The 254,195-nt window shown below is 37.5% G+C and overlaps 2 protein-coding genes and 3 pseudogenes across 8 annotated transcripts; 2 read left to right on the plus strand and 3 right to left on the minus strand.

Moving 5' to 3' along the window:
- Window positions 1-6,394: 6,394 nt before the first annotated feature.
- Window positions 6,395-238,508, minus strand: ZDHHC15 (zinc finger DHHC-type palmitoyltransferase 15). 7 transcript variants are annotated; one of them, XM_037821523.1, is made up of 12 exons: window positions 238,366-238,501; window positions 201,993-202,019; window positions 150,216-150,310; window positions 108,994-109,114; window positions 106,990-107,059; window positions 105,485-105,517; window positions 104,619-104,739; window positions 100,262-100,394; window positions 97,608-97,734; window positions 95,945-96,048; window positions 83,960-84,038; window positions 6,395-6,676 (listed from the first exon to the last, which is right to left on the minus strand). In XM_037821523.1, exons 1-11 carry the CDS (start codon window positions 238,499-238,501, stop codon window positions 83,992-83,994), a joined length of 1,014 nt encoding a protein of 337 aa, XP_037677451.1. In that variant the 3' UTR covers window positions 6,395-6,676; window positions 83,960-83,991. The 7 variants fall into 7 exon arrangements, with proteins under 7 accessions (XP_037677451.1, XP_037677453.1, XP_037677447.1 ...); XM_037821520.1 differs by lacking the exon at window positions 6,395-6,676 and adding an exon at window positions 31,423-31,530; XM_037821522.1 differs by lacking the exon at window positions 6,395-6,676 and adding an exon at window positions 32,140-32,167.
- On the plus strand, window positions 56,162-57,979 carry LOC119522843 (annotated as a pseudogene).
- Window positions 144,460-146,270, minus strand: LOC119523235 (annotated as a pseudogene).
- On the minus strand, window positions 199,325-201,007 carry LOC119522845 (annotated as a pseudogene).
- LOC119522846 (ras-related protein Rab-18-like) lies at window positions 205,547-206,108 on the plus strand. Its single transcript, XM_037821526.1, has 2 exons — window positions 205,547-205,945; window positions 206,001-206,108. Exons 1-2 carry the CDS (start codon window positions 205,556-205,558, stop codon window positions 206,106-206,108), a joined length of 498 nt encoding a protein of 165 aa, XP_037677454.1. The 5' UTR covers window positions 205,547-205,555.
- Window positions 238,509-254,195: the final 15,687 nt, after the last annotated feature.

The raw sequence follows: 254,195 nt of genomic DNA on the forward strand, positions 1-254,195 counted from the left end.
TCCTCTTAGGGAAGGTAGACCCCCTAGGGAGAAGTCATTAGCATTTGAATGGTTTCTTTCTGCCTGTCCTTTCTCCACCCTTGTCTGTGTCAGAGCGCTGGGAACTGAAAATGGCTGAGGCTTTCTCCACTGAGCTGAAACAGGGATAGAAAGCCCCCTTCAGGGCCAGTCCACAGCCACCCTCTGACTCCCCAAGTTCAGTCATCACCCAAAGCCTCTGTCTGCTTGTTGGGGATTCATAGTTTGTATTGAGCAGTCCATGTTTGTTAATTAAAGCCCCAGTTGGAGCTCAGCTGAGCTGTATTCACTTACTCAGAGAGATCTGCTCTCTAGCACCATGAGGCTTTGCAGCTTGGGCCTTGGGGGGAGGGGACTTCTGGCTTGGATCCACAGTTTTTCTTACAGATTTTATGCTGCAATCTCAGGCATTCCTCCCAGATCAGGTTGGTGTATGATGAGTGGATGGTCACATTTGTCCCCCCACAGTTATTCCAGATTATTTCCTAGTTGTTCCTGGTTGTTTATTAGTTGTTCCAGGAGGACTAACTAGCTTCCACTACTCTCTATGCCACCATCTTGTATGCTCCCAAACAACATTGTTTTTAATGACATGAACTTCAAAGCAGTATAAACTCTCAATTCCTTATTGAAGAAAGAAACTATAATGCCATAAAATGACACTCAAATCAGAATGAACCTGGAGGGCTATAGAATTCTGGGCCTCATCCTCAGAGTTTCTAATTCAATAGTTCTGGGATAAGGCTTGAGGATTTGCATTTGTAACAAGTTCCCTGGTGATGCTATGTTGCTTGTCTGGGGACCACTCTTTGATTTCAGATATTTTTTCTTTTCTAAAATAAGCATTTTGTGATATAAATTTCCCTATAAACACTGATGTATCTGTGTACCACAGATTTTTATATGTTGTATTTCATTTCATTTGCATCAAAATACTCATTTTCTTTTTGATTTCTTCTTTGACCCAGGTTTATTTAGAAATATGTTAAGTCTCAAATGTTTATAGGATATTCCAAATTTATTTGTTATTGATTTCTAATTTAATTCCATTATGGAATATACTTTATATGATTTGAATCCCTTTAAATTCATTGAGACTTGTTTTGTGGCCCAGAATATGGTCTCTTTGGTAAATCTTCTGTGTGCTCTTGGAAAGTTTGTATCTAATTGTTGGGTGGAGTGTTCTATAAATGTCAGTAGGTCAAGTTGGTCCTAGTGTTTTTCAAGACTCCTATTTCATTATTGACTTTCTGTCTACTTGGTCTATCAATTATTAGAAGTGTTGAAATCTCCAACTAAAATTATGGAGTCGTCTGTTTCTCCTTTAAGTACTATCAGATTTTTAAATTTTTAATTCAATTTTATTGAGATACATTCACATACCATACAGTCATCCAAAGTGTACAATCAGATGTTCACAATACCATTATATAGTTGTGCATTCATCAGCACAATTAAGTTTTGTACTTTTCCATTGCCATAAAAAAAGAATCAGAATAAAAATTAAAGTAAAAAAGAAGATCCAAAACATCCCATCCCCCCATCCCTCTCTATTATTCATTTACTTCTGGTCCCCATTTGTCTACTCATCTATCCATACACTGGATAAAGGGAGTAAGAGCCACAAGGTTTTCACAATCTCACCCTCACACAATGTAATCTGTATAGTTATTAAATCATCTCCAAGAATCAAGGCTACTGGGTTACAGTTTGTTTCAGGTATTTCCTTCTAGCTATTCCAATACACTGAAAACTAAAAAGGGATATCTATATAATGCACAAGAATAACCTCCAGAATGACCTCTCAACTCCATTTGAAATCTCTCAGCCACTAAAACTTTGTTTCATTTCTCTTCCCCCTTTTGGTCAAGAAGGAATTCTTAATCCCATGATGCTGGGTCCAGGTTCATCCCCAGGAGTCATGTCCCATGTTGCCAGGGAGATTTACAGCCCAGGGAGTCATGTCCCACATAGGGGGGAGGGCAGTGAGTTTACCTGCAGAGTTGGTTTGGAGAGAGTGAGGCTACATCTGAGCAACAAAAGAGCTTCTCTGGGGGTGACTCTTAGTCACAGTTGTAAGTAGGCTGGGCCTCTCCTTTGTGGTAACAAGCTTCATAAGGGCAAGCCCCAAGATCGAGGGCTCTGCCTTCTAAATTGGTAGTTCCCAATGCTTGTGAGAATCTCGGTAATTCCCCAGGTGGGGAAGTTTAATATTTCCACATTTTACCCCAGTCCCTCAAGGGGGCTTTGTAAATACATTTTTATTCTCTGCCCAAATTACTCTGGGATATATTGGGGCATCACACTAACCTGTACAAGCCAACCAGATCGCACTCCTTATTCAAAGTTCCATGTAATTATGGTGTTTGAATAAACTGGCCAAGTTCAATTATATAGTGTGCTACAGGTATAGAGGTTTTGAACCAAATAAACATCTCTTCTTTGGTCTCACACAGAAGTTGAAGATTTAAAATACCATTCCTGGTATAATCATATAGGTATGCATTAACCACCACAATCTGTATGAGGACATTTCCATTTCTTATGCAAAGAAAGAGGAAGAAGAGAAAAAAGAAAAAAATTATGACTAAAAAAAATGAAATAAAAATAAAAATAAAATACAATAAAAGTTCAAACAACAACAGCGACCCTGAGAGTCCCATACCTCTCCCTTATTGATATATTGCCTTGTTACACTTAATGGAAGCATATTACAATGTTATTACAATATTACTGTTAACTATAGGCTCTGGTTTGCAGTGACTGTATTTTTTCCCCAATACCATCCCATTTTCAACACCTTGCAAAGGTGACATTCAATTTTTCTCCCTCAAGTAAAGACATTCTTATATTTGTACATTTAATCACAATCATTGACCACTCTAGGTTTCACTAAGTTATACCATTCCTGTCTTTATCTTCTATCTTTCCTTTTGGTGTCTTAGCTACCCTAGCCTTCCTTTTTCAGCCATACTCACAGTCTTCTTTGTTCAGTGTACTTACAATATTGTGCTATCCATTTCTGGATCTATACAATCAGTCCTCTTGAACATTCTACACTCCTTCAGCATCAAATGCCTGAGCTCTACCCTCTTTCTCCTGATAACTTCATCTCTACACTCTTCTCCAAACCTCTCTCTCCTGTCTTTTCCTATCTGTAGCACTCCCTTTAGAATTTCTTCTAGTGGATGTCTCCTGTACACGAACTCTCTGAGTGTCTGTTTAAATGTTTTCAACTCTCCCTCATTTTTTTTTATTGCAGATTGTTATTTTTTATTAAGATTTATTCACATACCATACAATCATCCAAAGAATATAATCAATTGATCACATTACCATCATATAATTGTCCATTCATCACCCCAATCTATATTTTTTAACATTTTCCTTGTACCAGAAAAAGTGAAAGAATAAAAATTTAAGAGTAAAAACAGAACACCCAAATTGTCTCTCCTGCCCTATTTTTCCTTTAGTTTTTTTTGCCTCTGTTTTTCTACTCATCCATCCATACACTGGATAAAGAGGAGTGTGATCCACATGGCTTTCACAATCACATTGTCACCCCTTGTAAGCTCCATTGTTATACAATCATCTTCAAGATTCAGAGCTACTGGGTTGTAGTTCGATAATTTCAGGTATTTACTAATAGCTATTCCAATTCAGTAAAACCTAAAAAGAGTTATCTATATTGTGTGTAAGAATGCCCAAAAGAGGGACCTCTTGGCTCCTTTTGGAATCTCTCAGCCACTGAAACTATTTCATTTCACATCCCCCTTTTGGTCAAGAAGATGTTCTTCATCCCATGATGCCAGGTCCAGATTCATCCCTGGGAGTTGTATTCTGCATTGCCAGGGAGTCATATTCTGCATTGCCAGGGTGTCAGATCCCATGTAGTGGGGAGGGCAGTGATTTCACCCATCAAGTTGGCTTAGCTAGAGAGAGAGGGCCACATCTGAGCAACAAAGAGGGATTCAGGGGGAGACTCAGGCACAATTATAAGCAGGCCTAGCCTCTCCTTTGCAGTATCAGGCTTCCTAAGGGAAAGTCCTGTGATAGAGGTTTCATCTCCCTCATTTCTGAAGGACTGTTTGGCCAAATATAGAATTCTTGTTTGGCATTTTTTTTTTCGGTATCTTAAATATATCATACCACTGCCTTCTTGCCTGCATGGTTTCTACTGAGAAATCCGTACATAGTCTTCTTGAGCATCCCTTTTATGTGATGGATCACTTTTCTCTTGCTGCTTTCAGAATTCTCTCTTAGTCTTTTACTTTGGACAATCTGTTCAGTAAATGTCTTGGATAGGTGTATTCAGATCTATTCTGTTTGGGATACACTGCCCTTCTTGAATCTATATTTGTTTCATAAGAGTTGCAAAATTTTCCTCTATTCTCTCTGCCCCTATAACATGTATATTCATGCACTTTATGTTGTCATTCCATTCCCTGAGACCCTGTTCTTATTTTGCATTCTTTTCCCTATCTTTTCTTTTGTGTGTATGATTTCAGATGTCCTGTCTTCTGGTGCACTGATCCTTTCTTCTGTCTCTTCAAATCTGCTGTTGTAAGTCTCCATTATGTTTTTCATCTCTTCTGTTATGCCTTTCATTCCCATAAGTTCTGCCATTTGTTCTTTCAAGCTTACGAATTCTTCTTTATGGTCACCCAGTGTCTCCTTTATATCCTTCATCTCTTTTGCCACATTTTCCTTCAGCTCATTGGTTTGATGTAGAAGATTTTTTTGAACATATTTAGTTGTTTCAACTCCTGTATCTCAGTTAAAGTATTAGTTTGTTCCTTTGGCTTGTCCATATCCTCATGCTTCATAGTATGACTCATTTTTTGCTATCTAGTCATCTGATCTTCTTGATTAATTTATTCCAGAGCTAGTTTTTACTTTTTTACCTAGGGTCTTCTTGCTGGTTGACTTTGTTCTGTATCTGTTTTTGTCATTCAGTTCAACTTATTCTAGGCATCTAGCATAGCTTCTGTTTATTTGATCAGAATTTTTTTAGCTCTTGTTTATCTGGTTCTTGCCCTGCCTCTATGTAAGCTTTTTATGAGGGTGTCTCCCCAGATAGGAGCAACCCCAATCAGTTTTTCCCAGTCAAGACAGGCCCAGGTCTTGGGAGAAGGGTATAAGCCAAAACAAGTTTCCAGTTCTTCACAGCAATCTCAGCTGTTACACCCATTCCAGACTGGTGTAAGATGTGTGTCCAGTCAAAGAAGTCCTCCAAACAGTTATTTAAGACAGTTCTTGGGTATTTACCAGCTGCCCTAGAAGAGTAACTAAATTCCACACCTCACCACTCCACCATCTTTTCCTGCTCCTAGGTAATTGAATCTTACTAGCAATGCCAGTGTTACATCATATCCCACTATGGTCATAGTATAGTTCAATTATATTACACAGCCAATCAGTAAGAATTAAAGAAGTATTTATTATAACTTCTTGACAGAATTGTCCCTTGCCTATATGCCAGATGTTAGTTGGACAGATGTCAGTATTGGCCAGTATTCAGTTATTTCTAGGTTCCAATTCAGTTGGGAACAAAGCCAGTTAATCTTGTCTCAGGTCACATGATTGTACTGAGCCTGTTTCCATTGTGTTTTGTCATGTAGAGGGACCTATCTCCCTCTTATGGGGAATTCAAGAATGATTTCTATTTCTGCTAACTGCACTACAGGATATGTCTTATTTTTATCCAGTGTTGAGGTGATGGTAGGAATTGATGTAAATTTAAATTGCCCCAGAAAATTTTCATAAGTTTGAGGACCATAAGATTTCTAGATATGTACCATAGGATGAAGGGTCATGGCTCCATTGGTATTTTGGAAACCACCTATTTAAAATATCCAAGAAACCTTGTTAGGTCAGAGTAGAAGACCTTTCCCAGTGCTAAGTTCTAGAATTGTCCAATATTATTCATTATGTCTGCATGACCCATTTCACTAAAGCTTTATCATATTTCCAGGCTGACTCCCATATTTTTCTTCCACCTGGAAGAGTATTCCTTCTAAGTGGTCTGTTATAGATAATACATTTTTTCTTCTGCATGTCTTTCAGTAAAAGTGAATTCAGTTTGTCCTGTGATGCTTCAAGTTTCACCTATCTCTCCTAAAACTCTATCACATGGGCCAATGTTGCTTTGTCTACCAGGCATTTTGTTTCCTTTGTGTACTAATGACCTGAGTGCAATTAAGGTGTATGTTTTGTACTGAAAGATATTAGATCCCCTATTTTAAGGCTAGATGGGTAGTAGTGACAACTAGATATAATTTATTCCAAGTATGCCATAAAGGCCTCCTCTAGCCTTCCTTGTTTCAAGGTAGGGTCCTATCCCATGGGAATTTGGGTCCAAAATGTGATGCCTATTGCTTTAATTCCCATCAGAAACACATCTTTTCTATTTTTTAAATCGCATTCCACCCACAGAAACAAGTGCAATAAGTATACATTGCACACTATGGCACTACAGACATGCACTGCTATATTATGTCCATAATAACCAGGAAACTTTGTAAGCATTTGGTCATCAAAGTTTATAGTTTACATGGTGGTCAGTCTTCCAGCAGTTGAGCACTGCAGTCTGATGGTCCATCAGGGAATAATTCCTGGAAGTTCCTTCACAAATGATATCCTTTATAGTCAATATAACCTGAAAAATACGAATCAAAAGATACTACCACATTACTAGAGTTTCATTCAGTCATCAACAATTTGTCCTGTTCATCATCATACTGCATGACCAGAATGTCTCTCAGCATGATGCAACTCAGGTTTGCAGGCTTCCATTTTTCCATCAAGTTCCGAAAGTGGGACTGGTTTTGGCAAATATATGGCTTCATCTTGTGAGGCATGTGGAATAATTGTGCTAAGAGACATATTATCCTCTTAAATATGAATCTAACAAGTGCTTCCCCTTCAGTTCATTCCTATTGGTATAGAGTAGGGTTACACAGATACAGAAATAGTGGGCTATATCAGCCACTAGGCAATACAGCTGCAGTCAGTTGCAATTTTCCAAGATTAAGTGAAGGTAAATCCATCCCAACAGGACCTTAGAAATTCTGGCATAAATGTTTAAAGGTATAATTGGTCTCTTGTTTATGAATCATCCCTACTTCTAGCAGGCACAGTTGTAACCCTGGTCATGAAACCACTGCATCAGGTAGGAAAAAAGAGGTGATGTGGGGAACAATTATATAGTTGTACCAGTTCCTCTTCATCCCCACTTCCTCAGATCCCCCACAGAAGTGGAAGAATTTATCTGGTGGGGATGCTCCTTTGATCACACTCATATTGAATGTAAGCATGTGCTCATAAAGGAACATAAGAGAGCCCTTCATGCTTTTATCTCTCCCCCATTTTTATTGATATATAATTCACATAGCATGAAATAGTTCTTTTAAAGTGTTTTCAGTATATTGATAAGGTTGTGCAACTATCACCACTATCTAATGTCACAAGTTCGCCTCTTTACACCTTAAGCTAGTGATCACCTTTAGAAAAGGTCTAAACCTTATATGTTCACAATTCAGTAATCTTGGGCTTCAAGCAACCTCCCACTTAAATAAGAGTATTGGGTGGACAGTAATTCTAAAGTAAAGAGCACTTAATACAAGAATTTAAATTACACACACACACACACACACACACACACACACACACACACACACTAAAGGAGAACTTAAAGTAAAAGGAACAGGTTTCCAAAGTAAATGTAAATTAATACATTACCAAGCCTGGGAACTCTACTCTCTCCAGTTGCAGCTGAATATGAAAGAGAGTTCCTGTACACTCTTAGGGTATTTATATTGTAAAAGATAAAGGTTGCATCTCCAATCAAATGAAATTTTCTGGCACTGGCATTGGAAGTTCTTATCTAAAACTTCAATCTTAATCATATGAGTCACACTTCTTTTTTTGTGTGTTTAGCAAGCAATAAAGTCTTAGTTCAACCTTAATCCAAAGAGCAATTGTCCTGTGGTTTGTACTAGAATTTAAGTGAATTAAGATAAGAGACATATGTATTTCTGGATTAATTACTAGTCTTAAATAAAAGCATTACACCATTTTAGCAAGCATGTAATTGGTTAAGAATGTATTCATAATCTTGTAACTATGATTCATATCATAAAGAGCAGGATGATCTTTCATTGTGTATGGTTGACAACATTGGGGAGGTTCTTCTTAATACTTTTACAGTTTCCCAGCTTTCTCAGGCTCTAAATCATTACTTCTTTTCTCCCTTTCTTTGCCTCCCTCATAGTTATAATTGGGACAGTCTCTGATATAGAATTTGTGGGGTATGAGTCATTTATTCCAATTATTATAGTGAGGCCTAACCATTTCTCATTTTTAGGGAATATTACTTTGGTATTCTTAGGTAATTGTTCGGATAAATATGCCTCAATAGCAGAGGGTATGACCAGTTCTTAACTATCAGAATTGACAACATCTGGTGGTATATGAGGACAACAAGGTTCCTCAGTTTCCTGATGCTTACTGAGTGGGGAAGAATCAGCATTTTCATTCTCAGATTCCTTGCTGGAGGTACTTTCCTGTAACACTAATACCAGAACATTTTCTTCAACCCAAAAAGAAACTCCATACCCATTAATAGTCACTTCCCCTTCAGCGTCCCCCAGTCCCTGGCAGCCACTAATTACTTGCTGTTTCTATGGGATTTGCCTATTCTGGATATTTCATATAAATGGAATAATACAATATGTGGCCTTTTGTGTCTGACTTCTTTCAATTAGCATATCATTTTCAAAGTTAATTTCATAGCATGTATCAGTGCTTCATTCCTTTTTATGGCTGAAAAGTATTCCATAATATGGATATATCACAATTTATCAATTAATGGACATTTGGGTTGTTTCACTTTGGGCCATTATGAAACAATACTGCTGTGAACATTTGTGTACAAGTTTATGTGCAGACATATGCCTTCAATTCTTTTGGGTATATACCTAAGTATGGAATTGCTGGGTCATTTGGTGCTGCCAGAATGTTTTCCAAAGCGGCTGTACCATTTTACATTTTCACCAGCAATGTATGAGAGTTCCAATTTCTCCACATCCTCACCAACACTGCCATTTTGATTATAGTGATTCTAGTGGGTGTGAAGTGGTATCTCATACCACTAATAACTAATGATGTGCACATATTTTCATGCCTTTATTGGCAAACTTTCTATCATTAAAAAAAAAGGTTATTCATATACCACACAATCCATCCAAAGTGTACAATCAGTGGTTCTTGGTATAATCACAGAGTTGTGCATTCATCACCACAATCAATTTGGGAACAATTTCATTGTTCCAAAAAGAAAAATCCCATACCCCTTATAACCCTTTATTATTGACACTTAGTATTGGTATGGTACCTTTGTTACAATTGATGAAAGAAAATTACAATATTACTGTTAACTATATACATAGTTTGCATTAGTTGTATTTTGTCCATATACCACCCTATTATTAACACCTTGTAGTAGTGATGTACATGTGTTCTAGTTCATGGATGACCATTCTTATATTTGTACTATTAACCACAGTCATCATCCACAACAGGAACCTATGTATAACTATGTTATACAGTCCCATGTTTTATCCTCTAGCTTTCCTTCTAGTAACACACCCAACCCTAAATTTCCCTTTTCAACCACAATCACACCCTTAATTTAGCACTATAAATTATACTCACATTAATGTGCTACCATCACCACTATCCATTTCCAAACGTTCATAATCAACTTTATTAAAAATTCTGCACAAATTGAGTGGCAGCTCCCCATTCTCTACCCTCATTCTATCTCCTGGTAATCTATACTCTAGATTTTAACTCCATGAGTTGGCTCATTATAATTATTTCAAATTAGTGAGACCATACAATTTGTCCTTTTTTTGTCTGGCTTATTTCACTCAATGTTATGTCTTCAAGGTTCATCCATGTTATAGCATGTGTCAGAATGTTCCTTTTTACAGCTGAATAATATTTCATCATATGTATATAGTACATTTTGTTTATCCATTCTTTGGTTGATGGACACTTGAGTTGTTTCCATCTTTTGGCAATTGTGAATAATGCTGCTACAAACATGGTGTGCAAATGTCTCTTTGTGTTCCTGCTTTCAGTTCTTCTGAGTGTATACCTAGTAGTGGGATTGCTGGATCATATGGCAATTCTATACTTAGCTTCCTGAGGATCTGCCAAACTGTGTTCCACAGTGGCTGCGCCATTCTACATTCCCACCAGCAGTGAATAAGTGTTCCTATTTCTCCACATCCTTTCCAACATTCATAGTTTTCTGTTTTTATAATAGTGAGCATTCTAGTAGGTGTGAAATGATATCTCTTTGTGGTTTTGATTTGTATTTCCCTAATAGCTAGTGACATTGAGCATCTTTTCATGTGCTCTTTAGAGTCTATCATTTTTTGAGAAGTGTATACTCCAATCCTTAGCTCATTTTAATGTTTGGTTATTTATCTTTTTATTGTTGACTTAAGAGCCCTTTATATACTAAAATACTAGTCCCTTATCAGATATATGATTTATAAATATTTTTTCTCATTCTCTTGGTTGTCTTTTCACTTTTTTGATGGTGCCCTTTGAACCATAAAAATGTTTAATATTGATGATGACTAATTTATCTATTTTTTCTTTTATTGTTTGTGCTTTTGGTGTGTGCTCTGGTTTCCTAAAGCTGCCATTATATAAAATACCAGAAATGGATTGGCTTTTATAAAAGTGATTTATTAGGTTCCAAATTTATAGTTCTTAGGCCATAAAAGTGTCCAAACTAAGGTATCAACAAGAGGATACCTTCACTGAAGAGAAGCCAATGGTGTCTGGTCCCCTCTGTCAGCTGGGAAGGCATGTGGCTGGCATCTGCTGGTCCTTTGCTCTGTGTTCTGATTTCAAAATGGCTTTCTCCAAAATGTCTCTGGGCTTCTATCTCTCTTAGCTTTTCTCTCTCAGCCTCTGTGCATCCTTGCTTGTTCTCCCAGGCCATTTTTCTCTAAGCATCTGGGGGTCGTCTCTTAAGCTTCCCTGGGGCAAACTCTGACCTTCATCTCTTAGCTTAGCATCTTCAAACATCCTTCAGTCTGCCTTCCCCAGCATCTCCAAGCATCTGGGTCTGTGCTGGCTCAGCTTCCCCTGGGGGCAAACTCTGGATTATGTATCTTAACTTCTCTCCAAAATGTCTCTCTCAGCTTCTCTGAGCTCCTTCTTTCTATGAGCTCTTAAAGGACTCCAGTGATCTAATTAAAACCCACCTTGAATGGATGGGTTCACATCTGCAAGGAAATAATTTAATCAAAAGTTCTCACCCACAGTTGGGTGGGTCACATCTCCATGGAAACTTTCAATCTAAAGGTACCACCCCACAAGATTGGATTAAAAGATCATGGTTCTTCTGGGGTCCATAACAGCTTCAAACTGGCATAATGTCATATCTGAGAATCCATTGCCAAATCTGAAGTCATGAAGATCTACCCCCATATTGTCTTCTAACAGTATTATAGTCTTTTTGAGTTATATTTTGTATGGTCTAAAGAAGGAGTTCAATTACATTCTTTTACATGTGTTTATCCAGTTTTCTAACACCATCCATTGAAAAGCCCATTCTTTCCACAATGAATTATGTTGGCATCTTTGTCAAGAATCAATTGACTATAAATATAAGGGTTTGTTTCTGGATTCTCAATTCTATTCCATTGATCTATGTCTCTCCTTTTGCCAATATCACACTGTCTTGATTATTGTAACTTTGTAGTTACAGACTTTCTACTTTTGTTAAATTTATTCCTAAGCATTTTATTGATGCTGTGATAAATGGGTAAATGGAATTGTTTTATTTATTTAATTTTTGGATTGTTCATTGCTAGTGTATAGGATTACAGTCAATTTTTTAAAATATTGATTTAGTACCCTGTAACCTTACTGGACCCATTTATTATTTCTATTAGGTTTTGGTTGTTCTTTTGGATTTTCTGTATAAAAGTCATATCATCTTCAAATAGAGATAGTTTTATTTCTTCCTTGACAATCTGAATGGTTTCATTTCATTTCCTTGACCAATTGCCCTGGCTAGAACCTGTGGTACAGTGTTGAATTCAAGTGGTGAGAGCACACATATCCTGGCCTTTTCCCTGACCTTAGGGGAAAAACTTTCACTATTTTATCTTTAAGTGTGATGTTAGGTTTGTGGGTTTTTAGCAAATACTTTTTATCAGGTTGAGCAAATTTCCTTTAATTTCTAGTTTGTTGAGTGTTTCTATCATGAAAAGGTGTTGAATTTTCTGCATCTATTGAAATGATCATGTGATTTTTGTTCCTTATTTTGTCAATTTGGTGCATTACATTAATTAATTTTCAAATGGTAAAGCAACCTTGCATTTGTGCAAAAAATATCACTTGGTCATTTTGTGAAATTTTTTTATGTTGCTGTATTCAGTTTGCTAACATTTTGTTGAGGACTTTTGAATCTATATTCATAAGAAATATTGCTCTGTTGCTTTCTTTTCTTTGATGTCTTTTTCTTTTTCTGGTATCAGGTTAAGGCTAGCCTCATAGAATGAGTTTGGAAGTTTTCCATCTACTTCTGTTTTTGGGGGAGAGTATTTGAAGAGTTGGTGTTAATTGTTATTTAAATGTTTGGCAGAATTCACCAGTGAAGCCAACTTAGCCTGGACTTTTCTTTGTGGAAAGTTTAAAAATTATTAATTCAATCTCTTTACTTGTTGTAAGTCTATTCAGATTTTCTATTTCTTTTTGAGTCCATTTTGGTAGTGTGTCTTTCTAGGAATTTATTCATTTTCATTATCTAATTTGTTGGCATCCAGTTGTTCATTGTATTTCCTTTTAATCCTTTTTTTGTTTCTGTAAGGCTGGTAGTGATTTTTCTTCTTTCATCACTGGTTTTATTAATTGAGACTTCTCTTTTTTATTCTTGCTGTCTATCTAAAGGTTTGTCAATCTGCTAATTGTTTCAAAGAATCACCTTTTGGTTTTGCTGATTTTCCCTTTTGATTTTCGATTCTCTATTTCATTTATTTCAACTCTAATTTTTATTGTTTTCTTCTTTCTGCTTGATTTTGGCTTCATTTGCTTTCCTTTTGTAGTTTCTCAAGGTGTAACTTTATGTATTTGAGTTCTTTATTCCATTTTAATATGTGTTTACAGCTATAAATATCCCTTTAAGCTTTGCTTTAGCTACATTCCCTAAATTGTGACATATTGCATCACCATTTTTATCCATCTGAAAGTATTTTTTAAATTCCCTTGTGATTTATTCTTTACCCATTTGTTATTTAGGAGTGTGTTCTTTGGTTTCCACATATTTGTGAATTTCTCAAATTACTTTTTGTTGTTGATTTTTAATTTCATTCTGTTTGGTCAGAAAACCTCCTCTGTATGATTTCATTCCTTTTAAATTTTTCAAAGTTTGCTTTTTGGCCTAGAATATGGCCTATCCTGGAGAATGTGCCATGTGCACTTGGGAAGAATGTATATTCTTTTGGGTGGAGTGCTGTATAGATGTATATTAGGTTTAGTTTATAGTGTTATTCAAATCTTCTGCCTAGTTATTCTATACATTATTCAAAGTTAGATATTGAAATCTTCAACTGTTTTTGTTGAATTGTCTTTTTCTCCCTTCAATTCTGTCAATTTTTGCTTCATGTATTTTAGGACTCTGATATCAGGTATGTAAGTTTAATTATAATTTTTTCTGATGTATTGACCTTTAATCATTATGAAATATCCCTCTTTATCTCTGATAAACATTTTTGTTTTAAAGTCTAAAAGTCTACTTTGTCTAATATTAGTATAGCTACTCCTGCTTTCTTATGATTGGTGTTTGCATATCTTTTTCCATCCTTTTACTTTCAATCTATTTGTATCTTTGAATCTGAAGTGTGTATCCTGTAGATACTATAGTTGGAACTTGTTATTTTATCCAATCTGACAATATCTGCCTTTTGATTAGTTTATTTAATCCATTCACATTTGTTGATATAATTGGATTTTCAGATGCCATTTTACTTTTTGTTTTCTTTATGTCTCATATCATTTCTCTTCCTGTTTCCTCCTCTTATTTTGCATTTAGTGAATATTTTCTAATGTAGCATTCTAATTTCTTTATTGATTTTTTTCACTAAAATTTTTGGAATTATTTCCTTAGTGGTCATGCTAGGGTTTACCATACACATCTTAACTTATTGGAGTCAGCTTCAGTTTTACACTAAACTTAATCCCAGTGACATATGGAAGTATTACTCCTATGTAGCTCTATTCCCTCTTCCCTCTCTTTGTGCTATTATTGTTGTGCATATTATATCTAAAACTGTTATAATCCCAATACATTGTTATAATTGTTACTTTATATAATTTTTATGTCTTTTAAAGAAGCTGAGAGAAGAAAGGAGAGCAAATATATATTCATAGAGTTTTCTAAATTAACCTTCTTATTTACCACTTCTGGTGTCTCCATTGTTTCCTGTTGATACAAGCTACTATTTGGCATCATTTCCTTGCTCTGGTATGGCTTTCCTCCTACCCATTTTCTTTGTACCATTATTGTCAAATATATAACAGTCTTCTATATTTTAGGCTCCAAAATACAATTAAATACAATAGTTTTATATAGTTGCTTTTAAATAAGCTTGGAGATGAAAGAAAAGAAATATTCAATGATGCAGTCTGTTATAATTACATAATTACCTTTACTAGTGTTCTTTGTTTTTATGTATGTATGTGTGTGTGTGTGTGTGTAATTCAAATTACTGTTAACTGTCCCTTGTTTTCAGACCAGAGAAATTCCCTTTAGTATTTCTTGTAAGATGCACTGCTAGCAACATATTCTCTCACCTTTTGTTTGTCTAGGAATATATTTCTCTTTCATTTTTGAAAGCTAGTTTTACTGGATTTAAGATCCTGGTTGATAGACATTTTTCTTTCAGCCCTTTGAATATGTCAACTTACTGCCTTCTGGCCTCCATTGTTTCTGTTGAGAAATCAGATGTTAATCTTATTGGGATTCCCTTGTACATGTCAAATCATTTGTCTCTTGCTGCTTTCAAGATTTTCTTCTTGTCTTTGTCTTTCAACATTTTTACTTTGATGTATCTGCATGTGGACCTCTTCACTATTATCCTACTTGGAATTTGTTGAACTCTTGGATGAGTAGATTAATATTTTTCATTAAATTTTGGAAGCTTTCAACCACTATTTCTTTGAATATTTTTTCTTCCCCTTTCCCTCTTCTCTCCTGGTATTTCCATTTTGCCAATATTGTTGCACTTAATGTTGTTCCACATTTCTTTGATGCTATATTCATTTCTTTTCATTCTTTTTTCTCTCTTTTCTTCAGATTGCAAAATCTCCATCATCTGTTTTCAAGTTTGCCAATTCTTTCTTCTGCCAGCTCATATCTACTGTTGCGTGTCTCTAGTGAATTTTTCATTTCAATTATTGTACTTTTCACCTCTATATTTTTTTTTGTTTGTTTTAAAAATAATTTATATGTCTTTTTTGATATTTTCTATTTAATGAAACATTGTCATAATACCTTCCTTTATTTCTTGAATAAAGATTTCCTTTAGTTCTTTGAACATATTTGTAATGGCAGATTTGAAGTCTTTGCTAAATCAGACATCTGCCTCCTCTCAAAGATAGTTTCTGTTGCATGCTTTTATCTTGTGTATGGGTCATACTTTCCTGATTCTTTGCATGTTTTATAATGTTTGGTCAAAAACTCAACATTTCAGATTGTAGATTATAGGTACTCTGGACACTGATTCCCCCTGATTTTGTATCCTGTTATTGTTTACTTGCTTGCCTTTTAATTTAGAGACTTGGCTGGAATATTTTAGTGAAGTCTATATTCCCTGCAAGGTGAAACTTCTGATGTCACTCTTTAGAAGATGCATCCTTGGTCACTCACAGTCGCCATGGGATGACAGTGGCTTTAGCAGAGTCTCTTTGACTGTATCTTTCCCTGATATTTTATTAAGCTTTCTGCCTCTGTTAGTATCATACCCAGCTATTAGTCTCCACTAATTGCTGGCTGATTGCTCTATTTTTTTTGACAGTGGCCAGAATCATATATCACTCCACAGTCTGATCCAATTAAATTCAGGCATTTTTCAGCAGTTGTCTTTGAGGCCAGTACTTGAGGAGGGCTCTTCTTAGCTGTCTCTCCTGATTCTCTCTGGTAAACTTCTTGCTGGTCTATGGTTTTGTTTGTTGGTCTAATGCTTGCAATTGCTTGCCATTAAAATCTCCATTGTGTTTGAGATTACCATTAGGCTTAAATTTCCCCACCATGTGTTCCAACTAAATTCAGTTCCCTTAGGGAGCACTCTGGAGCTCTCTGTTCTTTGGCCTGTCTCTCCCCCTAGGCAAAACTTCTGTTCCATTGTTCCAGAGCTATTGTAGGCAAATATGTCCCCCTGCTTTATAACACCCCTGCTTTAGGAGCATGGCACTAGGTGGGGACAGTAGCCCCTAGTCTTCTTGGTTTGTCTGTTCTGGTATGAAACCTCTGCCAAATGAGCAAGCTTTGCTGAGGTCAGTCAGGGCCCCAGTATCCTCAGCCCACCTTGCTTGGCTTAGAACTTCTGTCCTAATAGTGGGGGCTTGTTGAACAAAGAGAGCTCAAAACTTCTTAGCTATTCTTGCCTGTTATAGAACTTTTTCCACCACACAGATGCTGGGGGCAATGAGAAATGCTGGTGGCCTGCATTCCAGTGGAGATTCTATAACCTCCACTGGGAACCTGGGGCAGGGGTGAGAGGGAAACCTGTGCTCTTGGCTGAACCTACTTGAGGTAGAGGTACTATCACCCAGAGCTTATGCAGGTAGGAGGGAGTAGGTTGTGTCACAAATGCCAAAGACTGTCACTGTTCTTAGTTAAATATAGTAAGTTTTCTTGAGACATTGCTTCTTTATTTGCTGTTTGCCTTCAGGACAATTTCAGGACAATTTCCAGATACTTTAAATCATAGTTTTAAAAATAATTTTCACCAGTTATGGTTCTTTTGCTGATGATAGTAGCTGCAGAGCTCCTCATATCCCCATTTTGGAAGACATCTCCTTTGGCTGTTATTTCAAATTTTTTTCTCATGGCTCCTCCTAAGAACTCAAATTACATTTCTGTTAATCAGCTTGATGTTGTCACACAGCTCACTGATTTTTCTTTCTATTTTATTATTTTCTATTTCTAATTTTTGACAGTTCCTGTTGCTATGCTGTCAAGCTCACCAATCTTTTCTCTGCAGTGTCTAATATGCTGTTAATCCCATCCAACATATTTTTCATCTGTGTCTTAATTCTAGAAGTTCAATATTTATATCTTCCATGTTTCTCCATAACACACTTAGGCTTTCTTCTACCTTTTTGAACATTTGGAATATAGTTATAATAACTGTTATAATATTCTTTTCTACATGTTCTATCATCTGTCATTTCTGGATCTTTTATTGATTGATTTCTCTTTTTAATGGCTGTATTTTACTGTTCCTTTGAATTTCTGGTAATTTTTTTTCACTGGATGCCAGATATTGTGAATTTTACCTTGTTGGATGCTAGGTATTTGTGTATTACCATTAATATTCTTGAGCATTGTTCTGGGATTCAGTGAAGTTACTTGTGAACAGTTTGATCCTTATAAGTCTTGTTCTTAAGCTTTGTTGGAGGGTTCAGAGAAGCCTTTAGTCTAGGGGTAATCTTCCTCATTATTGACATAAAACTCTTATGAGTTCTCTACCCAGTGTTCCATGAATTATGAGGTTTTTCCACTCTGGCTTGTGGCAAAATGAACTGTTCCTGGCCCTGTGTAAGATCCAGAGATTGTTTCCCAAGGTCCTTTTTTTAACATCATGATACCATTTATACAGTGTTAACATTATGCAAATAATGATCTACATTGTTTATGGATACATTAAATGTAATTAAATTAATTATAAACTAAAAATAATAAATGACCCATGAGTCCAGTGTAGCCCAGGAACTGCAGTTTATGAGTTTCTGGAAGGCAAAATCCACTTCTACCACCTAGCACAGAGCCTGGCACATAAACGATGAGGAAAACAGCACTCCCATTTTACAGATGGAATAATTGAGACAAGGAAGCAGGACATAATTTTCCCAGGTTCCCCAAGTACTTACTGGTATTGGGGGCAAGGTTGGATGACTGTGAGCAGGTGCTGCAGTGCCCCATCCCTAGGCAATGTTCAAGGGCTTCCCCTAGAAACACACCTTCCTTGCAGGATTTATGTAGACATTGACAGAATGTGGCATTCCAAAGCAGCACCTGTCCAATATCTGAAAGGAAGTGAATAGCCATAGAAACTCTCCCTGGACCCACTCATTTCAGTAGGGTGCTGCCTCTATGGTGTCTCCCCAGAGTCTCTCCCAGTCCAGCCTGGCTGGCTCTCCTTTCTCTCACCAGCCCTTCCTTTCTCACTTACACAATCTAGTCTCTTTCCCGGACTCTCTGACTTTCCCAATATAGACTCCTTTTGACTAGACTCCTTTTTTTTTTTTTTTTAAATTCAGTTTTATTGAAATATATTCACAAACCATACAGTCATCCATGGTATACAATCAACTGTTCACAGTATGATCATATAGTTATGTGTTCATCACCACAATCTATTTCTGAACATTTTCCTTACATCAGAAAGAATCAGAATAAGAATAAAAAATAAAAGTGAAAAGAGAATACCCAAACCATCCCCCCATCCCACCCTATTTGTCATTTAGTTTTTACTCCCATTTTTCTACTGATTTTTTTTCAATTTTTTAACTTTGTTTATCAAAAAATTAAAAACAAACAGGCAAACAACAACCAATAAAACCCCACAACATTTCAAACAAAGCAATGGATTAAGGAAAACAAATAACCTAAAATAACTACTTTGCTTCCAATATGTTCCTACCATACCCCAAGAAAATTAATAAACCATGTCCAAACAGAGGAGTAAGAAAAACAAATAATCTAAAATAACTACATTGCTTCCAAAATGTTCCTACCATACCCCAAGAAAATTAACAACCCCTAAGAAAACAAAGGAATAAGAGAAAAAAAAAAACCTAAAATAACTCTATTGCTTCCAACATGATCTTACTATATCCAAGAAAGTTTACAAACCATAATCATTCCTGAGCATTCCCATAACATTGAGATTACCCTCCATAGTTTATCTGTTCTTATTAGATTATCATTCCCCCTCCACTAATTGGTATCTCTAGGTCCCCTACATTCTACAGTATAAAACATTGTACATTTTTCACAGAATTCACATTAGTGGTAACATACAGTATCTCTCTTTTTGTGCCTGGCTTATTTTGCTCAGCATTATGTCTTTTTTTTTTTTTTTTTTTTTTAATCTTCATTTTATTGAGATATATTCATATACCACGCAGGACTAGACTCCTTTTGACTGACTCCTCCCCTATTACCCATCCAGGCCTGTTGAGGCCTGGGAATGAAGCAGGCTAAGAAGGAATTCTTCTGAGCCATGAGGGATGGGGAAGAGGCTGTTTCCCAGCTCCTTTTGGTTAGTTCTTTAGAGACTCCACTTGGAGAACCACCGCAATATAGTATTAATGCATACACAATTAATGGAGCAATTAAAACTTTAAGCATGCAACTTCCAAGATCCAATAAGTGATAGGGAATTTGAGAGTAAAAAGGAGCATAGTGCTTATAATAGAAAATTCTCTTAAAAATCCATTTCTGACATTTAAAAAACAATTTATGACATTCCAGAAGATGGCAGTTAGCAGAGACAAGGCAAAAAAACATCTCCATGAAAAATACTAGATAAAAGACAGAAAGGGACCCAGAACACCAGTTCCAGTCATGCACCAGCAGGACAAAGTCTGCTAAATCTACAGGCACCGTGTACTTGGTGAAACCAGGAGTCTGCATTCTGAAATGAGTGAATGAGCCTGTTGGATAACCAGCAGCCACACTGTGGTCTGGGGAAAAAGGGGGTTGGCGTTTGGAGTTGGACTAGTTTTAAAAACCCAAAAGTGGCTATGGATACAGCATCAAGAACCACACAGTGGAGCGTGATGGGAACTGCATCACCACAACCTGTGGGCATGCCTCAATATCTGGTGTGGACAATAGGCTTTCACACACCTGCTGCTAATTGTCTCAGACCTAGGAAGGCAGAGGTTAGCAAAAAGGGGAAAATAGCCATGTACCATACAGCCATCTTCCTGGTGGGATGGGAATGCTCCTGCCCAGTGATGGGGCTGCAGCCTGAGCTGCACCAACCAGCATGATGGGAAGTGTTTCCAGCAACATATGCACATGCCACAATATCTGGTGTGGATGATAGACTTTTGTGCACCTGCAGCTAAATATCCCAGAGCTAGGAAGGCAGAGGTGTGCAAAAAGGGGAAATTAACATGCCCCATACAGCCATCCTTTCAGAAGGCTAGGAATGCCCCTACACGGCCCTGGGACCCAGAACTTCCCTTGGGGGATGGCACTCACTTGTGATGTAGCACAGTCTTCCCTCAGCAAAGGCCCTGGGAGGGCACGGCTTAGAAGAGGGACCCACTCAGAAGCTCCAGGGACCATGCACCAATACCAAGGACTTGTGGGTCAGCAGCAGAGACAAACTGTGGCAAGACTGAACCAAAGGTTTACACTATTGCAACAGCTTTAAATCTCCAAGAACACCTGGGAGGTTTGATTATTAAAGCTGCCCTCCCTCCCTAATCACTCAGACACATGCCCCACATTCAGGGAGGGCAGGACCAACTACACATGCAAACTTGGTGCACCAATTGGACCCCCACAAGAATCAGACCCCCACTCACCACAAAGACAAAGTTGGGGAGAACTGGCTTGAGGGGAATAGGTGGCTCGTGGACACTATGTGCTGGCTAGTTACACCACCAAGCTGTAAAACTGAAAAATTAGAGATAAGTGTTTGAATAAGTCTACATATCCTAAAAGAACCCTATCAAGTTAAGCAAATGCCAAGAGGCCAAAAACCACAGAAAATTTTAAAGCATATGAAGAAACCAGATGATATGGATAAGACAAACCCAAATCCCCAAATCAAAAGATCAGAGGAGACACAGTACTTGGAGCAATTAATTAAAGAACTAAAAACAAACATGCAAGGTACAGCCAAAAGAAAGCAGGAGTAGCAATATTAATATCAGATAAAATAGATGTTAAATGCAAGGATGTTATGAGGGACAAAGAAGGCCACTACATAGTAATAAAAGGGGCAATTCAACAAGAAGAAATAACAATCATAAATGTTTATGCACCCAATCAAGGTACCACAAAATACATGAAACAAACACTGGCAAAACTAAAGGAAGCAATTGATGTTTCCACAATAATTGTGGGAGACTTCAACACATCACTCTCTCCTATAGATAGATCAACCAGACAGAAGACCAATAAGGAAATTGAAGACATAAAAAATCTGATAAATGAATTGGATTTAACAGACATATATAGAACATTACATCCCAAATCACCAGAATACACATTTTTCTCTAGTGGCAACAGAATATTCTCCAGAATGGATCATATGCTGGGACATAAAACAAGCCTCAATAAATTAAAAAAAAATTGAAATTATTCAAAGCACATTCTCTGACCACAATGGAATACAATTAGAAGTCAATAACCATTAGAGACAGAAAATTCACAAAGACTTGGAGGTTAAACAACACACTCCTAAACAATCAGTGCGTTAAAGAAGAAATAGCAAGAGAAATTGCTAAATATATAGAGATGAATGAAAATGAGAACACATATCAAAACCTATGGAATCCAGCAAAAGCAGTACTGAGGGGGAAATTTATAGCACTAAATGCATACATCAAAAAGGAAGAAAGAGCTAAAATCAAAGAACTAATGAAGCAACTGAAGAAGCTAGAAAATGAACAGTAAACTAAATCTAAACCAAGTAGAAGAAAAGAAGAAACAAGGATTAAAGCAGAAATAAATGACATAGAGAACAAAAAGCAATAGAGAGAATAAATAACATCAAGAGTTGGTTCTTTGAGAATATCAACAAGATTGACAAACCCCTAGCTAGACTGACAAAATCAAAAAGAGAGAAGACCCATATAAACAAAATAATGAATGAGAAAGGTGACATTACTGTGTATCCCAAAGAAATTTAAAAAATTATGAGGATACTATGAATAATTGTATGCCAACAAACTGGATAATGTAGAGGAAATGGACAATTTTCTGGAAACATATGAACAACCTAGACTGACCAGAGAAGAAATAGAAGACCTCAACCAACCAATCACAACCAAAGAGATCCAATCAGTCATCAAAAAGCTTCCCACAAATAAATGTCCAGGGCCAGATGGCTTCACAGGGGAATTCTACCAAACTTTCCAAAAAGAACTGACACCAATCTTACTTAAACTCTTTCAAAACATTGAAGAAAATGGAACACTACCTAACACATTTTATGAAGCTAACATCACTCTAATACCAAAACCAGGCAAAGATGCTACAAGAAAGGAAAACCACAGGCCAATCTCCCTAATGAATATAGATGCAAAAATTCTCAACAAAATACTTGCAAATCGAATCCAAAGACACATTAAAAAAATCATACACCATGACCAAGTGGGGTTCATTCCAGGCATGCAAGGATGGTTCAACATAAGAAAATCAATCAATATATTCTAACACATTAACAAATCAAAAGAGAAAAATGAAATGATCATCTCAATAGGTGCTGAAAAAGCATTCGACAAAATTCAAGAACCTTCTCGATAAAAACAAAAGGTAGAAATTGAAGGAAACTTCCTCAATATGATAAAGAGCATATATGAAAAACCTACAGCCAGCATAGTACTTGATGGCTAGAGACTGAAAGCCTTCCCTCTAAGATCAGGAATAAGACAAGCATGCCCACTGTCACCACTGTTATTCAACATTCTGCTAGAAGTGGTAGCCAGGGCAATCTGGCAAGACAAATAAAAAGCATCCAAATTGGAAAGGAAGAAGTAAAACTGTCATTGTTTGCAGATGATGTGATCTTATATCTGGAAAACCCTGAGAAATCGATGTTACAGCTACTAGAGCTAATTAAAAAATTTAGCAAAATAGCGGGATACAAGGTTAATGCACATAAGTCAGTAATGTTTCTATATGCTAGAAATGAACAAACTGAAGAGACACTCAAGAAAAAGATAACATTTTCAATAGCAACTAAAAAAATCAAGTACCTAGGAATAAACTTAACCAAAGATGTAAAAGACCTATACAAAGAAAACTACATAACTCTACTAAAAGAAATAGAAGGGGACCTTAAAAGATGGAAAAATATTCCATGTTCATGGATAGGAAGACTAAATGTCATTAAGATGTCAATTCTACCCAAACTCATCTACAGATTCAATGCAATCCCAATCAAAATTCCAACAACCTACTTTGCAGACTTGGAAAAGCTAGTTATCAAATTTATTTGGAAAGGGAAGATGCCTCAAATTGCTAAAGACACTCTAAAAAAGAAAAACGAAGTGGGAGGATTTACACTCCCTGACTTTGAAGCTTATTATAAAGCCACAGTTGCCAAAACAGCATGGTACTGGCACAAAGATAGAGATACTGATCAATGGAATCAAATTGAGAACTCGGAGACAGACCCCAGATCTATAGTCGACTGATCTTTGATAAGCCCCCCAAAGTCACTAAACTGGATCATATTGGTCTTTTAAACAAATGGGGCTGGGAGAGTTGGATACCCACGTCCAAAAGAATGAAAGAGGACCCCTACCTCACACCCTACACAAAAACTTAACTCAAAATGGACCAAAGATCTCAATATAAAAGAAAGTACCATAAAACTCCTAGAAGATAATGTAGGGAAACATCTTCAAGACTTGTATTAGGTGGCCACTTCCTAGACTTTACACCCAAAGCACAAGCAACAAAAGAAAAAATAGATAAATGGGAACTCCTCAAAATCAAAGTCTTCTGTACCTGAAAGGAATTTGTTGAAAAGGTGAAGAGGCAGCCAACTCAATGGGAAAAATTTTTTGGAAACCATGTATCTGACAAAAGACTGATATCTTGCATATATAAAGAAATCCTACAAGTCAATGACAATAGTACAGACAGCCCAATTATAAAATGAGCAAAAGACATGAAAAGGCAGTTCTCTGAAGAGGAAATACAAATGGCCAAAAAACACATGAAATAGTGTTCTACTTCACTAGCTAATAGAGAGATGCAAATTAAGACCACAACGTGATACCATCTCACACCAATTAGAATGGCTGCCATTAAATAAACAGGAAACTACAAATGCTGGAGAGGATGTGGAGAAATTGGAACTCTTATTTATTGTTACTGGGACTGTATAATGGTTCAGCCACTCTGGAAGACAGTCTGGCAAAGTTCCTTAGAAAAGTAGATATAGTTACCCTTCGATCCAGCAATTGCACTTCTTGGTGTATACCCAGATGATCTGAAAGCAGTGACACGGACACATATCTGCATGCCAATGTTCATAGCAGCATTATTCACAATTCCCAAGAGATGGAAACAACCCAAATGTCCTTCAACAGATGAGTGGATAAATAAAATGTGGTATATACACATGATGGAATACTATGTGGCAGTAAGAAGAAATGATGTCATGAAACATGACAACATGGATGAACCTGGAAGACATAATGCTGAGCAAAATAAGCTAGGCAAAAAAGAGAAATATTGTATCCTACCACTAATGTGAACATTTAAAAACGTAAAATAAATGGTTTGTAATGTAGAATGTAGGGGACCTAGCAATAGAGAGCACTTAGTGAAGGGGGAATGATATCCTAATAAGAACAGATAAGTTATCGTGGGTAAATTTAACGTTCTGGGAATGCCTAAGAATGACTATGGTTTGTTAATCCTGGTGAGTATGTTAATAGCAACTGCACAGAAATGTTGCTATCTTAGGTTATCTGTCTTTCTTATTCCTTTGCTGGGTTATAGTCTGTATGTTTTCTTGGGGTAGAATAGGAACATGTTGGAAGTAAAGTAGTTATTTTAGGTTAAAAAAAAAGGAAGAACAGCCTTTTGAATGCAAAGTTTCTTTCTGATGACTAGCTAAACTGAAGTTGTCCAAATCTTTCAGGTGAATAAAAAGTAGAAAACTTCCTAAATCCAGACAAATGATAGTATTTAAAAAAATATGTTTATAAATAGGTACTCCAGGTGGTTGTTAGAAAATCAGATAATCAGTAGGTGAAATGCAAATATGAAGATGTCTCTGGATCACTCAGCTAATAGGTTAGACATAGAAGAAGAAAATTAATTTTACCCTCAACAAAACTGCAATTTTATAGATTAAAATATGTGAGTAGAAAATAGGCTTCAAAGATTAGGGGAAATGACAATCAAGTGGAAAAGGGGTTATCTTATCCATCTTGGCTTATTGTCCCCATTATTCCTCCTTTTTCACATGTCACAGGACCCTCAGTCTTTCACTACCCTGTAGCACTGCCACCCACATACTCTATGTGATTCAGAGGCAAATTATTTGAATTTGTATTTAATCCTTCTGAACCACATTATTAAGTGCTTTCTAATTGTCCTGGGTAATTTATATATGCTATGACAGTGGACTGGTAAGTATAACTTAAGGACCATTTTTGACTAATTGGTACCCTACATTCTTTAACATTCCAATAGCAAAATTTTTGCTTTGCCTATACAGTGAATTGTTTCACTTTCATTTAAATTCTTATTTGAGAGTTTACTGACATTGTCAGGATCTGGGTCTGAAACTGCTAATTTGAATTGATTTGAGTCCTTCAGTTAAGGTTTATGAGGAAAATTTGTTTCTAAACCTTAAAGATATTCAAATAAATTTTGCTTAAAATGTGCTTAAAAGTTTGCTTAAAATGTGCTTTTTTCTATCATAAATTTTCCACCCCTCTAAAGTTGGAAGTCTAAACATTGAAACATGATGCTATTATGTGAGAATGAATATTTTAATATTCAAAAAGAAACTGACTACTTTTTCAATGACACTGCATATAGTGGGAAAATTAGATTTGAATAATTTTTGTTGTTTATAACATGAATAAAATGAATGTGAATGTATTTATACACTCATAAAACATTATACATATATCTTCATTTATTTCCATAACGATTAATTAAAGTTTCCTTTTAAACATGTATGCCTTAAATTTCCTAGGTTACTACCACTCAAGTAAGATTCTTGTATAAGGGTCTCCTTTTTTATGCCTTTAAAAAATATAGAAAAAATCAGTTATCCTTTGTTACTAGTATTTTTTGAATTTTTTACATTGTGTTTGTTATATAAAATAAACCTGTTTGTAGCTGATGCATTGGAATAAATGAAATATAATTTTTAGCATAGAAGCTTGAGGTCTTTTACCTAGGGCAAAGTAAGTGCTTTCTTATAAGGTTAACTGGAATAAAAGACTTCTTTCTGGTTGTGTTAAGCCTGACCTCTCTGGATTGGGCCAGTCCTAAGTGATTCAAGCTCCCCATTACTATTTGGTCAAAATAGTAATCAATGACTGTTCCAAACTTCGGCTTTCAAAGCTTTGCATTTTAAATGACTTCTACCTTTTTGGTAGGCTAATTGGGGACTTTTCTCCTTTCTGTCTGAAAAGGACTTTCTGTGCAAATGGTATGTCTGTAGAGGATCAGATGATTGTTTGGGGCTTATTTAATGAGGGTCTCCTCAAATATTTCTCCAGGGGAATATATAATTTAGGAGCAAGTAACCACTGTGTTCTTTTCTCAGGACCATTGTATTCTTTTTTAGGTGATATGCATTTGGAGAAATACAAATGTAGTCTTCAGTGTAAGATAAAGCAAACCAAAGTTCACATCACCCTTAGGCACATAAGATAAGTTCTTACTTTTTCTTATCACAGTGGCAGAGGGAAAGGCAAAAGATGAGTGAGGCTGAGCAGAGACTGAGAATGATTAAGTGCCATTAAACTCATCAGCTTTCTATCTAAAAGCCATTGCTGCTAATTTCCCAACTCGTGTCCATGTAGGAACATATGAGGGAAAACACTGAACACACAGGAAGAGCCATGGGGGGTGAGGGGTGGGCAGTGTTAAGAAGAGATATTACAGAGGATTCTGCAAACCACACATACCAACCAACCTGGGAGTAAATAAAGTCTGCTATACCCCATTGAACGAAATGTATTGAAACTTCCATCAAAGCAGTCTGAAGTTTTAAGCTTTGCCAACATTGTTTTAACAAAACCCTAATATATAAAAGAAACCACACTTTCATAAGCATATACTTTTATAAATGACATAGAAAGATAAAGCTGGCCAGCATTTGTCAGTATTTCTGCAGCAAGACACATGGTTTTAAGAACACTATATACAATCACTTTTGATCAGATTATTGGGAAAAAAAGAATTTGTAGCAAATTGGCAACTTGAGCTTAACTGCTGAGGTCCCCAGTACCTTTCTTTTTTTGACTTTCCAATGCATTTAATATATTACCAAGACCCAGCCCAACTTTTCTGCTATATTCCTCTGCTCATGTAGCTAGCAGGGTGAAAGCAGTTATTCCTGGAATGCATCTAATCTCATCACTTTTTTCACATTAACTCCATTCCCTAAGAATCTATTTCCTGATATATTGCATTCATTGTTGGTTTTAACTCATTGTGCAGATGGCCAGGTACCTAGACTGAAGTTATGCACTCAGACTGCTCCAAAGAACACATTTAATAGTTTTGAGTGCTGTGCAGGACACAGCCCTAGCCCTTTCGGGGAAGTAAACAGTCATGGGTTGCATGTTATTAGAAGTTATATTACATAACATCCACATGCAAAAGGCTACAATTTAATATGGTGCATTGCAGTCATGGTTTAAAGAAATGCAGATGTACCATACTTCATAAATCATTTCCTACTTATTGGATGAAGGTCATGAAGTTCCTAAGTAAATGGGACTTGTGGAAGTATCTAACAATCTTGTTAGATGCCCTTTGGTAGAGGCACAGTACATGTCTTTTGCACCAACTGGGTAAATTAGCCACTGTGGGAACAGAGGTTCTAGAATATATTAATGGAATGTTCTTCACCAGCAGTGACCATTGGATTTTTTTCTAAAAGGAAAGGCAATGAATGATTCTTTTGAAGTATTTGCTTCTGGTGACCAGTCAGCCTCCTTTGGGGGCAGTGTGTATGTGTGCATGCATGCATGTGTGTCTGTATATATGTGCAATGAGAGGTGAAAGGGATGGGCTTTGCATGAATTACTTTCCTGTGAGTTTGGGCCTTGTTAAATTTCAGGTACATGATACAATAATAATGTATACTCAATTTTCTTAAAACATACCTGCTAGGATTGTGCTTAAATTTCCATTATCCTCGATATCTATACTTGGTGCATTTCAGCATAAAATGGGAAAGCACATTCTTTTCACTGGCAAGGACAGCCCTGAGATCAGGCTCTATGGGCACCACAGTAGATAATGGCACTGGCTGATGACACATAGTGTGAAATATCCATGCCACACAGGACCAGTGATGGGAAGAGGTACAGGTTAATTTTTATCACATAGAAAATGAGAGTTGTATAAATTGCATACTTTCAGAATTTGGACAAAGTGGGACTCTTGGAATGTCAACCTATCCTAATGGCTCTCAAAATTCTAAGCTGCCCCATGGTAATTCCAGTATGGGAAGCCAAGTTACTCTAACAGTGCACTGGACACAGTAACTGTGAACTCTACACAAGATAGTTATGTGCCTTTCAAGGGCATTTTGTTTCTTTCACCCTTGATTTTTCCAATTGCACCCTGGGGCAAATAATTTTATCCTGTCTTTCTTTCTAAGGACACTGTTGACTGAATAGAAAAAATATTATTAATAAAGTACTCTAAACTCTGCAAGAACAAATCTGTCATGATAGCATGGAAGAAAGAATAGAGATCATGGTTTGCTTAGAAATACTGTGATGGTTATACTTCTCATTCAAGTCCTGCAATTAAAGACATATAAGAGCACTGGGGAGTTACATAGCACCTTTCATTTGTAGGATCCTAACAATGAGTATCTTCCTTTTGCAAATGGGGAAGATGAGTACCAAAGATTGGGGAATGAGATCCCACAGAGGTTACTGGCCAGGGCCCCAAACAAAGAGCAAGCAAAGGAGCCAGATCAGGGCACACTAATTATCAAATTAACCTCTTTCCTCTTTATAAATAATCAACTAGTTGGCGGGGGTGAGGTGGGGGCTGCCTATGTGCAGTAGTCAACACTCTGTTCTACTGATAGGGATATTTTCGCCAGGGTATTATCAGAGTCTATACACTAGTAGGATCAAGGTGCTAAGATAGGAATAGAAGTTTCTTTTTTCTTCAAGCCCTCAGGTGAAACCCTGATTTATTTGGTCTTTTGAAGAAAGTGTGAGTCTGTAAGGCAGTAAACAGTCAGCTCTGCATTACAGACCTCTTGAGCTTTACCCTCCCAGTGTGGAAGTTACTGGCACTGCCTTTTGTGATCTGATTTCTGTGAGTGGTGAATGCTGATACACTATGCATCAAAGAAGTTCTTGATGCCTTCCTGAATTTGAATCATTGCTCTGAAGTCCCTGGCTGTGGAGTAAGTAATGTCCCTATCTTTAGAGAAAGGTGCCTTTCTATATAAATAGAAGGCAAAGCTTGTCTGTCCATCATAAGACAGACCATGTGGATGGCCAAATAAGTTGTCAAGAAAAACCTAAACGACGATGTTTTGGAGAGAGGAAAGGAGAAAAACTTCCCATCTGAGCATATACAATTTCATCGTGAAACCCGATGTGCATAGTCTTCCCGCTGCTTCCGAGCATGAGTTTGAGAAACGGTCCCTCACCCTAACAGACTTAGTCATGTCTAATATTCTCTCAAATGAAATGTAGGCCACAATCCATTTAATTTATGCTAAAAGTCTCATCTTGGCCAAAATTACTAGAGGGTCCAAATGAACAGGTTTTCTTTGCTTTAAGTAGCTGATTGCTTGCCTTCTCAGCTCCACTGGGGTCCTGTCTAATGAATTGTTTGTGACAGGCAACTTTTTTTTAACTCAGGTGTTGGGGTGGGGTGAAGTGGTGGGGATGATTTAGTAAATCTAATCATCCATTTAAGAGCTCAATTCCTTGGTATCTGTAAGATGCCTTTAACTCCCACTGATCTGTTTAAGAGTTGGGTCTTCTATTGTCAGCAGCTGGACACTAGAGCACTGATAGAGAAATGAAAAAACATCAATACTCTTAGGTATTATTATTGTAAAGAAGCAGCATCAGCGTTCATATGCATTGATTCAGCCACTAAGACTAAAAGAAAGACTGATTATAAATAAATGGGGAAATGGATGTAAACAGTCTTAATGGCTGAGCTACCACTGAGGCTAAAAAATAGGGGGAAGGATTGGCATATTACTTAGTTTATTATTGATATATACACTAACCTTTGCTTTGAAAGCACAGATCTTTAGTGCTAGTCCTCAGGCTAATGTCAGCTGTGAAATTTTACCCTTAAGAACAGAATTGTAAATTGAACCTGAAAATCACTGATAAGCCCCTTAACAAAACCCATGATCCATAAGTTAGGCTTATAGTGTTTCTTTCATCTTAAAAGTAATTCATAAAGGCTAAAATAAAGCTAGGTAGCAGTGAAATGAATAAACATAATTGGGGAATTTGACCTCAGTCTGGCATTAAAGTCTTTAAGACACCAATGGTTATGATTGATAAAGTGGAAGTCTGATCTGATCTCATCTATTAGCTGTGGTGCTTTCAGGAACATCTGTGACAGGCAATTCCCCTGGACAGAGAGCAGGTTTTACATTGTTGCTCAATTCCCAATTTGAGGAACTCCTCACAATGTGTTGAACCTCCCTTTACAATTTTAGATACCTGATATGGGGATGGTGTTCAAAGCTCAGATAATATTCAAATTTTCTATTTAAAGAAAAAGCATGATTACAAGCTTCAGAGCTCCTTAATTTTTTTACCTTGATTTACACATCACAGCAGAATTTTGTATACATATGCTGCACATATACATGTTTATAAATGCACATGCACACAAGCAGCAAACGTAGTCTGATTTTTCTCAATACCACAAAAACCCTGTAGATAAGTTAGTAGTCTTTCCAGGGCAATAAAAGACTACAAGGAAATCTTATGAATTCCCTTTTACCTGACAAGATGAATGAAGAGTCTCTGGAAAGATATAGATGTTACATTTAGGCTTTCATGGATTGGGAATGGGAAATGAAATGAAGAAAGAAGGGAAGACTGCTTTGAATTAATTGCTACCAAACTGGTAAGTTGAGTCAGTAAATTAAATTGTAGTCTCGAAATATCTGCACAGCAAGTATCTGATGGAATGCTTTCAAATTGTGAAGATTTCAATCCACCATGGTGACTTATTTTGAAGATTGAGTGGTTCCCGACACTCAACTCTGTAAGCTTCATGGGAGGTGGTGGGTCCTGGGAATGAAAAGTTTACAGGTGAATTGAACAACTATAACTATTCATATGGTAAAATCCATTTGACAATAATATGCAGCCATTAATATTATATTTATGAAGAGTATGGCACTGTATTAAAAATGTTTAAAAAAAACAGGATATACCATTATATATGCACTGTTATAATTACTTTTAACCCAGAAATTGTATCTGGGAAACAATTCCCCACATTTCCCTGAGGAAACACACTAAAATATTGAAAGTGGTGGATTCATGGGTAATTTATTTTAATTTTCTTTACCTTCTACTTGTATTTTCTACATTTTCTTTAGTAAATATAAAATACTTTGATAATTCAAAAATATTTATTTTTAATATTAACATAGAAATAAAATGAGCTTTGAAACTGGGCAATTCTGAATTTTAGCTTTGCCACTTGTTATCTCTGTTACTTTAGACAAAAAATAATATCAATGGATCTTAGTTTTCCCATCTGTAAAACAGGCATAATAACATCTTCATAATACAATATCTGGCACATACTGGGCACTCAAGTATATGTTATTAATATAACCTTTCTGGAAAACAATTTGGCAATATACATCAAAAGTCTTTAAAAAGTTCGTACCTGTAATTTTGCTTCTGGGATTCTATCCTAAGGAAATGATTATAAATGAGGAAAAATATTTATGTTCAATGATATTATTTACAGTGTTATTCATAATTATGAAAAATTGGATAAAATATCAGTGTTCAACAGCAGAGAAATGGTTACATGAACAAAAGTATCTTGATATAATGGGAAATTATTTTTGGTATTAGTGAAAAAAGCAGAATTAAAAACTGAACAAAATAGGAGGAGCTAAGATGGCAGCATAGAGAGGAGTGGAAGACTGTTAGTCCCCCCTGGAACAATTCACAAATGACCAAAAAACTAGTAAATAACCTGGAATAACTACGGGGAGACAAACGTGACTGTCCACTCATCATCCGCCAACCTGAATTGGGAGGAATGCTCAAGATCACAGCATAAAATCTGTAAGTAAAAACTGCGGACCCACACCAAGAGCCGAGAGCCAAGAGCCCGTCCCTCACGGAAGCCTTGCAGTGCTAGAAGAGCAACACTGTCCAAATAAGCTAGTGTAACTCAGCCCAGCTTCAACGGGGTTTTTAATGTTAACTGCTCAATACAGACAGTGAATCCCCAACAAGCAGACAGAGGCTTTTGGTGACAACTGACATTGGGAGAGTCAGGGGACATATCTTTCTCAGGGCAGGGAGCCCAGAGGATCAGGTGCTATCTCTGGGTGATGGGTGAATCTGGGAGCTTTTTGTCCCTTTCTCTCTCTGTGGAGAAAGCCTCAGCCATTTTCAGCCTGCAGCACTTTGCAGTAAAGAAAGCCTCAGCCATTTTAAAATTGCAGCACTCTGACCAGCAGAGTCAGAGAAACAAAGAACTTTTTGATATGTAGATGACCTTTTTGGAGGGGGCATAGCTTCCCAAGAAGAAAGGGAGGGGCCCAGCTCTACTACCTGCCTTACTGGAATCAGACCCCAAAGCCTGGGGGAGGAGAGTCACAGGCCACACTCCTTACACCAGCCAGTGACAGGCTGACAGGTGCCCCTGCCAGGCAGAAAAGCACAGGGTGTGTCAATCCTCTAAGAAAAACCATCAGGGAAACCGGATACTGAATATTTCCTCCTTCTGTGACCTGAGCCTGTTCTTGTCTGGGAAAACCTGATTGGGGTGGCCTAGGAGGTCAGATGCCTAGACAACAGAAAACTACAACCTACATTAAGAAAAATGAAGTTATGGCCCAGTTAAAGGAACAAACGTACACTTCAACTGAGATATGGGAATTTAAACAACTAGTGCTAAATCAATTCAAAAAGTTTAGAGAAGATTTGGCAAAAGAGATAAAGGCTATAAAGAAAACATTGGGCAAACATAAGGCAGAAATCAGAAGTTCAGAAAAACAACTAGCAGAATCTATGGAAATCAAAGGCACAACACAAGAGATGAAAGACACAATGGAAACATAATAGCAGATCTCAAGAGGGAGAAGAAAACACTCAGGAACTGGAGAACAAAACACTTGAAAGCCTACACGCATTGGAGCAGATGGAGAAAAGAATGAAAAAATATGAGCAATGTCTCTGGGAACTTAAGGACAAAACAAAGTACAAGAATGGACGTATCATTGGTATCCCAAAAGAAGAAGAGAAGGGAAAAGGGGCAGAAGCACTAACAGAGGAAATAATTAATGATAATTTCCCATCTCTTATGAAAGACATAAAATTACAGATCCAAGAAGTGCAGTGTACTCCAAACGGAATAGATCTGAATAGGCGTACACCAAGACACTTAATAATCAGATTATCTAACGTCAAAGACAAAGAGAGAATCCTGAAAGCAGCAATAAAAAAGCAATCCATCACATACAAAGGAAGCTTAATAAGACTATGTGCGGATCTCTCAGCAGAAACCATGGAGGCAAGAAGGAAGTGGTGTGATATGTTTAAGATACTGAAAGAGAAGAAACTGCCAACCAAGAATCCTATATCCAGCAAAGCTGTCCTTTGAATATGAGGGAGAGCTTAAAATATTCTCTGACGAACAGACAATGAGAGAGTTTATGAACAAGATACCTGCACTACAGGAAATACCAAAGGCAGCACTACAGAGTGATAGGAGAAGACAGGAGTGCGTGGTTTGGAACACAATTTTGGGAGATGGTAGCACAGCAATGTAAGTACACTGAACAAAGATAACTATGAATACAGTTGAGAGAGGAAGATTGGGAGCATGTGAGACACCAGAAGAAAGCAGGGAAGATAAAGACTGGGACTGTGTAACTTGGTGAAATCTAGAGTGTTCAACAATTGTGATAAAATGTACAAATTGTTCTTTTATGAGGGAGAACAAGCAAATGTCAACCTTGCAAGGTGTTAAACATGGGGAGGCATTGGGGGAGGGATGCAATCAATGTAAAGTAGAGACTGTAACTAACAGAATCATTGTATTATGCTTCCTTTAATGTAACAAAGGTGATATACCAAGGTAAATGCAAATAAGAGGGGGGATAGGGGAGGGGTGTGAGACACTTGACATTGGTGGTGTTGTCTGACTCTTTGATTTAAGGTTATCTTTTCTTTTGCTGCTTCCTAGCTGTCATTTTTTTCCTCTTTTTTTTCTTTTTCTTTTGCCTCTCTACCTTCTTTTACTCTCCCTCCTGCCTTGTGGAAGAAATGTAGATGCCCTTATATAGATAGTGGTGAAGGTGGTGAACACATAAATATGTGACCATACAGAGAACCATCGATTGTTTACTTAGGATGGAATGTATGACATGTGAACAAAACCGTCTTAAAAAAAAATGGGTTGATGAAGAAACCTCGAGGGCAATATACTGAGTGAAATAAGCCAAACACATGAGGACAAATATTGTAGGGTCTCATTGATAGGAACTAATTATAATATGTAAACTCACAGACATGAAATATAAGGTACCAAGATATAGGACGAGGCTAAAGAATGGGGAGTGGTTGCTTAGTATGAGCATAATGTTCAACTAGGATGAACTTAAATGTTTGGAAATGAACAGAGGTGTCGGTAGCAAGATGTGAGAATAACTAACAGTGCTGAATGGTGCATGAATGAGGTGGAAAGGGGAAGCTCAGAGTCATATATGTCACCAGAAGGAAAGTTGGAGGTCAAAAGATGGGAATGTATAAAACTGAATCCTATGGTGGGCAATGTCCATGATTAACTGTACAAATATTAGAAAACTCTTCCATGAACCAGAACAAATGTATGACAATACAACTAGAAGTTAATAATAGAGGGGCATATAGGGAAAAAAATATACTCATTGCAAACTATATACTACAGTTAGTGGTATTTCAACATTCTTTCATAAACAGTAACAAATGTACTATACCAATACTATGAATCAACAATTGAGGGGGGTTGGTTAGGGATATGGGAGGGTTCAAGTTTCCTTTTCTTTTTTTTTTTTTCTTTTTTCATCTTTCACTTTATTTCTTGTCTGGAGTAATGAAAAGTTTCTAAAAATTGAACAAAAATTAAGTGTGGTGATGGATGCACAGCTGTATGAGGGTACCAGGGGCAACTGGTTGTACACTTTGAATCTTTGGATAATTGTATGGTATGTGAACAATTTCAATAAAAATTAAAAAAAACTGAACAAAATAATGTTAAAAATATCCTTAGAAAATTACTGGATCGGATACAACAAAAGGTTAACAACAGTTTACTTTAGGTGGTGGAATTATGGTGATTTTAATTTTCTTCATAGTTTTCTTTTTTCTTTTAGATGTTTTATATATGTGTGTGTGTGTGTGTGTGTGTGTGTGTGTGTGTGTGTATTTTATTGAGATTGTTCACATACCATATGACTATCCAAAGATCCAAAGTGTACAATCAATTGCCCATGGTACCATCATACAGCTGTGCATCCATCAACACAATTAATTTTTTTTTTCAATTTTTAGAACATTTTCATTACTCCAGAAAAGAAATAAAGACTAAAAAAGGAAACACAGATCCTCCCATATGCCTAACCATGCCCCCTCCATTATTGATCCATAGTTTTGGTTTAGTACATTTGTTACTGTTGATGAAAGAATGTTAAAATACTACTAGCTGTAGTATATAGTGTGCAATAGGTATATATTTTTTCCCTATATGCCTCTCTGTTATTAACTTCTAGTTATAGTGTCATACATTTGTTCTAGTTCATGAGAGAGATTTCTTAATATTTGTATAGTTAATCACAGACATTGTCCACCACAAGATTCACTGTTTTACACATTCCCATCTTTTAACCTCCAACTTTCCTTCTGGTGACATGCCTGACTCTGAGCTTACCCTTTCCACCACCTTCACACACCTTTCAGCACTTAGTTATTCTCACAACATGCTACCATCACCCCTGTCCATTTCCAAACATTTAAGTTCACCCTATTTGAACATTCTGCTCGTAATAAGCAACCACTCCCCATTCTTCAGCCTTATTCTATATCCTGGTAACTTATATTTCATGTCTATGTGTTTACATATTATAATTAGTTAATATAAGTGAGACTCTGCAATATTTGCCTTTATGTGTCTGTCTTATTTCACTCAATATAGTGTCCTCAAGGTTTCTTCATCAACCCATTTCTTTTAAGATGGTTTTGTTCACACACCATACATTCTGTCCTAAGTAAACAATCATTGGTTCCCTGTACAGTGATGTATTTATGTATTCAGCACCATTGCCACTATCTATATAAGGACATCTCCATTTCTTCCACAAAGACAGAGGAAGAGTCAAAGAAGGCAGAGAGGCAAAAGAAAAAGAAAAGGGAAAGGGAGAGAGAAAACAAACAAAACAACCCCCAAAACATTATAGCTAAAAAGTGACAAAAGGAAAGATAGCATTAAACTAAAGTAGAATAAAGAGTCAGAAAACATCACCAATGCCAGGAGTCCCATACCCTTCCCCTATTCCCCACCCTCCCATAAGCATTTAGCTTTGGTATATTGCCTTCGTTATATTAAAGGAAGCATAATACAATGTTTCTGTTAGTTATAGTCTCTAGTTTGCATTGATTATATTTCCCCCCCAATCCCACCCTATTTTTAACACCTTGCAATGTTGACATTCATTTATTCTGCCTCATGTAAAAACATATTTGTACCTTTTATTACAATTGTTGAGAACCCTAGGTTTCCCTGAGTTATAGAGTCCCAGTCTTTATCTTTCATGTTTCGTTCTGGTGTCTGACATGGTCCTAACATTCCTCTTTCAACCATGCTCAATCAACTTTGTTCAATGTACTTACATTGCTGTGCTATCTCCCAAAACTGTTTTACAAACCTCTCACTCTTGTTTTTTCCTTTCCATCTGAAGCACTTCCTTTAGTGTTTCCTGTAGAACAGGTATCTTGTTCACAAACTCTGTCATTGTGTTTGTCAGAGAATATTTTAAGCTCTCCTTCATTTTTGAAGGATAGTTTTGCCAGATATAGGATTCTTGGTTGGTAGTTTTTCTCTCTCAGTATCTTAAATATATCACCCCACTTCCTTCTTGCCTCTATGGTTTCTATTGAGAAATCCGCACGTAGTCTTATCAACCTTCCTTTGTATGTGATGGATCATTTTTCTCTTGCTGCTTTCAGGATTCTCTCTTTATCTTTGACATTTGATAACCTGATTATTAAGTGTCTTGGCATAGGTCTATTCAGATCTATTCTGTTTGGGGTGTGCTGCACTTCTTGGATCATAATTTTAAGTCTTTCATAAGAGATGGGAAATTTTCATTGGTTATTTCCTCTATTATTGCTTCTGCCCCTTTTCCCTTCTCTTCTCCTTCTGGGACACCAATGACATGTACATTCTTGCTTTTTGTTTTGTCCTTAAGTTCCTGGAGACACTGCTTATATTTTTCCATTCTTTTTCCTATGTGTTCTTTTGTGTGTAGGCTTTCTGGTGCCTTGTTCCCCAGTTCCTGAGTGTTTTCTTCTGCCTCTTGAGATCTGCTGTTTTATGTTTCCATTGTGTCTTTCATCTCTTGTGTTGTGCCTTTCATTTCCATAGATTCTGCCAGTTGGTTTCTCAAACTTTCAATTTCTACCTTATGTACACCCAGTGTTTTCATTATATGGTTCAGCTCTTTCATCATATCATCCCTAAACTTTTTCAATTGACTTATTAGTTGTTTCAATTCCTGTATCTCAGTTGAAATGTAAGTTTGTTCCTTTGACTGGGCCATGACTTCATTTTTCTTAGTGTAGGTTGTAGTTTTCTGTTATCTAGGCATGGTTTCCTTGGTTATCCCAATCAGGTTTTCCCAGACCATAATGGGCTCAGGTCCCAGAAGGAAGAAATATTCAGTATCCAGTTTCCCTGAGGGTGTGTCTTAGAAAATTGGTACATCCTGTGATGCCTCAGGTCACTGTGCTTTTCTGCCCAGCAGGTGGTGCCTGTCAGCCTGTAATTCCAGACTGGTGTAAGGAGGTGTGGCCCGTGGCTGTTTTCCCCCAGGCTCTGGGGTCTGATTCTGAAATGAAGACAGGTAGTAGAGCTGGGCCCCACCTCTTTCCTCTTAGAGAAGATAGACCCTGTAGGGAGAGGTCATTAGCATTTGAATGGTCTCTCTCTGCCTGTGCTATCTCCACCCTTGCCTGGGTCAGAGCACTGGGAACTGAAAATGGCTGAGGCTTTCTCCACTGAGCTGAAACAGGGACAGAAAGTCCCCTTCAGGCCTAGTCCATGGCAACCCTCTGGCTCTCCAAGGTCAGTCATCACCCAAAGCCTCTGTCTGCTTGTTGGGGAGTTATAGCTCATAGTGAGCAGTTCACACTCGCTGACTAAAACCCCAGTTGGAGCTCTGCTGAGCTATATTCACTTGCTGGGAGAGAGCTTCTCTCTAGCACCATGAGGCTTTCCAGCTCGGGGTGTGGGAGTAGGGGTCTCCCGGCTTGGATCTGCAGTTTTTACTTACAGATTTTATGCTGTGATCTTGGGCATTCCTCCCAATTCAAGTTGGTGTATGATGAATGGATGGTCACATTTGTTCCCCCACAATTATTCCTGATTATTTACTAGTTGTTCCTGGTTTTGTATTAGTTGTTCCAGGGGGACTAACTAGCTTTCACTCCTCTCTGTACCACCACCTTAGACCCTCTCTATAGTTTTCTGTTTTAATTGAATACGTTTTAATATACTTTAAAATTTTTTTTCTATTTTTATTAGAAAAATTGTGGCTTTACAGAACAATCACGCACAAAATACAGGATTCTTATTACCACTCTATTATTAACACCTTGCATTGGTGTGTTACATATATTAAAATTAATGAAAGCTCATTTTTATAACTGTACTATTAACTATATTCCGTGGTTGAACTTAGGGTACACTGTGTGTGAAGTTTCATGGACTTTTAAAAAAATATTTTAGTCTAGTACCATATATACCATGTATCCAAGCTAAAATTTTCCCCTTTTAACCACATTCAAATATGTAATTCAGTGTTGCTAATTATGTTCACAATGTGCTACCATTACAGGCATCCAAATAGAAAGTCTATACATTTAAAGCCTTAACCCCCTATTCCTGACCCCTATCCCACCCCCCCCCCCAGTAACCTATATTCTAGATTCTAAATCTATGAGTTTGGTTATTCTAATTATTTCATATGAGTGAAATTATACAATATTTGTCTTTTTTGTATCTGGCTTATTTCATGCAACATGATGTCCTCAAGGTTCATCCATGTTGTTGCATGCATCAGAACTTCAATCTTTTTGCAGCTTAATAATATTACATCATATGTATATACCACATCGGTTGATGGACACTTGGGTTGCCTTCATCTTTTGGCAATTGTGAATAACACTGCTCCAAAGGTTGGTGTGTAAATATCTGTTCAAGGCCCTACATTAAATTCTTCTGTGTATATTCCTAGCAGCGGGATTGCTGGGTCATATGGTAATTTTATATTTACATTCTGAGGAATTGCCAAACTGTCTTCCATAATAGCTGCACCATTTTACATTGCCACCAGCAATGAATGAGTGTTATTTCTATATATCCTCTCCAACACTAGTAATTTTCTGTTTTTTTTTAATAGTAGCCATGCTAGTGGGTATGAAATCATATCTCATTGTGGTTTTGATTTGCATTTACCTGATAGATAGTGATGTTGAGCATCTTTTCATGTGTTTGTTAGACATTTGTATATCTTTTTGGAGAAATGTCTAGTCAAGTCTTCTGACCATTTTTAATTGGGTTGTTTGACTTTTTATTGAGTTATGGGATTTCTTTATATATTCTGCATGTTAAACCCTTATCAGATATGTGGTTTCCAAATATTTTCTCCTATTGAGTAGGCTGTGTGTTCACTTTTGTGACAAAGTTCTTTAATGCCCAAAAGTTTTTAATAATGAGGAGATCCCATTTATCCATTTTTTCTTTCATTGCTTGTGCTTTGGGTGTAAAGTATAAGAAACCATTGCCTAAGCCAATATCCTGGAGATGCTTCCCTACATTTTCTTCTTGGAGTTTTATAGTCCCGGCTCTTATATTTAGGTCTTTGATCCATTTGAGATTATTTTTATATGGTGTGAGATCAGGGTCCTCTTTCATTTTTTGCATATGGATTTCCAGCTCTCCCAGCACCATTTGTTAAAGAGACTATTCTTTTCCAATTGAGTGGACTTGGCAGCCTTGTCAAAAATCAATAGGGGTGTAAGGTGTGGGATTTAGTTTGTCCCCTAGGGCAGCTAGTAAATAGCCAGGAACTGTGTGAAAGAACTGTTTGGGGGACTTCCATGAGTAGATGCCCATTGTACACCAGCTTGGAACCAGTGGAAGGGCTGAGATCACAGGACAGAACTGTAAGTAAATTCTTCCTCCCTGTGGAGGCTGGTGCCCTCCCCCACTGGCACAGGAGGCTGACTCAGAGTCTTTCTCCAGTGGGAAACAGAAGCCCCCTATACTAGGAGCAAGGGAAAGAGAGCTCAATCAAGCAACAGTTGCTGATTCGATTAACAAATTTGGACTGCTGAATACCAGCTTCAAGCACAGATGAATCTACAACACAAACAAGAAAATAACCTTGAGATCTTTATCAGCCCCATCCCCAAGAGGGAGGAGGCAGGGCTGACAAAAATAAACAAAAACAAAACAAAGGTTTCTGGAGTTGGCTGAGCTCAGAATGCTTGTAAAGGGATGTGCCCCAAGCAAAGGGGCACATAGAGTCAGGTACCAACTCTGGCTCTTCATTGGTGTACACAGGGGGCTGGGGACTGGCTCTGAGAAGGACTTTTCTTTTTATCCATTTAAAAAAGTAGCAGACATTCTCAGTTTTCAGGCCTGCCCCAGGCAAGGATGGAATTAAGGAATTACTGGGAGACAAAGTAATAAGATGGTGGAGATAGTTCCCTAAATGGCATAACTTCTTTAAGAAAAGGAGGGAGCAGGGTCCAGCACAACTGATGGCTTTCATTCAGAGAATTCAGAACCTAGGGCCTGGGATATCAGTAGCAAGTTCAAACAAAATAAAGCAGAGCCCAGCCTGCCTCAAATACAGTCCTGGCAGGGAGGAAAGGGGAGCTTCTTGAGAGACCTGTACTATTTTCAGCCTGCAGGAATCAGGGAGTTGAAGAGTGGCTCCTCCCCTTGCCCTACCCCCCCAAAGACACATAGGCAAGGCCAACAAAAGCTGAGATGGTTATTTAGAGAATTAAGACCCCAGGAGTTGGAAAACAGAAACAGTTTAAGTCTACCTTCAGCCTCAGCCTCTGCCTCAATCACATCCCTGGCAGAGACAGGGGTCTTGGAGAACTAAAGACACAGTAATACTTTACACCTGTGGGGAGCAGAGGGTTGACAAGTGCTATTTGCTGGACAGGACAGGAAAAGCACTGAATTAAGAGGCTTCACAGAAAGACCCTTGCTGGGTCTCATTGCCATGGAAACTTGATACTGATTGCAACTCCGTTGTGAATCCTGAGTCTCTTGTCTGGGAAAATCTGACTGAGGTTGGTCCTATATGGGGAGAGCCTCCACCCAGAACCAGACCTCTAGGTAAAAGTTACTAGAAGTAATGAAAGTAGTGTTAAAAATATAGAGAGGCAAAAAATAAAATAAAATAAAATAAAATAAAACAAAAAGTGACTCAGCATTCCCTGAGGAGGAGGAGGGATGAGATAGCTTTTTCTAGGGAGAGAAACAACTGCAAACCCACAAAAAGTGCAATTTCAAAAAATGTTGATATACACAGGGAAAAAATCAGAAAAATAAGAACTGAAAAATTCTGATCAGTTAAATAGAGGCTATGCTAAACATCTAGAATAAGTTGAACTGAATATCAGGCAACAGAGAACAAAGTCAATGAACAAGAAAACCATAGGCAAAAAACAGAAAATGACCTCCAAAATAAACTCATCAAAAAAAATCAGATGCCTAGACACCAGAAAAAATCGTGAGTCATACTAGGAAACACGAAGATATGACCCAGTCAAGGGAATAAACTAACACTTCAATTGATATACAGAGGCTGATACAACTAATTAAATATGTTAAATCTTCTAAATCAATTCAACAAGTTGAAGTAAAATGTGGCAAGGAGGTGAAGGATATAAAGAAGACACTGGCCGAACATAAAGAAGAACTCAAAGGCAGACTCCAGCCACATGCCTTCTCAGCTGACTGAGGTGTTTCAGACACCATCGACCATTCTTCTGTGAAGGTATCCTCTTGATGATGCCTTAATTTGGACATTTTCATGGCCTTCAGACTAAATTTGTAACCTAATAAACCCCCTTTATAAAAGCCAATCCATTTCTGATATTTTGCATAGTGGCAGTCCTAGCAAACTGGAACATATGGTTATAATCACAATTTGTCCACTCACCTGTTGATGAGCATTGAGGTTATTCATAATTTTAGGCTCTTAGAAATAAAGCTATCAACAACAACAAATCAATAGGCCATAGATATGAGAGTCAATATCTTAACTCTCAATTCAATTTCATCGATTGGTATATTTATCCTTGTGCCACTACCAGGCAGTTTTGACCACTAAAGCTTTGTAATATACTTTAAAGTCAGGAAGTGTGAGTCCTCCAACTTCATTCTTCTTTTTCAAGATGTTTTTGGCTATTCGTGGCCCCTTATCCTTCCAAATGAATTTGATAATTGGCTTTTCCATTTCTCCAAAGTAGGCTGTTGGAATTTTGATTAGGATTGTGTTAAATCTGTAAAACATTTTGTGTAGAATTGACATCTTAATGATATTTAGTCTTCCAATCCATGAACACAGAATGTCCTTCCATTCATTAGGTCTTCTTTGATTTCTTTTAGCAATGTTTGATAGTTTTCTGTATACAAGTCCTTTATATCCTTGGTTAAATTTATTCCTAGATATTTCTTTTAGTTGTTATTGTAATTGGAATTTTTTTCTTGATTCCCTCTTCAGACTGCTCATTACTAGTGTATAGGAACACTACTGAATTTTGTGTGTTTATCTTGGACCCCACCCCCCCACTGCTGAATTCATTCATTAGCTCTAGCAGCTTTGTTGTAGATTTTTCAGGACTTTCTAAATACAGGATCACGTCATCTGCAAATAGTGAAAGTTTTATTTCTTCCTTTCCAATTTGGATGCCTTTTATTTCTTTTCCTTGCCTAACTGCTCTGGCTAGAACTTTCAGTACAATGTAGAATAACAGTGGTGATAGTGGGCATCCCTGTCTTGTTCCAGATCTTAGTGGGAAAGCTTTCATTCTTTAATCATTGAGTATGATGTTAGCTGTGGGTTTTTCCTATATGACAGTTATAATGTTGAGGAAGTTCTATTTTAGTCATCATGTTCCAAGTATTTTTGTCAAGAAGGGGTGTTGGATTTTGTCAAATGCCTTTTCTGTGTCAATGGAGATGATCATGTGGGTTTTTTCCTTCATTATGTTAATGTGGTGTATAACATTAATTGATTTTCTTATGTTGAATCACTCTTGCATACCTGGAATAAATCCACTGGATCAGAATGTATAATTCTTTTGATGTACTATTGGAGTTGGTTTGCAAGTATTTTGTTGATGATTTTTGCATCTATATTCATAGGAGAAATTGGTCTGTAAGTTTCTTTTCTTGTAGTATCTTTATGTGTCTTTGGCACCAGGGTGATGTTGGGCTCAGAATGAGTTAGGTAGTGTTTCATCTGTTCAGTTTTTTGGAAGAGTTTGATCAGGATTGGTATTAATTCTTCTTGAAATTAAGAGACGTTTTTGATGACTAATTCAATCTCTTTTTTTGTAATTGTTCTGTTGAGGTCTTCTATTTCTTCTAGAGTTATTGTAGGTTGTGTGTTTCTAGGAATTTGTCCATTTCATCCAGGTTGTGTATAACCTACTAATTTGAAAAGATACCAATGTAGCTTCAATTGTATACATGTTCGCTCCTCCCATATACCTCTGTTTCCCCTCTTTATGTTGTTTTTATCCCACTTTTCCCCTTTATATTTTGTACATCCATTATCATGAAATATACCTTTTTCTTGTTCAATTGTATCCTGATTCTTAGAGGAATTAAAGAAAATAGTTGTATTTTGAGAATAAGTTACTATTGGGATTTGCATTTAGCCTTTTACATACCCTTACTGATGATCTTCATTTCTTTGCAGTACTCCAAGCCACTCTCTCCTGTCTTTTCCTTTCAACCTGCAGAACTCCGTTTAGTGAATTTTGTATGGCAGGTCTTTTGTTGATGAACTCTCAGTTTCTGTTTATCTGTGAATATTTTAAACTTGCCCTCGTTTTCTAAGGACAGTTTTACCAGACAAATAGTTTTTGGTTGGCAATTTTTCTCTTTCAGCACCTTAAATATATCATACCACTTCTTCCTTAACTTCATGGTTTCTGATGAGAAATCAGCACTTAGTCTTATTGAGGATTCCCAGTATGTGACAAATCAATTTTCTCTTGCTGCTTCCAGAATTCTCTCTTTATCTTTGGCATCTGACATTCTGATTAGTATGTGTCTTGGAGTGAGTTTATTAGGATTTTTGGAGTATGTTTATCTTCTTGGGTATGTATAGTTATGTCTTTCATAAGAGTTTGGAAGTTTTTGGCCATTATTTTCTCAAATATTCTTTCTGCCCATTTTCTATACTCTTCTCCTGCTGGGACACCATGACATGTATGTTTGTGCACTTAGTGCTGTCACTCAAATCCCTGAAACATAAATTATAGGAATGAAAGGCACAGTGGTAGAGATTAAAAATATACTAGAGGCATACAATAGAAGATTTGAACAGGCAGAATAAAGAATCAGCAAACTAGAAGACAGAACATTAAAAAGTATAGTCAGAAGAACAGATAGAGAAAAGAAAAGAAAAATTGAGCAGTGTTTCAGGGATTTGAGTGACAGCCTGAAGCATACAAATGTATGCATCATGGGTGTACCAGAAGGAGAAGAGAAGGGGAAAAGTGCAGAAAGAATATTTGAAGAAATAATGGTATCTTTTCAAATACCTATCACATGGCAGGCACTGTGCTAGAGGATGGTACTAACATTTGAACAAGGCATAATCCCTTCCCTCAAGGAGTGTACAGTCTAATGTGGGAGATAGACAATAGGCTATTACAACACAGAATAAAAGTGCTCTCATGGGGGTGTTAAGGTAGCATCTAGAAGGGACACATAGCTCAGCTATGGGGATCAGTAAGTGATACCTTGATTAAGTGATATAGAAGCTCAATCTTGATGGATACATATAATATATCAGTTGAAGAGAGCTGGGTTGAAGGAGGTGGTAGGTTGAGGAAGAAGCATCCTAGTCATGGGAAACAGCAGGGACATGTTTTAGGGACTAAAAGAAATACAGTGTGACTCAAATATACAGTGTGGGGATAGGAGAGTCATAAAGGAAGCTTCAGAGTTGAGAATTATGAGATAGAAGCCTGGAGGGATGAGTAGGGGACAGATCATGAAAGAGCTTGTAAAGTGTGTTATGAAGTTCAGACTAGGCTGCGGCCAATGGAAGAGACATTAAACTTATATAAGTCTTTGATCATTCTAGCTACAATGTGGAGAATAGACTTAAGAGGGGCAAGACTGGAGGCTTGGAGATGAGAGCCTATTATAGTAATACAGGTGAGTTCATGGTAATCAGGACAGAGAAAAGCGCACAGCTTCCAGAGATACTTAGGAAGTATAATCAACATGACTTCTTGATTAATTAGGTATGAGGGGTGAAGGAGAGGGAGCAAGGCAGGAAATGGATTTTTTTGAGGTGAAGGTGAGAAGCACAGGTCTGGAGCTCAGGAAAGAGTTTTAAGCTGGGGACACTTAATAGTATTTACCAGCATATATACACTCTGTCCAAGAAATGGATAAATGCCATAAGGAATGAGTAGATTTATGTGATGGGCAGGAAAATCCTAGCCAATTTGGAATGGCAGTGTTTTAAGGAGAGTTTTGATGGTAGGGGGAGGGAAGGAGGATGTAGGAGGTATGAGAGAAGCATGTAAAAAGGGTTTTGTTTTACTTTAATTTTTAAATTTAAATTTAAATTCAGTAAAATTGACTTTTGTTTGCTGTAAAGTTCTGAGTTTTTACACATGCATAGATTCTTATAACCACCACTACAGACAGAATGCAGAATCTCTCCTACCCGTATAAGGCAATCACTGATCTGTTTTCTCTCCCTGTATCTTTGTCTTTTCAAAAATGTCATATAAATGGAATAATTTAGTATGCAGTCTTTTGAGACTGGGTTCTTTCACTTAGCATAATGAAAGAGATTTCACCTATGTAGTTGTATCAATAGTTCATTCCTTTTAATTGCTGAATAGTAAACTATTGTATGGATGTACTACAGTTTGTTTGTCCATTCACCCACTGAAGAACATTGGTTTTGTTTTCTAGTTTAAGGCTATTATGAATAGAACTGATATAAATATTTATATACAAATTTTTTTGTAAACAAAGTTCTTCCTTTCTCTGTATGGCATTACTGAGTCATATGGTAAGGAACTGCCAAGCTTTTTATCAGTGTGTCTGTACTATATTTGTATTCCCACCAGAAATTTATGAGAGTTTTTGTTCTGCATCTTTGTCAGCACATTGTTTTGCCACTACTTTTTTTTTTTTTTTTAATCATCATTTTATTGAGATTTATTCACATACCACGCAGTCATACAAAACAAATTGTACTTTCGATTGTTTACAGTACCATTACATAGTTGTACATTCATCACCTAAATCAATCCCTGACACCTTCATTAGCACATGCACAAAAATAACAAGAATAATAATTAGAGTGAAAAAGAGCAATTGAAGTAAAAAAGAACACTAGGTACCTTTGTCTGTTTGTTTGCTTCCCCTACTTTTCTACACATCCATCCATAAACTAGACAAAGTGGAGTTTGGTCCTTATGGCATTCCCAATCCCACTGTCACCCCTCATAAGCTACATTTTTATACAACTGTCTTCGAGATTCATGGGTTCTGGGTTGTAGTTTAATAGTTTCAGGTATCCACCACCAGCTACCCCAATTCTTTAGAACCTAAAAAAGGTTGTCTAAAGTGTGCGTAAGAGTGCCCACCAGAGTGATCTCTCGGCTCGTTTTGGAATCTCTGTGCCACTGAAGCTTATTTCATTTCCTTTCACATCCCCCTTTTGGTCAAGAAGATGTTCTCCATCCCACGATGCCGGGTCTACATTCCTCCCCGGGAGTCATATTCCACGTTGCCAGGGAGATTCACTTCCCTGGGTGTCTGATCCCACGTAGGGGGGAGGGCAGTGATTTCACCTTTCAAGTTGCCTTAGCCAGAGAGAGAGGGCCACATCTGAGCAACAAAGAGGCATTCAGGAGGAGACTCTTAGGCACAAATACAGGGAGGCCTAGCCTCTCCTTTGCAGCAAACCGTCTTCCCAAGGGTAAAACTTATGGTAGAGGGCTCAACCCATCAAACCACCAGTCCCCTATGTCTGTGGTCATGTTAGCAACCATGGAGGTGGGGTAGGCGAATACCCCTGCATTCTCCACAGGCTCCTCAAGGGGGCACTACATCTTTTTTTTTTTTTTTTCCTTGTTTGTCTTTTTTCTTTTTTTTAACTTTCCCTTCTTTTTTCAAATCAACTGTATGAAAAAAAAAGTTAAAAAGAAAACAAACATACAATAAAAGAACATTTCAAAGAGACCATAGCAAGGGAGTAAGAAAAAGACAACTAACCTAAGATAACTGCTTAACTTCCAACATGTTCCTACTTTACCCCAAGAAAGTTACATAATATAGCAACATTTCAGTGAACTTGTTCCTACTACATCCATCAGAAATTAACAGACCATAGTCATTTCTGGGCATCCCCAGAACGTTAAATAGCTTATCTGTTCTTCTTGGATTATTGTTCCCCCTTCCTTAATTGCTCTCTACTGCTAGTTCCCCTACATTCTACATTATAAACCATTTGTTTTACATTTTTCAAAGTTCACATTAGTGGTAGCATATAATATTTCTCTTTTTGTGCCTGGCTTATTTCGCTCAGCATTATGTCTTCAAGGATCATCCATGTTGTCATATGTTTCACCAGATCGTTCCTTCTTACTGCCGCGTAGTATTCCATCGTGTGTATATACCACATTTTATTTATCCACTCATCTGTTGAAGGACATTTGGGTTGTTTCCATCTCTTGGCAATTGTGAATAATGCTGCTATGAACATTGGCGTGCAGATATCTGTTCGTGTCACTGCTTTCCGATCTTCCGGGTATATACCGAGAAGTGCAATCGCTGGATCGAATGGTAGCTCTATATCTAGTTTTCTAAGGAACTGCCAGACTGACTTCCAGAGTGGCTGAACCATTATACAGTCCCACCAACAATGAATAAGAGTTCCAATTTCTCCACATCCCCTCCAGCATTTGTAGTTTCCTGTTTGTTTAATGGCAGCCATTCTAACCGGTGTTAGATGGTATCTCATTGTGGTCTTAATTTGCATCTCTCTAATAGCTAGTGAAGCTGAACATTTTTTCATGTGTTTCTTGGCCATTTGTATTTCCTCTTCAGAGAACTGTCTTTTCATATCTTTTGCCCATTTTATAATTGGGCTGTCTGTACTATTGTCATTGAGTTGTAGGATTTCTTTGTATATGCAAGGTATCAGTCTTTTGTCAGATACATGGTTTCCAAAAATTTTTTCCCATTGAGTTGGCTGCCTCTTTACCTTTTTGAGAAATTCCTTTGAGGTGCAGAAACTTCTAAGCTTGAGGAGTTCCCATTTATCTATTTTCTCTTTTGTTGCTTGTGCTTTGGGTGTAAAGTCTAGGAAGTGGCCTCCTAATACAAGGTCTTGAAGATGTTTTCCTACATTATCTTCTAGGAGTTTTATGGTACTTTCTTTTATATTGAGATCTTTGGTCCATTTTGAGTTAATTTTTGTGTAGGGGGTGAGGTAGGGGTCCTCTTTCATTCTTTTGGATATGGATATCCAACTCTCCCAGCCCCATTTGTTGAAAAGACCATTATGGCTCAGTTCGGTGACTTTGGGGGCCTTATCAAAGATCAGTCGGCCATAGATCTGAGGGTCTATCTCTGAATTCTCAATTCGATTCCATTGATCTATATGTCTATCTTTGTGCCAGTACCATGCTGTTTTGGCAACTGTGGCTTTATAATAAGCTTCAAAGTCAGGGAGTGTAAGTCCTCCCACTTCGTTTTTCTTTTTTAGAGTGTCTTTAGCAATTCGAGGCATCTTCCCTTTCCAAATAAATTTGATAACTAGCTTTTCCAAGTCTGCAAAGTAGGTTGTTGGAATTTTGATTGGGATTGCATTGAATCTGTAGATGAGTTTGGGTAGAATTGACATCTTAATGACATTTAGCCTTCCTATCCATGAACATGGAATATTTTTCCATCTTTTAAGGTCCCCTTCTATTTCTTTTAGTAGAGTTATGTAGTTTTCTTTGTATAGGTCTTTTACATCTTTGGTTAAGTTTATTCCTAGGTACTTGATTTTTTAGTTGCTATTGAAAATGGTATCTTTTTCTTGAGTGTCTCTTCAGTTTGTTCATTTCTAGCATATAGAAACATTACTGACTTATGTGCATTAATCTTGTATCCCGCTACTTTGCTAAATTTGTTTATTAGCTCTAGTAGGTGTATCGTTGATTTCTCAGGGTTTTCTAGATATAAGATCATATCATCTGCAAACAATGACAGTTTTACTTCTTCTTTTCCAATTTGGATGCCTTTTATTTCTTTGTCTTGCCGGATTGCCCTGGCTAGCACTTCCAGCACAATGTTGAATAACAGTGGTGACAGCGGGCATCCTTGTCTTGTTCCTGATCTTAGAGGGAAGGCTTTCAGTCTCTCACCATTGAGTACTATGCTGGCTGTGGGTTTTTCATATATGCTCTTTATCATGTTGAGGAAGTTTCCTTCAATTCCTACCTTTTGAAGTGTTTTTATCAAAAAGGGATGTTGGATTTTGTCAAATGCTTTTTCAGCATCTATTGAGATGATCAATTGATTTTTCCCTTTTGAGTTTTTAATGTGTTGTAATACATTGATTGTTTTTCTTATGTTGAACCATCCTTGCATGCCTGGAATGAACCCCACTTGGTCATGGTGTATGATTTTTTTAATGTGTCTTTGGATTCGATTTGCAAGTATTTTGTTGAGGATTTTTGCATCTATATTCATTAGGGAGATTGGCCGGTAGTTTTCCTTTTTTGTAGCATCTTTGCCTGGTTTTGGTATTAGATTGATGTTAGCTTCATAAAATGAGTTAGGTAGTGTTCCATTTTTTTCAATGTTTTGAAAGAGTTTGAGTAAGATTGGTGTCAGTTCTTTCTGGAAAGTTTGGTAGAATTCCCCTGTGAAGCCATCTGGCCCTGGGCATTTATTTGTGGGAAGATTTTTGATGACTGATTGGATCTCTTTGCTTGTGATGGGTTGGTTGAGGTCTTCTATTTCTTCTCTGGTCAGTCTAGGTTGTTCATATGTTTCCAGGAAATTGTCCATTTCTTCTACATTATCCAGTTTGTTGCCATACAGTTGTTCATAATATCCTCTTATAATTTTTTTAATTTCTTCAGGATCTGCAGTTATGTCACCTTTTCATTCATTATTTTGTTTATATGGGTCTTCTCTCTTTTTGATTTTGTCAGTCTAGCTAGGGGCTTGTCAATCTTGTTGATCTTCTCAAAGAACCAACTTTTGGTGATATTTATCCTTTCTATTGTTTTTTTGTTCTCTATGTCATTTATTTCTGCTTTAATCCTTGTTATTTCTTTTCTTGTACTTGGTTTAGGATTGGTTTGCTGTTCATTTTCTAGCTTCTTCAGTTGATCCATTAGTTCTTTGATTTTGGCTCTTTCTTCCTTTTTAATATATGCGTTTAGTGCTATAAATTTCCCCCTTAGTACTGCTTTTGCTGCATCCCATAGGTTTTGGTATGTTGTGTTCTCATTTTCATTCGTCTCTATATATTTAGCAATTTCTCTTGCTATTTCTTCTTTAACCCACTGATTGTTTAGGAGTGTGTTGTTTAACCTCCAGGTATTTGTGAATTTTCTAAGTCTCTGATGGTTATTGACTTCTAATTGTATTCCATTGTGGTCAGAGAATGTGCTTTGAATAATTTCAATCTTTTTAAATTTATTGAGGCTTGTTTTATGTCCCAGCATATGATCTATTCTGGAGAAAGTTCCATGAGCACTAGAAAAGTATGTGTATCCTGGTGATTTGGGATGTAATGTCCTGTAGATGTCTGTTAAATCTAATTCATTTATCAGATTGTTTAGGTTTTCAATTTCCTTATTGGTCTTCTGTCTGGTTGATCTATCTATAGGAGAGAGTGATGTGTTGAAGTCTCCCACAATTATTGTGGAAACATCAATTGCTTCCTTTAGTTTTGCCAATGTTTCTCTCATGTATTTTGTGGCACCTTGATTGGGTGCATAGACATTTACGATTGTTATTTCTTCTTGCTGAATTGCCCCTTTTATTAGTATGTAGTGGCCTTCTTTGTCTCTCAAAACATCCCTGCATTTGAAGTCTATTTTATCTGAGATTAATATTGCTACACCTGCTTTCTTTTGGCTGTAGCTTGCATGAAATATTTTTTTCCATCCTTTCACTTTCAGTTTCTTTGTGTCCCTGTGTCTAAGATGAGTCTCTTGTATGCAACATATTGATGGTTCATTTTTTTTGATCCATTCTGCGAATCTATATCTTTTAATTGGGGAGTTTAATCCATTTACATTCAACGTTAAAACCGTGAAGGCATTTCTTGAATCGGCCATCTTATCCTTTGGATTATGTTTGCCATATTTTTCCCTCTCTCTATTAATATCCTTTATTGTACCCATACCGAATCTCTTTAGTACTGAACCTTTCTCCAAGTCTCTCTGTCCTGTCTTTGTTTCTCTGTCTGTAGGGCTCCCTTTAGTATCTCCAGTAGGGCAGGTCTCTTGTTAGCAAATTCTCTCAGCATTTCTTTGTCTGTGAAAAATTTAAGCTCTCCCTCAAATTTGAAGGAGAGCTTTGCTGGATAAAGTATTCTTGGCTGGAAATTCCTCTCACTCAGAATTTTAAATATATCGTGCCACTGCCTTCTCGCCTCCATGGTGGCTGCTGAGTAGTCACTACTTAGTCTTATGCTGTTTCCTTTGTATGTGGTGAATTGCTTTTCTCTTGCTGCTTTCAGAACTTGCTCCTTCTCTTCTGTGTTTGACAGTGTGATCAGTATATGTCTCGGAGTGGGTTTTTTTGGATTTATTCTATTTGGAGTTCGCTGAGCATTTATGATTTGTGTATTTATGTTGTTTAGAAGATTTGGGAAGTTTTCCCCAACAATTTCTTTGAATACTCTTCCTAGACCTTTACCCTTTTCTTCCCCTTCTGGGACACCAATGAGTCTTATATTCGGACGTTTCATATTATCTATCATATCCCTGAGGTCCATTTCGAGTTTTTCAATTTTTTTCCCCATTCTTTCTTTTATGCTTTCATTTTCCATTCTGTCATCTTCCAGGTCACTGATTCGTTGTTCAACTTCCTCTAGTCTTGTACTATGAGTGTCCAGAATATTTTTAATTTGGTGAACAGTTTCTTTAATTTCCATAAGATCATCCATTTTTTTATTTAGTCTTGCAATGTCTTCTTTATGCTCTTCTAGGGTCTTCTTGATTTCCTTCATATCCCGTACTATGGTCTCATTGTTCATCTTTAGTTCTTTGAGTAGCTGCTCTAGGTGTGTCTCTTCTGGTCTTTTGATTTGGGTGCTTGGGCTTGGGTTATCCATATCGTCTGGTTTTTTCATATGCTTTATAATTTTCTGTTGTTTTTGGCCTCGTGGCATTTGCTGAACTTGATAGGGTTCTTTTAGGGTTTGTAGACCAGTTGAAGTCCTTATCTCTAATTTATCAGATCTACAGCTTCGTGGAGTACACTTTCTCTAACTAACCAGCAGGTGGCGTCCACGAGCCACCTGTTCTCCACAAGCCAGATCTCCCCTGCTTAGCCTTTTTGGTGAGTGGGGGAGTGAGTCTTGTGGGGCCCAATTGGTGTACCAAGCTTGCGTGTGTAGTTGGTGTTGCCTGCCCTGTATGTGGGGCGTGTTTCTGGGCAGTCAGGGAGGGGGGGGTGGCCCTAACAATCAAATCTCCCTGATGATCCTAGAGTTTTAAAGCTACTGCAATAGTCTAATCCTTCAGTTCAGTCCTGCCACAGTTTGTCTCTGCCACTGACCCACAAGTCTTTGGTATTGGCGTATGGCTCCTGAGACTTGCAAGTGGGCCCCTCTTCCAGGCTGTGCACCCCGGGTCCTCTGTTGAGGGATGACTGTGCTATGTCACAGGTGAGTGCCGTCCCCCCAGGGCAGTTCTGGGCTGCTGGGCTGTGTTGGGAGGCTCCCAGTCTGCTCAAATGATGGCTGAATGGGGCTCTGTTAATTCACACGAGCCACTACTTTTTAAAGAGCAATTTTATTGAGATAAATTTATTGTTTTTATTTTACCCATTCTATTATTGGTATAAAAGAATCTCCTTGTGGCTTTAATTTGCATTTTCCTAAAGACTAGTGATGTTGAGCATCTTTTAATGTGTTTATTTTGGGCGTTCCTATATCTTCTTTGGTGAAGTGTCTGTTTAAGCCTTTTAACCATTTTTTATTGGGTTGTTTGTTTTCTTAATTTTGATTTCAGAGCACTTTACATGTTCTTGATACAAGTCCTTTATAAGACAGGTGTTTTGCAAATATTTTCTCTCAATTTGTGGGCTTGTCTTTTTATTCTCTTAACAGTGTTCTTTTCAGAGCAAAAGTATTTTATTTTGTTGAAGTCCAATTTGTATTTTTTTATGAATCTTACTTTAATGTCATATCTAAGAATCTTTACCTAACTCAAAGTGATTAAGATTTTCTCCTATATTTTCATCTAAGAGTTTTATAGTCTTACATTTTATATTTAGGTCTATAACCCATTTTGAATTAATTTTTGCATACAGCATAAGGTGTATCTGGCATGAGGATGTCTAGTTCCAGCACCATTTGTTGAAAAGACTCTTTTCTCCATTGAATTGCCATTACACCTTCTGTGTAATCTGCAATTTATCTTTTATTCTATTCCATTGGTTTATGTGTCTGTCCTTTTGCCCATAATTTTTTGCAGCTTTATAGTAGTTCTTAAAATTGGATAGTCGGAGTCCTCTGACTTTGTTTTCCTTTTTCAGAATTGTTTTGGCTATTCTAGCTTCTTTACTTTTCCATATAAATCTTAGAATCAGCTTGTCTATATCTACAAAAAACACCTACTAGGATTTTAATTGGGATTGTATTATATCTGTATATCAATTTTCAGATAATTGACATCTTAACTATATGGGCTCTTCTGACCCATGAACATTATATGTCTCTCCATTTATTTAGGTCTTCTTTGATCTCTTTCATCAGTGTTTTGTAGGCTTTAATGTACCAGTCCTATAAATGATTTATTAGATTTATACCTAGATATTTAATTTTGGGGGGTTATTGTGAATGGTACTGTGTTTTTTATTTTGTTTCCCAATTGTTTATTGCTAGTGTATAGAGACACAATAGATATTTGTGTGTTAATCTTGTAGCCTGTGTACATGCTAAACTCACTTCTTAGTTCTAGGAGTTTCGTGTAGTTTCTTTGGGATTTCCTATATAGAAAATCATGTCATCAGCAATTATTCTTCCTTTTCAATCAGAGTGCCTTTTATTTCTGTCTCAAGCCTTATTGCATTTCTTAGGATTTTCACTATAATATTGAATAGGAGTGATATGAGGGAAAGCTGTAGTTGAGTTAATAGAAGAAATAGCTACCAGTAAGTAGGTAAATAGTGAAGACTCATCAGGCCAGTTGAGGCTGGAGACTACAAATTTGTAATCTGTTCAGTTGTGTTATTTTTGTAGTAGTTCTCAGCAGCCTGGGTGTAGGAATGGAGAAGGCAGATGATTTAATTTAATCTGAGATTGGGGATTTTGCCGGCTGGGGCAATGGAATAAGAGGAAAAAGAATATTGGCAAGAGAGAAATTGGAGTGTCTAGGCTAAATACAGAAGGAAGTTACCCAGGTAAAAATTTTGTTTTCCTTTTATTTTTGGTATATTTCTCTCCAGTGTTATAAACATACATTTACTTAAAAGTTTAAAATAAAGGCTAAATGTCAATAAGACATCAGTCCTACAGAAGCTGACCTACAGATTCAATGCATTTCCAATCAAAATACCAACAACCTACTTTTCAGACTTGGAAAAGCTAGTTATCAAATATATTTGGAAGGGAAAGATGCCTCAAATCACTAAAAAAAATCTAAAAAAGAAAAATGAAGTGGGAGGACTTACACTTCCAGACTTTGAAGCTTACTATAAAGCCACAGTAGTCAAAACAGCATGGTATTGGCACAAAGATAGACATACTGATCAATGGAATTGAATTGATAATTCAGAAATTGACCCCCAAATCTATGTTGACTGATTTTTGATAAGCCCCCTGAATCCATTGAACTGGGACATAACAGTCTCTTCAACAAATGGGGCTGGGAAAACTGGATATCCATATCCAAAAGAATGAAAGAGGCCTTTGCATTCTCTCCTTCTCCCAACATGGTGGCCTCAGCAAAAAAGAAGAATAAGAAGGGATGACTGTCTCCCTAACAGACTTCCTGGCCAAGGAGTGGAGGAAACACCTATGTTCCCAAGCCAGTCAGCTGGGCTGATGAAACAGATGGCCTGGAAGGAGATGGTTCAACCACTTTGCACAGTAATGATGATGTGTATGGAGCACGTCCAATTGACCATTACCATCCTTCCCACTGCTCCACAGGCTGCTCGGGAGCCCAATATCGACCAGAGCCATCTTCCCAAATTGCCATCCTACACTGCTTTTCTAGGGAACCCACCCCATGATGTGACAGAAGACTCCATTAAGGAATTCTTTAGAGGATTAAATATCAGTGCAGTGCATTTACCACATGAACTCAGCAATCCAGAGAGGCTGAAAGGTTTTGGTTATGCCAAGTTTGAGGACTTGGATTCCCTGTTCAGTGCCCTGAGCCTCAATGAAGAATCTCTAGGTAACAGAAGAATTTGAGTGGACATTGCTGATCAAGCACAGGATAAAGACAGGGGTGATTGTTCTTTTGGCTGAGATAGAAATCAGGATTCTGACAAAACAGACACAGACTGGAGGGCCCATCCTGCCACAGACAGCTTTGATGACTACCCACCTAGAAGAGGTGATGACAGCTTTGGTGACAAGTATAATGATCATTATGATTCAGACAGATATCATGATGGATATCGTGATGGTGATCGTGATGGCCCATGCCGGGATATGGATCTATATGGAGGCTGGGATGGCTATGATGACCAAGGCAGCAGAGACTATGATAGAGGCTATGACTCCAGGATAGGCAGTGGCAGAAGAGTATTTGGTAGTGGGTACCTCAGGGATGATTACTACAGAGGAGGTGGGGACCACTATGAAGACCAATACAACAGATGGGATGATCGGTTATGGAACTCCAGAGATGATTACTCTCAAGATGATTATAGGCGTGATGACAGAGGTCCCCCTCAAAGACCCAAACTGAATCTAAAGCCTCGGAGTACTCCTAAGGAAGATGATTCCTCTGCTAGTGCTTCCCAGTCCAGTCCAGCAGCTTCCATCTTTGAAGGGGCAAAGGCTGTTGACACAGCTGCTAGAGAACGGGAAGTAGAATGGCCACAGAAGGAACAAGAAAAATTGCAGCATCAGCTGGATGAGCCAAAACTAGAACGACAGCCTAGGGAAAGACACTCAAGTTGGCAAAGTGAAGAAACTCAGGAATGGGAACTGTTGAGGACTGGAAGTGAGTCATCGCAGACTGGGACCTCTGCCACAATCTGGCAGAAATGCAAGAAGGAGAGAAAGCAAGAAGTCTCTGGAAAGTGAAACACTCAGTAAGGAAGAAGACTGTCACTCCCCAACTTCTAAGCCTCCCAAATCTGATCAGCCTCTAAAGATAATGCCAGCCCCTCCACCAAAGGAGAATGCTTGGGTGAAGCAAAGTTCTAATCCTTCTGCTTGATCTCAGAGCTCAGAAATAGAGCAGCAATCTCCTACAAGTAGTGGTGGAAAAGTAGCTTCAGCTCAACCATGTGAGGAAGAACCAGCAAGAAAAGATGAAAACAAAGTAGATGGGGTGAGTGTCCCAAAAGGCCAAAGTGGGAACTTCATCCGTGGTCCAGGAGATGGAGGGAGCAAAGACCACTGGAAGGAGCCTGATAGGAAAGATGGCCAAAAGGGTCAAGACTCCAGATCTGCCCGAGTCAAAGAAAACTGAAGAAAATTCAGCCTCTAAGTTCAGTTCTGCAAACAAGTATGCTGCTCTCTCAGTTGATGGTGAAGATGAAAACAAGGGGGAAGATTACATCAAATAAACCTCTACATCCTGTGCTTTCTCCTAGTTGCACGCCTTTCTGGAACATTCGAGAGCAAATCAAACCTCTATCCAAACAAGACAAAATAAAACACATCATCTCCTGCAGACCTTTAACTTAAATAAAAATGAAATGAAATATTTTTGCATGCTGCTGCAGCTTTTAAGGTATTGAATTAACTGGAGAATCACCATTGTAGCCAGAGAGAAAGAGGTGTACAGCTTTTAAAGAAAAAGTGTGTTTTTATGACACCATGCAGTTGCTTGTGTGATTGGTGCCTAGGGACCTCCACTGAGCAGAAATGGTAATGACAGTGATTCAGTGTCTGGAATCTGGTTGGACAGTAGGGCAGGTATAGGGAAGAGTGTGAGATTTCTACCTTTTAATTCTTCCTATCCAATTGTGGCATATATGAATTCTGAAACATTATCGAAATAAATTTTCCATCCTTGGAAAGATAGGTTAAATAGTCTCTGAGGTCGTTTTAGTCTCTAGGAGGCTGCCAGCCCCTCTTCTTATTTAATTCTGAATTTTGGGGGCGAGTCTAGGGGGAATTTCTTCATTTTTACCCCCTCCAGGGGAGTAGTTGGGAGTAAGTCCACAGACCATGAAAGAATAGGACTGCTCTGTGACTGAAATAAATGGGAACGATGTGGTTTGAAAAGAAGCTTTGGGAGGTGATGAATTATTTTGCACCAGCTAATAGGGAAATGGTATGCCCTCCAATAAACACATACATGTTTACTTCCTGAAGCAGGGAGCACTTAAGAGTCATGGGATTTCCCAGGTCTTTTATGTGTCCTGGTTTTGCCCTTTCTAAACACTACCTTATTTACCCAAATTCTTTTGAAACCTCGAAACTTTAAAAATTTAATCTCATTATCATTGTCCTGTGTTTCTCATACTACTCTTTACTATCACCTCCCACAAAACTAGCTTCTATTTAAGTCATGTACCTAATCTCATATATTTTCTCTCTCAGCCACTGGGAGCTGTCAAATGAGGAATCACTGCTTTTCTCAAGCAAATTGGCTCCTTGAAGTCTTGACTTTCCTTTCCTCCATCCATTCCTGCTTCTGCTTCTTTGACCCCTTTTACAGGTTGGAAAACTCTGGGATCAATGGTCTTGGGTGGTGAATAAGTATGGATAAGTAGGGACAGTTAAATTGGGAGCATTTTTTCCAACCTTGATTGGTTTATTTTTACTTCATTTTTAAAAAGTTTCCTCCTGTCTCTACTGAAATCCCACAGTTTGGATTTATAATGTAGCCTAGACCAATGTGTGGTGTTTTTTTAAGCTTCCCTTGAGAGAATAAATGATGGAGGGAACTATTTACCAATGTTCTGGTTTCTCTTGCAACAAAATAGCTTAACATGTGTGCTTTTATGTACACCTTTTATAGGGTTCAGCTTGGTAGATGGTGTCCTTCCCACCATGGGCAGTATCAGTACCTGCAGAGAAATGACACAGTGGTCTCGTGTTTCCAAGTCTTTCTCACATCAGTCCTAGGTTAGACCCTCTCCATCTATGCAGGGGGTTGGTTCACATGTGCTGCAGTAGTGGGCTTAGTGAATCATTTACCCAGTGGACATAAAAGATATTCCAAGTGAATTCATTTTAAATAATTGGCATGGATTGGCTAGTAGCTAGGAAATGGGCTTTTAGAGAAAAACACCCAAGGGTGAAAGGTTTTTGGTTTGTTTTAACTATTTGCTGTAGATGATGAAAAGGTAAGATTTGCCTCTTCATGTCTACACTTCTTCCAAATAGTTGTATCCAAAGCTGTTCATTCTCATTCCCCTACTCCCCCCCCCCATTAAAACAGAAACAGGGACTGATTTATGTCCAGCTCCTGAATACATGTAAAATTTGTACAAAAATATCTTCTATGAAAATGATTTGTAATCTGTAGACTTAATACTTGGGAGATGTCTTGAGATGTAAAATCCCCATCCTTTGGGTTGTGGGTTTTTTGTTTTCTCCAAATAAATTTGATCTTTAATGTTCAAAAAAAAAAAAAAAAATGAAAGAGGACCCCTACCTCACACCCTATACAAAAATTAACTCAAAGTGGATCAAAGACCTCAACATAAGAGACAGTAACATAAAACTCCTAGAAGATAATGTAGGGAAACATCTTCAAGACCTTGTATTAGGAGGTTGTTTCTTAGACCTTACACTCAAAGCACAAGCAACAAAAGAAAAAATAGATAAATGGGTACTCCTCAAAATCAAAAGCTTCTGTACGTCAAAGGGAATTTGTCAAAAAGGTAAAGAGGCAGCCAACTCAATGGGAGAAAATATTTGGAAACCATGTATCTGAAATGAGACTGATATCTTGCACATATAAAGAAATCCTACAACTCAATGACAATAGTACAAACAGCCCAATTATAAAATGGGCAAAAGATGTGAAAAGACATTTCTCCAAAGAGGAAATACAAATGGCTAAAAAACACATGAAAAAATGTTCATCTTCACCAGCTATTAGGGAGATGCAAATCAAGACCACAATGAGATATCATCTCACACCAATAAAAATGGCTGCCATCAAACAGGAAATTACAAATTCTGGAGAGGATATGGAGACATTGGAAGTCATTCATTTCTGGTGGGACTGTATAATGGTACAGCCACTCTGAATGACAGTTTGGCAGTTCCTCAGAAAACTAGATATTGAGTTACCCTATGATCCAGCAATTTCACTTCTTGGTATATACCCAGAAGATATGAATGCAGTGACACAAACAGATATTTGCATACCAATGTTCATAGCAGCATTGTTCGCAATTGCCAAGAGATGGAAACAATCCAAATGTCCTTCAACAGAAGGGTTGATAAACAAAATGTGGTATATACATATGATGCAGCAGTAAGAAGGAATGAGGTCGTGAATCATGTGACAACATGGATGAATCTTGAAGATGCAAAAGGAGAGATATTGTATGTTAAGAGCTCTGGGATGTATTATGTTATGATAATTGTTTAAAGTTGAGAGTGATGATTGTACAACTAAGTGAAGATAATGTAAGAAATCGATCATTTATCTTGGGATAGAATATATATTAAGTAATGTTAGGAATCCACTACTTAAAAAATCAAGCCCTCAACTTGAGGCTTGCTCTTGTGAAATTTAGGGTAGTAAATAGGAGGCTGAGCCCTCCTATAATTATGCCTAAGAGGCACATCCAGGGAACCTCTTTTGTTGCGCTGATGTGGCCTTTCTCTCTCTAAGCCCAACTCAGCAAATAAATTCATTAACTTCCCCCCCCTACCACAAGGGACATGACTCCCAGGGGAATGAATCTCCCTGGCTAAGTGGGGCGTGAATTCCAGGAGTGACGTCTGGCCCTGGCAGTGAGGGTTTGAAAATGCTTACTTGACCAAAAGAGGGAGAAAAGAAAGGTAACAAGCTGAAGTCAAAGGGCTGAGAGATCTCAAATAGAGTCAAGAGGCTACCCTGGAGGTTTCTCTTATGCAAGCTCCAGATAGACATCCCAAATGGCCACAGTATGCCATGCCCTTACCAAAAGTAGTTCCCAAATACCCAGGTCCCTACCTGAGATTCTATAAAAGATTCACTAAGTTTTATCTTTCAGAAACTTAAATCCACCAGAGTGTTCCTATGCCAGAGAAGTCCTAAAACCCAGAGGCAACAGCCTCTTTAAGATCAACAATTAGATGCAGCTCCCTTCCCCATACTGTCACCACCCCCTTTAATATGAACAAGTTAGGGTGCTCACTGCCTAGACACCCCTGAAGATGAAGAAAGAGATTAAGTGAAGGGAAGGGGTAGCAACAAACAAGATAAGATTTAACAAAGGTCTATGACTACCGAAATGTTATATAATTATATATATATATATATTTGGATGCTGGGGTGTTGGAATGGCTGGAAGGAGGTAAATGACATGGTGGAATGGTAGACTATAGCATCCTTTGGGATTTGCTCTATAGCTGCTCATTGAATTGTGTCTTGAAGGTCTTCACCTTTCTGTATGTAACTTGTATTGCATAATAGAGATGGACTGAGACTCTGGAACTGTAACCCATAACAATTTTTTAAATTACTTATATAACTGCTTGTTGAGCTGTACATCAAGAGTTGACACCTTTCTGTATGTATGTTATATTTTACAATAATGGAAATGGCTGAAGTTTTGGAACCCATGATTTTCTTTGAAATTTGCTCTCTAACAGCTTGTTAAATCATACTTTGAAAGTTATTACTGTTATGTATATATGTTAAAGTTTGCAATTAAAAAAGTTTATAATAAACAATGTAATTTTATGTTTTCAAGGTTCATCCATGTTGTAGCATGTATTAGTTATCCATTCTTTGTTATTGCCAAATAGTATTCCATTGTACAGATATACCACATTTTATTTACCTATTCATCAGTTGATGGAAATTTGGTTTGTTTCCCTTCTTGGTTATTACAAATAACACTTCTATGAACATATGTGTGGACATATGTTTTCATTTCTCTTGGGTATAAACCTAGTAGTGGAATTGCTGGATCATGGGGTAACTCTATTTTTAACATTTTGAGGAACTGCTAATTTGTTTTCCAAAGTGGCTGCCCTATATTGTATTCCCATCAACCATGTTTGAGGGTTCCAATTATGCCACATCCTTGCCAGCATTTTAAATTATCTGTCTTTTGGATTATAGCCATCCTAATAGGTATTAAGTGTATCTCATTATGGTTTTCATTTGTATTTCCCTAATGGAAGATGATGCTGAGCATCTTTTCATGTATTGATTGGTCACTTGTATATCTTCTTTGGAGAAATGTCTATTCAGATCCTTTGCCAATTTTAAAAATTGTGTCACCTTTTAATTATTGACTTGTAACAGTTCTTTATATATTCTGCATACAAGTCTTTTATCAGATATTTATTTTGCAATTGTTTTCTCACAAAATAACACATATTATATGATTTCATTTTTATGGTATGTCCAGAATAGACAAACCTAAAAAGACAAAAACTAGATTAGTGATTGCCTATGGCTGGGAGTGAGAGGAATGGGGAGTGATGGCTAATGAGTATGGGGTTTCCTTTTGGGGTGATGAGAATGTTCTAAAATTAACTGTGGAGATGATTGCACAAATCTGTGAATATACTAAAAACAATTAATTTTTACAATCTAAGTGGACAAATTATGAGATGTGTATTATATCTCAATAAATCTGAGAAAATTAAATTGCACTCATATAACTTTTTGACATAAACTTATAACTAATTATTCTTCAAAATCATTATTTTAAATGGAAGCTTAATATTTCATCATATTGATGTAGCAATTTATTTCATCATTCCTCTATTATTAGTCATTTAGTTTTGCTTCCAATTTTCTGCTACTATAACAAATTGATGATGGATAGTTTTGCAAAGCTTTGATTATTTCCTTAAAAAAACTTCTGAAATGAAATTACCAGATAAAATTATATGAACATTTTAAGGCTTTTATTGCATGTTGCTAAATTGCTCTTTTAAAATGATCTATGAATTTAAACCTATACCAGCAGTGCATAAGCATGCCTGTTTGAATGTGTCCTTGCCAACACTAGGTGTTATTTTTTAAATTGGCTGATTTAGTAGACAAAATTTGGTATTTTGGGTTATTTTATCTTGCATTTCTTTATAGTGAAGTGGAACAATTTTCATGTTTATTCTTTTTTTTAACTCTCCAATGATAATTCAGTTTATTGCAGTATTAATAATCTGGTAATATTGTTTTTGTTTTTCAGTATGTTCATTTTAATTTTTATTTTGTTGATTGTCTTTTTTAACCGTTGCCCATTTTCTAATTGTTGTGATTTTTCTTTTCTTCCTGATTTGTAGAGTTTTGTAAATTAAGGATGTTTACCATTGTGTATTGCATATTTCGTAAATGTTTTTCCAAGTTTTTCTTTTAATTTTAAAGAAAACATCATTTAGGATCAGTGCATCTTTGTTGTAACAATTATGGTAATAATTTCTTTTTTACATACAAAAATTTGAGACAAGGATAGATTGTGGGAAAATGGCAAAGTAGGAAGTTCCAGGACTCAGTCCTACTTCCAAAGCAACTATTAAACAGGCAGGAACTGTCTGAAACAACTATTCTGAAACTCTGAAGGCCAGAAGAACACTGTTCAGCATCCAGGGAAGAGTGGGAGGAAGAAGCTGATAAATTTTGGTAAAGAATAGTAAAGTGCTCTCTCCATGCAGCACCTACTGACACCCATAACTCATTTTCCCAGCATGCCACTGTGGGGTGCAGCCACTGGCTAGCTCACTGGTGACAGAAATAAACATAGAAATCCTCTTCCACAAGACCAGGGTTGGGCATGGCAGATTGCTGATCATAGCTTTTGATTAGCAACTTTGGATTGTGGGGTGGGGGACTGGCTCTGAGGGTGCCATTGTTTCAACCTGCCCCAGAAAAAGGCAGTGGCAGCCATTGTTTCATACCTCCCTGGATGGGGCAGTGGTATTGGAGAGTTAAGGACCCTGTGCTTCCTCAGGGTTGTGGGGGACAATTAGTTGAAGGACTGCATTTGCTGGGCAGGCCAGGAAAGCTCAACTTTCAGGAGACATGCAATAAGCTCTTGGTGACCTTTGTGATTCCCTCCTCAGGGCACTGTGGAGCCAGGCTGCAACCCCTTTGTGGGTCCCCAACCCTGTTTTGGCTGGGAAAGAGATTTGGGAAAGTGCTCTCTAGTATGCCCCTCCTCCCAGAATTTGCCCTCCAGGTAAAAGCAGCTTAAGACAAGGAAGGAGTGTAACAAACTATAGAGGCAGGGAGTCTGTGGCAAAGGCTTTCCAGCTTCAAAAACCCAGGAGATAGACCTCTCTCTCCTGGGAAACAGATGGGAAAACCAAACTCTGTACACAGGGGAACTCCAAAACCGCTAAGAAACCAAAGCCCAGGAGAAGACAGAGGCCCAGGGAAACATGGAAAACCATACACAGTGCATTCACCTTAGGCAGACATTACAGATAGGAGGGGCATGAAGCTCAAGAAAATATGTCTTATCAACAGCTGGTTACAAATTCAAGAAACAGATATCTCAAGAAATAAGCTCCAGAGTCAACATTTTAAAATATTAAAATATACAGTATGCAACAAAACAGTACAAGACAAGCAAAGAAACAGGAAATGATGGCACATGCAATAGAAGAGGATAAAAATCCAGAAAACACCAATGAAGAAAACTAGAATGTAGAAATACCAAATAAAGCCTTTAAAATTAAAATTGTCCAAGTAGGTGAAGGAAAATATGGAGAAAGAACTAAAGGATATCAGGAAAACAATGAATGAGCAATATGAGAATATTACAAAAGACATAGGAATTTTAAAAAGGAACCAAACACTATTTCCAGAGTTCAAGACCACAATACCTGAAATGAAAAATGCCTAAGAGAGTGAATTAGTTAGGGTTCTCTAGGGAAACAGAATCAATGAGAGGTGTCTCTGACTATCAAATTTGTAAAAGTGACTCATGCAACTGTGGGTATGCATGAATCCACATTCTGTAGAGCAGTGAGCAAACTGTCAACTCCAAGGAAGATGTCCGATGAACTCCCCAGGAAATGAACCGGCAACTTCGATGAACTCCTCAGGAAATGAACTGGGATCTCCGATGAACGTGTTCAATGAACTCCTCAGGAAACGAACCAGCAACTTCGACGAAGTCCTCAGGAAATGCTTCACTGGGCAGCTGAAGAAGTGAAGGTCCTCTATCTGTCTCACTTATAAGTCTTCAACTGATTAATTGGATTAAATCCAGCCAATTGCATTCTCTCATTGTGGAAGACACGCCCTTTGGTGAGTCATCAGTCACAACTGCAGTCAATTGACTGATGATTTAATAAACCAGCCTGTTGGTTTATTAACCAGCCACAGATGTCCTCACAGCAATTGTTAGGCCAGTGTTTGCTTGACCAGACAGCTGGGTACTATCACCTGGCCAAGTTGACACATGAACCTAACCATCACAGTCCACCCCTTGTCAACTTGGCAGTTATACACATCACCTAAAACCATACTTTATCTCTAAGTAGATAACAATAACAGACATATATTTTGCCTAACAATACTCCGCTGTGCAGCATAAAACTGGAAATGCACTAAATCTCTCCAGAAAGGGTGCAAGTCCTTGGGTGACATTAGCTCTTAAAATTGATTTTCTTTAGCTTAAATACAGCAAAATGAACAGTACAGGTTATGCCATATGATTAGGGGATAAGACAGAGAAGAAAGCAAAGATATTTGCTTTACAGACAAATACAAACATAATCATAAAACAAGGAGGAAATATTCATGCCATCATAGTTCTTGTTTCTGTAACTGGTCACATGGCCATAGTTCATATTTATCACTACCTTCTTCCACTACCCATTCCATGTTCCCTTTACCCTCAGCAAGCACTTCAGCTGGCCATGGTTCTTTGCCTGGTGGGGTGACCCAAACCTTCATTCCTGAAGTTTCTTGGCCATTGGTAGTCCTGTCTGGATTGGGTTGTTGCAGTTTTCCATTGACTTTAATCACAGGGCATGGTAGTACTAAGAGACACCCTAGGGGATCTCCTGTATTCCAGGAAAACTCTTTACTTCCATTGTGTAGTTGCAGTGGTATTTCCCCTTGATAGGATCAATCACCCCAGCCAGTACAGTAATCCCCTTCCTTGCCTGTTGATTCAGAGGCATAAGAAGCCCAAAGTGGCCAGGTGGCAGTCTTAACTTCCAGTTCAATGGGATTACTGTTGTGTTTCCTGGTGGAAGCACTCCTCCTTTTGGAACCAAGACCTGTAGACCAGCAGAGCTTAAGCTTGCAAGGACAGGAAGCAAAAATTTACCTAGTGGATCACTAGGAGTGATAGTGAGTGGTGCCACTCCTGTTTCCACCCCTTGATTCCTGGACCCATGAATCCTGGCTATGGGAGAAACAGCACCACAGAGTGGGCACTGATTCAGAGCATACACAGCCTCTTGGAGAACACTGCCCCAACCCTGCAAGGTATTGCCACCTAGTTGGTGCCATAATTGAGTCTTCAACAGGCCATTCCACCGTTCTATCAACCCAGCTGCCTCTGGATGATGGGGAACATGGTAAGACCACAGAATTCCATGAGCATGTGCCCATTCCCTCACTTCATTTGCTGTGAAGTGGGTTCCTTGGTCTGAAGCAATGCTGTGTGGAATACCATGACGGTGGATAAGGCATTCTGTAAGTCCATGGATGGTAGTTTTGACAGAAGCATGTCGTGCAGGGAAGGCAAACCCATATCCGGAGTATGTGTCTATTCCAGTAAGAACAAATTGCTGCCCCTTCCATGATGGAAGTGGTCCAATGTAATCAACCTGCCACCAGGTAGCAGGCTGATCACCTCAGGGAATGGCACCATATCAGGGACTGAGTGTGGGTCTCTGCTGCTGGCAGTTTGGACACTCAGCAGTGGCTGTGCCCAGATCAGCCTTGGTGAGTGGAAGTCCATGTTGCTGAGCCCATGCATAACCTCCATCCTTACCACCATGACCACTTTGTTCATGAGCCCATTGGGCAATGACAGGAGTTGCTGGGGAAAGAGGCTGATTGGTATCCACCAAATGGGTCATTTTATCCACTTGGTTATTAAAATCTTCTGCTGAAGTCACCCTCTGGTGACCATTCACATGGGACACAAATATCTTCATGTTGTTTGCCCACTCAGAAAGGTCTATCCACATACCCCTTCCCCAGACTTCTTTGTCACCAATCTTCCAATCATGTTCCTTCCAAGTCCCTGACCATCCAGGCAAACCATTAGCAACAGCCCAGGAATCAGTATACAGATGCACCTCTGGCCAGTTCTCCTTCCAAGCAAAGTGAACAACCAGGTGCACTGCTCAAAGTTCTGCCCACTGGGAGGATTTCCCCTCACCACTGTCCTTCAGGGACATCCCAGAAAGGGGCTGCAGTGCTGCAGCTGTCCACTTTTGGGTGGTGCCTGCATATCGTGCAGAACCATCTGTAAACCAGGCCTGAGTTTTCTCTTCCTCAGTCAACTGACTGTAAGGAACTCCCCAAGATGCCATAGCTATGGGCTGGGAAAGAGAAGGTAAGGTGGAAGGAGTGGGGGCCATGGGCATTTGGGCCACTTCTTCATGTAACTTACTTGTACCTGCAGGACCTGCTCAAGCTCTATCTCGTATATACCATTTCCATTTGATGATGGAGTGCTGCTGTGCATGCCCAACTTTATGGCTTGGTGGGTCAGACAACACCCAGCTCATGATAGGTAACTCAGGTCTCATGGTAACTTGGTGGCCCATGGTTAAGCGTTCTGTCTCTACTAAGGCCCAGTAGCAGGCCAACAGCTGTTTCTCAAATGGAGAGTAGTTATCGGCAGAGGATGGTAAAGCTTTACTCCAAAATCCTAAGGGCCTGCATTGTTCCAAACAGCATCTCTATTTGTCAGTGACACTTCCAGCACCATTGGGTCAGCTGGATCATATGGTCCAAGAGGCAGAGCAGCTTGCACAGCAGCCTGGACCTGTCGCAGAGCCTCATCTTGTTCTGGTCCCCACTCAAAACTAGAAGCTTTTCTGGTCACTTAGTAAATGGGCCAGAGTAGCACACCTAAATGAGGAATATGTTGTCTCCAAAATCCAAAGAGGCCAACTAAGCATTGTGCCTCTTTTTTGGTCATAGGAGGGGCCAGATGCAACAGCTTATCCTTCACCTTAGAAGGAATATCTCAACAGGCCCCACACCACTGGACACCTAGAAATTTTACTGAGGTGGAAGGCACCTGTATTTTTGTTGGATTTATCTCCTATCCTCTGCCATGCAGATCCCTTACCAACAAATCTAGAGTAGTTGCTACTTCTTGCTCACTAGGTCCAATCAACATGATATCATCAATATAATGGACCATTGTGATGTCTTGTGGGAGGGAGAAACAATCAAGATCCCTGCAGACAATATTATGACATAGGGCTGGAGAGTTGATATAACCCTGAGGTAGCACAGTGAATGTAAACTGCTGGCCTTGCCAGCTGAATGCAAACTGTTTCTGGTGGTCCTTGCTGACAGCAATTGAGAAAAAAGCATTTGCCAGATCAATAGCTGCATACCAGGTACCAGGGGATGTGTTGATTTGCTCAAGCAATGATACCACATCTGGAACAGCAGCTGCAATTGGAGTCACCACTTGGTTAAGCTTACAATAATCCACAGTCATCCTCCAAGACCCATCTGTTTTCTGCACAGGCCAAATAGGAGAGCTGAATGGGGATGTGGTGGGAATCACCACCCCTGCATCCTTCAAGTCCTTAAGAGTGGCATTAATCTCTGCAATCCCTCCAGGAATCCGGTATTGCTTCTGGTTCACTATTTTGCTAGGCAGGGGCAGTTCTAGTGGCTTCCACTTGGCCTTTCCCACCATAATAGCCCTCACTCCAGGAGTCAGGGAACCAATGTGAGGATTCTGCCAGTTGCTGGGTATGTCTATTCCAATCATGCATTCTGGCACTGGGGAAATAACCACAGAATGGGTCCGGGGACCCACTGGACCCACTGTGAGATGGGCCTGAGCTAAAACTCCATCAATCACCTGACCTCCATAAGCCCCAACTCTGAATGGTGGACCAGAGTGACATTTTGGGTCTCCAGGAATTAATGTCACTTCTGAACCAGTGTCTAATAATCCATGAAATATCTGATCATTTCCTTTTCCCCAATGTACAGTTACCCTGGTAAAAGGCCATAGGTCCCCCTGGGGAAGGCTGGGAGGAAGATTAACAGTATAAATTTTTGGCAGTGTAACAGGGTTCCCGGCCTTCCCTTGATTCAAGGGGCTCTGGATCTGTAAACTGTCTCAAGTCTGGGAATTGATTAAGGGGCTGTGCCTCTCTGTTTTGTAATTCAAGGGAGACTTTTGTTCACATGACCTAGAATTCTTCTGCCTATATAGTTCAAACAAGAATTTAATTGACTGCCCATCTATTTTACTACTTGGTACTCCATGATCCACTAGCAAATGCCATAAGTCTCTGGAAGTCATATTATTTTGACTGCTGCTTTGAGCCTGTTTTCCATTATGGTAGCCATGCCCACCTTGTCTGTGGCAATTAACTGCAGCCACTTGGCTTCTGCCAACTGGGGACCCAATTATCCCCATTGTGTTTAAGGATTCCAGTTCAGTGACAGCAGTTCCTACAGTAATATCTGACCTACAGAGAAGGGTGACTACAGAGCTCTTCAGGGATGATGGAGCTAGTCTCACAAATTTATTCCTTACAGTCCTGGTAAAAGGTGTGTCCTCTGGACATTCCAGGGCTGTGTGAGCAGGTCTTCCATGATAAATCCACTCTAACATTCCAATCTCCCTAAGCCTTTGAATCCCTTCCTCCACATTGTACTAGAGCAGTTCTGGCATTTCAACCTCTGGTAATGCTGGCCACCTTTTAATCCATGTTTCAGCCAACCACACAAACAAACTGTTAACACCCTTTCTAATCCCTCAAGCTACAACACTGAATGCAGGATCTCTGCTTAGTGGACCCGTATCAGTAAATTCAGCCTGATCCAACCTTATATTCCTTCCACCATTATCCCACACCCTTAATATCCATTCCCACACATATTCCCCTGGTTTCTGTCTGTATAAGTTGGAAAACTCATACAGTTCCTTTGGAGTATAGCGTACCTCTTCATGGGTCACACTTTGTATCTCTCCCTTTGGGGCCTGTTGGGACTTGAGCCTAGTTATAGGTCTTGAAGCAAAGACTCGTGGTGGGGGTGGGTCATGAAAAAAGTTAGAATTATTCCTCAAGACATTTACCTCAGGACATTCTGTTGCATTTTTGTCTCTTAAAACAGCATTCATCTCTCCAGACAGAGGAGTGAGGGCTGCTTCCTCAGGGGAGGTGATTACAGGATTAACAGGCACTGAAGGGTTAATCTCTTTAGGTGGGGGTTGGATGGCAGTCTCCTTAGGGCAGACTGGAGGTGGGGAAGCTGTTTCCTCAGGACAGCCCTCTACAGGTCAATCCATATGTCCCCATCCCAAGTTTCTGGATCCCATTCTTTTCCAATCAGTGCCTTTACTTTAACAGCAGACACCCTGAGAGGTTATTTTAAATCTGCTACTCGCACAATGAGAGTCTGCATCTGGTTTTCAGAAACTTCCAGTCTGTGGGCACAGGAAATAAGATTTTCTTTCAGGGCACACATAGAAACCTTTATATCTGTCATATCTCCTTTGCCAACTCATGCCATGGGCTGTCAGTGCCCTCTTGATTATTGGAAATAGTCATTAGTGCCTTTGAATCTAATCAGAGTGGAAAACAAATTGTAAAAGCCCATTTTAAGATTCTGTTTCTCAAGAACCACTCCCGGTACCAAGTTGTATTAGTTAGGGTTCTCTAGGGAAACAGAATCAATGAGAGGTGTCTCTATCAAATTTGTAAAAGTGACTCACGCAACTGTGGGTATGCATGAATCCACATTCTGTAGAGCAGTCAGCAAACTGTCAACTCCAAGGAAGATGTCCAATGAACTCCTCAGGAAATGAACTGGCAACTTCAATGAACTCCTCAGGAAATGAACTGGGATCTTTGATGAACGTGTTCAATGAACTCCTCAGGAAATGAACTGGCAACTTCAATGAACTTCTCAGGGAATGCTTCACTGGGCAGCCGAAGAAGAAGTGAAGGTCCTCTATCTGTCTCACTTATAAGTCTTCAACTGATTAATTGGATTAAATCCAGCCAATTGCATTCTCTCATTGTGGAAGACATGCCCTTTGGTGAGTCATCAGTCACAGCTGCAGTCAATTGACTGATGATTTAATTGTTAGGCCAGTGTTTGCTTGACCAGACAGCAGGGTAGTATCACCTGGCCAAGTTGACACATGAACCTAACCATCACAGAGTTTCAAAAGCAGATTGGAGGAGAGGCAGGGCAAGATAGTGGCAAAGGGAGGTGTGGAATTTAGTCAGTCCTCTAAAGCAACTAGTAAATAGCCAGGAACAACTAGTAAATAGTCTGGAACAACTGTTTTGAGGGACACCCATGACTGGACACACATTATACACCAGTCTGGAATGGGTGGAAGGGCTGAGATCTCAGCATAAGAACTGTAAACAAAGCCCTCAAACTGCATCTGATGGTGCCCCTTCCCCACTAGCATGGCAGGCTTGTTTGGAGTCACTTCCCTCTGGGAAAAAGAAGCAGTCTCTTCTGGGATTAAGGGAAGGCATCTCATCCAAGCTCCGATTGCAGTTTTAATTAACAAATTTGGACTACTGATTACAAGCTATGAACACAGATAAACCTGGAGCAAGCAGGAAACTAACCTTGAGGTCTCTCTTGGCAGAGAGGAGGTGGACTGACAGAAAAAAAAATAAATTAAAACAGAGGCTTTGGAGTTGCCTGAGCTCAGAATACTGGGAAATGATTGTGTCCCAAGAAAAGGGGCACATAGAACAGGGTACCAACTCCGGCTCTTGACTGGTGAAACTGGGGGACTGGGGACTGGCTCTGAAAAGGGCATTTCTTTTTTCTTTTTTTCTCTCATTCTAAGTAGCTCATTAGAGAATGCCTCAGGCATTTTCAATTGTCATCACTGACCCAGGCAAGGGTGGAGTTAAGTTAGAGAGACAAAGGAAGGAGTCAAGTGAAGGAGACAATTCCCTAAAGAAAAGGGGGGGGGTGAGACATAGCTCAAGTGGCTGCTCTCCCTCAGAGAATTCAAACCCCAGGGCCTCAGGAAGAAAATAAACAGGAACAGCTTAAGCTTGGCTTCTGAATCACCCTTGGTCTCAGGCAGGGACAGGGTCTGCTGAGAAAGGCACAGTGGGGAGCTGCAGGCTGACAAGCACCACCTGATGGGCAGGATAGGAAAAGCAGAGTCTACAGGCTTCACAGGAAAGACTGACAATCAGCTCAGTCTCATCCTCAGGGAAATTTGACACAGATTACACACTTCTCCTTGGCCTGGCTGATCTGGGAAAATCTGACTGGGGTAATCAATGAAACCAGATGACTAGACAACAAAAAAATATGAGTCACAATAGGAGAAATGAAGATATGGCCTAGTCAAAGGACCAAAATTACACTTCAAATGAGATACAGGAGTTGAAACAACAAAGATGTTCAAACAAATATGCTAAATCAATTAAAAAATCAAATCAAGTTGAGGGAAGAGATGTCAAAAGAGAAGGATATAAGGAAGACATTGGGAAAACATAAGGAAGAACTCAAAAGTTTGAAAAAAAATTGGCAGAACTTATGTGAATGAAAGGCACAATAGAAAAGATGAAAAAACACAATGGAGACCCAAAACAGCAGATTTGAAGAGGCAGAAGAAAGGTTCATGAACCAGAGGATAGAACATCTAAAATCCTACACACAAAAGAACAGATAGGGAAAAGAATGGAAAAATATGAGCAGGGTCACAGGGAATTGAATGACAACATGAAGCACGTGAATATACATGCCATGGGTATCCCAGAAGGAGAAGGGTAGGGAAAAGTAGCAGAAAGAATAATGGAGGAAATAATCAATTAGAAATTTCCCAACTCTTATGAAAGTGATCCATCACATACAAGGGAAGCACAATAAAACTGCACGTAGATTTCTCAGTAGAAACCATGGAGGTGAAAAGGCAGTGGTATGATATATTTAATATATTGAAAGAGAAAAACTGCCTGCAAAGAATTCTATATCTGGCAAAACTGTCCTTCAAAAGTGAGGGTGAGTTTAAAATATTTTCAGACAGACACTGAGAGGGTTTGTTAACAAGATACCTACTCTACAAGAAATACTAAAGGGAGCACTAAAGGCAGATAGGAAAAGACAGGAGAGAGAGGTTAGGAGAAGAGTATAAAAATGAAGACTATCAGTAAAGGTAAAAAGAGAGAGAGAAAAAATAAGAAAATGAGATGTGACATTTAAAATCCAAAAGACAAAATGGTAGACAGTAGACATTACATTGAGTGAAATTAGCCAGAAATAAAAGGATGGACACTGGTCTCACTAATATGAACATTGATGAGTGAACTTTGAGAGATAAAATTGAGAATACAGGTTATCAAGAGATAGAAAGAGGTTAGAGATCTGGCATTTGATGCTGAAGGAGGACAGAAGGTTCAAGAGGATTGATTGTATAGATCCAGAAATGGGTAGCACAAAAATTTGTGATGGTAGCACAATTTTGTAAGTACTCTGAACAAAGATGAGTGTGAGTACAGCTGACAGAGGAAGGCTAAGGGCATGTGTGACACCAGAAGCAAAGATAGAAGATAAAGAATGGGATTGTATAACTTAGGAAAACCTAGAGTGGTCAATGATGTTGATTAAATGTACAAATAGAAAAATGTTTTTACATGAGGAAGAACAAATGAATGTCAACACTGCAAGGTTTTGAAAATTGGATGGTATAGGGGGAAAATACAATCAATGCAAACTAGAGTCTTTAGTTAACAATAACATTGTAATATGCTTCCATTAATTGTGACAAAGGCAATATACCAAAGTTAACATCTGTAAGAGGGAGATATATAAGGGAGTGGTATGGGATTCTTGGTGTTGCTGTTGTCTGTCCTTTTCATTGTATTTTATTATTTTATTTTTATTTTTCTTCTTTCTTATTTTTTATTCTTCATTTTATTCTCCTCTTCCTCTTTCTTTGTGGAAGAAATGTAAATGTTCTCCTATAGATTGTGGTGGTGAATGCATAACTATGTTATTATACCAGGAATCATTGATTGCTTAGGATGGATTGTATCATGTGTGAATAGAACTGGTTTAAAAAAATAAACAGAGGGATACAAATGCTGGAGAAAATGTGGAGAAAGGTGTGTACCTAGTCCATGTTGGTGGGGAAGTAGAATGTTGCAGCTCATCTGGAGGGCAGTGTGGTGGTTCCACAGGAAAGTATGAGGTTGCTATATGGTACTGTAACCCTGTTATTGAGTATATACTTGGAAGAACTGAGAGCAGGGACATGAAGGGACACTTGCACACTGCTGTTTATGGCAGCAGTATTCACAATTTTCAATGGATGGAGGGGGCCTAAGAGTACATCAGCTAATAAATGGAATGGTGAACTGCAGTGTATACATGCAATGGAATATTGAGCAGTGGCAAGAAGAAATGAAGTTGTGAAGTATGCAACTAGGTGAATGACCTTGAGGACAGTATACTGAGTGAAATAAGCCTGAATTGAAAAGACAGACATTATAATGCAACACTAATATGGTCTGACTATAATGTGCAAACTCGGTAAATTGAATCTGAGAGCATGGGTTATCAGGGGAAGGCTTATTTTAATGGTTCCTAGATTGTAAGCTCTTACACCAGTCTCATCTATTCATGAGTTGTAATGGTTTCTTCTTAATTCTGAGATGCTGAGCCCTTTGTGTATAACCTGGTTTTTCTCTGGAACTTTTGGTATCTGTGTGAAACCTGAGATTCAGAGCCAGAGTTTGGCTGCTATGAATGTCAGCATTACCCCATACATAAACTGTTTAAGAAGCTGAAAAAATAGATCAGACTTCCATTAGAGATATCAACAGAATGGACTTGGTTGGGACTAAGGTAAATCAGGCTAAAGGGTAAAGGATGATATTGACTGTGTTTTAAAACTTCAACTTCTATGTGAGACCAAAGGAAGAGATGTTTATTTGATGCAAAATCTATATTTTCTGTAGCACACTATATAATTTAACTTGTACGGTCAGTTTATTCAAACAGCATAATTACATGGAACTTGAATTGGGGTGAAATCTAGTTGGTGTGTACAGGTTAGTGGGAAGCCCCAATACATCCCAGAGTAATTTGAGAAGAGAATAAAAAGTATTTGGAAAGCCCCCTTGAGGGACTTGGGGAAAATGTCAAAATATTAAACTTCCCCACCTGAGGAATTCCTGATATTCTTGCAAGCATTGGGGAATAGCAGTTTAATAGACTGGCCCTCAATCTTGGGGCTTGCCCTTATGAAGCTTGTTACTGCAAAGAAAAGACTAAGCCTATATACTGCAAAGAAAAGACTAAGCCTTATAACTGGCCTAAGAGTCACCCCCAGGGAACCTCTTTTTTTGCTCAGATGTGTCTTCTCTTTAAGCTAACTCTGCAGGTAAACTCACTGCCCTTCCCCCTATGTGAAACATGACTCCTAGGGATGTAAATTTATAAAAAGTAAATGAATAATAGGGAGGATGAGGGATATGAGCTGTTTGGGTGTTGTCTTTTACTCTTTATATTTTTTTGGTGTAATGAAAATGTTCAAAAATTGTGGTGATGAGTGTTCAACTATATGATGATACTATGAACAATTGATTATACACTTTGTATGACTGTATGTTATGTGAATATATCTCAATAAAATTGTATTTTAAAAAAAGGAGACTGGAGTTGACAGAAGAAAGAATATGTCTCAAAGACAAGAGACTTTAAATGAGTTAGGCTGAGGAGCAGAAAGAAAAAAGAAATATAAAAAGCAAAATAACCTAAGACACCTATGGGACACCATCAAGCATACCAAGTTATACATTTCTGGTATCCCAGAAGGGGAAGAAATAGAGAAATGGGCAGAAGGAATATTCAAAGACAGAATGACAGAGAACTTCCCAAATTTAGCAAAAGTTGTGAACATGCACATCCAGGAAGCCCAGAGAACAGTAAACAGGACAATCATGAAGAACAATGTACCCTGTCATTTACTGATCACACTTTTGAATGCAAAGGACACAGAGAGAGTTCTGAGAGCAGAAACAGAAAAGCAATGTGTTAATACAAGAAAGTCCCTGTTCCAGTTTGCTAAAGCTGCCACTATGCAAAATACCTGAAATAGATTGGCTTTTATAAAGGGGATTTATTAGGTTACAAATTTACAGTTCCAAGGTTGTAAAAGTGTCCAGACTAAGGCATCAATAAGAGGGTACCTTCACTGAAGAAAGGCTGATGGTGTCCGGAAAACCTGTCAGCTGGGAAGGCATCTGTGGGTCCTTTGCTCCTGTGTTAGCATCTCCAAAAGTCCTTTGGTTTGCATCTCCCAGCATCTCCAAGCATCTAGGTCTCTGACAGCTCTTAGCTTCTCCTGGGGGCAAACTCTGGATACATATCTTAGCTTCTCTCCAAAATGTCTCTCTCAGCTTCTCTGAGCTTCTCCTCTCTGTGAGCTCTCTTAAAGTACTCCAGTGAACTAATAAACCCACCCTTAATAGAAATCACCTCCATGAAAATGATCTAATTATAAAGTCTTACCTACAGTTGAGTGGACCACATCTCCATGGAAACAACCTAATCAAATGGTGCCACCCTAATCTAAATACTAAGTGTGCCCAGACAATACTGCATTAAAGAATATGGCTTTTTTGGAGGGACATAATAGATTCAAACCAGCACAGTCCCAATTACATTGAGTGCCAATTTCTCATCAGAAAGCACATAGGCAAGTGGGTTGACATACTTAAAGTGCTGAAAGAAAACAATGGCCAACCAAGAAGTTTATATCTGGAGAGGCTTTCTTTCAAAAAATGAAGGAGATATTAAGACATTCCCAGAAAAAGAAAAGCTGAGGGAGTTCATCAGCACTAGACATACCCTACAAGCAATGCAAAAGAGTCTTCAGACTGAAAGGAAAGGACATTAGACAGTTGTTCAATGTGGCAAAAGAAATAAAGATCTGTGGTAAAGGTAACCATTTGGATACTAAATGCCAGTATTATTGTAGTGTTTTCTTTGTTATGTAATTCCACTTCTTACTACCTAAAGTTACTAAAATGCAAATCCATAATGGGAAATGATAAATCTATGGGTTTGGACATATGATGTACAAAGCTATAAGTGATAACAAGTACAAAAAAAGGTGGAGGAATGGAGGGGTATAGCAAAAGTATATGTGTATGCTATTGAAGTTCAGTTTTTATCAAACCAAACATGATTGCTGTAAGTTATGTAGGTTAAATTTTAGCCCCATGGTAAGTATGAGGAAAAGAGATAAAAAGTATATCCAGGTGGAAAAGACAAGGCACCAAAATTCAAATAAATATAAAAGAAGGCATTAACAGAATAAATGATGTGCAAAAAGGTTATAAGACAGTGAAGGCTAAATAGCAAAAAGGCAGAAGATAGTCCTGTATTATCAGTAGTGATTTTAAATATAAATGGATTAAACTCTCCAGTCAAAAGGCAGAGATTGGCACAATGGATAAAAAAGCACGACTCAACTATATGCTGTCTGCAAGAGGCTCACCTTGAATTCAAAGATAAAGTAGGTTGAAACTGAATGGATGGGAAAATATATACCATGAAAATAGTAAACAAACAGACCTGGAGTAGCTATACTAAAATCAGATAAAATAGACTTTATGTCAAAGAGTTTGCCCACAGAGGAAAGATGGCCATTATATACTGATAAATGGTACAATTCAACTAGAAGATGTAACAACAATTATAAATATATATGCACTTAACAGCACAGCCCCAAAATATATAAAGCAAATACTGACAGATTTGAAGGGAGAAAGTGACGGTTCCACATTAAAAGCAGGAGACTTTAACATGACTCTAAATAATGGATAGAACAATCTAGTCAGAGGAACAGTAAGGAAACAGAATTCTTGAAAGATACTCTAAATCATCTAGACCTAACAGACATATATAGAACATTGCACCCAACAAAAACAGGATACAAGTTCTTCTAAGGTGCATGTGGATCATTCTCCAGGATTGAATATATGTGAATGTCAAAAACAAATCTCAATAAATTCAAAAATATTGAAATCCTACAGTGTATCTTTCTCAGACCACAATGGAATGAGGTTAGAAGTCAATATAATGGAGGAAGAAATGAAAAATTCACAAATATGTGGAAAGTAAACAACATAGGCTTAAACAGCCAATGGGTTAAAGAGGAAATAAGAGCAGTTAGGAAATATCTTGGGGAAAATGAAAATACAACATACCAAAACTTATGGGTTGCAGTGAAGGCATTGCTGAGAGGGAAGTTTATAGCTCTAAATGCTTACACTAAAAAAGAAAGAAAGACTTCAAATCAGAGACCTAACTTCAAACTGGAAGAACTGGAAAAAGAAGGGCAAATTAAACCCAAAGTGAGCAGAAGGGAGGAAACAACAAAGATTAGAGTGGAGATAAATGACATAGAGAATAAAAAACAATAGAGAGACTCAACAAAATAAGAAATTGATTCTTTGAAAAGATCAATAACATTGGCAAACCTTTAGCTAGAATGACAAAGAGAAAGGATACAAATAACCAAAAGAAGAAATGAACAGGGGGACGTTATTACTGACTCCACTGATAAAAGGACTATAAGAGGATACTATTAACAACTGAACACCAATAAATTAGATAACCTAGATGACATGGACAAATTCATACAAATAAAAAAATGACCTACATTGACTCAAGAAGAAATAGATCTCAATGAATGAATTAATAGTAAAGAGATTGAATCAGTCATCAAAAACCTCCCAAAGTCCAGGATCATATGGCTTCACAGGAGAATTCTACCAAACGTTCCAAGAAGACTTAACTACAATTCTGCTCAAATTTTCTAAAAAATTGAAGAGGAGGGAACATCAGCTAATTCATACTACAAGGCCAACCTCACCCTCATACCAAAGGCAGACAAAGATACCACAAGAAAAGAAGACTGGAGACCAATATCTCTTATGAAAAGAGATGCAAAATTCCTCAAAAAATGCTAGGAAACAAAATCCAACAGCATATCAAAAGAATTATACACCATGATCAAGTGGGATTTATCCTAGGTATGCAAGGTTGATTCAATATAAGAAAATCAATTAATGTAATATACCACATTAACAGAATGAAGGAAAAAAAAGCACAGGATCATGATTGATATACAAAAGGCATCTGACAAAATACAGCATCCTGTCTTGATGAAAATATTTAGAACACTAGGAATAGAAGAAAACTTCCACAACATGATAAAGGTCATATGTGCTGGTTTGAATCTGTTATGTCCCCCACAAAAACCATGTTCTTTAATACAATCTTGCGGGGGGCAGACATTAATCTTTGATTAGGATGAGACCTTTTGATTAGATCATTTCCATGGAGGTGTGACCCCACCCATTCCAAGTGGGTCTTAATTAGATCATGGAGTCCTTTAAAAGAGCTCACTGAGAGCTCAGAAATCAACCCTGAAATTTATGGCCTACTGAATTTTGACAAGGTGGCAAAGACTACTCAATTGGGAAGTATTAGTCTCTTCAACAAATGGTACTGGGACAACTGGATCTCCATTTGCAGAAAAAAAAGGAGGACCCCTACCTCACACCTTATACAAAAATAACTAAAAATGGATCAAGGACCTAAATACAAGAACCAAAACACTAAAACTCCTAGAAGAAAATGTAGGGAAGCATCTTCAGGATCTTGTGTTGGGCAATGGTTTCTTTGACTTTACACCCAAAGCAGAAGCAACAAAAGAAAAAATAGATAAATTGACCTCATCAAAATTAAAAATTTTTGATCCTCAAAGGACTTTATCATGAAAATAAAATGACAAATTACACAATGGGAGAAAACATTTGGAAACCACATATTCAATAATGGTTTAATATCCAGAATATTTAAAGAAATCCTTCAACTTAACAACCAAAAGACAACCCAATTTAAAAATGGGCAAATGAGTTGAATAGATCTAACTAAGGATGTAAAGGACTTATACAAAGAAAACTACAAAACTACAAAACATCTATTCAGTTACAAAATGGTAACTGAATAGACATCTCTCCAAAGTAGATATATAAATGCCCAGAAGGTGCATGAAAAGATGGTCAACATCATTAGCCATCAGAAAAATGCAAATCAAAACCACAATGAGATACCATGTCACACTCATTTAAATGGCTGCTATTAAAAAGAAACAGAAACATAGAAGTGTTGGAGAGGATGCAGAGAATTAGAAATACCCAATTATTGCTGGTGGCAATGTAAAATGGTGCAACCACTGTGAAAACAGTTTGGCAGTTCCTCAGAAAGCTAATAAATACCGTATGACCTGGCAATCACACTACTTAGCATATACCCAAAAGAATTGAAAGCAAGGACTCAAACAGATATTTGCACACTGATGTTCACTGCGGCATTATTCACAATTGCCAAAAGATGGAAGCAACCCAAGTGTCCATCAACAGATGAACTGGATGAATAAAATGTGGTATATGTATACAATGGTATATTATTCAGCTGTAAAAAACAAAGAAGTCCTGATACATGTGACAACATGGATGAACCCTGAAGACATTATGTTGTGTGAAATAGGCCAGATAGAAAGGAGAAATATTGTATAATCTCACTGATTTGAAACACTAGAATAAGCAAACTCATAGAGTCAGATTCTAGAATACAGGTTACCAGTGGACAGGGTAGGGATAGGGAATGGGAAGTTAAGGCTTCCTATTTGGAATGATGAAAATGTTTTGGTGATGGATGGTGGTGATGGTAGCACAATATTGCGAACATAATTAGGAGCACTGAAATATTTATCTGAATGTGATTAAAAGGGGAAATGTTAGATGGTATAAGTGGTAACTGATTAAAGATTTTAAAAAATCCATTGTACCCTATGCAAACAGTGAACCCTAAGTTAGCCTGTGGACTTTAGTTAATAGTATAATTATTAAAATGTGCTATTGACAGTTGTACCAAATGTTCCACACCAATGCAAAGTGTTGGTGTTGGGGTTGTGTGCTGGTTTAGAGCTGTCATGTACCCCACAAAAGGCCATGTTCTTTTAATCCTTCCCTGTGGGGGCAGACCTGTTGTGGGTGGGACCTTTTGGTTAGGCTATTTCGATTGAGATGTGACCCAGCTCATTCAAGGTGGGTCTTAATCCTTTACTGGAATCTTTTATGAAAGGATAAAAGGCAGAGACATTTTGGAGCGAGCACACAGACAGAGAGAAGGACACAGAAACACCTAGAGACATTTGGAAACAGTCATTGAAACCAGATCCAGGAGAGAAAGACCAGTAGACATCACCACGTGCCTTCCCATGTGTCAGAGGAACACCAGATGCCAGCAGTGTTTCCTCAGAGCAGGTATCTTCCTCTTGATGACTTAATTTGGACATTTTTATGGCCTTGGAACTGTAAATTTGTCACCTAATAAATCCCTATTAAAAAAGCCAACCCATTTCTGGTATACTGCATTCCGGCAGCTTTAGCAAACCAAAACAGGTGGTGTATGGGAATCCTATATTTTATGCATGATTATTCTGTAAACCCACAACTTCTCTAATCAAAAAAGAAAATTGAGACAAAATGCAAACAAAATGTTAGCATTTGTTAGTTTTACATTACAAATACATGGCTTTTTTTCACTTTATCCTTCATACTTTAATTTTTAAAATTTCTCAAAAGGATATCAAATGTAAATAAATATAAAATATGTAATAATTTTGTCAGACATAACTTATTCAACCATTCTCCTTATTGACAGATATTTAGGTTGGTTGTAGTTTGGAGATTTTACAAACATTAGTAGATAATTATCTTCATACATTAAAAAATTTTCTTCAAATCTTGGTAAGTTGTGAAATGCTTCTCCCACTCTTACCTTCTTTATTGCCAAACCTTTTTTTTCACTGTCAGAACATGACTTTGTTGTTCCCTCAAAAGTAATCAGTTAATTTATTTGAACACAATGTCCTGGGAAAAGTCATTGCTTAAAGCCAATATTCACTCAAGATGTTCTGAGAAAACAGGATTAAATGATCAAATAAATTTGGGAAACATTCCACTTTTGGAGATCCACAAAGTTCCTTTACATATTAAAAGTCTTGGCAAGTGCTACACTAAAGACAAGGTTCCATAATCTGCTCAAAACTAAGATGCCACAATTAAATATTTTCAGGGGACTATTTCCTTCTCTTGGAGATTCACAAAACTCATTAGCATAATAAAAGCTCTGAGAATTCCTACAAAAATGATCTCTCTCCAATTTTGCCTATACATGGCTTCCTATATTTATTTCACCAGAGAACTTTTTTTCCTTTAACATCTGTTAACATTTCAAATTAATAGTGTTCTACAGAGCACCCTTTGTAAAATGCTAAAATAAGGAAATTAAAGAGATGAGCACCATGGATAACTGAAATCTAAATACTACCACTGAAGTTGTCTTATGTAAACATCAAACATTTCATCAGGCCTTTGGACAATAAGACAGACTCAATTATTCCCTCTTTTTAACCTTTGGTTATAAGTGAAGATGTAAATAGCTCAAGTCAGGATTTTTAATACAGTGCCATAGTGGAAAGAATATGCTTTGAAGTTAGACCTGAGTTGAAATTTTACTAGCTATTTTGTAGCTATGTGACATTACTAGGTCACTTACTAGGTATGTATCCTTGGATAAGTGGTTTAACGTCTCTGGATCTTAGTTTTCTCAAAACTAAAATGGGAATAGTAACATTCACTTCATAGAGTTGATGTAAGGATTAAATGAAATAATGTATATCAAGTACATAGCGAAGTGGCTGGCATATACAAGATCTTACAGTGTCTATACTGGTACACAGCAGAGTTCTGAAAGGGAAAGATGTGAAGACCTGAGAGCCCACAAACAAAATAAATGGTTTCTGAATAACTAGTAGCTTTTTCATGGGAATTAAATGGGAAGGCTCAGGAGATCAGCTTTGAGCTCCATGAATTTTCTATCACTAAAATTCTACTTTTAATGCTGAATTACACTGCATTTATTTACCTGTGAATGTTTCAAAGATAAAGCTGTTTACTTTTTCACTAGTCAAAGGCATACCAAAGAGAATAGGTACATAGCACAGGGAAATTATGTGTAGAATTCTGTTTATGTGAGAAATATAAAAGTGAAGAACTTAGCGCCTTGTTCACCAGGATGAGAATTTACTCCTTTTCTAATTCTGATCTCAAGGATGCCTCATAACAGTCCATGGGGCACATGTCTCCCTCAGAATACTGACCTGTCTGAGATATACAGGAAACGTGAAAACTGCTATGTTTCTGTTTCCACGGCAAGAGATGAGGAGCCTTCTGGAAAATCTGTAAGGTTGAAAAGTGAAGATGATCAAATTCCCCCATCTCTTACATGGGTGGGTATTCATTCACTGTCGTATTTCCTTCTTGTCCAATCCCTGAAGTGGCAGACACTTATAAATCCCAAAAGACTGGTGAGCTTTACGGAAGCATTTGTAACCAGTCCAGACATTCACATTCCAAAAGTAGTCAGCCTGTTGTACTATGAACTAAGATTATTTTATTTATCAGCATTATCTTATCTATAATACTAGCTGGTATTTGACTTAAATAGCTGTGATGACAGCTTAATTTTAATGACTTTAATGGAATGTTTTGGGTCTTGCGACTCACAAAATTACCCTCTCTTGTTGTTATTCCACTAGACATAATTGAGATAGCTGTTATAGAACTCTAGGTGTTGAAGTCTCATCCAGAAAATAAGAGGCTTTGGGATTAAGAAGTAGCATCGTTTATGATACCAATGTTTCTGTTCTGACCTCCAGTCTTTTGGGGGAGCAAGAAACATTCTGAATCACCTTGGTTAATGTACTGATAATCATTTTCTTCATACTCCCCGCATAATAGTGTATTTGGCACTTTGAGATAAAAAAAGTTGACATTGGTTGCCGCTTTCAGTGTAGTACATATTCCTTTATGAAATCAATGTGCCATTCAGAGTGCTCTCAAAGGTATAATGTCTGGATCCCTGAAGATAGAGGCTAGTCAGGGTGGGTTACCCTCTCCACAGCTGGCTGAAAAACTATGTGATTGAGTCGACCAGCAGATTCCAGAGACAAGACTGCTTTCTTCCAGGAAGAGTGGAAAAGTAAAAGTGGCTCAGAGAATGCCTGTCTTTGGAACCATGGCCCCACCGTGAGCACAATTTTCTGTCTTGTATGGAATCCCAAACTTGGGAGTATTCTTGCCACTAAATCTGAACACAAAGAAGGAAATCTAGAGAATAATTCACTCATGTTTGTCAATCAACCCAAAGAGAAAAAGAGGCAGCAAGTGCGTAAACATACATCTTATCCCATTCAACATTTCTACCAAGGAGATTGACAAAGACTGAAAGGCAATTCTGGAAGTGCAATACAATATTTGCTTTGCTGCTCCAGGGATGTTATGCTAATTCTTTCTGTATTCACTCCTGGCTGATAGTTGGCTGTCTCAGAATTTTGTAGTGTGTCTGGCAATGCACCTTTTCAGAAGTTGACTTTTAGAATTCTGCTAAGTGGGTTTCTTTTACTTTCTTCAATCACAGCCCACATTTATTTGACATAGAACACTTCCTCCCATTAATTATTTGAATTAAAATCAGGCCCTTCAGTGTGGTGGTTCCACAGGAAGCTAAGTATGGGGTTGCATATGGTCCTGCAACCCTGTTATTGGATATATACTTGGAAGAACTGAGAGCAGGGACATGCATGGACATTTGCAATATTCATGATTTGCAATGGATGGGGATGGACTAAGGATACATCGACTGATGAATGGCATGGTGAACTGTGGTGTATCCATACAATGGAATATTGAGCAGCTGCAAGAAGAAATGATGCTGTGAGGTATGCAACCAGGTAAATGAACCTTAAGGACAGTATGTTATGTGAAATAAACCGGAAATGAAAAGACAGACATTATAATGCCTCACTAATATGGACTATGATGTGCAAATTCTGAGAATTGAATCTAAGAGCATAGGTTATCAGGGGAAGGCTTATTGTAATGGTTCCCAGACTGTAAGCTCTTACAGCAGTTACATCTATTCCTGAATTGTAATGGTATTTCTAGATTCTGAGATGCTGTGCCCTTGTGTATAACCTGATCAATCCCTGGAATTTCGGGTATCTGTGTGACACCTGAGACTCAGAGGCAGAGTTCGGCAGCTATGAATGTCAGCATTTCCCTATAGAGCAAATGTTAAAGAAGCTGAAAAAGAGATCAGACTTCAATTAGAGAAATAGTCTTGGTTAGGACTAAGGTAAATCAGACTAAGGGGTAAAGGATGGTATTGACTGTGTTTTAAAACTTCGACTTCTGTGTGAGACCAAAGGAAGCAATGTTTATTTGGTGGAAAATCTTTATTTTCTGAAGCAAGCTATATAATTTAACTTGTATTGTCAGTTTATTCAAACACCAAAATTACATGGAACCTTGAATAGGGAATGAGATCTGGTTTGTTTGCACAGGTTAGTGTGAAGCCCTGATACATCCCAGAGTAATCTGAGCAGAGGATAAAAAAGTATTTTCAAAGCCCCCTTGAGGGACTGGGCAAAAATGTGGAAATATTAAACTTCCCCACCTGGGGAATTCCTGATATTCTTGCAAACATTGGGGACTACCAATTTAGTAGGCCAAGCCCTCGATCTTGGGGCTTGCCCTTATGAAGCTTGTTACTGCAAAGGAGAGGCTAAGCCTACTTATAATTGTGCCTAAGGGTCATCTTCCAGAGAACCTCTTTTGTTGCTCAGATGTGGCCTCTCTCTCTAAGCCAACTTGGCAGGTAGACTCACTGTCCTCCCACCTACATGGGACATGACTCCCAGGGGTATAAATCTCCCTGGCAAGGTGGGACATGACTCCCAGGGATGAGCCTGGACCTGGTATCATGGGATTGAGAATGGCTTCTTGACCATAAGGGGGAAGAGAAATGGAAAAAGTAAAGTTTCAGTGGCTGAGAGATTTCAAATGGAGTCCAGAGGTCATTCTGGAGGTTATTTTTATGTATTATATAGATAACCCTTTTTAGTTTTTGGTGTATTAGAATAGCTAGAAGGAAATATCTGTAACTGTTGAACTGCAACCCAGTAGCCTTGATTCTTGAAGACCAGTGTATAACTATATAGCTTATTCAGTGTGACTGTGTGATTGTGAAAACCTTGTGACTCACATTTCCTTTATCCAGTATATGGACAGATGAGTAGCAAGATGGGGACAAAAAAGTAAACAAACAATAGGAGGGAATGGGGAGGAGGTGGGTTGTTTTGGGTGTTCTTTTTTACTTTTATTTTTATTACTTTTGTGGAGTAATGTAAATGTTCAAAAATTGATTATGGTGATGAATGCACAACTATATGATTCTGTGAATAATTGATTGTACACTTTAGATGACTGTGTGTTATGACTATATCTCAATAAAATTGCAAGGAAAAAAATCAGGCCCTTGCAGACATTGAAACCTGAGATGAAAAACCCAGTTATAAACTTCCTTCATGGTTTTGCTCCCTGGGTGAGTTTAAGCTAAGGCTCTATGGGTGGTAACTTATGAAGATACCTTAAAGAATCAGGCTCTGCATAGTAGAAGACAAAAGCAGAATTCACCTTCTCCTTCTACCAACTGCACCTATACTGCTTCCCCAATCCCTACCAATTCTTGGTGTCATATGCTGTAGTGATTTCACCATTATTCATAGATGTTTACTTGAACCAAGATGTCATTTTAGTATTAGTGCATGCTGGCTCAGCTCTGGTTCGCTTCCTGTTTTGTGCTAGATCTCCTCCCTTTCTTTAAAATTCTAGGTTTCCACATAAGCCCTTGACATTATGGGAAGTGACGGTGCCAGCATGTGTATCCTTCTTTCTAGCCATTGGTTCTCAGAGATTGGGAAGAGGAGGGAAAACGATACAATGTGGAGTCTGGAAAAATTTATGTTGAGTTGTGACTGCTCTATCACCTTACATAAGTCACTTTACCTCCCCAGCCTAAGTTTTTCATCTTTAAAATAGGGGCAATACTCTCTCATTCACAGTATTTTTGTGATACTCTCCCCCAAACTATGGGTATTGTCTAAGGTTGACTTCACTTTCACTATTCATTGCCTTGTCCACATGGAAACGTGTCACCACTTAGGTGATTCCAAAATTTACATTTTATCTCATTTCCCTAGTTTTATTCTCTTCCTTGATTATCTCCTTCACCTCTCATGGGTTTAACTGCCATTTCTATACAAATGACTTCCCAATATCTCTAGTCACTGGGACTACTTCCAGTTATTTCAGATGTCTCTTGGCTTTTATCCTTCCTCTCCATTTCTAGTGTTACCACCACTCATGAAGCCATTGTGATATATCCTTGACTTGCTGCTGCTTTTTCTGGTTCTTGTCTCTCCAAATATCAATCCCTCCTGCATACCAGTATCTGAGTAATCTTTTTATTTTCCATTATATCAATACATAAGTCAAGACTATAAAGTTGACAGTTATTTCCTACTTTATCAAGTCTACAAAGCCTTATATCATTTGGTCATGTCTTACCTCTCTAATATTACTGCCCACATGTGACAATACCTACCCTGGGCTGCAAAATAGATAGTATCCTTACTGTTTTTACCACATTTATATTGTACCTCTTACCTGAAATGTTACTTCCTTCTTCCTAGCATCTATCCCAATGTTACCCATCCCAATAACATCTAGCTTAAGTCCTGACTGTCCCTCAAAACCTCTCAGCACTATAGCCCATACTCTTTCCATTTGTTGATATACTCAGAGTTGAAATATCATTAAAAATTGCACACTTTACCATGTGTACCACTCAGTACTTAGCACAGAGCTAAATCTACATTAGGTATGCAATTGCTATACTTTCATAGCTATGAACACAAGTCTTGTGTTAGACCTGTGTGCTTTTTATCTTTCCCTACAATTGTAAATTCCATGAGGGCAGAGGCCAGCTTTTATTTACTTTTATGTCCTTCCACAGGACTTTGTCTGAGGTGTACCCTCAGGAAATGCTTTCTGAATTGAACTGATTAATTGGAGACCTGCCTTATTTCAAGGAACAAATATTATAGTCCAGGATTGGACAAGGTAGGTAAAGCCATAAAATGAACATCTATGATATTACTCTATAAGGTAAGGTTTCCAGGATCTGAGGCATTAACTACTCCTGTCTTTTTAGAAGCATGGGGTACAAGTGACTCAGAAAATGCCTAGCTACCCAAAGAAGTGGCACCTCCCTAACTCAGTGTATTATCTTTGATTCTTAAAAGATGAGAACTAGAATTCCTACTCTTGGACAAAAGCAAATGACAAGTGTGAGAATAAGTTGTTTAAAGCCTAGTGGATGTGATAAGAGGGTACAACTGGTTGTATGTGGAGAGAATACTTGAAGAAAGAAATTTGGTTCCTGGAGTTGGAAGGTATATTAATAATGTAAGTTCATAGTGGCCTCTAGTATATACTAGCATTGCTTCCAAAAAAGCCATTTGGTGAAAGATATGAGGTTATGGTTATTCATCTTGACTTCTGACCCCTAAATATCAGATGAAGTCATAGACTATCATGCTCTAGAGCTGAACATGGCTTAGAGATCATGTAGTTGAAACTGAGGTTGAGAGGAAATGGGACTTTCCAAAAGTCACACAGTGAACCTAGATAATTTTCTTCCAAATGGACCTTAAAATGGACTATGAACTGAAAAGTAAATAGGAGTAAAGGAGAGATACCAGTGGTATAGTGGTTAAAGGTTTGAGCCCTGGAGATAGGTTCTATCAGTTACTCGCTATGTGACTTTCCCTAGTATATTCTTGGTCAACCAGCCAGATGTCCTATCCCAGAATGGCACTCCCTCCAATATGTAGGAATAGAGGAGAACCAAACCTTTTGGGAAAGAGTCACTTATCTAATCATTACAAATGTGTAATTATAAGCATATGTCTCATGGTAATATCATGCTGGTAAGATGTTAGTGTAGGCCAATATATCTTGAATCACTTTATAGAAAGCTGCTAAAGAAATGAGAGACTAAAAGCCCTTCCATAGTTGCCCTGACTATATCCACTCTGCATAGGAATAAAAAAGAGTAAATGGTGCCCCTGAAGGAATAGATTCTTTGAGGTACAAAGCATAGATTTGATTTAGGACCCCATCTTAAGTACTGTGGGAGTGTCTTTAAAGTTCCCCAGGCATAATCATACATTACAGGTCTGGATAGGCCTGAGGAACTAAGCGATAGAGATAATAATTTTCTCTTCAAGCAAGATTCAATGGCTGTCTCTGACTGGGAGGTTATTGCATAGAATATCATCCAGAGAAGCTTCTAAACAGCAAAGTTCTTGATGTGAAAGGCCTCTTATCTCTGAACTAGAGCTCTTGTGTACAGGATGTAGTTAGAGATTCCAAGTTCTAACAAGGAGAAGGGCTCTCACCAGTCCTCTGAGAAAGCCCAGGGATTACAGCAATCTCTGGCATAGGAAGGAAGCATGCTTTGATAGGACACCACATCATCATTTTCCTAAAACAACATTTTCCTTACTACATTCCTGCTTAAAAACCTTCAGTAGTTCCCCATCACCCATACAATAAATGTCTTAGTCTTTCATCTAAGATCCTACCCAATTTGATACCAATATACCTTTTGAATCAATTAATGGTCATTTTCTATATGCAACCCTCTTTTACTAGGGTTGCAGAAACTATAGAAATGAAGGTGGTCTCTGATTTCAGGGAGTTCTAATCCAGTAACCCATTGTTCAGAATCTTTACTGAAGCCAGGCAATTTTCTTCATGTTCCACTCACTTTGCTTTTCTACCTTGAGCAGTTACTAATGGGTATCATACAAAGAAAGTTTTACCCAAATAAAGGAGTAAGAAATTAGGCTATATATAAAGCACTTAATAAGCTAGAGTCTGAAGTCAATATTTTTCTGCAATAACTATCCAGCAGCATTTGATAAGAAGAAGCTTAATTTCCCCAAGCTCTTGTTATCGTTAACACCAGAAGGTTGGGTAATCAATTTCCAGCAAATTTTCATTTTTGTGTTTATAGAGATTATTTACTTGATATACTCCATTAAGAATTATCAAAACAAATTAAAGAGGCCATTTCCAGCCTCATTAGCTGGAACTAAAGGCCATTTTGGTTAGTTAAAGAAAGCTTAGTTCTTTTTTCCCACTGCATTCTTTAAAAATGTTTTTTCTTGTCATAGCTAGTGCACTGACTAGAGTAACTGGAATGGGCTGTACATAATTATCATGTACCCTGGGGCTTAATCCTAGTTTGGAGCTCTCTACTGGATTATCACACCAGACTGAGGGAAGAGCTTGGCGAGAAGGAGGAAAGGAAATGGCTCTATCTTCTTTATTAGGAAAAAAAGGAACCAAGCCTAATGCACAGAGGTCATGTGGTTATAATAGACAGATACTAACCTTGATACTTATATCAAAGCTAAAACTGAGCTCAGTTCTTATCAAATAACCACGGTGTAGATGTTCTTGGCAATCTTTTATGAAGGCTCCAATTTGTGGATCAGGGCAAGGGAATCATTGAAAGGCATATTACTATGAGTTTAGGTTTGTCTTAGATGATGGGGGGAACTGAGAAGTTCCTTGAAACAAAACTACAGCTTTCTCTGGAAATCTCTGACCCTCTTATCAGGGTTAAGCCTAGACACTTGAAAAATTTCATGGCTACCATCCAGGGCTCAGGTGGCTTGCTTTCCGTACAGCCTGGGCAAATCCACACGTTAAACAGCAAACTCACAGGAAAGCATTAAGAAAGAGCCAATCATAATACACATTATTACATAGCGGTGTTGATAAAAGAGTTATTTCCTTGCAAATGGAAAAAGCCATTATTCTGCTGTTGGAGTCTTTGTCAAACCTCTATTAAGTTCACTGCCTAGGGAAACTTGACTGGGGTTACCTACTCTGGATTTTCAGGGATGCTAAATCTCAAATAACTGCCCATAGTCAAAGAGTTAAGTGGCTAATTTAAAGTGGTGATGGCTTTAAAATGGCAAGGCTTTGTTACCTGCTGAAACAATACTAAGAACACATGGAACATCCAGAAAGGCATCAGAGTAATAAATATAAAAAGAATTTTGAGAAATCAGCTTTTGTCAAGGAAATCTTAAAGATTTCCCCTGAGAAGGCTGAGGGAGTCCTTTATGGGTTTTACATACAGGCAAGCTTTGACTTACAGCAGTTTTCATTTAAGAATCACCCTGTAAATCATATCCACTATATTATTCATGGCACTTATGGCAGGCAGGGCCATAGATGCCACATAACCAATTTTGAGGAAATGCATCCCAATTTTGAATAGAGCAGAAAGACTTATCTTGTAATCTCTAATGCTTTTTATGCTACAGGAAAATTTATAATGAGCAAAAGATAGTAAAAGAGCAGACTTCTCTGGATCATTTTCTCAAAAAGCTAAAATGTTGTCCTAAGTCTCTCAAAATTCTTTAAAAAGATACCTGTTGCTGAGCTCTTTGTGTATAATCTGGCCATTCCCTGGAACTTCCAGTTTCTGTGTGACACCTGAGACTCAGAGCTACCGTTCTGGAGCAATGAAGTCAGCATTACCCCATAGAGCAATTGTTTAAAAAGCTGAAAAAAGAGATCAGACTTCAATTAGAGATATGAATGAAGCTTATCTGGTTAGGACTAAGGCAAATCAGACTAAAGGGTAAAGGATGATATTGAGTATATTTTAAAACTTCGACTTCTGTGTGAGACCAAAGGAAGAGATGTTTATTTGGGGCAAAATTTATATTTTCTGTAACACACTTTTAACTTGTATGGTCAGTCTATTCAAACACCATAGTTGCATGGAACCTTGAATAGGGATTCAGATCTTTTTGGTCTGTACAGGTTAGTGTGATGCCCCAATACATCCCAGAGGTATTTAGGCAGAGAATAAAAAAGTATTTGCAAAGCCCCCTTGAGGGACTGGGCAAAAATGTGGAAATATTAAACTTCCCCACCTGGGGAACTCCTGATATTCTTGCAAACATTGAGGACTACAAATTTAGTAGGCCAAGCCCTCGATCTTGGGGCTTGTCCTTATGAAATTTATCCCTACAGAGGATAAGCTAAGCCTACTCATAATTATGTCTAACAGTCTCCCCAGAGAACCTCTTTTGTTGCTCAGATGTGGCCCCTCTCTCTAAGGAACTCTGCAAGTAAACTCACTACCCTTCCCCCTATGTGGGACATGACTCCCAGGGGTGTAAATCTCCCTGGCAACATGGGACATGACTCCTGGGGATGAGCCTGGCCCTGGCATCATGGGATTGAAAAAGTCTTCTCAGACCAAAAGGGGGAGGAGAAATGAAACAAAATAAAATTTCAGTGGCTGAGAGATTTCAAATCAAGAGGTCATTCTGGAGGTTATTCTTATGCATTATATAGATATCCCTTTTTAGTTTTTAATGTATTAGAATAGCTAGAAGGAAATATCTGAAACTGTTGACCTGTAATCCAGTAGCCTTGAATCTTGAAGATGATTGTATAACTACACAGCTTTTACAGTGTGACTGTGTAATCCTAAAAACCTTGTGACTGACACTCCCTTTATCCTGTGTATGGACAGATGTGTAAGAAAATAAAGACAAAAATAAATAAATAATAGTGTGGGTTAAGGGGTGTGGGATGTTTTGGGTGTTCTTTTTTATTTTTATTTTTATTCTTATTTTTATTTTTTCTTGGAGTAATGAAAATGTTCAAAAATTGATTGTGGGGATGAATGCAGAACTATATGATACCATGAACCATTGTTCGTACACTTTGGATGATTATCTGGTATGTGAATATATCTCAATAAAATTGCATTCATAAAAAAAGATACCTGTTAAAATCTCCTCAGAATAATACATTGAGCTGTGCATTTTGGATTTGCCCAATTTTCTATGCCTTTGTTCATTAATTAAACACTTTATTTTTAAAATCTTACCAGAGAAGCCTGTTTAAATCCCTTGACTTCATAAAGGTTTTTCTTTACCTTATGCTTTATTGTACTAAAATAAGGCAGGGATTTCAAAGAAGATAAAGACTTCATATAGTTTCTTGATATATTACATTTTTCTTAACAGGTTGCTGTTTACCATATTTTATCAAATTATATACATTTTGTTTTACATTATGTATTGTATATCATATATAGTGAACTAATATGACATTTTGGGCTAGGATCCAAACCCTGACATTATTCCTATAAGAAATTAAGTTCAACACATGTTATTTCAACCTTCAGCACCTTTCCAGGAATCTAAGTTGTTAAAAGTACAAGGACTGCCTGTATATGACAGGTTATGCACAGAAAATAGGGCAACAGAAGAAACTGGACAAATAGCCCAGCATGAGAATTTATGTTAGAGAAAAGTACAGTTGTTAGATACTGGAATGGGCAATGAAGGAGGGTTGTGGAATTCCCTTCAATGGACTTAAAAAATAAACTTGTTTGGAATGGATAGTAATATTATTAAAAATAAAGGTAACTTATAGTCTATGATTGTAAGAAGCAGTTGAAAGCTTCAGACAACAATATGGCACCCATTCACAGCACTATGTCCCATTTGTATTTGTCCAAAGGAGAGATATAGCACTGTATTGGAAAGAACCTAGGATTTGGAATCAGGATACCTTGCTTTAAGTCCAAACTCTGCCTCTTTCTTGCTATGTGATATTGGGTAAGTTACTTAACATCACTGAATCTCAGTTTCTATACTTTTAAAATAGGGATGGTAATAATAATGTCATGACATTTGTAAAAGTCAGAGGATGTAAGCCCTATGAAAGTACTTTGTAAGCTATAAAATGATATACAAATTTGCAATGATTGAATATTTTTGAAAAAGTCTGGAATTGGAGTCTGTTTCAAGAAAATAACCTCTTTATGAGGTAGTGCTACATCTACACTTGGAGTATTCGTCCTGCCAACACAAGGCTGAAGATGACTGTATGTTTTCCATCGTGGAGATATTTCAAACCAGGTTAAGACTCTGGTTTCTTAATATCAAAATAAGAGTTCTTATCACTTGTAACTGCTGTAAGTAAAAGTCTCTTCAGAAAGGAAAATAGGTCAAAATACAGTCAATTTTTCAATAAAGAGTTAGCAAGAGGAGGCAAGGAAGTTGCTTGTGTTGTAGATTCTTTGGGCTGGGCGAGAACTGTGATAATGCAGTGCATTGGTGCATTTTGTAACTATGGATTTGTGACTGTTTGTCTTGCTTAGTCCTAGTAAAGTGCCTTACTCTACAACTGGGCATCCAGGTAAAGAATCTGAGCCTGGATAATATAACTGGGTAAAAATTTAGAGAGGCTTGTTCCCCACCTCTGCTCCCCACCTCAATGCCTTTCCATGTCCAGACTCTATTCAACAGCCGCATTCACCCAAGGTGTGATAACTACCACAAGTTCCCACTCAAAATTGTTGCCAGCTACTGTCTTATTGGGACCAGCAGCTAAAAACTATTCTCTGATAGCTGAAATGAACAATATAAGCAAATGTTGGAGGCACAGTAGTAGGTATAACATCAGTGGAGATAAAGAACAGTGCTTGTAATGGGATACAGAGCATGAGAACTTAAACTTCAGTTCTTCAGAAAAAGTCTCAGAATGATCCAATGATCTGGTAGGAGAAAGTCAGGAAGGCAAAATTCTGTATCTTTCCTTTTCCTTTGCTCCTCTGCCTTTTAGAAAAGCAGACTACAGGCATGTATAAGTTTGTCCCCATATAGTGTATTTTTTAGTATATTTAAACCATTCTAAAAGAGACTGAGGATAAGATTTTAAAGAACTTTAACCAATATGAACAAAGAAGGGTAGAGAAAGGTGAGCTGTTGCCCACTGATTGAATTAACTCAAGCAAAGCATCACAAGTGACCACCTGGCAGGATTGTTTATAAACATGCACAGCACTTTAAATGTTTCCTCATTTATCTGACTGGTCTAGATCATGGTATCACAAAGCTGGTAAGGGACCTCCCAAGCTGCCATATAATTTTACCTAAGGCATCCACATTTGCTAAACAAATCTGTCCATTCTTGCCCTTCTCCATCTGAAAGGCACTTCTGAGGCTGACATGCTGTAAAATCTTTCTGGACCCTACTGTCTCACCACACTATACTGGTTGTGTTAACATGGACTTTATTAATGCTAGGTCTGCTAAGTGGAGAAAAGACTTCCTTCTGAATGTACTTACCTCGGTTGTCTTCCTCATTGTCTTCCCAGGGCTCTTCATTTGCTAACAGTGGGTTCTGTGACTCATTCATAGACCTCATAGGGAAGGAGTGTCCATCACCAGGGCTGGTGAGGAAAAGAAGGCAGTGAGCTCTTGCAGCTGACATATACTTTTTGTGAAGGTTATATCCTCTAAGAAATAGGAGGGTGGTTTGTAGGAAGATTTAGGATTACTGGCTAAAGCCATGGTGGAATAGGCTTTTACAATAACATAACTTTGTTGCTGTGCTATTTCTATATCTTGTTTGTTGGTCTGCATCAGTGTTGACTGTTTTTGTTTGTAAGCAACTCTTTAACTTGCTTCCCACAGTGCCCAGTATGGTAACATGCACATACAGCAAGCTTTATAAATATCATTTGATGATAATGATCCCAATTTAAATCCCATTATCTTACTGCTTTGATTCTTAATTTTCAAGAAAGGTTAGAATCATTTAATACAGTAGAGATAAGCTGCTGTGAATTGTGATAGATAATAACATCTAAATGCTCCCTTATTTCTTTGGCTTGTATGGCAGCAAGATTTTAGGAGCTGGGGAGAAGAACCAGAGTGAGACTCTCTCAGAGTGAAGATTCTGGGGGCAATTATCTGCATGTGGGATACTCTTTATGATAACTAAGGGGCACATACCTGGTTAATCTCTGGTCACTAACAAATGAGATGCATTGGAGGGAACTGAGCTGGCCCTAGCTAGAGTGGTTTACAGTTCGAATATTTCAGTTTACATATCTGAATCCATTCCAAATTTAAACCTTAAGGATTTTTGGATTATTAATTTGATATTACCTATGCATTTTGTAGTGTCCATGAATGGGGTTAGTTGACAGTTGACAGATTTATTGATAGTAATCTACAGAGAATGTAAGTATACTGATTATAAGCGAGTGGACTTTGATTTTTGTTTTTGGTTTTTATTCCAAAAGACTAATTTTGGACCCCCTTTGAGGTGGTGTTGGTGTGTGTATTTGTGTGTGTGTGTATGTGATGCAGATAATTGTTGGTAACAGTTGTTAATCAACATTACCCACTGACACAGTTTTGTCTTGTGATTTACACCTAGGATAGTAGGAGAGATCACAGATGTTAAATAAATGAGAAATTCTATAAAACACTAACTGGTGCAGAAAAAGTATCAGGGCAATGAGTGAATGGAAGGAGAAAGTGCTCCTTAATTACCACCCCACCCCCAAAAAGTTTCCTCAAATAAGTGAACAAATAAATGTATCCCTCTCTGAGGAGTGGATTTAAATGGGAGTTGCAAGAAGGCTGTAAACAAGTTCTACTCCAGAGCTAGGCTAGTTTAGTTGAAGGTGGTTCGATTTGGTTCACAAATTTATTCAGAGGACAGAGCTTGGTTCTGCTCATCTCTCCTTCATTACAGTCCAAGAATTACCTACAATCTCTAAATTAATCTTTGTTCCTTATTTTTGTTTTAATTTTTCCTTCGTAAAAGTAATATAAGCATTTCACTCCAAAATATGAAAAATGGAAAAAAGAAAAAAATTTCTAAGACTATTGACCTTACCACTTATAGCATTTTTGATATATACTATAATCAAAATTGAATTTGCTACTTTAAAGCATGGTCCAGCATCAGCTTCTTTCAGTGGTAATAATTACCTACCTAGACCCAATAGGTATTAACCAGAACTTCTTGTTATCTCCAAACACCTGCTGGATATTTTTCATTAAGCCAAGGTTGAACCCATTTTTCTCTGGGCCACTTGTGAACACTGGAGTGCAGAAGGCCTCTAGGGCAGGGTAGGGGAGTTGAAGAAAGGAGGAAGAAAGCAACAAAAGAACAAATTTCAGGACATTTATGATTTTACAGTTCTCTTGAATATGACAGTTCTATGATAAACTTTTTTCTGCAGTAGCATAGGCCTCTCATTTTTAGTTATTGATAAATTACTTTTAAAATACAGTTTAATCACTCAATATAAAGCAAACTTGTTATTTAATATAAAGAACTAAAACTTTATTTTTGTTTTAAAGGCAGAGGAAACACATGATGGTAGAAATAATTAAGCAGGCATGGGGGCAGTATGTATTTTGTACTGCTGGATGGGAGGAGTGAAAAAAATAAATTTAACAGCACTTTATTTGAATCAAAGTGGCAACTGCTAAATGGTCTCCATCTTTAGAATTCGGACCAAAATAATGACACATAAAGAGATGGTAATGACATTGATTTGGTTTCAAAACATTTCAGGAATGAAGATATTCACACTGAAGGCTGCAACTGTAATGCTGAGATTTACTTCAGTGAAAATGCCAATCGATAACTGATATTTACTTCAGATAATGTCAATGGGTGAACTATAATCACCTCAAAGACCATGAGGAATTGGACCATGTTACTGAGCATTATATTTAGACACACATTTATTCCATTATGCAAACACTTTCACTAATGGACTCTGGCTGCATCTGGCCATCTCCCATTTATTCTTTGTTTTCAAAGACTCCATTATCATGAAATTTTTAGTAAATTTCTACTTTTCAGCTGATCTCTAGGCCGAACGTGCTATCTACCATCCTAGCAACTAAGTGCTACACATATATTTGGTTTAGAAAATGGGTAGAAATACTTTTTTAGCTGTTAGTATTACTAGCAAATGAAGTCTCAAAGTGCAGTGGCTTTTGCACTAAACTTTCCTCAAATCTATCCTAGCGAAACATTCAACTTCCCTCATTCTTTATGTTTTGATTTGTACACATTGTAAATATTTCATCCTCATTCTTTATGTTTTGATTTGTACACATTGTAAATATTTCATCATAGATGAAAAAATTGTTGTAATGTAATTGATCAAAAATATAGTTCTTCAAATGACAGCCTGGATTATAGGGCCAGTCACTGACCAAAAGAATGGTCACTTCTTGTACTCATTTTCTAGACACTCACTTGTTCAGTATGTTTTATCTCATTACTTCTTGAGTTCAATATTTGCTCTCATGGGTCCTTCTGTTACTGTTGTCTCTTTCTATTCCTGTATATAATCCTTTCCCAGAGCACTCACAAGCTATTCCATTTATTTGTCAAAAATATATTACTTTATTTTGCTAGTTACCTTTTTTGTGTGTGTCTGTCCTCTTTTCCAAGTATTTTATAAACTTTCTGAGGGTAAGTACTTGGACATATTAACTTAGACAAGTAACTTTGAAGTTGTCCTTTGATAATGGCCAAGTGTATATCTAACAAGTCACTGAGACTTGTATATTCCTTTTTCCTTTTGCAATGTTTCCTATATCTATTCCTTCTACTCCATCCCGAGCACCATTCTTCAAGTTCTGACCCTTATCTAGATTCTTGGAGTGATCTCCTAGAGTTGTCATCCCTCGGGCCATCTTATATGCCCTTACAAAGTTGATTAACCTAAAATACCACTTTTTCTGTCTTCCTGGTCTGGCACTCAGAATTTTTTTCCTGCCATATACCTTTCTGAATACTATGCTGATGCCAAACTTATTGCTTCTCCCTTATATCCTTCCAACACACACCTGTCTTACACTTTTCCACCATATCTCTGCTTTTTCTACCCAACTCCATTCTCCTGTCAAGTCCTACCTATTCTTTGAGACCTAGCTCAAATCTTTCCCTCATATCTCTAATAGCAATTATGGCAGATATAGTTGTATTACAATTATTTATTGCCTTTGTAAATCTTTTTGTATTGGATTCCTTTCTTGTATACTGCATTTCTTTTCATGTGAATATGTCTCATCTTCCTGGAAAGACTGTAAGCTCACTGATAGGAAGTTGTTTGTATATTTTGGTATCTCCCACCATCTCTATACAACTCGATGATTGTAGACATTCAATGATTTGTTGGTTTGCATTCTTTCTCAGTGCTGTTTTTGGATGTGTTTCATAAATTAGAATTTTCTATCTTTTATTGACTTTTATCTCCTCCTTCTGATGTTCCTTTATGTATTGATTCTTCTCTTCCTTCACTTCCTCATGTAAGCACATTTAGAAATCTTTTGAGCTGTAAATCTGGGGAGCTGTTACCCAATATGAACTATAAAGAGCAATGGTCATTTTTGGTTTTGTGTGGAGTTTTATTCACTAATGCTTTCTTTATCTGTAAGCTTCATTTACTATGGTTTTCCAGTTTGGCAAAAGTATTTTCATCTATCTTAGTTTGGACACAAAGGGATGATACTGCAGCCAAAATGCTTCATTAGAAGTTTTTCTCTTCCTTGGGAACAATTCACAAGTCACTCTGATAAACATTAAAGTGTTTTCCCCCTAATCTAAATATATGGTCTTACCTAAGGTGGTTTTGTTTCTGCTGACAAGCCAACAATGGTAACCAAAGAGAATCACAAGGCTGACAAAAAACATGCAGGCCACAAAGAGGAGAAAAAGGACATGGAACTTAGAGCGAACACTGGGCAATTCACCCTATAAAAGAAATAAACAAATAAAAACAAAAGATTAAATGGTAAGGCTTGGCTAGTTTTTCTATATGGGTTAGTAGCTTTTTCATATGTATAAAATGTCTAGCTGTAATTTTAAAAATAGATTTTGTGAAATTTTTACAAAACAGTTCTTTCTATTCATGACTTGAATACCTCATGATGGATAAGCTCTCAGCCTATAAAGCCCAAAATGGATCCTGGCTTAGTGCAGTTCAGTATAAATAGAGTATATAATATACCAATTAGAAAAGGGTAATGTGAAAAGGGTATACTGAGGCCTAATTGGTGTGCAACCTCTTTAAAGCTTGTGCTCCATTTAGTTTGAGAATTATGAATCATTGGCTAAAGGAGATCTTGAGGTCATACGGCTCATCCTCTTGTCTCAAGGTGGGCTATTCTGGGATTCTTTATGTGTCATGTTTCTTTGGACATATGTGTATTGAAAATGTCATAGTACAATACGTAGGAAGTTAAAACACATAGGTATAATTTAAAAATATCTTACCTTTAAGTCATGACCTGATTTTAAAGCTGGTGTAAATTTTGTGTGGTTTTATTTTTTATAGCTGAAATGAAATGTGCTTGTAAATTACATCCTGTGGAACAGCTGTTTAGACAGTAAAAATCAAGCAGGATTTTACAGGCAATTGTAAAAGTAGGGGGCTAAACATTTTAATAGGAAGCTGGCACATCTTATTTTCTATGTATCAACAGCCTTTTTTTCCCCTACATATAGCCTCAGACCGGAATGAATATTCTCAAGTTCTGTATCAAGCATGGCATGTGACATTTTGTCCCCTGAAAAGAACTTTAGAAAACATTTTCAATTTTGGAGTAAGCTCTTGGGAGAATGCCTATTATTTATTTCCTCCTTTCCAAGTTGATCATTGTTTTGGCATGATGAATCTCTTTGAAATATATCCAAATGCTCCCTAGTAATAGAATTAAAAATGATTCTTGAATGAAATGTACATTTGGATCTGGTAATACTCCAGTTTGGAAGGAGAGATTTAAGGCTTGGCAAGACTTAGCAAGACTTGGTAAGGTCAGATAGTACAGATTTTTTTTCTTCTATCAGAGGAGATTTTTATTCATTTTGATGTCAGGGCAAATTGTGAATCTTCTATATGTTTAAAGAATGAATATTAGGGGTAGTAAATTAGTCAAATGATTTCAGATGAGGGGTGTTCTGGGTGACATTTTCCTAGGGACAAAGTAGCCCAGGAAACAGCTACCCCCAAGGACTTCAACCTTCAGGAACATTTATCTGAAACTATCCCTTTTGAAATGATCCCTGAATGAAACCTTTGTCTAAGAACTCAAGATGAATTTGATTGGTTTTCATCTGCTTTGTATTGAATTTGTGGGAAAGACTCCACATATTGTTTTGTAGTGGTTTTTGCCCGGGTGGGTTTTTGCTTTCATAATTTCTACTTTTTGAATATGTTTTTTAAAAGGCTTTTAAAAATCACATTTGTTTTCTTATTTTTCACTTTTAAATGGGCAATAGGAAATGGCAGGGCGAGAGGGACTGATACAAGGTCAGTCCACAACCTAGGTAGCTAAACTGGAAGCCGTTTTTCCCACTAATGACTCTTGCAGAGCTCTCTTCTATATGCCAAAGCAAATCTACTTACTGTGCTGTCCTTTAATAAAGCCTTAAATATTAAGCATTTTGTGTTAGGAGAGGGTGACAGCCCTATGTTCAAAATTGCCTTCTTAGAAGATGAGCAAGCTATATTACTCAAAGCAATAACCACCAGAGAGAGTTCAGAGGAATACTTGTAGAATAATGCTGTTATCTTGTTTCTAAAAGTAATTCACAACCTCTGTGAGGACATTCATGGTCCAGTGTGGAAGGTGTATATTACTGAGCCTTCCATAAGGCAAGTCAATCTCCTGCCAAAGTAACTCCTCTTTAGTTAATATCTTTAAGTAAATCTGATGGTCTTCTGAATTCTTAATTCCAAATGAGCTGAAGCTTCTCTCTAAAGACTAGAACTATAATGGACAGTAGGACATGTTACAGTGTTTAATATCACTGGGCTTAGAGTCATACTTAAACTCAAGTCCAGAATTTGAAATGTATAAACTGGGTGACCCTGGGCAAGTCACTTAACTACTATGAGCCTCAGTTCTATCATCTTTAAGTGAGGATAAGAATTCCTGCTTTGCCTACCTCAGAGGCTGTACTTATTAGCACAGCTAATCTCCCTGTTATGTGACTTTAAAAATACATGGTAATGTTTAGTTTTCATTTTAAGAGCAGACTCAATTTAAACTGAGACAGACATCCCTAAACCATACCAAAGTGCTCTCTTGCTAGAAAGACTGCAAAGAAGCATTTCATTGAACTGTCAGTGCCCTTTTCATAGTGACGGCAAGCCAAGACAGGATTCCTCAGCTGTCATCTGTCAAGCATGAGCAAATCTATTGTGGAGAAAAATGAGGGAATAGGAAAATAACAAGGCAATGTTCATCCCTGATATTGCTTGCGAATAAGGGCACATTTTCAGTAATTAATTCATTTCCAAATATCATCTTTTAGGAGTGAAAAAGCATACATTGTGGCATTGTGGTATTTGATTATTAACTCACTAGGAGGGACAAAGGCAAAACGTGTGAAATGCAATGTTGTTTACTCATTATGGGGATAAATAGTGATTCATAAACTGTAACCTACTTTATTAAGGACCAAGAAAGGTCTATAGAGAAGACCAAGGTTGACACTTTTCCCGCTGATTGGAAGAAACAGATTTTCTTCACATTTAGGGTAAGAACGCAGTGTGGATGGAATGCCAAACAGGTCATGGAAGCCTGAGTAATAGATAAAATATCCTGTGTTGTGGAAAGGGGCCAAAAGAGAGATGTCAAGATGCATAGCACAGTGAAGCATTTTTGCATTTGGAGAAAATTTACAAGAAAACTTCATTTCTGCTTTGATTTTTGTTTGTATCTCTGAGATGATTTTGATATCCATTATATAATTCTTAATTCTTCAAGTTATTTAATATTCAAATTGATTGAACAAGTTAAAGGGAAAATGGAAAGCATATACGTCACTATAATTTGCTACACTGTATTTTCTACACTAATAGGGATTAAAGCACTAATTAATAATTTAAATTATTAATAACTCAGATATTTAAGTTCTCACTGCCTTGCATTTTTCATTTTTTATCTAGCTTTATTATAATCTAACCACAGGATTCGTGTCCTTTCCCTACTGCTTTACCTCCCCACTTGAGGTGAAGTATTCCTTATGGAATTCCTAAAGTGGTAATTAGTAGCTCTGCCTACATCTGTCTTTAGCTACTCAGGTTCTGCTTGGACAACCTTCATCAGGGTATGATGGCTTAGTAATTGAACTAGAGTTGTGAAGAAGCCTATTGCCATGAAATTAAAAACAAAAGATGTATTTCTATCATACTGCTGCTAGGTCCTGAACATATATATGACCTGGAAAGCTGCCTTCGATATTTTTGGAAATAGATAGAATAAAATTGATAAAAGTCAAGCGGAAGAAAGACAAAAGTAGGATGAGTTTCTTTTTATTTCATTATGATTGGAATCACATTTTTAAAAGATAAAGCACTTTCGACATTTGTTTCATTTGACCTTGGCAACAAGCTTGTAAGGAGGTAACAGAGACAGTATTAGAATCCAATTTTCTTAGTGTTCTTTTCACACAAAGTTCAAATAAGAATTTCTATTTCATTTTGGTCATATGTGAAGACGTGTCAGTGTATCTTTCTGCCTAGAGGGAATGTCACAACACTCCTTTGAATAGTGAATTAGAAAGTATTTCTAACAATGGGGGGGGGTGCTTTATTAGTCTTTTCCTTAGGAAACTAGAGATTGAGAATTAATTTCAACATTTTTCAAATCTATAATTGGTAAAAAGTAGATTTTTAAAACTTGATCAGAGAAGTACAGTGTAAAGAATCAGTAGAGGTCAGGAGATAGGTTCCTGAATGCCTTAACAAGATTTTCATACATGACAGAAACTTAACTGGAATCTTTAAATAACAGCATTCCTCTAAATCTTAGAATATTCAATATGGAAAGCTTGTTTATGGTGGCTTCTCTTCTGGTTACTTCTGTATTAGCTATTTTAACATGTAAAAAAGATAGGGTGAACAGTTTCACATATTGGACTGAGTGTGTTTGTGTGTTAGCAGGGACCCTTCAGGATGTTTAAACTTACTCTCCAATATTTGATGAAATAGCTGAAGACTGTTGTAGCAATGTACAGGCAGTAGAGAACAGAGTAAGCTAAGAACTGAAGGAAGAATTTGTAGTTGGAAAATCCAATGCAGTTATTAACCCTAAAATAAAAAAGAAAAACTAATTTGAAATCAGAACACATTGATTGAGAACACACTGATACGTAAGTGGACTAAGCAATGGAAGCATGTTTCTCTTGATGCTTCATTTTGGGTTATTTAGAAGCCCAACAGAGGTAGAAGTCCCTTAATAGGAACCGACTAGAAAAACAAGCTCATGTCTCATGTGTTTCTCCTTTCATTTATAAGCATAAAGACACATGGCTTATGTAATATTTCTGGACTGGTTCCTGACACACCCAAGCAAACCTGAATCCTGGATGCTGAAAACATATTAGTCTTAGCAGCTACATTTAGCACAGAGTGGCAATTCTCTTTGTCATTAGGTGATGTCAGACTGGTTTTCTATGTCTGCCCTACAAAATTTGGAGAATTGTTTAATTTAACAATCTTACTGCAGAGTATTTCGAACATTAAGCCAGTTAAAAACAGAACAGAATTTTTTAATATCAAAGAGGAGTAGGATTTGTGTTCCATTTCATTACTATGCCCAATTGCTAAAGTTAATGGACAGAGACTATTAGCTTTGTGACCACAGGAATGCACTACAATATCTTTGGTATATTTATTCTTGCTTTTAAATGTTACCATTCCCATGTCTGCCACAATAGAAAGCCCAATGGGTTATGGTGGCAGAAACAGGGTTGTTACAACTATTCTTAGGAAAGTGGACATATTGAAAAACTTTAACCCTTTTAGAGGAGAGAAATGAATCAAAGGGACATACCAAGGGCAGTGATGGTCCATTTTTAATACACACCTACAAAGGGGACAAAATACAGTATGATAAGTGAGGCCATGGAAAACGATCAACACCTCATAATTGCACTCAAGTCTCACTAGCATTTTTACATGACTCCAGTATACCCATCCCAGATTGCCATTGTAACTACCCCAAAACTACTGTGTCCTTAGTTATTCCTAGAAGGAGACAATCACAACACTTCATAAGATCTCACTGGTGGCAAGTTACATACATAGAAGTCCAACTTTTTAAAAGGGATTTGAAACTCAAGGATATTGATACAAAGAAAATTTCCAAGATGACTCTTCTCATTTTGTTCAATACCCAGTTTAATAAAAGTGCAGAAGAAAGCATATGACTATAGCCTGTGTATGAATCAAGGTTAAGAGAAATACTGGTGGAACAAGCACCCAAGAAGATAGATATGAAGATGATATTTAATAACATAAAAATGGGGTTTTGTAATGCTGTAACAATTTGTGCAACAAAATAAATGTGTATCCATGAATCCATACTGATATAAATAAATAAATGATTGAATAAATAAATAAATGATTGAAAAGAGACAAATCTCCCATGCAAAAACTTCCAAATAATTTATGTAGATGCTCTGCCCTTAAGGAGGTGGAGTGTAATGCCCCATTTCTTTAATGTTGGCTGTTCAGAATGACTTCCTTCAAAACAGTACATTATGGAAAGGGAGAAAAAAGTAACTTTACAGTAGAGAAGCCTGGCCAATACAACCTAAGCCAGGTAATCAAGATTGACATTGACAGTGATAAGTTATGTTGATAGTATGTACCCTTGATATGATGTGATGAGAATGGCACTTTGCCTCTGTGATCTTCCTTCCCAAAATATATTACTCCAGTACAATCATGAGAGAAACATCAGACAAATTCCCAGTTGAGGAATATTCTACAAAATACCTGAATAGTACTCTCAAAACTGTCAAGGTCATCAGAAACAAGTAAAATCTGAGAGACTGTTACAGCCAAGAGGAACCTAAGGAGATATGACTATTAAATGCAACATGGTATATTGGATAAGATCCCGGAACAGAAAAAGGACATCAGGGAGAAACTGAGGAAATCTAAATAAAGTATGGCCCTTAATTAAAATAGCATATAAAGACTAGATCATTAATTGTAACAAATGTAACATACTAATGGAAGATGTTAATCATAGGGGAAACTGGGTGTGGGGTATATAGGAATTCTTTGTACTATCTTCATAATAATTCTGTACATCTAACACAGTTCTGAAATTAAAAGTTTATTTTTAAAATGGGGTTTTATTTCCCTTTCCTATCTTTAGAATAGTGTGAATTATCACCATTCCTTTGAGGGTGTTTTACATGTGCTCATTATGATAGAAAGGAAATGCTCTGTATCTTGGCATGGTTACGTGTTAGGACCAGTCTTTTTGTTGTCTATGCAACTATCAGTGGCCACACTCAGCCCAGGAGAAATATGGCTGTCACTTACATGGCACAGACAGAGCAGTGGTGGCAGCGGTCTGGCTTGATCAGATGACATCGATCACAGAATCGTACAGCTATAGGAAAAATAAGGTGGATAGTACTGGTTAGGGATCAGTATCTTATTAGCCTAGTTGGATGGCTTGTTATACACTGGTTAAGGGTAGACAAATTCATCTTGTTTCAAGTTACAAAGCAGATGAAAGATCATATAGTTAAATTGTGGTATGTATTTTTGTCCCTTTTGGATCAGTCTTGAAAGCACTTCGGGTGAATGAAGGAGAAGGAGAAAGGCTTTCATATCTGGATATCCAAGCATAGATTTTGTGTTTTACAACAATCGATACTATTAATTGCTTGAGTGATCTTGGGAAAATCATTTAGCCTGTTTACTCCAACTTTCCAACTTGAAAAAAAAGGCTTCATAATTTATCTCCTGGCTCCAGAGGCTGAATTGTATGAGGTAGATAAAATTCGTACAGTATGGTAAGGAGAGTGGTTCTCAGAAAAAAACTATTTGGAGAATATAAGAGATGTGCTAGAACAACCAGTTCATTCAACAGTTTCACAGATAAAGGAAGTAAAAACCTGGGTGAGGTCAGGTGACTTGCCTAAGGTCACACAACAAGTGAGTGTCAGAGCTGGGACCAATATACTTTTTCTTACTCTTTAGTTCAGGGTTCTCTTCAATATTGTGCCATTTTTGTTTAATATATTCCTTCCACTGGATTTTTTTGAGTATTTTAAAGCAAAACCCAGACATTGTGTTGCTTTAAACCATAAATATTTTAGTATTCATGAAAACTTTTTAAAAGTCATAACCACCTAAAAAAACATAACCACCATGCCATTAACCCCCTAACAAAATTAAAAATAAGTCCTTAGAATCTATATCCACACCATATTAAAATTTTCCCAACTGTTATATTGGATCATAATAAATATTTGTTGAACAAATAAATGATGTGCCTAAGTGTCAAAGGGAATACTTCCCAAAGCCTTGAAACACAACTTCCTTATTAGAAATATTAGGATGACTTGTGAAAAGAGCCTTGGTTTTCAAATCTTAAAAGGTAGAGAATTGGTTCAACTTCTCCTGTTCTAGTCATGCAGATGAAAACCAAGAGTAAACTCCATAGTGGATATTTACCTAAGAGAAATGAAGACATATCTGTGCACAAATACTTGTACAAGAATGCTCATAGCAGATTTATTCATAAGAGTCAAACACTGAAAACGAGCCATATGTGCATCAACAAGTGAATGGACAAATTGTGATGTACTCATACAATGAAATACTGATACTCCCAACAATATGGATGAATCTCAAAACGATTATGCTGAATGAAAGAAGCCAGACACAAAAGCATATATATACTGTATGATTCCATTTATATAAAATTATAAAGCAGGCAAAACTAATATATGGTGGAAAAATATCAGAATAGTTGTTACCTTTGGGAGGTGGGATGAGATTGACTGGGAAAGGGGCATGAGAGAACTTTCTGGGGTGACAACAATGTTTACAGGGGTTTTGGTTTCAAAGGTGTGTGCATTTGTCAAAATTCATCCAATGACACACCTAAGATTAGTGCATGTTTTTGTATGTAAATTTTAAAAAAAAGAACAATAGCAAATTTTGAACTCATATGCATGCTGAAGTATTTAGGAGGATGTGTACTGAGGTCTGCTCCCTACTTTGAAATGCACCAAAAAATAAGATGTCTGGATGGATGATGGATAGAGGGATGGACATATGGACAGATATGTGGTAAAGCAATATAATAAAATGTTAATTTTAGAATCCAGTATTGGGTATACAGTTCACTATACAATTGTTTTAACTTTCATATATGTTTGACATTTTTTATAATAAAATGTTGGGGAAAAACTCCATAGTAGTTGTTAGAAGATGGGAGGAAAAGGGGCCTGCCTGAGAACATACATGACTTAGCCTTTCTGAGATCCTTGCTAAGCTGCACCTCCCTCTGTCCCTCTTGGATGAACTGACCTCCACTCCCAGTTCTTGTGTAAACTGGTAGCTTCTTGGCCATATCAACAAGCATCTGCTTCTGGACTTCAGGTCTCTCTTCATTTTCATAGCGTTCCTTGTCTGTATAGGACAAGTGGAACTGGAAGCAGAAGTGACAGACAAGACTATTTTTCAAGGTTCACAGAAAAGATTAAACAATAACAACTATTTAAATGGAAATATTAATAAGCTACTCTTGAAGCCCAGGTTCCAATTTGGCTTATTACTTTATCTGGCTAATTATCTCAATTATTTTACCTGACTCTTTTCTTGATTCTCATAATACTGTGAGATAGGTGGTATGATACTTATTTTATAAATAAGGCTGTACTCACTCAACTAGTAAGTAGCAGACTTGGATCCCAAACCCAGGTCATCTGACTCCAAGTCATGAGCCCTATCAACTCCATTATACCATAATATGCTGTTGCATACAGATGTGTGCCACCTCACTGCCAGGACCTTGTTGATGATTAACCATGTCTTGTTATTAAGTGGTGAGTATGGTTCATGGGTGACACGGATGGCACTCCTGAGATGCTTGATTAACTGCTTGAGATACTGTCTGCATATTCTAATCTTGCAAAATGAGGAAGAATTTTGGTATCCTCACTATTTCAGAAATTTTTAGTCTGGAATGGAGCTTGTTGCCAAGTTAGTGCCACACTTAACTTTTCTTGCAAAAGATATGCCAAAGATTTCCCATAGTAATACAGACCTGAAAACTTTCTTCTGTCTAGGAAGAGGTGAAAATCAGAAGGATATGTGGTCAGAATTTCTGGATTTAAATCTCAGTTCTGCCACTTAATAAAGATCACTTTGGAAAAACTTAGATACTCTGAACTTAAGTCTTCTCACCTATAAAACGGGGAAATATCTACAAAAGATTGGTAAAAAAGTGCTGGATAATAACAAATATTTAAAAGTCTCCTTTAAATGTCCATTTTTTTATCATTTAAAAACATTTGATATTGCCAATCTTTTAAATTATATCTATTCTGCTGGATGAGTAGCGGTATCTTACTGTGATTTTAATTTGCACTTCCTTGAAAACTAATGATATTAAGCATGCTTTCATGTGTTTATTGGCCATTTGGTTATCTTCTTGTGAAATATCTATTCAAGTCTTTTGTTCATTAAAAAAATTGGGGTGTTTGTCTTTTTGTATTGATTTAATTGTAGGAATTCTTTTTATTGTTTGGATACTAGTCTTTTGTCAGAAATAGGTATCTTAAATATTTTCTTCCAGTTTGGCCTTGGCTTTTCATTTCCTAAACAGTGCAATTTGATACACAGAATCTTGTAGAAATGTAAATTTATATAGCCACTTTGAAAAACTGTTTGGCATTATGTACTTAAATTAAATACATGCTTGCCCTATGACCCAGCAATTCCATTCCTAGTTATATGCCCAAGAGAAATGAAAGTGTGTGTTTGTGTGGGTACCAAAAGACATGTATAAGAATGATCAGAGAGGCGGGGCAAGATGGTGGACTGGTGAGCTGTATGTTTTAGTTACTCCTCCAGGAAAGTAGGTAGAAAGCCAGGAACTGCGTGGACTGGACACCACAGAGCAATCTGACTTTGGGCATACTTCATACAACACTCATGAAAACGTGGAACTGCTGAGATCAGCGAAATCTGTAAGTTTTTGCGGCCAGGGGACCCGCGCCCCTCCCTGCCAGGCTCAGTCCCGTGGGAGGAGGGGCTGTCAGCTCCAGGAAGGAGAAGGGAGAACTGCAGTGGCAGCCCTTATCGGAAACTCATTCTACTGATCCAAACTCCAACCATAGATAGACTGAGACCAGACACCAGAGAATCTGAGAGCAGCCAGCCCAGCAGAGAGGAGACAGGCATAGAAAAAAAACAGCACGAAAAACTCCAAAATAAAAGCGGAGGACTTTTTGGAGCTCTGGTGAACATAGAAAGGGGAAGGGCAGAGCTCAGGCCTTGAGGCGCATATGCAAATCCCGAAGAAAAGCTGATTTCTCTGCCCTGTGGACCTTTCCTTAATGGCCCTGGTTGCTTTGTCTCTTAGCATTTCAATAACCCATTAGATCTCTGAGGAGGGCCCTTTTTTTTAAATCTTTTTTTCTTTTTCTAAAACAATTACTCTAAGAAGCCCAATACAGAAAGCTTCAAAGACTTGCAATTTGGGCAGGTCAAGTCAGGAGCAGAACTAAGAGAGCTCTGAGACAAAAGGCAATAATCCAGTGGCTGAGAAAATTCACTAAACACCACAACTTCCCAAGAAAAGGGGGGTGTCCGCTCACAGCCATCATCCTGGTGGACAGGAAACACTCCTGCCCATCGCCAGCCCCATAGCCCAGAGCTGCCCCACACAACCCAGTGTGACGGAAGTGCTTCAAATAACAGGCACACACCACAAAACTGGGCGTGGACATTAGCCTTCCCTGCAACCTCAGCTGATTGTCCCAGAGTTGGGAAGGTGGAACAGTGTGAATTAACAAAGCCCCATTCAGCCATCATTTCAGCAGACTGGGAGCCTCCCTACACAGCCCAGCAGCCCAGAACTGCCCTGGGGGGACGGCACTCACCTGTGACATAGCACAGTTATCCCTCAACAGAGGACCCGGGGTGCACAGCCTGGAAGAGGGGCCCACTTGCAAGTCTCAGGAGCCATACGCCAATACCAAGGACTTGTGGGTCAGTGGCAGAGACAAACTGTGGCAGGACTGAACTGAAGGATTAGACTATTGCAGCAGCTTTAAAACTCTAGGATCACCAGGGAGATTTGATTGTTAGGGCCACCCCCCCTCCCTCACTGCCCAGAAACACGCCCCATATACAGGGCAGGCAACACCAACTACACACGCAAGCTTGGTACACCAATTGGACCCCACAGGACTCACTCCCCCACTCACCAAAAAGACTAAGCAGGGGAGAACTGGCTTGTGGAGAACAGGTGGCTCGTGGACGCCACCTGCTGGTTAGTTAGAGAAAGTGTACTCCACGAAGCTGTAGATCTGATAAAGTAGAGATAAGGACTTCAATTGGTCTACAAATCCTAAAAGAACCCTATCAAGTTCAGCAAATGCCACGAGGCCAAAAACAACAGAAAATTATAAAGCATATGAAAAAACCAGATGATATGGATAACCCAAGCCCAAGCACCCAAATCAAAACATCAGAAGACACACAGCACCTAGAGCAGCTACTCAAAGAACTAAAGATGAACAATGAGACCATAGTACGGGAGACAAAGGAAATCAAGAAGACCCTAGAAGAGCATAAAGAAGACATTGCAAGACTAAATAAAAAAATGGATGATCTTATGGAAATTAAAGAAACTGTTGACCAAATTAAAAAGATTCTGGACACTCATAGTACAAGACTAGAGGAAGTTGAACAACGAATCAGTGACCTGGAAGATGACAGAATGGAAAATGAAAGCATAAAAGAAAGAATGGGGAAAAAAATTGAAAAAATCAAAATGGACCTCAGGGATATGATAGATAATATGAAACGTCCAAATATAAGACTCATTGGTGTCCAGAAGGGGAAGAAAAGGGTAAAGGTCTAGGAAGAGTATTCAAAGAAATTGTTGGGGAAAACTTCCCAAATCTTCTAAACAACATAAATACACAAATCATAAATGCTCAGCGAACTCCAAATAGAATAAATCCAAATAAACCCACTCCGAGACATATACTGATCACACTGTCAAACACAGAAGAGAAGGAGCAAGTTCTGAAAGCAGCAAGAGAAAAGCAATTCACCACATACAAAGGAAACAGCATAAGAATAAGTAGTGACTACTCAGCAGCCACCATGGAGGCAAGAAGGCAGTGGCACGATATATTTAAAATTCTGAGTGAGAAAAATTTCCAGCCAAGAATACTTTATCCAGCAAAGCTCTCCTTCAAATTTGAGGGAGAGCTTAAATTTTTCACAGACAAACAAATGCTGAGAGAATTTGCTAACAAGAGACCTGCCCTACTGGAGATACTCAAGGGAGCCCTACAGACAGAGAAACAAAGAAAGGACAGAGAGACCTGGAGAAAGGTTCAGTACTAAAGAGATTCGGTATGGGTACAATAAAGGATATTAATAGACAGAGGGGAAAAATATGACAAACATAAACCAAAGGATAAGATGGCTGATTCAAGAAATGCCTTCACGGTTATAACGTTGAATGTAAATGGATTAAACTCCCCAATTAAAAGATAATAGATTCGCAGAATGGATCAAAAAAAATAAACCATCAATATGTTGCATACAAGAGACTCATCTTAGACACAGGGACACAAAGAAACTGAAAGTGAAAGGATGGAAAAAAATATTTCATGCAAGCTACAGCCAAAAGAAAGCAGGTGTAGCAATATTAATCTCAGATAAAATAGACTTCAAACACAGGGATGTTTTGAGAGACAAAGAAGGCCACTACATACTAATAAAAGGGGCAATTCAGCAAGAAGAAATAACAATCGTAAATGTCTACGCACCCAATCAAGGTGCCACAAAATACATGAGAGAAACACTGGCAAAACTAAAGGAAGCAATTGATGTTTCCACAATAATTGTGGGAGACTTCAACACATCACTCTCTCCTATAGATAGATCAACCAGACAGAAGACCAATAAGGAAATTGAAAACCTAAACAATCTGATAAATGAATTAGATTTAACAGACATATACAGGACATTACATCCCAAATTACCAGGATACACATACTGTTCTAGTGCTCACGGAACTTTCTCCAGAATAGATCATATGCTGGGACATAAAACAAGCCGCAATAAATTTAAAAAGATTGAAATTATTCAAAGCACATTCTCTGACCACAATGGAATACAATTAGAAGTCAATAACCATCAGAGACTTAGAAAATTCACAAATACCTGGAGGTTAAACAACACACTCCTAAACAATCAGTGGGTTAAAGAAGAAATAGCAAGAGAAATTGCTAAATATATAGAGACGAATGAAAATGAGAACACAACATACCGAAACCTATGGGATGCAGCAAAAGCAGTGCTAAGGGGGAAATTTATAGCACTAAACGCATATATTAAAAAGGAAGAAAGAGCCAAAATCAAAGAACCAATGGATCAACTGAAGAAGCTAGAAAATGAACAGCAAACCAATCCTAAACCAAGTAGAAGAAAAGAAATAACAAGGATTAAAGCAGAAATAAATGACATAGAGAACAAAAAAACAATAGAGAGGATAAATATCACCAAAAGTTGGTTCTTCGAGAAGATCAACAAGATTGACAAGCCCCTAGCTAGACTGACAAAATCAAAAAGAGAGAAGACCCATATAAACAAAATAATGAATGACAAAGGTGACATAACTGCAGATCCTGAAGAAATTAAAAAAATTATAAGAGGATATTATGAACAACTGTATGGCAACAAACTGGATAATGTAGAAGAAATGGACAATTTCCTGGAAACATATGAACAACCTAGACTGACCAGAGAAGAAATAGAAGACCTCAACCAACCCATCACAAGCAAAGAGATCCAATCAGTCATCAAAAATCTTCCCACAAATAAATGCCCAGGGCCAGATGGCTTCACAGGGGAATTCTACCAAACTTTCCAGAAAGAACTGACACCAATCTTACTCAAACTCTTTCAAGACATTGAAGAAAATGGAACACTACCTAACTCATTTTATGAAGCTAACATCAATCTAATACCAAAACCAGGCAAAGATGCTACAAAAAAGGAAAACTGCCGGCCAATCTCCCTAATGAATATAGATGCAAAAATCCTCAACAAAATACTTGCAAATCGAATCCAAAGACACATTAAAAAAATCATACACCATGACCAAGTGGGGTTCATTCCAGGCATGCAAGGATGGTTCAACATAAGAAAATCAATCAATGTATTACAACACATTAAGAAGTCAAAAGGGAAAAATCAATTGATCATCTCAATAGATGCTGAAAAAGCATTTGAAAAAATCCAACATCCCTTTTTGATAAAAACACTTCAAAAGGTAGGAATTGAAGGAAACTTCCTCAACATGATAAAGAGCATATATGAAAAACCCACAGCCAGCATAGTACTCAATGGTGTGAGACTGAAAGCCTTCCCTCTAAGATCAGGAACAAGACAAGGATGCCCGCTGTCACCACTGTTATTCAACATTGTGCTGGAAGTGCTAGCCAGGGCAATCCGGCAAGACAAAGAAATAAAAGGCATCCAAATTGGAAAAGAAGAAGTAAAACTGTCATTGTTTGCAGATGATATGATCTTATATCTAGAAAACCCTGAGAAATCGACGATACAGCTACTAGAGCTAATAAACAAATTTAGCAAAGTAGCGGGATACAAGATTAATGCACATAAGTCAGTAATGTTTCTATATGCTAGAAATGAACAAACTGAAGAGACACTCAAGAAAAAGATACCATTTTCAATAGCAACTAAAAAAATCAAGTACCTAGGAATAAACTTAACCAAACATGTAAAAGAGCTATACAAAGAAAACTACATAACTCTACTAAAAGAAATAGAAGGGGACCATAAAAGATGGAAAAATATTCCATGTTCATGGATAGGAAGGCTAAATGTCATTAAGATGTCAATTCTACCCAAACTCATCTACAGATTCAATGCAATCCCAATCAAAATTCCAACAACCTACTTTGCAGACTTGGAAAAGCTAGTTATCAAATTTATTTGGAAAGGGAAGATGCCTCGAATTGCTAAAGACACTCTAAAAAAGAAAAACGAAGTGGGAGGACTTACACTCCCTGACTTTGAAGCTTATTATAAAGCCACAGTTGCCAAAACAGCATGGTACTGGCACAAAGATAGACATATAGATCAATGGAATCGAATTGAGAATTCAGAGATAGACCCTCAGATCTATGGCCGACTGATCTTTGAGAAGGCCCCCAAAGTCACTGAACTGAGTCATAATGGTCTTTTCAACAAATGGGGCTGGGAGAGTTGGATATCCATATCCAAAAGAATGAAAGAGGACCCCTACCTCACCCCCTACACAAAAATTAACTCAAAATGGACCAAAGATCTCAATATAAAAGAAAGTACCATAAAACTCCTAGAAGATAATGTAGGAAAACATCTTCAAGACCTTGTATTAGGCGGCCACTTCCTAGACTTTACACCCAAAGCACAAGCAACAAAAGAGAAAATAGATAAATGGGAACTCCTCAAGCTTAGAAGTTTCTGCACCTCAAAGGAATTTCTCAAAAACACAAAGAGGCAGCCAACTCAATGGGAAAAAATTTTTGGAAACCATGTATCTGACAAAAGACTGATATCTTGCATATATAAAGAAATCCTACAACTCAATGACAATAGTACAGACAGCCCAATTATAAAATGGGCAAAAGATATGAAAAGACAGTTCTGTGAAGAGGAAATACAAATGGCCAAGAAACACATGAAAAAATGTTCAGCTTCACTAGCTATTAGAGAGATGCAAATTAAGACCACAATGAGATACCATCTAACACCGGTTAGAATGGCTGCCATTAAACAAACAGGAAACTACAAATGCTGGAGGGGATGTGGAGAAATTGGAACTCTTATTCACTGTTGGTGGGCCTGTATAATGGTTCAGCCACTCTGGAAGTCAGTCTGGCAGTTCCTTAGAAAACTAGATATAGAGTTACCATTCCATCCAGCGATTGCACTTCTCGGTATATACCCGGAAGATCGGAAAGCAGTGACACGAACAGATATCTGCACGCCAATGGTCATAGCAGCATTATTCACAATTGCCAAGAGATGGAAGCAACCCAAATGTCCTTCAACAGATGAGTGGATAAATAAAATGTGGTATATACACACGATGGAATACTACGCGGCAGTAAGAAGGAACGATCTCGTGAAACATAAGACAATATGGATGAACCTTGAAGACATAATGCTGAGCGAAATAAGCCAGGCACAAAAAGAGAAATATTATATGCTACCACTAATGTGAACTTTGAAAAATGTAAAACAAATGGTTTATAATGTAGAATGTAGGGGAACTAGCAATAGAGAGCAATTAAGGAAGGGGGAACAATAATCCAAGAAGAACAGATAAGCTATTTAACGTTCTGGGGATGCCCAGGAATGACTATGGTCTGTTAATTTCTGATGGATATCGTAGGAACAAGTTCACAGAAATGTTGCTATATTATGTAACTTTCTTGGGGTAAAGTAGGAACATGTTGGAAGTTAAGCAGTTATCTTAGGTTAGTTGTCTTTTTCTTACTCCCTTGTTATGGTCTCTTTGAAATGTTCTTTTATTGTATGTTTGTTTTCTTTTTAACTTTTTTTTCATACAGTTGATTTAAAAAAGAAGGGAAAGTTAAAAAAAAAAAAAAAAGAAAAACAAGGAAAAAATAGATGTAGTGCCCCCTTGAGGAGCCTGTGGAGAATGCAGGGGTATTCACCTACCCCACCTCCATGGTTGCTAACATGACCACAGACATAGGGGACTGGTGGTTTGATGGGTTGAGCCCTCTACAACAGGTTTTACCCTTGGGAAGACGGTTGCTGCAAAGGAGAGGCTAGGCCTCCCTATGGTTGTGCCTAAGAGCCTCCTCCCGAATGCCTCTTTGTTGCTCAGATGTGGCCCTCTCTCTCTGGCTAAGCCAACTTGAAAGGTGAAATCACTGCCCTCCCCCCTATGTGGGATCAGACACCCAGGGGAGTGAATCTCCCTGGCAACGTGGAATATGACTCCCGGGGAGGAATGTAGACCTGGCATCGTGGGACGGAGAACATCTTGACCAAAAGGGGGATGTGAAAGGAAATGAAATAAGCTTCAGTGGCAGAGAGAATCCAAAAGGAGCCGAGAGGTCACTCTGGTGGGCACTCTTACGCACACTTTAGACAACCCTTTTTAGGTTCTAAAGAATTGGGGTAGCTGGTGGTAGATACCTGAAACTATCAAACTACAACCCAGAACCCATGAATCTCGAAGACAGTTGTATAAAAATGTAGCTTATGAGGGGTGACAATGGGATTGGGAAAGCCATAAGGACCACACTCCACTTTGTCTAGTTTATGGATGGATGAGTAGAAAAATAGGGGAAGGAAACAAACAGACAAAGGTACCCAGTGTTCTTTTTTACTTCAATTGCTCTTTTTCACTCTAATTATTATTCTTGTTATTTGTGTGTGTGTGCTAATGAAGGTGTCAGGGATTGATTTAGGTGATGAATGTACAACTATGTAATGGTACTGTAAACAATCGAAAGTACGATTTGTTTTGTATGACTGCATGGTATGTGAATATATCTCAATAAAATGAAGATAAAAAAAAAAAAGAATGATCAGAGCAGCTTTATTCATAATAGGAAAAAAAAAGTAGCATTCCAAGTGTCCTTCAGTGGGTGAATGGATAAACCAACTTTGGTATAGCGATACATTGGATAAAAGGGAATAACTTACAGCAATAAAAGGGAAGGAACTATTGAAACACACATCAACATGGATGAATCTAACAAACATTATGTTGAGTGAAAGAAAGATTACACGGAAAAGTGCAATCTATGATTCCTTTTTTCATGAAGTCCAAGAAAAGATAAAACTAATCTGTGGTAAAAGAAGTCACATTAGTGCTTACCTCAGAAAGGAGATTGGGAAGGGGCATGAAGATTTTTGGGGTGTTAGAAATGTTCAATATCCATCTGGATGGTGATTATATGGTGCATATATATGTAAAAAATACATTAAATTGTACATTTTACAACTTAATTCTGGGAGTAGAGTATGTATATTATACCTCGATAAAAAGTAAAATAAATTATTAAAATATTTGAGATAATTTAAATATATCTAATTTTATAAATTGGAAATGTGTAAAATTGCACATTCGATTTTAAAAAACTGTGCTAGCAATTAGTTTTTATGGTATTGTGTCATTCTCAACTAGAGTTTTTATCTTAAGGTACTACCCCCCAGGGAGAATATGTAAATGAGTAGAGGTATTTTGGCTGTTACAATAAATGCTGTGCACTAGAGGCTTTTAATGGGTGGGGGCTCGATATTCTAAGGAGTGTGCAACAACCAGGAGAGACCCACACAATTAAGAATTGTCCCAACCAAATGGCTATAGAGCGATGCTAATGCAATAGCAACTACATATTGTAAATTTAAAAGAAAAAGCACACACATTTTGTTTTCTTAGAACAAAGTATACTGACTAATGCAAAAGTATAGCGGTTTTTAAAATTCTTTTAAATTTTGATAATTAACAGTAGCACTTGGGGAAGCCTTTTAATTTCTGCAGTGTTGTTGAGAATATAACTTTCTCATGGTACAATGCAACTGCTTGGAGGGCAGAGTTTCTGCTTGTGTGTTATTCAACAAATGGGCTTTGGTTTGAAATGAGATGTCAGGCCTGGATGTCCTATTTCTGATAGTTATCCAGCCTTACTGAGGCTTACAATGCAATGAACCAGTAAATGTGTTTTGAGTAGGATACTTGGTGACAGATTGGATGCATTTGATATTAGAGAAATTAATGTTTTGGCTATCAAATAGGCCCCAAGAACTTTCTTTTTCTTTTTACAAATTAAAAATGATGAAAATACAGATCTTAAATGTTAGAAATTTGCCATACATGTCTATCATTCAGTTTAAGTCCTGTAAAATTCCCAAACACTCTGTCTTTCTACTGGGCTACAAGATTCACAAATAGTGTGAAGGGGACATTTTTTAAATTGAGGTAAAATTTACATAAAAATATTCATCATTTTAACATTTTAAAGCATACAATTTAGTGGTGTTTAGTACATTCACAGTGTTGTGCAAATCACCTCTATCTAGTTCCAGAACTTTTTCATCATCCCAAAAGGAAACCTTGCACCTATCAAGAAGTCACTCCCCATTCTACTCTCGTCCAGTCCCTGGCAATCACGAATCAGTGTTTTCTCTGTATGGACTTGCATATACTAGAAATAAATATATATGAAATACATAAAATACATAAACATATATTTATATACAATATATGATAACATATAAATATATTTATATAACATATAATAATATATATTCTGGTAGCATAAGTGGAATAAAACAATATATACTCTGGTGTCTGGCATCTTTCAATTAACATAATGTTTTCAAGGTTCATCCATGTTGTAGCATGTATCAGTATTTCATTCCCTTTTTATGACTGAATAATACCTCATTGTACAGATATACCATATTTTGTTTATCCACTCATCAGTTGATGGATATTTGGGTGGTTTCTACCTTCTAGCTGTTATGAATAGTGCTGTATGAACAGTCATGCACATAGTGCTGTATGAATAGTCAAGTGTTTGAACACCTGTTTTCAATTCTTTTGAGTGTATCTGTAGGAGTGGAATTGCTGGATCATATGGTAATCTTATGTTTAACTTTATAAAGAACTGACAAGCTGTGTTTCACAGTGGATGCACCATTTATGTTCCCACCAGAATGTAAGAGGTCTCCAATTTTTCTATAACTTCACCAATACTTATTTTCCTTATTATTATTATTATTATTATGTCTATACTAGTGGGTGGGAAGGATGTCTGATTGTGGTTTTCATTTGCATTTCTCTAATGACTAATGATTTTTGTGAATCTTTTCATGTGCTTCTTGGCCATTTATATATCTTCTTTGGAGAAGCTCCCATTCAAATTCTTTGCCCATTTTTTAACTGGGTTGTCTGTTTATTTGTTGTTGAGTTGTAGCAGTTATTTTATGTGTTCTGGATACTTGTCCCTTACCAGTATAATTGACACCAGACATATAATTGGCATTTTTTCCTCCCAATCTGTAAATTGTCTTTTCACTTTTTTGTTAGTGTTCTTTGATGCACAAAAGTTTTTAAAATTTTGAAGAAGTCCACATTATCTATTTTTTTCTGTTCTTGTTTGTGTTTTTGTGTTATATCTTAGAATCTATTGCCAAAATCAAGATTATAAAGATTTACTCCTATGCTTTCTCTCAGAGTCTTATAGTTTTAGCTCTTACATTTAGGTCTTCAATCCCTTTTGAGTTTATTTTTGTAGATGGTGTGAGGTAGAGGTCCAGCTGTATTATTTTGCATGTGAATATCCAGTTATCCTAGCACTATTTGATGAAAAAACTATTCTTCCTTGTTGAATAGCCTTGGCACCCTTCTCAGAAATCAGTTGAACCCAGAAGTATGGTTTTTTTTGAGATTATCAATTATATTCTACAAATCTACATGTCTATCTTTATGTCATTACCACATCATTTTGATTACTGAAGGTTTGTAGCAAATTTTAAAATTGGGAACTGTGAGCTATCCAAATTTGTTCTCTTTCAATATTGTTTTGACTATTCAAGGTCCCTTGCAATTGCATATGAATCTTAAGATTGGCCTTTTCATTTCTGTAAAAATGGTCATTGGGACACTGATAGGAAATTCATTGGATATGTAGATTGCTTTGGGGATTACTTACATATTAACATTATTAGGTCTTTTAATCTATGTAAATGGATGTCTTTTCATTTATTTGGGTCTTTAACTTCTTCCAGCAATGTCTTGTGATTTTCAGTGCACAAGACTTGCACTCCTTTGGTTAAGTTTATTCTAAGTATTTTAATCTTTTTGATGCTAATTTAAATGGAATTTTTTCTTAATTTCATTTTTGGATTGTTCATTGTTATTATATAGAAATAAAACTGATTTTGGTATATTGATCTTGTACCCTGAAACTGTGCTGAATTCATTTATTAGCTCTAGTAGTGTTTTGTGGATTCTTTAGGATTTTCTATATGTAAAAACATGTCATTTGTGAAAAGAGATAATTTTACTTCTTACTTTCCAATTTGGATGTCTTTTATTTATTTTTCTTGCCAACTTGCTCTGGTTAATATTTCAAGCACTACTGATGAACAGAAGTGACGAAAGTGAACATCTTTGTCTTGTTCCAGATCTAAGTGGGAAAGCTTTCGGTCTTTCACAATTGAAACTAATGATACCAATGTTTTTTTTTTTGTTTTTGATAGACTATTTTGTATTTCATTAAATAATTATTAATATTTGACATATAAGAGCATTCAAAGATTATGAGCATTCCAAAAGATAAGTATTCTATATAATATATAAGAAAGAAGAAAAAGGACCAACAAGGTTTAAAAATTATTTTTTTATCTTTTAACATATATTACTACTAAAATATCCCCCCTTTAATCACACTGAAATATATTAATCAGTGGTGTAAATTACATTCACAATGTTATGCTACCATCACCACCATCCATTAGCAAACTTTGCATCACTCCAAACAGAAACTCTGTACAATTAAGCATTAACTTCCTATTCACTACCCTTACCTGGCCCCTGGTAACCTATATTCTAATTTCTGACCCTATAAATTTGCATATTCTAATTATTTCATCTAAGTGAGTTCATACAATATTTGTCCTATTGTGCTTGGCTTATTTCATTCAACATCTGTTTTCAAAGTTAACCATCTTGTAGCATGTATCAGAACTTCATTCCTTTTTATGGCTGAATAATATTCCATTGTATGTATATACCACATTTGTTTATCCATTCATCCATTGATAGACACTTGGTTTGCTTCCATCTTTTGGCAATTCTGAATACTGAAACTATGACATTGGTGTGGAAATAGAGCTGAGTCTCTGTTTACTTTTTTGGGAGGGTTTTGATTTCCAGGCCATATGGTAATTCTATAATTACATTTCTGAGGAACTGCCAAACTATTTTCTACAGCTATTGCATCATTTTACATTCCAATCAACAATGAATGTTTCTATTTATCCAAATCCTCTCCAATCCTTGTTATTTCCCATGTTGTAAATAGTTGCCATTCTAGTCGATGTGAAATGGTATCTCACTGTAGTCTGAATTAGATTTCCCTAATGGCTAACATTGTTGAGCATCTTTCATGTGCTTATTGGCCATTTGTATATCTTCTTTGGAGAAATGTTTATTTGAGTCTTCTACCCACTTTTAAATTGAGTTGCAGGATGTCTTTATATATTCTGGATATTAAACCCTTATCAGATATGTTATTTCCAAATATTTTATCCCATTCTATAGGTGGTATTTTTACATTCCTGATGGAGTCCTTTGATGTACAAAAGCTTTTAGTTTTGATGAAGTCCTATTTATCTATTTTTTTTTTCTTTTTGTTGCTCATGCTTTGGATGTAAATTGAAATAAACCATTACCTAACACAAGAAACTGAAGATCCTTCCCTATTTTTTCTTATAGGAATTTTATAGTTTGGATTCTTTTATGTAGATCATCAATTTTGAGTTGATTTTTGTATATTATATGAGGTAGGGAGTCCACCTTAATTATCTTGCATATGACTATCCCCTTTTCCCAACTACTTTTATTGAAGAAGCTATTCTTTCCCCATTGAGTGGATTTGGAACCCTTGCCAAAAACGAATTAGTCAATTATAAGCTAGGCCTGCTTATAATTTTGCCTAAGAGCCTCCTCCCAAATGCCTCTTTGTTGCTCAGATGTGGCCCTCTCTCTCTAGCTAAGCCAACTTGGCAGATGAAATCACTGCCCTCCCTCCTACATGGGATCTGACACCCAGGGGTGTAAATACCCCTGGCAACATGGAGTATGACTCCCGGGGAGGAATCTGGACCTGGCATCGTGGGATGGAGAACATCTTCTTGACCAAAAGAGGGATATGAAATGAAATGAAATGGGTTTCAGTGGCTGAGATTCCAAAAGGAGCTGAGAGGTCACTCAGGTGGGCACTCTTACACACAATGTAGACAACCCTTTTTAGGTTCTAATGAATTGGAATAGCTAGCAGTAAATACCTGAAACTATCAAACTACAACCCAGAACCCTTGAATCTTGAAGATGATTGTATAAAAATGTAGCTTATGAGGGGTGACAATGTGATAGGGAAAGCCATGTAGATCACAGTGTCCTTTGTCCAGTGTATGAATGGATGAGTAGGAAAACCGGGGCAAAAAAAATTGTTCTTTTTCACTTTAATTTTTATTCTTATTACTTTTGCATGTATGGTAATGAAAATGTTCAAAAATTAATTTTGGTGATGGATTCACAACTATATGGTGGTACTGTGAACAACTGTTTGTATGCTTTGTATGACTGTATGATATGTGACTATATCTCAATAAAATTAAATTATTAAAAAAAAACCAAACAACTAATTGGCCATAAATGTGAGAGTTGATTTCTGAACTCTTAATGCAATTCCATTGGTCTATATGTATATCCTTGTGCCGCTACCATGCTTTTATGATTACAGTAAGTTTGTGGTAAGTTTTAAGATAGGGAAGTGTATATCCTCCAACTTCTTTCTCTTTTTCAAGATGGTTTTGGCTGTTCAGTACCCCTTACCCTTTCATATTTGGTGATTCATTTTTCCATTCTGAAAAGAAGGCTGTTGGAATTGTGGTTGGGTTTGCACTGAATCTGTAAATAGCTTTGGGTCGAATTGACATTTTAACAATATTTAGCCTTCAAATCCATGAAAATGGGATGTCCTTCCATTTATTTAGGTCTTCTTTGATTTCTTTTAGCAGTGTTTTGTTGTTTTCTGTGTACAAGTCCTTTACATCTTTGATTAGATTTATTCCTAGATATTTGATTCTTTTGTTGCTATTGTAAATGGAATTCTTTTTCTTGATTTCTTCTTCTGATTGTTCATTGCTTGTGAAAAGAAACACTACTGACCTTGGGGTGTTGATCTTCTACCCTGCCACTTTGCTGAATTCATTTATTAGTTTTGGAGCTTCATTGTGGATTTTTCAGAATCTTCTGTATATTGTATCATGTCATCTGCAAATAGTGAAAGTTCTACTTCTTCGTTTCCAGTTTGGATGATTTTTATTTCTTTTTCTTGCTTAATTCTTCTGGCTAGTGCTTCCAGAACAATGTTGAATGACAGTGGCAACAGTGGTCATCCTGGTCTTGTTCCTGAACTAAGAGGGAATCTTGCAGTCTTTCACCATTCAGTATGATGTTAGCTGTGGGTTTTTCATATATACCCTTTATCATGTTGAGGATGTTTCCTTCTATTCTTAGTTTCCTAAGTGTTTTTATCAGTAAGTGGTATTGGATTTTTTCAAATGCCTTTTATGTGTCACTTGAGATGATCATGCTTTTTTCCTCCTTCATTCAGTGAATGTGGTTTATTACTTTAATTGAATTTCTTATGTTGAACCACCCTTGCATATCTAGGATAAGTCCCACTTGATTATGATGTAGTTCTTTTAATGTGCTGTTGGATACAGTATGCTAATATTTTGTTGAGGATTTTTTTTGCATCTATATTCGTATGGGATATTGGTCTGTAATTTTCTTCTCTTGTGGTATCTTTATCTGGCTTTGGTATTAGGGTAATATTGGCCTCAAAGAATGATTTAGCAAATGTTCTCTCATCTTCGATTTTTTGGAAGAATATGGGCAGGATTGGTGTTAATCCTTCTTGAAATGTTTGGTAAAATTCTCCATGAAGCCATGTGGTTCTGGGCTTTACCTTTTTGGGACAGTTTGTATTACTGATTCAATCTTTCCTTCTTATAGGTCTGTTGAGATAGTCTATTTCTTCTTCAGTCAGCAAAGGTAGATTTTTTCTTTCTAGGAATTTGACAATTTCATCTTGGATATCTAATTCATTGCCATATAGTTCATAATATCCTCTAACAATCTTTTTTATTTCTGTGGCATTGGTAGTAATGTACTCCTTTTCATTTCTGATTTTGAGTCCTCTCTCTTTTTTTGTTTGCCAGTGTAGCTAAAGATTTGTTGATTTTATTGATCTTTTCAGAGAACCAACTTTTGGTTTTGTTGATTCTCTCTAATGATTTTTATTCTCTATTCACTTACCTCTGCTCTAATATTTATTATTTTTTTCCTTCTATTTGCTTAAGGTTTAGTTTGTTGTTCTATTTCTAGCTCCTCCAGTTGTGAGGTAGGTCTCTAATTTGAGATCTTCTTTTATTAATGTAAGTTTTAGAGCTATAAATTTCCCTCACCATTGCCTTTGTTGCATCCCATATGTTTTGGTATACTGTGTTTTTGTTTTCATTTGCCTCAAGATATTTCCTAATTTTCCTTTGATTTCTTCTTTTGACCCATTGGTTGCCTAAGAGTGTGTTGTGAGTTTCACAGCCTTTTCTCTGTCATTGATTTTTAGCTTCATTCCATTGTGGTTGGAGAAGATACACTGTATGATTTCAAAGGCTTGAATCTATTGCGACTTGTTTTGTACACTGTATGATTTCAAAGGCTTGAATCTATTGCAACTTGTTTTGTAACCAAACATATGATTCTATCCTGGAGAAAAATGCATGTACACTGGAGAAAATGTGTATTGTGCAGCTGCTGGGTGAAGTGTTCTATAAATGTCTGTTAGGTCTGTTGGTTTATCATATCATTCACATCTTCTATTTTCTTATTGATCTTTTGTCTAGAAGTTCTTTCCATTACTGAAAGTTTTGTATTTAAGTTTCATACAATTAATGCACAACCATCAATTTCTCCCTTCAAATATGTAAATATTTGCTTCATATATTTTGGGGCTCTGCCAATAGGTGCACATATATTTATAATTGTTATGTTATCTTGTTTAATTGATCCCTTTATCAGTATATAGTGACTTTCTTTGTCTCTCATAACAGTTTTTGAGTTAAAATCTATTTTATCTGATATTAGAATAGGTGCTCCATCTCTGTTTTGGTTACTATTTGCATGATAAATGTTTTCCCATCCTTTACCTTACAAACTACCTGTGTCTGTGAAATTAAGGTGAATCTCTTTTAAACAGCATATGGTTGGGGCATGCTTTTTTTTTTTTTTAATCCATTCTCCAATCTCTACTTTTTGACTATAGAGTTTCATCCATTTACATTTATATTAACTACTGATAATGCAGGAATTTCATTTGACCTTTTGCTATTTGATCTTTTAAAATTATACCCTTTTTGTCCCTCAATACTTCTGTCAATGCCTACCTTCATATATACATATATATATATATATGTATGTGTATATATATATTTGTGTTTTTTTTGTATTGTACCATATGGACTCCCTCCACATATCTTTCTGCATGTATTTCTTAGATATTTTCTTTATGGTTACTATAGGGCTTAAATTTAACATTCTAAATCTATAACAATCATATTTCATTTGAAACCAACTTAATTTCAATAGCATACACATGCACTGTACTTACACTCCTCTGTATTCCTACCTTTTTGTTGTACTTTGTACAAATTATATCTTTGTAATTGTATGTCCAAAACCGATATGTCATTAATTTTTAGGCATTCACATTTTAGAACCTTTATTGGAGGTCTTTATTTCCTTATGCCACTTCAATCCACTGAAGATGCCACTGAAAAATCCTTACTTTTCAGTCTAAAGAACTTTTAGCATTGCTTGTATGGAAGGTCTAGTGGTGATGAACTCTCTCTTTCGTTTATCTAGGTATGTCTTAATCTCTCCCTCATTTTTGAAGCACAATATAACCAGATATAAAATTCTTGGTTGGCAATTATTTTCTGTCAGTAATAAATATTTCTTCCCACTGCCTTCTTGACTCCATGGTTTCTGATGAGAAATCGGTACTAAATCTTATAGGGATCCTATTGTACAAAAAATGTTTTTTTCTCTTGAGCTTTCAGAACTCTCTCCTTGTCCTTGGTATTGCAGTTTGACTGTTATCTGTCTAAGCATAGTTCTTTTCAAGTTTATCCTGTTTGGAATTCATTGGGTTACTTGAATGTGCATTTTCATGTCTTTTGTTAAATTTGGCAAGTTTTCTGCCATTTGTTTGAAAATTTATTTTGTCACCTTTTCTCTTTCTTCTTCTTCTCAGACTCCCATAATGTGTATATTGGTACACTTGATTGTGTCCTAGAGATCTCTTAGTCTCTGTTCACTTTTTTCATTCTTTTTTATTTCTGCTCCTCACAATCAATCATTTCAACTTTCTTGTCTTTGAGTTCCTGATTCTTTCTTCTGTCAGCTCCAATCTGGTGTTGAAATCCTCTTGGGAATTTTTCATTTGAGTTATTGTGATCTTCATCTCCAGTATTTCCTTTTCATTCTGTTTTGGTTTGCTAAAGTTGCTGGAATGCCATATACCAGAAATGGGTTGGCTTTTACAATGGGGATTTATTCACTTACAATTTATAGTTCTTAGGCCATGAAAATGTCCAAATTAAGGCTGAACTCTGAAGAAAGGCTGCCAGCATCTGGGATACCTCTGTCACATAGGAAGGCACATGGTTGGAATCTGCTGGTGCTTCACTCCTGTGTTTCATTGTTTTCAGCTTCTGGTCTGATGGCTTCCTCTCCGAGCTTTCTGTGGGTCCTCTCTTAGTTTCTCCAGGATTTTTCTCTCTAAATTCTCTCAGCTTTTTCTGTCCTTTATCCTCTCATAAAGGACTCCAGTAAAAAGATTAAGACCCACTTGGAATGGGATGTTTCACATCTCAAATTGAAATAACCTAATCAAAAGGTCCCACCCACAACAGGTCTGCATGCACAAGAATGGATTAAAAGAACATGGCCTTTCCTGGGGTACATAACAGCTTCAAACTAACACACATTCCTTTAAAAAATTTCTCTCTCTTGAGATTCTCATATTCATTTGTTGTTTTCCTGATCTCATTCAGTTTTTTCTCTGGATTTTCTATTATCATGTTGAGCATATTGAGGATCATTAAAAAAAATCTTTGTCCAGTATGTTCAAAGTCTTTTCTTCTTTGTTAATGATTTCTGGACTTTTACCTTTTTGGATGGGCCTTCACTCCCTGTTTCTTTGTTTGTCTTGTAATCTTTTGTTGCACCCTGTACATTTTAACATTTTAAGGTATTAAATCTGGGATTTAGTCCCTGAGCTGTCTGTTCCTTAAGTTTGTATACAGCTAGTGATTTGACAAAGATTTCCTTGAGTGCCAAGAGATAAAAAAACAAACCAATCAGTGCAAAAAACACCTTTCACAGTCTTTGCAAATTTGCTCTTTGTTGGCTGATGTTCTCCTTCAGAATGTAAGCCTCCTATCAGGAAGATCAACTTGTGGCAAACCTTAGGAATTCCCCCATTTACAGAAATTTGAATGCCCCCTCTACTCCCTATGAAATAGACATTTCCACTTCTCTCCTGGGTGCTGTATTCTTAAAGCAGGTAATCCTTGGCCTCAGGTCACTTTGATTTAATTGTTTTTTTTTTTTTTAACAGTGCTTTAGCTGTCTGCCAGCTACTCCTGCCTACAAGGTAATTTCAGGGAGAGCAAGCCAGAGAGGTGTTTCTTTGTTCAGTCTTTTAGTTTGCTCCCAATAGATTGGCACTGGCAATATAGGCACCCAAATATGCACATAGTCATTACTCTGCTTCCTCTGGAACAGGGCTACTGACTCACAATGGGAGTACAGTCTGAGCTGGGGAGGGGATGGGGGAATGGACAGCAAGGATGCCATGGGCTTCTCCTACCATTTTTTAAAGCTGCATCTTCTTAATTCAGCACTAAACCCAGTTACTGAAACCCTTTGTTTCCTTGATTTCTGAGGAAGATGGCCTTGCCAGTTTTTGCTGGTTGTTCAAAGATCTGGAAGGGAATAGCACCCTGGAGCATCTAACACTACCATCTTGGTCCTCATTTTCTATCTATGGATTTTTAATAACTGCCTTCTAGTATGTTGAGGAAGTTCTCTTGTATTCCTAATGTTTTTGTGTGTGTGTGCTTTTGTCATGAAAAGATGTTGGATTTTGTCACATGCTTTTTAATACATCAATTGCGATTATTTTATTTCCTTCATTCTATTAATGTAGTATTAAATTGTTTGATCTTCATAGGTTGAACTACCCTTGGTTTCCTGGGATAAATCCCATGTGGTCATGGTGCTCGCAATATGCTACTGGATTTGGATTGCTAGTGTTTTGTTTAGATTTTTGCATCCATATGTATAAGGCATATTGGTCTGTAGTTTTCTTTTCATTTGACCTCTTTGTATTTGTTTTCTACATAATGTTGGCCTCATAGAATGCCTCCTCTTCTATTATTTTGAAGTGTTTGAGGATTGTTGTTAATTCTTTAACTGTTTGATAGAACTCACCAGAACTGCCATCTCATGCTGGGCTTTTCTCAGTGGGAGGTTTTTGAATACTGATTCAATCTCTTTACTTGTTATAGGTATATTCAGATTTTTATATCTTCTCGAGTCAATTTCCATAGTTTGTACCACACATATTATAATGAGTATAATATTCCATTATACTCCTTTTTATTTTTCTAAGGTTGATAATTATGTTCTCTTCTTCATTTGTCCTTTAGCAATTTGGGTCTTCTCTTTTTTTCTTGGTCAGTCAAGCTAAAGGTTTGTCAATTTTATGGATCTTTTCAAAGAACTATGTGCCAGTTTGAATATATTGTGTCCCCCAAACGCCATTATCTTTGATGTAATCTTGTGTGGGCAGACGTTATCAGTGTTGATTAGATTGTAATTCTTTGAGTGTTTCTGTGGAGATGCACCCCACCCAACTGTGGGTGATGACTCTAATTGGATAATTTCCATGGAGTGTTGGCCCACCCATTGGGTGGGCCTTGATCAGTGGAGCCATATAAATGAGCTGATGGGCAGAGGGAACTCAGTGCAGCTGTGAGTGACATTTTGAAGAGGAGCTACAGCCAAGATGGACACTTTGAAGAATGCACAGGAACTGAGAGAGGAGCTGCAGATGATGGGACAGTTTGAAGACAGCTGTTGAAAGCAGACTTTTGCTCTGGAGAAGCTGTGAGAGGAAAAACGCCCCAAGAGCAACTAAGAGTGACATTTTTGAGGACCTGCAGCCTAGAGAGGAATGTCCTGGGAGAAAGCCATTTTGAAACCAGAACTTTGGTATAGACGCCAGCCACATGCCTTCCCAGCTAACAGAGGTTTTCCGGACACCAGTGGCCATCCTCCAGTGAAGGTACCCGATTGTTGATGTGTTACCTTGGACACTTTATGGCCTTAAGACTGTAAGTGTGTAACCAAATAAACCCCCTTCTATAAAAGCCAATCCATTTCTGGTGTTTTGCATTCTGGCAGCATTAGCAAACTAGAACAAACTAACTTCTGGTTTTACTGATACTCACTATTCTTTACTATTCCCTGTCTTATTTATCTCTGCTCTAATCTTTATTATTTCTTTCTGCTAGCTTTGAGTGAGTTGGTTTACTCATCTTTTTCCAGTTCATAAGCTGTGACGTTAAATTATTGGTTTGAGATCTTTCTCCGTTTTTAATGTAGGCATTTGTAGCTACATGTTTTCCTCACTTCATCCCATAAATTTTGTTAAGTTATGTTTTCATTTTCATTCATCTTAAAGTATTCTCCAATTTCTATTGTGGTTTCTTCTTGGACACATTAGTTAATTGTGTGTTAATTTCCAGATATTTGTGAATTTTCCAGTTTTCTTTCTTTTTTTTTTCCTAGTTTCATTCCATTGTGTTTGTACAATATACTTTGTAGGATCTCAGTCTTTTAAAAATTATTGAGACCTGCTTTCTGGTCTAACATATGGTCTATCCTGGAGAATGATCCACAAGCACTTGAAAAGAATGTGCATTCTGCTGCTGTTGGATGGAATGTTTGATATATGTCTAATTAGGGCTAATTGGTTTATAGTATTGTTCAAGTCCTCTATTTTCTTATTGGTCTTCTGTTTGCTCTAGATATTACTGAAAGTGGGGTATTAAAGTCTCCAACTATTATTGTAGATGTATATATTTATTCTTTCTTTTCTGTCTGTTTTTGCTTCATATATTTTGATGTCTTGTTGTTAGGTGTGTATATGTATATAATTGTTTTATCTTCTTGAAGAGTTGACCCTTTATAAATGATCAATATCCACTTTTTCTGTTGAACAAATATTTGACTTAAAGCCTATTTTGCCTGTTTTTACTATAGACACACCATCTCTTTTTTAGGTTATATTTGCAAAAGTAAGATTTTCCATCCTTTGACCTTCAACCTATTTGTGTCTTTGGTTCTAAAGTGAGTCTCTTGTAGACAGTACGTAGTTGGATCATGTTTTTCTATCTATTCTGCCAGTCTCTACTTTTTAATTGGAGTGTTTGATCTATTTACATTTCAAGTGATAGAAAATGACTTACTTCTGCAATTTTACTGTTTGTTTTTTATATGCCACATATTTTCTCTTCTATTTCTGTAGTACTGCCTTCTTTTGTGATGCTTTTCCCTAGTGTAGTATGGACAATTTAAACCAATGATTTGGCTGATGTTTGGGGGTGGTATTTTTTTCTACTTTGGAACCTAACCTGATTTACAGTAGACACACAATGTAATTGTCAGATATGATTACAAATTCTTTCATGAAAGCTCTCCAAATATTCATGAAACAATTGGATTCAAGAGGAGAGTTTGAAATGAAGGATTTACCTACTGTATTTTTTTAATTTACAAGCTGATTTGCAGAGCCTAGCTGAGTTCTAAAATAATATGTTTCTTAGAATTGAACTAGATGAGGCCTGAGAATCCAAGTAGGTTCTTGTTTCTCTAATTATATCACCAATGCAGATTGAGGTTTTCTAATCTTAATGACATGCAGGACCAGTGATTTCACAAGCTCTTTCAATAGCTTGTCCTACTCTTGTTCTAAAACTTTTATTTTGAAATAGTTTCAAACTAACAGGAGAGTTACAAAAATAATACAAACCCTATACACAGATCCTCACAAACCTCAACCCCCACAGATACCCAGATCCACCAGTTTTAACACATGCCACTTTTGCCATATCTATCTATCTATCTATCTATCTATCATCTATCTATTTTCTAAACACTTGAGTGTATGTTGTATACATCATGCTCCTTGAACACTTAATACTGCCATGTAAATTTCCCAAGATCAAGGATAGTCACTTACATAACCACTTTAAACGCAGTTATGCAGTTCAAGAAATTTAACATTGATATAAAGCTCACAGTCTATATTCCAATTTTTTCATGTCCCAATAATATCCAGTTTTTTGAAAATAAAAGCAGAATTTAATGAAACAGAAAACAAAGATACAATAGATATGATCAACAGTTATTTCTTTGAAAAGATTAATGAAGCTGACATACCTCTGGTGATGTTAATCAGGGAAAAAAGGAGAGGAGGCACATAAAATTAATATCAGGAATAAAATAAATGATATCACCACAGCTCCTACAAACATTAAAAAGCTAATAAGAGGATATTATAAGCAACTTTATGGCAAAACCAAACAAACCAAATTGAACAAATTACTAAAAAACATAACTTAAAATTAATTTGAGAAGAAACATGAAACCTGAAAAGACATATAATGATAAAGAAAATGCATTCAGAAATCTTCTTGCAAAGAAAATTCTTGGTTTGGATGGCTTTGCATGAAAATTATACCAAACATTCAAGGAATAAATATTTCTAATCTTATACAAATTCTTTCAGACAATAGAAAAAGAATGAATGGTCCCAAGTCTTTTTTGAGGGTAGCAAAGCATTAATTCCAAAGGTAGCAAAGCATTAACTCCAAAGCTAGACAAGTACAGCACAAGAGAAGAAAAAAATTAGAGGCCTCACAGATACAAAAATCTGAAACAAAATGTTAGAAAACCGATTCCAGCAATACAAAAACAAAACAAACAGAAATTACAGACCAAGATTCCTCATGAACACAGGTGCAAAAATATTTAAGGAAATATTAGCAAATTGAATCCATGATGGTGGTTTTTAAATACAGTGCAATTCTATTGAGCCATAAAAATGAAATAGATTACAGCTACATACAACTATGTGAATAAACTCAAAAGCAATGTTTTTGAAACAAAAAGCAGTATAATATAGTATTTTTCAATTAAATAAAAGTTCAAAACAGGAAACATTAACCTATATTATTTAAGGATGCATATATAGTTGGTAAAACTAAAAAGAAAATCAAGAAAATCTTTATAAGAATAATCAACAAAGTAGTTATCTCAAGGGCATGTCATGGGTACTGGCAATGTTCTATTTCTTGACTTATGCAGTAGTTGCATAAGGGTTTGTTTTAATTTTTTTAAATTTCATATATATTACATGCACTCTTCTGTCCATATGATTGAACTCACAATTATAAAAATGAAAAAAATATTTGAAAAGTCCCACAGTTTCATATGCATATAGGAATCATTGGTCACAGACTGACAATATAATGCTTATCATATATATGTATTAATATTTTTCAAATATTTGTAGAAACTGTTATATTAATAAAGCACAAATTAATTTAAACAACCAAAAAAGAAGGGGTGAGATAGGCACTCTGATGGGAATGTAATTTCATTTAACATTTCTGGAAAGCAATTTGGAAAACACCTAAACAATATTCTTAAGATTTGCATCTAGAAAGCATAGGATTATGTGTATAGTAAAAAACATTTTTATAGTCAAATATTTCTGTACAAGAAAGTTCACCTGAGCATGTGTGGCTGAGAAAAACTGGAAACAATAGTAGAATAATGCATAGGTATTAGTCCATCTATACAATGGTCATCTTCAGACAGATTCCCATGAGAACATTCAGATCACTCAGCTCCTCATTGCTGCTGGCTGACACCACCTTCTTCAAGATCTCTGAAACTCCCACTTTCTGAAGATGGAGCTATCCAAGAAATCTATATTTTTAAGTCAAATCATCCCAAATAAACTCTCAAATTTTGATTCAGTCTCTTATACAAAATAGAGTAGCTGACAAATTTTTAAAATATAGATTTGTATCCCTACCTCATTCCAAAAAGGATTTAAGACTAAAGTATGTTGGATTAAAATACTTTCATGGCTTTGCATTAGTGTATTATCATTTTTGTAATTATGGAAGTTGTAGGTTTACAGAACAATCATATAAAAAATACAGCGTCCCCATATAACTCTGTATTGTTGACACTGCATTACTGTTATCTTTGTTACTTGATGTAAAAAATATTAAAATAGTACTATAATCTATAGCCCATAGCTTACATTATGTGTATTTTTCCCATATATCAATCTATCATTAACACCTTCTATTAGTGTCATACATTTGTTATAATTCATGAAAGAACATTCTTATATTTATACTATTAGCCTCAGTCCATCATCCAGAACAAGGTTCCTGTGTTAAACAGTCCCATGTTTTATCATCTAACTTTCATTCTGGTAAGACAAATGACCCAAAACTTCCCTCCTTTCAACTACATTCACATACATAATTCAGCACTGTTGATTACACACACAATAATGTGCTACCATAACCATCATCCATTTCCAAACCTTTACCATCAGGCTAAATAGAAATTCTGGACAAGTTAAGCATCATCTCCCCATTCTCTAACCCAATCTATCACCTGGTAACTTTTATTCTAGATCCTAACTCTATGAGCTTGCTTATTATAATTATAATTAGTTCATAACAGAGAGATCATAAAATATTTGTCCTTTTGTGTCTGACTTATTTCACTCAACATAACGTCCTCAGGGTTCATCCATGTTGTCATATTCATCAAGACTTCATTTGTTGTTCATAGCTGAATAATATTCCATCATATACACGCACATATATATATATATACATATATATCATATTTTTAAAAATCCATTTCTCAGTTGATGGATATTTGGGCTGCTTCCATCTTTTGGCAATTGTGGGTAATGCAGCTATGAACATCAGTGTGAAAATGTCTGCTCAAGTCCCTGCTGTCAGTTCTTCAGAGTATATACCTAGTGGCAGGATTGCTGGATCATATGGCAATTCTATACGTAGCTAGCTTCACTAGGAACTGCTAAGCGGTCTTCCACAGCAGCTGCACCATTTTACTTTCCCACCAGCAATTAATGATTGTTCTTATTTCTCCACATTCTCTCCAACACTTGTAATTTTCTATTTAACAGTGGCCATTCTAGTGGGTGTGAAATGATATCTCATTGTGGTTTTGATTTTCATTTCCCTAATAGCTAGTGAAACTGAACATCTCTTCATGTGCTTTTTAGCCATTTGTATAGCCTCTTTGGAGAAATGTCTATTCAAGTCTTTTACCCATTTTTAATTGTTTTTTTTTTTGTTTGTTTTTTTTTTATTGTGGAGTTGTTGGATTTATTTCTGTATTCTGGTTATTAAACCCTTATTGGATATGTAGTTTTCAAATATTTTCTCCCATGGATTAGGGTGTCTTTCCACTTTCTTGACAAAGTCCTTTGATGCACAAAATTTTTCATTTTGAGGAGGCCTCATTTATCTATTTCTTCTTTTGTTGCTTGTGCTTTGGTTGTAAAATCTAAGAAACTACCTCCTACCACAAAATTTTGAAGATGCTTCCCTACATTTTTTTCTAGGAGTTTTATGGTCCTGGCTCTTATATTTTGGTCTTTGATCCATTTTAAGTTAATTTGTGTATAAGGTGTGAGAAAATGTTCTTCTTTCATTCTTTTGCCTAAGGATATTCAGTTCTCCCAGTACCATTTGTTGAAGAGATTGTTCTGTCCCTGTTGAGTGGACCTGGCAGCCATGCCAAATATCAATTGGCCATAGATGTCAGGGTCAATTTCTGAACTCTTAATTCAATTCCATTGGTCAATATATCTATCTTTATGCCAGTACCATGCTGTTTTGACCACTATAGCTTTGTAATATGCCTTAAAGTCAGGAAGTGAGTCCTCCAACTTCATTTTTCTTTCTCAAGATGTTTTCTCTATTTGGGGACCCTTACCCTTCCAAATAAATTTGATAATTGGCTGTTCCATTTCTGCAAGGTAGGCTGTTGGAATTTTGGTTGAGATTGTGTTAAATCTGTAAATCAATTTGGGTAGAATTGACATTGTAACAATATTTAGTCTACCAGTCCAGGAATACAGAATGTCCTTCCATTTATTTAGGTCTTCTTTGATTACTTTTAGTAATGTTTTGTAGTTTTCTGTGTACAAGTCCTTTACATTCTTGGTTAAATCTATTTCTTGATATTTGATTCTTTTAGTTACTATTGTAAATGGAATTATTTTCTTGATTTCCTCCTCACATTGCTCATTAATTGTGTACAGAAACACTAAATTTGCATTTTGATCTTGTCTTGCCACTTTGCTGAACTTGTTTATTAGCTCTAGTAGCTTTCTTGTAGATTTTTCTGAACTTTCTATGTATCAATCATATCACTGCAAATAGTGAAAGTTTTACTTTTTCCTTTCCAATTTGGATGCCTTTTATTTCTTTTTCTTGCCTATTTACTCTAGTTAGATCTTCTAGTAAAATGTTGAGTAACAGTGGTGTCAAAGGGCATCCTTTCTTGTTCTAGAACTTAGAGGGAAATTTTTCAATCTTTTACCATTGAGTATGATGTTATCTGTGGGTTTTTCATATATAAGCTTTATCATGTTGAGGAAGTTTCCTTCTATTCCTATATTTTGAAGTGCTTTTTATCAAGAAGAGATGCTGGATTTTGTGAAATGCCTTTTCTGCATCAAATGAGATGATCATGTGGTCCTTCCCCTTCGATTTGTTAATGTGGTATGTTACATTAATGTATTTTCTCTTGTTGAACCACCCTTGAATACCTGGGATAAAACCCACTTTATCACAGTCTATGATTCTTTTAACATGCAGTTGAACTCAATTTGCAAGTATTTTGTTGAGGACTTTTGCATTTATATTCATAAGAGAAATTGGTCTGTATTTTTCTTTTCTTGTGGTATCTTTATCTGGCTTTGGTATTAGCATGATGGCCTCATATGATGAGTTAGGAAGTATTCCCTCTTCGATTTTTTGGAAGGCTTTGAGCAGATTGCTATTAATTCTTGGAATGATTGGTAGAATTCACCTGTAAAGCCATCTGGTCCTGGTCTTTTCTTTGTTATGAGGTTTTTGATGACTGATTCAATCTCTTGTAATTGATCTTTTGAGATCTATTTCTTCTAGAGTCAGTGTAGGTTGTTTGTGTGTCTCTAGTAATTTTTCAAATTTCATCTACGTTGTCTAATTTATTAGCATACAGTTATTCATAGTATCCTCTTATGTTCCTTTTTATTCTGAGGGGTCAGTAGTTATGTCCTCCCTCTCATGTCTGTATTTATTTATTTGCATCTTCTCTCTTGTTTTCCTTGACAGTTTAGCTAAAAGTTTGTCTATGTTATTGATCTTTTCAAAGAACCAACCTATGGTTTTGTTAATTCTACTGTTTATATTCTCAATTTCATTTATTTCTGCTCTAATCTTTGCTATTTCTGTTCTTCTACTTGCTTTGGGATTAATTTGCTGTGCTTCTAGTTCCTCCAGGTGTGCAGTTAGGTCTTTGATTTTAGCTCTTCCTTCTTTTTTAATGTAAGTCTTTAGGGCTATAAATTTCCCTCTTAGCACTACTGTCACTGCATCCCATAAGTTTTGATACGTTATGTTCATGTTTTCATATGTCCAGAGATATTTACTGATTTCTCTTGCAATTTCTTCTTTGTCCCAGTGAGTGTTTAAGAGTGTGTTGTTTACCTTCCATGTATTTGTCAATTTTCCAGTTCTCTGTTACTGATTTCCAGCTTCATTCCATTATGGTCAGAGAAAGTGCTGTGTATAATTTCAATCTTCTCAAAATTATCAAGACCTGTTTTCTGACCCAACATGTGGTCTATCTTGGACAATTATCCATGAGCACTTGGGAAGAATGTATACCCTGCTCTTTTGGGGTGCAATGTTCTGTGTATGTCTGTTAGGCCTAGTTCATTTATCATATTATTCAAGTTCTCTGTTTCCTTATTGATCCTCTGTCTAGATGTTGATGAGAGTGGTGTATTGAAGTCTTGAGCTATTATTGTAGAGACTTCTATTTCTCCATTCAGTTTTGCCAGGGTTTGCCTCATGTATTTTGGGGCACCATGGTTAAGTGTATAAATATTTATGATTATTATTTCTTCTTGGTGTATTGTCCCTTTTATTAACATACAGTGTCCTTTGTCTCTTATTCACAGTTTTGCATTAAATCTCTTTTGTCTGATATTAGTATAACTACCCAGATCTTTTTTGGTTACTGTTTGCATGGAATATATTTTTCCATCCTTTCAATTTCAACCTATTTTTGTCTTTTGGTCTAATGGCTTTTTTTAAAATCCATTTGGCCAACCTGTGTCTTTTGATTGGGTAGTTTAATGCATTACCAGTCATTGTTACTACTCTAAAGGCAGTACTTACTTCAGCCATTTTGCCCATTGGCTGTTATTTTACATATCTTTTTGTTTTCTCTTTTCCTTTATTGCAAACTTCTTTTCTGTGTAGTTGATCTTTTGTGATGTATCTGACTGATCCTTTCTCATTTTGGTTTCTGTATATTTATGTTTGTTTGCTTTAATCTGTTTTATTCCAACACCATAAATCCATCTCTGTATATTTTTAAAATACTTTCTTTGTGGTTACCCTGGGGTTTACATTACAGAACTTACATCCATAACCAACTGATTCACAATATCAACTTAGCTTCTAAAGCATACACAATCTCAGCTCCCATTTCCCCCTTTTTATGTTCTTTTTGTCCCTTTACCACTTTGTATTTTGCACATCTGTTAAGAGGAAATATGCTTTTTAATTTTGTCCAATTGTATTCTGATTTTTACATGAATTAAAGAGTAGAACAGTATATTGAGGATATGGTACTATTGGGTTTTGCATTTACTCTTTCAGTTACCCTTACTGATGACCTCCATTTGTTCTCACTATTCCAGTCCACTCTCCTGTCTTTTCTTTCAACTTTCAGAACTCCCTTTAGTCATTTTTGTAGAGCAGGTCTCTTGAATTCTTTCAGTTTCTGTTTCTGTGTGAATATTTTAAACTCTCCCTCATTTTTGAAGGACAGTTTTGCTGGATAAAGAATTTTGGGCTGGCAGATTTTCTCTTTCAGTTCCTTAAATATATCATACCACTGCCTTCTCGCCTCCATGGTTTGTGATGAAAAATTTTCTCTTGGTCTTATTAGGATCCCTTGATTGTGACAAATTGCTTTTCTCTTGTTGCTTTCAGAATTATCTTTATCTTTGTCTTTGACATTCTGAGTAGTATGTGTCTCAGAGTAGGTTTATTAGGATTTATACTATTTGGAATATGTTTAGTTTCTTTAACATGTATATTTATTTCTTTCATAAGAATATGGAAGTTTTTAGCCATTATTTCCTCAAATATTCTTTCTGCCCCTTTTCCTTCACTTCTCCTTCTGTGACACCCATGACATGTATGATTGTGTGCTTAGTACTGTCACTTGAATCCCTGATGCACTGCTCAATTTTTTCTATTCTTTTCTCTATGTGTTCTTCTGACTGTATGATTTCAATTGCCCTGCCTTTTAGTTTGCTGATTCTTCCTTCTGCCCTTTCAAATGTGCTCTTGTATGCTTCTAGTGTATTTTAATCTCTAACATTGTGCCTTTTATCCTCAAAATTTTTATTTTTTTATTCTTTCAAGTTCTTCTTTATGCTCACACATTGTCTTCTTAAAATCCTTTATCTCTTTATCCATATTTTCCTTCATCTCCTTGAATTGATTTAGGAGATTTGTTTGAACATCTCTGATTAGTTGTTCCAACTTCTGAGTCTCTCTCTGAAGTTTTAATTTTTTCCCTTGACTGAGTCATATTTTCCTGTTTCTTAGTATGGCTTCTTATTTTTTGCTGATGTCTAAGCATCTGATTATTATTATTCCTGTGGAACTCTGAAGATCCATTTCTCCCTCTTGCCCAGTGTTTTATTGTTGATTGGCTTTATGTTAAGGCTCTTTTTTGATGGCTGGTCTAACCTATTCTAGACTTTAGAGTAGCCCATGTTTAACTGTTCAGATGTTCTCAACTCTACTTCATCTGATTCTTGCCCTGGATATGTGATGCAATTTTTAAAACTGCATTTTTGTGCATTTGTTTCACCTACAGGAGAGAGCTTGCTTTCCTCTGTTCCCTTTCCAGGAATCCTTATCTGTTCTATTTGCTTTTGTGCAGACTTTTCTCTCCATCACCTATGATATGTTGAAAATTTCTCCTCACTCAGTGACCTGTTTTCCTTACACTTTTCAGTTCTGGGACCCATCTTATCTTACAGCAGTTCAGTTTAGCCCCCCATTTATTTTCTGTAAGACTTTTCTTCCTCTTATTTCTTCCCCATTAGGGTATCCCACCCTGGGGAGGCAGATGGGACCAATCCAGAAAGGTGGACCACTTCAGAAAAGTCCATTTTGCCTTTAGGTAGTCCAGCTGACTGAAACTGGATTGAGTGAGGGACCAACAGTCCTGGCAGCCTTTCTATCCCAGTTTTTCTCTCTTTTTGTTGGACCTGGGTGCCCTTTTGTATGCAGCACTCTTCAATGGGTTGTGTCCACCCTGGGTCTCTGTAGACTTAGGTCCCTTTGCCTGGATATGCATGCAGTTATAACTCACTGTAGAGTGAGTCATTCTACAGTCCCTGTCTGTGGTGTGAGGGACCCAGGACATACTGCCTGTGTGACTTCCAAGCTGAGCAGTACTGAGTGTCAGGAAGGGGACTGGGCTCTACCTGTGCTCCAGGATGGAATTCTCCTACCTTTGATTTTTCTGTTTCTTTGCTTCAACATTTGTTGACTCCTTCTCCAGTCTTTACTATCCTCAAGGAAGTAATCCCTCTAAGGAAGTGGGATTTGTCATTTATTCACTAAATCTCTGGGAAGCATTTTCAGCAGATATCTTATGTTGCCATGTTGATGAAGTCACTCCCCAATAAGGCCCATTTGAGTCTTTTCTCCTCCCTTGTTAGATCACATTAATTAATTAATGCAACTAATTCTCACTGTCTCTTTAGTTGTTCTTTCTCTTTTAATTGTGGGAACATATATACAAATTAAACTTTTCCATCTCAACCACTCCCAGTCATACTATTAAGTGGGATTAACCACATTCACAATGCTGCAGTACACTCAACACCTTCCATTAGTAAAACTTTCCCCTGAAACCCTACATCCATTATGTTAACTCCCCTTTTCCCCTGCCCCTGGCAACTTGTACTTGTACTTTAATTTCTATATCAATGAGCTTACATATTATCTGGTATTTGCTTGCAGTTACAATGGCACTGAAATTTAACATCTTAACTCTGTAGCAGTCTCATTTGCTTTGATACCAACTTAATTTCAATAGATACACTATGTTCCTGTGTTCCTATACTCCTCCATATCCCCCACCTTCACGTAGTTCTTCTCACAATTTACATGTCTTAGGAGTCCAAAATCACTGATTTATCTTTACATTTTCTGCGTTTGCCTTTTAGATCCTGTAAGAAGTAAAAATTGAAGTTACAACCCAAACATACAATAATACTGGCATTTATACCTACCCATGCCATTGTCCTCACTGGAGATCTTTATTTCTTCATGTGGCTTTGATCTGTTGTCTATAGTGCTTTCCTTTCCACCTGTGAAACTCTATTTAGCATCTGTTGTAGGGTAGGTCTAATGGTTATAAGAACTCCAACAGCTTTTATTTAACTGGAAATGTCTTAATCTCTCCTTTATTATTTATTTATATCTTTTTTTTTAATGAGAAAGAACCCTAAGTGCTATATTCTTCCTAGTTCAAGTTGCTCATTTCTTATAACTAGTATCTTACAATATACAGGTGCATAGAAATAAAAAAAAAATAAGTTTGACTTAGCCATACACATGAAGAATACGGTTTAGAATGAGAATCTTGGAAAGTGACCCCTTTTTTATGTGATTAGATTCATGGTAGTAAAGCAGCTAACTGAAATTCTCGCTCTTAGGAAAGCAATTAAGGTTAACATACTTGTTTTTTTTTGCATTTTTTTCTTTATTAGAGGAGTTGTGGTTTTACAGAAACATCATGAATTAAATACAGGATTCCCATGTATCACTCCATTTTTAACATTCTCCATCAGAGTGGAACATTTGCTATAATTGATGAAAGCATATTTTTATAACTGTACTATTAACTATATTTCATGGTATAACTTAGGGTTCACTGTGCAGTGTAGAGCCATTGATTTTTAAAAATGTTTATCTTGTTATCATATATACAATTTAACATTTTCCCTTTTAATCACATTCAGATACCTATTTCACTGCTGTTAGTTATCTTCACAATGTTGTGCTACCATCACCACCATCCATGACCAAAACATTTCCATCATTCCAAATAGGAACCCTGTACATTTGAAGCCTTAACTTCTCATTCCCTACCCCCACCCCCTCCCCTGGTATTCTGTATTCTAGATTCTAACTCTATGAGTTTGCTTATTCTAATTGTTTCAAATCAGTGAGATCATACTATATTTGTTCTTTTATCTCTGGTGTATTTCACTCAACATGAGGTCTTCAAAGTTCATCCATGTGTTGACATGTATCAGGATGTCATTTCTTTTTATGGCTGGATAATATTCCATTCCATGTTTTGTTTATCCATTCATTGGTTGATGGACACTTGGGTTGTGAATAGTGCCTTTATGAACATTGATGGGTAAATTTCTCTTGATTTCCTGCTTTAAATTATTTTTCATTTTTGAAAGACAATGACAATGACAAATATTGCTTGGTTAGGAATATTTGCTTTCAGTCCTTTAAATATGTCATCCCACTGCTTCCTTTCTCCATGATTTCATATATATATATATATATGCTTTATTGATATATAATTCACATACCATATATTCCATCCATTTAAAGTGAACAATTCACTGGCTTTTAGTATATTCAAAGAGCTGTGAAACCATCACTACAATCAATTTTAGAATATTTTCATTACCCCAAAAGGAAATCCCATACCCATTAGAATTCTTTCCTCATTTACTACCTCCCTCCCCAGTCCTAGGCAATCACTAATCCTCTTTTGGTCTCAGTAAATTTACCTATTCTGAACATTTCATATCAATCAAAATCCATATAACTAGAAATACATATAAATTCATATAACATACAGTCTTTTGTGACTGGCTTTGCTTCTTTAACTAGGTATAATGTTTTGAAGTTTTATCGAGGTTATAGCATGTATCTATACTTCATTCCTTTTCATGAATGAATAACATTGTATGGATATACCACATTGTTTATCCATTCATGATTTGATAGAAATTTGTATTGTTTCCACTTTATTGTTATTATGAATGCTGCTGCTATGAACATTAACGTACATGTCTTTGCATGGACATATGTTTGCATTGCATTTCTTTTCAATATGTACCTAGGAGTGGAATTGCTGGGTCATATGGCAACCCTGTGTTTAACCTTTTGAGAACTGCCAGACTGTTTTCCAAAATGACTGCACCATATTGCATTCTCACCTGCAATGCCTAAGGGTTCCAGATTCTCAACATCCTCATCAACACTTGTTATTGTCCATCTTTTTCATTATAGCCATCTTAGTGGGTGTGAATTTCATTGTGGGTTGTTTATTTTTCCCCAAATAAAAGGGCCATTGACCCTTTCATTTTATTAAAATGGCACATAAATACTGATCACTTGCTACTTCTGCTAGTCCTCAGCTGGGTTGCTGAAGAACAGCTCACGGCTCCCTCCTGAATGCTGCAATTCATGTTCTTTATCAGTTTTCCCAACAGCATCAGGATTTGATAATGGGTGAAGGTCAGTGAAGAGGCTAAATCAGGCAGTCAGATCCGAGGCAGATTTGGCAGACTCTTGTAGTGAGGCCTGTAAGTCTTTTGTATTTTGGTCTAAAAACTGTGGAGGAAGGAATCCTGAACCTGTCTGGGTCTTGAGGTCTGGCTCTCCTGGGGTCACTATCGAACCTGGCTCCTTAAGCAGACTGTCTCCAAACAAAGCAGCCCACTCTGCTGAACTTGCCCTCTTCCAAGGAAGAAGTGCTGAACATCTCACTCAGCAGCAGTTCGTCTTTCTCAGATGCCACTTACCACTGGGCCCAGACAAGCACCTTCCTCAGGTTTCATGTCTATAGGTCCTGAGCATGCATTATGTGTACAGCTTTTGTCTAAGGTAGATAAAATACTTTTCCTATCTTCAGTCTTTGAAATAGAAGATTCCTTCCTCTTGTTTTCATCCTCTAATTTAATTAACTGACTTGGTTCCTCCACTGCTGCTTCTGTACTGTCCTTTGGGTATTGTCCTTTTTTCTTTCTCATGTAGTTTTTTCATAGGGTTTTTTAAGTGCTTTAAAATAATAAATTATCATTGGTAATATTTGAAGCTTTCATGGATGGCTGCCATGGTGTGAGAAGTTTTCACCTAAAAATGAACCAGAGTGGTCTGGTATGTTGTTAACTTAGGAGACAAGAGATTGCATCTCTTTGCTCCAAGAAGATCCACTCTTTGATACAAATCCATCTTCATTTTGCAAAGTTTTTTGTTGCTGTTGTTGTTGTTTTCAAGGTGTACTTGTGTTTGTATCTTCCTGATCATCTCCAATTACTTTTGGAGATCTGGATCAAGCTCCTATGACCCATTATTCATCCATAATAATGCCCAATAATAATACCCCTCTGTATTCAGTCTGGCACTGTTCCATGTGGTTCACCATCAGCCAAGTGTCTGAGATGGCCCAATGTTGAAAAGTCTCCATTTTTTGGTGAAATTGACACAAAGGGTTTTGCAAGGCCGGCCTTTGCTGGGAAGAAAAGCAGAGGGCCTTTCCTGTGGCTTGCATCATTTTTCCTGCTCTGGTTTTAACTTGGAAGGCTTGGGATGGAAGAAATTTTCCCAGTTCATTTTCTTCTTAGGATGAGAAACATATCCTCTTTTGGGAAAGGACAATTGCTTAGAGAAGTCCAAACAGGTTCACTGAATCCAGTGAAGCAGTTCTAGTTTGACATCCAGGTCTGCATCAGAGGCAACTACATGTTCATCTTCCTTCTTTCCTGTAGCTTTAACAAAGGGCTGTTCTGTTTCCCAATACTTCTGTTGCATTTTATTTACAACTTACTTATCTTGAGCATATTGATCATGTAAGTTCCAGGAATAACATTTGTATCCTGACATGTTTTCTTCTTTTTCTACTGTTGATCATTTGGGGAAAAGGGGCAGGGGAAAAGCACGAGGGATTAGTTATAGTATAACCTCAGAGCCCACGCCCTAAGGAGCCTCCCGGCCACGGTCAGAGCCTCCCTCCAGATCTTTCATCTGACGTGTGCAACAGCAGAATGAAAGGGAAGGGGACAGAGGGAGCTCAAGAACTGGCCTTTCCTAAGGTGGACACCACCAGCTGGAATCACAGCTGCCGGAGCCCCTTTGGCCACTGCAGCAGCAAGGGAGTGGGCGTCACTGGCCCCCCACCAGCATCAGCAGTCTGGGCTCTACCACTAATTCCCCTCTTGGACTCGTGGTTTTGATTTGGGTTTTCCTAATGACAAATGCCACTGAGCATCTTGTCATGTGCTTAATGGCAATTAGCATATCTTTTTTGGAGAAATGTCTATTCAGAACCTTTACCTATTTTTAATTGGATTTCTTTTTATTATTGAGTTGTAACACTTCTTTATATATTCTAGATCAAGTCCCTTATTAGATACTAGCTTTGAAAAATTGTCTCACATTCTGAGAGTTGCCTTTTCACTTTCTTGATGGTATCCTTTGAAGCATAAAAGTTTTCAATATTTATGCTGTCCAATTTATGTATCTTTTCCTTTTCCTCCTTGTGCTTTGGGTGGCATATTTAAGAATCCATTGCCTAGTCACCAAGATTTATACCTAAGTTTTCTTCTAAGAGCTCTGATATTTGGGTCTTTTATCCCCTTTGAGTTGATTTTCATATATGGTGTGAGGTAGGGATCCAACTACATTCTTTCACATGTAGATATCCACTTGTGCCAGCACCATTTGTTGAAAAGACTATTCTTCCCCCATTGAATGGTCTTGGCACCCTTTTCCAAAAACAATTGACCATAAATGTGTGTGTTTTTTTCCCAACTCTGAGTTCTATTCCATTGATCTATATGTCTATCTGTATGTCAGTACCACATTGTCTTCATTACTGTAACTTTGCAGTAAGTTTCAAAATTAGAAAGTGTGAGTCCTCCAACAGTGTTCATCTTTTCCAAGGTTGTCTTTGTTATTTTGGGCCCTTTGAATTTCCATATGAATTTTAAGCTCTGCTTGTCCATTTTCAATTAGTTCATTTGTGTAGAATAAATGAGCATGCTTTCATCAGCTTTTAGGCCTCTTGACAGCCAACCTGCCTGCAGAACCAGGGCTTTCATTCATTCTCTTCCTGGCCACAAATTGCACAGGTCAGCTCTGTCCCTTGTTTTCTGGTGGGGTGGTCTTGTGCACTGTTGGTGAGGCCTGGCGGCGGAGGCCAGGAGCCAGGCCCAGGGTGACATAGGTATGGCCCCCTGGACTCCCACTGCCACCACCTCCTCATCCAACTCCTCTCCATGGTTTCTGATGAGAAATTGGCACTTGATCTTATTGAGGATCCTTTGTACATGGCACATTGCTTTTTGGTTGTGGCTTTCAGAATTCTATGTTTACCTTTAGCATTCTGCAGTTTGATCATAATATGTCACAGAGTTGGTATATTTGAGTTTCTCCTGTTTGGAGTTTGTTAAATATCTTTGATGTGTATATTCATATTTTTGTTAGATTTTGGAGATATTCAGCCATTATTTCTTTTGAATATTCTCTCTTCCCTTTGCTTTCTTTCTTCTTCCTTTGGGACTCCCATAATGCATATATTGTTAAACATGTTGGTGTCCCACTGGTTCATCAGACTCTGTTCACTTTTCTTTAGTCTTTCTTCATTCTGCTTCTCAGATTGCATTATTTCAATTGTCTTATCTTCAACTTCACTGATTATTTCTTCTGCCAGCTCCACTTTGTTTTTGAACTCCTCCAGGGAACTTAAAATATCTGTAGTTTATTCAACTTCCATGTGAGACCAAGGGAAGAGATGTCTATTTGGTGCAGGATCTATATTTTCTAAACAGTATAACTCTACAGTCAGTTTGTTCAAACACCACAGTTACATGGAACTTTGAATAGGAAGTGAGATACGGTAGGTTGGTATAGGTTAGAGTGAGATAATGACACATCCCAGAGTAATTTGGGCAGAGAATAAAAAATATATTTACAGCCCCCCTCCCCGAGGAGCTGGGGGAAGGTGCAGAAGTGTTGGACTTCCTCACCTGGACTGGTGTTGATTGTTGTCACAAACATTTGGACCAGCGGTTTGATGTGCCAAGCCCTCTATCATGGGACTTGCCCTTATGAAACTTGTTACTGCAAAGGAGAGGCTAAACTTGCATATAATTGTGCCTAAGAGTCTCCCCCTGAGTACCTCTTTGTTCAGATGTGGCCCTCTCTCTCTCTCTGACTGAGCCACCTTGGCAGGTGAACTCACTGCACTCCCCCCTACATGGGACCCGACTCCCAGGGGTGTAAATCTCCCTGGCAATGCAGGATATGACTCCCGGGGATGAATCTGGACCCGACATTGTGGGATTGAGAATATCTTCTTGACCAAAAGGGGGATGCAAAATGAAACAAAATAAAGTTTCAGTGGCTGAGAGATTTCAAATGGAGTTGAGAGGTCACTCTGGTGGACATTCTTATGCACTATATAGGTAACACCTCGTAGGTCTTAATGTATTGGAATAGCTAGAAGTAAATACCTGAAACTATCAAACTCCAACCCAGTAGTCTGGACTCCTGCAGACAATTGTATAGTAATGTAGATTACAAGGGGTGACAGTGTGATTGTGAAAACCTTGTGGATCACACTCCCTTTATCTAGTGTATGGATGGATGAGTAGAAAAATGGGGACAAAAACTAAATGAAAAATAGGGTGGGATGGGGGGGATGGTTTGGGTGTTCTTTTTTACTTTTATTTTTTATTCTTATTCTGATTCTTTCTGATGTAAAGAAAATGTTCAGAAATAGATTGTGGTGATGAATGCATAACTATATGATCGTACTGTGAACAGTTGATTGTATACCATGGATGATCGTATGGTATGTGAATATATTTCAATAAAACTGAATTTAATTAAAAAAATCTGTAGTTTAGTCATCAGCTCTGTTTGTTTCCTTTATATGATTTTATCTCTTTATTGATATTTTCTTTTTGTTCATCTGTCATTTTCCTGATTTCCTTTAGCTCATTGTCCACGTTTTTCTTTAGCTCTTTGAGCATATTTATGGCCATTTTCTATAAGTCTTTGTCTGGCATGTCCCAGGTCTGGTCTTTCTGAATGATGGTTCCTCAATCTCCTTCTCTGCCTGGACCACTGCCTCCTGTTTCTTTTGTTGAAACCTGGATATTTTGGTATTTTAATGCATTACCACTGGAATTTAGGTTCTGAGGAATCTGCTCCTTAAGCTTATATCCAGCTAGTGTTATGATAGAGCTTTCCTTGAATGAGAGGACATAATAAAAAAAGAAAAAAAGAAACCACCTTTCCCAGTCTTTGCAGACTAACCTGTACAAATGCTTTCCTTCAAGGCTTATCTATACAATGAGTTTAGAGAATAACTTTAGGCCAAAACATAGGGGCCCTCTCTGATCCTTTCTGTGCATGTGTCTTTTCTTGGCCATGATCATGTGGCCCTAAGAATTAACCCATTTAGATGGATACAATGTTCCTGCTTCCTTAAGAAACTGTTTCCTTATGGACTCGAGCACTGTATTACAGATCCTACAGCCTTAATTCCTTGAATCAGGCAGCCGCCACATAACTGCTCTCCTATAGTGTTCTGTAGGAGAGTTCTGTGGGCTGCCTTCTATATGAGGCACAAGTTCTGTGATGGTGAGTCTGAGATGAATATCCTGGTTCAATTCCTTAGGTTGCCACCAGAGTGTGCCAAACATACATGCTCCCAGTTTGTGCATGAGGGTTACTCTGCTCCCTCTGCAGACAGGACTAGCATCCCACACTGGGAGAGTGGGCTGGCTCTGCACCAAGCTAGTGAGGGGATGGGCATGGCACCTTTTTCTTGATTCAGAACTTGCCCTGTTTCTGTAAGCCTTTAACTGTTTTCTGGAGTTTTGAGAAAGATGTTTCTGCAAGTTCTTGATGGCTATTAAAAGTTTCTGCAGGGAGAGGGAACGCTGAAGCTTCTTACTCCACTATCTTGAGCAAGGCCTAAGTTTTCTTACTCTTAATTTATCTTATCAATAAGAGTTATCCTTTAAGACTACTCTGGATCACTCTTCTGTAATGGAAGGTTTTCTTGTTATTCTTTCTTCCCTTCATCTTGCCATACTGGCATCTATACCTTCCTCTGCTCTAAGCCTTTCTGAAGTAAGCAATATTCTTACCTTCTGGTTTGGCTGCTGTGGGAGTGTAAAGATAGACTTCCAGTAGGTCCAGGCAAAGAACACAAAGATGGCATGGTAGAGTATGAGGTAGACAACTGAAATAAGAAAAACATGAAAGTTTATACTTTCTTTTAATCCATTTCTGTGTCAAAAAGACATAAATTTCAATGACAAATTTGTATTGCATTTTCCCACTTCCACATATCTCTAGTATTATTATGAAATGAATGTTCATTTTTACCATTTCCACATGCTTAGAAGTAACAACAGTGCAAGAACCCATTTATAATGCCAAATTATGAAGTAAAGATTTTCTGGAAGTTGCATGTTTTAAAAGTTTCCATAAGGATTATTGTAATGGTTCCTAGACTGTAAGCTCTTATACCAGTTACATCTATTCCTGAGTCATAATGGTTATTTAAAAATTCTGAGATGCTGAGCTCTTTGTGTATAACCTGGTCAGTCCCTGGAACTTCAGGTATCTGTGTGACACCTGTGACTCAGAGCCAGAGTTTGGCAGCTATGAATGTCAGCATTACCCCATACAACAACTGTTAAGCTGAAAAAGAGATCAGACTTCAATTAGAGATATGAACAAATGGACATGGTTAGGGCTAAGGTTAATCAGATTAAAGGGTAAAGGATGATACTGACAGTGTTTCAAAACTGGAACTTCTGTGTGAGACCAAAGGAAGAGATGTTTATTTGGTGGAAAACATATATTTTCTGCAGCACTATATAATTTAACTTGTATGGTCAGTTTATTCAAACACCATAATTGCATGGAGATTTGAATAGGGAGTGAAATCTGGTTTGTACAGGTTAGTGTGATGCCCCAATACATCCCAGAGTATTTTGGGTAGAGAATAAAAATGTATTTGCAAAGCCCCCTTAAGGGACTGGGGAAAAATGTGGAAATATTAAACTTCCCCACCTGCTATTAAAAATGTGGAAATATTAAACTTCCCTGCTATTCTTGCAAGCATTGGGGACTACCAATTTAGTAGGACAAGCACTCAATCCTGGTGTTTGCCCTTATGAGGCTTGTTACTGCAAAGGAGAGGCTAAGCCTACTTATAATTGCGGCTAAGTGTCACACTCAGAGAACCTCATTTGTTGCACAGATATGGCCTCTCTCTCTAAGCCAACTTTGCAGGTGGACTTGCTGTCCTCCCCACTACATAGGACATGACTTTCAGGGGTGTAAATCTCCCTGGCAATGTGGACATAACTCCCTGGAATCAGTCTGGACCTGGAATAATGGGATTGAGAAAGCCTTCTTGACCAAAAGTGGGAAGAGAAATGAAATAAAATAAAGCTTCAGTGGCTGAAAGATTTCATGTGGTGTTGAGAGGTCATTCTGGAGGTTATTCTTATGCATTATATATGAATATCCCTTTTTAGTTTTTAGTGTGTTAGAGTAGCTAGAAGGAAATACCTGAAACTTGAACTGCAATCCAGTAGCCTTTATTCTTGAAGGTGATTGTATAACTATAAAGCTTATATGGTGTGAGTGTGTGATTGTGAAAACCTTGCGGCTCACATTCCCTTTATCCAGTGTATGGACAGATAAGTAGAAAAATGGGGACAAAAAAGTAAATCAATAATAGGGGGCTTGGGGGATGGGATGTTTTGGGTGTTCTTTTTTACTTTTATTTTTATTTTTATAATTTTTTTGGAGTAATGAAAATATTCGAACATTGATTGTGATGATGAATGATGACACTGTAAAGAATTGACTGTACACTTTGGATGACTGTATGGTATGTGACTATATCTCAATAAAATTAAAGGGAAAATGTTTCCATGTGATTCTAGGAGTAGGAGGGAATTGTCCTTCATGACAATGTGGAGAGAGATCTGTAGCCAATTGTCATTATTTCTGCTACTGTGGGTGCTGAAATGTCATGGTGATAGTATTTGCATAGCACTTTAGAGTTTATGATGTGCTTTCATGTATATTGTCTCATTTTATTTTCTCATCAACTTTGTGAAAGAGATAATAGGGTAGGGATTTTCATCCCCATATTTTTTTAATACATGAAGAAACTGAGACTCACAGGGATAGTTGTTTAACCAGTGCTTCAGTTAGTACATACTTTAGCCATGCTTTATACATAGGCCTTCTTACTCTAAATCCAAAGTTCTTTCCAATAGCACTAAAGACTACAAACTTCTCAAGTGTGATTTGTGCCCTTAAATGAACTGTGCAATGGACTACACACTGCCTTTCATTTCATATACTTTGCCTCTTGCATGGCTCTCCCAATATGGGAAATTTTGGCATTCTCCACAGAAGTGATTGTAAGTCTCAACATCATTTTACTGTTTCATTGTGAGTCCTTGGATGGCACATATTATTACCTCATGCCATCATAAATATTGAATGGAATTTTGTGACTTAAAACCAAGTTAATAGGATTAAGCCTCTCATAAATTCATGGCTGAATTGAACAAATAAGCACCTTTACTTGGGGCACTGAGAATAAGGTGGAGGTCAGAATCTGTAGAACTTTGTGAGACCCAGTAAGAAGTTTGGATTTTCTGGAGGGGCAATGGGAGTTCATAGGTTTTTGGAAAGTATTTTGGTAGAGAACTGACTTGATTTTTAAAGCATTAAATTAGCTTATAAATGGACAGTGGATTTCAGGAGACAAAAGAAGAAGTAGGGAGATCTGATAGGAGGATGTTGCAGTTTAACAGTTAAGATCCTGTTTAAGACAGCACAGCTAGTAAACAGTGATTGTGGAATTCACATGTGGGCTTCTCCATGTCTAAAAGTTATTTCAAAAAGTATCTGTCTTTGGGAGCCCTCCCACCAGGGACACAGATCATAAAATATCTCATAGTAGTTGGACATAATCCCACACTTTGAAGACCTGGGAGACAGGGAAGGACATTTCAAGGCCCAAGTCAGTGAGGGACAAAGAGTCTGAGAAAACATGGACAGAGACTGTGTTTCCATCCCTGGGTCCAAAAGCCCTTCCCCCACCCTTGAGGAAAGCAGCAGCTGATGGCTATTTTCTTGCTAGGGGGATAGCTGGAGAATTGGGTCAGCTGGGGAGGTTGTCTGAAACAGGTGGAGCCCACATCAAGCCAGATTTTGCCTGGCAAAGTGAGGGCACAGGAATCCCACAGTTTCAGCTCACCTGTGCAAATACAGCCTGTGCTTGGAGGCAAAGCAGCTTCTGAAGACAATTAAGTTACCGAACAGCGGCATCTGCTGGACGGTCTGGAAAGTGTAAGGGAATTGAAACACTTTTAAAAAGATGCTCCAGACGATTCTTAGGAAAAAAGGAGCTGGTCTATATGCACTGCACAGAAACCCGGCCCTGTTTTGGCTGAGAAATATGCACAACAGAACTGTCAAAGCAGGGCTCTAAAACAAACCCAGGTTTTACTGTCCAGTGAAAACAGCACCACTGGAAGTGGGCAGATTTATTTTACCACACACAATGAACATGCTGGGGTGCCCAGTGCCTACCTCCCATTGCTGTGGCAGGCAGCTGTGGGTACCTGATTTTGGGGGGGGGGGGACTGGGGGCAGTCTGACAACTAGCCAGTGAGAGAAACAAAGAACTGAGAGAGATCAAAGACAACCAACAAGAAAACTCTAGGTAAAAGAGAGAAAACGAAATCCAGAATACATTAATCAAGAAAATGAGATGCCTAGACAGCAAAAAAAACTGAGTCACACCAGGAAATATGAAGATATGGCCCAAACAGAGGAACAATCTCACACCTCAACTGAGATTCAGGAGTTGAAACAACTAATTAAAGATGCTCACACAAATCTTCTCAATCAAATCAATGAGTTAAAAAAATGTGACAAAAGAGAAGAAGAATATAAAGACAGAGGGTGTCCATACAGAAGTACTCAAAAGCTTGAAAAAACAAATAACAGAACTTATGGGAATGAAAGGCACAAGAGAAGAGATGAAAAACACAATGGAGACATACAAGAGCAGACTTGAAGAGGCAGAAGAAGAGACTAGTGAATTAGAGGACAGGACATCTGAAATCCTACAATCAAAAGAACAGATAGGGAAAAGAATGGAAAAATACAAACAGGGTCACAGGGAGCTGAATGGCAAAATTAAGTGCATGAATGTATGTGTTATTGGTATCCCAGAAGGAAAAGAGAAGGGAGAAGGGGCAGAAAAAATAATAGAGGAAATAATCAATGAAAATTTCCCAACTCTTATAAAAGACATAAAATTAAAAATTCAAGAAGCAGAGCATGCCCAAACAGAATTGATCCAAATAGACCTACTACAAGACATTTACTAATCGGATGGTCAAATGTCAAAGACAAAGAGAGTCTTCTGAAAGCAGTAAGAGAAAAGTAACCCATCATATACAAGGGAAGCTCAATGAGGCTAAGTGTGCATCTCTCAGCAGAAACCATGTAGGTGAGAGGGCAGTGGTATGATATATTCAAGATACTGAAAGAGAAAAAACTACCAACAAAGAATCCTATAAACAGCAAAACTGTTCTTCAAAAAAGAGGAAGAGTTTAAAATATTTACAGATAAACAGACACTGAGAAAATTCATGAACAGCAGACCTGCTCTACAAGAAATATTAAAGGGAATGCTATAGACAGATAGGAAAAGAGAGGAAAGAGAGGTTTGGAGAAGAATGTAGAAATGACAATTAGCAGTAAAGGTAATTAAAAGGGTAAAATGAAAGAAAAAAATAAGGTATGTCATAAAAAATCCAAAAGGAAAAAATGATTGAAGAAAGTACTGCCTTTACACTAATTACATTAAATGTTAATGGATTGAACTCCCCAATCAAAAGACATAGATTGGCAGAGTGAATTTGAAAAAGGATCCATCTATATGCTCTCTACAAGAGACTCACTTAAGATCCAAGGACAATATTAAGTTGAAAGTGAAACATTGGAAAAAGATATTTCATGCAAACAAGAAGTAGAAAAGAGCAGGGATAGCTATACTAATATCAGACAAAGTAGATCTCAAATGTGAAACAATTAAAAGAGACAAGAAGGACACTATGTATTAATAAAAGGGACAATCCATCAAGAAAACAACAATCATAAATATCTATGCACTGAGCCAGAATGCCCCAAAATACAAGATGCAAACACTGAGAAAACTGAAGGCAGAAGTAGACACTTCTACACAATAGTAGTTGGAGATTTCAATACACAATTGTCATCAATTAATAGAACATCTAGATAGAAGATCAATAAGGAAACAGGGATATTGAATAACATGATAAATGAACTAGACTTAACAGACTTTTACAGAACATTGTACCCAACAACAGCAGGATATACATTTTTCTCAAGTGCTCATGGATCATTCCCCAGGATAGACCACATGTTGGGTCACAAAGCAAGTCTCAATAAATTTTAAAAGATTGAAATTTTACAAAACACCTTTTCAGATCATAGTGTAATGAAGTTGGAAATCAATAACAGGCTGAAGGCAGTAAAATTCACAAATGTATGGAGTTTAAACAAGATACTTTTAAACAACACTTGGGTCAAGGAAGAAATTATAAGACAAACAGTAAATATCTAGAGGTAAATGAAAATGAGATCACGACATATTAAAACTTATGGGATGCTGCAAAGGCAGTGCTGAGAGCGAAATTTATCACCCTAAATGCCTGTATTAAGAGAATCAAGAGCAAAACTCGAGAACTTAACTGCTCATCTGGAGGAACTTGAGAAAGAACAGCAAACCAACCCCAAAGCAAACAGAAGGAAAGGAATCACAGAAATTAGAGAAGAAATAAATGAAATTGGCAAAATGAAAACAATAGAAATAATCAACAAAATCAGAAGTTGGTTCTTTGAGAAAATCAATAAAATAGTTGGAGACTTAGCTAGGCTGACAAAGAAAAAAGAGAGAGGGTGCAAATAAATAAAATCAGAAAATGGGAAGGAGACGTAACTACTGACTGCAGAAATAAAGGAGATAATGAGAAGATACTAGGAACAACTATATGCTAACAAAATAGACATCATAGAAGAAATGGACAATTTCTGATAAAAGCATGAACAACCAACTTTGACTCAAGAAGAAATAGAAGACTTCAGCAAACCAATCACATATAAAGAGATTGAATCAGTCATCAAAAAGCTCCCAAAATGTAGCTTGCAGTGTGACTGTGTGATTGTGAAAACCTTGTGGCCCGCATTCCCTTTATCCAGTGTATGGACAGACGAGTGGAATAATGGGGACAAAAATTGAATAAAGAATAGGGTGGGATGGTGGGGATGGAAAATTTGGGGTGCTCTTTTTTGCTTTCATTTTTATTTCAGAGTAAGCAAAAGGTTCAAAAATTGATTCTGGTGATGAATGCCCAACTATATGATGGTGCTGTGAATAACGAATTGCACACTGTGGATGATAGGGTGTGTGAATATCTCTAAATTAAACTGTATTTTAAAAAGTAAATGAACAGTGGTGGGTGGAGGAGAATGGGATGTTTTGGATGTTCTTTTTTATTTTAATTTTTATTTTATTTTTTGGAGTAATGAAAATGTTCAAAGTTTGATTCTGGTGATGAAAGCCCAACTATATCACAATACTGTGAATAACTGATTGTACACTTTGAATGATTGTATGTTATGTTATTATATCTCAATAAAATTGCATAAATAAATTAAAAAACTCCCCCAAAGAAAACTCCAGGACCAGATGGATTCACATGTGCATTCTACCAAGCATTCAAGAAAGAATTAGTACCAATCCTGCTCAAACTCTTCAAAATATTGAAGATGAGGGAAAGCCACCTAACCCATTCTATGAAGCCAACATCACCCTTATACCAAAGCAAGACAAAGATACTATAAGAAATGAAAATTACACACCAATGTATTTAATGAATATAGATGCAAAAATCCTGAAGAAAATAATTGAAAATCTAATCCAGCAGCACTTTAAAAGAAGTATACACCATGACCAAATGGGTTTTATTTAAGGTATGCAAGGGTGTTTCAACAGAAGAAAATCAATCAAGGTAATATACCACATCAATAAATTAAGGAGAAAAAACCACATGATCATCTCAATTGATGCAAAATAGGCATTCAACAAAATTCAGCATCCTTTCTTGATGAAAACACTTCAAAGGATAGGAATAGAAGGAAACTTCATCAACATGATAAAGGGAGTATATGAAAAACCCACAGCTAACATCATACTCAATGAGAAAGACTGAAAGTGTACCCTCTAAGATCAGAAACAAGACAAGGATACTCTGTCAACATTGTTATTCAGTATTGTGCTGGAAGTTCTAGCTAGAGCAATTAGGCAAGAAAAAGAAATAAAAGGCATCCAAATTGGAGAGTAAGAAGTAAACTTTTAATTATTTGCAGATGACATTATCCTATATGTAGAAAATCCAGAAAAATCCACAGTAAAGCTACTAGAGCTAATAAACAAGCACAGCAAAGTGGCAGGATACAAGATCAATAAGCCAAAATCAGTAGTGTTTCTATACATTATTAAGGAGCAATCTGAGAAGGAAATCATGAAAAAAAAATGCCATTTACAATAGCAACCAAAAGAATCAAATATATAGGAATAAGTTTAACCAAGGACATAAAAGACATACACAGAAAACTACAAAAAAAAATGCTAAAAGAAATCAAGGAAGATCTAAATAAATGGAAGTTCATTTAACATACATGGATTGGAATACTGAATACACTTAGGATGACAGTTTTACCCAAAATGATTTAGAAATTCAATGCAAACAAATTAAAATGGCAACTTACTTTGCAGAAATAGAAAAACCAATAATCAAATTTATTTGGAAGGGCAGGGTGCCCCAAATATGTAAAAAAATATCTTGAGGAAGAAAAATGAAGTGGGATGTCTCACATTACCTGACTTTATAGCGTATTACAAAACTACAGTGGTCCAAAGAGCATGGGACAGGCATTACGATAGGTATACTGACCAAAGAAATTGAATTGAGTGTTCAGGAATGGACCCTTTCATCTATGGACACTTGATCTTTGATAAGGCAGTCAAGTCGACTTAACTGGGACCAAGTAGCCTCTTCAACCAATGGTGCTTTGAGAACTGGATATACATATCCAGAAGAATGAAAGAGGACCCCTATCTCACACCTTATACAAAAATTAACTCAAAGTGGATCAAAGACCTAAACATTAGAGCTATGATGATAAAATTTTAGAAGAAAATGTAGGGAAATATCTTAAAGATCTTGTGATAGGAGGTGTTTCCTAGACCTCATACCCAAAATGCAAGCAATGAAAGAAGAAATAGATAAATGGCACATCCTCAAAACTGAAGACTTTTGCACATCAAAGGATTTTGTCAGGAAATAAAAAGGCAGCCTACACAATGGGAGATAATATTTGTAAACCACATATCAGATAAAGGTTGAATATCCACAATATATAAAGGGATACCACAACATTAGAACAAAAAAGATAAACCAATTTAAAAATGGGCAAAAGACATGGACAGACACTTTTCTGAAGAGGAAATACAGATGGCTCAAAAATGAAAAGATGCTCAACTTCACTGGCTATTAGAGAAATGCAAATCAAAACCACAATGAGATATCATCTCACACCTACTAGAATGGCCATTTTCAAAAAAACAGAAAATTACAAGTGCTGGAAAGGATATGGAGAAAGAGGGACATTTATTCACTGTTGGTGGGAATGTAGAATGGTGCAACTGCTCTGGAAGGCAATTTGGTGGTTCCTTAGGAAGGTAAGTAGAGAACTGCTGTATGATCCAGAAATCCCATTACTAGGTATATACTCAGAAGAACTGAAGGCTAGGACACGAACAGACATTTGTAAACCAATATTTATAGCTGCATTATTCATGATTGTCAAGAGATGGAAACAGCCCAAATATCCATCAATGGATTAGTGGATAAACAAACTGTTATATACATAGGATGGAGTATTATGTAGCTGTAAGAAGGAATAAAGTCATGATACATATAACAACTTGGATGAACCTTGAGGAGATTATGTTGAGTGAAATAAGCCAGAAACAAAAGGATGAATACTGTATGATCTCACTAATATGAAATAACTATAATTAGCAAACTCTGAAAGTTCAGATTAAGAACACAGGTTATCAGGAGGTAGAAAGAGGGTAGAGATTGGGTATTTGATGCTTAAGGATTACAGAATGTTCAACAGGATTGATTGTAAAGATACAGAAATAGATGGCACAATACTATGTGACGGTAGCACAATATTGTAAGTATAATGAACACAGCTGAGTGTGAGTATGGTTGAAAGAGGAAGGCAGGTGTCATGTATGACACCAGAAGGAAAGAAAAAGGACAAAACTGGGACTGTATAACTTAGCAAATCTAGAGTGGACAATGATGATGATTAAACATAGAAATATAAGAAAGTTTTTACATGAGGGAGAATAAGTGAATGTTAACTTTGCAAGGTGTTGAAAATGGGGTGGTATATGGGAAAAAATACAGTCAATGGAAACTAGGGTCTATAGTTAACAATCACACTGTAATATTCTTCCATTAATTGTAACAAATGCAATACACCAAGGCTAATGTCAACAGAGGGGGATATAAGGGAGGTGTATGGATTCTTGTTATTTCTCCTTTTTTATTTTTTTTCATTCTTTATTCTTTATTCTTTTATCTTTTTTCTTTTTCTTTTCTTCCTCTTCTTCTTTTCTTCCTCTTCTTCTTTTCTTGAAGAAGAAATGGAATTGTTCTCATGTAGACTGTGGTGTTGAACACATAATGTGATAATACCAGGAGCTATTGATTGTTCACTCGGGATGGATTTCATGGTGTATGAATAAAACTCTTCAAAAAATAAACAGAAATATACAGGTGCTGGAGAAGATGTGGAGAGGGAGATAGACCTATCCACTGTTGGTAGGGAAGTAGAATGTTGCAGCCCCTCTGGAGGGCAGTGTGGTGGCTCCACAACAGGTTAAGTAAAGGTTGCCATATGATCCTGCAACCCCATTATTTGGTTTAAGCTTGGAAAATCTGAAAGCAGGGACACAAATAGACATTTACACACTGGTACTTTTGGCAGCATATTCATGATTTGCAATGAATGGAAGGGCAAACTGTGAAGTATACATGTACGAAATATTGAACAACTGCAAGAAGGAATGAAGTCATGAGGAATGCAACTAGGTGAGTGAAACTTGAGGACATGTGGAGTGAAATAAGACAGAAATGAATGGACAGATATTGTAAGGCCTCACTAACTAACATTACTCTAATGAGCAAATACTGAGAATTGAATTTGAAAGCATAGGTACCAGGGGACATAATGTGGACAGAGATTAGGCAATCAATGCTGCAGAATTGTGGAGTGTTCAATAAGGCTTGTTGTAAAGGTTCACAGATTGTAAACTCTTATGGGAGTCACATCTATTCCTGAATTTGACTGTTATTTAAAAGACGTTTATGTGGTGCAGAATTTATATTCTCTGTAAGCATGCTTTATAATATAACCTGTATGGTCAGTCTATTTAAACTATATGGTTGCATGGAACCTAGAATGGGGAATGAGAACTTGTTACTCGTACAGGTTTATATTATACCCTGATGCACCCCAGAGTACTTTGGGCAGAAAATAATAAAGTATTTCCAAAGACCCTTTGAGGGAATGGGGAAAATGTGGAAATATTAAGCTTCCTCACCTGGGGAATTCCTGATATTCCCACAAGCATTAGGGAATCCCAATTTAATAAGTCAAGCCCCCTATCTTGGGGCTTGCCCATATGAAACTTATTCCTGCAAAAGAGAAGCTAAGCTTACTAACAATTATGCCTGAGAGTCACCCCAGGGAACCTCTTTTTGCTCAGATGTGGCATCTTTGTCTCAAGCAACTCTGCAAATAAACTCACTACCCCACCCCCACACACGTGGGACATGACTTCTATGGGTGTAAGTCTCCCTGGCAATGAGAGACATGACTCCCAGGGATGAGCCTGGGCATTATGGGATAGAGAATGAAATCTTGACCAAAAGGGGGAAAAGAAATGAAATAAAATAAAGTTTCAGTGGCTGAGAGACCTCAAGTAGATTGAGAGGTTAATCTGGAGGTTATTCATACATATTGTATAGCTATTCCTTTTAGTCTCTAGTGTATTAGAATAGCTAGAAGGAAATACCTGAGTCTGTTGAATGGTAATCCAGAAGACTTGATTCTTGATGATAATTGTATAACTATATAACTTTTATTGTGTGACCATGTGATAGTGAAAACAGGTGACTGGCACTCCCTTTAACCAGTGTATGGGCAGATGAGTAATAAAATAATGACAAAAATATATAAATAATAGGGGGAGATAAGGGCTATAGGATGGTTTGGGTGTTTTTTTATTTCTTTTTTATTTTTTATATTTTATTTTCTTTATTTTTGGAGTAATGAAAATGTTTGAAAATTGATTGTGGCAATGAATGCACAACTATACAATGATACTGTGAGCCATTGATTGTATACTTTGGACGGATTATATGGTATGTGAGTATATCTCAATAAAATTACATTAAAATTTATGTAAAAAGTATCTTTTCTTTTTAAATTCAGTTTTATTGAGATATATTTCCATACCATACAATCACCCATGGTGTACAATCAACTGTTCACAGTACCATCTTATAGTTGTGCATTCATCACCCCAATCTATTTTTGAACATTTTCCTTACACCGGAAAGAATCAGAATAAGAATAAAAAATAAAAATAAAAAAAGAACACCAAACTCACCCCCCATCTCACCCTATTTTTTATTTAGGTTTTGTCCCCGTTTTTCTACTCATCCATCCATACACTGGATAAAGGGAGTGTGATCCACAGGGTTATATGTTAAGGGATCATCTCAGAGTTTGGAGATAGTCATTACAATTCAGGAATAGAGTTGACTGCTGTAAGAGCTTACAATCTAGGGACCATTACAATAATCATTTCCCTGTTAGGCTGTCCTGTAAGATTCAATCCTGAGTTTACACATTGTAGTTAGTCCATATTGGTGAGGCATTATAGTGTTTCCCTTGGTTTCTGGCATACTTCACTCAACATGCTGTCTACAGGATCCATTCACCTCATTGCATGTCTCACAATTTCACTCCTTCTCATAGTTGCTCAATATTCCATTGCATGCATACACCACAGTTCACCATTCTGTTCCTCAGTCAGTGTACCCTTAGGCCACCTCCACCCATTGCAAATCATGAATACTGGCTCCATGAACACCAGTGTGTAAATGTCCATTCATGTCTCTGCTCTTGGATCTTCCAAATACATACCCCATAATGAGGTTGCAGGACCTTATGGCCCCATGTACTTAGCTTCTTGTGGAGCCACCACAGTGATCTCCAGAAAGGCTACACCATTCTGCCTCCTCATCAACAGTAAATAGGTACATCCCTCTCTCCATGTTTTATCCAGCACTTTTACCTCTACTTATATTTTTTCCTACAATCTTATAGAGATATATAAACATAACATACAACCATTCACAGTGTACAATCAGTTGCTTATGGCATCATCACATAGTTGTACATTTCTTACCACAGCCAGCACTTGAACATATTGATTAATATGAAAAAGTGTTTTTTGGTGAATAATAAAAAAGATAAAAAATAAAAAATAAAAATGTCACACAATATAATAAAATAGTAAGGACAGAAAACAATATCACTACCAAGAATCCCATATCCCTCCCTTATATCCCCATCTCAGGCACATTCAACTTTGGTATATTGCTTTTGTTACATTTAATGGAAGCATATTGGAATGTTACTGTTGACCATAGACTCCAGTTTGCTTTGATTATCTTTTTTTCCCAAATACCATCCCTTTTTCAGCATTGCATGGTTGACATTCATCTGTTCTCCCACATGTGAGAACATTTTTATATTTGTACATTTAGCAACAGTCATTGGCCACTCCAGTTTTTGCCAAGCTATACAGTCCCAGTCTTCATCATCTATCTTTACCTCTGGTGTCATACATTCCCCTATCCCACCTCTTTCAGCTTTACTCACAGGCATCTTTGTTCCATGTACTCACAATACTGTGCTACCATTACACACTATTATGCTATCTATTTCTGGATCTATACATTCAGTCCTGCTGAACATTTCTGTAGTCCTTCAGCATCAAACGCCTACTCTCTACCATCTTTCTATCTCCGGGTAGCCTGTGTTATCAGCTTAAACTCTCAAAATTTCCTCATCAGTGTTATTTCATATTAGTGAGACCATACAGTATTTGTCCTTTTGTTTCTGGCTGACTTCACTCAACATAATGTCCTCAAGGTTCATCCACATTATTATATGTTCCATGTCTTCGTTCTGTCTTACAGCTGCATAATATTCCATCATGTGTATATACCACAGTTTGTTTATCCACTCATCCATTGATGGTCATTTGGGCTGCTTCCATCTTTTGGCAATTGTTAATAAAGCCGCAATAAACATCAGTCCATTTGTGTCTTAGCTTTCAGTTCCTTTGGTATATACCTAGCAATGGAATAGCTTCCAGAGGAACCTCCACACTGTCTTCCAGAGTGTTGCACCATTCTACATTCCTGCCAGAAATGAATAAGCATGGCTCTTCCTCCACATCTCTCCAGCACTTGTAATTTTCTGTCTTTTGGATAATGGCCATTCTGGTAGGTGTGAGATGGTATTTCATTGTGGTTTGGATTTGCATTTCCCTAATAGCCAGTGAAGTTGAGCAATTTTTTCATATGTTTTTGAGCCATTTGTATTTCCTCTTTGGAAAAGTGTCTGTCCATGTCTTTGGGTTGTTTGTGTTTCTGTTGTTGAGTTGTTGGATTGCTTTATATATTCGGGATATTAAACCCTTATCTGATATGTGGTTTCCAAATATTATCTCCCATTGTGTAGGCTGCCTTTTTACTTTTCTAACAAAGTCCTTTGATGTACAAAATTGTTTGATTTTGAGGAGATCCCATTTGTCTATTTGTTCTTTGGTTGCTCACGCTTTCGGTGTAAGGTCTAGGAAACCACCTCCTATCACAAGACCTTTAAGATATTGCCCTACATTTTCTTCTAAGAGTCTTATGGTCTTAGCACTTATGTTTAGGTCTTTGATCCAATTAGAGTTAATTTTTCAATAAGGTGTGAGGTAGGAATCCTCTTTCATTCTTTTAGAAATGGATATCCAGTTCTCCAAACACCATTTATTGAAGAGGCTGCTGTGTCCAGTTGATTTGGCTTGACTACCTTATCAAAGATCAATTGTTCATAGATGTGAGAGTCTATTTCTGAACACTCAATTCTATTCCATTAGTTGGTATCTCTGTCCTTATGCCAGTACCATGATGCTTTGAGCACTGTAGCTTTTAATATGATTCAAAATCTGGTGGTGTGAGACCTCCCACTTCATTCCTCTTTCTCAAGATATTTTTGGCTATTCGGGCACCTTGCCCTTCCAAATAAATTTCATTATTGGTTTTTCTATTTCTGCAAAGGAAGTTGTTGGGATTTTAATTGGTATTGCATTGAATCTATAAATCAGTTTAGGTTGAGTTGACATCTTAATTATATTTCGTCCTCCAATCCATGAACACAGTAGTTCTTTAACATTTTTTTAGGTCCTGTTCAATTTCTTTTAGCATTTCCTTGTAATTTTCTTTGTATAAGTCTTTCGTGGCCTTTGTTAAGTTTATTCCTAAATACTTGATTCTTTTGGTTGCTATTTTAAATGAAACTTTTTAAATTTCTTCCTCTTGTTGCACATTACTTGTGTATAAGAACACTACAGATTTTTGCGTGTTGATCTTGTAGCCTGCCACTTTGCTGTATTCATTGATTAGCTGTAATAGCTTTGCTGTAGATTTTTCTGGATTTTCTACATATAGATTCATGTCATCTGCAAACAGTGAAAGATTTAATTCTTCCTCTCCAATTTGGATTCCTTTTATTTCTTTTTCTTGCTTGATTGCTCTAGCTAGAATTTCCAGCACAATGTTGAATAACAATGGTGACTGTGGGCATCCCTGTCTTGTTCCAGGTCTTAGAGGGAAAGATTTCAGTGTCTCCCCATTGAGTACAATGTTAGCTCTGGGCTTTTCATATATTGACTTTATCATATTGAGAAAATTCCCTTCTATTTCTAGCCTTTGAAGTGTTTTCCTCAAGAAAGGTTGTTGAATTTTGTCAAATGCGTTTTCTGCATTGATTGAGATGATCATGTGGTTCTTTTCCTTCATTTTATTGGTGTGGTGTATTACATTAGTTGATTTTCTTATGTTGAACCAGCCTTGCACACCTGGAATAAATCCCATTTGGTTGTGGTATATAATTCTTTTAATATGCTGCTGGATTCGATTTGTGTTTTGTTGAGGATTTTTGCATCTATATTCATTAAAGAAATTGGTCTATAATTTCCTTTTTTTGTAGTATCTTTGTCTGATTTTGGTATTAGGGTAATGTTGGCTTCATTCAATGAGTTGGGTAGCTTTCCCTCCTCTTCAATTTTTTTGAAGAATTTGAGCAAGATTGGTATTAATTCTTTCTTGAATGCTCGGTAGAATTCACATGTGAAGCCATCTGGTCCTGATCTTTTTTCTGGGAACTTTTTGATGACTGACTCAATCTCTTTGCTTGTGATTGGTTTGTTGAGGTCATCTGTTTCTTCTCAGGTCAATGTTGGTTGTTTATGCTTTTCTAGGAAGTTGTCCATTTCATGTAAGTTGTCAAGTTTATTAGCATATAGTTGCTCATAGTATCTTGTCATTATCTCCTTTATTTCTGTAGGGTCAGTAGTTATGTTTCCTTTCCCATTTCTGATTGCATTTATTTGCATCTGCTCTCTCTCTCTTGTGCGCGCTCTCTCTCTCTCTCTCTCTCTCTCTCTCTCTCTCTCTCTCTCTCTCTCTCTCTCTCTCTCTCTCTCATTAGCCTAGATAGGGGTCCATCAATTTTGTTGATTTTCTCTCTATTGTTTTCCTGTTCTCAATTTCATTTATTTTGGCTCTAATCTTTGTGTTTTCTTTCCTTCTGTTTGCTATGGGGTTTATTTGCTGTTCTTTCTCTAGTTCTTTCAGGTGTACAGTCATTTCCTCAATTTTTGCTCTCTTTTCTCTTTTAGTATAGGCATTTAGGGCAAGAAATTTCCCTCTCAGCACTGCCTTTGCTGCATCACATAAGTTTTGATATGTTGTGTTTTCATTGTCATTTGCCTCAAGGTATTTACTAATTTCTCTTGTAATTTCTTCCTTTACCCACTGGTTTTCTAAGAGTGTGTTTAGTCTCCATGTATTTGTGAATTTTACAATCTTCTACCTGTAATTTCCAACTTCATTCCATTATGATCTGAGATTGTGTTTTTTATAATATCAATATTTTTAAATTTGTTGAGATTTGCTTTGTGACCCAGCATGTGGTCTATCCTAGAGAATGTTCCATGAGTACTGAGAAAAGCATGTATCCTGCTGTTGTGGGGTCTAGTGTTCTATAAATATCTGTCAAGTCTAGTTTGTTTATCACACCATTCAACATCTCTATTTCCTTGTTGATCCTCTGTCTAGATGTTCTACCCATTGATGAGAGCAGTGTATTGAAGTCTCCAACTATTATTGTGGAGTTATATACTTCTCCTTTCAGTGTTTGCCTCATGAATTTTTGGGCACCCTGGTTTGGTGCATAAATACTTATGATTATGTTTTCTTTATTAATTGACCCTTTTATTAATATGTAGTGTCCTTGTCTCTTTTAATTGTTTTACTTTTGAAGTCTACTTTGATATTAATATAGCTACTCCCACTTTTTCTGGTTGCTCTTTGCATGAAGTCTCTTTTTCCAACCTTTCACTTTCAGCTTGTTTTTGTCCTTGTGTCTAAGGTGAATTTCTTGTAGACAACATATAGATGGGACCTGTTTTTTAATCCATTCTGCCAGTCTGTGTCTTTTTATTGGGGAGTTTAATCCATTAACATTTAGTATTATCACTGCAGGGGCAGTATTTTCTTCTCTCATTTTGTCTTTTGGATTTTATATGTCATGTCTAATTTTTCCTCTCTCTCTTTTTAGCCTTCCTGATAATCTTCATTTCTACACTCTTCTCCAAACCTCTTTCTCCTGTCTTTTCCTATCAGCCTGTAGCACTCCCTTTAGTATTTCTTGTAGCACTGGTCTCTTATTCATGAAATCTCTCAGTGTTTGTTTGTATGGAAATATTGTAAACTCTCCCTCGTTTTTGAAGGACTGTTTTGCCAGATACAGGATTCTTGGTTGGTGGTTCTTCTCTTTCAGTATCTTAAATATATCATACCACTCTCTTCTCACCTTCATGGTTTCTGTGGAGAAATCTGTACATAGTCTTATTGAGCTTCCCTTGTATGTGATGGATTGCTTTTCTCTTGCTGCTTTCAGAATTCTCTCTTTGTCTTTGACATTGGACAATCTGATCAGTGTCTTGGAGTAGGTCTATTGGGGTCTATTCTTTTTGGGGTGTGCTGTACTTCTTGACTCTCTAATTTTCTGTCTTTCATAAGAGTTGGGAAATTTTCAATGATTATTTCTTCTATTATTCTTTCTGCCCCTTCTCCCCTCTTTTCTCCCTCTGGGACACCCATAACATGTATATTTGTGCATTTCATGTTGTCACTCAGCTCCCTAAGACCCTGCTAATATTTTTCCATTCTTTTACCATCTATTCTTTCATGTGTGTGAATTCAGATGTATGGTCTTCCAATTCACTGACACTTTCTTCTGCCTCTTCAAATCTACTGTTGTATCCCACCATTTTATTTTTCATCTCCTCCATTATGCCCTTCATTCCCATAAGTTCTGCCATTTGCTTTTTCAAGTTTATGAAGTCTTCCTTATGGTCATCCAGTGTCCTTCTTATATCCTTCATCTCTTTTGCTATGTCTTCCCTCAGTTCATTGACTTGATGTTTGAATTGATTTAAATTTGTTTGAACATCTCCAATTAGTTCTTCCTTCAGCTTTTTAATTGATTTAGCAATAATTCCTTCAACTCCTGTATCTTAGTTAAACTATTAGTTTGTTCATTTGTCTTGTCCATATTTTCATGTTTCCTAGTATGGCTCATTATCTTAAGCTGTCTGGGCATCTAACTTTCTTGATTAGTGTATTCTGGAGCTTGTTTTCACTCTTTTACCTAGGATTTTCTTGTTGGGTGGCTTTGTTCTCTAACCTTTGGTGTTTAGTTCCACTTATTCTAGACCTTTAACTTAGATTCTGTTTAGTTGATCAGAGTTTTTCACCTCTTGTTTTTCTGTTTCTTTCCCTGCCTCTATGTAGCCTTTTTGTGTGGTGATCTCCTCAGATATGGTCAGTCCCAGTCAGGTTTTGCTACTCCAGAAAGGCCCAGGTCTCAGGAGAAGGGTATGGAGTTTCCTTGAAAATGAGACCTGTGAGGCCTTTAGACTATGTGCCTCTCCTATGCTGTCCAGCAGGTGGTGCTTGCCAGCCTACAGTTCCCCACCAATGGAAGAAGGCAGGGAGCCTTTAGTTCTCCAAGTGACCCTGACCCTGTTGGGGGTGTGGCTGACTGAAGCTAGTTAATGAATTCCTATCCCCTGGGATCTGAGTTCCCAAAAGGGCTGTGAAGTTATGATGTTTAGCAAATTTTCTCTGCCACTAGACTTATTGCTTTGTCTCTCAGAGCTCTCTCAGCTCTGCTCTTGCCTGGGCCCAAACTGCAAGTCTTTGAGGCTTTCTGTAGTGGGCTTCTTGGAATAATTGTTTTAGAAAAAGAGAAAAAAATTTTTAAAAGGAAGGGCCCAGTATGGGCTATTTAGAGTCCTTGCAGATCTAATGGGCTATTGTAATGCTAATAGTCCAGGAGTTGAGGGTGATTAAGGAGCAATCAAGACAGCAGAGAAGCTGGCTTTTCAGACAAGGGCTCTCCCTCCCTGGATTTGCATGTCTGATTCCATTTGAGCCCTGCCCTTCTCTGTATTATATTCACCTGACTCCAAAAAGTCTGTTTTTATTTTGTTTTCTACTTTTTTGCTGTTTTGCTAGCCCTATCTCCTCTCCGCTGTGCTGACTGCTCCCAGATTTTCTGGTGTCTGCTCTCAGTTTATCTATGGTTGCAGCTTGCATTCTCCCTCCTGGTTCCCAGCACCGACAGCTCCTCCTCCCTCGGGATTGTGCCTAGAGCAAGGGGCACAGGCCCCCTGGCCATGAGAACTTACAGATTTTGCTGATCTCAGCTGTTCCACACATTCATGAGTGTTGTATGAAGTTTGTCCAATCTCAAATTCCTCTGCGGTGTCCAGTCCACACAGTTCCTGGCTTTCTACCAACTGCCCTGGAGGAGTAACTACAACCTAGGACCTCACCACTCCATCTTGCCCACCTCAAAAGTATCTGTTTTGAGAGAATGAATGCAAATTGGTGGAATAGGAAGTATTACAGATTTCTCAGCAGAAAATGAATGAACTGGGAAAAAAAGAGTGGAAATAACTAGCTGGTAATCCTGAAATCAGACTGGACATTTAGAACCATGGGAGTGCTGAACATAGGGAGAGGCTGCAGAGCATTCAACCTCTTGTAAGTGAATTCATGAGCAAGCCAGTAATCATCCTCCATTCCTCAGACTTACTGCAGCAGGACTCTGGGAGGAGCTGGTGCAGGGACAGAGCAGGCAGAAGAAACCTTGTCCTCCAAAAATTTGGGTTTTCAAGTCAGCATTTGTCTGATAGATCCATGGGATCCCAGTACAAATGGTAGCCTCAGTTTCTTCCCTCTCAGAAGCAACAGGTTCTAGCTCCCCCCACTGCCATCTATTGGGAGACTTGGTACAGAGTAGCTTTGGTTTTCTCCTTCCTTCCTTCCTTCCTTCCTCCCTCCCTCCCTCCCTTCCTTCCTTCCTTCCATCTCTATGTCTATCTCTCTACCCTTTATCCTTTCCCTTTTCCATTCTTCATTTTTTTGTCTGGCATGTCTCTGAGGAACCAGCAAATTAGCTCAGTTGTTGATCAACCACAAGCACTGACCTGCTTGTCACTGTGAGGGTATTTCATGGATTTAAATCAGTAAGCAGTTAATTGCATTTAAGGCTGATTACACATAAAATAAAAAAAGGAAATGGGCTTCAGCAATGAAAGAAGTCTCATTGAATCAGTGGAAGGCCTTAAAAGGAAAAGTGATAATTTGAATAGTCAGAAAGAAGCATTTCTCTCTCTACTTCAGCCAAACAGCTTCTCCTGGGGAATTCATCACCTTCATCACAGTTCTCAACTTGGAGCCTGCTGTACAGAAATTGGACTTGTCAATGCCAAAGGTAGCATGAGCCAATTCATATAGTAAATCTCAAAATAATTACATTATATATCCTGTCAGTTCTTTTTTCCCTGGAGAATCCCAATACAGATAAAGGTACTGGAAAGTAGGTGCTGCTATTACAAATACCTAAAAATATGGAAATAGCTTTGGAAGTGGATAATTAGAGGTGTTTTGTTTTTTAATTTTATTGAGATTGTTCACATATCATACAATCATCCAAAGATCCAAAGTGCCCATGGTACCATCATACAGCTGTGCATCCATCACCACATTTTTTTTCAATTTTTAGAACATTTTCATTACTCCAGAAAAGATACAAAGACAAAAAGCAAAACTCAAATTCTCCCATATCCCTAACCACCCCCCCGCTCTATTATTGACTCATAGTATTGGTATACTACATTTGTTACTGTTGATTAAAGAATGTTAAAATATTACTAACTGTAATACATACTTTGCAAGACATATATTTTTCCCCTATATGCCCCTCTATTATTAATTTCTACTTATAGTATCATACATTTGTTCTAGCTCATGAAAGAGATTTCTAATATTTGTACAGTTAATCATGGACATTGTCCACCACAAGATTTACTGTTTTATGCATTCCCATATTTTAACCTCCAACTTTCCTTCTGGTGACATACATGGCTCTAAGCTTCCCCTTTCCACCACATTCACACACCATTCAGCACTGTTAGTTAATCCTCACAGTAATGTGCTTCCATCACCTCTGTCCACTTAAGTTCAACCTGGTTAAACATTCTGCTCATAATAAGCAACTGCTCCCTGTTACAGTTGTTAATGCTGCCATTATGCAAAATACCAGAAATGGGTTGGCATTTATAAAGGGGATTTATTTGATTACAAAGTTACAGTCTTAAGGCCATAAAGTGTCCAAGGTAAGGCATCAACAGTAGGGTACCTTCAATGAAGGATGGCCAATGACATCTGGAAAACCTCTGTTAGCTGGGAAGGCATGTGGCTGGTGTCTCCTCTGGAGTTCTTGTTTCAAAATGGCTTTCTTCCAGGACATTCCTTTCTAGGCATCTGCTTGCTCCTAGTTTGCATTCTCCAAAATGTCTCTGTAAGCTGTAGCTCCTCCAAAATGTCACTCTCAGTTACACTTAGTTTCTTCTGTCTGTGTACTCTTTTATAGAACTCCAGTGATTTAATTAAGACCCACCCTGAATGGGTGGGAACAACTCCATGGAAATTATCCAATCAAAGGTCTTGCCAAAAGTTGATTGTGTCACATCTCCATGGAAACAAAGATTCCAACCTAATCAACACTAACACATCTGCCTCACAAAATTGCATCAACAATAATTGCATTTGGGGGGACATAATACATCCAAACTGGCACACTACCCATTCTTTAGCCTCATTCTATATCCTGGTAACTGATATTTCATGTCTATGAGTTTATATATTATAATTAGTTCATATCAGTGAGACCATATAATATTTGTCCTTATGTGTCTGACTTATTTCACTCAATATAGTGCCCTCAAGGTTTCTTCATCAACCCGTTTTTTTAAGATGGTTTTGTTCACCCAGCATATATTCCATCCTAAGTAAACAATCAATGGTTCTGTGTATAATCACATATTTATGCATTCACCACAATCACCACTATCTATATAAGGACATCTCCATTTCTTCCACAAAGAAGGAGGGAGAGTCAAAGCAGGTAGAGAGACAAAAGAAAAAGAAAAAGAAAGAAAAAGAAAGAAAAATGATAGCTAAAAGGCAACAAAGGAAAGACAGAATTAAACTAAAGTACAATAAAAGATTCAGACAACATTACCAATGCTGAGTCCCATACCCCTCCCTTAGGTCCCCCACCTTTAGGCATTTAGCTTTGGTATATTGCCTTTGTTACAATAAAGGAAGCATAATACCATGTTTCTGTTGACTTTAGTTTCTAGTTTGCATTGATGTATTTTTCCCAATACCACCCATTTTTAACACCTTGCAAGGTTGACATTCATTTGTTCTCCCTCATGTAAAAACATATTTGTACATTTTATCACAATCGTTGAGCACTCTAGGTTTCACTGAGTTATACAGTCCCAGTCTTTATCTTTCCTTTTTCCTTCTGGTGTCCCACATGCTCCTAAGCTTCCTCTTTCAACCATGCTCACAGTCATCTTTGTTCAGTGTACTTACATTGTTGTGCTACCATCACCCAGAATTGTGTTCTGAGCCTCTTACTCCTGTCTTTTCCTTTCTGTTTGTAGTGCTCCCTTTGGTATTTCCTGTAGAGCCAGTGTCTTGTTCACAAACTTTCTCATTGTCAGAGAATATTTTAAACTCTCCCTCATATTTTAAGGACAGTTTTGCCAGATATAGGATTCTTGATTGGCAGTTTTTCTCTTTCAGTGTCTTAAATATATCACTCCACTTCCTTCTTGCTTCCATGTTTTCTACTGTGAAATCCACACATAATCTTATTAAGCTTCCTTTGTATGTGATGGATCACTTTTCTCTTGCTGCTTTCAGGATTTGCTCTCTGTCTTTGACATTTGATAATCTGATTATTAAGTGTCTTGGTGTAGGTCTATTAAGATCTATTCTGTTTGGGGTACGCTGCATTTCTTGGATCTGTAATTTTATGTCTTTCATAAGAGATGGGAAATTTTCATTGATTATTTCCTCTATTATTGCTTCTGCCCCTTTTCCCTTCTCTTCTCCTTCTGGGAAACCCATGACACATACGTTCATGTGCTTCATGTTGTCGTTCAATTCCCTGATATATTGCTCATATTTTTCCATTCTATTCCCTATCTTTTATTTTGTGTGTAGGATTTCAAATGTCTTGTTCTCCAGTTCCTGAGTGTTTTCTTCTGCCTCTTGAGATCTGCTGTTGTATGTCTCCATTGTGTTTTTCATCTCTTGTGTTGTGCCTTTCATTTCCATATATTCTGCCACTAGTTTTTTCAAACTTTCTATTTCTACCTTATGTTCACCCAGTGTTTTCCTTATATCCTTCATCTCTTTTTCCATATCTTCCCTGAACTCATTGATTTGGTTTTTGATTTGATTTGTCATATTTCTTTGAAAATCTTTAATTGATTATTCATTAAAGTGAAACAATATCTCAACTGTATCTTAACTGAGGTGTAAGTTTGTTCCTTTGTTTTCCCTCTTGTAGTTTTCTGTTGTCTAGGCATCTGGTTTCCTTGGTTACCCCAATCATTTTCCCAGAGCAGAATGGGTTCATGTCTTAGAATGGGGTTATATTCAGGGTATATCTTAGAAGAATGACAGACTTTCCTGTGAGGCCTCTAGCCATTGTGCTTTTCCTATCCTGACCAGCAGGTGGCACCTGTCAGCCTGTCACTCCCTATGTGTGTAAGGAGGTGTGGCCCCTTTAGTTTCTCTTTTGGCTGTTTTCAACCAGAGTCTGGGGTCTGAGTTCTGAAGGGCAGTTTGGCACTAGAGCTGGGGCCTCACCTCCTTCCTCTTAGGGAAGATACACCTCCTAGGGAGTTATGTTCTGCATTTGAATTGGTGCTTCTGTTATATCCACTGCTGTCTGGGTCAGAGCACTGCAAACTGAAAATGGCTGAGGCTTTCTCTACTGAACCACTCAGGTTGAGAGAGGGAAAAAGGGAAAGAAAGCCCCTTTTCAGAGCCAGTCCAAGGCCCCCACTTTCGCCTGTTGGTCAGAGAGAGCCCCTGTTCTTTATGACTCTTTAAGGTCAGTCAGCTCTAAAAGCCTCTGCTTGTTAGTGGTTTTCTCTATGTTTGTATCTTGTATTCAGCTGTCCACATTTGTTTATTAAAACCCTAGTTGGAGCTGAGCTGAACTATATTCCCTGGCTCTGGGAATGCTGGTTTCTCCTACAGTGAGGGCTTGCAGCTCAGCCTGCTGTGGGGGGAGGGGACTTCCAGCATGATTCTGCAGTTTTTACTTACAGATTTTATGCTGCAATCTAAGCCATTCCACCCAGTCTAGGTTGGTGTACGATCTGTGGACAGTCATGTTTGCCCGTAGCAGTTGTTCCAGATTATTTACTAGCTGTTCCTGTTGTTTATTAGTTGTTCAGGGGACTAACTAAATTCCACTCTTCTCTACATCACCATCTTGCCCCTTCCTTGGTAGAGGTTTTAAGAAGTGCTTTTGAACTTTCCCTATCCTCAAAACTATGAGCCAATGAATTCCAACTGCTTAAGCTAACCCACTGTATGATATTTGCTTAAGTAGATGGGAAACTAAAACAGTAACCATAAAAAGTCTTAAAAATTTATAAAAAAGGAAGATAAGTGACACCAAATTGCTAACTACAAAAGATCATCTACACAAATAAAGGAAAAATAAGGCATGATATTCAATTTACAAAATGGCATAGATCACACTTGCCTTTTCAGTAATTAACATAAAAATAAATTGATTAAATCTCCAATCAAGTTGGAGCCTGTCAGAAGGAATAAAGAAGAATTGTCCAAATATATGTAGTTTATCATAGACTAACCTTAGATCCAAACATAAATACATTGAAAGTGAAAGGATGGGAAAAATATTCCATGCAATAGTAACCAAAAGTGGTGGACTGTTTATACTAATCTCATAGAAAATATGATTTAAATTTTTTAATTGTTAAAAGAAACAAAGAAGGGCATTGTATTAGGGTCATCTAGGGAAACAGAACCCACAGGAGATATCTGTAAATATATTTTATAAAAGTACCTCACACAACGGTGGGGATGCATGAGTCCAAATTCCATAGGGCAGACAGTGAGCTGGCAACTACAATTAAGATTTTTGATGAACTCCCCAGGAGAGACTGGCTAGCTGAAGAAGTGAAAATTCTCTCTCTTCTCCCTTAAAAGTCTTCAATTGATTGGATTAAATCTAGCTGATTGCATTCTCTCACTGTGGAAGACACACCTTTCATTGATGTAATCATCCACAGAGGCAGTCAATTGACTCACAGTTTAATAAACCAGCCTTCTGGTTTATTAACCAGCCACAAATGTTCTTGCAGTAATGGATAGGCCAGTGCTTGCTTGACCAGACATCTAGGCACCATCACCTGGCCAAGTTGACACATGAACCTAACCATCATAGACATATATTGACAAAAGGTGCAATTTCCCGGAAGATATAACAATTATAAACATTTATGCAATTAACAATAAGGCCCTAAATATATGAAATAAATATTAACAGTATTGAAGAAACAGAATTTGCACAATAATAGCTGAAGTCTTCAATATACCATTTTCAAAATTGAAAAAATATCTAGATAGAAGATCAACAAGGAAGCATATGAATTGAACACTATAAAACAACTAAATGTAACAGTCATAGTTGAATATTTCACTTAAGAACAGCAGAATACACATACTTTTCAATGGCACTAGGATGATTCTCAGGATAGACTATAATTATGTCACAAAACAACTCTCAGTAAATTTTAAAATGTTGAAATCATACCAAGAAACTGCTTTCACCACAGTGGAATGAAACTAGAAATCAATAACACAGAGATAACTGGACAGTGTAAAAATATAGACCACATGCCCTCAGACAACCAATGGGTCAAAGAAAAAAATCATGAAGGAAATTAGGGTATCTTGAGATAAATGGAAACAAAACTTACCAAGAGTGATGTCATCAACATGGTGACATTAGACTTCCCCTGGAAAAGTCTTCCCTCAGAAACAACTAAGAAAAAGACAAATCCCACTAGCTTGGAACTCCAGAAGATAATGGAGCCTTGAGAAGGACTCCACAAATTCTGATTCAAATAGAAAGAAAAAAACACTAAAAACAAGTAGAAGATTTGTCTCAGACTTGCCAGTCTGGTCCTCTCTCCCTCATGCAGTCTGCACAGCTTAGGAATCGTTCAGAGAAAGCAGATCCAGTTCCCTCCTGCCACTGATGCAGACCACAGAGCCACTAAACATAGCAAGTTTGAACCACACCCATTTCCAGGTATAGGAACCCAAGTCTGCAGAGACCCAAGGCAGAACACAAGGGGATGAGATACAAAAGTGCCCCCAGAGATAAAAGAGAACATGACAGAACTGTTGCCAAGAGGTGCACACACTCAATCCAGTCTCTGTTGGCAGTACTATCCAACATCAAAACAGACTATTCTGTATTGACCCATCTATCTGTATTGACCATATCTGGCTCCCTCGGGTGGAGACCCTAATGTGGAAGAAACCAGAGGCAGAAAGCATCACAGAAAAAAGGGGGCACAAGAACTGCTTTGCTATAATACAGGAAGGGTCCCAGTACTAAAAAGTGTAAGGAAAAGGGGACACTGAGGGAACTTAAGCACATCATGGGAACTGTAGAGTATAGTCTGCACAAAAACAAATAGAGCAGATCAAGATTCCCAGAGAAGGAACAGAAGAAAGGCAGATCTTTCCTTGAGGTGAAATAATTGCACACAAAGTGAACTCTTAAAAGTTGCAGTGCATATCCTGGGCAAGAATCAGATGAAGAAGACCTAAGCAAATCTAAACAGTGAAAAATGTGCTACTCTAACGGTCTAGAGTAAGTTGAACTAAGCATCAAAGAATGGCCTTAACACAAAGCCAATCAACAATAAAATCCTAGACAAGAGGGAGAAACTGATTCAGTGCTAACTGATAAAAATGATCAGATTCCCAGACATTAGCAAAAAATAAGAAGCAATAGTAAGAAATAGGAAAATATGACTCAGTCAAGGAACAAATTAAAACCTCAGAGGAGACACAGAATTTCATACAACTAATCAAAAATGTTCAAAAATAATCACCTAAAACTTCAAGGAGATGAAGGAAAATATGCATATAGACTTAAAGGATATTAAGAGGACAATATTTGAGCATAAAGAAGAATTTGAAAGTATAAGCAGAAATATAACAGAAATTATGGGAATGAAAGGCACAATAATGGGGATTAAATAACACTAGAGGCCTACAACAGCAGATTTGAACCGGCAGAAGAAAGAAACAGTGAACTAGAAGACAAGACAATCAAAATAATACAGTCAGAAAAACAAAGAAAAGAAAAGAAAAAAATTAAGTATTGTCAGGGATTGGAGTGACAACACAAAGCACACAAACATATGTAAATGGGTGTCCCAGAAGAAGAAGAAAAGGGAAAAGGGGCAGAAAGAATATTTGAGGAAATAAGTGCTGAATCTTTCCCAACTCTTAGGAAAGACATAAATATACATGCCCAAGTAGCACAACATACTCTAAGCAGAACAAATCATAATAGACCTACTATGAGACACATACTAATCAGAAGGTCAGATACCAAAAATAAAAAGAGAATTCTGGAAGCAGCAAGAGAAAAGCAATTTATCACATACAAGGAATCCTCAATAAGACTAAGTGCTGATTTCTCATCAGAAACCATGGAAGTTTCCAAAAGAAAACCAGAGTCCAATTTCTCTTATGAATAGAAATGCAAAATTTCTCAACAAAATACTAGAAAGATGAACCCAACAGCATATTAACAGGTAGTTCAATGTAAGAAAATTGATCAGTGCAATACAACACATTAATAGAATGGAGAAAAAAGCCACATGATCATCTCAGTTGATGGAAAGAAAGCATTTGACAAAATCTAACACCCTTCATGATACAAACACTCAGAAAAATAGGAATAGAAGGGAACTATCACAACATGATAAGGGCTATATATGAAAAACCTACTGCTAACCTTATACTCAATTTTGAAAGACAGAAAGCCTTCCTTCTAAGATCAGAAACAAGACAAGGATGACAATTTCACCACTGCTAATCAACATTATACTTGAAGTTCTAGCCAAAGCAATAGGTCAAGAAAAGAAAAGAAGTAAAAGGAAATAAAATGCGAAAAGAGGAAGTAAAACTTGCGGATGACAATATCCTTTATATAGAAAATCCCAAAGAATCCAAAAGAAAACTACTAGAGCTAACAAACAAATTCAGCCAAGTTGCAGGCTACAAGATTAACATGCAAAATCAGTTGTGTTTTTATAAACCAGCAATGAATGTTCTGAAATGGAAATTAAAAAAATAATGGCTTCAAAAAGAACAAAATACGTAAGAATAAATTTATCCACAGAGGTGAAGAAATTGTACACTGAAAGTCACAAAACATGCTGAAGAAATTAAAGAAGACTTTTTAATGGCAAGACATTCAGTGTTTATGGATAGGAAGACATTGTACAGATTTACAGATTTGACACAATTCCTATCAAAATCTAAACATTATTTTATGTAAAAAAAATTTGAAAAGCTGATCCTCAAATTTGTATGGAATAACCAGGAATCCAATTAGCCAATTAAATATTGGAAAAAAGAGCAATGTTGGAAGTCTCACACTTCCCAATTTCAAAACTTACTACAAATCCACAGTAATCAAAACAATGTGTTACTGGCATAAAGTTAGACATATAGACCAATGAACTAGAATTGAGAATTCAGAATTAAACACATATATGTATATATATGTGTGTGTGTGTGTGTATATATATATATATGTATGGATATATAGCCAACTGTATTTCAACAAGTGTGCCAAATAAACTAATTGGGGAAAGAACAGTCTTTTCAACGAATGGTGCTAGGAAAAGTGGATGTCCACAAGCAAAAAAAAAAAAAAAAAAAAAAAAATGAAGTTGGATGCCTGCCTCACACCATATATAAAAAAGTAACTCTAAATGGATCAAGTACCTAAACATAGAGTTAAAATCATAAAACTCTTAGAAGAAACCAAAGGGGGAAACTTTCATAACTTTGGATTTGGTAGTGATTTCTTAGATATGACACCAAAAGCAAAAGCAACAAAAGAAAGCTAGAGAAAGCAGACTACAACTAAATTTAAAACTTTTGTATTGCATTATCAAGAAAGTGAAAAGACAACCTAAATAATGGGAGAAAATAATTGCTAACCATATATCTGATAAGAGTTTAATATCCAGAATGTATAAAGAACGGCTGAAATTGAATAACAAAAATATAAATAATCCATTTTAAAAATGGGCAAAGGATTTGAATAGACATTTCTCCAAAGATGATATACATATGGCCAATAAAACACATGAAAAGATGTTCAACATCATTGGTCATAAGGGAAATGCAAGTCAAAGCTACAATGAGATACCACTTCACACCCATTAGGACAGCTATGATTTAAAAGTAAACAGAAAATGAGAAGGAGCTAAGATGGCGGCATAGAGAGGCATGGAAGACTGTTAGTCCCCCCCCGGAACAATTCATAAATGACCAAAAAACTAGTAAATAACCTAGAATAACAGCAGGGAGACAAGCGTGACTGTCCACTCATCATTCACCAGCCTGAATTGGGAGGAATGCCTGAGATCACAGCATAAAATCTGTAAGTGAAACTGCAGACCCGCACTGAGAGCCGAGAGCCAAGAGCCAAGACCCCCTCCCTCATGGAAGCCGCGCGGTGCACTCTCTCAGCCCGGCTCCAAGTGAGGTTACAATATTAAGTGCTCAATACAGACAGCGAATCCTCAACAAGCAGACAGAGGCTTTTGGTGACAACTGACCTTGGGAGAGTCGGGGGACATATCTGTCTCAGGACAGGGAGCCCAGAGGATCGGGTGCTATCTCTGGCTGACGGGTGAACCTGGGAGTTTTTCTGTCCCTTTCTCTCTCTGTGGAGAAAACCTCAGCTGTTCTCAGCCTGCAGCGCTTTGCAGTAAAGACAGCCTCAGACATTTTAAAATCAAAACACTTCGATCAGCAGAGTCACAGAAACAAAGAACTTATTGATATGCAAATGACATCTCTGAAGGGGGCGTAGCTTCCCAAGAGGAAAGGGAAGGGCCCAGCTCTACTGTTCATCTTTCAGTCTTTCCGGAACCAGACCCCAAAGCCTGGGGGAGGAGAGCCACAGGCCACACCCTCTTACACAAGCAGTGACAGGTGCATCTGCCTGGCAGAAAAGCACAGGTGTCTCAATCCTCTAAGAAAAGCCATCAGGGAAACCAGATACTGAAATATTACCTCTTTCTGTGACCTGAGCCTGTTCACATCTGGGAAAACCTGATTGGGGTGGCCTAGGAGGTCAGATGCCTAGACAACAGAAAACTACAAGCTACACTAAGAAAAATGAAGCTACGACCCAGTCAAAGGAACAAACGTACACTTCAACTGAGATACAGGAATTTAAACAACTAATGCTAAATCAATTCAAAAAGTTTAGAGAATATTTCACAAAAGAGATAGAGGCTGTAAAGAAAACACTGGGCATACATAAGGCAGAAATTGAAAGTTCAAAAAAACAACCAGTAGAATATATGGAAATGAAAGGCACAACACAAGAGATGAAAGACACAATGGAAACATACAAAAGCAGATCTTAAGAGGCAGAAGAAAACACTCAAGAACTGGAGAACAAAACACTTGAAAGCCTACACGCAAAGGAGCAGATGGAGAAAAGAATGAAAAAATATGAGCAACGTCTCCAGGAACTTAAGGATGAAACAAAGTTCAATAATGTACATATCATTGTTGTCCCAGAAGGAGAAGAGAAGGGAAAATGGGCAGAAGCAATAATAGAGGAAATAATTAATGAAAATTTCCCATCTCTTATGAAAGACATAAAATTACAGATCCAAGAAGTGCAGCGTACTCCAAACAGAATAGATCTGAATAGGCCTATGCCAAGACACTTAATAATCAGATTATCAAATGTCAAAGACAAAGAGAGAACCCTGAAAGCAGCAAGAGAAAAGCAATCCATCACATACAAAGGAAGCTTAATAAGACTATGTGCGGATCTCTCAGCAGAAACCATGGAGGCAAGAAGGAAGTGGTGTGATATATTTAAGATACTGAAAGAGAAAAACCACCAACCAAGAATCTTATATCCAGCAAAGCTGTCCTTCAAATATGAGGGAGAGCTCAAAATATTTTCTGACAAACAGACAACGAGAGACTTTGCGAACAAGACACCCGCCCTACAGGAAATACTAAAGGGAACAGTGCAGAGTGATAGGAGAAGATGGGAGTGCGTGGTTTGGAACACAATTTTGGGAGATGGTAGCACAGCAATGTAAGTACACTGAACAAAGATAGCTATGTGTATGGTTGAGAGAGGAAGATTGGGAGCATGTGAGACACCAGAAGAAAGGAGGAAAGATAAAGACTGGGACTGTGTAACTTGGTGAAATCTAGAGTGTTCAACAATTGTGATAAAATGTACAAATATGTTCTTTTACGAGGGAGAACAAGCAAATGTCAATCTTGCAAGGTGTTAAAAATGGGGAGGCATTGGGGGAGGGATGCAGTCAATGTAAACTAGAGACTGTAACTAACAGAATCATTGTATTATGCTTCCTTTAATGTAACAAAGGTGATATACCAAGGTAAATGCAGATAGGAGGGGGGGATAGGGAAGGTGTGTTGGACACTTGACATTGGTGGTGTTGTCTGACTCTTTACCCTACTTTGATTTGGGGTTGCTTTTCCTTTTGCTACTTCCTGGCTGCCATTTTTTTCCTCTTTCTTTTCCCTCTCTGCCTTCTTTGATGCTCCATCCTGCCTTGTGGAAGAAATGTAGATGCCCTTATATAGATAGTGGTGAAGGTGGTGAACACATAAATATGTGCCCATACAGAGAACCATCGATCGTTTACTTAACATGGAATGTATGGGGTGTGAACAAAACCATCTTAAAAAAAAATGGGTAGATGTCAAAACCTCAAGGGCAATATACTGAGTGAAATAAGCCAGACACATATAGACAAATATTGCAGGGTCTCACTGATAAGAACTAATTATAATATGTAAACTCATAGACATGAAATATAAGGTACCAAGATATAGGACGAGGCTTATTGGTTGCTTAGTATGAGCAGAATGTTCAAGTAGGATGAACTTAAATGTTTGGAAATGAACAGAGGTGTCGGTAGCAAGATGTGAGAATAACTAACAGTGCTGAATGGCACGTGAATGAGGTAGAAATGGGAAGCTTAGAGTCATATATGTCACCAGAAGGAAAGTTAGAGGTCAAAAGATGGGAATGTATAAAACTGAATCCTATGGTGGGCAATGTCCATGATTAACTGTACAAATATTAGAAAACTCTTCCATGAACCAGAACAAATGTATGACAATACAACTGGAAGTTAATAATAGAGGGGCATATAGGGAGAAAATATATACCTATTGCAAACTATATACTACAGTTAGTAGTATTTCAACAATTGAGGGGGGTTGGTTAGGGATATGGGAGGATTCGAGTTTCCATTTCTTTTTCTTTCTTTTTTTTCGTCTTTCACTTTATTTCTTTTCTGGAGTAATGAAAAGCTTCTAAAAATTGAACAAAAATTAAGTGTGGTGATGGATGCCCAGCTTTATGAGGGTACCAGGGGCAACTGATTGTACACTTTGGATCTTTGGATAATTGTATGGTATCTGAACAATCCCAATAAAAATTAAAAAAAAAAACATAGTCATCTTTTAAAGGGAAAAAAAATAAACAGAAAATAACAAGCATTGGCCAGGATACTGAGAAATTGGAACCCTTATACATTGTTGGTAGGACTGTAAAATGGTGTATCTACTTTGCAGAAGCTGGACACAGAATTACCACATGGCTTGGAAATCTCACTTCGTGGTATATGCCCCCAAAGAATTGAAAGCAGGGACTCAAATATTTGCACACTAATGTTCACAGCAGCACTTTTCACAACAGCTAAAATCTGGAAGCAACCCAAGTGTTCAACAACAGACGAATGAATAAGCAAAATGTGTGTGGCGGCCCAGGACCCAGGCCCTCTCCTAAATGGCCCATAATGGCCTGCTTTAGCCAAAGACAAAGGTCAAGAAAGTAAACAATCTCCCTGGAGGGGAATGAATGTATCCACAGATGTAAAAACGGCATTGATTGCATCTTAGTCATAAACATTAATCTTAGTAAAACATCAGAATTTAGGCCCCTTTAATGATTACACTAGAAACCCAATGTTCTCATACTATATGGAATGTTTTTGTTCTAAAATCATATATTGCTCCTTGCATCCACCTATTCCTTGCGAAGCACTAGCCCTCCAGACCAGCCTCCACCAGAGAATCTCTCCTGTTCATAAGTCCCAATAAATCTATGTCCTCTGTGCTTGGTGTGTTTTTTGCTCTACATGAACTCATTCTGGGCCTGAACAATGTGGTACATATATATAATGGAATACTATTCAGCAATACAAAGCAATGAAGCTTTGATATATGCTACAACATGGATGAACCTTAAAGACATCATGTTGAGATAAATAAGCCAGACACAAGAAGACAGATATTGTATGATCTTGCTTATATGAAATACTTAAAATAAGCAAATTCAGAAAGACAGATAGTAGATTACAGGTTACAAGGGGCTTGGGAGTGAGGTGAAGGGGAAGTTATTGCTTAATGGGTGCAGAGTTTCTGTTCAAGTTGATGAAAAGCTGGGGTAATGGATATTGATGATGGCAGCACAATACTGTGACTATAATTAAAACCACTGAATTTGAGTTTCCTTTTCTTTTTCTTTCTTTTAACTACACTTGAGAGTAGTTAAAATGGGAAATTTTGAATTGTATATATAGTCCTACAATAAAAAGTCAAAAAAGAAACAGATAAATTCACCTTCATCAAAGTTAAAAACTTTTGTGTATCAAAGGATATTACAAGAAAGTGAAAAAAACATGGACAGAATGGAAGAAAACAGTTGTATATATAGTCCTACAATAAAAAGTCAAAAAAGAAACAAGTAAATTCACCTTCATCAAAGTTAAAAACTTTTGTGCATCAAAGGATATTACAAGAAAGTGAAAAAAAACATGGACAGAATGGAAAAAAAAGTTGTAAATCATGTATCTAATAAAGGCTTAATATCCATAATACATAAAGAACTCTTACAACTCAACACAAAAAGACAAACAACTCAATTAAAAATGGGCATAAGAATTGGATAGGGATTTTTCCAAAAAGGATATATAAGTGGTGCATGAGCACATGAAAAGATACTTAATATCAAAACCACAGTGAGATACCTCTTCACACCCACAAGGATGGCTATTATTTTTTAAAAAGGAAAGTAACTAATGTTTGAGAGGATGCAGAGAAATTTGAACTATAGTGCATTGTTGGTGGGAGTGTAAAATGGTGCAGCCACCATGGAAAGCATTATAGTGGTAACACAAAAAGTTAAATATAGAATTACCACATAATCTGGCAATTTCCCTTGTAGGTATATGTCAAAGAAATTGAAAACAGGGTCTCAAACAGATACTTTATACCAATGATTCTAGAAGCATTATTCACAATAGCCAAAATGTGTAAACAACCCAAGTGTCCATCAACAGATGAATAAACAGAATGGGGTCCATAGAAACAATGGAGTATTATTTGTCTGTAAGAAGGAATGAAGAGAGGGCGGGGCAAGATGGCGGACTGGTGAGCTGTATGTTTTAGTTACTCCTCCAGGAAAGTAGGTAGAAAGCCAGGAACTGCGTGGACTGGACACCACAGAGCAATCTGACTTTGGGCATACTTCATACAACACTCATGAAAACGTGGAACTGCTGAGATCAGCGAAATCTGTAAGTTTTTCAAGCCAGGGGACCCGCGCCCCTCCCTGCCAGGCTCAGTCCCGTGGGAGGAGGGGCTGTCAGCTCTGGGAAGGAGAAGGGAGAGCTGCAGTGGCAGCCCTTATCGGAAACTCATTCTACTGATCCAAACTCCAACCATAGATAGACTGACACCAGACACCAGAGAATCTGAGAGCAGCCAGCCCAGCAGAGAGGAGACAGGCATAGAAAAAAAAACAACACGAAAAACTCCAAAATAAAAGCGGAGGATTTTTGGAGTTCTGGTGAACATAGAAAGGGGAAGGGCAGAGCTCAGGCCCTGAGGCGCATATGCAAATCCCAAAGGAAAGCTGATCTCTCTGCCCTGTGGACCTTTCCTTAATGGCCCTGGTTGATTTGTCTCTTAGCATTTCAATAACCCATTATATCTCTGAGGAGGGCCCTTTTTTTTCTTTTTTTTTCTTTTTTTTTTTTTTAATCCTTTTTTCTTTTTCTAAAACAATTACTCTAAGAAGCCCAATACAGAAAGCTTCAAAGACTTCCAATTTGGGCAGGTCAAGTCAAGAGCAGAACTAAGAGAGCTCTGAGACAAAAGGCAATAATCCAGTGGCTGAGAAAATTCACTAAACACCACAACTTCCCAAGAAAAGGGGGGTGTCCGCTCACAGCAATCATCCTGGTGGACAGGAAACACTCCTGCCCATCGCCAGCCCCATAGCCCAGAGCTGCCCCAGACAACCCAGTGTGATGGAAGCGCTTCAAATAACAGGCACGCACCACAAAACTGGACGTGGACATTAGCCTTCCCTGCAACCTCAGCTGATTGTCCCAGAGTTGGGAAGGTAGAGCAGTGTGAATTAACAAAGCCCCATTCAGCCATCATTTCAGCAGACTGGGAGCCTCCCTACACAGCCCAGCAGCCCAGAACTGCCCTGGGGGGACGGCACTCACCTGTGACATAGCACAGTCATCCCTCAACAGAGGACCCGGGGTGCACGGCCTGGAAGAGGGGCCCACTTGCAAGTCTCAGGAGCCATACGCCAATACCAAGGACTTGTGGGTCAGTGGCAGAGACAAACTGTGGCAGGACTGAACTGAAGGATTAGACTATTGCAGCAGCTTTAAAACTCTAGGATCACCAGGGAGATTTGATTGTTAGGGCCACCCCCCCTCCCTGACTGCCCAGAAACACGCCCCATATACAGGGCAGGCAACACCAACTACACACGCAAGCTTGGTACACCAATTGGACCCCACAAGACTCACTCCCCCACTCACCAAAAAGGCTAAGCAGGGGAGAACTGGCTTGTGGAGAACAGGTGGCTCGTGGACGCCACCTGCTGGTTAATTAGAGAAAGTGTACTCCAAGAAGCTGTAGATCTGATAAATTAGAGATAAGGACTTCAATTGATCTACAAATCCTAAAAGAACCCTATCAGTTCAGCAAATGCCACGAGGCCAAAAAACACAGAAAATTATAAAGCATATGAAAAAACCAGACGATATGGATAACCCAAGCCCAAGCACCCAAATCAAAACATCAGAAGACACACAGCACCTAGAGCAGCTACTCAAAGAACTAAAGATGAACAATGAGACCATAGTACGGGATACAAAGGAAATCAGGAAGACCCTAGAAGAGCATAAAGAAGACATTGCAAGACTAAATAAAAAAATAGATGATCTTATGGAAATTAAAGAAACTGTTGACCAAATTAAAAAGATTCTGGACACTCATAGTACAAGACTAGAGGAAGTTGAACAACGAATCAGTGACCTCGAAGATGACAGAATGGAAATGAAAGCATAAAAGAAAGAATGGGGAAAAAATTGAAAAAATCGAAATGGACCTCAGGGATATGATAGATAATATGAAACGTCCAAATATAAGACTCATTGGTGTCCCAGAAGGGGAAGAAAAGGGTAAAGGTCTAGAAAGAGTATTCAAAGAAACTGTTGGGGAAAACTTCCCAAATCTTCTAAACAACATAAATACACAAATCATAAATGCTCAGCGAACTCCAAATAGAATAAATCCAAATAAACCCACTCCGAGACATATACTGATCACACTGTCAAACACAGAAGAGAAGGAGCAAGTTCTGAAAGCAGCAAGAGAAAAGCAATTCACCACATACAAAGGAAACAGCATAAGACTAAGTACTGACTACTCAGCAGCCACCATGGAGGCGAGAAGGCAGTGGCACGATATATTTAAAATTCTGAGTGAGAAAAATTTCCAGCCAAGAATACTTTATCCAGCAAAGCTCTCCATCAAATTTGAGGGAGAGGTTAAATTTTTCACAGACAAACAAATGCTGAGAGAATTTGCTAACAAGAGACCTGCCCTACTGGAGATACTAAAGGGAGCCCTACAGACAGAGAAACAAAGAAAGGACAGAGAGACTTGGAGAAAGGTTCAGTACTAAAGAGATTCGGTATGGGTACAATAAAGTATATTAATAGACAGAGAGGAAAAATATGACAAACATAAACCAAAGGATAAGATGGCTGATTCACGAAATGCCTTCACGGTTATAACGTTGAATGTAAATGGATTAAACTCCCCCAATTAAAAGATATAGATTCGCAGAATGGATCAAAAAAAAATGAACCATCAATATGTTGCATACAAGAGACTCTCTTAGACACAGGGACAAAAAGAAACTGAAGTGAAAGGATGGAAAAAATATTCATGCAAGCTACAGCCAAAGAAAGCAGGTGTAGCAATATTAATCTCAGATAAAATAGACTTCAAATGCAGGGATGTTTTGAGAGACAAAGAAGGCCACTACATACTAATAAAAGGGGCAATTCAGCAAGAAGAAATAACAATCGTAAATGTCTATGCACCCAATGAAGGTGCCACAAAATACATGAGAGAAACACTGGCAAAACTAAAGGAAGCAATTGATGTTTCCACAATAATTGTGGGAGACTTCAACACATCACTCTCTCCTATAGATAGATCAACCAGACAGAAGACCAATAAGGAAATTGAAAACCTAAACAATCTGATAAATGAATTAGATTTAACAGACATATACAGGACATTACATCCCAAATCACCAGGATACACATACTTTTCTACTGCTCACGGAACTTTCTCCAGAATAGATCATATGCTGGGACATAAAACAAGCCTCAATAAATTTAAAAAGATTGAAATTATTCAAAAGCACATTCTCTGACCACAATGGAATACAATTAGAAGTCAATAACCATCAGAGACTTAGAAAATTCACAAATACCTCGAGGTTAAACAAACACACTCCTAAACAATCAGTGGGTTAAGAAGAAATAGCAAGAGAAATTGCTAAATATATAGAGACGAATGAAAATGAGAACACAACATACCAAAACCTATGGGATGCAGCAAAAGCAGTGCTAAGGGGGAAATTTATAGCACTAAACGCATATATTAAAAAGGAAGAAAGAGCCAAAATCAAAGAACTAATGGATCAACTGAAGAAGCTAGAAAATGAACAGCAAACCAATCCTAAACCAAGTAGAAGAAAAGAAATAACAAGGATTAAAGCAGAAAATAAATGACATAGAGAACAAAAAAACAATAGAGAGGATAAATATCACCAAAAGTTGGTTCTTTGAGAAGATCAACAAGATTGACAAGCCCCTAGCTAGACTGACAAAATCAAAAAGAGAGAAGACCCATATAAACAAAATAATGAATGAAAAAGGTGACATAACTGCAGATCCTGAAGAAATTAAAAAAATTATAAGAGGATACTATGAACAACTGTATGGCAACAAACGGGATAATGTAGAAGAAATGGACAATTTCCTGGAAACATATGAACAACCTAGACTGACCAGAGAAGAAATAGAAGACCTCAACCAACCCATCACAAGCAAAGAGATCCAATCAGTCATCAAAAATCTTCCCACAAATAAATGCCCAGGGCCAGATGGCTTCACAGGGGAATTCTACCAAACTTTCCAGAAAGAACTGACACCAATCTTACTTAAACTCTTTCAAAACATTGAAGAAAATGGAACACTACCTAACTCATTTTATGAAGCTAACATCAATCTAATACCAAAACCAGGCAAAGATGCTACAAAAAAGGAAAACTACCGGCCAATCTCCCTAATGAATATAGATGCAAAAATCGTCAACAAAATACTTGCAAATCGAATCCAAAGACACATTAAAAAAATCATACACCATGACCAAGTGGGGTTCATTCCAGGCATGCAAGGATGGTTCAACATAAGAAAATCAATCAATGTATTACAACACATTAACAAGTCAAAAGGGAAAAATCAATTGATCATCTCAATAGATGCCGAAAAAGCATTTGAAAAAATCCAACATCCATTTTTGATAAAAACACTTCAAAAGGTAGGAATTGAAGGAAACTTCCTCAACTTGATAAAGAGCATATATGAAAAACCCACAGCCAGCATAGTACTCAATGGTGAGAGACTGAAAGCCTTCCCTCTAAGATCAGGAACAAGACAAGGATGCCCGCTGTCACCACTGTTATTCAACATTGTGCTGGAAGTGCTAGCCAGGGCAATCCGGCAAGACAAAGAAATAAAAGGCATCCAAATTGGAAAAGAAGAAGTAAAACTGTCATTGTTTGCAGATGATATGATCTTATATCTAGAAAACCCTGAGAAATCGACGATACAGCTACTAGAGCTAATAAACAAATTTAGCAAAGTAGCGGGATACAAGATTAATGCACATAAGTCAGTAATGTTTCTATATGCTAGAAATGAACAAACTGAAGAGATACTCAAGAAAAAGATACCATTTTCAATAGCAACTAAAAAAAATCAAGTACCTAGGAATAAACTTAACCAAAGATGTAAAAGACCTATACAAAGAAAACTACATAACTCTACTAAAAGAAATAGAAGGAGACCTTAAAAGATGGAAAAATATTCCATGTTCATGGACAGGAAGGCTAAATGTCATTAAGATGTCAATTCTACCCAAACTCATCTACAGATTCAATGCAATCCCAATCAAAATTCCAACAACCTACTTTGCAGACTTGGAAAAGCTAGTTATCAAATTTATTTGGAAAGGGAAGATGCCTCGAATTGCTAAAGACACTCTAAAAAAGAAAAACGAAGTGGGAGGACTTACACTCCCTGACTTTGAAGCTTATTACAAAGCCACAGTTGCCAAACAGCATGGTACTGGCACAAAGATAGACATATAGATCAATGGAATCGAATTGAGAATTCAGAGATAGACCCTCAGATCTATGGCCGACTGATCTTTGATAAGGCCCCCAAAGTCACTGAACTGAGTCATAATGGTCTTTTCAACAAATGGGGCTGGGAGAGTTGGATATCCATATCCAAAAGAATGAAAGAGGACCCCTACCTCACACCCTACACAAAAATTAACTCAAAATGGACGAAAGATCTCAATATAAAAGAAAGTACCATAAAACTCCTAGAAGATAATGTAGGAAAACATCTTCAAGACCTTGTATTAGGTGGTCACTTCCTAGACTTTACACCCAAAGCACAAGCAACAAAAGAGAAAATAGATAAATGGGAACTCCTCAAGCTTAGAAGTTTCTGCACCTCAAAGGAATTTCTCAAAAAGGTAAAGAGGCAGCCAACTCAATGGGAAAAAATTTTTGGAAACCATGTATCTGACAAAAGACTGATATCTTGCATATATAAAGAAATCCTACAACTCAATGACAATAGTACAGACAGCCCAATTATAAAATGGGCAAAAGATATGAAAAGACAGGTCTCTGAAGAGCAAATACAAATGGCCAAGAAACACATGAAAAAATGTTCAGTTTCACTAGCTATTAGAGAGATGCAAATTAAGACCACAATGAGATACCATCTAACACCGGTTAGAATGGCTGCCATTAAACAAACAGGAAACTACAAATGTTGGAGGGGATGTGGAGAAATTGGAACTCTTATTCATTGTTGGTGGGACTGTATAATGGTTCAGCCACTCTGGAAGTCATTCTGGCAGTTCCTTAGAAAACTAGATATAGAGTTACCATTTGATCCAGCGATTGCACTTCTCGGTATATACACGGAAGATCGGAAAGCAATGACACGAACAGATATCTGCACGCCAATGTTCATAGCAGCATTATTCACAATTGCCAAGAGATGGAAACAACCCAAATGTCCTTCAACAGATGAGTGGATAAATAAAATGTGGTATATACACACGATGGAATACTACGCGGCAGTAAGAAGGAACGATCTCGTGAAACATATGACAACATGGATGAACCTTGAAGACATAATGCTGAGCGAAATAAGCCAGGCACAAAAAGAGAAATATTATATGCTACCACTAATGTGAACTTTGAAAAATGTAAAACATATGGTTTATAATGTAGAATGTAGGGGAACTAGCAGTAGAGAGCAATTAAGGAAGGGGGAACAATAATCCAAGAAGAACAGATAAGCTATTTAACGTTCTGGGGATGCCCAGGAATGACTATGGTCTGTTAATTTCTGATGGATGTAGTAGGAACAAGTTCACAGAAATGTTGCTATATTATGTAACTTTCTTGGGGTAAAGTAGGAACATGTTGGAAGTTAAGCAGTTATCTTAGGTTAGTTGTCTTTTTCTTACTCCCTTGTTATGGTCTCTTTGAAATGTTCTTTTACTGTATGTTTGTTTTCTTTTTAACTTTTTTTCATACAGTTGATTTAAAAAAGAAGGTAAAGTTAAAAAAAAAAAAAAAAGGAAAACAAGGAAAAAGAAAAAGATGTACTGCCCCCTTGAGGAGCCTGTGGAGAATGCAGGGGTATTCGCCTACCCCACCTCCATGGTTGCTAACATGACCACAGACATAGGGGACTGGTGGTTTGGTGGGTTGAGCCCTCTACCATAGGTTTTACCCTTGGGAAGACGGTTGCTGCAAAGGAGAGGCTAGGCCTCCCTATGGTTGTGCCTAAGAGCCTCCTCCCGAATGCCTCTTTGTTGCTCAGATGTGGCCCTCTCTCTCTGGCTAAGCCAACTTGAAAGGTGAAATCACTGCCCTCCCCCCTACGTGGGATCAGACACCCAGGGGAGTGAATCTCCCTGGCAACGTGGAATATGGCTCCCGGGGAGGAATGTAGACCCGGCATCGTGGGACAGAGAACATCTTCTTGACCAAAAGGGGGGATGTGAAAGGAAATGAAATAAGCTTCAGTGGCAGAGAGATTCCAAAAGGAGCCGAGAGGTCACTCTGGTGGGCACTCTTATGCACACTTTAGACAACCCTTTTTAGGTTCTAAAGAATTGGGGTAGCTGGTGGTGGATACCTGAAACTGTCAAACTACAACCCAGAACCCATGAATCTCGAAGACAGTTGTATAAAAATGTAGCTTATGAGGGGTGACAATGGGATTGGGAAAGCCATAAGGACCACACTCCACTTTGTCTAGTGTATGGATGGATGAGTAGAAAAATAGGGGAAGGAAACAAACAGACAAAGGTACCCAGTGTTCTTTTTTACTTCAATTGCTCTTTTTCACTCTAATTATTTTTCTTGTTATTTGTGTGTGTGTGCTAATGAAGGTGTCAGGGATTGATTTGGGTGATGAATGTACCACTATGTAATGGTACTGTAAACAATCGAAAGTACGATTTGTTTTGTATGACTGCGTGGTATGTGAATATATCTCAATAAAATGAAGATTAAAAAAAAAATTTACAGTGAAAGAAATAGATTCAGAACCCAGGTTGTTGCAAAGATACTTTAAAGTTTTCCAATAACTGAATTGAGGATCAGTCTTTAAATGTAAATATAATTTTAATTTATTTTAAAAATCAATACCCCCCAGTCATTAGGTCTACCGTATTAGATAACACAGCTCTAATATTTTTGTTTGTTTGTTTATTGTTTCTTCCAATTTTTTGTCCCACTTTAATTTAAGCAGATCTCATTATCTTCTTCACCACTTTATTCCTAGCATCAAAAATAGTGTTTAATAAATATTAATTAAATTAAATAATAGAGTGTTTAATAAATATTTGTCAAATGGCCACATAAAGCTGTATGCCAGGGATTCCTGTTTCCTAGCCAGCTTAGCACTGTGGCTAACACATGGACTGTAGATCGCCTGGGTTTCAATCTGGCCTTACTCCCTACTAGCTATGGGACCTAGTACTAGTTACTTAGCTTCTCCGTGCCCCAGTCTCCTCATCTGTTATTGGAAGAAATAATAGCACCTAGTACGGGGGTTGTTGTGAAGATTGAATGAGTTGACATTTGTAAAATGCTGGCTTTAGAAGTCCAATGTAAATCTTTGTTAAAACATAAATGTGTGTTAAATAAATTCCAGGCACCTGGAAAAAAAAAAAAAAGAAGGTAAAGTTAAAAAAAAAAAGGAAAACAAGGAAAAAAAAAAAAGATGTACTGCCCCCTTGAGGAGCCTGTGGAGAATGCAGGGGTATTCGCCTACCCCACCTCCATGGTTGCTAACATGACCACAGACATAGGGGACTGGTGGTTTGGTGGGTTGAGCCCTCTACCATAGGTTTTACCCTTGGGAAGACGGTTGCTGCAAAGGAGAGGCTAGGCCTCCCTATGGTTGTGCCTAAGAGCCTCCTCCTGAATGCCTCTTTGTTGCTCAGATGTGGCCCTCTCTCTCTGGCTAAGCCAACTTGAAAGGTGAAATCACTGCCCTCCCCTCTACGTGGGATCAGACACCCAGGGGAGTGAATCTCCCTGGCAACGTGGAATATGACTCCCGGGGAGGAATGTAGACCCGGCATCGTGGGACGGAGAACATCTTCTTGACCAAAAGGGGGATGTGAAAGGAAATGAAATAAGCTTCAGTGGCAGAGAGATTCCAAAAGGAGCCGAGAGGTCACTCTGGTGGGCACTCTTACGCACACTTTAGACAACCCCTTTAGGTTCTAAAGAATTGGGGTAGCTGGTGGTGGATACCTGAAACTATCAAACTACAACCCAGAACCCATGAATCTCGAAGACAGTTGTATAAAAATGTAGCTTATGAGGGGTGACAATGGGATTGGGAAAGCTATAAGGACCACATTCCACTTTGTCTAGTTTATGGATGGATGAGTAGAAAAATAGGGGAAGGAAACAAACAGACAAAGGTACCCAGTGTTCTTTTTTACTTCAACTGCTCTTTTTCACTCTAATTATTATTCTTGTTATTTTTGTGTGTGTGCTAATGAAGGTGTCAGGGATTGATTTAGGTGATGAATGTACAACTATGTAATGGTACTGTAAACAATCGAAAGTACGATTTGTTTTGTATGACTGCATGGTATGTGAATATATCTCAATAAAATGAAGATAAAAAAAAAAAAAAAGAAGGACTGAAGTTCTGAGACAGCTGCAACATGAATGAACCTTGGAAACATCATGCAAAATGTGTGTGGCGGCCCAGGACCCAGGACAAATACTGAATAATATATGAAGGACAAATACTAATAATATATGAAGTATCTAGATATAGCAATTTGTAGAGCTATAAAGTAGATTACAGGTTGCCCAGGGATGACATAAAGGAGGCAGGGGGATTTGTGCTTGATGGGTAGAGAATATTTGTAAATTCTGAAAATTTTAAATAAAATTTAAAAATTACAAAAGCTTTATTCTCTTGGCCCAGTGTTCCAAGCCCTACAGTATAAGACCATTTTTATGTGTGCTTATTTTCAAGCCCTTTGTCTAATTTTTAACAGATTATTTGTCTTTCTTGAGTCTTACATAAACTAGCAATGAGGTATGGACTCCAATATTCAAGTTTTCTCACCTTTACAGATATTTGCCTTTATTTTTACCACCTTGAAAACTCTAACAAAGAGCTGGCTCTTACCTCTCAGCTATTTGAAGGGAATTTGGAGAGAATGAGGTAAGAGGTCTACAGGTTGTGCCCAAGGGTCTAAGGATCCTTCAGTAGAATACAAGAATTTCCTAAGAGTTGTTTCCATGGTTTAGTTACTCCCTTGGAGAATTCAAAATTTTCCCATGAGTTATTTCCATGCTTTAGAATCAGCCACTACCCCACTCCATGCCCACCCCAACCAGGAGTCTCTCTGATGGTGGGATCAAATTCTGGCCAACATATAGCATCATGTCTTGAAAGGACATGGTTTTCCTCATTGATAATCAACTTCAAAAGTTATCACTGTCTCCCAAGTATCCTAATTTCCCAAAATTATCCATTATGTACCTACCACTCATCGATCTATATAAACATTTTATAAAGGTGGTTATGTTTTCAGTCTGTACCAATTCTTGAGGGTAATGAGTCTCACAAATTTGCCACACACTTTGCAGAGCAAGGCTTTAATTTATTTGTCTTAAACTTAGCTTTTTAGGTTTCAAAGAGCTTTCCAGTCCTAGAATACTGGGATTTGGTGAACACCACCAGGCTGACAAAATTCATAGCTTTCATGTGTTTATAAACTTGGATTAATTATAGTCCCTTTCAGTTTTTGTTTTTCCATGTTGAAGGGATCCTTTCTTTTTGATATGTATTGGTCACTGAGATGTCAGGCAAAACAATGGATTTAGAATCAGAAGACTGAGGATTGAACTCTGGATCTGCTACTCAATAGCTATGTGTCCTTAGGAATCTGGTTAACTTTGCTGATCATCAATGTATGTGTATATATATCTATACGTAGGCTAATAACACCTACCTGGCAAGGTTGTTGTCAGAACAAATTGACCTAAATGTGGAAGTATCTAACATACTCTAAGCACTTAAAAAAGCATCAGTTTTCTTCCTCCCCCTTTCTTCCACTTAAATCTTAGTGATTTGTCTTCTGAGATATGGCGGTAAAAATTAAACAGAAGACTTGAGGGACAGAAACACCATGCTTTTGTACAAAGAGAGAAAAATGATTTATTTCCAGTACTCTTCTTGACAATGTCTACCCAACATTTCACTGAACTTGGGTATACAGAAATAAACAGGGCAACATCCCTTGGGGGAACAATCTATGGCTTCTTTCATGTTTTAAAACAGATAGTTGGGAGATCATCACTCTGCAAGTATAATTTGGATTAAGTACAGACCAAAGCCTCTGTGTGTCAGAGATACTCACAGAGGACTCCAAAGGGGATTTGTGAGCCAATTCTCCATTGGCTGAGGAGATGGCAGGGATACTCCCAATCACAGCTTGGTTTCCTCAAAATGCATTACCTTTTGTTCATACAGCCAAGAAATTTAACATGATGTTGACTTGATTTATTTTAATATCATAAATTTCAGAGTTGGAAGGGACCTTAGATGCCATTTGGTCCAATGGTCTATATGATGCATAAATGTGCTTTACATTTTTCCTAATAATTGATCACCTAGCTATTGTTTGAGCATGTTAAATGAAGGGTAATTTATCTAATCCTGAAGCAGCCAATTCTATCATTAGAAAATTCTGATTGTGAGATAATTTTCCTTATATTAAGTAGAAATATGTCTCCTATTGGACCTAATTTTGCCTTCTGGGGAGGAATCAGAATTGCTTAAAAACAAAGAGACTTGTATCCAGAACAACTCCAGATATCTTGCACAACTCTGCAATAAGACAAACAACTAGATAAAAAAAATAGGCAAAATACTTGATCCAAAATGTCACAAATGAGGATATACAGATGGCAAATAATCACAATAAAATATGCTCAGCATTATTAGTCATTATGGAAATGCAAACTAAAACCACCGCAAACCCACTAGAATGGCTGAAATAATTTTCAAAAGCTGAAAACACCAAGTGCTAGTGAAGATTTGGAGCAACTGGGACTCTCATATATCCCTGGTGGGGATGCAAAATGGTACAACCACTTTGGAAAAGAGTCCTGCAGTTTCTTATAAAGTTAAACTTACCATATGACCCAACAATCTCACTCCTAGGTATTTATCCAAGAAAAATAAAAACCTATGTCCCCACAAAGACCTGTGTATGTATATTCTCATCAGCTTTATTCATAATAACCCAACAATGAAAACAGCCTAAATGCCCATCAACTGGTCAATGAATAAGCATATTGTGGTGTATTTGTAATATGGAATACTACTCCGCAATAAAATGGAACAAAATACTCATACATGCACCAACTTAGAAGAATCTTAAATGGATATTGCTAAGTGAAAGAAGACAAATACAAAAAGATGAATATTGTACGGTGCCATTCCTGTGGCATCCTGGAAAAGTAAAAACTATAGGAATAGAAAACACATCAGTGGTTGCCAGGAGTGAGGGCAGAGAGGATTGTTTGTAAAGGGGTAGTGGGAGCATTTTGGGGTAATAAAATATTCTATATCTTCATTGGGATGGTGGTTATATCACTGTGTACGTTTGTCAAATCTCAACCTCTACACCTAAAAAAAGGGTGATTTTTATTCTATGTAAATTATGCCTCAATAAACCTGACAAAAGCAAACAAAAAAACAAAGAGACCTAAAAACGGGCCCTTTCCCTTGATGTCTTTTTAATCTTAGATTTTCTGACATTTAGCATAATGCATAATAGCTTTTTATTCTGACTTCCCAGCCCAACATTTTAATTTTCCTCAGTAGCCATATTCAAATGTGTTGGGGTGTTACAGGCTATAGGATATAAAGCAGTTTTGATAGGTATACAGCTAGGGTGGGAAGCAAAATCATGACTCTGAAACCTGGCATTGGCCACACTCTACCTGATCATCCCTCATGCATATAGATAGAATTTTGTCACTAGATCTGCCCCCACCCAGCGGTAACCTGGTAAATGTGGGTACATATTAGAAGTGCACAGGAACAGGGAAGTTCCAGTTCTGTTCAGTGAGGACAGAGGAGTTGAAGCATGGAGGAGTTATAGCTTTGAAATGGCATATTTAGATGTAGCTACATCAAAAGAGAAGTCAAAATGTAAAGGAGCAAAATCACTTTTTAAAATAAAATTATCAAGTGATGTATACAATAGATACCATGGAGGCTTACTCCATTCTTAAATCCTACAGTGATTACAAAGGACTTAAATTTTCTGCTTTATCCATTTCTGAAATGTTTTCACTTCTATGAATTCTATTATTTTTATAATCAAGAAAAACAATAAAGTTTGTTTTTAAGTTCACCATTGGGGAATGGTTAAATAAATCATAGTATGCCCATACTGTGGAATACTCTGAGATCATTTAAAAAATGAAATACATTTGTATTTACTAACATGGAAAGACATCCATGGTATTAAGTGAAAAAGCAAGTTATAGTACAATATGCACGGCATCATCCAATTACAAAACAAACAATCCTATACAAATATACACATCTATACTCATGTATTTGTATGTCAATTCAGAGAAAAAGATCTAGAAGATTCCAAATCAAACTAAATATAGTAGTTATTTGTGGATAGTGATAGGGTAGGGGGACAGTGCAAGAAGGACTTAAAATTTTTATTTTATATATTTCTGTGTTGTCTGAATTTTCAATAAGCATTGCTTTTGTAACAAAATTATATTAATATTAGTCTTTTAGAGGTGGGTTATCCTACAGGGGAACTTTTAACTGGTCCCCCAAACCTTCACTAAAGGTGATTTTGAAATAATAAACATAAAATGTATATTACTGAGAGTACTAAGGTTAGTACCTTAAAGTATTGGGGATATATTAGGCACTGGAAGGGTGAGAGAGCACTGGGATGAGAAACTTTGGGCCAGAGTGTGATATTTTATACACACTTTCAGACTGTAAAGGAAATCCTTAATTAGGATTTTTTTCTTGCTATTAGATTTTTTAATGTAATTTTGTTTAGCAAAGGATTGTATATATTTGGCATTTATAGTTCATTTCTCAACATAAAACATATAGCACATCAAAAATGCAGCCTCTTCTGTGAGGAGAAATTGTCTTCCCACAGCATTCACAATTTAAAATGAATTTTTGAATCAAAGGATCAGTTTCCTCTGTTTTTGTATAACAGAAAGTGGAGAGAAGTAAGAGTGATAGATGGGCCCATCTTTTTTCTTCAGAAAAAAAGGTCTGAATGTATGCTAGCTTAGAATTCTCAACCCTCTGATTTAGTATACTCTTTTGATGCTGGAGTTTAACTCAGACATGGGATCACCAGAATAAGAGTGCTCCTTATGAAAAAAAAAAAAAAAAAAACATGTCAAAGAAAAGGGTAAAATGTACCTGGTTGTTAAAAGTGAAGTTATTCACAGTGCAAAAAGTCACCACTTATTAAACCATTTTGTTATTTCATTCCATTGAACAACTTGAAGGTGGGGCTGACCTAAACTCCCAGGTAGCATCAGCACATATGCTGAAAAATACCAAGCTTGGCCCATAACGTGTAATTTTAATTCACATATGACCGTACTAATGTTCTATGCCTAAAGCACAGAATCCATTCAGGGTTATGTGAAGAATTAGCAGATAAACATTAGGGTCCTTCAGGATGACAGCTTTTACAGATGACTGCAGTCTCTCCAGGTTAATGTCGGTTAAGGCAAACAAATGCTGCACGATCCCTAGCATTTCTTTACCTTTCAGAGGATCCAAGGGTGGGTCTTCAAGATCAGATTCTCCATCATCTGACAGAGCATAGAGCAAGTGGCAGAGAGTAGGAATAATCTGGGGCTTATAGCAAGTGCCCAGCAGAGATGCCATATTATCTGGCATCTCTGCTAGTGCACTGACAAAGAAGTAGGCCACTGTAAAGAGCTTCTGATTGCTGACTATGTCCTCCTGCCCCAGACTCCTGCCCTGCACTCTGTAGCCCACCAGCTGTAAGAAGGCTGTGAGGTCCTTCTGCTGTGGGGACTCCAGCTCCACCAGACCTCCATTGGGGCTGCAAGGCTGCTGACCACATCATCAAACACTCTTTCCAGGATGACACGTAATTCATCACCAAATAGGACTGTCTGGAGGATGTTGTTCAAAGCTGTCTGTTGCTGCTCCAGCAGCTCCACAAAGGGTTGGAAATTCTTCTCCAAGAGCAAAGACTCTTGTTTTAAAGCACTTAACCACCCATCCTGGGAAGACATCCCATGCCTGGAATCTGGCAAGTCCACAAAGGCAAACTCTCTAAATGCCATGGGGTTCAAGTAGACAGAGTCCCTTCACCACTCATACTGAAAGCCACCACACTTCCCTTGCAGGAGGCAGAATTCAAACTGGCCATCCAATTTCACATGTAACTTGACAATGCCGTAGGCAATGGTGGTGGAAGATGGGATTTCCAGCACTATGTTGGTGTCCTTGATTACGTTCCCATCCTCCATTGCTGACACCTGCACAGTCTTGGTGTGGATCCCCACCATGCCACCACACTTCTCCTCAATCTGAATGTGCTCAGATATAACACACATATGCGCCATCGCTATCTTTTGTGTCAAGATGCACAGGACCTCATTCTTCCTCTCCAGCACCTGCTGTAGCACAGGACTTTTCAGGTTTATTCTTCTCTCAACAGAGTCTCTGATGAGCTGCTGAAAGTCCACCTGCTGCTTCCTCAGGGTTCCAAAGGAAGACTGATTCTCCACAAGGTCTTTCCCTCCAACATTCAGTTTGACCTTCCCCAGGGCTATCTCGATGATCCCTGTCACGTGGTTTTCAAACTTGCCCTGGTACAAGTCCAACTCCACAACCACTGGACTCAGAAGTTGGTCTTCTGTGAGTACATCTCCAAGGGTGATGGATAAAAACTGGTACTTGGATGTCTGCCAGCACCAGAATCTCTTCTTTTAGGTGACTAGACTTAGAAGCTGTAACTTATCAGAGCCATTCAAGTTTGATACTGCAATCAGGTTCCCACCAGCATCTACTTCTCTAAGAAGATTCCTTGTTGCCTTGGCAAACATTCTGAGGGCTCCAGAGTACCCAAGGTCATAAGAGGGAGAGAAGCAGCTCTGGTGTCTGGGAGCTGGCCTGGCACTCACAGCCAGGGCTTGGCATTCTCCCTTGCTGGCTGGACAGCCCAGGCAGCCGCGCGCGCCGCGCACCCTCAATTAGGTTTTGAGTAGTTAGCTCAGTGCTCTCAGTAATATATTCAGAAGATGATCAATGACCTTTAGAACCTCACATAAGAATAAGAGACAACCCATTTGCTGTAAGATTATAACAATAGCAGCAAACACTTATTGAGTCATCAGTATATGCTTTTTATTAAGCCATTAAATTTTCACAACTCTATGGAATGGGTAGTATTATTATTTCCTATTCTACACATGAATAAACTGAGCACAAGGAGGTAAAATAATTTACCAGGAAGCAGCAGATTCTGGATTTGAATTCAGACAGTCTAGCTCTAGAACCCACACTTTTGAACACCATGGTCTACTGTCTTCCAACACTCTGCCCTGTTGCCTCTATAGCCAAATCCTCTGTTAAGTAATAGTAAACTGGAACTTTAAGAAAATATCATGAGGGCTAGGTAGGTTAGTGAATTACAACATAAAGTGAGAATTAAAAGTGGCTACATAAATATTTATGACTATTACTGATAATACAACATAAAGCTAAATGTTTGTTAAAACTCATGCCTAGTTTACACATTTTTTACTGTAAAATACCTCAGTCTCGTGAGAAAAGTAATAAAAATGGCAGGTCAAACCAAGATGGGGTTGAGGGGTGGAAAGGAGAACAGTAAAAACACTGGAACAGCGGAGGTGAAGGACGTAGCCCTTATATCCTCCCTGTGTGGCCTTTACTCCATACCTTGAAGAAGTACATAAAATAACAGTGATGAGAACCCAGAGAGAGCTTAGGATCACTATGGCAGACAAGGTGGTTACTCATGACCCTCTCTATCATAAACCCTCATAATTTCCAATCCCTATTCTACAGCCAAAGGAGCCATGGAACATATGTTCTGTTAACATATGAAGCTATTATATAAGCTTCTTGAAAACTGTCATCCTAAACTTTCCACTCACCCAAGTGTACTCCTGGGAAAGTTGCTCAATGTATAGGCTTTTATGTAATTCACTTTTAGACAGAGAGAAGGATACAGTCCTGACCAATGCAGTTTTTATCATTCTCTTACCTTTTTCTGCTGGGCTCAACACAGTCACTGTGAAAAGAGAGAGAAGTAAAAATTAGTGATATTTACAAATCTTTCTTCTCTATTTTCCCATAATATCATTTTTGAGCAACCTATTCAGTAGTAGTTTAGGAAACCTTTAGACTGCTAAGATGAAAGAAGGCAAGAATGACTAATTTCCATCCTTTACTATCGTCTTTCATCTTAATCATTTGATAATTAAGAATTTCCATTTATTCAAGAAATACAGGTATAATACAATTAAAAAACAATGACAACAATAAATGGAAACATTCAAGCTATGTAACATGGCAGTAAGAATTCTGAAATCTGATAAATTAGGAGACGAGTATTTACTTTTCCAAAGTATTCACTATGGGACATCTTTAAATACCAAGCTTCTCATATATTTAGACGTAATATAGTGTGGATGTTGCATGCCTGATCTGGATTCTAACCCAAACTGTCTGGGTTAGAAACCCAGTTTCACTATTTCATGATCCTGGGAAAGTTCCTTAACTTCCCTAACAGTATCTGTTTCACAGTACTACTTGAGTATTAAATGAGCTAATGCATGTAATGCTGCTTAGCATAGTATCTAGCACAAGGCAAGTACTTAATGAACATTAATTATTATTATATTTGAACCAAGATTTAATGGAATATCAGAACTAGAAGGGATTTCAGCAATTATCTTGCTTATCTTTCTCATTTTACAGATAGGAAAATAGGACTAGAGTAGTATTAAATAATTTGCCCAAAGTCAAAGAGCAAGTGAGTGGTGGAGTTGAGATTAGATTCCAGTCTCCAGGGCTTCTTCCATGTAATGTTTCTACCTCTTCCAATCATTCCCTGTTGCCATATACACATACATTTTTCTAGAATGTCATTTGTACAAAGTGAGACCTAGTCACCACTACTATCAGTGTGCACTTGTACTAGGTGCTAAGGTAAACTGAAATTACAAGGCATGGTTCTCAATCTTGAGAAGCTGTTACATTAAGATGGTTTTTGCACACAACGATCAACACATAAAGGTCAGAAAAATAAGAGGAAAAAACCAGAGGAGACAGAGTTCTGGGGGCTATTTCCTCAGGCCCTTCATCAGTTCATGCTTTCTCATCATATGCAGGTATATTTTTGTTGAGTTTTTAAAAATTCTCCTTATAATTCTCATTTGAAAAGACTTTGTTAAAACTGTACGATTTTGTCCGTTGAACTTCCCCACTCATAACCGAATATAATTGATGTTGGCTCTCCAACAGGAGGTAATGAGGGTTCTGCTAAAAATCTGACCAGATAATGTTTTCTCTTTTTTCTAATACATCTGTTTTTTTTTTCTTTCCAGTTAAAGACTTCTTCAAAGAAATATTTTGCTCTACTTTAACAATACAAAGTATTGGCTTTATCAGTTTTCCACTACTTCCAAAAAACAGAAGTGGAAACAAGACTAGAAGGATCAACCTCAGACTTCTTGATTCTTCACTCACATGTTCATGACTGCATCACTTCCACTAGGCCCTGAAAGGGGTTAATAACATCTCTTTAAATTATAGTGAGACTAACATGGAATAAATTCCCACTGCATATCCTATCTACACCATAAGTGGAGGGAAACAAATCCTTGTCTTTCATGCTGTGAGGTGTCCTTTGGATATTCTGTGATAACAGAGAAGTCTTTCTATTTTATTTTGTTTATTTTAGCATCCTTCTCTGAAGTATGTTTTTAAAGATTTTGTAAGAGCTGTTTTCAGTGTTTAAATTAGTGCTACTTATCCTTCTTAAAAAAAAATGGATATTGTACTGTATCTTACTATGTCCCATAACAGATGTTAAGAATCAAAAGTTTTATTCTTAGACTCATGTGATCCAATCTGTATATATCATATATAAACATTTTACATGAATCATTTAGTTTTAAATTCATTTACTAATGCTTTAAAATTCCCTATCTTTACCCAGTAACTTGCATCAGATGGTGTATATACTAAAGCAAAATGTTTTGGTGAGTTTCTTATATCTTGTTTAAGCAGAAATTGGGTTAGGAAAAACTATATAATTGTAACACTGAGTTTGCCCCATACTTTTTGCTTGGATATTATTTGTATACAAATAATATGTTGATTAATTGTCTACTTAAAATCAAGGTACTTTTATTTTTAATGTAACTTTTTTAATTGGGAAAGAGAAAGATTTGAGGTCTTTTATTAGAGTGGCATTTTTAGAAAAGTAAAGTTAGCTGTATATATGAAAACAGTAAAAGCTTAAGGGAAGTGGAAGCAGAAATCCAGGAAGTTGTGTTTGCTTATCAGTTTGGTCTCAGACTTGTTAATGCATCAGAACTCATATCTATTTCAAGTCTGAAATAAATGAACTAAGTGTTGCTTAGTAGCCAAAGGTGAGTGTCACAGAGATTTCCCTACCCTGTATGGCATTCTGATAGATTGCTCGACAAAAAAGTATATAAGGAAGGACATGTTAGGACAGATCTAAACCACTGACAGATGGCAAGACAGAAATTCTGTCTCTGTCGCTCAAGTCTTACGAATTTTATCTTGTAAAACTTTGAGTTAACAACTAGTCTTCTGCATTGTGTATAGAAACAGTCCTTCCCCACCCCCACTTCATTATTTGAAAGACTGGGAATTAATGCTTAGGGGGAGTAAATCTCTTTTTTCTAGGGATGACTGTCCCCTTTAAAGTTGGAAATTGATACAAGAAAACTTGCTTTGCTACTTTTTGCCCAAAGTAAAGGCTGGGTAGGAAACTCATTTTACATTGGATAGATGGCGTAACTGAGGTAAGATGATTGGCATGAGCATCTTTGGATCCCTTCCTCTCCATGGGCCTTGGGCCCCCAAGAACTCTTCATGGTCTACAAAGTGGGCAGGGTTGTTGGTCATCATCCATGACCTTGGATGAGGTATTGAAGGTTCATTTGAACAAACCCTCCCAAAACACCACTCAATCTGTGAGAATGGTATAAATTATCCAGGTAATTATGACTACATTACCCTGGCTCAGAGTAGCATGCATTTCCACAGGTTGCTCTAATTACCATTTGATGTTCATGAATACAACTGAATGCCATTAGTCATTTAATAACTAAATGAAAAAAGAAAGAATTATTGACAGTGGTGGCAAGTGGTTAAAAAAGCAAGTAACATGTTCAATGCTTTTGCACCTGTGTTGTCTTTTAACACTTGTAGACTATGAACCATATTCATTCTTATATTCAAATTATGTTTTGGAAAACATTCCTTGAAGGTGTGAGACACTAAAATTTTTCACCTTTCAATACCATTTTTTCCCTTGGATTTCATATTTGTTTGTTTGTTTGTTTGTTTGTTTCATAGCAAAGTAATAATCTTAATACTAGCCAAAATATTCCTACCTAAATTTTTCTGAGCATCAGAAAAATTTATCGGCTAAACAGTTTAGGATTCCCACAGAGCCATCTTGGATTTTGACATTGTTGACAACATCATATGCTAAGTGATACATATCATTGAGCCATTTTCTCAAAATATAAGGAGAGAGGGGTACTGGGGGCTGAGCGGGTGAGGATGGACGAGGACGTGCTGACAACCGTTAAGATCCTCATCATCGGCGAGAGTGGGGTGGGCAAGTCCAGCCTGCTCTTGAGGTTCACAGATGATACTTTTAATCCTGAACTTGCAGCAACAATAGGTGTTGACTTTAAAGTGAAAACAATTTCAGTGGATGGAAATAAGGCTAAACTTGCAATATGGGATACTGCTGGTCAAGAGCGGTTCAGAACATTAACTCCCAGCTATTATAGAGGTGCACAGGGTGTTATATTAGTTTATGGTGTCACAAGAAGAGACCCCTTTCTTAAACTGGATAACTGGTTAAATGAATTGGAAACATATTGCAGAAGAAATGACATAGTAAACACGCTAGTTGGAAATAAAATCGATAAGGAAAATCATGAAGTTGATAGAAACGAAGGACTGAAATTTGCATGAAAGCATTCCATGTTATTCATAGAGGCAAGTGCAAAAACCTGTGATGGTGTCCAGTGTGCCTTTGAGGAACTTGTTGAAAAGATCATTCAGACCCCTGGACTGTGGGATGAGAACCAGAATAAAGGAATAAAACTGTCATACAGGGAAGAAGGCCAAGGAGGAGGCACCTGTGGTGGCTATTGTTCTGTGTTATAAACTCTGGGAATTCCGTCTCTTGCATATTTGATCAGATAGTGACATCTTTCTGTATATAAACTCTAACTGCTATTTTAGGGACCTTGCAGTTTGCACATATTTATTTTGCATCATGGCAGTAAATATTTGCAAGAAATCCCACTCACTGGCTTTCCCAGGTAAAACATTATGGTAAGCATGCACAATTTGCAGTCTACAGTTTTTTATGTAACATAAAATAGGTGTACCTTTATGAGTACATTTGATTTTATGAATTATATTTATCATGTAATTTTAAAAAAATCTATCCATCCAGTATATGTTGATACAAGGTCTGCTTTTGGTCTCCTCTTCGATTAAATCCTCCTATCAATTACTGAATTACTTGGTACATAGAGATCCTGGAAACACTGGGAGGGGTACATGTATTATCAAACTGGTATATTCCTTCAGGAATAACAAAGAGCATGATTCCACAGCTTTTCTGGGATGTGCACTGGCAGATTCACTTTTAGTACTACATGTAATTCTCATAACAGAATGTAGCCCAGGCCACCTATAATTAAATCTCTTTTTGTTTTGATGATGCTTCTAAACTAGCATTGATACTTTAAAGATTAAAGTTTGGTCTTACTTTTTAATTTACTTCAATGAGTAACTCGGTTGCTTACCTGGAGTTTTTAATTCTGTGCTACCTACATTGGATGAGAGGCCCCTTTGCACAGCCTGTTGGGTTATGTGGTATTTGGCAGAATGGCAGTAAGATTTTCTCTCATCTTGGTTTCACAAGGACATGAATAGTGTGTTTATTGTAGCTCATAAAGTACCACTTCCCAAACCAACCCTTTTTTTCATAAATGTTGGTAGTGTTCGTCCAAGTACCTCAATTGTAGCTTGTTTAATGTTTATGAAGACCTGTATCTTATGACTTTCTAAATGGCTAGTTACTATTCAAAAACCTATTTCTGTGTTTTGAGGGATGGGGTAGAAACACTAAGTGACAATTTGAGAAAGGCATATTGCTTCCTTCCAGATTTTGATAAGCATGAGAAAATACTGTTGAAATGAAAATCTTGATGATTTACTGTAACAAGTAACCAATAGTTTATCAAAACCAACTTGTACAGTTGTACAGACTAATAAATCTTTTCCACAGTATTCAGTTTTCTAATATATATATATATATATATATATATATATATATATGGAGAGAGGAAAAAAAACCATAATAAGGTTATCTTTTCTTGTAAAACATAAAGTTAAAAAAAAGTTTCTCTATATTTTTAAAGAGTCTTTTCAGATATGCCCAAACTTAAAGTGAGAGTTTCTTTACCATCTAAATGCTCTAGAGATTTCTGTTCTCCCAATGCACAACCAGTTGTATAACAGGATTACTGAATACTGCTTTCCAACCTGTGTGTGAAGTAATGAATCGTTATGTGACTTGTTATGTATTCTATTAAACACTAAAGAATAAAACATTCACTCCTTTAAAAATATATAGTGAGAGAGAGAGCAGAGTTTCTTGGAAACCGGTCTTAAAGAGTAGTTGAAAAACTGCTATTTGGTATATCTTCTTCTACCTCTGTGAACTGAACACCCACTGCTAAACAGAAAGCAGAGGTCCTAATTCCCATTTGCTTTGCCACTTGCTACAGTACTGTGGGTGAGGGTAGATGACCCAGTGCTTGTAGATGTTGGGATGATACAATGGGTGAACAGAAGAATGAGTGGAAACTAGTGACGTCTCCAGGGTGGGGGACAGCTGCCTTAACATAATTGCAGGACTGTCACATGCAAATAGAGTTGGTTTGTATGGCCCCACAGCAGAGGGTAGAAATAGAATCAATGGGGAAAAGCTGCAAGTCAACATATTTTAGCTCAATATAAGAAAAAATGGTGATGAGGATGATGATGATGACAATGACACCGACAACTTGATGATGACCAGCCAGACTGTTTTAAGTTGGACTGGCAGCCTTGGGAAGGAGGGAGTTTCCCATTACAGACACTTGGAAATGTAGAGGAGATTTAGACATTAGTTAAGCAGTGGAATTAACTTAAAAATTTTTATTAGAGCAGTTGTAAATTTACAGAAAAATCATGCAGAAAGCAAGGAGCTCCTATATACCCCACTCCCACACACAGGTCCCCTATTATTAACATTTTCCATTAGTGTGGTGCTTTTGTTATAACTGGAGATATAATAGTATTATAATTATGCTATTAACCCGTCCACTGCTTACATTAGGGTTCACTCTGTGTAGTATAGTTCTATGGGTTTTGTGATAACTTATATACAACCTAAAATTTCCCTTTTTACCACTTTTGAAATATACAATTCAGTGGTGCTAATTACATTCAAAGTTGTGCCTCCATCACCATCATCCATTGCCAAAACTTTTCCATCACCCCAATGAGAAACTCTGTACCAATAAAATATTAACTCCCCATTCTGCTCCCCCATCCAGCCCTGGGTAACCTGTATTCTAGTTTCTGACTTCATGAATTTGCATATTCTGCTTATTACCTATAAGTGAGATCATACAGTGCTTCAGTTTGCTAAAATTCATTGAAGAAAAGCCGATGGCATTTGTAGTTCCTCTGCCACATGGGAAGGCACATGATGACTTCTGCTTATCCTTCTCTCTGGGCTCCACTTTCAAAATGGCTTTCTCCAAAATGTCTCTGGGCCTCTGTCTTAGCTTCTCTGGGTCCTTCTGCCTGTTTCTCCCAGGGCATTTCTATCTCAGCATCTGGATCTGTGTCAGCTCTCTTAAGGACTTCAGTGAACTAATTAAGACCCACCTTGAATGGGTGGGGTCACATCTCCAGGGAAATAATCTAATCAGAAGGTCCCACCCACAGTAAGTCTGCACCAAGATTGGATTGAAAGAATATGGCTTTCTGGGGTACCTAATAGATTCAAACCAGCACATACAGTATTTGTCCTTTTGTGTCTGGCTTATTTCACTCAACATGATGTCTTGAAGGTTCATCCATGTTGTAGCATGCATCAGTACCTCATTCCTTTTTATGGCCAAATAACGGAATTGACTTTTAAAATCTTTTTTTTTTCTCCCTGAAATTCTATAAAAAGTCAACAAGCTTAAGAGAGGATTATTTTCTTGCAAATTCCCCAGTTGGAAGTTATAAACGTCTGAGAAAAAAGGAGAGGGGCTTTATTCCAAAAGATTGTGGCACTTATCTTGGTAGTTCTGGCTTTCTTTTAGTTTTCTAAGGTTACCATTTGTATTACTAAGAGTTAGAGGCTAAAAAAATACTTCAGTCATATTTAAAATGAAAATGCTACACAAGTCATACTAAACTTTTACAAAATGAATTCATTATTATGAATCCTGTGGGTAAGTTTATACTTAGCCATTCTATAGGTAAGTTTCTGTGCATGATAATAGAGCGATACGGTGATAAGTGTAATTATACACACACTCTATTCTTTCAAATTTCAGCTTGCTACTGCAGAGTTAAATGACTCAAGTTATTATCAAATAAATTTTTCACTCTACTATTTTCTCTAATCTGTTTACTGATTCTTTGCAATCCAGGTATGGAAGGGTGGAGTATATGCAAAGGTTTTTCATCATAGACAACTGGTGTAAAACCAAAGCATTTTTTCATGAGTTTCCTTAAGTAGATGCATATTGCAATGTTCACCAAAGGGTATGTGTAGAATAAGCCTAGTTTGGGACTAGATAGGAATGGTCAACAAATGTAGTAAAAAGTAGTAAAAAAAAGACATGGAAGAAACTCTAAAGCTGTGCTGTCCAACAGAAATATAATGCAAGCCATGTAATTTAAATTTTCTAGTAAGCACATTTTTTAAAAGTTATAAAAAAAGACACCAAATGAAATTAATTTTAATTTATTTTATTTTATCCAATATATTAAAAATATTTTAACATGTTATCCACATGAAATTATTAACAAGATATTGTGCATTCTTTTTAACTAAGTCTTTAAAAATTGGTATGCATTTTATACTTCCATCACATCACAATTCAGATGCCATACTTAAAGTGCTTAATAGCCACATATGGCTAGTGACTACTGTATTGGACATTGCAGCTCAAATGGGCTTGTAAATGGAGAATGAGGAGTTGAAAATATTAGTTCAGTGAGATGATTGCTCACTTTCAAAGTTCTCTTTTAATTAATGCCTTGTTTGGGGAGATAGTTTACTTCAGTGATATACAGCATATACTTTGGTGTCAGATGTGTATTCAGATTCTGTCTCTGCCACTTACTTGTTGGGTGACCTTGGGCAAGTTAGTTAATCTCTCTGTGCCTCAGTTTCCTCATGTGTAAAGTGGCGATAAAATTATTCATGTTATAAGAATGTTAAATTAAATGATAAAATATGTGTAGAGTACTTGGGTGTTAGGCACTAAGTTCTCAATTATTGTTATCTATTTATTATTATTTTTCTGAGAAAGGTAAACTGTTCAGTGAAGTTAGGGTTTTATAATAAGTTTGGTAAAAAAAATCTTATTTTAAAAAATTTTGTTAACAGTATTGATTCCCAAAATTGTATATGATGATTTAAAAATAATCTCTTCAATGTGAAAATGAATAGCTTTGATTCCCACTCTTTCCCTTACATGTTACTTAGATTCTAGATTAGGGGAGGGAATAGAATTTGAAATGAAGGACTGAGATACATTTTTGATTATGCTCTGCTTGTTTCAAAGCAAGCTAATCATCCCAGTCTTCATTTACTCTTCTGAAAAACAGTTACTCATAGTAACCATTCATTTATCTTTTAGGCAGTCATTCCCAAATCTGGATGATCTTCATAACTACCAAGGGAAAGCTATAAAAGTATAGATTCCAAGGTCCCCTTCATATAACAAATCTCTGGGTTAGGGCCCAGGAACTTGTACTTGAAACACTCAGCAGGTTCTGATTATCAGCCAGGTTAATGAACCATTGGAGATATCTTAGAAGTTTGGTATGCTATCTGACTACTCATTTAACTGCTTGACATATGGATAAATTATAAAATTATTTTAGATTCATATAGACTTGAATGGATAGCTTCTACTTCTGTAGAAACTTGTAGAAAATATTTCTTCTAGTTTTTGGCTTTATCAGTTTTCCATTTCTTCTGACTCTCTCTGAAGAATTTCTACCTTCTAAGTAGAATTATTTCCTGAGTATTTTATTTTTTAATCTCAAAATGGACACTTGGTCACAAAAAAATGGTAGAGTAGGGAATTCTAGGGCTCCATTCCTCCTCAGAAGCAACTAATGAGTAGGCAAAACTCAGAATCAACTCTTGCAGAACTCAGGAATCTAGTAAAAAACTTACAACAATCATGGGTAGACTTGGTGAAGAAAGGAGCTGCTGTTGTTTTGTAAAAAATAAAGGAGCTGCTGTGACATTTTAAATTGCCTGCATACCATTCTGAATACTGCAGATTGGCAGGGGCTATGAGGATGGAAACCTGCATTCCTGGTGCAGCATGCTAGTGTCAAAGGGAGCCATACGGACCTTCTTTTCAAAGAATTGTGGTTGTGGGTTCTTGTCCTGTCTGGTAGCTCCCTCAAGGACAGCACAAAGGCTTCTCTTTGGATTGTCCAACTTACAGCATTCCCAGGGCTGTGGCAGCTTTCTGGGTGGCTTTTGCTGAAAGCATGTAAAGGCACAGTTATTGACCACAGCAGTCTGGGGCAAGGAAAAGCAGTGGAAACAAGCAATAGAAAGACTACAAATCCTGGGAAAGAAGAGGTTGAGAAAGAAGAACAGTGGGGGATACGGGCTTTTCAAAGCTTCTGTCAATAATGGGGGACCAAGACCACATGCATACCCAGGGCAACACACATGCTCAGATAAGGCCTGAAAAGACCTTAACCTTTCACCCCTGGCTGGCTTTCAGATTCTGCATAAGCATGAAGTAAAGGCTAAGATAGAGTTGTAAACATCCTGGGAAAAGAAGGAGTGTCCCAATACAGAGACAAAGTACTAAGACTGGAAGGGCATTTTTTGTCTTCTTCTTATTATTATTATTATTCTACTTCTTCTTCTTATTATTATTATTACTATTATTATTATTGCTACTACTACTACTATTTTGGCACTAGGTTTTTAGAGAAATTTCTATCAAATCACTAGCTGACCACAGACTAAAGAAACATAGACTTTAGATACTACACTTGACAAAGAACATGCTCAAAGAGCTAATGGAAATCATGGACAAAGAACCAAAGGAAAGCAGGAGAAAAATGTCTTACCACATATAAAATATCTCTAAAGAGATAGAAATTTTTTTAAAGAACTAATTAGAAATCCTGGAGTTAAAAAATACAATATCCAAAATGAAAAATTCACTAGAGGATTTCAACAAGAGGTTAGAAAAGTCACTAAACAAGCAAACATCAACCACAATTACCAACAAGAAACCCTGAGGAAGAGAGATAGGATTTCCAGAGTTGTCACATTATAGTATGCAGAATTTCCAGTTTTCAACAAAAAACTTATGAGGCATGCAAAGAAATAAGAAAGAATGGCAAATTCACAGGAAACAAAGAGAAATTAATAGCCACTGTCCATGAGGAAGTCCAGGCATTGGACTTACTATATAAATATTTTCAATCAGCTGTCTTAAACATGCTCAAAGAGCTAATGGAAATCATGGACAACGAACTAAAGGAAAGCAGGAGAACAATGACTTACCACATATAAAATATCATGAAAGAGATAGAAATGTTTTTTTTAAAAGAACCAATTAGAAATTCTGGAGTTGAAAAATACAATATCCAAAATGAAAAATTCATTAGAGGATTTCAACAGTAGATTTGAGCAGGCAGAATAAAGAAGCAGTGGCCTTAAAGATAAGTCGAGGTTTTCCAGTCTCAAGATCAGAAAGAACATAGAAAAATTAACAGAGCCTAAGAGACCTGTGGTACCCCATCAAGTGTACTAACACATGCACAATGAGTCACAGAAGAAGGGAGAGAGAAAGGGGAAGAAGAATATTTGAAAAACTAATGGCCAAAAACTTCCAAAATTTGATGAAAAATGTTAACTTACATAACAAAGAAGTTAAACAAACTAGAAATAGAAGGAAACTACCTCAACGTCTTAATGGGCATTTATGAAAATCCCACAATGGTGAAAGACTGAAAGATCTACCCATAAGACCATATTATGGGTTGAAACATGTCCCATACAAAGACATATTCATGTTCTACCTCAGGCCTTGTGGATGTGAACCCATTTGTCAATAGGATCATTGAAGATATTATTAGTTAATGAGACCAAATTGAATCAGGGTGGGCCTTAATCCAATATGACTTGAGTTCTAATAAGCAGAAGAAATTTGGACACAGTAGTAGAAGATAGATGGGGATAGAGATGGCTATGTGATGGAGGCAGAGATTGAGTTAGGGATTGCCAGCAAGCCACTGCCAGATATCTTTATTTTCAGAGAAAGCATGACCCTGCTGAGATCTTTTTTTTTTTTAATCATCATTTTATTGAGATATATTCACATACCACGCAGTCATACAAAACAAATTGTACTTTCGATTGTTTACAGTACCATTACATAGTTGTACATTCATCACCTAAATCAATCCCTGACACCTTCATTCCTGCTGAGATCTTTATTATGGACTTCTGGCCTCTAAAACTGTGAGACAATATATTCCTGTTCCCTAAACCAAGCAGTCTGTGGTATTTGCTATACCAAATTAATACAGATCAGGAACAAGACAAAGATGCCTGCTTCTATCACTTCTATTCAACTGTACTGGAAGTTCTAGGAAGTGCAATTAGACAAGAAAAAGAAATAAAGGGCATACATATTGGAATGGAGGAAGTAACAGAATCTCTATTCACAGATGACATGATCCTATATATCATAAAGAATCCACACACACAAAAAAAAAACCCTAGTAGAACTATTAAATGAATGCAGCAAAATTGCAGGATACAAGATCAACACTCAAACTCAGCTGTAGTTCTATTTTGAAACTCCAGAGGCCAGAAGAACACTGTACAGCATCAAAGGAAGAGCAGATAGAAGACGCAGATAAATTATGGTAAAAAACTGTAAATTTCTTTCTACATGCAGCAGCTATAGGCACCCATCCTCCACTCTCACAGCAGGCTGCTGCTGGATTCAGGGCCAGGCTAGCTGCTGGTGGCAGAAAGGGACCTAAAAATCCTCTTCCCCAAGAACAGCTGAATTCTGATCATGTCTTTCGTTTAGTGAATTCAGATCTGTGGGTCCCGGCTCTGAGAGCAACTATTTCATACTGCCCCAGGCAGGGGTGAAGATGGGGTAGTTTTAAAGATGCAGTGCTTCCTCAGGGCTGCAGGTGACAGTTATCTGAAGGGCTGCATTTGCCAGGCAGGCCATGAAAGCTCAGCTTTGGGGAGCCACTCGAGAAACTTTTGGAGCCCTTCATGAGCCCCTTGCCACAGAATTGTGGAGATAGTCTGCACCCACTTTGTGGGTCCTGGCCCTATTCTGGCTAGGAAAGACTGACTTTCAAAAGCCACCTCCAGGATGACCCCCTTCCCAGAATTTGCATTCCAGACAAAAGCATTGTGATAAAATGAAAGGAGCATAAAAAATTATAGAGGTGGACTCACTGGGGCAAAGGCCTGCCAGCATCAAATACCTGGGAGAGAGAGGTCTGTCCTCTGGGGAGCAGATGGAACAACCAAACTCCTGTAAACAGGGGAACTCCAAAACAACTAACAAGCAAAAGCCGAGGACAAGACAGAAGCACAGAAATACAGGGAAAAGCCTGCACAGTGCATTCACCTTGGGCAGACCTTTCTGATAGGACAGCTGAAGCTCAAGAAAATCTCGGTCTTATAAACAGCTGGTTACTAAATCAAGAAACAGACATCCCAGGAAGTAAACCTAGAGTTAACATTTTAAAATATTAGAATGTACAGCATGCAAGAAAAGAGTAGAAGACAAACAAGGAAACAGGAAATTATGGCCCATCCAAAGGAAGATGATAAAAATACAGAAAACACCAATGAAGAAGACAAGAATATGGACATACTAATAAAGCCTTTAAGAAAATGATCTTTAAAATGCTCAAGGAGAGAGGAACCTAAGATGGCGGCTAGGTCACCTGCAGCCCTGAAGAAGCACTGCATCTTTAAAAACACCTCTGTGAAAAATACTAGATAAAAGCCAGAAAGTGATCCAGAATACCAGTTCCGGCAATGCACCAGCTGGACAAGGCCTGCTAAATCCACAGGGACTGTGCATTTGGTGAAACCGGGAGTCTGCATTCTGAAACAAGTGAGTGAGCCAGCTGAAAGTCCGGCAGCCTCGCTGCTGTGTGGGGAAACATGGGTTGGTGTTTGGAGATGGACTAGTTCTTTAAAAAAAAAAAAAAAACCCGGGAGCAGCTGCAGATATGGCAGCAAGAACTGTGCAGTGAAGCGTGGCAGGAGCGAGTCTTCAGAATGCCTCAATATCTGGCATGGAAGATATCCCTTCCCACACCCACTGCTAATTGTCTCAGAGCCAGGAGGGCAGAGGGGAGCCAAAAGGAGAAAGAAACCATGACCCTTGCAGCCATCTTCCCAGCGGGCTAGGGATGCTCCTGCCTGGGGCCGGAGCCACAGCCCAGAGCCTCACCAAGGGTCCCAGTGTGACGGGGAGTGTTTCCCACAACACCATGCACACGCCACAATATCAGCTGTGGACAGTGGCCTTTAGTGCATCCACAGCTAACTGTCCTGGAGCTGGGAAGGCGGAGCTGTGCGTAAAGGGGGAAATTAACACGCCCCATTAAGCCATCTTTACAGCAGGCTGGGAATGCCTCTGCACGGCCCGGCAGCCCAGGGGTACCCTGGAGGGCCGGGGTGCACTTGTGACATGGCACAGCCTTCCCTCAGCAGAGGTCCTGGAAGAGCATGGCTGGGAAGGGGGAACCACTTGGAAATCCCAGGGACCCTACAGCAATACCAAGGACTTGTGGGTCAGCGGCAGAGACAATCTGTGGCAAGACTGAAAGGAAGGTTTAGACTCTTGCAACAGCCTTAAATCTCCAGGAACACCTGGGAGGTTTCATTATTAAAGCTGCCCTCTCTCCCTAACCACTCAGACACACGCCCCACATTCAGGGTGGACAGCACCAACTATACCCCAAACAGTGCACCAATTGAACCCCACAAGAATCAGACCCCCAAACACCACAAAGACAAAGTTGGGGAGAACTGACTTGAGGGGAATACGTGACTCATGGATGCCATCTGCTGGTTAGTTAGAGAAAGTGTATGCCACCAAGCTGTAGATCTGACAAACTAGGGACTGGTGTTTTTCATATCCTGAAAGAACCCTATCAAGTAAAGCAAATGCCAAGAGGTCAATAACAACAGAAAATCTTAAAGCATATGATAAAACCAGATGATATGGAGAACGCAAAACCAAACACCCAAATCAAAACATCAGAAGAGACACAGTACTTGGAGCAATTAATCAAAGAACTAAAGACATGAAGAAGAGCATGGCACAGGATATAAAAGACATGAAGAACACCCTAGAAGAGCATAAAGAAGAAATTGCAAGAGTAAATTAAAAAAATAGATGATCTTATGGAAATAAAAGAAACTGTTGACCAAATTAAAAAGATTCTGGACACTCATAGTACAAGACTAGAGGAAGCTGAACAACGACTCAGCGTCCTCGAGGACCACAGAATGGAAAATGAAAGAACAAAAGAAAGATGGGGAAAAAATCAAAAAAATTGAAATGGATCTCAGGGATATGATAGATAAAATAAAACGTCCAAATTTAAGACTCATTGGTGTCCCAGAAGGGGAAGAGAAGGGTAAAGGTCTAGAAAGAGTATTCAAAGAAATTGTTGGGGAAAACTTCCCCAACCTTCTACACAATATAAATACACAAAGCATAAATGCCCAGTGAACTCCAAATACAATAAATCCAAATAAACCCACTCCAAGACATATTCTGATCAGACTGTCAAATACTGAAGAGAAGGAAGAAGTTCTGAAAGCAGCAAGAGAAAAGCAATTCACCACATACAAAGGAAACAACATAAGACTAAGTAGTGACTACTCAGCGGCCACCATGGAGGTGAGAAGGCAGTGGCATGACATATTTAAAATTCTGAGAGAGAAAAATTTCCAACCAAGAATACTTTATCCAGCAAAACTCTCCTTCAAATTTGAGGGAGAGCTTAAATTTTTCACAGACAAACAAATGCTGAGAGATTTTGCTAATAAAAGACCTGTCCTACTTCAGATACTAAAGGGAGCCCTACTGACAGAGAAACAAAGAAAGGAGAGAGAGATATAGAGAAATTTAACAGACATATATAGAACATTACATTCCAAATCACCAGGACACACATTCTTCTCTAGTAATCACGGATCTTTCTCCAGAATAGACTATATGCTGGGACATGAAACAAGCCTCAATAAATTTTAAAAAAAATTGAATTTATTCAAAGAACATTCTCTGACCACAATGGAATACAAATAGAAGTCAATAACCATCAGAGACTTAGAAAATTCACAAACACCTGGAGGTTAAAAATGAGGGGGAGATGAAAACATTCTCAGATAATCAAAAACTGAGGGACTTCATCACCAGTAGATCAGTCCCTTAAGAAATGCTAAAGGGAATTGTGCAGACTGAAAGGAAGGGACACTAAACAATTGACTGAAACCACATGAAGAAATAAAGATTTCCAGTAAAGATCACATGGTAAATATAAATACCAATACTACTGTATTTTTGATTTGTAACTCCACTGTTTACTTCCAACAGGATCTAAAATACATAAACTGTAATGATAAATCAGTGGTTTTGGACTCAATGTAAAATATGTAATTTTTGACAAGAACTACATAAAGGTGGGGGAATGGAGGAGTATAGGAACATAGTTTATGTGTCCTATTGAAGTTAAGTTGGTATCAAAGAAAAACATTGTTATAGATTTAAGATGTTAAATTTAAGCCCCATGGTAAACACAAAGAAAGTATCAGAGAATATGACCATAGAGATGAAAAGTAGTGTATGGGTTACGAGAAGTGGGGGAAAGGGCAATGGGAAGTTAAGAAATGAGTGTAGGGTTTCTGTTTGGGGTGAAGGGAAATTTCTAGTAATGGATGTTGGGAAGGTGATGGCATTGCAACATTCTAAATGTGATTAATCCCACTAATGGAATGCTAGGGAGGGGGTGGAATGGGAAGATTTAGGCTGTATATATGTATCCACAATTGAAAAAAAAAAGACAGTCTAAATAGATAATGAGAATTAAATGCCAAAGATGATCCTGGATGGGATCTGAGGATGGAGGAGAGGAGGCTCAAAGGGACACAGTTGGGACACACAAAAAAGGGAAATATAGAATGTAAGCTTTGTATCTATGTTGAATTTCTTGAACTTCTTAGCTGTGCTTAATGGGATTGCATAAAAGAATGTTCTTTTTCATGGGAAATGTATATGTGAATTACATTATTTGTTCAAGTATGTGTGCAGCTTGCTCTCATATGTTCAGAAGACAAAGCAATAGATGATGGATGACAGGGAGGGAGGGAGGGAGGGAAAGAAAGAAATGGTGGTGTGACAGGATGTTAAAGTTGGTGAATCGGCGTATTGGGGGAGGGGGCTTGGAGCATCCTGGAGTTCTGTGTATGGGCTTTGTATTGTTCTTGCAACTGTCCCTGTAAGTTTGAATTTATTTCAAAATATAATTTAAAAAATAAAAATAAAAATAAATAAAATGCTCAAGGAGATGAAGGAAAGTACAGAGAAAGAACTAAAGGGTATCAGGAAAACAATGAATGAACAATGTGAGAGTCTAAGTAAAGAGACAGAAATTTTACAAAGGAGCCAAATAGAACTACTGGAGTTGAAAATTATAATAACCGAAATGAAAACTGCCCAGGAGGGTTTCAAGAGCAAATTGGAGCTGGCAGAAGAAAGAAACAGTGAATTTTAAGACAAGACAATTGAAATGAATCAGGCTGAGGAGCAGAAAGAAAAAAAAGTTAACATTAATAGTGAAAATAGCCTAAGACAGCTATGGGACACCATCGAGTGCACCAATATATGCATTATGGGAGTCATAGAAGGAGAAGAAAGAGAGAAAGGAGTAGAAGAAATGGTAAAAGAAATAATGAGAGAGAACTTCCCAAACTTAGCAAAACACATGAATTTGCACATCCAAGAAGTTCAGAGAACACCAAAAAGGATAATCACGAAGAAAAATACACTCCATCATGTATTGATTCAACTATCAATTGAAAGCACAAAGAGAGAGTTCTAAAAGCTGCAAGAGAAAAACAATGTGTTACATACAAGGGAGTCCCAATTAGATCGAGTGCCAATTTCAAGTGCCATGGAGGCAAGAAGGCAGTGGGTTGAAATACTTAAAGTGTGGAAGGAAAAAAGTGCTGGCCAAAAATTTTATATCCGGTGACACTCTCTTTCAAAAATGAGAGAGACAAGACATTCTCAGTTAAACAAATACTGAGGGAGTTCATTACCACTAGACCTGCTCTACAAGTAATGCTAAAGGGAGGTTTCCTTCAGACTGAAAGGAAAGGACATTAGGCAGTGGTTCAAGGCAGCACAAAGAAATAAAAACCAGTGGTAAAGGTAACAATCTGTGTAATTAAAATGCCAGTACTATTGTACTATACTGTTTGGTATGTAACTCCACTTATTACTTACCACAGGTGCTAAAATGCAAATGCAAAAAAGTAATGATAAATCTAGGTTTTTGGACATAAAATGTATAGATATAAGTGGAGACAGGCACAAAAAATGGTGGGGAAACAGAGGGGTATAGGAAAAGTATGTGTGCATTCTACTGAAGTGTTGTGGTATCAAAACAATTATGAATGTTATATATTTAGGCTGTTAAATTTTAACCCCATGTTAACCACAAGGAAAATAGATGAAAAAATATATCCATATTGAAGTGAGAAGGCACTCAATATGGTACAACTCAAAAAATCAAATATAAAGGTAGGCTTTAATAGAAGTGATGGACAAAAAAAGATATAAGACTTAGAAAGGCTATAAATAGCCAATGGCATAAGAAAATCGTGTATTATCGATAGTGACCTTAAATGTAAATGGGATTGTAAAGATTCAGAAATCCATAACACAATACTGTATGATGGTAGAACAATATTGTAAATATAAAGAACAAAGCTGAGTGTGAGTATGGTTGAAAGAGGAAGGCTAGGAGCATGAATAGCACCAGAAGGAAAGACAGAGGGTAAAAACTGGGACTGCAAAACTTAGCAAAACTTAGAGTGGACAATGATTGTGATTAAATGTACAAATCTAAGAACACTTATATATGAGTGAGAACAAACGTATTTCACCATTGAAAGGTGCTAAAAAGGGGATGGTATATGGAAAAATACAATTAATAAAATCCATGGTCAATAGTTAACAATAACACTGAAATATTCTTTCATTAATTGTAACAAAGGCAATATACCAAACCTAAATGTCTGTAAGAGGGGGATATAAGGGAGTGATATGAGGTTTTATTTCTTTTCCTTTTTCTTTTTTTTTTCTTATTTCTTTACAGAAGAAATGGAAATGTTCTTATATAGATTGTAGTGGTGAATGCATAACTATGTGATTATACCAGGAGCCATTGATTGTACACTTAGGATGGATTGTATGGTGTGTCAATAAAACGTTAAAAAATAAACAGAGAGTGTGGGGCAAGATGTTGGAGTGGTGAGGTGTGGGTTTTAGTTACTCCTCCAGGGCAGTTGGTAGAAAGCGAGGAACTGTGTGGACCAGACACCGCAGAGCAATTTGACTTTGGGCATACTTCATACAACCCTCACAAATGGATGGAACAGCTGAGATCAGCAAAATCTGTAAGTTCTCATGGCCAGGAGACCTGCATCCCTCCATGCCAGGCACAGTTCCATGGGAGGAGGGGCTGTCAGTGCTGGGAACTAGGAGGGAGAACTACAGTTGCAGCTCTAATTGAAAACTCAGACCGCTGATCAAAAACTCCAAACATAGATAGACTGAGACTGGACAGTAGAGAATCTGGGAGCAGTCAACCCAGCAGAGAGGAGATAGGGCTAGCAAAAACAGCAAAAAAAAACCCAAAATAAAAACAGAGATTTTTGGAATTTGGGTGAAGAGAATACAGAGAAGGGCAGGGCTCAAACAGAATCAGGTGCATGTGCAGGTCCAGAGGGTGAGGACCCTTGTATGAAGAGCCAGATTCTCTGCTTTCTTGATTGTTCCTTAATGGCCCTCCCTATCTTGTCTCAGCATTTCAATAGTCCATTAGATCTGCAAGGACAGTAAATAGTTCATACTAGGCCCTTCTTTTTCTTTTTCTTTTCTTTTTTTTTTTTTTATCTTTTTCTCTTTTTCTAAAACAATTATTCTAAGAAGCCCGTTACCAAAAGCCTCAAAGTCTTGCAATTTGGGCCCAGGCAAGAGCAGAGCTAAGATAGCTCTGAGAGACAAAGCAATAAGTCTAGTGGCAGAGCAAATTCGCTAAACACCATAACTTCCCAAGAACGGAGGGGCATGGCCAAGCTCCAGTGGCAGCCTTCCTTCTGGGAATTCAGAACCCAGGCACTGGAATTCAGAAACCAGTTTCAGTCAGCCACACCTGTGACAGGGTCAGGGTCACTAGGAGAACTAAAGGCTCTACAACTCCTTACATTGGTGGGGTAACTGCGGGCTGGCAAGTGCCACCTGCTGCAGAGCATAGGAGAAGCATAGACTCTAAAGGCCTCACAGGAGGGTCTCATTCTCAAGAAAACTCCATAACCTCCTCCTGAGACCTGGGCCTCTCCAGATGGGGAAAACCTGACAGGGTTGACTATATCTGAGGAGAGCATCACACAAGACAGCTACATAGAGGAAGGGCAAGAAACAGAAATACAAGAGGTGAAAAACTCTGATCAACTGAACAGAATCTAAGTTAAAGGTCTAGAATAGGCTGAACTGAACACCAAGGGTTAGAGAACAAAGCCAACCAACAAGAAAATCCTAGGTAAAAGTGTGAAAACAAGCTCCAGAATAAACTAATCAAGAAAGTCAGAGGCCTTGATGGCTTAAAATAATGAGCCATACTAGGAAACACAAAAATATGGACCAAAGGAGCAAACTAATAGTCCAACTGAGGCACACGAGTTGAAGCAATTATTGCTAAATCAATTCAATGAACTGAAGGAAGAACTAATTGGAGATATTCAAACAAAGCTAAATCAATTCAAAAATCAATTCAATGAACTGAGGGAAGACATAACAAAAGAGATGAAGGATATAAGAAGGACACTGGATGACCATAAGGAAGACTTCATAAACTTAAAAAAACAAATGGCAGAACTTATGGAAATGAAGGGCATAATGGAGGAGATGAAAAAGACACTGGTGGGATACAATAGTAGATTTGAACAGGCAGAAGAAAGGATCAGTGAATTGGAAGACCAGACATCTGAATTCACATACACGAAAGAACAGATGGTGAAAAGAATGAAAAAATATGAACAGGGTCTTAGGGAGCTGAGTGACAAGATGAAACAGACAAATATACGTGTTATGGGTGTCCCAGAGGTAGAAGAGAGGGGGAAAGGAACAGAAAGAATAATAGAAGAAATAATCACTGAAAATTTCCAAACTCTTATGAAAGACAGAGAATTAGAGATTCAAGAAGTACAGCACACCCCAAACAGAATAGTCCCCAATAGACTTACTCCAAGACACTTACTGATCAGATTGTCCAATGTCAAAGACAAAGAGAGAATTCTGGAAGCAGCAAGAGAAAAGCAATCCATCACATACAAGGGAAGCTCGATAAGACTATGTACAGATTTTTCCACAGAAACCATGGATGCAAGAAGAGAGTGGTATGATATATTTAACTTACTGAAAGAGAAGAACTGCCAAACAAGAATCCTATATCCAGCAAAACTGTCCTTCAAAAATGAGGGAGAGATTACAATATTTCCAGACAAACAAACACTGAGAGATTTCATGAATAAGAGACCAGCACTACAAGAAATACTAAAGGGGGTGCTACAGGCTGATAGGAAAAGACAGGAGAAAGAGTTTTGGAGAAGGGTGTAGAAATGAAGATTATCAGGAAGGGTAAAAAGAGAGAGAGGAAAAAATAAGACACAACATATAAAATCCAAAAGACAAAATGAGAGAAGAAAATACTGCCCTTACAGTAATAACACGAAATGTTAAAGGATTAAACTCCCCAATAAAAAGACACAGACTGGCAGAATGGATTAAACAACAGGTCCCATCTATATGTTGTCTACAAGAAACTCACCTTAGACACAAGGACAAAATAGGCTGAAAGTGAAAGGTTGGAAAAAGATATTTCATGCAAACAACAACCAGAAAAAAGCAGGAGTAGCTATATTAATATCAGACAAACTAGACTTCAAAAGTAAAACAATTAAAAGAGACAAAGAAAGACACTATATATTAACAAAAGGGAAAGTTCAACAAGAAAACATAACAATCATAAATATTTATGCATCAAACCAGAGTGCCCCAAAATTCATGAGGCAAACACTGAGAACACTGAAAGGAGAAGTAGATAACTACACAATAATAGTTGGAGACTTCAACACACTGCTTTCATCAATGGGTAGAGCATCTACACAGAGGATCAACAAGGAAATGGAGATGTTGAATTGTATGATAAATGAACCAGACTTGACATTTACAGAACACTAGACCCCACAACAGCAGGATACATGTTTTTCTCAGGTGCTCATGGAACATTCTCTAGGATAGACCACATGCTAAGTCACAAAGCAAATCTCAACAAATTTAAAAATATTGATATTATAAACAACACAATTTCAGATAATAATGGAATGATGTTGGAAATAACAGGCAGAAGATTGTAAAATTCACAAATATATGGAGACTAAACAACACACTCTTAGAAAACCAGTGGGTAAATGAAGAAATTACAAGATAAATTAGAAAATGCTTTGAGGTAAAAGAAAATGAAAACACAACATATCAAAACTTATGGGATGCAGAAAAGGTAGCACTGAGCGGGGAAATTTATTGCCCTAAATGCCTATATTAAAAGAGAATAGAGACCAAAAATGGAGAATTAACTGTTTACCTGGAGGAACTAGAGAAAGAATGGCAAATAACCACCAAAGCAAACAGAAGGAAAGAAATAACAAAGATTAGAGCAGAAATAAATGAAATTGAGAACAGGAAAAAATAGAATCAACAAAACCAGAAGGTGGTTCTTCAAGAAAATCAATAAAGCTGATGGACCCCTATCTAGGCTAACAAAAAAAAAAAAAAAAAAGAGAGAGAGCAGATGCAAATAAATGCAATCAGAAATGGGAAATGAAACATAACTACTGACCCTACAGAAATAAAGGAGATAATGACAAGATACTATGAGCAACTATATGCTAATAAACCGGGCAACTTACATGAAATGGATAACTTCCTAGAAAAGCATAAACAACCAACATTGACCCGAGAAGAAATAGATGACCTCAACAAACCAATCACAAGCAAAGAGATTGAGTCAGTCATCAAAAAGCTCCCAGAAAAGAAAAGCCCAGGACCAGATGGCTTCATATGTGAATTCTACCAAGCACTCAAGAAAGAATTAATACCAATCCTGCTCAAACTCTTCAAAAAATTGAAGAGGAGGGAAAGCTACCCAACTCATTGTATGAAGCCAACGTTACCCTAATACCAAAATCAGACAAAGATACTACAAAAAAAGGAAATTATAGACCAATCTCTTTAATGAATATAGATGAAAAAATCTTCAACAAAATACTCGCAAATAGAATCCAGCAGCATATTAAAAGATTTATACACCACAACCAAGTGGGGTTTATTCCAGGTATGCAAGGTTCGTTCAACACAAGAAAATCAATTAATGTAATACACCACATCAATCAAACAAAGGAAAAGAACCACATGATCATCTCAATCAATGCAGAAAAAGGCATTTGACAAAATTCAACATCCTTTCTTGATGAAAACACTTCAATGGATAGGAATAGAAGGGAACTTTCTCAATATGATAAAGGCAATATATGAAAACCCCACAGCTAACATGGTACTCAGTGGGGAGAAACTGAAAGCTTTCCCTCTAAGACCTGGAACAAGACAGGGATGCTCATGGTCACCATTGTTATTCAACATTGTGCTGGAAGTTTTAGCTAGAGCAATCAGGCAAGAAAAAGAAATAAAAGGCATCCAAATTGGCGAGGAAGAAGTAAAACTCTCACTGTTTGCAGATGACATGGTTCTATATGTAGAAAATCCAGAAAAATGTACAGCAAAGCTATTAGAGCTAATCAATGAATACAGCAAAGTGGAAGGCTACAAGATCAACACGCAAAAATCTGTGGTGTTCTTATACACAAGTAATGTGCAACACAAGGAAGAAATTTAAAAAATTTCATTTACAATGGCAACCAAAGGAATCAAGTATTTAGGAATAAACGTAATGAAGGCCACAAAAGACCTATACAAAGAACAGTACCAGAAACTGCTAAAAGAAACCAAACAGTAACTAAAAAAATGGAAGAACATACCATGTTCATGGATTCTAAGACTAAATATAATTAAGATGTCAACTGTATCTAAACTGATTTATAGATTCAATGCAATATCATTTAAAATCCCAAGAACTTACTTTGCAGAAATAGAAAAACCAATAACCAAATTTATTTGGAAGGGCAAGTTGCCGGAATAGCCAAAAATACCTTGAGAAAGAAGAACGAAGTGCGTGGTCTCACACTACCTGACTCTAAAGCATGTTACAAAGCTACAGTTCTCAAAACCACATGGTACTGGCATAAGGACAGAGATACTGCCAATGGAATTGAATTGAGTGTTCAGAAATAGACTCTGGCATCTACAGGCAATTGATCTTTGATAAGGCAGTGAAGCCAAAGCAACTGGGACAGAGCAGCTTCTTCAACAAATGGTTTTGGAGATCTGGATATCTATTTCCAAAAGAATGAATATATGAATATATGAATATATGAATATTAACTCCAAGTGGATCAAAGACCTAAACATAAGCGCTAAACCATAAGACTCTCAGAAGAAAATGTAGGGCAATATCTTAAAGATTTTGTGATAGAAGGTAGTTTCCTAGACCTTACACCCAAAGTGCGAGCAACCAAAGAACAAATAGACAAGTGGGACCTCCTCAAAATCAAACACTTGTGCACAACAAAGGACTTTGTTAAAAAAGTAAAAAGGTAGCCTACACAATGGGAGACAATATTTGGAAACCACATATCAGATCAGGGTTTAATATCCCCAAAATATAAAGCAAGCCTATAACCAACAACAGAAAGACAAACAACCCAATTAAAAAATGGGCAAAAGACATGGACAGACACATTTCTGAAGAGGAAATACAAATGGCTCAAAAACATATGAAAAAATGCACAACTTCACTGGCTATGTGAAAATGCAAATCAAAACCACAGTGAGATACCATCTCACACCTACCAGAATGTCTATTATCCAAAAAACAGAAAATTACAAGTGCTGGAGAGGATGTGGAGAAAGGGGCACACTTATTCATTGCTGGTGGGAATGGAGAATTGGTGCAACCACTCTGGAAGGCAGTGTAGAGGTTCCTCAGGAAGCTAAGTATAGATCTGCCATATGACCCAACTATTCCATTGCTAGGTATATACTCAAAGGAACTGAAAGTTAAGACACAAATGGACATTTGTAAACTGATGTTTATTGTGGCATTATTCACGATTGCCAAGAGATGGAAACAACCCAAATGTCCATCAATGGATGAGTGGATAAAAAAACTGTGGTATATACACATGATGGAATATTATGCAACTGTAAGACAGAACAAAGACATGGAACATATAATAACGTGGATGAAACTTGAGGACATTATGTTGAGTGAAGTTAGCCAGAAACAAAAGGACAAATACTGTATGGTCTGTCTCATATGAACTAATATTAGTGAGCAAACTTTTGAGAGTTAAAAACTGATAACACAGCCTACCAGGAAACAGACAGTGGATAGAGATCAGGCATTTGAGGCTGAAGGACTACAGAATGTTCAGCAGGATTGATTGTATGGATCCAGAAATAGCATAATAATGTGTGATGGTAGCATAATATTGTAAGTACATGGAACAAAGATGTCTGTAAGTAAGGCTGAAAGAGGTGGGATAGGGGAATGTATGACACCAGAGAGAGGTAAAGATAGATGATGAAGACTGGGACTGTATAACTTGGCAAAAACTGGAGTGGCCAATGACTGTTACTAAATGTACAAATATAAAAATGTTCTCACATGTGGGAGAACAAATGAATATCAACCATGAAAGTGTTGAAAAAAGGGATGGTATTTGGGAAAATATATAATCAAAGCAAACTGGAGTCTATGGTGAACAGTAACACTGTAACATGCTTCCATTAAATGTAACAAAGGAATATACCAAAGTTAAATGTTCATGAGAGATGGATATAAGGGAGGGATATGGGATTCTTGGTAGTGGTGTTGTTTTCTGTCCTTACTAATATATTGTATTGCATGACACTTTATTTTTCTTTTTATTATCTTTTTTATTATTCACCAAAAAACACTTTTTCAGAGTAATCAATATGTTCAAGTGCTGACTGGTGATAAATGTACAACTGTATGATACCGTGAACAATTGATTGTATACTGTGGATAATTGTATGTTATGTGAATATATATCTATAAAATTGTAGGAAAAATATAAATGGGGTAAAAGTGCTGGAGAAAACATAGAGAGAGGATGTACCTATTTACTGTTGATGACAAGGCAGAACGGTGTAGTCTTTTTGGAGGTCAATGTGGTATTTCCACAAGAAGCTAAGTATGTGGGGGCCATAAGGTCCTGCAACCTCTTTATGGGGTATGTACTTGGAAGAACTGAGAGCAAAGACATGAATGGACATTTGCAGACTGGTGTTTGTGGAGGCAGTATTCATGATTTGCAGTGGGTGAAGGTGGCCTAAGGGTACACTGACTGAGGAATAGAATGGTGAAATGTGGTGTATGCATGCATGGAATATTGAGCAACTATGAGAAGGAGTGAAGTTGTGAGATACACAAGGAGGTGAATGGATACTGTAGACAGCATTTTGAGTGAAGTACGCCAGAAACTAAGGCAAACTCTATAATGCCTCACCAATGTGGACTAACTACAAAACTCAGAATTGAATCTTAGAGCACAGCGTAACAGGGAAATGATTATTGTAATGGTCCCTGGACTGTAAGCTCTTAGAGCAGTCAAATCCATTCCTGAATTGTGATGGCTATCTCCAAACTCTGAGATGCTTATCCCTTGGTGTATAACCTGACTGGTCTCTATAACACTGGGTATCTGGGTTACACCAGAAACTCAGAGCTAGAGCTCGGCAGAGATGAATACAGTGTTAACACAGACAGCAACTGTCAACAACAACAATAAAAAAAGCTGAAAAAGAGCCCAGACTTCAATTAGAGTGATGAATGAGGCAGAGCTGGTTAAGACTAGGGCAAATCGGGCCGAAGGGTAAAGGTTGAAGCTGACCATGTGTTAAAACTTCAACTTCCATGTGAGACCAAGGGAAGAAATGTTTATTTGGTGTAGGATCTATATTTTCTAAACAATATAACTTCTACAGTCAGTTTGTTCAAACACAACAATTACATGGAACTTTGAGATATGGCAGATCTGTATAGGTTAGAGTGAAATAGCAACACATCTCAAAGTAATTTGGGTGGAGAATAAAAATATCCTATTCAAAGTTCCATGTATATATATTTGGGGTTCCCCTGAGGAGCTGGGGGAGGATGTGGAGGTGTTGGACTTCCTCACCTGGATTGTTGCTGATGTTCTCACGAACACTGGGGACTGGTAGCTTGACATGCTGAGCCGTTTGTCTTGGGGCTTGCCCCTATGAAGCTTGTTACTGCAAAGGAGAGGCTAAACCTGCTTATAAAGTTGAGAGGTCATTTTGGAGATTATTCTTACACAAGCTTCAGTCAGGTATTTTGAATTGCCACTGTATGCCAAGTCCCAACCAACAGTATTCCTGAAAACCCTAAAGAATACCCTGGGCTCTATCTAAGACTCTATAAGTGTATTACTTAGCAAGTTTACTTTTTCAGAAACTTAAGGCTTTCAGATTGTTCCTATGCCATATAAGTCCCGAAACCCAGAGTTACTACTCTCTCTAAGAACATCAACCAGTTTCATTCTCTAGCCCATGATTTCAACACCTTTTTTCAATATGAATAAGTTAAAATGGTCACTGCCCAGTGTGCCAGTTTGAATATATTGTGTCCCCCAAACGCCATTATCTTTGATGTAATCTTGTGTGGGCAGACATTATCAGTGTTGATTAGATTGTAATTCTTTGAGTGTTTCTTTGGAGTGCACCCCACCCAGCTGTGGGTGATGACCCTGATTGGATAATTTCCATGGAGGTGTTGCTCCGCCCATTCGGGGTGGGTCTAAGTTGATCAGTGGAGCCATATAAATGAGCTGACATAACAGAAGGAACTCAGTGCAGCTGAGAGTGAACTTTTGAAGACAAGTTACAGACAAGAGGGATGCTTTGAAGAAAGCACAGGAGCTGCAGATGAGAGACAGTTTGAAGATGGCTGTTGAAAGCAGACTCTTGCTCTGGAGAAGCTAAGAAAGGACAAATATCCCAAGTGCAACTAAGAGTGACATTTTTGAGGAACTGCAGCCTAGAGAGGACCGTCTAGGGAGAAAGCCATTTTGAAACCAGAACTTTGGAGCAGATGCCAGCCACGTGCCTTCCCAGCTAACAGAGGTTTTCTGGACACCATTGGCCATCCTCCAGTGAAGGTACCCAATTGCTGATGTGTTACCTTGGACACTTTATGGCCTTAAGACTGTAAGTGTGTAACCAAATAAACCCCCTTTATAAAAGCCAGTCCATTTCTAGTGTTTTGCATTCCAGCAGCATTAGCAAACTAAAATACCCAGATATCCCTGAAGATTGAAAGAATGATCAAAAGAGAGGGAAGAGTTGTAACTGAGAAGTTAGATTCAACAGATGATTATAACATCTGATTCATTATATAGATATTTCTTTTTAGTTTCTACTGTATTAGAATTGCTAGAAGGAAATACCTGAAATTGTTGAACTGTAATCCAGTAGCGTTGATCTTTGATAATGACTGTATAACTATATAGCTTTCATCTTGTGACCATGTGATTGTGAAAACCTTGTGACTGACACCCCTATTATCCAGTGTATGGGTAGATGAGTAATAGAATAAAGACATGCATGAAAAAAGTAATAATAGGTTGGGAATATGGGGAAAACACCCCTAATAATCTAGGGACAGTAGTTAATAGTACCACGTTAATAATCTTTCATCAATTGTAACAAATGTAACTAAAAAGTAGAACTGAAAAAGTAGAATTAAAAAAAGTGCTATCACTGATTGTAAAAAATTTTCCTCACCAATGCAAGTGTTTGTGGTGAGGAGGTGTTTGGGAATCCTAATTTTATGCATGATTGTTCTGTAATCCCATATCTTCTCATACATTTTTTATTAAAAAATAAATATGACTTAAATTTTCAAAAAAAGGTAAATGGATTAAACTCTCCAGTCAAAAGGCAGAGATGGGCAGAATGGATAAGAAAGCATGAGCCAACTATGTGCTGTTTGTAAGAGCCTCATCTCAAACTCAAATATACAGGTAGGTTTTGAGTGAATGGAGAGAAAAAATATATGCCATGCAAGTAGTAACCAAAAGAAAGCTGGGGGCTATATTAATATTGGATAAAATAGACTTTAAGTAACAAACTGTTATGAGGGACAAAGATGGTAATTATAAATGGGACAATTCACAGGAAGATATAACTAATTATAAATGTATATGTAACTAACAGCAAATACTAACAGATTTGAAGGGAGAAATTGATGGTTCTACATTAATAGCAGGAGACTTTAACATACCATTCTAAATAATGGATAGAACACCTAGTCAGAAGATCAAGGGTTTGTATGATAAACTAAACAAACTAGACCTAAAATACATATATAAAACACTGGACTAATGAAACCAGAATATGCATTGTTCTTGAGTGCACATGGATCATTCTCCAAGATAGACCATACACTGGGTCACAGAACAAATCTAAATAAATTTTAAAATATTGAAAGCATATAAAGCATTTTGCCAACCAAAATGGAATGAAGCTAGGAAACAATAATAGAGGGAGAAATGGAAAATTCACAAGTATGTGGAAATTAAACAACATATTCGTAAACAATTAATGGGTTAAAGCAGAAATCAAAAGTGAAATTAGGAAATATCTTGAGGAAAATGAAATACAACATTCCAACCTTATAGGACACAGTGAAGGAAGTCCTGGGAAGGAAATTTATAACTATAAACGCCTGCATTAGAAAGATGAAATACCTCAAATCAGAGCTCTAACCTCAAAACTGTGAGAACTAGAAAAAGAAGGGCAAGTTAAACCCAAAGCTAGCAGAAGTAAGGAAATGAAAAAGATTAGAATGGAGACAAATGAAATAGAAAACAACAACAAAATAACAGTAAAATCAACAAAACCAAAAGTTGGTTCTTTGAAAAGACCAATAAAATTGATGTAATTTCAGCTAGCCTGACAAAGAAAAAAAGAGAGAGGATACAAATAACTAAAATCAGAAATGAAAAATGGGACATTAACACTGACCCCACTGAAATATAAAGGACTATAAGAGGATACAATGAACAACTGTTTGCCAATAAAATATATAACCTAGATGATATGGACAAATTCTTAGAAAAACTACATACCTACATTGACTGAAGAAGAAATAGAAGATCTCAAGAAACAAATTACTAGTAAAGAGATTGAATACGTAATTAAAAACCTCCCCAAAATGAAGAATCCAGGACCAGATGGCTTCACAGGGGAATTCTAACAAACATTACAAGAAAACTTAGCTCCAATTCTGCTCAAACTATTCCAGAAAATTGGATAGGAGGGAATACACTCTAATTTATTCTACAAGGGCAAGATAACCCTCATACCAAAACCAGATAAAGATACCACAAGAAAACTACAGACCAATATCTCTTAAGAATATATGTAAAACTCCTTGACAAAATACTATCAAACAGAACTGAACAGCATATTGAAACAAATATACACCATGATGAAGTTGGATTTATCCCTGGTATGCAAGGGTAGTTCAACATAAGAAAAGCAATTAATATAATACACCACATTAACAGAATGAAGGAATAAAAGCACATGATCCTCTACATTGATGCTGAAAAGGCTTTTTACAGAATACAGCACTCTTTCTTGATAAAAACCCTTAGAACACTAGGAATAGAAGGACACTTCCTCAACGTAACAAATGACATCCATGGAAATCCCACAGCTAACATGCTACTTAATGGTGAAAAACTGAAAACTTTCCCTCTGAGATCAGGAACAAGACAAGGATGCCCAGTGTCACCACTGTTATTCAACATTGAACTGGAAGCTCTTGCCAGTGCAATTAGGGAAGAAAAAAAAATAAAAGGCAACTGAATTGGAAAGGAAAAAGTAAAATTTCCCTATTTCCAGATGATATAATCCCACATACAGAAAATTTGGAAAAAAACACAACAAAGCTCCTAAGCTAATAATTGAATTCAGCAAAGTGGCCAGGTACAAGATCAACACCCTAAGAGCAGTAGTATTTCTATAGATAAGCAATGAACAATTGGAAGAAGAAATCAAGAAAAAAGTCCATTCACAATAGCAACTTAAAGAATCAATCAAATATATAAGAATAAATCTAACCAAGGATGTAAAGGATTGTACACAGAAAACTATAAAACATTACTAAAATAAATTAAAGGAGACCTAAATAAATGGAAGTATATTCTGTGTTCATGGATTGGAAGACTAAATATCATTAAAATGTCAATAGTACCCAAAGCAAACATTCAGTGCAATCGCAATCAAAATTCCAACTCTCTTTGCATAAATGGGAAATCCAGTTATCAAATTTATATGGAATGGTAAGATTCCCCAGATAGCTAAAGCTATGTTGAAAAAGAAGAACAAAATTGAAGAGCTCACACTTCTCAATCTTAAACTTATTACAAAGCCACATTAGTCAAAACTGCATTGTACTGGCACAAGGCGACACATACAGACCAATGAAATCAAATTGAGAGCTCAGAAATCAACCCTCACATTTATTGCCAACTGATTTTTGACAAGGGGAAAAAGACCACTCAATTGGGAAAGAATAGTCTCTTCAACAAATGATGCTGGGAAAACTGGATGTCCATTTGCAAAAGAATGAAGGAGTACTACACTACTCAAACAGTGAACCTTAAGTTAAACCTTGGACTTTAATTAAAAATACAGTTATAAAAATGTCCTATCATCAATTGTAACAAAAGTTCCACATCAATGCAAGGTGTTGGTGGTGGAGTGGTATATGGGAATCTTGTATTTTGTGCATGATTGTTCTGTAAACCCTCAACTTTTCTAATAAAAGAAGATACACAAGTTGCAAGCAAGTGCATAAAAATGCTCAATTTCATTAGACAAATGAAATTTCACTAGACAATGAGGGAAATGCAAAGCAAAACACAGTGACATACCACTTCATAGCGACTAGGATGGCTATAACCATAAAATGGAAAATTAACATGTATTGGCAAGGATGTGGAGAAATAGGAACTCCTGTACCTTAATGATGGGAGCATAAAATGGTGTAATGGCTGTGGAAAACAGTATGGGAGTTCCTCAAAAATTGACCCAGCAATTCCTCTTCTAGTTATATACTCCCCAAATTTAAAACAGGCATTCAAACAAATAATTGTACACAAATATTAACATCAGCACTATTCACAATAATCGCAAGGTGGAAACAGCTTAAATGTCCATCAACAGATGAAAGGATAAAAAAAATATGGTATAACCTCATAATGGAATATTATTTAGCTATAAAACAGAATGAAATACCGATACATGTTACAATGTGGATGAACCTGGAAAACATTATTCTGAGTAAAAGGAAACAGATACAAAAGGACACATATTGTATGATTCCATTTATAGGAAACATCCAGAATAGTTAAATCCATAGAGACAGAGTGCAGATTATTGGTTGACAGGGACTGGGGTGAGAGGGGATGGGGAGTGACTGCTAATGGGCAGAGGGTTTCCTTTTGGGGTGGTGAAAATGTTTTGGAACTAGACAAAGGTAATAGTTTCACAACATTGTGAGTATACTAAATATTACTGAATTGTACACTTTAAAATGAATTTTATATTGTGTGAATTTTACCTCAATTTAAAAAATGAATACTCTTACTTTCCCTCCTCTCTGGAAGACCAAGCCTCTTAATTGTCTGAGACATGCAGGATCCCTTATATACTCATTAACAATATAATAACAAGTTACTATATAATGAACCCTTATATTGTGTTGTGAAATGTGACACATGCTTTTCATGCACCGTATTAGTTAAGCCTCACAACATCAACAATCCTTTGCATATAGTAGGTGCGAAGCAATTATTTGTAGTACGAATGAACAATCCTATAAGTAAGGTTCATGTGAAGTAACTGAGACCGAGAGAGATTAGGTAATTTGCCCCAGGTCTCCTAGTTAGTAAGTGGCAGAATTCAAATTCTAAGACTTACAGGACAAAAATACCATTTTTGGCTTCAGCTCTAATTTGACTTTAGGGAGAAGACAGTAGGTTCTATTCCTAGAGAAAAGTAAGGCCCTTAATATCACTTTTTGAGACATATTGAAACTCAAATCTATAAATTTGGTTGCAGAGGAAAAGGCATGGCCTTTGGTATCAATCAAGCAGCCTTGACTTCCAATTCTAGCTCCACTATTTACCAGATGTGGGACTTTAGGAATATTTGATTTAACCTGATTGAAAACCAGGTCTTTCATTTGTTAAGACTGTAAAATGAGAATGACAGGATGGACTTGTAGAACCAGAATTGGAAGTCAAGGCTGCCTTACTCTCTTGATTTTTAAATAATGGCAATTGATGCAAAATGTTAAGAAAATATTGTGCAGGCCAAATAAAATAAATCTGCAGGCTACATTTGGCCTATGAGTCTCGAGTTTTGACCTCTGTATTAGTTGAGAGGAGATAGGGAGCTAACATAGCATGGGCGATAAGAGCATGGATGATAACTGCATGTGCTACCATCCAGGTTTGGCCACTCACTAGATATATGACCTTAGGCAAGTTACTTAATCTTTCTGTGTCTCAGTTTACTCATCTGTAAAGTCAGCATAATAACAATATATTCCTCACAAGGTTGTGATGAGTATTAAGTGTTTGTGTGTGTGTGTGTAGTCACTTAGAAACAGTGCCTGGCATGTAGCACCACTAGTGTGTGTGTATTACTATTGTTATCAATATGTTAAAGAAATAAAATAAATAAGCTCTAAACTTCCTTTCAGATTTAAATATGATGTGATTCAATAAGAACTTATACAAAGCCAATTATTTGCACTGATTCTATCTTGGTCTTTTCCTCAGGTTGCTCATCTGTGCCTCAGTTTATAAATCTGCACAATGGGGCTAGTAATGGTACCTGCCTCATATGGTCATTTTGAATACTAAATGAGTTAATATATGGAGAGCTATATTTCTAAAGTGCTTGGAAGAGTGCCTGGCACAGAGTAAGCACCATAAGTGTTAGCCATTATCATTATTAATTTTTTAAGATTTCTTGACAAAGTTTATGTGAGTCAATACTGGAAAAACTCCAACATATTTTAAAGTGTTTTTATTTAGATATAGCCACATACCATACAATCCATCCAAAGTGTACATTCAATGGCTCTTGGTATAATCACAGAATTGTGTATTCATCACCACAATTAATTTTAGAACATTTTTATTACTCCAAAAAGAAAATCACCAAATATCTTATACTCCCCTATTGTTGACACTTAGCATTGGGTCCAACATATTTTAATAGTGGTTACAATGTGGCATTGATCTTGGGAGCAAAGCCTATGCCATAGTTGAGCTAAACTTCTGACTCTTCAATCAAACATTAAAGAAAAAACCCCAAAGCTGTGAGCCCCGAGAAGAGGAAGAATTTTCCAGTCATTGCACAGTCTGCTTACTGCACCTAAATACCAGATTGACATTTTTAAAAAAGACAACATATCTATGAAGGCAACTAATTGAATTAATTTTAAGAGCTCTTTCTATATTTTCCATAATATCTAGAAGATGGAGGTGTGGAAAGTTAAAACTCTGATGCACAGAATTGAGTAGAAGAAAGTTCTATATTGAGAGAAGGTTATCTCCTGCCTCCCCACCTGGGGTACACTACTGATTTGTCAAATCTGTAAGAGAAGGAAGTTATAAATGGATTCAGGTTTTTGGGGGCTAGAAAAAAGAGACACCCCAACCATAATTTGTAAGATGAGAGGAAATTTTAAGAAATAATGGAATCTTGGAAGGACTTCGAAGTGAGGGGATGTTCAGTTTCACAAGGAGTCCTTGTAGGAGGGGACTGTAAATATACTGGGACTCCACACAGAATGAATAGGGAACATTGTACAACACAAGTTTAAAGGTGATGGCAGTGGGATTCTAGTGGTGAAGTGACAATAAATACAAGTGGAATCTCCAGGGGGAGAAGATGGGGATTCTTCAACGTCAGAGGACATGAGCAAGGGGAGGTCCCACTTTGAGAAACGCAGGGGATCCTATTGTGAAGAGACAGGATATAATATGAAAACTCCACTGTGAGTTGATAAGTACCTCGTAAGACCATTAGTGAAAAGGACAGGGGACTAGCGGTAATCCAAATGGGGAAAAGGGAGGAAGGTTTTGGGGTTTGTGTCAAGAAATATTGTAGAATTCTAAGTTTTAAGAGGCAAGATATACAGGAGAAGTCATTTTATAGATAAGGAGGGTATGGGATGTTCCCCAGTGTGACAGGAGACAATACAGAGGAGACCCCGGATATAGTAAAGGAGTAGCCTAATGAAACGAAAGAAAAAAATGAAGTCCCCACTAGGAGGGGTAGGAAAAATATTAGAAACCCCAATAAGAAAGGTGCATGTTTGAGAAGACAAGGGACAAGTACAATCCTAGAAGGAAGGAAGAGGAAAAGGTAATTACGAACCTCAAAAGGTTGGGGATGGTAAAATGTAAGTGGAAAAGGAGTATAGGAGGTAGGGTGTGGAGTGGATTACCCAGGGAAAAGAAAGGTTAACAAGAGTGGAATTATGATTTTAAAAGTAGGGGCCCTTTGAAAGGGTATGAGAGAGTTTGTGGGAACCCTTGTGGGAGGGTAAAGAGGACACTCTACTTTGAAAAGACAGTGGAAAAAGACAGCGGACAAGGCAGGATCATAGTGTGATGAAAGCAGGATCACTAGCATGAGGTACCAGGAAATAAGGTGAGACCCCTAATAAGTGGATGCTCCTGGGACTCCAGGCTGATAAAAACAGGGGCTCTAGTATGAAGGGAAAGGATGTATTGTAGGATTCTTACGCTATTGGAGAAGATGAGAAAATGGTGAAGTCCACAGGGAAAGAGAATGGATGGTTTATCATTATGTGAAAAGGGGGTACCCAGTGGGATTGGAAAGGGTGTATTGTGGGATCACAAGTGGGAGAAGATGTGAAGCATTTCAGCCAGTGTAAGAGGATCGGGAAAAAAGGACTGATCCCAGTGTGGGATAATGGAGAGCTAGTAAGAAGGGCAGGAAATATTTTGGGGCTTCTAGTAGGAGGGGATGGGAAAGTGATGAGGCTCCTAAGTGGATGCAGCGGTGGAGCTCGCAGTATGAGAGAACAATTTAAGGGCACAAGGTATGCTATTTCCTCAATTGGATAGAGTGGGGGCCTCCAGAATTAGAGCACAAGGCACAAGTGGCTACCCGTAGGAAAAAAGGAGGGCCCTAGTGGGAAGAACCAGAAAATTAATGTGGGCAGGGCGAGGAAACAATATAAGAAACCTTAGGGAAGTGATGGCGACACTGTGAGACCCTCCAGGAAGGGCACAGGAAATAGTGTGGAATGCCAAAGGTTAGGGACGTGGAGCTCTCCAGGGAACGAAAGGAAAACCGCAGTGTGAGAGCTGACAAAAGAGGGAGACACCTGAAGGGTAGGGCAGACGATTATGCTGGAGCATAATTTCCCCACCTTAGGTGTCCATCCCCACTTACCCAGGCAGAGTTCAAAGACGTAGGCGTAGTAGGACCATAGCACGACGAGGACGATAACGAGTACCGGCATCCAGGACAGTACCCGGCGGCAGCACCGCAGCACCCCAGACAGAGCCATTTTCCAGCCCCGCCGCATCTTTGGCTCGAAGATCGACGTAGCAGGCCTGTTGTCGCTGGGTAGGAACTGCTTGGGCGGTGGCTGGGCGACGGGAAGGCGGGCCGTGCGGCGCTCCACTGCCTAGCCTGGCGGGAACGTCTCACGGAGCCAGTGCCACCTGTGGTGCTGCAAGGCCTTGGGCGCCCCGCCTGACACAATAGGCATGAGTCACAGCAAGGAGGAACTGGCGGCGTCGGAGCGGAAGGTGATCCATCAGGCAGTCTAGGCTGGTGCGTTCAGAGGGAGTGTAGCCCCCCCCCCCCTTGCTACAGAGCTAGTTGCCGGGGTGGAAATCTGCAAAGTATAAATCGTAAGAAAATTTGGGCCCGCCCATCTGCTCTTACTGCAGTGCGTCACCCTACGTTTCTTCAATCTCTCTCCCTCTCTCTCCCTCCCTCTCTCTCTCTCTGTCTCTCTCTCTCTCTCACACACACACACTCACATGAGCACACATACACACAGTGAATGATACGAACTATACCATCTCATGACTTAAAGGTCATCCAGCCCCATTCTCCCACTGCTGCTTGAACAATATGCTTAACACGTAGTGCCGCAGTTGCTGTTCATGCGTCCAATGACAGGGCGTTCTCTCCTTCCCTCTCTCCTTCCCTCCTTCCTGAGTTAGCCTAGTCCATTTTCAGAATAAATAAACACTGCTACAGAAAAACAGGTGGGGGAGAGATTAATTCTGTGAGGAGTCACTGTAAACTACAAAGATAGTGATACTTAAACTGAGCTTTAATAATATATGTTTGCCAGACAGGTGAGAGGAGAAGGGGCTCTAAGAAGAAATAGCATTTGCAAAAGCATGAAGTAATAAAATTCCAAAGAGTGCTCCAGGAACAGCTAGTGTGGCTTGAGGTGTGTAAAGAGGACAGGCTGGGAGTGAGACAAAAAAAACAGGCTGAGGCCATGGTATGAAGTCCCTTACGTGCACTGCCAGGGTGTTTGGACATAACCCTTTAAAGCATATTATGAAGAGTCAATAAAAGGTTTTCGGACAATGGAGTGATATTATCAGAGTTGTGTTTTTGTAAAAGAACTGGCAAGATTGTGGAGAGGAGGATGGCCTGAAAGCCAGGAGACCAGTTAGGAGACAATTTAAATTCAACAGATGTGTTTGGAGTACATAATTTCTGTTAGGTCAACTTTTTATAAAAAGATAACAAAACAGAGGGCCTGTCCCCAAGAAGCTTACTTTCTCATAGGGCAGTAGGTAATCAATGACACAGGTACAAAAATAGAAGTACAGTAGGCTCTTGGTATTTATGGAATTAGTCACTATTTTAATGATTCCCAAAGATCTACGACATGAAGAAATTTGTAATTTTGCTGAGACACATGCCTGATTTACACCTGTATGACTGCTGCATGGGAGCAAGGCTTCCAGAAAGGTTGCTCCCTGTTCTTCTTTCATGGTTATATATGCAGTAATTTTCCTAAAGTGATAAGAGCTTTGTTGTTTCTTTTCAGATTAAGTTCACTTCATGGTCGATGTTACTATAGTAATGATGTAATGAAATGCCGAGTTCATTTCAGTCTCAATATCCATTTTAATAGCCCAATTAATTGTGTCCTAAGAGTCTGGCATGGGTCCTTAAATTTTCAATTATTCACAAATTCGGGCTCTTGGAAAATAATCCTTGGGAATCTTAAGGGTATACTGTTTATAATTAGTAATACTGATGAAAGAATGATTAAACATGAAAAGGAAAGTCTGAATTGGGTTGTCAGTAATGAATAGGAGTTCATCAAGAAGATATGGGTTGGTAAGAGTTAAGGGGAAGGATATCCCAGGCAAAAGGAAATGTGTTGTGGCAAACATATGTGAAACATCACTGCATTTGTGGGGGACTGCAAGTAATTTGTTCTTGCTGGAAGATACTACAGTAGTCTATTCAAAAGGTGGTAAGGGCCTGGCCCTAAGACAGGGAAGTGGGGAGGGAGAAGGGAAGATGTAACAGTGTTTTGAGGAGAGAATCAGCAGAACTTGTTGAACATTTGCCAGGTGAAGAGTGGGATAGGTCAAAGCTAACAACAAGACTTCTAACTTCAATGTCTTGATGAACAGTGTTGCTGAACACCATGATAGAGGCTATAGTGAGAAGATTGGAGGATGGAGGAAGATGATAACTTTAATTTTTTGACATGATAAGTTTTGTCTAAATCCTCCTATTTTAAGGCAGCCTGGATGCTAACCAAGTAGTCTTGGTCATTGGGCTGATCATAGGGATAATTCATACCCAGAGTAGTATGGAGGGCCAAAAACCAGAGAGACAAATCAAGTTCAAGTGTTTATGGCAGGGGTTGGCAAACTATGCCAGTTGGCCAAATATGGCCCACAGCCTGTTTTTGTAAATAAAATTTTATTGGAACACAGCCTTGTCTATTAGTTTATGTATAGTCTATGACTGCTTTTGTGCTATAATAGCAGAGTTGAATAGTTGTGGGAAAGGTATTATGCATGCAAAGCCTAAAGTATTATTCGGCCCTTTAAAGAAAAAGTTTGCTGACCCCTGGTCAAGGAGAAAGACAAGGTTTAAACACCAATGACACCAGCTACAGACATTAAAACTAGAGGATCAAAATCCTTCCCAACCTCTGTAAGAAAATAGGTGGGGATTGGCCAGGCTGGAAGTGAGGGTCTCATGGGTCTCAAGGTGGAAACAGGGAGTTTCACCCAGTGCATGTTGGGATGTTCAAGCCAGAGAACAAGCTGAATTGAAAACAATGTGGGAAATATGATGGCTTAGAAGTAGGGAGAATTGGCTAGAGGTTATCCCAAGTCAAAGAGGACTAGAGGCAGGAATTTGAAGCCGAGCCACAGAATCTGGCACCCAGAGCCAGGGAGAATAAAAGATGAGAGCAAGCACAGATGAAAAAAATGTTGGGGTCAATGGCAGCAGCAAGTGGGGTAGATGGGTGGTTTGGGGTAGTGGGAAAAAATGTCAGAATGGGAGTGTATGTTGAAAGGGAGGTCTGAGGTGATTGTCAGAATGCCTGTGTTTTCAAGCCAGATAATGATTCAAGACAGGATGTCCTCTGCCCCCTGACATTTGGAGGCTGTTTTGACTCTGGGATCATAGGAAAAGTAGAAGTATTTACAAAAGAAAGTCTACCTCACTTGGCATAGCCTGAGTTTTCTGGCCTCTGCTTCTCTAAATTGTGATGGGTAGTTTAGAGTCCCATGAAATTCTGGGATCCTTAAAAGTAGTGTATCCATGCCTTGAAGTTGGACTTGATCATAAACTACCTTTTCTAACATTGGGTAGCTGACTTTGTTCATGACCAGCCTTTTTTTTTTTTTTTTTTTTTTTTTTTGAGAATTAGGGGCAGATGAAGAATTTGCCAGGGTAAATGGTTGGATCTGGGTAGGCCAATATTATGGGAGAAATAGTTTTCAGCTCCTTTAATGTTCAGTCTTTTCCTTTCCCTAATAAGTCATTTAGTGGAGTGGTCATTATGAAAGGATGATGAAGAAACAAGCAATAATGCATAATAACCCCCCAGGAACTGCTGTACTTCCTTGATTATCTGGAGGACTTCTCCATATAGAACTTCTGAAACTTTCTCTGAAATCCTGTGGATGCCTTGGCTTAAGAAACGTAGTTCAGGTACTCCTTTCAAACTCTTGGAAGCAAATTTATTAAGGTTGACCTATAGGTACTTGGTCTAAAATAAAAAATGTCAGTCACTTTCAACAGGGATGTCACTTAGAGCTTCCCTTTCCCTAGGAATTTAGGTAATAAAGCTTGAATTCTCAGTTTCACAACCTATGATCTCTGTGAATGTCCAGTCTTATATCTTTATATATATCTTTTTGCTGTTTACAGACAGAAAGTAGATTAGTGGTTGACTAGGGTGTTGCCAAGGACTGGGGTTGGAGAGGGTAAGGAGGAGAAATGAGGAGTTACTGCTAATGTGTATGGGGTTCATTTTTGGGTAATGAAAATGTTCTAAAATTTGTTGTGGTGATGGTTACAGAATTTTGTGAATATACTAAAAACATTGACTTGTACTCTTTAAATGAGTGAATTGTATGGTATGTGAATTATATCTCATTAAAACTGTTATTTTTTTAAGTAAGGGAATAGGTAGATTTGTTAGGAATTGTCAAATTTATTTACAGAAAAGTTGTAGCAGGTTTTCTTTCCAGCATCATTGTATGAAAGTGCCTATTTTCCCATAGCCTCACCAACAGAAGGTATTTTTCTGCCAGTCTGATAAGAAAGAAATGGTGTTTCAGTGTGTTTTAAAATTATGTTTCTCTAATTTTGAATGAGTTTGTACATTTTCATATCCATTCCCCATTTTCTATTGGGTTTTTGGTCTTTTCTCACTCAATTTTTAAGAATTCTTTGTATACTAAGTATATCAGCCATTGTTTCAGTGCCCAACCACTACGTTCTACTGCCTTTCTGCTCTGGTACTTAATCCACTTAAACCCCATTATTCCAACCAATATAACAGGAAATGGGTTAAATACTTGTTACAGAATGATTCACAGGTAGTGTAGGCCCCTTGAAACCCAATATCTAGGACCTTGTTTCATAGCCATGTTCCCCTGAAGCTCCACCACTCCTGAGGAGAATGGAGGCATTAGAGCAGCTTGATAGTTTATTCTGGGGGAGGTTAGTGAAGGTTTTGGTTCTAAGACTCTTTGGTATTTATTTTCTTTGCAGCCCCAGCCCTACAAAGTGAGGAACCTAAGATCTCTCTGTTGCTAAGTATTTCTGGCTACCCCCAATGCTAATAAATCAAGGTAGAACCACACTTGGGGTAGCAAGATTTCCTTGCCTTGGCCGCCAGCTTATGGGGAGGAGTCAGAGAAGTTCTACCATTCTGGTTTTGGACTGTATATCAGCTTAAGAAAGAGCTGTAAAGCTTTTGCTTTAGTACAGTCCTATCTGTGTCACTGTCAGGACCTCGTCCAGCATCCTCACTAAGCTCCCTTTAAGAGTGAGCTTGCCTCACATTTTTGGCTAGCCCCTGATTGCCTTCAGCTGTCTTCTCATTTGTCAATTTGGAAGTTTCTTTAAAAATTAAAAATTCAATTACCATATGACATAGCAATTGCATTCTTGGGAATTTATCCCACAGAAAGAAAACTCATGTTCATACACACACAAAAAAACTGTACATGAATGCTCATAATGACCTAATTCATAATAGCCAAAAATTGGAAACAACTCCGATGCTCTTCAACAGGTGAATAAACAAGCTATGGTACATTCATACGAGGTGTAGTGGGTTGAATTGTGTCCCACAAAAAGACGTGTTCAAGTCCTAACCCCTGGTACCTGTAAATGTGACCTTATTTGGAAATAGTGTCTTTGCAGATATAATCAAGTTAATATGACGTCATGCTAGATTAAGGTGGGCCCTAAATCTAAGGACTAGTGTCTTTATAAGAGAAACAAGAGGGAGATTTGGACTCAGAGATAGAGGAGACATATAGGGAAGAAGGCCAGGTGATGATGGAGGGAGAAATTGGAATGATGCAGCCATAAGCCAAGGAACACCAAGTATTATCAGCAACAACCAGAAGCTAGGAAAGGGATATGGATGGTTTCTTTCTCAGTCTCCAGAAGGGACCAATCCTGATGATACCTTGATTTAGAACTTCTAGCCTCCAGAATTGTGAGAGAATAAATTTCCATTATTTTAAGCCACCTAGTTTATGGAAATTTATTACAGCAGCCCTGGGAAATTAATATACTGTAGAATAATAAAAGCAACAAAGGGGAATGAACTATTGTTACACACAATTTGGGAGTTTCTCAGAGACATTAGGCTGAGTGAAAAAAGCCAGTCTCAAAGTGTCACATATTGTATGATTCTATTTATATACTATTATTGAAGAGATGAAATTAAAGTATCATAGAACAGGTCAGTGGTGCCCAGGGATAAAAGGTCATGGTACGGTGCAACTACAAAGTAATAGTATGAGGGAGTTGTTTTGGGTATTTTTTTTTCTTTATTAGAGAAGTGTATTTACAGAATAATCATGAATAAAATGCAGGATTCACATATACCACCCTATTATTAACACCTTGCATTGGTGTGGAACATGTGTTACAATTGATGATAGCACATTTTTATAATTGTACTATTAACTATAGTCCTTGGTTTAATTTAGGGTTCACTGTTTGTGAGGTGTGGTTTCATGGATTTTTGAAAATTTTTATTGTTACCATATATACAATCTAACACTTCCCCTTTTACTCACATTCAGATATATGTTTCAGTGTTGTTACTTACATTCACAATGTTGTGTTACCATCACCACTATACATTACAAAAAAAAACCCCATCATTCCAAACAGGAAGCCTGTATATTTTAAGCCTTAACTTATCGTTCCCTATTCTACCCCATCCCCTGGTAACCTATATTCTAGATTCTGACCCTATGAGTTTGCTTACTCAAATTGTTTCAAATCATTGAGATCACACAATATTTGTCCTTTTGGGTCAGGCTTATCTCACTCAACATGATGTCTTCAATGTTCATCCATGTTGTCACATGTATCAGGAAGTCATTCCTTTTTATAGCTGAATAATATTCCATTATATGTATATACCACATTTTATTTATCAAATCGTTGGTTGATCGACATGTGGGATGCTTCCCATCTCTTAGCAATTATGAATAATGACATTATGAACATCAGTACAAATATCTGTTTGAGTCTCTGCTTTCAATTTTTTGGGGTATATGCTAAATAGTGGGATTGCTGGTTCACTTGGTAGTTGTATACTTAGCTCTCTGAGGAACCGCCAAGCTCTCTTTCACAGCAGTTATACCATTTTACATTGCCACCAGCCATGTATGAGTGTTCACATTTCTCTGCATCCTGTCCAATACTTATTTTCTGTTATTTTAATAGCAGCCATTCTAAATGGTGTGAAATTGTATCTTACTGTGGTTTTGATTTGCATTTCCCTGATGGCTAATGATGTTGAGTATATTTTCATGTGCTTTCTGGCATTTGTATATCTTCTTTGGAGACATTTCTATTCAAGTCATTTGCCCATTTTTAAATTGGGTTCTTTCTCTTTTTGTTGTTAAATTGAAGGATTTATTTATATATTCTGGATATTAAACATTTAATGGATATATGGTTTCCAAATATTTTTCCCATTGTGTAGGTTGTCATTTTACTTTCATGAAAAAGGCCTTTGAGGTGCAAAATTTTTTAATTTTGGTGAGGTCACAATTATCTACTTTTTCTTTTGTTGCTTGTGCTTTGGGTGTAAAGTCTAAGAAACCGATGCCAAAGACAAGGTACCGAAGATGCTTCCCTAGATTTTCTTCTAGGAGTTTGAGACTTCTACTTCTTATATTTAGGAATTTGATCCACCTTTTTTTCTAAATGCAATTTTATTGAGATATATTCACACACCATATAATCCATCCAAAGTATACAATCAGTGTCTCACAGTGTCATCATATAGTTGTGTATTCATCACCCTAATCAATTTTAGAATGTTTTCATTACTCTCCCCCAAAATAATAAAAATTAAAAAATAAAAATAAAGAACACCCAAAACATCCCATGCCCCTTATCCCCCCTGTTATTTATATATATATTTGTCTTTATTTTATTACTTATCCTCTGATATGCTGGATCCAGAGAGTGTCAGTCATAAGGTTTTCACAATCACACGGTCACAGGATAAAAGCTATATACTTACACAATCATTGAGAGTCAGGTCTACTGCATTACAATTCAACAGTTTCAGGTATTTCCTTCTAGCTATTCTAGTTCACTAGAAACTAAAAAGAAATATCTATATAATGCAGAAGAGTAATCTCCAGAATGACCTCTAGATTCTATCTGAAATCTCTTGGCCACTGAAACTTTTATTTTGCTACATTTCTATTCCCCCTTTTGGTCAAGAAAGTATTCTGAAACCCACGATACAGGGCCAGGCTCATCCCTGGGAGTCATGTCCCACATTGCCAGGGAGACTACACCTCTTGGAGTCATATCCTACATAGGGGAAAGGGTAGTGAGCTAATTTGCAGAGTTGCTTAGATATACAGGCCACATCTGAGCAACAAAAGAGGTTTTCTTGCAGTGACTCTTAGGCATAGTTTTAGGTAGGTTTATCTTCATCATTGGAGACAGTTTCAGAAGGGCAAGCCTCTAGATCTAGGGCTTGGCTTATTAAGTTTGGAGCCCCTATTGCTTAAGAGAATAGCAGGAATTCCCCAGATGGGGAAGTTTAATAGTTCCATATTTTCCCCTCAATCCCTTAAGGGGACTTTGCAAATACTTTTTTTATTTTTTGCCCAAAACATCCTGGGATGTATTGGGGATATTACATTAGCCTGTAAAGAATAACAAGAGCTCTTTCCCTATTGTAAGTTCCATGTAGTTATGATTTTTAAATACACTGACCATACAGGTTAAATTAGATAGTGTGCTACAGAAAATATAAATTTTGTACCAAATAAATCCCTTTTCCTTTGGTCTCACACAGAAGTTAGTTTTAAAATATAGTCAATATCATCCTTTACCCTGTGTTCTAATTTACCTTAGTCCTAACCAAGTCCATTTCATTCATATCTATAATTGTAGTATATTCAATTTTTCAGCTTCTTTAACAGTTGCTGTGTGGAGTAATACTAACTTACAGCATTGCTGAACTCTAACTCTGAGTCTCAGGTTTCACACAGATACCTGAATTTCCAGGGAATTACCAGGTTATACACAAACAGCACAGCAGCTCAGAATTTAGAAATAACAGTTAAAACTGAGGAATAGATGTGACTGCTGTAAGAGTTTACAATCTAGGAACCTTTACAATAAGACTTATTGAACATTCTGAACTCCTTAATCATTGACTGCACAATCTCTGCCCCCATTCTATCCCTGGATAACTTATGCACTCAATTTCAATTCTTAGCATTTGCGTGTTATAGTTAGTTTATATTAGTGAGGACTTACAATACTTGTCCCTTTGTTTTTGGTTTATTTCACTCAGCATAATGTCCTCAACATTCACTCACTTAGTTGCATGTCTCATGATTTCAGTCCTTCTTGCAACTGCACAATATTTTGTTGTATGTATATACCACATTTCACCCCTCTGTTCATCCATCAATGTACCCTTAGGCTCCCTCCATCAGTTGCAAATCATAAATGGTGCCTCCATAAACACCAGTGTGCAAATATCTATTTGTGTCCCTGCTTTCAGTTCTTCCAAGTATACACCACATAATGGGGTTCCAGGATTATATGGGAGCCCTACACCAAGCCTCCTGTGGAACCACCACACTGTCCTCCAGAGGAGCTGCATGATTCTACTTCCCTACCAACAATGAATAGCTATATCTTTCTCTCCACATCCTCTCCAGCACTTGTATATTTCTGTTTTTTTAATTCATTTTTATTGAGATATATTCACATACCATGCAGTCATACAAAGCATACATTCAATTGTTCACAGTACCAATATATAGGTGTGCATTCATCACCAAAATTAATTTTTGAACATTTGCATTACCACACACACAAAATTAATAAGAATAAAAATTAAAGTGAAAAAGAACAATTAAAGTAAGAAAGAACACTGGGTGCCTTTTTTTGGCCCCTATTTTTCTACTCATTCATCCATACACTAGACAAAGGGGAGTGTGGTCCATATGGCTTTCCCAATCACATTGTCACCCCTCATAAGCTACATTTTTATGCAATTGTCATCAAGATTCATGGGTTCTGGGTTGTAGTTTGATAGTTTCAGATATTTACTGCTAGCTCTTCCAATTCATTAGAACCTAAAAAGGGTTGTCTATATTGTGTATAAGAGTGCCCACCAGAGTGACCTCTCAGCTCTTTTTGGAATCTCTGTGCCACTGAAGCTTATTTCATTTCCTTTCACATCCCCCTTTTGGTCAAGAAGATGTTCTCCATCCCACCATTTTGGGTCTACATTCCTCCCTGGGAGTCATATTCCACGTTGCCAGGGAGATTCACTACCCTGGGTGTCTGATCCCACGTAGTGGGGAGGGAAGTGATTTCACCTTTCAAGTTGGCTTAGCTAGAGAGAGAGGGCCACATCTGAGCAACAAAGAGGCATTCGGGAGGAGGCTCTTAGGCACAATTATAGGTAGGCCTAGCCTCTCCTTTGCAGCAACAGTCTTCCCAAGGGCAAATCCTGTGGTAGAGGGCTCAACCCATCAAACCACCAGTCCCCTATGTCTATGAGCACATTAGCAACCATCGAGGTGGGGAAGCCCAACACCTCTGAATTGTCCACCAGCTCCTCAAGGGGGCTTTGCATATTTTTTTCATTTTTTTTTAAGTAACTGTTTTTTTTAAAAAATTAACTATATCAAAAAAAATTTTTTTTAATACAATGAAAAAACATTTCAAACAAACAATATCATATCAAGGGAGTAAGAAAAAGACAACTAACCAAAAATAGCTACTTTACTTCCAACATGTTCCTACTATACCCCAAGAAAATAACCTAATATAGCAACATTTCTGTAAACTTGTTCCTACCAACCCATCAGAAATTAACAAACCATAGACATTTCTGGGCATCCCCAGAACATTGAATTTACCCATGATAGCTTATCTATTCTTATTGGGTTATCATTCCCCCTTCATTAATTGCTCTCTATCGCTAGTTCCCCTACATTCTACATTATAAACTGTTTATTTTACATTTTTCAATGTTCACATTAGTGGTAGCATATAATATTTCTCTTTTTGTGCCTGGCTTATTTTGGTCAGCATTATGTCTTCAAGGTTCATCCATGTTGTCATATGTTTCATGGCATTGTTCATTCTTACTGTCACACACTTATTCCATCGTGTGTATATACCACATTTTATTTATCCACTCATCTGTTGAAGGACATTTGGGTTGTTTCACTCTCTTGGCAATTCTGAATAATGTTGCTATGAGCATTGCTGTGCAGATATCTGTTTGTGTCACTGCTTTCAGATCTTCCGGGTATGTATCGAGAAGTGCAATCGCTGGATTGAAGGGTAACTCTATATCTAGTTTTCTAAGGAACTGCCAGACTGACTTCCAGAGTGGCTGAACCATTATACAGTCCCACCAACAATGAATAAAGAGTTCCAATTTCTCCACATCCTCTCCAGCATTTGTAGTTTCCTGTTTCTTTAATGGCAGCCATTCTGATTGGTGTGAGAGAGAATCTCATTGTGGTCTTAATTTGCATCTCTCTAATAGCTAGTGAAGGTGAACATTTTTTCATGTGTTTCTTGGCCATTTGTATTTCCTCTTCAGAGAACTGTCTTTCATATCTTTTGCCCATTTTATAAATAGGCTGTCTGTACTATTGTCTTTGAGTTGTAGGATTTCTTTATATATGCAAGATAGCAGTCTTTTGTCAGATATATGGTTTCCAAATATTTTTTCCCATTGAATTGGCTACTTCTTCATCTTTTTGACAAATTACTTTGAGGTACAGAAACTTCTGAGCTTGAGGAATTCCCATTTATATATTTTTTCTTTTGTTGCTTGTGCTTTGCCTGAAAGCTGCCTAATACAAGGTCTTGAAGATGTTTCCCTACATTATCTTCTAGGAGTTTTATGGTACTGTATATTATATTGAGATCTTTGATCCACTTTGAGTTAATTTTTATGTAGGGTGTGAGGTAGGGGTCCTCTTTCATTCTTTTGGATATGGATATCCAACTCTCCCAGCCCCATTTGTTGAAAAGACTATGTCCCAGTTCAGTTACTTTGGGGGCCTTATCAAAGATCAGTCGGCCATACATCTGGGGGTCTATCTCGGAATTCTCAATTTGATTCCATTGATCAATATGTGTATCTTTGTGCCAGTACCATGCTGTTTTGACATGGTACTTTATAATAAGCTTTATAATAAGCTTCAAAGTCAGGGAGTGTAAGTCCTCCCTCTTCGTTTTTCTTTTTTAGAGTGTTTTTAGCAATTAAAGGCATCTTCCCTTTCCAAATAAATTATATAACTAGCTTTTCGAAGTCTGCAAAGTAGGTAGTTGGAATTTTGATAGGGATTGCATTGAATCTGTAGATGAGTTTGGGTAGAATTGACATCTTAATGACATTTAGCCTTCCTATCCATGAACATGGAATATTTTTCCATCTTTTAAGGTCCCTTTCTGTTTCTTTTAGTAGAGTTATATAGTTTTCTTTGTATAGGTCTTTTACATCTTTGGTTAAGTTTATTCCTAGATACTTGATTTTTTTATTTGCTATTGAAAATGGTATCTTTTTCTTGAGTGTCTCTTCACTTTGTTCATTTCTAGCATATAGAAACATTACTGACTTATGTTTGCTAAATTTGTTCATTAGCTCTAGTAGCCGTATCATCAATTTCTCAGAGTTTTGCAGATACAATATCATATCATCTGCAAATAATGTCAGTTTTACTTCTTCCTTTCCAATTTGGATGCCTGTTATTTCTTTGTCTTGTCAGATTGCCCTGGCTAGCACTTCTAGCATAATGTTGAATAATAGTGGTGATAGCGGGCATCTTTGTCTCATTCCTGATCTTAGAGGGAAGGCTTTCAGTCTCTCACCATTGAGTACTATGCTGGCTGTGGGTTTTTCATATATGCTCTTTCTCATATTGAGGAAGTTTCCTTCAATTCCTACCTTTTGAAGTGTTTTTTTTTTTTTTTTTTTTTTTTTTTCAGAAAGGGATGTTGGATTTTGCCGAATACTTTTCAGGATCTATTGAGATGATCATTTGATTTTTCTCTTTTGATTTGTTAATGTGTTTTAATACATTGATTGATTTTCTTATGTTGAACCATCCTTGCATGTCTGAAATGAACCCCACTTGGTCATGGTGTGTGATTTTTTTAATGTGTCTTTGGATTCGATTTACAAGTATTTTGCTGAGAATTTTTGAATCTGTATTCATTAGGGAGATTGGCCTGTAGTTTCCTTTTTTGTAGCATCTTTGCCTGGTGTTGGTATTAGATTGATGTTAGCTTCATAAAATGTGTTAGGTAGTGTTCCATTTTCTTTGATGTTTTGAAAGAGTTTAAGTAAGATTGGTGTCAGTTCTTTTTGGAAAGTTTTATAGAATTCCCCTATGAAGCCATCTGGCCCTGGGTGTTTATTTGTGGGAAGCTTTTTGATGACTGATTGGATCTCTTTGGTTGTGATTGGTTGGTTGAGGTCTTCTATTTCTTCTCTGGTCAGTCTAGGTTGTTTATATGTTTCCAGGAAATTGTCCATTTCCTCTACATTATCCAGTTTGCTGGCATACAGTTGTTCATAGTATCCTCTTATAATTTTTTCAATTTCTTCAGGATCTGCAGTAATGTCACCTTTCTCATTCATTATTTTCTTTATATGGGTCTTCTCTCTTTTTGGTTTTGTCAGTCTTCGTAGGGGCTTGTTAATCTTGTTGATCTTCTCAAAGAACCAACTTCTGGTGTTATTTATTCTCTCTATTGTTTTGTAGTTCTCTATGTCATTTATTTCTGCTTTAATCTTTTTTATTTCTTTTATTCTACTTGTTTTAGGATTGGTTTGCTGTTCATTTTCTAGCTTCTTCAGTTGCTCCATTGGTTCTTTGATTTTACCTCTTTCTTCCTTTTTGATGTATGCATTTAGTGTTATAAATTTCCTCCTCAGTACCGCTTTTGCTGCATCCCATAGATTTTGATATGTTGTGTTCTCATTTTCATTCATCTCTCTATATTTAGCAATTTCTCTTGCTATTTCTTCTTTAACCCACTGATTGTTTAGGAGCATGTTGTTTAACCTCCATGTATTTGTGAATTTTCTAAGTCTCTGATGGTTATTGACTTCTAATTGTATTCCATTGATGTCAGAGAATGCTTTGAATAATTTCATATTTTTAAAATTTATTGAGGCTTGTTTTATGGCCCAGCATATGATCTATTATGGAGAAAGTTCCATGATCAGTAGAGAAGAATGTGTATCCTAGTGATTTGGGATGTAATGTTCTATATATGTCTGTTAAATCCAATTCGTTTATCAGGTTGTTTAGGTTTTCAATTTCCTCATTGTTCTTCTGTCTGGTTGCTCTATCTATAGGATGGAGTGATGTTTTGAAATCTCCCACAATTATTGTGGAAATGTCAATTGCTTCCTTTAGTTTTGTCAGTGTTTGTCTCATGTATTTTGTGGCACCTTGATTGGTGCATAAGCATTTATGATTGTTATTTCTTCTTGTTGAATTGCCCCTTTTATTAGTATGTAGTGGCCTTCTTTGTCCCTCTTAACATCCTTGCATTTAAAGTTTATTTTATCTGAGATTAATATTGCCACTCCTGCTTTCTTTTGGCTGTAGCCTGCATGAAATATTTTTTCCATCCTTTCACTTTCAATTTCTTTGTGTCCCTGCGTGTAAGATGAGTCTCTTGTATGCAGCATATTGGTGGTTCATTTTTTTTGATCCATTCTGCCAATGTATATATTTTAACTGGGGAGTTTAATCAATTTATGTTCAATGTTATTACTATGAAGGCATTTCTTGAATCAGCCATCCTATCCTTTGGTTCATGCTTGTTAGATATATTTTTTCCCTCTCTCTCTTAATGTCCTTTAATGTACCAAATCTGAATCTCTTTAGTACTGAACGTTTCTCCATTTCTCTCTCTCCTTTCTTTGTTTCTCTGTTGGTAGGGCTCCTTTTAGTATCTAAAGTAGGGCAGGTCTCCTGTTAACAAATTCTCTCAGCATTTGATTGTGAAAACTTTAAGCTTTCCCTCAAATTTGAAGGAGAGCTTTCCTGGATAAAGAATTCTTGGTTGGAAATTTTTCTCTCTCAGAATTTTAAATATGTCATGCCACTGCCTTCTTACCTCCATGGTGGCCACTGAGTAGTCACTACTTAGTCTTATGCTGTTTCCTTTGTAAGTGGTGAATTGCTTTTCTCTTGCTGCTTTCAGGACTTGCTCCTTCTCTTCAGTATTTGACCATCTGATCAGAATATGTCTCTGAGTGGGTTTATTTGGATTTATTCTATTTGGAGTTTACTGGGCGTTTATGATTTGTGTATTTATGGTGTTTAGAAGATTTGGGATGTTTTCCCCAACAATTTCTTAGAATATTCTTCCTAGACCTTTGCTCTTCTCTTCCCCTTCTGGGACACCAGTGAGTCTTATATTTGGATGTTTTATGTTATCTATCATATCCCTGAGGTCTATTTCAATTTTTCTTTTTTTTCCCCATTCTTTCTTTTGTTCTTTCATTTTCCATTCTGTCATCCTCCAGGTCACTGATTGAAACCCTTATCTCTAATTTGTGAGATCTACAGCTTTGTGGAGTACACTTTCTCTAGGTAACCAGCAGGTGGCTTCCACGAGCCACCTATTCCCCTCAAGCCAATTCTCCCCCACTTTGTCTTTGTGGTGATTGAGGGTGTGAGTCTTGTGGGGTCCAATTTGTGCACCAAGCTTGCATATGTAGTTGGTGTTGCCTTCCCTGCATATGGGGTGTGTTTCTGAGCAGTTAGAGAGGGTTGGCAGCTTTATTAATCAAATCTCCCAGGTGTTCCTGGAGATTTAAAGCTGTTTAAAGCTGTTGCAATAGTCTAGTCCTTCAGTTCAGTCTTGCCACAGTTTGTCTCTGCTGCACAGTTTGTCCTTGATATTGGCATATGTTCCCCGGGACTTGCACATGGGTCCCTCTTCCAAGCTGTGCACTCCAAGGTCCTCTG

The sequence above is a fragment of the Choloepus didactylus genome, chromosome X, assembly GCF_015220235.1.
Source record: "Choloepus didactylus isolate mChoDid1 chromosome X, mChoDid1.pri, whole genome shotgun sequence".
Lineage (NCBI taxonomy): Eukaryota > Metazoa > Chordata > Mammalia > Pilosa > Megalonychidae > Choloepus > Choloepus didactylus.

What these genes read in the sequence shown, in the direction of transcription:
- ZDHHC15 (XM_037821519.1), bottom strand. Translation starts at nt 238,501, where the DNA reads ATGCGGCGGGGCTGGAAAATGGCTCTGTCTGGGGTGCTGCGGTGCTGC. An exon ending in GTTGAGCCCAGCAGAAAAAG is followed by an intron (nt 150,311 to 201,992) that starts GTAAGAGAATGA and finishes TTCTTATTTCAG; the next exon opens with TTGTCTACCTCATACTCTAC. An exon ending in CACAAGAACTGGGAGTGGAG is followed by an intron (nt 107,060 to 108,993) that starts GTCAGTTCATCC and finishes TTTTTCCTATAG; the next exon opens with CTGTACGATTCTGTGATCGA.
- LOC119522846 (XM_037821526.1), top strand. Translation starts at nt 205,556, where the DNA reads ATGGACGAGGACGTGCTGACAACCGTTAAGATCCTCATCATCGGCGAG. An exon ending in TCGATAAGGAAAATCATGAA is followed by an intron (nt 205,946 to 206,000) that starts GTTGATAGAAAC and finishes TGTTATTCATAG; the next exon opens with AGGCAAGTGCAAAAACCTGT.